Source organism: Polyodon spathula, chromosome 25, assembly GCF_017654505.1.
Source record: "Polyodon spathula isolate WHYD16114869_AA chromosome 25, ASM1765450v1, whole genome shotgun sequence".
In the NCBI taxonomy this organism is placed as follows: domain Eukaryota; kingdom Metazoa; phylum Chordata; class Actinopteri; order Acipenseriformes; family Polyodontidae; genus Polyodon; species Polyodon spathula.
In genome coordinates this window covers 14,451,349-14,739,706 of record NC_054558.1, presented here as the reverse complement: position 1 = coordinate 14,739,706, position 288,358 = coordinate 14,451,349, and the positions used below count along the sequence as shown (strand labels likewise).

At 40.4% G+C, this 288,358-nt stretch overlaps 7 protein-coding genes, 1 non-coding gene and 3 pseudogenes across 10 annotated transcripts; 10 read left to right on the top strand and 1 right to left on the bottom strand.

Annotated features, from left to right (window-relative positions):
• The first annotated feature begins 1,862 nt into the window (after window positions 1–1,862).
• Window positions 1,863–1,969, top strand: LOC121300395. Its single transcript, XR_005947521.1, has one exon. It is a non-coding gene; the product is annotated as a U6 spliceosomal RNA (small nuclear RNA).
• Window positions 1,970–14,122: 12,153 nt separating this feature from the next.
• Window positions 14,123–18,717, top strand: LOC121300064 (annotated as a pseudogene).
• Window positions 18,718–23,069: 4,352 nt separating this feature from the next.
• On the top strand, window positions 23,070–27,291 carry LOC121300235 (zona pellucida sperm-binding protein 3-like). The gene is made up of 10 exons (XM_041228733.1): window positions 23,070–23,094; window positions 23,458–23,642; window positions 24,049–24,155; window positions 24,461–24,552; window positions 24,750–24,930; window positions 25,306–25,414; window positions 25,603–25,694; window positions 26,226–26,311; window positions 26,610–26,735; window positions 27,104–27,291. The coding sequence occupies exons 1-10, from the start codon at window positions 23,070–23,072 to the stop codon at window positions 27,223–27,225; spliced, it is 1,125 nt and encodes a 374-aa protein (XP_041084667.1). The 3' UTR covers window positions 27,226–27,291.
• Window positions 27,292–29,918: 2,627 nt separating this feature from the next.
• LOC121300068 (zona pellucida sperm-binding protein 3-like) lies at window positions 29,919–34,116 on the top strand. 3 transcript variants are annotated; one of them, XR_005947497.1, is made up of 6 exons: window positions 29,919–30,120; window positions 30,469–30,654; window positions 31,052–31,186; window positions 31,514–31,603; window positions 31,831–32,011; window positions 33,492–34,112. XR_005947497.1 is itself a non-coding variant. In XM_041228444.1 (5 exons), coding segments are annotated over exons 1-5 (447 nt in total). In that variant the 5' UTR covers window positions 29,919–30,085; the 3' UTR covers window positions 31,832–32,110. The 3 variants fall into 3 exon arrangements, 2 of the variants coding, with proteins under 2 accessions (XP_041084378.1, XP_041084379.1); XM_041228444.1 differs by lacking the exon at window positions 33,492–34,112 and having other exon boundaries at window positions 31,831–32,110; XM_041228445.1 differs by lacking the exons at window positions 29,919–30,120; window positions 30,469–30,654 and having other exon boundaries at window positions 31,094–31,186; window positions 33,492–34,116.
• A 10,746-nt stretch (window positions 34,117–44,862) lies between these two features.
• Window positions 44,863–48,606, bottom strand: LOC121300067 (zona pellucida sperm-binding protein 3-like). Its single transcript, XM_041228443.1, has 10 exons — window positions 48,540–48,606; window positions 48,095–48,279; window positions 47,605–47,711; window positions 47,106–47,197; window positions 46,711–46,891; window positions 46,157–46,265; window positions 45,899–45,990; window positions 45,590–45,675; window positions 45,214–45,327; window positions 44,863–44,942 (listed from the first exon to the last, which is right to left on the bottom strand). The coding sequence occupies exons 1-10, from the start codon at window positions 48,604–48,606 to the stop codon at window positions 44,863–44,865; spliced, it is 1,113 nt and encodes a 370-aa protein (XP_041084377.1).
• A 2,015-nt stretch (window positions 48,607–50,621) lies between these two features.
• On the top strand, window positions 50,622–61,832 carry LOC121300234 (zona pellucida sperm-binding protein 3-like). The gene is made up of 12 exons (XM_041228732.1): window positions 50,622–50,930; window positions 51,685–51,772; window positions 57,581–57,619; window positions 58,148–58,332; window positions 58,751–58,857; window positions 59,266–59,357; window positions 59,534–59,714; window positions 60,115–60,223; window positions 60,422–60,513; window positions 60,756–60,841; window positions 61,161–61,274; window positions 61,630–61,832. The coding sequence occupies exons 1-12, from the start codon at window positions 50,622–50,624 to the stop codon at window positions 61,830–61,832; spliced, it is 1,605 nt and encodes a 534-aa protein (XP_041084666.1).
• Window positions 61,833–62,137: 305 nt separating this feature from the next.
• On the top strand, window positions 62,138–72,716 carry LOC121300233 (annotated as a pseudogene).
• A 6,070-nt stretch (window positions 72,717–78,786) lies between these two features.
• Window positions 78,787–82,486, top strand: LOC121300230 (zona pellucida sperm-binding protein 3-like; the record flags this gene model as incomplete). The annotated part of the gene is made up of 9 exons (XM_041228728.1): window positions 78,787–79,032; window positions 79,479–79,585; window positions 79,994–80,085; window positions 80,260–80,440; window positions 80,871–80,979; window positions 81,179–81,270; window positions 81,505–81,590; window positions 81,843–81,956; window positions 82,278–82,486. Coding segments are annotated over 9 exons (1,236 nt in total), but the record flags the coding sequence as incomplete, so codon positions are not given.
• Window positions 82,487–87,234: 4,748 nt separating this feature from the next.
• LOC121300066 lies at window positions 87,235–91,368 on the top strand (annotated as a pseudogene).
• A 6,583-nt stretch (window positions 91,369–97,951) lies between these two features.
• Window positions 97,952–131,896, top strand: LOC121300229 (zona pellucida sperm-binding protein 3-like). The gene is made up of 11 exons (XM_041228727.1): window positions 97,952–98,018; window positions 98,281–98,459; window positions 98,879–98,985; window positions 99,390–99,481; window positions 99,707–99,887; window positions 100,340–100,448; window positions 100,648–100,739; window positions 100,953–101,038; window positions 101,376–101,489; window positions 101,748–101,937; window positions 131,692–131,896. The coding sequence occupies exons 1-11, from the start codon at window positions 97,952–97,954 to the stop codon at window positions 131,894–131,896; spliced, it is 1,422 nt and encodes a 473-aa protein (XP_041084661.1).
• Window positions 131,897–133,048: 1,152 nt separating this feature from the next.
• LOC121299806 (mediator of RNA polymerase II transcription subunit 13-like) lies at window positions 133,049–256,642 on the top strand. The gene is given in 32 exon segments (XM_041227896.1): window positions 133,049–134,202; window positions 162,181–162,418; window positions 199,802–199,886; window positions 201,540–201,623; window positions 218,823–218,968; window positions 219,131–219,325; window positions 220,109–220,261; window positions 223,278–223,425; window positions 223,896–223,988; window positions 224,906–225,553; window positions 225,792–225,987; window positions 228,358–228,433; window positions 229,548–229,678; window positions 230,403–230,502; window positions 231,419–231,636; window positions 232,605–232,810; window positions 236,701–237,653; window positions 238,204–238,383; window positions 239,877–240,100; window positions 240,459–240,654; window positions 241,805–241,968; window positions 241,970–242,112; window positions 243,166–243,385; window positions 244,410–244,598; window positions 244,844–245,067; window positions 245,779–245,921; window positions 246,527–246,685; window positions 248,146–248,310; window positions 250,529–250,668; window positions 252,750–252,911; window positions 253,198–253,310; window positions 254,322–256,642. Coding segments are annotated over 32 exon segments (6,297 nt in total). The 5' UTR covers window positions 133,049–134,130; the 3' UTR covers window positions 254,455–256,642.
• Window positions 256,643–288,358: the final 31,716 nt, after the last annotated feature.

Sequence of the window (288,358 nt, the reverse complement as noted above, 5' to 3'; positions counted from 1 at the left end):
AATGATTATCTCAGGAGGACACATGCCTGAATCAGGGTGTTTCACAAGGACAGTTTGTACAAATGGCCAGCACACAGTAAACAGCTTTTAAACCACAGTAAACAGCTTTTAAACCATGGTAAACATATTTTAAACCATGGTAAACAATGGTAAATGCATAGTATAACCATGGGGGAAAAAATGGGAAATAAAACTGCTAAATGACTGCAATTTTACTATGGTCAAATTTTATAAAGGTAAACCATTACAAAGTCAGCTTTTGTAGTTGCACTTTCTTCACAATGCAGTGTGTTTTGTACTGACTCGAATGGGCAAATGGTAACTCTTGGGGAAGAATATCCATTTATAAAAAATGCTACAAAGTCAATTGAAAGCAGTGTTCCCAGTCTGTTTCAGGATGCACCTCTCTACCTGTCCTCTTTTAAAACAATGACCCCGTCCTCACTGCTGAACTCGAGGCTTCTCCATGGAACTTCTGAGATGAGAGGAAGCACACAAGCAGCCACTTCCTCAGCATGCTGTCAAGGTGAGAAGGAGATTCCTGCGCTAAGGTAACAAGGTTAACAGAAGGCAGTTTCTTCTTCCCCCTTCCCCTCTCTGTCTCTGTGCATTGCCTGCTTTTAGAAGCTGATTGATTTAAAGCAGAGCAGAAAGGCGGCAGGATCCTTCATCGCCTTTCATGTGGAAAGAAAGCTGCGGCTCTGGGTCAGAAGTCACCGAGGCGACGTTTTCTTCTCTATTGCCTGGAGAATTTTCAGGTTTCACTTTTATTAGTGCAAACCGGTATGGAGTAACTACATTGACTGCCCATTAATGGCCATGGAGGTAGCTAACAAACAAAAAAGTTACTTGCAGTAAACATCCCAGAGTCTGGCAGATCTAACAGGTGTGATTTACTACTGTAGAATCACAGTGTGGTTCCCAGATGGCTTTCAGAGTGTGGGGCTGAACGAATGGGGATTGAATCCATTATGCACACAATGAAGAGACATGTTGTTAAAATGTAACAATGGCCACTGGGAGACAGGCTGCCACTGTTAGGATGTTTTTCTGAAACGCCTGGAATAGGTTTCAGTTTTAAAGCACTGGCGAGGTTTACATGTCAGTTTCTCACACACTGATGATCTTTTACCTCCGGGCTGATCTGTGAAATAAAAATTAACACATTAATGTTCCAACAGCAGTTAAACATTTGGATAACAATACAAGTTAAGATCTAACAATCTTCTTGAAGGTAATGCAGATATTTAGTTTGCTGTCCTCATGTTAAAGCGTTTTACTAGAAGCGGTTTGCAGTTTTGCTGTTAGATCAGTTGTTAGTTTTTTTCATACTTCAGTTTTATTTTACTTTGGTTTAAGTTTCTGTAAACCAGTACAGCACTACTAGGGAAGGAGAAGGGCTTAGGGGAGGGACGAGGGTCTGCTTTCAACTGACGAGCCGCTGCTGCACCTAGGGGCTTTAAACGGCAAGCCGAGCCATCTGAAGCATGAGGAAATGTATCGAATTACAGCAGCCCCTCATTTGAAACCACGCCCCTCTGATGGGAACTAGACTCGGCCGCACTGCTGTTGCACGTCGTAACAAGGGGAAGTCCTAGTCTGCATAACTCCCAGCAACCTCTCGTGCACAGAACTACAAATGGCTCTGGAAAAGTGTTTTTTGGGGGTACAGAGGGTGGGGGGTGCAAAGTAATGTAAAGTAAAGCAATGTAATCAGACTGTGTTTTGTTGAGTGTGTATGTAGGAGTGCACATCAAAGCACACTATTATTGATCACAGGAATCATGATAACTGCTCCACCACAGCTGCAGGGCTTGGTAGTGTGTCACTGTATATATAGCGCCTGTTCTCAGGGTATATTCGTGCTCGCTTCGGCAGCACATATACTAAAATTGGAACGATACAGAGAAGATTAGCATGGCCCCTGCGCAAGGATGACACGCAAATTCGTGAAGCGTTCCATATTTTTATTTTTGTTATTTAGGAAAAATAAAAAATAAACATACTTTCAAGTCGTCCCTATGTGCCAGGCAGTGTTTTGTGATACACTGGTGGTTCCTCTGTTTCACCAGACCCGCGGCGTTCGGGGGGGCTCAAAAAGACGTACTGCAGGTGGGCGTACGTCGGCGCCTCCCGTAGCAGCGGGCGCGGGTGGGGTTGAGGCTCTGGGCCCACTGCGCTGGCGCTAGGGGGCTGCACCCCCTGGAGATGGACAGCCCACTCCTGCCCCTTCTGGAGTTTGTTGTGCCTGAAACCCAGCAAATGCACAAAATTGCAGTTTTCTGGTACAGCAAAAACACAGTCACTAGTTTGTGATAGTTGTGTAGATATTGTGCATTTTTTCTTTCAGCCTTTAACCTCAAATTTTATGGTGAGTGAGATGTGGTCATTCTTAATGCACATGTCGCCATTATGCTTTGTGGTGTAATGTCATGAGTATCCAGACAAGAGCCGAACCTTACCACTGAGACAGGGTGTGCTGGTTCAACTCGAACAGCTGGAGGGTGGTCTTCTCCATCAGCCTCGGGTTGCCCAGCACCAGCTCTCGGACTTGGACGTAGTCCGAGGACAGCCGCCCACCGGGAAGTCCTCGCACCTGCAGACCTGGTGGAGGACGGATGGAGGCGGCAGAGCTGGATGCAAACGGCCTCTACGACCCGGCTCGTCTGCGGCCACTGGGCAGGTCCCGAGCGCTGTCCGAGCAGGCACCCGCAAACAAGCAAAAAAATTAATAAATAAATAATAGTAATAAAAAAAGTTTTAGTAGCAATATGAACATGTTTACATTTTATGGGTTTGTTTGTTGGTTACTATTGTAATGAGATTAAAAAATATACAAAATTACCGTTTCAGGCTGTCCGTGCCCGGGGTGAAAGAGCTTGCGCTCTTCGTGGCCTTAAATCGCCCCTGAATCAGCCTGTCCTGGTGACGGGCAGGGTAGACGAGGCGCTGCTTATCTCCTTCGGGGAGGAGACACCACAGCTCCATGAGCTCATCTACTTTCTCCTCCGTCAGACAGGCCAACTCACGCAGGCTCACCAGACTGCCGGCCAGGAGCTGGACGTGCTGGTACCTGGGGGCACCATCGGGTCCACACGACTCCTGAAAACACAGAAAGAAAACCAAACTTAGAGCCGTGTTAGCGTAGATTGTGGCTTATGTGTAACAGTACACAGAAAGGGAGACGAACATCTACGCCTTCTGCATCACCTCAGGATCTCTCACAGCTGAACCTGTAGGAGCGAGAGCCTGAGGAGACTCCCTGCGCCGAGCGCTGGCGTTTCCGGGGTGACGCAGTCTACAAAACGTCAACTGGACCGGACTGGACTGCCGACGGGACCGGAGCGACCGAGACTCGGGGCGCGGACGGCACTGCCAGCGGGTCAATGAGGCCGGGGATGGTGGGGTCCTCGACTTGTTCGCCCGTGTCATCCTCAAACCCCTCGTCCTCGACGTCCGGGTCCTCGTCTGCAGCCTCGTCCGGAGCGTCCGGGTCCAAGTCAACGGCCTGCAGCAAGAAGCCTGTTTGAGAGTACAGGTACTCAACCCCGATGAGCTCTTCTGCAGATACAGAAAGAAAACAAAACCAAAAAAAGTGTAAGCAGCTGTAGTGTTTTCGTAGTTACAGTTGCAAGCAGTTGACAAGCAGTAAATGCTTAACAAGTAAATGCTGTTACATACCTGTATACTCTCCAGGCTTGGTGAAATCCTTAGATTGCAGCCGAGCAGCTTCTGGCTCAATCGGTGAGGGCATGCTGCAGGGAGCCACTGTAGCTGTGCAGGATCTGTCCCGGGCCCTCCACTGCAGCTGCGCCGCGGTCCTCATTCCACCTCAACAGCCCCTCCAGCAGGTACGCCTGAAAGTGCATTGCACTGGTACCTGAAAAACACAAGAAAAACGGACACTCCGGTAATGAAAACACACTCCGAATGGGCTCCCACGACACGACCGCCAAAAGGACACGATACACTTTGCATATTGTTGGTCCTGGGATACCTGGGATGAAGCGGTTGAGGTGAAGATGGAAAGACTCCAAGGAAGTGGACCCGTGCGCGCAGCGGTAGACCGGCAGTGTCACGTCTTCCTTCGTGAGCTGCCCGGTCTTGGTGTACAGCAAAATAAGCATTATACTTTCCTCGAGCTGAAGGTGCAGGAGACCCGACCTCTAGCGTGTCCGAACGGAGATGGCGGGCGTTCGGTGGTGGCGGCGACGAGAGCACAGGAGTCGGGGATGGCGCTGAGGTCCCAGGTCGTGCGAGAAGGGTCAGGGTCAGGGTCTGGGCCTGGGCCTGGGCCTGCGGCTGGGCCTGGGTCTGGGCCTCCTGGTCTCGCCGCAGAAAGTATTTCTGGAGCGCCTCCATCTGCGTTCCAGGTCGAGGTGTCTGCCGCCGGATCCATTTGACGTACCTACGAGACATAATACACAGAGTGTTATGTGTGTGTGTCTATTTGTAGTTTTTGGTGACATAATAAAAATAAAAAAATCATTATTCTATACAAACCCTCTCCTTGTCCGTAGCCTCGTACAGGTCCCTCCAGGTGACGTCCTTGAGCACTCCGAAGGCCACAAGGCGCAGGTCCTCCTGACCAGGCTGGGAGGAGCGCAGCCAGGCTACGTCCTGTGTTCTCCGGTCCCTGACAGCCGAGGTAAAGTCAGGCAAAGCACAGGTGTAGCTGGTAAGTGCGTCCTTGTTGGCCATGAGGGGTGACGTGGAGCTGTCTCCCTCCCGCTCCCTCTGGTGACTGGCCACCAGAGACACGGCGTAGCCCACGTCGTTGCCCAGGAGCCACCGGAAGGTTTGACCCCGGTACTTACCGAACTGCATGGTACTCTGGGCGAGTACCAGCATGGTGTTCCCGGGGTCGCCTCCCTCCGACATGACGTGGGCCACCGCATCCCTCCGGACCTCTTCTGCCGTCCTGACTGTGAAACGGACAGTGCCCGTCTTAATGGCGGCTGAGACACTGGCAGCTTCGGGGGAGGGCTTCAGCAGAAGCTCCTTGGACCCCGTCACCCTCTGAAGAACTCTGTCCATTGTCGATTACTGGAATACAGGTATGAATAATGCAAATTTTACATGTTATTACTTATTATGATGATGAAGACCACACGACAGAACTTGATGAAGCTCATCTCCTAGCTATTTTGTTACATGCTTCAAGTACTTTTAATTCACTTGTAATTGCAGTAGCTACAATTTATTTTCCACTCGCTGTAAAGGAGGCACTTTACCTTTGGATAAAGTTTTGACTCGGTTCTGTGAAGAAAAGATAACTCAAACAATGAGTTGTGTAGCATTTGGGTCCCAAAAAGTGTCTGTATTACAGTAAAATTATATATATATATATATATATATATATATATATATATATATATACACACACACACACACACACACACACACACACACACACACACACACACACATACATATATACATTACATTAAGTTATTTAACAAGTTTAATGCTTCTGATTAATTAATTGTATTATTTGTTAATTGGTAATTATCCCCTGCACCTGGAGGTAATTGTAAATTAGAACCAGGTGCTGGGTATTTAAAGAGCGCAGCCGGTTTGTTCAGGGGCGTGTGGCTGTAGGGTGAAGAGCTTGTTTGTGGCTGTGTGCAACTACAAAGGGAAACCTACGTTTGGTTTAAAAGGGTGTTTTGTTTCTAAACAGCTTAGCTGCCCTGTGCATTAGTCAGGGACCTGCATAGGTTTAGTAAGTGCTCCCAGGGAGCTGTGGTTTTGTTTGTTTTTGTTTGTTTTATTGGTATTTTGAATTAAAGTGCGCCTCAGCGCTAAAAAAACAAAGTTTTTATTTCTGGGTCACATTTTTAAAGGGGCACGAACCCAAAACTACAGCCAGACTGGTCACTATATATATATATATATATATATATATATATATATATATATATATATATATATATATAAGTACACAGTGATATATTAATCAGGTTAATAATTATACACACACAAAAGCTGATAAGCAGTAGTAATGAGGTACACATCTTGACACACACTCCTAGTGAAACACACACAGACCTAAAACAGATGTACAGTAGCAGCACAGACAGACACACACCCATAGGCACCTATCACAGTGACAGGCTCACGTGACTGTTCTGCAGTAAGGAAGCACTGATGAAGTAATAGAGGCTGGTGTTTAAATTAGCTGTGTGCTTTCCAAAGTGTTGGGGTGTTCATTTTATCATCAATTTTACAGACACAGAGGCACAATAACTTACTGTCAGTAGGTGGCACTGTGGCTCTACTCACTAACACTACAAAGACCAATGTTCTCGTTACTCCAGTAACTGCAGGACAACAGTCACCCCTGCAAGTGTCATCATGAGGAGACACAGTCCTGGACGGTTTTGCCTCCCAAATCAGTGTGATGCTCTCTGTGGAATCCCCATCGAAGACCAGCCACGACCTTTCAGTTGAAGCAGACACAAAAGATCCCTGATCCAGGGAACAGGACACTGGGTCAGTCTTCTTCTACCTATAGACCAGGATGGTCTACAAGGCTGCAAAGGACATGCTGTCTGAGGAATCCCAAGGTGGAGTGGGTAAAGGTACAGTATGTCTTTTTAATTTTATGCCAGTAAGCCCTTCCTTCTGTGCATTAAGGTACCTCATTGAAGCACCCTTCTCTGCACCGCCCATGCTGTGCCTGTGGATTACACATCGAAGTGGCTATCACACAGGAGGATTTCCATCTGTGCCAGGGCTCCAGAATGGCACACATTTTCTGTACTGTTGCTGGCCAAATGAAGGTGTTTTTTTTTACGATATTCATCAAAACATTTAAACCCATCTTCCTACCATTTAATTAAGTTCGGTGGCAGGATCACTTGCCATTGTTTAGTACATTCATTTACTCTGAAACATCTCTGAGCAAATCAGAATATCGTTTGCTCGTAAAGATGGCTAGTGCATTTTTACTTAATGTTTAATTCAATGGGCTGAGATGCTGATTCATTACAAATCCGTTGCTAATTAAGGATAATATTGTAGTTTCATATCGTATTCTGTTCAATATGTGCCTCGATATCTTTTGGGGCTGTAGACAGCAGAAGTACTTCGCCACTCTCCTCTTCAGTTAAATTGAAATGACTCTTTTTCTTCCAGTGATAAAAGGGAGATGTTGCATCAATTTGAAATGTTGGGTGAGTGTGCATGTTTATTTAAAATAATTAGCAAGATGCACTAATCCAGCAATCTTGGTAGGCTGACCTAATTTAAATTTAGTGCCTAATTATTCCTCCAATTTAGATGGTCCAGCTATGTTCCCTCACGGCAACAATTCCCCACTCGGCTCAGGAGAGCTGAAGTTCCTCTGATCCCACAGCCAAGCCAATTGCCTGTCAACCCTGAGCTCAGCAGGCACCGTGCCAGCAGGGTCCACTGTATCGTGGTGGGTGTTGACTGTCGATTGACTGCCTAACCAGCAGGAGTGCCAGAGTCAATGGAATGCGCCCTGTGGAATCTCCAACAAAGAACGACAACTTGGCACATCCAGGACATTACCCTCCCCTCCCGTGACTGCAAGACTCCACCAGCACACCACAAAAATGTGTTTTTAATCAAGTTAATTAACTTTTCCTAATGGATACCAAACACCACTTCACTTGACTTGAAAATAACTTTACATTAACCAATAATATTTATGAGGGCAGTAATATGGTTTTTATATTAAATTTGCTTGCCATTAATAGTCATATCGGCTAAACGTATTCTTCACTTAAAGCATTTAAACAAAATCTTTGAAAACTATGAAAAAATTCCAATAAGAAAAAAAAAAGCTTTCTTTGTATTGATAGTCCACCTGTAATAAACTGACTTGTTTTGTTCTGCCTCTTCAGTAATATGGGATTGTTGCAGCTGAAGTAGTTTTAACTGTTTTAATTGTTTAGATAAATTAGATCAATGTGTGACTAACATTTTCTTTACATTAAATATGTTGCTTAATTGTAGGCACTAGGGTTTTTTTTTTTTTTTTTTTTTTTAAACATCACTTAGTCTTAGTCCCTTGTCCCTCTGGATTGCAACCACTGTAGAATGTAGAAACATACTTTAGCGATCTCTGTTAACACAGGCAGGTGCATATGGCAATTTCAGAAAGCAAATACAGTAATTTTCTTTTTTTTTAATTAAACATTTTAATTTTGTGCAATTCAGATAACTCTGATTTTAAATTTAACATTATTTGTTAGCAGTATATTATGGTTAGAGGTTGTACCATTTGAAAAATAAACCATTTTTATACCTTCACAATATGAACCGACTGCCTCAGGCTTATTATTTCAAGCAGAGTTCCCTTTCAATGGAATGACAACCATCACCGAATGGGAAGAGCATCTCTGATCATCAATCACTGATCATATATAAAAAAGCTGCCCTATCAGGACCCACCTGTGAGGTGGAAGTCCCTCCCACCTGCTGCTGAAGAGGGATGTCCTCACAGTAACATATCGCCATTTTCTCTCTCACTTCACTGAGACAGGTCACAGATTGCTTCGTGCTTTCTTGTTCGAATTTGGCCGAATTGTTGGTTTATACGTTCAATTTTCTTGACATCCATGGTAAAATCACGCTTTTGAGCATTATTAAGAGTGCTCTTGCCTGATTCTCCCATCAGTTTACTGACTAGAGCTAGTTTCGACCCCTCTTGTGAGATTGGTGAGCGGCCATTATTCTTTTCTACTACACAAGATCTTGTGTAGTTTCAGATACCGTGTTGGTAGCTGTTCTGGTGCTGTAAGGAGACCCCGCGGGCTCGCGGTGTCGTCCTCTACACCGATTTAATCGGCCACAGCGACCGAAAAAAAAAAAAAACTCAGGCCTAGCGCCCCTCTCAAGCCTCGGGCTCACATGGTGTGGCTGCGCTTGCCCTCGATGATCACGGCGACTGAATTGGCTGCATAGCCCGACATCGACCGCGGTTCTCCCGCTGACCTCAGGCTTGGAACAGCGCCTACCCAGCCCCGATTGACTCGACACCGATGTAACCATCTTCGGCGTCACCTACAGCCTGGCGCCGACCACGGCCACCATCGGCACCAACCTCGGCACCAACAATGCTTTCCTCGGTGCCGATCCCGGCACCGATTGACTTGGCACCGGTGAACAGCTTCAGAGTGCTACCCATCGGCACCGACCTCATCACCGATTGACTCAGCACCAACTGACTCGGCACCGAACACTCAGCACCGACAGCGCTCTCCTCGGCGTTGATCCCAGCACCGGTGAACTTCTTCGGAGCCGTCTACAGCCCGGCACCGACCTCGGCATCGATTGACTCAGCGCTTTCCTCGACGCCAATCCCGGCACCGACTGATTCGGCACCAGTGAACAGCTTCAGAGCCGTCTACAGCCCGGCACGGACCGCGCTACCCATCGGCACTAAGCACAGCAGCCACGCCCACGAGGCCATGTCTGTGCAGTCAACTGAGTCCTCCGCTGGTTTCCACCAGTGCGACCAGCGCGCGGCGAAGCTGCCCAAACAGGATGACCACCAGTCCTGCTCCAGATGCTTAGAGCCAGACCATGCGGCCAAAGCACTGGTGGGTGAGTTGGACTGCTCTCCATGCAGAAAGTTCTCCAAGAGAACTAAGTGCAGGAGAGCAGCTCTCTCCCCAGCAGAATCTCTCTCCCTGAGCCATGGGAGAATGAGATCAGTGGTCCAAGGTCCTCCGCAGAGGTCCTCTAGGACCCCCCCCCCCCCCCAATCCCCGCTACAGTGACCAGAGAGCTCTCCCACACACCTGCGTCACCCCTTCTACACCACCGGTACAGAGGCTCAGGCACCTCTCAGGGGAGGCGGGATGGTCACCACCTAGGCAGTACCGCTCGAGGGGGCACTCACCAGGGGACAGGTGGTCACCACGCAGGTACAGCTCTCCTTCCCCGTGCAGGCACAGACGTTCACCATCACAGTTGTTCAGCTGAGCGGCACTTCCAGGAGTTGGCGGTGACTGTGAGGGCTCAGCAGACTGTGCTGGAGATCCTACTGAAGTCGCAGGGCAGACTGCCCCCTACCACCGGGCAGCCCCAACTTCCACAGTCTCGTTCCCCATCCCCACTACCTAGACCTCCTAGCCCAGACGAGTTGTCCTTCGAGGCATCAAGGTAAGACGTCTCGGACCCAGCCACTTCCATCGGGCAGGTCACAGAGAGGGGCTCCTTACCGCCCCTGCCGCATGTGTCGCAGAGGGAAGAGTTCCGGACACTAATGCAGCTGCAGCCACGAACGTTCCCTGGCTGGCAGAACAGGAGGGAAAGGGGAACCGCTTCCTCCAGCAAAAAGGGCACCCACAGCAAGCCCTCCCTTTATGCCAGGACTTCCTGGAATTGGTGTGCTCCTCCTGCAGCAACCCAGCTTCTGCACCCTCAGCCTCCAGAACAGCAGAGTCTCTGTTGCACATTGCAGTTGCCCAAGAAGCGGGCCTAGGCCCATTCCCCACTATCGGGGACACGGTCACGGTATTGGTGCAAGGTTCCACCTTCACCAAGGGGGATAAGGATAACGGATGCTATGCTGAAGAAGGCGTACGCATCGGCAGCGCTGTCAGTCAAAGCAGCGAACACCATGGCTATACTGGTGCTCTATCAAACCCAGTTAACAGAGAGGCTGCAGGAAAGATTCACAGAGGCAGACATAGGGGAGCTCCAGATGGTAGCAAGGATGATGGTGGCTGCTTGCCTGCATTTGTGGCTGACGCAAGCCAAGGGACGACGGTTTCAGACCAATTCTGGACCTCAGGGTCCTCAACTTGTTCCTCAAACAGAGGAAGTTCAATATGTTGACAGCACAGCATATCCACCAGTCCGTCCAGCCGGGCGACTGGTTCACATAGATCGACCAGCAAGACGCCTACTTCCATGTTCCGATCCGTCCCGCGCACAGAAAATATCTGCGCTTCGCCTTTCAAGGCAATGCGTACAAATTCTGCGTGCTGCCATTTGGCCTCTCACTGGTGGCCTGCACATTTTCAAAGTGCATGGATGCAGCACTGGCTCCATTCAGGCTGCGGGGTATTCGGATCCTGAACTATCTGGACGATTGGCTAGTTTGCGCACATTCCAAAGTGCGCGCAGAGGCACACACAAAACAGGTCATAGATCATGTGAAGAGCTTAAGGCTCTCTATACATCAACAGAAGAGCAACTTCTTACCTTCTCAGTCCACAGTGTTCCTGGGGATCAAAGTGAACTCTAAGCATGCTTGCCTCACTGTCAGAAGACAGGATTCGGTCGTTGGAGGCCACACTCTCCCTATTCAGAGAGGATGCACTCCTACAGGTCAAAATATGTCAAAGGTTGTTGGGGCTGATGGCAGCCACCTCGAGAATCCTTCCACTAGGGCTGCTGAGAATGTGCCCACTTCAAACCTAGGTAAATACGTTCAATGTGCACCCGGTCCAAGATTGGTACCGGCTGGTTCGAGTGTCTAGACAATGCCGGAAGACACTGGAGTGGTGGCTCCATCCTGGCAATCTGCGCCTCGGATCTCCCCTCGGATCCTCTCACAGAAGGGAAGTGGTCACTACAGACGCCTCCAGCCTGGGCTGGAATGGGAGAGGAATAAGAGGTCAGTGGAAGGGTCATTGGCAGCAAGCGCACATAAATGACCAAGAGCTGCAAGCAGTGAACCTGGCGTTATCTGATTTTCACCAGCAATTACCGCACAAACATGTGCTGGTCAGGATGGACAATACCACAGTGGTAGCCTACATAAACCACCAAGGCGGCCTGCGATCGCTGGGCCTTCACCACGCAGCGCACAGACTCCTGTCATGGATGCACAGAAACTTGTGTTCCTTCAGGGCAGTTCACCTCCCCGTTGTGGACAACATGGCGGCAGACCTCCTGTCCAGAAGAACTCCAGACAGCTTGGAATGGAGACTGCACACCCAAGTGGTTCAACAGATTTGGGAGAGGTTCCGTACTGCACGGGTCGACTTCTTTGCCACAGCCGAGTCCACTCGTTGCCCCCTATGGTTCTCCATGGAGAGAGACGGGGCCCCCAGGGAGTAGACGGGCTAGCTCACCCCTGGCCACAGGGGCTTTTGCATGTGTTCCCTGCGCTACCATTAATACTCCTGACACTAGAGAGGAATAGGGTGGAGAGAGCACAGGTTCTGCTGGTTGCACCCAGATGGCCGAGACACCCCTGGTTTGCTCTCCTCTCCGATATGTTGTCGGGTCAACCGTGGCAGCTCCCGCTGCGCAAGGACCTCCTGAGCCAAGCGGAGGGACTACTATGGCACCCGAACCCAGCCCAGCTCCAACTCTGGGTATAGCTGTTGAACGGAGCCGTCTATTCAGACGAGGTTTGCCAGATGCAGTTGTAGAAACATTAGAGTCTGCTAGGGCGCCGAGCACTAGAGCCCAGTACTCATACAAGTGGAAAGATTTTCAAGACTGTTGCGTTGCCGAATGTCACGATCTTGTGACTTGCCCTATTGAGACGATATTAACCTTCTTATAACATCTGTTTGACGCAGGAGAACTCAGCGTCCACTTTGAAGGTATACCTGTCAGTGTGCCACAACAAAATTGACTCGGTGTCCCCTGTGGCACATTTCCTGGCAGTGGAATTTCTTAAAGGGGCTCGGAGGCTTCGTCCTCCCATGAAAAGTATGGGGTCCCCCATTCGAGCCCATGGTGTCAGCAGAACTGCGCCCTGTTTCCTTGAAGGTGGTGTTTTTATTAGCCATTACCTCTGCCAGATGAGTAAGTGAGCTTCAGAGGCTGTCCATCGATGACATGTGTATGGTTTTCACTGGAAATGACTCGCGGGTAACACTAAGAACAGATCCAGCCTTTCTGCCAAAGGTGGTATCTTCATTCCATATTAACCAACCAGTGGTTTTGGAAACTTTCAGACCTCCCCCGCACGAGTCAGAGGAGGACCGTAGACAGCACATGCTCTGGCCAGTTCGGGCTCTGAGTTGTAACCTGCATAGGACGGCGTCCTGGAGACAATCAGCTGTTTGTCTGCTATGGGTCCCGTTCTAGAGGTCAGGCCCTATCAAAGCAACGTCTAGCGCACTGGGTGGCAGATGCGATACGCTTGGCGTATGAACAGACGGACTCCCCCTTGCCGGGGGACATTACAGCCCATTCTACCAGGGGCCAAGCAACTTCGTGGGCTTTCCTTCATGGCGTCTCCTTAGATGAGCTATGCAATGCTGCTACGTGGACAGGTAGTCAGGCATTTGCGTGTTTCAACCGCCTTGATGTGGCAAACTGAGCGAGACCCTCTCTGGGCTCTAGGGTGTTGCAGACGGCATGCCCTTAGGCGTCATGTGGGCACTGTTGCTATCGCCGTGAGGCTGTACTGTCGGTAATCTGGAGCCACGACAGCTTTGGTATAGCTTCCCATTCGGTAACGGTTGTCATTCCATTGAAAGGCAACATTAGGTTATTAACATAACCCTTGTTCCCTGAAGGAGAATGACAACCATTACCCTTCAAGGTTGTGTCCCCAGCTGAACTCTGATTTCGAAAGAAAATGGCAATATGTTACTGTGAGGACGTCCCTCTTCAGCAGGAGATGGGAGGGACTACCTCCTCACAGCAGGGTCCTGATAGGGCAGCTTTTTTATATATGCTCAGTGATTGACGGTCACAGAGGGCTCTTTCCCATTCGGTAATAGTTATCATTCTCTTTCAGGGAACCGTTATTTATAAATGAGTAAAGAACAGCCTGATAAATTTTACGCGTTACAAAAACAACATTAAATGCCAAAAGGGCCATACGGTTTTTTGACCTGTATCATAAGGAGCCAATGGGGAGCAAAGCATATTTTGTAGATGTACTCTGTCACTCTAATGAGCCAATCAAGTTATTTCTTATTTTGTAGGTAGGGAAGGTGACGAACGTTAGGTTATTACCATAACCCTGGTTTTCATTGGTCACTTTCACAACGCGTTGGCAAAATCAGTTACGCGTTGTGTCAATGCGTTTCTGGCACAGGTGGTTTGCCATAGGCGCATCACACAATAGTTGCGCTGTATAACTAAGTTAAATTTGAACTCACGCGTAGCCGGTGCAACGAAACCTGGAGTGTTAGCAAGGCAACAAGGTCTGTCCATTTTTTTAATTGATGTTAACTGTTGAGTATTTTTTCTCTGAAATGTGCGTGATATACGCAGGCTCGTCACACCTGTATCAGTGGGCCACTCAGTGTTAATTACCAAATGACTCTAATTAATGTCACTAGAAAAGCACCTGGACGGTAGTGTTTGGTAGGTAACTGTTGGTTTGGAAGATGGTGTCGTTGTGGAAATGTGTGGTTCTTGCGCTTTGCTGTGTACCGTTTGCTGCACCGCAGGAAGGTAATGTGGGCTACTCGGGGGGTTAGTGTGTTTTGTGCCTTATGTTTTGGTAGCACTGACTGTATCGGTGCATGATGTTGGTGTGTTAACAGACTCGTTTTACTGATATCCAGACAGTGATGTCCTCTTGTGCAACACTTAGTAGAGCGTACTTGGTAATTTTTTAAAGGTAATTCGTAGTTACAAAATTAATTCTTGAATTCCGTAATACCTAAAATAAAGGAGTTGCGTGTTCCGCTTTATTCTGAACCCGTTTCCCCTGTAGCTGTGAGTACAGCCTGCGGCGTGGACTCGGTGGCTGTGAGGGTGTTGTTGGATTATTTTCGGCCGGCGTTGCCTCTGGACCCGAGTGGCCTCCTGCTGGGAACCTGCCCTCCATCCAGCAGCAGCGCCGGTAATAACATGGTGGTGTTCCAGTACGGCCTGCTGGACTGCCGCTTTATGCGCATGGTAAGTGGCTTCTAACGGCTTGCGTGTTGGGGTCACGTAAGCGTTCGAGCTCAAATTGCACTGCACCGTATTGATTTGTGCATGCTTGTATAAATATACCCATTGTACTAGGATGACTTCCTGCAGCTTTTTCTGCAATATTGGTAATAGTTGTTTAAAAATGTTTGATGCGCTACATGACTAAGCAATACAAAGGTTGTATTGACAGCTGTAAAGGAAATTACTATTTGCACTTTTGGACAAACTAAATGCATTGCCTTGGCTTTATGCTGTTGACATGCAGTGTGTGCCGTGACCCCAGTCTTGTAAAGGCTAACTGATGGAGCTGTGCCTTACTCTTGAACTGCATATCAAGTGTTTTAAATCTGTTTTCAGCACTGACATTTATCCATGCCTTGCCCAGGTTACTGCCAACGTTACCAGTTACATGAATGTGCTGACCTACAAGCCCACCCAGGGTGGCTTCTACCAGACTCCCTTCAATCAGGCTATTGTGTGCACCTATACCAGGTGAGTGTTGGTCTTGGCTTAAACATGCTGTAAGGAGGTGTTCCAAGCCTCTGGGCTGTTCATTCAAGCATCATCATGCATCCTGTCTGACACTTGACTTAACAGTATCTAATTTGTGGAGTTTTTCATTTGAGAACTAAATTTTCCAAGTAATACTTTGTCAGTTTATGTACTTTACTGTGGAGTTTTTTTTAATGGTCACTATTTTAAACCCAGTTTATGGCACTGAATACAGTAGCCTTGGCAAAAGTAGTCATTTACTGTGTTAGGGTTGCTGAACCAATTAACTTCTTGCAAAGGCAGCAGGAGTAAGTTTCCATTAACTATTGCCAACAAATTTTCTCCAGTTCAGTGTCTCCTGCTGAATGCTAACTGTCCTGATGTGTTGCTGCTCTAACCAAAGCTTTCTACCTGTGTTGTCTTCAGACCTGCTGGCTGGACTCCTCCAATGTATAACCCTGCACTTGGGGATGCCTCTGGGTTTGGGAAGCTGGAGTTTACCATGGGGATTATGAATGGTGAGTTTGCTGTCCTGCAGTGTACACTTGATCTATTGGCTTAGGTGTCCAGTGCAACCCTAACCTGGCAGGGGGAGCAGCCTGTGGTGTTTGGGTCACTTCCTCCAGTCAAGTAGAGAATGTTTTGGCTAATTCCTCTGGTGCTGCTCTGTCCTGGCTAACGAGATGACTTGGGTGGGTTGCTGTTCTCATGCTCCCCTCCTTCATCTCCAGATGACTTCTCAGCCCCACGCACCTCCAGTCTATTCTTCCTGGGGTCCCCCATCTTCATTGCAGCTGCAGTGAAGCAGCAATTCCACATGCCGCTGATGGTCTACATGGAAGCGTGTGTTGCTGCAAGCACTCCAGAGCTGAGCCCTTCAAGCCAGACCTACCCGCTCATCACCAACCATGGGTAGATATTAGCTGCAAGCTGTAAAGACACTATTTTAAACCGGAATGTTTAGCACTTGGGAGCACAGTAGTCCTGCTTGGGTTTAAGGGGTGTTGAATGGTCAGCTTTGTGAACATGGCAAAAGCTCAGTTGAACTAATGCCTTTGCTGTGAAGGCATAGTGTAGGTAAGTGGACTGGTTTGTATGTAGCTTTGTAATTGGTTCACAAACTCTAATCTTCATTTTAGGGAGAATGAACACCATGATTAGTGTTAACCGGGGTCTATGAAACCAGTTGCTTGAAGTTCAAATGTTTCACTTGTGCAAACGACTGGGGTTGGACTAATCTGTACAGCAAGTTTCACTGGAACATGAAGCTCTTGCTCACTACCTTCCGGTGGCTGTCTGATTTCTCTAGTCCTGGTGAGCCACTCCTGCTCAGTGCATGGTTTCTCCCTGCAGATGCTTTGTAGATGGACAGACTGGTAACTCCAGGTTTCTGCCAAGAGTCCAGACCTCTGAGATCCGTCTGGTTGTCCAGGCCTTCAAGTTTACACAATGGAATACAGATGTGAGTATCTGGGTTAAGGTGGATTCTGTTGGAGGGTACAGGTCTGCTAGTTACCAAGATTTTATACTTGGTGTTTTTGTGGTGCATATCTGATGCTGTGCTCGTAGCGTGTGTAATGCTCTTGCAAGTACACTCCGGAGCTGCTAAGATGGTGGCAGTTCTAGGGCAATTTTGTCTCCTGACTTCATTCTTTAATGTTTCTTTTCTAGGTCTACATCCATTGCCGGTTACTGGCCTGGGACCCTGCCCAGCTCAGTGACCCCACTAAGAAAGCCTGTTCATTCAACCAGAGAACCAGGAGGTAAGGACTGGACCCTGCTGAGGCTGCTCTCTGTACAAGGGGAGTGCATGGCTGTGAGGTCCAGTGACCCAGGACTAGTTTCTTAATCTGCACAATCAGTTCTGTGCCTCCTTAGTTGTGTGGAGACTTATTGTAATGTTTTCATGGCTGTTGGCAACTGAGGGGGCAATGAGGTGTGTGCCTGCCCCTGTAGCAGGGTTTCCCAATCCTGGGGGACACCTGCATCTGGTTCAATTACTTAATTGAATTCATAATTGGGCTTTAATTCTGCTTCTAAACACCAGGAGAATTTCCAGATAAGTTTAGGGGTTACTTGATTCTCAACTAAAATGAGACCAATTAAATGTAATTAGTTCAATTAGAGTAATTAATGTGTCTGAATTGGCAGACAGGGGTCACTCAGGACCAGGGTTGTTGGTGGAAACCCTGCCTTGAGGAACCACTTGTGCACCCTAAACAAACCCGAGTATATTGTGGCACCTGTGCATACTGTTCACTCCTGCATTTTTACCTTCCTGTACTGGGTGTACAAATAAGGAAACTTGTAATGCTCTATCAAGTGGAATTGTTGCAGTGTCTTGCTCTTGTGTTCCAGCTGGGAGCTCCTGGATAACCCTGGTCGGAGCTCTGTGTGCAGCTGCTGTACCTCCAACTGCAGTCTGAGGAAGAGGAGGGACACAGGTATTTAATTGTGCTTTTAGATTAGATGGAGGTAGTTGAGGGGTAACTTGCTGTGAAATGGTTTGCCTAAAACAGGGGCAGCCAAAGTATGCATCAAATGGGATGAGTTGTGCTGCACCCCTCTCCCAACTGGAGCAAGTGCTTTGTCTTGCTGATACTTTGCTTGGTGACCTATAGGCCACAATTGTCTCTTGGGTTGTTCTTAACCGGCACTCCTTCAGCCTGTTCTCGTGACTGGTACTGCATGAGGCCTTGCTGTAAAGCATCAGGGCCTGTTTCTAACCAAGCTCCCTTTCTCCTGAGCAGCTGAGGAGGGGCTGAGACACACTGCAGTGCTGGGACCCCTGAGGATCCTTCCTGAGGAGCTGTCTGCTGGAAGCCAGGAATTCTACCAGAGGAGCCCTGCTCTGTCACTGGAGGGTGAGTTCAGCCTGCAGTCTCTAATCCAGTGTACACTTGACTTGCATGGTGTTAGCCTTTTCACTTTTTTTTAAAAAACTGTACAGGTTCCCTTGCAGTCATGTTTCCTTCACCTGAATTGTATAACTTCTGTCAATTTACCCTAGGAAACTGATCACTTTAATGTTTTCTAGTAGTGGAACAAACCACTGCAGGTCCTAAAGTAACAGACCTTCATTGAAACTGCTCCTGGGCACTGTGCAGTGGTTGCATTGGCAGTCCTTTCTGTTCCTAACTCCTTCCTCCTGCTCTCTCCTCCCCCAGAGCCCCAGCAGGTTCTGGCCTGGCTGCCTATCCTGGCTGCTCCCCTGCTGCTTATGGCTCTCCTGGGATCTCTGGCTATTATGTGCATGTGGCATCGTCGTGGACTCTGCTCCACGTCCAGCAGTGAGCTTCTCATTCCTGCCCCCACTGAAATGCACACAGCAGTTGGCGCTGTTTCCAGCAGCACTACAGCACAGCAATTCTGATTTCTTGTATGTTGTAAAATAAAAATGACTACATAAAGAACCTCCTGGTCTGTCTGAATTCTGCCACAGAGTAAGATTTCTAAGCTGAGTGTATTTGGGGTTTTCAGGGCATCAAATCTTTCTGCTAGAATTAACTTGCCTTGCATACCAGGAGTGGTACAGGGCTTCTATCACTTGGTTTAGGAAATTACACTTAGCATTAATTGTAGTGAGAATTACTTCTAAAGCTGGGCTAAGTTTGGAGTATTCTGCATAGCCACTAACTGACTACTCCAGTACCCCTGGTTAGGGTGTGGTGTGTTTTTTTTTTTTTTTTTTTTTTGGGGGGGGGGGGGGGGGGGGTTAAACATTATCTAATGACATCTGAGAGGAACTTGGACTTCAAATAAAATGGTGCTCTTCAGCAGTGATCCCTTGGCAGTCTGCAGAGGACTTCTTGAACACTACCTTCCAATTTGGTTCTGTCTAGGTAGAAATGTTGCTGTACCTGGTTCAAACTGCTGCATGGTGCAACTTCCAACTCCACTTTTTGCTAGTTAATGTTGCACAGACCTTTTATACATTCCTACTATGTTGACCCCTTGTATGCAATGTATCTTTCTGCTCCTCCTCTTTAATCTTGTAACTGAATGGATGCATGTAACTAAGCTATCAATAGGAGCTTCTGGGCTGTACAGGCAAATATTTGCAGGGGCTTTAATTAGGACTGTAAAATCAACACTAAGCAAAATTTAACTAGTCTATCCAATATAGTAAAACTGTCCAAGAGAAATTCCAAATGGATATTTTCTGTTTGTGGACAAAAACAAACTTCAGGGTGAAAGAAATAATTGCAGAAACAAATATTCTAGGAACAAGGGTTCTGTGTGACAACCCCAATCATTGCTTAAAGCTCAAACTCGTGTCACGGAACATCTGGCTGCAAGACTTCTGACTTTACCAAGCAAAGGGGTTCGTGCAATTCAATTGAACCTAGAGCTGTGCATTTATTCAGCTTGAATAAATGCTCCTTGGTGATCAAACTCCACATTCCCTGTTTATTGCACCAATTTACCCAGGTTTTGTTTCCGATTTCCACCTAGGTGGGAAGGCAATAAAATTTGAGAAATCCTGCATTTATATTTGAAAATGAACAGGGTTGATCTGAGTTTCAGTTTCTCATTCTTTGAGAATCCCAGAATTTGAGCAGATCCCTACATGGATCGATCACTATGGATTAAAATTAGGTCAGTGTCATAGTATTACATTGGTTTCCAAGCCTCTTAAAACTGCCAAGATGCTGTAAGTTTCAACCTCTTCAAGTTGACAGATTTTTGCTTCCAGTTATTTTCAATAGTGTTGGCTCAAATGAGTCCAGAGTGGACATGGATTCTTTGAACAAGTTCAGTATGTTCAGCTTCATCAAATGTAACCGGTATTAGAATTGAACAGAATAGAACAATGTTGTTTATATATTCAGTGGGAAAATTGCACAAGTGGGCCTACAGTACACAGGATGTGATACCAAAGAAAGAAAATAAGCATGTGGCAATAGATAACTTGATTTCAACAAATACACCCTATTGAAGTTCTACTAAAGGGAAACCGCTTCCATAGTCAAAAATCCCCACCTGCCACATCCTAGACATTTTACTTGAATTTCAGATTTTTTTTAAACAATAATTCAGTTTTGTACTTTAAATGTCAGACCTAATATTTTTATTTTAGAGGAGCAATAACAATATGTTTAACTGAACACATTTATAAATATGGATACAATAATTATACAATATAAAGATTTAGACAGTATATCCAGATTATGAATAAACAGCTGTTCTGAATATTAAAATGCGCATGCTATTCATATTAACCACATATTGTCTTTTATTATTATTATTTCTCATATAGGTCACGCCCACAAGATAGTGTAGGGTGTTCCTCATGCATTTTCTTTTTTATAATATGAACGTTATTAGACAAGACCGACAATTACACACAATAAATACCACTGGTGTATATGTTACACTCAGTCAGGATTCGCACAATCACCGAGAATAAAAAAATAACCATTTCGCGATTTGAGAATTTACAAATTATCCGAGAACGAAATGAACGGTTAATTCGGTCTTTAAGCAAATTATGTTGCTGAAATTGCGAAATGGAAAATACCAAAAAAACGAAGAACAAAACACAAAAGAAGAGACAGCTTATTCTCTCGGTGAGTAAAGCGATATAATCAAATTGTGACACGGGCTTTGAGCAAATGCGCAGTTCAGCTACAGATTTTGAAGACGCTGCTCAATCTGTGAATACAAACTTTTCAATAAAACTGTATTTTTATTTGTATTGAATGAACAGGGAATCCGTAAATTACATTTGTGAGAGACACGTCATTGATTTATTATTTATGTATTTATTATGTACGCAGGAAGTTAACCCAGGCAATTTAGGAGGATAGTGACCACAAACACTCAACTTCAAGCGAATTTGAAAAAACGTTCGTAATGTTCTCGCACTGTTATTTAGAAATTACAGGGTTTGAGGAAACAACTAACACTATTAAAATGGGATTGTTTTATTGATATTATATGACTATTGTATACACAGTATTTAAACTGCAAAATCAAATGTCAATACACGTTTGTCTAATCACAGTTTTTAAGAGAAAGAAATAAAAGTACGCTTATTAAACGTTTAATAGTCTCATAAATTAAACAAAGCGGTGAACTAACACTTTATAGAAAACAAGGAATGGAGACCCGATCAGCACAGAAAATGCCGCACCTGTGGAATAAGACAGAGACTGCTTGACAACAAGAAACCCTTCTTCAATGTTTTTTATTTTAGATGATGACAACTTTGGTAAATGAACATTTTCAAAAGAAACCTTATTGAGAGCACTGCGCTACTGAGCCTCGTTTTAAATGTTTTAATTGTTTAGATAATAACAGTCAGGTCAAATTAAAGTAGTTCAGTCAAATTAGATACCACGAGAAACCATAATGAGAACTCATTAAAAAATAATAATAAAATAAAAAAAAAACACAATTTAGATTCAGAAACATCAAATCACTGTATTTTTATTTGTTTTTGCAAGACTTGCTGCTGTATCGTTTAGAATTGAGCTGCACGCCCTAGCGCACAGAAGCACTTCGTTTGACAAAACTTATTGCACTTGCAAGAAATGAAGCCTTGAATCCTCAAGATCTGTTCTTGAACTGTGCACTTCCTCAAAGCATATTCACCAATGTCATTAGATCGCTTTATTCAAAGAGCGAAGAAGCTGTCACTTATTTTCTGTTTCTATCTTTGCTTGTTCCATTTCGCAATTTGGCCAAAATAAGTTACCCAAAGACCGAAATAGCCTTGCATTTCGTTCTTAGATAATAAATGCTCAAATCGCGAAATGTTATTTTTGTCGGCGACTGGCCGAATCGTGACTGTAACATATTCATACATAAGCAGCTATGAGAAAGTAACACATTCACGTTTTCTTTACATTAAATATGTTGCTTAATTGTAGGCACTGAATTATTTTTTTAACATCACTTAGTCTTAGTCCCTTGTCCCTCGGGATTGCAACCACTGTAGAATGTAGAAACATACTTTAGCGATCTCGGTTAACGCAGGCAGGTGCATATGGCAGTTTCAGAAAGCAAATACAGTAATTTTCTTTTTTTTTTTAATTAAACGTTTTAATTTTGTACAATTCAGATAACTCTGTGATTTTAAATTAAAAATTACTTGTTAGCAGTATATTATGGTTAGAGGTTGTACCATTTGAAAAATAAACCGTTTTTATACCTTCACAATATGAACCGGACTGCCTCAGGCTTATTTTCTCAAGCAGAGTTCATCACCTTCTCTACCTACAAAATAAGAAATAACTTGATTGGCTTAGAGTGACACAGTGCACCCACAAAATATGATTTCCTACCCATTGGCTCCTATGATACAGGTCAAATTTATTCCACCACGCATTGGATACAAACTGTATGGCCCTTTCGGCGTTTAATGTTGTTTTTGTAACGCGTAGGATTTGTCAGGCTGTTCTTTACGCGTTGATAAATAACGATTCTCGTTGGTCACTTTCACAACGCGTTTCCAAAATCAGTTACGCGTTGTGTCAATGCGTTTATGGCACCGATGCCTTGCCATAGGCGCATAACGCATGTAAATAGTTGCGCTGTATATTAAAATTTGAACTCACGAATAGCCAGTACAACGAAACCTGGAGTGTTAGCAAGTCAATAAGGTCTGTCCAATTTTTAATTGATGTTAACTGTTGGGTATTTTTTTCTCTGGAATGTGTGTGATATACGCAGGCGCCCGCGCAATGGCACAACTCGATACACCTGTGTCAGTGGTCCACTCAGTGTTAATTGCCAAAGAAGTCTAATTAATGTCGCTAGAAAAGCACCTGGACGGTAGTATTTGGTAGGTAACTGTTGGTTTGGAAGATGGTGTCGTTGTGGAAATGTGTTGTTCTTGCGCTTTGTTGTGTACCGTTTGCTGCATCGCAGGAAGGTAATGTGGGCTACTCGGGGGGTTAGTGTGTTTTGTGCCGTATGTTTTGGTAGTACTGACTGTACCGGTGCATGATGTTGGTGTGTTAACAGGCTCGTTTAACAGATATCCAGACAGTGATGTCCTCTTGTGCAACACTCAGTAGTGTGTACTTGGTTATTTTAAAGGCAATTCGTAGTTACAAAATTAATTCTTGAATTCCGTAACACCTAAAATAAAGGAGTTGCGTGTTCCGCTTTATACTGAACCCGTTTCCCCTGTAGCTGTGAGTACAGCCTGCGGCGTGGACTCGGTGGCTGTGAGGGTGTTGTTGGATTATTTTCGGCCGGCGTTGCCTCTGGACCCGAGTGGCCTCCTGCTGGGAACCTGCCCTCCATCCAGCAGCAGCGCCGGTAATAACATGGTGGTGTTCCAGTACGGCCTGCTGGACTGCCGCTTTACGCGCATGGTAAGTGGCTTCTAACAGCTTGTGTGTTGGGGTCACGTAAGCGTTCGAGCTCAAATTGCACTGCACCGTATTGACTTGTACATGCTTGTATAACTATACCCATTGTACTAAGATTAATTTTACTACCACTTTTTGTGCAGTATTGGTAGTTGTAATAGCTTTTTAAAAATGTTTGTGCTAAATGTCTAAGCAATACAAACGTTGTATTGACAGCTGTATGGGAAATCCATTTGCACTTTTTTAGACAAGCTAAATACATTGTTTTTGCTTTATGCTGTTGACATGCAGTGTGCTGTAATCAGTCTTGTAAAGGCTAACTGATGGAGCTGTGCCTTACCCTTGACTTGCATATCAAGTGTTTTTTAAATCTGTTTTCAGCACTGACATTTATCCATGCCTTGCCCAGGTTACTGCCAACGTTACCAGTTACATGAATGTGCTGACCTACAAGCCCACCCAGGGTGGCTTCTACCAGACTCCCTTCAATCAGTCTATTGTGTGCACCTATACAAGGTGAGTGTTGGACTTGGCTTAAACATGCTGTAACTCCTGTTAATGTGTTCAAGTATTGATTCATGCATCCTATGTATGACACTTGTATCTGACTAGATTCTTTGAAGCTATTTACAAAAATCTATGAACTTACTCCTTGGTCACTTATGATTGTGGAGTTACTGCCTTTTAATGGAACAGTTATTTAAAACCTAGTCTGTCATTGAATACAGTAATCTGTGCAATTGTTTCCCAAATTCAGTGTTCTGCTGAATGCAAACTGTTTTGCTGCTCTAAACAAAACTTTCTACTTGTGTCTTCTATAGACCTGCTGGCTGGACTCCTCCAGTGTATAACCCTGCACTTGGGGATGCCGCTGGGTTTGGGAAGCTGGAGTTTACCATGGGGATTATGAATGGTGAGTTTGCTGTCCTGCAGTGTACATTTGATCTATTGATTTTAGATATCCAGTGTAACACTAACCTGGCAGGGGGAGCAGCCTGTGGTGCTCCTTGGGGTTTATCTAATTCCTCTGGTGCTGGTCCATGCTGCTCTGTCCTGGCTAGTGTGAGGAGTTGGGTGGGTTGCTGTTCTCATGTGCCCCTCCTGTGTCAGATGACTTCTCAGCCCCACGCACCTCCAGTCTATTCTTCCTGGGGTCCCCCATCAACATTGCAGCTGCAGTGAAGCAGCAATTCCACATGCCACTGATGATCTACATGGAAGAGTGTGTCGCAGCAAGCACTCCAGAGCTGAGCCCTTCAAGCCAGACCTACCCGCTCATCACCAACCATGGGTAGCTATTCACTGCAAGCTGTAGTAGACATGATTTAAATCTGTTTAGCTCTTGGAAACACAATAGTTGTGCTTGGATTTAGAAAGTGGGTGTTGATTTGTCGGCTTTGAACATGGCAAAAGCTCAGTTGAACTAAAAACTGTGCTGGGAAGGCTTGGATTGATTTCTTTATTTTTTTAATGGACTGGTTATGTAGTTTATAATTGGTTCACGGACCTTAATATTTAGATAGGATAAATGCCATGATTAGTGTTAATCCAGGTCTGTGAAACCAGACAAGTTATCAGTTCAAACTTTCCACTTGTAAACATGACTGGGGTTGGAACACGGGAAGTCCTGGCAGTGCCTCCCCCTGCTTAGTGTTTCTCCTTGCAGATGCTTTATAGACGGCCAGGCTGGTAACTCTACGTTTCTGCCCCGAATCCAGACCTCCGAGATCCGTCTGGTTGTCCAGGCCTTCAAGTTTACACAATGGAATACAGATGTGAGTATCTGATGGGCTAATCCTCATTTGTATTGGAGGCTCGGGACAGCTAGTTACCAAGGGTCAATACTTTTTCTTGGTGCGTATCTGATGCTATGCTTGTATGTAATGCTCTTTGTAAATAGTTTCACTGATAAGGTGGTGGTAGTTCTAGGGCCACTTGTCTCTAATTTATGTTTCTTTCCTAGGTCTACATCCATTGCCGGTTACTGGCCTGGGACCCTGCCCAGCTCAATGACACCACCAAGAAAGCCTGTTCATTCAACCAGAGAACCAGGAGGTAAGGACTGGACCCTGCTGAGGCTGCTCTCTGTACAAGGGGAGTGCAGGGCTGTGAGGTCCAGTGACCCAGGACTAGTTTCTTAAATCTGCACAATCGGTTCTGTGCCTCCTTACAGTTGTGTGGAGAATTACTGAAATGTTCTTGTGCTTGGTAACTGTAGGGCAATGAGGTGTTCCTAGGGTAGGGTTTCCCAATCCTGGTTCTGAGGGACACCTATGTTCTGGAGAACTGATCTTAGAAGTATCTTAATTGGCAACTTTTAGCAGATGAGAGCAATTTAAGGTCTAAGCACATTGCTGCTTCAATCAAATTCTTAATTGAACCAGAACCCAGGGTCCCCAGGGTTATGGGTGGAAACCCTGCCCTGGGGAACCACTTGTGCTTCCTAAACCTGGGTATATTGTGGAACCTTCTGTGCGTACTGTTCACTCCTGTATCTCTACTGCACTGGGTGTAGAGATGGGGACATTGCACTGCTCTATGAAGGAGAAGTGTTTTGGGGTTCAGTGTTCTTCTCTTGTGTTCCAGGTGGGAGCTCCTGGATAACCCTGGTCAGAGCTTTCCGTGCAGCTGCTGTACCTCCAAATGCTATCTGAGGAAGAGGAGGGACACGGGTACTAATTCTATGTCATAATGTACATGCACAGGTAGCTGTGGGGTGTAACTTGATTTTTTTTTCTACAATAGTGAATGACTTAATTGTATGGCAGCCAACAAAGGATGCTCAAGTATCTGTGCAGTGCTCCCCCTCCCAACCAGAGCAAGGTGCATGATTTCTTGCTGGTACTCTGCTCAATGACCTGTAGGCCACCAAGTTGTCTTATTTGGATGGTTTTAACCGGCACTCCATCCTGCCCCCTGTTGTGACTGGTACTGCATCACTGTAAAGCAGCAGGGCCTGTTTCTAACCAGGCTCCCTTGCAGCTGAGGAGGGGCTGAGACACACTGCAGTGCTGGGACCCCTGAGGATCCTTCCTGAAGAGCTGTCTGCTGGAAGCCAGGAATTCTACCAGAGGAGCCCTGCTCCCTCACTGGAGGGTGAGTTCAGCTTGCACTCTACAATCCAGTGTACACTTGGCTTCCTTGCCAGGGTCTTGCATGGCCCTGACTTGATCTTTACAATACAGGCTCCCCTGCAGTCAGGCTAAAAAATAACTTTGCTTATGGTCTGTTTTATACCCAAACCTTCAAGTCTACATCACAGAATTGTACTTGGCACTAAGCTATGACTTTAGTGTTCTAGTATTGGGACTTTTGTCCAACTGTCTCCCCTGCCCTGTCTGCCTCTCTGCAGGTCCTCAAGTAACACACTCCTATTGATGCTGGGCACTGGAAACAATGGCTGTATTGGGAGCCCTTCCTGTTCCTAACCCTTTATTTCCTCTGTCCTGCTTTCTCTCCCCCAGAGCCCCAGCAGGCTCTGGCCTGGCTGCCTGTCCTGGCTGCTCCCCTGCTCCTTATGGCTCTCCTGGGATCCCTGTCTGTGGGTGTGGCATCATCCTGGACTTGGAGCAGAGTCCAGCAGTGAGCTCCTCGTTCCTACCCCCACTAATAAAATGCACAATGCAGTCTGCATGGTTTCCAGCTTGCTAGAACAGCCATTCTGATTTTGTGTTGCAAAATAAAATGCTTTCATAGAGCCTCTCTGGTCAGTCTGACTTTTTTTTTTTTTCCCTCTTTGGTGTCACTGAGTTAGCTATTTACCTCTAACTGGATGTGTAGATAGATATTTAAGGGAATCAACTTACTGCTGCCTTTGCTCTGAGAACTTGATATACAAAGCTTACAGAACTGCAGGTGAAACTTGTGTCAAACTAATTTAAATACAGTGCCATATGAGTGTTCTAAATGGGCTGTGGAACAACACAACTAAAATATGTTGTGTGTGTATATAGCATTCTGTAAATGTACCATGCATCTTCCAATTCACTGGAAACTGCAGTAGAAAGTGTGGATTAAGATGGATCCCCCGGGAGAGTTTTCTAGTCCAACACTAGACCAGTGGTGGCCAGTACACCAAGTATTGGGATCCATTTTGGTGGCTCTCCCTGGCCTCTGTGATCCACCAGCAATAGTGAACAAGAGTACAATAAAGTGATTCACTTTTGATCAAGAGGAATGATCTGGCTTTAAGCCAGTGGTGAAAAAGACATTAAGGAAAATAAAGTTCTGAATGCTGCTGTGTCTTTCATCCAACATAAATCATTCCATAAAAGTAGTAAAGAACATTGTAATTTATTAAAGAAACATCTTAGTCAAGTAGACAAATGTTTTGGTTTCTACACAAACTAAACACAATGGCATAAAGTTTAGTGTGAACTTTTGCACTGACCATTTTGCGGAGCGGGCTCAAAAGATGTTGCAGTTCAACAAAGCAGAGCCTTGACAATGTAATTGGAAAGCTTAACACGCTCTTTCAACTGCAGGTTGGTCAGTGCTGACAACATAATCTCCCACAAGCATGTGGAACCAAAACAAACATTCCAGCTCCCACCTTTTGTTAACGTAATGCTTTGGTGCCAGCTTCTCCTTGTTTGAAATAAGCATGTTTAATCCAGATCGGTACTACTGGAAGGCACAGAAGGCTCTCCCCCATCTTTTGTAACTCGCACCACAAAGCAATCCATTGAAACCACAGAACTCTATGAACCAACACATTTGAGGAAGCTTGTTGCTTGGCTTACTGAGCTATGGCAGCCAGAGTAGTTATTAGTGTCATCTACTATTGGAATTAACTTATTTTTCTTAGTATATTAGTTGTCATGAATTACAGTTTTTAAACACTGACTCAAACCTGTTAACTATGCTTATTTAGACTGGTCCACCAGAAATCTCGAGATCCACTAGTAGCCACCACTGCTGTAGAACAACCAAATTGGTAGCAACTGTGAGTTTCAGTTTCACAAGTTGACAGATTTTTGAACCAGGATTCTTTTGACAACTTCAGTATGTTCAGTTTCATCAAATGTAATGAATATAAGATGATATTGTAGTGTGCTTGGGACAGAGGTTATGGTATGGGCAGGCATAAGCTACAGACAACACAATTGCATTTTATCGATGGCAATTTGAATGCACAGAGATACCGTGACAAGATCCTGAGGCCCATTGTCGTGACATTCATCTGCCGCCATCACCTCATGTTTCAGCATGGTAATGCACGGCCCCATGTCACAAGGATCTGTACACAATTCCTGGAAGCTGAAAATGTCCCAGTTCTTCCATGGCCTGCATACTCACCAGACATGTCACCCATTGAGCATGTTTGGGATGCTCTGGATCGATGTGTACGACAGCATGTTCCAGTTCCCGCCAATATCCAGCAACTTCGCACAGCCATTGAAGAGGAGTGGGACAACATTCCACAGGCCACAATCAACAGCCTGATCAACTCTATGCGAAGGAGATGTGTCGCGCTGCATGAGGCAAATGGTGGTCACACCAGATACTGACTGGTTTTCTGATCCATGCCCCTAACTCTTTTTTTTTTTTTTAAGGTATCTGTGACCAACAGATGCATATCTGTATTTCCAGTCAAGTGAAATCCATAGATTAGGGCCTAATGAATTTATTTCAATTGACTGATTTCCTTATATGAACTGTAACTCAGTAAAATCTTTGAAATTGTTGCATGTTGCGTTTATATTTTTGTTCAGTGTAGAAATGGCATTGGCTATTTTAAACATGTTTTAATTTTATTATTTTTACTTTTGCTCGGACAGGCTACTTTTAAGGTCAGTGATACCATAAGTATAGACTTTAGAATCATAAAATAGTGCATAAATGGCAGTGTACTCCATGCATTATTTCCCTATCAAAAGACATACCTTCAGAAATACACAATGAATGTCACTGCCATGTTATTTCAAAATATTTGTTTTAACAGTTGTACAAATACTGAAATCGACCATGTACTAAAATACTGAATACCATTCTGAATATGAATATAGCACAATTAATGAATTATACATGCTATTTTAAAATAGCATATACATAGCTAGTATTAAAAATAAATAAATGTAATTGCACCCTCGCCACACAAAGCTGAGCGCAATGATATATACTGTGCTAATGATGCGCCAGCCAGTCTGCCCGGACTGCGCCTGAGCAATCTGGAAAACGAGAAGCCTCTAACAAGGCATTTGTTAAACTTAGTAAATAGTTGTGCTGTGTAACTAAGTTAAATTTGAACTTACGCATAGCCGGTGCAACGAAACCCAGAGTGTTAACAAATCAATAAGGTCTGTCCAATTTTTTAACTGATGTTAACTGTTGAGTATTTCTTCTCTGGAATGTGCGTGATATACGCAGGCGCCCGCGCAATGGCACAACTCGTCACACCTGTGTCAGTGGTCCACTCAGTGTTAATTGCCAAAGGACTCTAATTAATGTTGCTAGAAAAGCACCTGGACGGTAGTGTTTGGTAGGTAACTGTTGGTTTTGAAAAATGATATCGTTGTGGAAAATGTGTTGTGCTTGCGCTTTGCTGTGTACCGTTTGCTGCACCGCAGGAAGGTAATGTGGGTTAATCGTGTTTGGGGGTTAGCGTGTTTTGTGCCTTATGTTTTGGTAGAACGGACTGTGCCGGTGCATGATGTTGGTGTGTTAACAGACTCGTTTTGCTGATATCCAGACAGTGACGTACTTTTATGCAACACTTAGTAGTGCGTACTTGGCTATTTTAAAGGTTATTCATAGTTACGAAATTAAACCTTGCATTATAAAATGGAGTTGTATGTTCCGCTTTATTCTGAACTCGTTTCCTCTGTAGCTGTGAGTACAGCCTGCGGCGTGGACTCGGTGGCTGTGAGGGTGTTGTTGGTTTATTTTTCGACCGGCGTTACCTCTGGACCCGAGTGGCCTCCTGCTGGGAACCTGCCCTCCATCCAGCAGCAGCGCCGGTAATAACATGGTGGTGTTCCAGTACGGCCTGCTGGACTGCCGCTTTATGCGCATGGTGAGTGGTTTCTAACGTTTTGTGTTCGCTCACATAAGCGTTCCAACTGAAGTTGCATTGTACCTTATTAAACTGTGTACGCACTGTATTCGGAAGCGTTGTCCTGCAGCGTTTATGCAAGATTGGTTATGGTTGTAACAGATATTTAAAAATGTATGTTTAAGAATAATCTAAGATGTGCTACATGACCAAGCAATACAAATGTTGTGTTGACATGAGGGTAATGACTGACTTGAGTATTTGCAATCAATGTATATAATTAAACTAAATGCATTGCCTTGGCTTTATGCTGTTGACATGCAGTGTGTGCCGTGACCCCAGTCTTGTAAAGGCTAACTGATGGAGCTGTGCCTTACTCTTGAACTGCATATCAAGTGTTTTTTAAATCTGTTTTCAGCACTGACATTTATCCATGCCTTGCCCAGGTTACTGCCAACCTTACCAGTTACATGAATGTGCTGACCTACAAGCCCACCCAGGGTGGCTTCTACCAGACTTCCTTCAGTCAGGCTATTGTGTGCACCTATACCAGGTGAGTGCTTGGACTTGGCTTAAAAGTGCTGTAAGGGCACCGACTTAATGGTATCTAATTTGTGAATTCTGTTTTTAGACCTACATTTAAAAAATATGATTTTACTGTTTAGTTTGGGGGGGGGGGTAGTAATGGGGAGCAGTTACCATAAATGTGGTTTATGGCACTGAATACAGTGATCTGTACAAAATCAAATGCAATTTATTGCACTTGGTTTGTATTATCTATTGCCAACAAATTGTTTCCCAAATTCCTAGTGTCTTCTACTGAATGCAAATTGCCCTATGGTTGTTGCTCTAACCAAAGCTTTGTATTTGTTTTCTCCAGACCTGCTGGCTGGACTCCTCCAGTGTATAACCCTGCACTCGGATGCTGCAGGGTTTGGGAAGGTGGAGTTTACCATGGGGATTATGAATGGTGAGTTTGCTGTCCTGCAGTGTATCCTAAGCCTATTGTTTAGGAAAGTATCCAGTGTAACCCTAACCTGGCAGGGGAAGCAGCCAGTGGTGCTTGTTCGGTTACTTCCTCCAATCAAGTAGAGAATGTTTTGGCTAATTCCTCTGGTGCTAGTCAATGCTGCTCTGTCCATGGCTAGTGATATGATATGGGTGGGTTGCTGTTCTCATGCTCCTCTCCATTTCCAGATGACTTCTCAGCCCCACGCACCTCCAGTCTATTCTTCCTGGGGTCCCCCATCAACATTGCAGCTGCAGTGAAGCAGCAATTCCACATGCCGCTGATGGTCTACATGGAAGCGTGTGTTGCTGCCAGCACTCCAGAGCTGAGCCCTTCAAGCCAGACCTACCCGCTCATCACCAACCATGGGTAGATATTAGCTGCAAGCTGTAAAGACACTATTTTAAACCAGAATGTTTAGCACTTGGGAGCACAGTAGTCCTGCTTGGGTTTAAGGGGTGTTGAATGGTCAGCTTTGTGAACATGGCAAAAGCTCATGAACTAATGCCTTTGCTGTGAAGGCATAGTGTAGGTAAGTGGACTGGTTTGTATGTAGCTTTGTAATTTGTTCACAAACTCTAATCTTCATTTTAGGGAGAATGAACACCATGATTAGTGTTAAGCAGGGTCTATGAAACCAGTTGCTTGAAGTTCAAATGTTTCACTTGTCCAAACAACTGGGGTTGGACTAATCTGTACAGCAAGTCTCACTGGAACATGAAGCTCTTGCTCACTACCTTCCGGTGGCTGTCTGATTTCTTTAGTCCTGGTGTGTGTTCCAACATTGACTCAAAGTTGAGCTGAAGGATAATTTCACGAGGTGGAACAATGATTGTGGCTTGTATGGAGCTTGCATATCAAATGTGTTTTTTTTCCTATGTCATCAGCTTGTTTGCACTCAGGAAGTTTGAGATGGGCTTGAATTTGTTGTTAAGGTAACTGACTTGTTTGGATAGATGGGGATCAGTAGAACAGTTTTTTTTTTTTTTCATTGAAGTTTCATTTTCGAATAAGTGTGTTTACTGCAGGTAGCAGTTAAGGAGTCAGAAGTAGGAACAAGTAATAGATGAAAAGATTGAATATCTATAAAGCAAAAATGGTAAATCAGTGGGGATTTTTTGTCTCTACACAGGCATCCCTACACATTTAACTTTACAATAATCTTAAATTTCCTGTGTAATGGATTTTGTCAGGGGAAAGGAAGACATACCACGATTAGTGAATCTGTTCTGTCAGAAAGGATAATGTAGGAAAAGCCAGTGCTAGTTGAGGCTACATACAAAAGTGTGCCCCCAGCAAAGAGTGTTTTAAAAGCACCCTGAAGGGCTGTTGGGGTTGGGAAGCACAGCAGTACCAATGCTGAATCTTTTGAAGACAGTCCTGATTCAAGTGTGACCTCTTTTCTAAAAATTATTTCTTGGCCTAGCTCTCTGCATTCTCAGACTCAAGGCATTCAAAGCCCCTCTCTTAGGCCCAGCACCACCAACTCAACCATAAGCCAAAAGTCCAAGCAGTTAACTTTAAGGGAGAGTATGGAAGTCAACAATAATCACATCACCAGGGAGGTTACACGTTATAGTGAGGAGACAATTGTCTGTGGTTAGCAGCCCTTTTTATATGTGCAAAAAGTTGATTTCGTAGAATGAGAAATCAGTGCCAAATCAGATATATTTTGCCACGGGAGTTATCCCATAAATGTGAACTGCTGTTGTAACCAGCCTTGAGGGAGTCTGAATGCAAACAGATGTCACAGCTCACTGGGTCTCTTGTCAGGGTTCTCTTTCTTATACTGTTCATTCCAGGTAAGTATGTGTTTTTTATAGTTGTCTTTATAACTCTTTGCCTGCAGGTTGTGTTGGATTTTGTACAGACCAACCAGTCCTTCCCAAAGAATGTGTACAGGAGCCACACAAACAGGCAAGTAAAATAATGATTTCTTTCTTACAGGAAACTTAGATAATCAAATACAACTTATTTTTATCTGACTATTTGCAAACTCCCCCCTTTCAATCACGTTGCACATTATCTCCATACAAAACCTATTCTAAAAACACCTACAACTGTGCACTAGGTAAAACCACTAAAACCTTCCATAAAATATTTTAACAGGCTACTTGTGACTTCAGGGGGCTGTTAGCATTACAATTATTCCACTCCACACAATATATTATCACAACACAGTTCCAAACCAGTGCTGCCATGAACAGTAATGGTTCAGTCAGAGATTTCCACCTTGTTGCAATTCTTATTTTCTTAACTTTCTTTCTTGCAATTCTTCTTTTCTCAGTTTCTTCTTCTGGCTCTCGGGATCCCCATACTGCTTGCTATTTCTAGGATACTTTTATTAGGACCTTTCTTAATCACCCTGGTGGTTTACTGCCTCCATATATTCCCAATGCCAGGTATTGTATTCCCTGAAGGGGATGATAAGAAAATCTAATATTAAAAGCAGGATCTGAAAATCAATCATTTGACTGGCACAAACTCAGGGATGCAAGGGCAAGTTCTGAAAGCTTTGTTTGCTCAGCTTACTGGCTACAAACTGGTTTAGCGTAATGTATTCATGAGGAGTACAATAGCTGGGCTTTTCAAAGCAAGCTGACTGATAATATGGAAAGGCTAGGAACTCTATCGTAGTCAACCCGACTAGCTGCACGAGAATGTAGAGTGTTGTCTGCAGATTGTCGCTGCACATTCTCGGTCAGCTAGTAGGCACGGACCTGATGCTTCTCTTTTCAAACTAAAAAGGCAGATGAGTAGAAAATTAAACACAGATTTGTTCCTTGTGCTGCCGAAGGAGATTCAAAGCCAGATTAAATGGACTTCATAAGCAGAGAGGCTTGAATCTCCTCTGAGGTATACAGAAAGTGGGGGGGAAAAAAAAAAAAAAAATAGTGGTTTTATCTTTTTACAACCATGCAGGAGGAAAAGTATTTAAAGTATTTTTAAACATCGCCTTTTCCCCTAACACTTTGATCAGACCTGTGCTGTCTAGCTGTCTGACTCCTGTTTAGACCAGCAGTTCTGCACAGATGGTGATCCATGTTCAATGGGAAAATGCTTGCACTAAAAGAATGTAGTGTAAAATATGTATATTGTAGTAGTGTTGTCTAGTATGTTTTAATAAATAGTATATTACATGTTTTTCCTAACTGAAAAACAGTGTTTATAAATAACATCTGTATTTTTATATAGCACCTTTCATAGTGGACCACCATCACAAAGCTAGGCTGTGAACTGTGCATTAGATGCAGAGTCACTTATAATAGGACATTGATTTAACATCTTGTCTGCAGGATGGAGAACAAGGAGGGTAAGTGACTTGTTCAGGGTCACACAGTGAGTCAGCGGTGGGATTTGAACCTGTGACTTTTTAGTTACAAGCGCTGGACTTTAACCACTGGAGGCCACTGCCGCCTTAAGATAATGAATTATCTCTGCAATAGAAAGGCTTTCCCACGGTACCTGAATTGTAAAATTCCTACAGATTGTATGCTAATTTAATAGTGCTATCAGCCATACTATTGAAAAACTGAAACTATCCATTGATGAAGACACAGCAAACTGCCCAAAATACAATTCAGGTTCACCCCATTATCTCAATCCAGTGACAGAAAGGATTAGGTGGATCTGCACCTCAAGCCACTTTCTAAGTGAGCGATCCAGTTTTCAAGCATATCCAGGCGGTCGTGACTGAAGAGACTGGGGTGCAGAGAGACTGAATGAGTTGCATGATGTCACTGGTAATTTGGATTGGGAGTCGGAGAAAGAATCAGGAGAAGCTGACTGATCTGGTAAAATAGCAGGCAGGAGACCGGAACTAGAAGCAGCCTCAAAAGCACGCACACATGCCAGCTCCCCCTCACAAGGATAAATCCCTGTTGCTGAGCCCACGTCCATGAGTAGAAGAGATCTCTTTTGATGTACGTAAGATTAGTTTATTTCAGAAAATTAAATATATATAGTGATTAAAACAGTTTAATTCTGGCACAAAGGAAAAACTAATGAAAACAGTACACAATGTAATTATATACAAACTGCATGTACAAATCTTGAAACAAAAACTGTAAATCTGACCCTAAGGACTGTCCAGAGCCATCAGTGAGGCTTGGAAAAGAGTGCAGACATAAAGCTCCCCCCTTCCTTGGAGTCGCCCAGCCGAAGTCTTTGTAGATCAGATGTGATTACCCTGCATATTAAAGTATTCTGGTAAGATCTGGGGGGTGGGGATCTCATTTTCCATGAAATCTCATTTCCAGTTAGTTCTGTTTAGGATTGTGCACTTTTAAATGTTGCTTTAATGTAATGATATTTCAGTTTCTAAATCATAGGTCGTGACCACAACACAAACTGTTTCATACTTCTGAGTTTTACTGCACATCTCAGAAAACCTAAACATTAACTATGCAGATTGCATACAATTGCTGTGATGGATAAAGCATGGATTGCCTGGTTTAGCCAATCTGAGAGCTTTTGTTCAATATATAATGCATAATATTGTACTATATTATTTATTCAGAATTGAAAAAGGCAATCATTCTGATTTGCAGCAACCCAGATTGGCCCTTCTAGTCCGGGTCTTTGTTCCAAGCATGAGCTTAGTTATTAAATTAATTAAACCTCCGATCTATAGGCAAAAAAAGGAAGAATCTGCGTTTGGCTCCCTCTAGAGGTGAAAAAGGAGGTCATGCAATTTGAAGACAGTAGTTCATAAATGAAAAGACTGCTTAGTCGCAAAGGCACCGCAGATTAGAGCCTTGCGACCCGAGCCCGACACACAGTGCAATGGTGGGTCGGATGGCCAGTGGAGAATGTGTGTCAGTGTCGTTCGGGTATGGTCGGTTTTAGTTTGTATATTGTAGTTTGGACTCGGGTCAGGTCAGTGTTATCAGTGGGTGGATTATGGCGTTTTTAATTTTTTTTTTTTTTTTTTTTTTTCTTTCTCTGTGTGCAAGTGCTTCCTAAAACTCACTTCCTGATTACTTTTTTGACTGAGTGGTGAGGACTTATAGCGTGTATGTCAGTTAACCAAAAAGTTGTATGAAGGAGATATTTTTTACATTAAAAATGGAGGCTGATTGAATAAATAAAACAAAAAAATCAGCCAATAGGAGAATGTGTAGCAGCGGAACGCGCTGTTTTAGGAAAGGGTGCGTCTGAATCCACTGTTTGGACTCAGTACGACATTGTTTGTATTCAGCGATAATAAAAGTCCATGGGCAGGATTAAAAACAAAACAGTGTTTCGAACTTGCGGGATAGTAACAAGTGATTTGTAAACGAAACGTGTTAGTTAAATCAATTTGGTAATGCTTTGAAATTGAGTCGATGAAGTCGTTAATAAATGCATTTCTCGTTAAAATGCTTAATTGTCGCAGGTCACATACACAGGGCCACCGAGAAACTTCATGGGACGGATTGGTATGTGGGCCCTGCCTTCCCACCTTGTATATTGCGATCACTTGTTGATCAGTCACAGATGGAATCATATAGTTAAATCACTACAGATATTGCATATGGTCTCGCAGTGTGTTTATAATGCTGTGGCATACTAGCCTAGGGTGACCAGATGTCCCAGATTGGCCGGGACAGTCCTGGAATATAGACCCTTCCCCTCTAAAGTCTGTACAGCAATGCAAAAGTTAAATTCTTTCAGCCAAACTTTCAGTTTAGATGGCTTACCAAAAGCGTTTCCCTAGAGACATTCATGGTGGCACTGTCGTTATTTTGCTTCAAAAGGATCAATTGTATAACTCCTGCTCGTTTATTTTCTTCAAAAAAATCTTTAGTTTAAAACATGACTATAAAAACAAATACATTAATGTTTTGAAACACACAGTTTGAATACACTTTAATCTATATTTGTATCTTGTTTTTATGATCTCTGGTTTGTTTATTTAATATGAGTTTAAGATCCAGTGTTGCCCCTTCTAGTAGACATTTCTAGTTAGCCTGTCTTGGAATACAGATTAGTTTGTGTGCCTGTATTGAGCTTTTGTATAATAAAACCTTGATAGGTAAATTAACCTTGTGTGTCTTTGCTTTGCTTCACCTGCCCTTGTTTAAAGGCCTCTCATTGTACCAGACGTTCCCGGTTCACTAATGGTGGAGGCATTAAAACAGCTTCAATGCAGTGGGCTCCTAGCTTGGGTTATTGACATTCTAATCAAAGAATAATGGGATGTTACAGTATTTTGACAGCGGCTCCACTGCTATGGCCAAGCACATTGGTTCAGTGTACAGTAGCCTGCTATGCAGTGTAGCACAACCTTAATGTATTTATTTATCTAACGTGGGGATGGGTGCAAACGCAATTGGTCATGTGCAGGATAGGGAGTGCGCTTTTTTAAAACCTATTGTTATAATGTTGAAATGATTGGTATTGGTTGACCAGAATAATATATATAAAAAATCCCCGGCCTCCCTGACCTCTTGTGGAACTGCACGTACATCACTTCCTGTCTCAACGACTAAATAAGATGACTCGTTAACATGCATTAACGAGTTCAAGAAAAATTAATGGAAGCATCATTCACTGTTATGGAGGATATGCTCTCCCACCAGCATATCCTCCTTGTTGCAGTTTGTAACAGAGAAAAAGCTTCTTAATCCTGGTGATCTGTTTAAGCCTATATAGGCTTATTTAGTCACGAGATTGCTACTGGTATTTAAGTGCAAAGTATTTTTGTCTCGTCACAAAACAGCTATTTCTGTGCACTTCACCTAAAATCCAAAAAGAAACTTCAAGTTTGTAACAGTTATGGGGGGGGGGGGGGGAAATCTATTGAAAGCAAAAAGCCATGGAAAGCCATAGGAACCCTCTTCCCCCCCTTTTGGTTGTGGGCATAATAACATACTCCTCTGCAACCAGTAAGTAGGTACCCATAAATTTATTCTAAAATGTTTGCAGCCCAATGCAACTGTAAATATTTATCACCTGTAGCAGCTTGTTTTTTCAAAATAAATCTATTGTTCTGTAGAAAAATTAAATTAGAAAATGAAGTTAATGTTTAATAGCACACACAGAAATAAAAGTAAAAATGTGTGTAGAAATAGCGATGTCAGTCAAGCAATGTTTGTCTAATCAGTGTACTTGAATAGGGAAACTTTTGCTCTTGATGCTGCACTGAGGAGAAGCAGGAACAATACGAGGCTGATCAGAATGTATATTAGTTAAAAGTCGAATCTGTATCAATCAACGACACACTATATGTAAATCGGTCACCTTTGTAGATGCCTGATTTCCCTATGCGATGTTCTCACTTGTACCTTTGTTTTGCCTGAGATGATTGAATTCTTCCCTCAGTTCCTTGAGCAACACCCTGGGCTCAATGCAGCGACGGAAACTGTGTCCTTGCTGGTCACAATTAAAACATCCATATGTTACTCTCTGTTGTGCAAAACTTTTCTGTTTCTACCGCTATAGGATGATTAATTTCATTAGCTGCATAAAAATGGCACATTTTATTCATGAGATCATCATACGGTTTGGTTGCTGAACACATGGACAGGGCTTGTCGAAGCCTGGGACCCGAGCATCTGCATTAAGAGCTGTTTAAAAGCTAGGTGGTTATGATTGGTGGCTGGAGTACCACTATAGTTTTGAAAGGTTTCCCACAGCCCTCCTCTGAGCTTGGTTTGCATGCAAGAGACAGACCTAAACAAGCCTCCAGCAATACATAATCTTTTTAAATCTGAGTTCCTTTAATAAGAATTGACTAGGTTTTTTTTTTCTTCTTAGGACCTGTAAATACACTCTCATACAGGGATACAGTTAAGGTGGAGAATCTTGTCCAATTATGATAAAACTTGGTTAGGACATTCTGTAGCACAAGGTATTGAGAATATCCGATTCTGGCATCATGCTGTACACATCTGATGACTCATTTCAGGACTCAAGATGACATCTCGTCTGGTATGCTGTCTCCTGTTTGTCTCAAGCTCTATATTCCAAATTGTCTGCTGCCCAATTTTTAAAAAAAAGAAAAACGCACTCCATAAAGTTATCAAACTGTTTAATAATAATCAATTTAGGATCTTCTAAACACTCTGGTTGTTTCTAATTCATTTTAGAATTGTAACTGGTATTTTTTCTATGAATAAAATGAATAATTATCGATTATTATTAATTAGAATCCTCTGCTGAGCTATTTAAGCATGTTTCAAATAAGTATTATCAATGGCAAGAAAAAATAAACACTGCATGCAAGAGTAATGTAAAAATGTATAAGTCAGTCAAGCGTAAACATGTTTTGGTTAGTGCCTCCTCAGCACACCACTTCAGAATTCTGAATTCTAGCACCCCTGCGAATGCTCTCTTATTTGAAAGCACACAATGCCACTAACTGTACATAAGAACATATTTCATCTCGAGAAGCCTGCATTTTTGATTTGTTTATTATCAAATGATGCGTTCTCAATCATGTATTACAGTTTGCACACATACAAGCGTGTCAGTTACACACACCCCCTGCCACAGCTCTAAATTCACTATTAGAGCCATCAGTGTGAGGAAAAAGCTGAAGAAAATGACATATCAACTGTATGTACAGCAGTGGAGGCAAGGAGTCAGTGTCTCCTCAACATTTCAAAGTTTAAAAAAAAAAAAAAAAAAATCACGTATCAAAGTATAGAAACATTTGGCTGAATTTTTGAAGTTTAATAATTCCTAAAGTTCTGTAATGTGTCAAAGTTGTACTGAATTGTATCTAATGATTTTCAAAGTTTGGTATATGGTACGTTTATACAGTATGTCATTACCTTGACTGTAGGTGTTACAGTTTTACTGAATTGCATTAATTTAATGATTTGTAAAGCTTTGTAATTGTGTATGCTTAATGTGATAGAATAAGTTACTAACTATATATCATCAGTAGGAACTTGTGTGCTAAGTACTTCTGTTTGTTAACTTTTCTCTATACATTATTAAAGGTACAGTAACTGTTATTAATACCTGTTTGATTATCCATACGAATCGTTTATGCGAACTAGCATCATTCCCAATTAGTTTGGATAATTGACTCTCTGCTGCATATATATAGTTGTGTAGCATTATTATATTATAATGTTCAATAAAACAATGCAGTTGGTGACAGCATTTTTTAAAACAATTACATTGTAACCTAAACCCTAGAGTCAACATCCCTATATAATCAGCAATTCTGGCACCCAGAGAGCTTGTTTTGTTTTTTACCCCTCAGACGTGACATGATCTAAGCACACATTTTAATTGGAGGAGCCTAGAGAGGTTTCTTCCTCAGAGGAGGTAAGCCTCTATTATAAACTTGTATCTGCTTTTAAACACAGTGCTAGCAATGGCAGATGACCAGTCTGATACCTGGTTTTAATTGGAGGAGACACTCACACCCTCCTGCCCCCTGCTGAAGCACTGCTTTACTGAGTAAACCAAAAAAAAAAAAAAACCATACATCTGGGATGCTAAAAATAAACTGTGTCACTGCCAGGCCCGGCGTCAGGGGGCGTATAAGGGGTGCAACTGCACCCGGGCCCAGCCTTTTGGGGGACCCAGCACCGAGTCCATTATTTATTTTTTTTATGAGCCCAGTTTAATGACGAGACATAAAGAATATGGAAGTACCGTCTAATCTATTGAGATTAGAAACATAAACCGCAATGGACTGTCAATCAAAACTCAAATTGGCAAATCGCAGCTGAGAGATTGTTTATTTGGAGACGGGACACAGCAAGAGCAGTGTTAAAGTCACGTGATTGCGCTGCTAGGATACGTGATTCTAAAGGTGTAATTTCGTGAGACTGAACAGAATTGAACAACCCGATTCATTTCACACTCTTGCACCAGGGCCCAGTTAATCCTAGCTCCGGTGTCACACTGAATTTGATTCCCCATAAAAATTGGTCCCACTCCCCCCCCCGGACTAATTTTCATAGATTGTCCAATGAAAAATCCCCCCCTACATACATACAGTAAGACTTCCATAACAGTAGAGTGTTCTCTTGCATGAATGTACGAGTCTGTTTGCTGGTCAATTATGTTGCTATCCCTGAAAAGATCCCTGTCTCTTGTCAAGTATATTTACTGTCCAGGAATCGCACAGAAACTTCTGATTTATTACAGATTTTGGTATTCCTTGAATAGATAAACCTCTTCGTCTTCAAAAATAATATTTTAATATGCAAACTGTCCCACAAGTGCAGTGGCAAATATCATCAATATTCTATGAATGCAGAAAGGCTGGGTGGGGTTTCGTCTTCATTTTATCACCAAAACGCGTTTCCGTATCTGAATGCTTAGACTGGTAACAGACTGGAATTCATTAAATAGTTTAGAGTTTAGAACATTTTGAATGTATTCCAAATGTTAAATATTTAGAAATGTTGCTAAACATTTAACCGTTGTCAAAGTCAAGATACACATGTCAAATATAGGTCAGCTGTCCTGTTTGCAGAGTAAGGCTAGTTGTTCAAGTCTTTTCCATATACCCATGTAGTCTCATCCTGATTAATGTTGTCGATGGAATGCAAAAGTAACATCCCCTCTAATGAAGGGGCTTCTCATTGTAGCTTGTTTTATTGGTTACAAATGTTTAAACTTGTTTATTGCTTCTGGAAATGCGATGAAATGTCCCCACCAGTCTGTGCTTGTGAGGCTGTCTGACAGTGGTGCTCATTATACCTTCTGAGAGTACAAAACCTACACCTAACTCTTAAAAGAGAAAAAAAAGAACATAGCATTGGCCTGTAGTTGTGTTGTGAATGTACTCCACTGATTGTTCCTGTCCCTGGCTAACTCATTTTATTTGCGGCATAATATGCTGTTGCATCTCATTAGATCTCTTCGGTACAATAAAGTCTACATTGCCACCTAGTGGTAACATTTAAAATCTCTGATACGCTGCGCCTTGCACTTCAAACGAAATAAAGTAAAAACAAATCAAGTGTTTATACAGATGTTTCTCGGTTAAAGTTTTATGTATTCTAACCTATAATATAAATATTTATCTAGAATATTGAACTGTAACAATCCTTACATGTGATTAGGATAATAAGCATTCTGCAAAACAAGATTTTTTTTTTTTATAAAAGCAAAGCCTTACATAGATTTAACCAAGGAGAGGTGATAGGCAGTTTGTTGCAGTAGCCATGCACAGTTGTATAAAACCATAATCTATACAAAGCACTTTTTTTTTATTTAATATGTCTTAATCTATTGTAGGTATCACATCCTCATAGAGCTAGCCCCTTTAAGTTTCTAGTATAATGTTTTTGGACAGATAGAAATTAAAAGACACTATATATTTAAAAAAAAGTTTGAGAAAAATAACAGGTTTAAAGAAGTATATTTAAAAAAAAAAAAAAGTCAATTTTTTTGTTCTGCTTCAAAGTGTTTGATTAACGCTTCCAGTACTTCTCATGTGAACTGATGGGAGTTCCTTAGTAGAACACACTTCACACGAAAGCTAGTTCAACATCAATATGTTCACTGGTTTAAAAATCAAAAACAAGGAGAAATTGCCTTATGCTGAGAATGAGTCATGATTCACAGATCACAGTAATGAAATGATGCATACTCCTTCAATAATTACCATCTGTCTGAGTGTGCTAATTGCTGTATTAATTCCTTTCTTAACATTCTGAAGGCATAATCGTCAGCCACACAGCAATCGAAACCACTGCATTTACTACCATATTACACATTGAGATTTTGTACTTCTTTTATATTGAAGACCCAGCTTACCATTTTATCTGCCCACTATTTGTAGGCAGGGGATAGGAAGGAGTTTACCCATTTCTGCAGCTAAATGCAACCCTTACTAACTGATCTTCAAAGCAGTGGTTCTGGGTGGGCCAGTAGTAGCACATCAACATTTTAAATGTATAAAATCTTGTTTAACTCATACCTGTCGCCTTAGTTTCTTTCTCCGAGTTCACTCCCTGTGTTGCAGATAATAGATCTCCTAGCAGCAGATGAGTTAATAACATTGACATCAGCATAACCCATGTGCTGATCTCTCTACTGCAGAGCTTGCTCTTTAGTTGAATGGTCAGTTTATAAACCGTGTGGTTTGTGGTTCACGTCCAGACCGACTGAGATGCTATTACTGCAGCTCCCAATGTTTGAAGGAAAAAAAAGCCTTATTTTTAAAATTTAAACGAAAAGCAAATTGAACCAAGTCCTCTATATCCACAATAAACTACACTGCTAAAGAAACTAAAATGTTCAAATAGGAATGCCTTACTGTAACTCGTAAAACACACAGCACAGAAGCATGGGTTGCTCCTATACAGACCTGAAAACACTACACAGAGTCCGTGTTACTAGGGGCTCAAAGACACACAGACAGCCATACTCTTAAAAAATCAGAAAACTTCAACCAGATTCCAATGCAGGGCATGAGAATATTTGTCTGTGATTTATTATATTATCCCAGCAAATCATAGTGTGTTTGGGTCACTTTCTTGTGTGTGAAAATAGCTATTGACCAAAAACACAAATCTTGTGTGTGAAAATAGCTATTGACCAAAAACACAAATCCCAAATAAGCTCCAAAAAAATGAATTCACTCTGGGAAGGAACTAATCCATAGGAATGTTGCGACAGTACTGCTCTGATCAATGGAGATTCAAACATTTGCTTTACGCTTCCCACTCATGAGCATTTCTACATTGAAATATATCCTTCAAACAAACAAAAAAAAAAAAAGATATGCCAAGTTACAGCCAAACTTGGAAGCATTTACCATGGAAGTACCATGAGTATTTTTGCAGAGCACTAGAACAGGACCCTGCCTTTATTGCCAGGGTGTTGCGATCAACAGCCATGCAATATATAAAGGCTTGTATTAGAAGCAGAGGGAAGTGATGACTAGATTGTATACTGTACAGATCTAGTCCATACAGAAGCATGAAGCCCTGGAAAGAATCCAAGGAAAAGCAGCCAGGTTAAAGAATTAACTTAAATTGGATGTATTCAGCAGAGAACAAAAAGGTAAAGGAGAATTCAGATGGAAGGGGGCTAGGACAGAAAGGAGACTGGAATGGAAAGCAATGCATCAGAGCAAAGAAACAGACCAGAGGAGGTTCTTTCTGCAGGATGTTTATTTCTCAATATACAAAAGAAATCAAAATTGCCTTGCTGGCAAGCTGCTGGAAACCATGCAGACTGCTGTGTGCATTTCATCAATGGGGGCAGGAATGAGGAGCTCACTGCTGGACTTGGAGCAGTCTGGGACAACGCCACACTTAGTATCCCAGAGACAGGGCTCCCAGGAGAGCCATCAGGAGCAGGGGAGCAGCCAGCCAGGCCAGAGCAGGCTGGGGCTCTGGTGAGGAGACAGGGATTAGGAACAAGGGCTGCCTTTCTCCCACTTGGGAAACTGCAATGTCCTACCAAGCGTGTCCATTTGTTCCAATACTAGAAACATTGAAGTTCAGTCACTGTGGCAATTGTAGTTCTATGCTGTGGACTTGGCAGAAAACAGAAAGACAGGCGAAGTTTCAGCACAACTGTACTGTTAAGACAGTCACAGCCATGCAAGCCATTGACAAGAAAGCCAAGTGTACACTGGATTAGAGACTGCAGGCTGAACTCACCCTCGTTTGACAGAGCAGGGCTCCTCTGGTAGGATTCCTGGCTTCCAGCAAACAGCTCTTCAGGAAGGATCCTCAGGGGTCCCAGCACTGCAGTGTGTCTCAGCCCCTCCTCAGCTGCTCAGGGGAAAGGGAGCCTGGTTAGAAACAGGCCCTGCTGCTGCTTTACAGCAATGCCTCATGCAGTACCAATAACAGGGGCAGGCTGAAAACAACCCAAGATAACTGGTGAAGAAGCCATTGAGCAAGAGTACCAGCAAAACATCAAGATAGTCAAGAGACCAACCTCTGAGTGGGGGGGGTTGGGGGGGGGAGAAAGACTGTTCTTTAGTAACCTGGGAACATACAGTAGATTTAAAATAAAAAGCAGCATCAGTACCCGTGTCCCTCCTCTTCCTCCGATTGCAGTTGGAGGTACAGCAGCTGCACACAGAGCTCCGACCATGGTTATCCAGGAGCTCCCAGCTGGAACACAAGAGCAAGACACCGAACCCAAGGACATTGCAATAGACTTCTACTCGAAGGAGCAGTATAATGAAGTTGGTTGGTGCCCTCCCACCCCATTACTGACATTAAATTCTCCACACAACTAATTGTGCAGATTAAGAAACGAGTCCTGGGTCACTGGACCCAACAGCCCTGCACTCCCCTTGTACAGAGAACAGCCTCAGCAGGGTCCAGTCCTTACCTCCTGGTTCTCTGGTTGAATGAACAGGCTTTCTTGGTGGGGTCATTGAGCTGGGCAGGGTCCCAGGCCAGTAACTGGCAATGGATGTAGACCTAGGAAAATAAAGCAACTCCCACTGATCATTTGCTTCAGGTGACATTCCAATTATTGCTCTAGAATTACACACATTAAGAGCACAGTATCAGATACTCACCATGGAAAGAATTATTAACTAGCTGTCTGTGCCCAATACAAAAGCAAGTTAACCAGGATACTCACATCTGTATTCCATTGTGTAAACTTGAAGGCCTGGACAACCAGACGGATCTCGGAGGTCTGGACGCGGGGCAGAAACCTGGAGTTACCAGTCTGTCCGTCTACAAAGCATCTGCAAGGAGAAAGAGCACTGAGCAGGTGGAGGCACGTGCAAGGACTGCAGACAACCACTGGAAGGAAGTGAACAAGACTTGTGTTCCAGTGAGACTTACTGTACAAATTTACATTCCAAGCCTTGGTGTCGTGTGCAGTAGTGTTAACCTTAACTGGTTTCATAGACCCTGGGTACCAATCATGCACATATTATCAATATTAATATCTTGTAGTCAAACTGCCACCAATTAGGAGTCTGTAAACCAATTACATACTAGCTAAAGAACAAGCTCATCCAAGAAACAATCTATGCCTTCCCAGCATGGCCAGTTTTATTAGTCCAACTGAGCTTTTGCCATATTCAAAGCTGACCATTCAACACCCTTGCCTAAAACCAAGCACGACTATTGTGCTTTTAACAGCTAAACATATTTAAATCATGTCTTTACTACAGGAGTATCTACCCATGGTTGGTGATGAGTGGGTAGGTCTGGCTTGAAGGGCTCAGCTCTGGAGTGCTTGCAGCAACACACGCTTCCATGTAGACCTTCAGCGACATGTGGAATTGCTGCTTCACTGCAGCTGCGATGTTGATGGGGGACCCCAGGAAGAACAGACTGGAGGTGTGTGGGGCTGAGAAGTCATCTGAGACAGAAAGGAGAGGAGCATGAGAACAGCAACCCACCCAAATCATCTCATGAACCAGAACAGAGCAGCACCAGAGGAATTAGCCAAAACATTTTCTACTTGACTGGAGGAAGTGACCCAAGCACCACAGGCTGCTCCCCCTGCCAGGATAGGGTTGCACTGGACACTTAAACCAATAGACTGAGTGTACACTGCAGGACAGCAAACTCACCATTCACAATCCCCATGGTAATCTCCAGCTTCCCAAACCCAGCGGCTTCACCGAGTGCAGGGTTATACACTGGAGAAGTCCAGCCAGCAGGTCTGGAGAAGGCAGGTAGAAAGCTTTTGTTAGAGCAGTAACAAAGACAGCTTGCATTCAGCTTATGAATCTGGGAAACAACTTATTGGCACTAGTTAATGGAAATCTTTCTGCCTTCACAATAAGTTGGCTGGGCCAGAATTCCTGATGTAGTAAATCGTTTGATTTAGAGTTTAATATAACTGCCCATTAAAAGGCAATAGCTCCACAATTAAGTACATAAAATACACTGACATCAAGAATTCGTAGACTCTTGAAATGTAGTTCTCAATTTAAATATAAATAAAACAGTCCACAAATTAGATACTGTTAAGTCAAGTGTCAGACAGGATGCATGACGATACTTGAATGAACAGCACAGAGGCTTTGAACACATCCTTACAGCATGTTTAAGCCAAGTCCAACAAACACCTGGTATAGGTGCACAATAGACTGATTGAAGGGAGTCTGGTAGAAGCCACCCTGGTTGGGCTTGTAGGTCAGCACATTCATGTAACTGGTAAGGTTGGCAGTAACCTGGGCAAAGCATGGATAAATGTCACCATTTAAGACAGATTTAAAACACTATGTGCAGTTCAAGGGTAAGGCACAGCTCCATCAGTTAGCCTTTACAAGACTGGGGTCACGGCACACACTGCATGTCAACAGCAAAGACAATGTATTTAGAGATTATATATACACAGACTCAAGTCATTACCCCCATACAGGTGCCAATACATTGTTTGTATTGCTTGGTCATGTAGCACATCCTAACAAAAGACAGTTACACACATTTTTAAAAATCTATTACAACCATAACCAGTAATGCGTACACTGCAGGACAAAAAGCTTCGTTGTACAACGCGTGTATTTATACAAGCGTGTACAGTTTAATAGGATGCACTGCATTTTCCACTTACCATACGCATAAAGCGGCAGTCCAGCAGGCCGTACTGGAACACCACCATGTTATTACCGGCACTGCTGCTGGATGGAGGGCAGGTTCCCAGCAGGAGGCCACTCGGGTCCAGAGACAACGCCGGTCGAAAGTAATCCAACAACACCCTCACAGCCACCGAGTCCACCCCGCAGGCTGTACTCACAGCTACAGGGGAAACGGGTTCAGAATAAAGCGGAACATACAACCACTTTAATTTAGGTGTCACGTAATTTAAGGTTTAATTTTATAACTATGAATGACCTTGAAATAGTCAAGTACGCACTACTAAGTGTTGTACAAAAGGACATCACTTCCTGGATACCAGTAAAACGAGTCTTAACACACCAGCATTATGCACCGGCACAGTCAGTGCTACCCAAACATAAGGCACAAAACACACTAACCCCACGAGTAGCCCACATTACCTTCCTGCGGTGCAGCAAATGGTACACAACAAAGCGCAAGCACAACACATTTCCACAACGACACCATCTTCCAAACCAACAGTTACCTACCAAACACTACCGTCCAGGTGCTTTTCTAATGACGTTAATTAGAGTCCTTTGGTATTAGAGTCCTTTGTTAGAGGCTTCTTGTTTTCCAGATTGCTCAGGCGCAGTCCGGGCAGACTGACTGGAGCATCGTTAACACAGTATACATCATTGCGCTCAGCTTTGTGTGAAGGCTGATAAAAAACATAATTAAAGAAAAGTGGTGGAATCACATTTATTGATTTTTAATACTAAATATGTATATGATATTGTAGAATAGTATGTACAATTCATAATTGAGCTATATTTTCATGTTCATAATGGCATTCAATATTTAATACATTGTGGGTTTTAGTATTTATACAACTGTTAACACAAATATTCTGAAATAAATAAACAAAAAAACAAACAAACATGGCAGTGACGTTCATTGCCATTCTCATACATTCTTTGTATATTTCTACATTTCTGGAGGCATGTATTTTGATAGGGGTGTAACGTATTATACTGCCACTGTTTTATGATTCTGAAGTCCATACTTCTGGTATAACTGACCTAAAAGTAGCCTATCTGAGCAAAAGGAAAAATAATAATAAAATGAAAACATGTTTAAAACAGCCAGTGCTTTTCTTCATGAGGCAGGGGTGCTGAAACTAGGGGTGCGGTAGCAGCCCCTGGCTTTGCATGGCTTCTGTCATATACAGGGGTTACAGTTTTGTTCAATGGCTTTTAGCACCCCCACTTTAAAAACTGTTCTAGTTCCACTGCATTGAGTGGTTTTGACTTAATTTGTAAATCTTGTCATATAAAAAAAAAAGTATATTTGTCCTTATAGTGGACACATTAGATTGGATCATTCTGTACCCGTCGAGATTTTTATTTTGCTTTAACTGCAGAGTAACAAGGGATTGTATGAACTATTTATCCATGTTTGTCCTGCAATCCCATGGAATACAATTCCAGTTTTCACACCTGTGATCCTGTGTTTCATCAGTGTGAAACAGGGCTGCCAACACAGCCATCCAGCAGGAAACTGTTTGCTGCCATGGTTACCCAATGCATCAACACTGATTTTGCTGGCCAGTTTGATTGCTCTACAGTGCTGGACAGCAAAATGCAATTGGAATGCTTTTCAAGATGGGTAACTTCACATTCAAATTATTATTTTCCATTGAAGGCTGTTTACATAGTAATTGTTAAAATAGCGTGGTCTACAAATAAACAATAAATAAAGTAGTGCTTTATTGAACAGGTCAACCCACAACAAGCTGTAATTAAATAGGAATTGAATATTAGACTTAGTTATGCTAAATCAATCTTGATGTCAATCTTGATGATTCATACCAAGATTTAGGTTCAAACTTCAGCAGAAAGTAAACATTTAGTTGGGGGACCTTTGCATTCTGGCATTCTTGTAAGGGTTGCTACAGAACCCATGCACCAAGCCTGTTACTCAGTTCACCAGTGCGGCCATTTATCCAGCAGAGAGATGTTAGATTCCCTTGAAAAACAGTTCCAAAAGTTACTCGTGGCAGAAATCAGAGACAGACTGGAGGAGGTTCTTTATGCAGAGGTTTTATTTCTCAACATACAAAATAAGAATCAGAATGGCGCGCAGGCAATCTGTTGGAAACCGTGCCGACTGCTTTGTGCATTTCAGTGGGGACAGGAATGAGGCGCTCACTGCTGAACATGGAGCAGAGTCTGGGACGACGTCACACCCACATAATAGCCAGAGACAGGGGAGCAGCCAGGACAGACCAGATTCTATTGGGGCTTTCGGGGAGGAAAGCAGGAGGAAGGTTTAGGAACAGGAAGGGCTCTGTGTGCAGTTGCTATATCTCCAACTGCAATATGAGGAAGAGGGACATGTGTACTAATTCTGCTTATTCTATACACTGTATATGCAAAGGTGTTTGTATGGTTTCAATTGTTCTAAAATGGAGAGTGAATTTAAAATTGCATGGCAATGAACAAAGGATCGCCTGGGGTTGCCGCCGGCATGCCACCGCCTGCATGCCACCGCCTGCATGCCACCACCTGGGGATGTCGCCTGGGGATGTTGCTGGCCTGCCTTTGCCTTTGCCTGGGGTCATCAGCCTGCCTTCACCCGGGGTCGTCAGCTTGCTGTCGCCCAGGGTCGTCAGCCTGCCATCCTCTGGGGTCACCTGTCTGCCTTCACCTGGGGTCGCCTGCCTGCCGTCGCCCGGGGTTACCTGCTTGCCACTGCCTGAGATTGCTAGCTTGCCTGTGTCTGAGATTGCAAGCGTGCCACTGCCCGGGATTGCCTGTTTGCCACAGCCCAGGGCTGTTTGTTTGCCACAGGTCAGGGCCGTTTGTTTGCCATGACCCAGGGCTTCCAGATTGTCATTGCCTGGGGTTGCTGGACTATCTTTGCTTGGGGCCACCGGACTGCTTGTGGGCCCAAGACAGCCTTCGTCCCCACCTCAGGAGTTTGACAAAGACATTTGGGACTTTAGGGAGGGAGGTGACCGTAGGGCCATGTGTGCTGCACACATGGGGGTGTGTGTGTGTGTGTGTGTGTGTGTGTGTGTGTGTGACCGGGTGCCCCACCCTTTATATGATGTGCACTATATTATTTGTATTATTGTTGTTTTTATTATAATTATTGTTATTTGTCATCTGTATAGATATAGGTGTATTTGATTAATTATTATGATTGTACAATTGTTTGTTTTGGATCGGCAAGGAGGGGGTTAAATTCCTCCCTGCCAAATACATGTGAGAATGTGGCTGGAGCCTTAATTAGCTAATTGTTAATTATGGATTAATTGGGCACCAGCCACAGACTAAAATAGCCAGGAGGAATCCTTTATCTGGGAGCGGGAGCGTTACCAACCATTCCAGTCCACAGCAGGTAACCATAATTTCACTAGAGGAAACTGACTAAACAAATGTTTCTAGTAGTGGAACAAAGGGGCTTTGCCCACTCATGCCCCAAGTGTGCCTTCGTGCAGGTGCTAAAGTAACATACCCTCCTAATTGAAATTGCTCTTGGGCACTGAATGGCTGCACTGGGAACCTTTCCTGTTCCTAACCCCTATCTCCTCCTCCAGAGCCCCAGCAGCCTCTGGCGCCTCTCCTGGGAGCCCTGTCTCAGGGCTACTGCGAGCGGCATCATCCCAGACTCTGCTCCAAGTCCAGCAGTGAGCTCCTCATTCCTGCCCCCATGGAAGAAATGAACTCAGTAGTCTGCACGGTTTCCAGCATCTTGCAAGCACAGCAATTCTGATTTCTTGTATGTTGCAAAATGAATGGTTACATAAAGAACCTTTGGTCTGTCTTTGTGTAACTGGGTACAAAGCTTGTGTCATTTAGTGAAGAAACATTTAGCATTAACTGTAGTTAAGTGAGTATTCTTTTCTACAAAGGTAATAAAGCAGGTCTGAAGTTTTATTGGGGGGGGGGTTTGAATATTCCTCATATTGTTCACATCTGGCATTTTGTTGTAAAACAGTGATGCAAGCTTAATAGATTTGTCATGATCATTCTGAATTACTTTGGACTTTCCATTGGGTTGCTTGAGTTCATGTCAAGTGGAAGCAGACTCACTGTTGCAGAAATTATTGTTCGGAATTGGTACATCACTTCTGATGGAGCGTTAATCTGTACAGTGGAATGGCTGTTAACTTTTTTTTTTAATTAGGTCCTTGGCAGAGGACCTCTTGAACACTATCTTCCTATTGGCAAAAGTTTTGTAGTTCTGTGCAGGTAGAAATGTTGCTGGACCAGTTTCAAATTACTGCATAGTGCAACTTCCAACTCCACTTCTTGCTAGTTAAAAAAAAAAAAAAAAACATTGGTTTCTTGTATCCTTCTGCTCATCTCTACCTTCTACTCAATCTTGTAAACTGAATGGATGCATGCAACAAACACAGGTCATATATTTATTTTTTTCCCACATTTCTGGGCTCTAGGACCTAGGACTAAAATCAACACCAAGCAAATGTAAAACTAAACTGATATTTTCTCTTTTTGAAGTCAAAAACAAACTTCAGAGTGAAAGAAATAATTGCTGAAACAAATGTTCTAGGACCAAGGGTTCTCTGTGAAAATGCCAATCATTGCTTGAAGCTCAAACTCCTGTCACGTGAGTCGCTGAACATTGGGCTGAAAGACTTCTGATACATTATTTACCAAGCAAAGGTGGTTGAAAACATATTTGAGTGTCAGTGCATATCAATTGAATCTGGAGCTGTGCTATTCAGCCTGAATAAACATTCCACAGATAAAGCTCCACATTCCCTGTTTATTGCACTAACTTACCCAGGGTTTTGTTTCTGTTTTCAACCTAGGTGGGAAGTCAATAGAATTTGAGAAATCCTGCATTTATATTTAAAAATGAACAGGGTTGATTTTTGAGTTTCAATTTCTCTAATTCTTTGAGAATCCCAGAATTTGGAGAGATCCCTACGTGGTGCAGGATGGTCCTTTGTGGCTGGATCCCTATGTACTAAAATTGGGACTTGAGCTGAACTAGAAGGGCTGGAGGCAGAAAGGTATCTTCAGTAGACATGATGGATTTCACTGCTCCCCATTGAGATAGTTTTGTTGTACAACAAATCCATAGTGTTGCTGCATTGGGCAGCTACTCATTTCTGGTTGGACGCCCATGTTGGTAATGTGTTAGCAGCTCCCTTTTCACTATCAGCTGAAACCATGGATTGTGCACAGTGTCATAATATTACATTGGTTTCAAAGCCTGCCTCTTAAAGTTTCAACCTCTTCACAAGTTGATAGATTTTTGCTTCCAGTTATTTTCAATAGTGTTGGTTCAAATGAGACTGGAGTGGACATGGATTCTTTGAACAATTTCAGTATGTTTAGCTTCATCAAATATAATCAGTATTAGAATTGAACAGAAAAGAACAAGATTATATTGTTTATATATTCAGTGGGAAAATTGCACAAGTGGGCCTACAGTACACAGGATTTGATACAGAAGAAAGAAAATAAGCATGTGGCAATGGACAAGTTGATTTTGGCAAATACACCCTATTGCAGTTCTACTAAAGGGAAACAGCTTCCATAGTCACAGATCCCCACCTGCCACCTCATAGACATTTTACATGAATTTCAGATTTTTTAAAACATAATTATTTTCAGTTTTTTTACTTTAAATGTGTTAGACCCAATATTTTTATTTTATTTTAGAGAAGCAATAACAATATGTTTAACTGAACACATTTATAAATATTTATACAATAATTACAGTATAAAGAATTAGACAGTATATCCAGGTTATGAATAAAAACAGCTGTTCTGAATATTAAAATGCGCATGCCATTCGTATTAACCACATATTGTCTGTTTTTTTTTTATTATTATTATTATTTCTCATATAGGTCACGCCTACATTCAGATATAATTTGTATGTCTAGTTACAAGATTTAACATTTAGCTAAATATGTAACTAAATCTTAAATCTCTTAACTAGATTTAAGATTTAGCTAATGATTTCCATTACATGAGAGTAGATGTTAAAACTTCGTGCTGATTTGAACTCCGCTTTCGCCAAGATAAGCACCAACTAAGATGTACCTTTACAGTAAACTAATGTGATCCCTCTGCATCTCCATCCATTTGCGTTTCTTTCCATCTGATGATGTAGATATCCTTCTGCCTGGTGTTGATTGCTGAAGTGTAATGCTGGCTCCAGGGATCAGCTTATTTTGCCTCCCCAGAGCATCAGCACACACAACGGCTGCGATACTGGCTCTGGGGATCAACCACAGTGCGGCCTCCCCAGCACATCAGCATGACAACCTTCTGGATTGAGCTAAGTATGGTACATCTCTGGGGTCTTCAAGTGGGCACCTTCCCTCCTCTGTGTTTTGTTGACTAGCCCACGATACCTAAAGAGGGCTCGACAGTGATTCTGGCATCCCAGCATCACCCCCCTTCATCCTCCACTCAACTGAGCCCAGCTTACTTACTCATACATCAGCATTGCTTTCTTTCTATTGTGCTTGAGATCTTCAGCCAGAATCTTTCTGTCTTCTGTCTTCTGTCTTCTGTCTCAATCACAGCCAGTTGCTGCTCCTTTCTGCTGCTTCAGATAAGTTCTTCACTGTGCAACGCAACTCTTGGCCACTGGACCCAAAATCACTGAGAAACCGGGTTGTAGAGTGTGCCAGAAATTGTCGACAATCAACCTCCACTGGGTAAACCTGGACATTCCACCCTCGCTGTTCCGCTTCAGCAGCTAGTTGAGCATATCAAAGTTTCTTCCTCTCATACGCCTCATCCACAGCATCCTCCCATGGCACTGTTAACTCTACCAGATGAACAAGGTGTGCTGATCCAGACCACAAGACAATGTCTGGTCGAAGGTCAGTGGTGGCAATCTCACGTGGAAAAATAAGCCGTTGACCAACATCTGCCAGCATTTTCCAGTCTCTAGCAGCTTCCAGTTGTCCTGGGGGAGGCTTGGTTTTAACACCTTTTCTTGGTGGTTGCTCTCCTGGACAGAGGAATATTGTCTTTTGTGTGTAATGCTTTGATGGAACTGGTGGCAACTTATTGCACAAGTTACTCTTGTCTTCCAATGCTAAGGCCAAACACACACAGCCTTGGTCATGGCACCAAGTAAACCGTCCTTGGCTAACACCCACCTTACATCCTGTCAAAATGTGCCTTAATGTTGCTGGTGATGAACTCAGAGGTTTAGGTTCTGTGGTGATGGGAGAACATCATATGTTGATCTGATGAGGAAACTCATCCTGCTGTGTTCCATTGTCCATAGGTCGTGCCAACTGATCTTTCCCATCTCAACCATTGTCCCTGCTTGGCCTGGGAAATGACTTTTACACACCTCATCCTCATCCTCAGCTTCCAACATTGAGCTGGGGTTGCCTTGTACCATGTAGGAGGAGCTGAACTGAGACCAAGACCCCCTCCACCATGCTGAACTTGCCCTATAATATCACCAATTCGAAGGGCAGCCTTAGCATCTTCCACAGCTTTCTTTGCCGCCCACTTTCCTCCAGTTTTCAAAACTGGTGCTGCCTCCCTTACAGATTTGTCATATGAATCTACTAATGTCATTTCCAGTCAATTTTGGTGCACTGAAATTCTCCTCGGTTAGAGCAGAGACTGGTAGCTGCAGTATTCTTTTACCATAAAGTCCCACTCTGCTGAGGCAGCGTGGAACTCCCAAACATTTCCTGACCTATGAACTGATTAAAGCTTCCAGCTTCTCAACTGTTGTCAAGGAAACCTCGTACACAGTCATTGGCCACAGCAGTCTTGGCAGTAGACCAGACTGAAAGCACCAGAGTTTCAGTTTGGCCGGTAAAGCGCTGCTGTCTATGCTCTTCAACCCTTCCACTACTTGTTGTCTAACTTCTCCCACACAAACTGTGTCCTTTAGATCCCCATCATACCATTTCCCAAGACAGCTAAATCTGCAAATATGCAAATGAACTAAGCCCACTTTATGCTTTCAGGCTATTTGATTGGCTCTTGTAATGCTGAAATTTGCATATTCTCCTATTAGCATTACAAGAGCCAATCAAATTGCGTTAAAGCACAAAGCAGGCAGAGTTAATTTGCATACAAACTCCAGATTTAGCTGGCCAGTTAAATATTTAGCTAAATGTTAAATCTAGTTAAAAGATTTAATATTTAGTGACTACAACATGTTGCCTGCACTAATCGGTTATTGGGCAAAATAACCAATAAGATTGAATGGACACGAATGCAGTTCAAGCCCACTAAATCAAGTAGCATTTTTATAATTAAAGTTAAACTAGTAGATAACATTCTACATTAATGGTAAGGCAATATCAACAGTGTCCGAGAAACCAGTGAAAAGTCTTGGGAGATGGTATGACGGGGATCTAAAGGACACAGTTCATGTGGGAGAAGTTAGACAACAAGCAGTGGAAGGGTTGAAGAGCATAGACAAATGTCAACACGTTTGTCTAATCATTGTTTTTTAAGCGAAAGAAAAAAAATCATGCTTATTAACCGTTTAATATTCTCATAAATCATAGAAAGCTGTGAACTACCACTTTTTAGAAAACAGGGAATACAGACCCGATCAGCGCCAGATAGTGCTGCGCCTGTGGAATAAAGACTTATACTGCTTGAAGAAAACCTTAAATGTTTTTATTTTAGATGAGGACCATTTTGGTAACTTAACATTTTCAAAAGAAACCACATTGAGAGCACTGCGCTACTGAACCTAATTTTAAAACGCTGTTTTCATTGTTTAAATAATAATTGTTTAGAGCTCATTAAAAAAAAAAAAAAATTAAAAAAATCACAATTTAGATTTAGGACCAAACAAATCACGTTGTCATACAAAAAAACAAAAAAACAACAACATTTGCTGTGGCATTTATAATTACGCTGCACGCATTTGCGCGCGCACAGAAGCACTTCTTTGTTTGACAAAACTTAGTGCACTTGCTAGAAATGAAGCCTTGAATCCTCAAAATTTGTTCATGAACTTTGCATTTCCTCAAAGCATATTCACCAATTTCATTAGATCGCTTTACTCAAAGACCGAAGAAGCTGCCACTTCTTTTCTGTTTCTATCTTTGCTTGTTCCATTTCGCAATTTGACCAAAATAAGTTACCCAAAGACCGAAATAACCTTGCATTTCGTTCTTAGATAATAAATGCTCAAATTGCGAAATGTTATTTTTGTCGAGGACTGACCGAATCGTGACTGTAACATTTTCATACAGAAGCAGCTATGAGGATGTAACAAATGAACGTTTTCTTTACATTAAATATTGCTTAATCGTAGGCTCTAGGGTTTTTTCTTTTCTTTTTCTTTATTTTTATTATTTTTTTTTAACATCACTTAGTCCCTTGTCCCTGTGGATTGCAACTACTGTAGAATGTATAATCATATTGTAGCGATCTCGGTTAACGCAGGCAGGCGCATCACACAGGTAAATAATTGCGCTGTATAACCAAGTTAAATTTGAACTCACGCATAGCCGGTGCAACGAAACCTGGAGTGTTAGCAAGGCAACAAGGTTTGTCCAATTTTTAATTGATGTTAACTGTTGGGTATTTTTTTCTCTGGAATGTGTGTGATATACGCAGGCGCCCGCGCAATGGCACAACTCGATACACCTGTGTCTTTGGTCCACTCAGTGTTAATTATCCAAGGACTCAAATTAATGCCATAAGAAAAGCACCTGAACGGTACTATTTGGTAGGTAACTGTTGGTTTTGAAGATGGTGTCGTTGTGGAAATGTGTGGTTCTTGTGCTTTGTTGTGTACCGTTTGCTGCACCACAGGAAGGTAATGTGGGCTACTCGTGGGGTTAGTGTGTTTTGTGCCTTATGTTTTGGTAGCATTGACTGTATCGGTGCATGATGTTGGTGTGTTAACAGACTCGTTTTACTGATATCCAGACAGTGATGTTCTTTTGTGCAACACTTAATCGTGCGTACTTGACTTTTAAAGGTTGTTCATAGTTATAAAATTAAACCTTGAATTACGTGTCACCGAAAGTGGTTGCGTGTTCCGCTTTATTCTGGACCCGTTTCCCCTGTAGCTGTGAGTACAGCCTGCGGCGTGGACTCGGTGGCTGTGAGGGTGTTGTTGGATTATTTTCGGCCGGCGTTACCTCTGGACCCGAGTGGCCTCCTGCTGGGAACCTGCCCTCCATCCAGCAGCAGCGCCGGTAATAACATGGTGGTGTTCCAGTACGGCCTGCTGGACTGCCGCTTTATGCGCATGGTAAGTGGCTTCTAACTGCTGTGTTCGTGTCACAAGCGTATAAACTGAAATTTCACTGCACCCCATTAAACTGTACACGCTTTTATAAATGTGTGCGTTGTGCTCGGAAGCTTTTGTCCTGTAGTGTTTATACAATATTGGTTATGGTTGTAACAGATACATAAATGTATGTTTAACAATGTTTTTGATGCTGGAATGCGCTACATAACCAAACAATACAAACGTTGTGTTGGCATCTGTATGACTGGAGTAATTGCATTTAAATATAAAAGTAAACTTGATGTCTATGCTGTTAACATGCAGTGTGCTGTGACCCCAGTCTTGTAAAGGTTAACTGATGGAGCTGTGCCTTACCCTTGAACTGCAGGCAGTGTTTTAAATCTCTTTAAATGGTGACATTTACCAATGCCTTCCCCAGGTTACTGCCAACCTTACCAGTTACATGAATGTGCTGACCTACAAGCCCACCCAGAGTGGCTTCTACCAGACTCCCTTCAATCAGGCTATTGTGTGCACCTATACCAGGTGAGTGGTCTTAGCTTAAACATGCTGTAAGGATGTGTTCAAAGCCTCTGGGCTGTTCATTCAAGCATCCTGTCTGATACTTAATAGAATCTAATTTGTGGAGTTTTTTTCATTGAGAATTAAGATTACAAAGTCAATGAATTGTCAGTTTAGTTTATTGTGGAATTTTTTTTATGGGCGGTTACTTTAAACCCAGTTTATGGCACTGAATACAGTGGTCTCTGAAAATCAAGTCATTTACTGCATTAGGATTTCTGGACCAGTTAACTTATTGTGATGGCAGCAAGAGTAAATTTCCATTAACTAATACCAATAAATGGCTTCTCCAGTTCAGTGTCTACTTCTGAATGCAAACTGTCCCGACGTGTTGCTGTTCTAACCAAAGCTTTCTATCCATGTCTTCTCCAGACCTGCTGGCTGGACTCCTCCAGTGTATAACCCTGCACTTGGGGATGCCTCTGGGTTTGGGAAGCTGGAATTTAGCATGGGGATTATGAATGGTGAGTTTGCTGTCCTGCAGTGTACACTTGATCTATTGGTTTAGGTCTGTGGTGCTTGGGTCACTTCCTCCAGTCAAGTAGAAAATGTTTTGGCTAATTCCTCTGGTGCTGCTCTGTCCTAGCTCATGAGATTTGGATGGGTTGCTGTTCTCATGCTCCTCTCCTTTCTGTCTCAGATGACTTCTCAGCCCCACGCACCTCCAGTCTATTCTTCCTGGGGTCCCCCATCTTCATTGCAGCTGCAGTGAAGCAGCAATTCCACATGCCGCTGATGGTCTACATGGAAGCGTGTGTTGCTGCAAGCACTCCAGAGCTGAGCCCTTCAAGCCAGACCTACCCGCTCATCACCAACCATGGGTAGATGCTTGCTGCAAGCTGTAGTAAAGACATGACATGTGTTTAGCCCTTGGAAGCGCAATAGTTGTGCTTGGTTTTAGGAAGGGGTGATGACCGGTCAGCTTTGAATATGGCAAAAGCTCAGCTGGATTAATAAAACTGGCCATTCTGGGAAGGCTTAGCTGGGCTGGTTCTTTAGCTAGTTTGTAATTGGTGACTACAAAATCTTAATATTGGTAATATGTCCATGATTGGTAACCAGTTAACCTTAACTTTCCACTAGTGCACCTGACACCATGGATTAGAATGCAATTTGTAGAGTGTCTCACTGGAACGCGGGAGGTCTTGCTGACTTCCTTCCAGTGGTTGTCTGCAGTCCTGGCACGTGCCTCCACCTGCTCAGTGCTCTTTCTCCTTGCAGATGCTTTGTAGATGGACAGACTGGTAACTCCAGGTTTCTGCCCCGAGTCCAGACCTCCGAGATCCGTCTGGTTGTCCAGGCTTTCAAGTTTACACAACGGAATACAGATGTGAGTATCTGGGTTAACTTGCTTTTGTATTGGAGGGTTCAGGCAGCTAGTTAACAATTCTTTCCCTGGTGAATATCTGATGCTGTGCTCTAGGTGTGTAATTTTAAAATTAAATTTAGTTTCTAGAGCAATATTAATTGGCATGCCACCGGAAGCAAGTGATCGGTGGGAGTTGCTTTTTCAAATGCATTTTCCTAGGTCTACATCCATTGCCGGTTACTGGCCTGGGACCCTGCCCAGCTCAATGACCCCACCAAGAAAGCCTGTTCATTCAACCAGAGAACCAGGAGGTAAGGACTGGACCCTGCTGAGGCTGCTCTCTGTACAAGGGGAGTGCATGGCTGTGAGGTCCAGTGACCCAGTACTTGTTTCTTAATCTGCACAATCAGTTCTGTGCCTCCTTACAGTTGAGGAGATTTATTGAAATCCCGTTAACTGGGGGGGGGGGACCGGACCCGACCAATTCTACTACTCCTTTTGAATAGAAGTCTATTGCAGTGCCCTTGGGTTCAGTGTCTTGCTCTTGTTCCAGCTGGGAGCTCCTGGATAACCCTGGTCGGAGCTCTGTGTGCAGCTGCTGTACCTCCAACTGCAGTCTGAGGAAGAGGAGGGACACGGGTACTAATTTCTCTCTATTGAGCTTGTACATAATTTTTGTAAGGTATAATTTCACCTATTCTACAAGGGTGAGTGACTAAAATGGGATGGTAACCAAAGGGTGCAAGGCCTCTTACCAAAGAACCATCCCCCCCCCCCCCAGACAGGCCACTGGCTGTCTTGCTGGTACTCTACTCAATGGCCTGTTGGCATCAAAGTTGTTTGGCTTCTCTTGGGTAGTTTCAGCCAGCATCCTCTTGGCCTGCCTGTTGTGGCTGTTACTGCATTGCTGTAAAGCATCAGGGCCTGTTTCTAACCAGGCTCCCTTTCTCCTGAGCAGCTGAGGAGGGGCTGAGACACACTGCAGTGCTTGGACCCCTGAGGATCCTTCCTGAAGAGCTGTCTGCTGGAAGCCAGGAATTCTACCAGAGGAGCCCTGCTCTGTCACTGGAGGGTGAGTTCAGCCTGCAGGCTCCAATCCAGTGTACATTTGGCTTGCATGGTGTTGACCTTTTTTTACAGTACAGATTCCCTTGCAGTTGTGTTTCCTTCACCTGAATTGTATGTTTTCTGCTAAAACATTCAAGCTTATGGCATATAACCATAACTTCGCCCTAGGAAGCTGACTAAACTAATATTTTCTAGTATTGGAACAAAGGCACTTTCTGCTCTCCCATACCAAAGTGTGATTCTCTGCAGGTCCTAAAGTAACAGACCTTCATTGAAACTGCTCCTGGGCACTGTGCAGTGGTTGCATTGGCAGTCCTTTCTGTTCCTAACTCCTTCCTCCTGCTCTCTCCTCCCCCCAGAGCCCCAACAGGCTCTGGCCTGGCTGCCTGTCCTGGCTGCTCCCCTGCTGCTTATGGCTCTCCTGGGATCTCTGGCTATGTGCATGTGGCATCATCGTGGACTCTGCTCCACGTCCAGCAGTGAGCTTCTCATTCCTGTCCCCACTGAAATGCACACAGCAGTTGGCGCTGTTTCCAGCAGCACTACAGCACAGCAATTCTGATTTCTTTGTATGTTGTAAAATAAAAATGACTACATAAAGAACCTCCTCCTGGTCTGTCTGAATTCTGCCACAGAGTAAAATTTCTAAACCTGAGGGGATTTAGGTTTCCAAGGCATCAAATGTCTTTCTGACAACTTTACTTTCTTTCCTTAACAGGCTTGGTACAGGGCTTCTGTTATTTAGCATTAATTATAGTAAGTGAAAATTACTTCTAAAGCTGGGCTATCAATCCAGCATCCCTGGTCACTTTTTGGGGGTGGTAACATTATCTAATAGCATCTGACATTAACTTGTGCTCAAATAAAATGGTGCTCTTCAACAGTGATCCCTTGGCAAAGTCTGCACAGGACTTCTTCAACACTACCTTTGGTAGTTCTATGCAGGTAGAGATGTTGCTGGACCTGTGTTGAATTGCTGTCACTTCCAACTCTGCTTCTTGCTCTTTAATATTGCAAATACTGTTAAATTCCTTCTCTTGACCCCTTGTATGCAATGTATCCTACTCCTCTCTTTTAATCTTGTAACTGAATGGAGGTATGTAACTTATCTAGTGTCTTCTGGGCCATATAGACATACCTACAGGGGATTTAACGAGGACTGTAAAATCAACACCAAGCAATTTAAAACTAGTCTGTCTATCCAATATACTAAAAATGTTCAAGAGCAATTCCAAATAAATGGTCTTTTTAGGGACAAAAACAAACTCCAAGAGCAGTAATTGCTGAAACAAATGTTCTAAGACCAAGGGTTCTGTGTGAAAACCCCAATCATTGCTTGAAGCTCAAACTCCTGTCATGTATCGCAGAACATTGACCTGCAACACATCTGACTTTGCTTACCAAGCAAAGGTGGTTAAACTGTGAGTGTGTCTGTGCAATTCAATTGAACCTGGAACTATGTTATTCAGCCTCAAATAACACTCCTCTGTGATCAAGCTCTACATTCCTGTTTATTGCACTAATTTATCCAGGGTTTTGTTTCTGTTTTCCACCTAGGTGGGAAGTTAATAGAATTTGAAAAATCCTGCATTTATATTTGAAAATAAACAGGGTTGATTTCTGAGTTTCAATTTCTCTAATTCTTTGAGACTCCTAGAATTGGGAGAGATCCCTACATGGTACAGGATACTCCTTGGTGGATGGATCCCTATCTATTAAAATTGGGGCTTGAGCTTAACTAGAAGGGCTGGAGGCAGAAAGGTATCTTCAGTAGACATGATTGATTTCTCTGCTCCCCTTTGAGACAGTTTTGTTGTATAGCAAATCCATAGTGTTGCTGCATTGGGCAGCTACACATTTCTGGTTGGATGCCCATGTTGGTAATGTGTTAGCAGCTCCCTTTTCACTATTGGCTGAAACCATGGATTGCGCACAGTGCCATAGTATTACATTGGTTTCAAAGCCTGCCTCTTAAAGTTTCAACCTCTTCACAAACTGACAGATTTTTGCTTCCAGTTATTTTCAATAGTATTGGTTCAAATGAGACCGGAGTGGACATGGATTCTTTGAACAATTTCGGTATGTTCAGCTTCATCAAATGTAATCGGTATTAGAATTGAACAGAAAGAACAATATTACATTGCTTATATTTAGTGGGAAAATTGCACAAGTGGGCCTACAGTACACATGACTTGATACTGAAGATATAAATAAGCATGTGGCAATGGAAAAGTTGATTTCTCCAAATACACCCTATTGCAGTTCTACTAAAGGGAAACAGCTTCCGTAGTCGCAAATCCCCACCTGCCACCACATAGACATTTTACATTAATTTCAGATATTTTAAACCAATTTTCAGTTTTTTTACTTTAAATGTGTCAGACCCAATATTTTTATTTTATTTTAGAGGAGTGTGGCAGGGCAGAGACCTGTCTGTAAATTATAATATTGTTGTGTGGTGGGTGGCAGGAATGGGGTTAATGTCCTATCCCTGCCAAAATACACGTGAGAATATGGCTGGAGCTGGAAAGTTTTGTTACGCTGTGTTTTGGAGAATATTCAGTGAAGGCGCTGAACAGTTAGAATATAAGAACGTAAGAAGTTCTGTTTAAGACTTTTGTTTTGACCCTTGAGCTGGTTATTTTCGTTTCTGATTACTGTGTTTGTGACTTGTGTTTGTTATTTTGCTTTGTGAGCAGTGTTTGGTTCAGCTTTTTGATTTACTTTTGTTTATTAAACAGCGCAGCAGCGCTTTAACTGCAGTTTTACTGTCTCAGAGTCTCTGTCCACCCAGCTATCCTGTCACATATGGTGTCAGGGGTGGGCTAGCACCCCTAGAGACTCGGAGTGGGACTGTAGTTTAAATAAATAAATAAATAAATATTTTTGAATATGGAGCTGGCCCAGGAGGACGCAGATGACAGCTGGGAGTTTTTTTTTTAAAGAGACTTGCGGAAGAGTTGTGCCCCGGCTGTGGGGAATATGGGCACACGGTGGTCATCTGCCCCACGCAGTACGAGGAGGAGGAGCTGTCGTTGCCGTCCCAAGAGCCGGAAGGGGAGGAGCCGTCGCTGCTGTCCCAAGAGACGGAGGGAGAGGAGCTACAGTCCTGTGAGCTGGAGAGGGAGGAACGGGAGGCCCAACCCCCAGATTTTTTTTGGGGGGAACAAGGGTGTGAAGCTGGTGCTGCACAGCAGCCCCTTTATTTACTGTTGAAGGGAGCCCTGCTGTCGGAGGAGCCGACAGTGCCACTTGCCCTACCCCTGCTGTCGGAGGAGCCGGCAGCAACCTCAGCTCCAGCCCTACTGCTAGAGGAAAACAGGTTTTTATACCTGCCTCCACCGGCCGACAGTGAGGAGGAAGTCTGGTCTCTGCCACCCTGGCCAGAGGTTCCTGCACTGTTGGCCACGCTTGCACCGCCCAGGGATGCCACATTTGGATCACCTGGGGTTGCCTGCTGCTCTGCAGCGCCTGGGGCTGCTGGTGTCTCCTTTTTGTCTCCTAGGGTTGCTGAAGGTCCTGCTTTGCCTGGGGTTGCCTTCTGCTCCGCAGCGCCTGGGGAGCCATCGGTTACAGGGTACGAAGGAGAAGTGGAGCACACGCTGCAGTCTTCCTGGCCAGGGGCTCCCCTCCTGAGTTCGCCTCCCGAGGGTCCGCTGCCGCCGTTTGCTGGGGTCACTGCAGTCTTTGCTTTGCTTGGGGTCGCTGCCAGCCCTTCATGGCAGCAGGGAATACTGTGGCTGGAGCTGCACAAAGGGGAGCTACCAGCTACGAAGAAGGGGGGGGGAGGTGAGGAGACCACCTCCACCACAGCCCCGACCACCACCCCTGTGCCATAACCTGGCACCCGGGGATTGGTTCCCTCAACCTGGGCTCCCAGACACCCAGGCTGCATGTCTGGACCTCTGGTCGTTGGGCCTGACTCCCAGGTCGCGGCACAACCAGGACCAGGAGGTCGCCTGGTCTCCTGCTCCGCTCCCCCTTGTTCCCCAGACGTCGCTCCACAATCGCCTGGGCTCACACCTCTGCCTGGGGCTCCAGCCAACTGCTCTCCTGCCAGCGCTCCTGAGGCCCCATCCACTACGCCTGGGTCCCCTGTCGCCAGGTCTCGGTCCCGCCAGGAAGGTGCCGGACTATGGACTAACCCTCCCTCAAGGATGGGAGAGGAAAGACAATAGGGGACTTGAGGGAGGGTGGATGGCTTTCAAAAGGGGGGGGGTGGCCGTTGGGCCATGTGTGCTGCGCACAAGGGGGGGGGGGGTAAATGTGGCAGGGCAAGGCCCTGTCTGTAAATTATAATATTGTTGTGTGGTGATTTGGTGGTGGTTGGCAGGGATGGGGTTAATTTCCTATCCCTGCCAAAATACATGTGAGAATGTGACTGGAGCTAATTGAATAATTGATAATTAGGCTCCAGCCACATTCTATAAAAGAGGAGAAAATCCTTTGTTTGGAGGAGGGAATTTGGGAGTGAAAGTTTTGTTACTCTGTGTTTTGAAGAAGATTCAATGAAGGCGCTTAACAGTTAGAACATAAGAAGTTCTGTTTAAAACTTTTGTTTTGGCCCTTGAGATGGTTATTTTCATTTCTGATTACTGTGTTTGTTACTTGTTTTTGTTAAACCTTTTATTTTGCTTTGTGAGCAGTGTTTGGTTCAACTTTTTGATTTACTTGTGTTTATTAAACAGCACAGCAGTGCTTTAACTGCAGTTTTACTGTCTCCGAGTCTCTGTCCACCCAGCTATCCTGTTACAAGGAGCAATAACTATGTTTAACTGAACACATTTATAAATATGTATACAATAATTATACTATGTAAAGAATTAGACAGTATATCCAGATTATGAATAAAAACAGCTGTTCTGAATATTAACATACACATGCCATTCATATTAACCACATATTGTCTATTTTATTTCTCATAGATCACGCCCACAAGATAGTGTAGGGTGTTCCTCATGCATTTTCTTTTTTATAATATGCACGTTATTAGACAAGACCGACAATTACACACAATAAATACCACTGGTGTATATGTTACACTCAGTCAGGATTCGCACAATCACCGAGAATAAAAAATAACCGTTTTGCGATTTGAGAATTTACAAATTATCCGAGAAAGAAATGAATGGTTAATTCGATCTTTGAGCAAATTATGTTGCTCAAATTGCGAAATGGAAAATGCCAAAAAAGCAAAGAGCGAAACACAAAAAGGGAGACAGCTGCTTTGGTATGCGAGTAAAGCGATTTAATCAGATTACGACATGTGCTTTGAGAAAATGTACAGTTCAGAGACAGATTTTGAAGATGCTGCTCAATCTGTGAACAGCAATTCATTGCGGGGTGCTAAAAATGAACATCAAGTGAAATACAAACTTTTCAATAAAAATATATATATTTTATTGAATAAACGGGAAATCTGTAAATTATTTATGAGAGTCACGTCATTGATTTATTATTTAAGTATATATTGTAGCGATCTGGACTATCTGTGTTATGTGTTACATGGTTTTGTGTCGCTGTTCTGTGTTTTGTCAATGTCCTGAGTACCTGTGGTGTGCTTTGATGGAGTTGGTTGGGGAGCGTGATCGAGTCGTGGTCAAAATGTTCTTGTGAATGTTGTCCAGTAACGTTTCTTGTTATGTCTAAATGTTTTCTCGGGGTTTTGGGGTGTAAAGGGACAGCTTGCTGACAAAATCTTAGATCTCTTAACTAGATTTAAGATTTAGCTAATGATTTCCATGTTAAAACTTCATGCTGATTTGAACTCAGCTCTCGCCAAGATAAGCACCAACTAAGACGTAGCTTTACAGTAAACTAAAGTGATCCATCTGCATCTCCATCCATTTGCGTTTCTTTCCATCTGATGATGTAGATATCCTTCTGCCTGGTGTTGATGGCTCCAGGGATCAGCTTATTTTGCCTCCCCAGGGCATCAGCACACACAACGGCTGCGATGCTGGCTCCGGGGATCAACCACAGTGCGGTCTCCCCAGCATGACAACCGGGACGATGGTATGAGGGGGATCTAAAGGACACAGTTCGTGTGGGAGAAGTTAGACAACAAGCAGTGGAAGGGTTGAAGAGCATAGACAAATGTCAACACACGTTTGTCTAATCATTGTTTTTTAAGCGAAAGTAAAAAGAAAAGCATGTTTATTAAACGTTTAATATTCTCATAAATCATAGAACGCTGTGAACTACCACTTTTTAGAAAACAGGGAATACAGACCCGATCAGCGCCAGATAGTGCTGCGCCTGTGGAATAAAGACTTACACTGCTTGAAGAAAACCTTCTTAAATGTTTTTATTTTAGATGAGGACCATTTTGGTAACTTAACATTTCCAAAAGAAACCACATTGAGAGCACTGCGCTACTGAGCACCATTTTAAAACGCTGTTTTAATTGTTTAGATAATAATTGTTTCGTTAAAAAAAAAAAAAAAAATCACAATTTAGATTCAGGACCAAACAAATAAAAAAAAAACAAAAAAAAAAAAAAAAAAAAAAAAAAAACAAAACAAAAAAAAAAAAAAAAAAACAACATTTGCTGTGGCATTTATAATTGTGCTGCACGCCTTTGCGCGCGCACAGAAGCACTTGTAAGAAATGAAGCCTTGAATCCTCAAAATATGTTCATGAACTTTGCATTTTCTTAAAGCATATTCAGCAATTTAATTATATCGCTTTACTCAAAGACCGAAGAAGCTGTCGTCTCTTCTTTTCTGTTTCTATCTTTGCTTGTTTGATATTTTCCATTTCGCAATTTGACCAAAATAAGTTGCCCAAAGACCAAAATAACCTTGCATTTCGTTCTTTGATAATAAATGCTCAAATTGCGAAATGTTATTTTTGTCGGGGACTGACCGAATCGTGACTGTAACATATTCATACAGAAGCAGCTATGAGAAGGTAACAAATGAACGTTTTCTTTACATTAAATATTGCTTAATCGTAGGCTCTAGGGTTTTTTCTTTTCTTTTTCTTTATTTTTATTATTTTTTTTTTTAACATCACTTAGTCCCTTGTCCCTGTGGATTGCAACTACTGTAGAATGTATAATCATATTGTAGCGATCTCGGTTAACGCAGGCAGGCGCATCACACAGGTAAATAATTGCGCTGTATAAGTTAAATTTGAACTCACGCATAGCCGGTGCAACGAAACCTGGAGTGTTAGCAAGGCAATAAGGTCTGTCCAATTTTTAATTGATGTTAACTGTTGGGTATTTTTTTCTCTGGAATGTGTGTGATATACGCAGGCGCCCGCGCAATGGCACAACTCGATACACCTGTGTCAGTGGTCCACTCAGTGTTAATTGCCAAAGAAGTCTAATTAATGTCGCTAGAAAAGCACCTGGACGGTAGTATTTGGTAGGTAACTGTTGGTTTTGAAGATGGTGTCGTTGTGGAGATGTGTGGTGCTTGCGCTTTGTTGTGTACCATTTGCTGCATCGCAGGAAGGTAATGTGGGCTACTCGGGGGGTTAGTGTGTTTTGTGCCTTATGTTTTGGTAGCACTGACTGTACCGGTGCATGATGTTGGTGTGTTAACAGACTCGTTTTACTGATATCCAGACAGTGATGTCCTCTTGTGCAACACTTAGTAGAGCGTACTTGGTAATTTTTAAAGGTAATTCATAGTTACAAAATTAATTCTTGAATTCCGTAATACCTAAAATAAAGGAGTTGCGTGTTCCGCTTTATTCTGAACCCGTTTCCCCTGTAGCTGTGAGTACAGCCTGTGGGGTGGACTCGGTGGCTGTGAGGGTGTTGTTGGATTACTTTCGACCGGCGTTGCCTCTGGACCCGAGTGGCCTCCTGCTGGGAACCTGCCCTCCATCCAGCAGCAGCGCCGGTAATAACATGGTGGTGTTTCAGTACGGCCTGCTGGACTGCCGCTTTATGCGCATGGTAAGTGGCTTCTAACGGCTTGCGTGTTATGTTCACGTAAGCTTTCGAGCTCAAATTGCACCGCACCCCCCTTAAATGTACATGTTTTTGTAAATATATGCGTTGTACTCGGAAGCTTTTTGTCTTGTAGTGTTTATACGATATTGGTTATGGTTGAAACAAATACATAAAAATGTATATTTAACAATGTCTGATGCTGGGATGCGCTACACGACCAAGCAATGCAAACGTTGTATTGGCATCTGTATGACTGGAATATTTGCTTTTTTTAAATATATAAAAATAAACTAAATGCATTGCCTTGGCTTTATGCTGTTGACATGCAGTGTGCTGTGACCCCAGTCTTGTAAAGGTTAACTGATGGAGCTGTGCCTTACCCTTGAACTGCACGCAGTGTTTTAAATCTGTCTTTAAATGGTGACATTTACCAATGCCTTCCCCAGGTTACTGCCAACCTTACCAGTTACATGAATGTGCTGACCTACAAGCCCACCCAGGGTGGCTTCTACCAGACTCCCTTCAATCAGGCTATTGTGTGCACCTATACCAGGTGAGTGTTTGGACTTGGCTTAAACATGCTGTAAGGAGGTGTTCAAAGCCTCTGGGCTGTTCATCCAAGCATCGTCATGCATCCTGTCTGACACTTGACTTAACAGTATCTAATTTGTGGAATTTTTTCATTTTAACTAAATTTTCAAAGTCAATGAATACTTTGTCAGTTTATGTACTTTTTGTGGCGTTGATTTAGTGGGCAGTTACTTTAAACCCAGTTTATGGCACTGAATACAGTGGTCTCTGAAAATCAAGTCATTTACTGCATTAGGATATCTGGACCAGTTAACTTATTGTGATGGCAGCAAGAGTAAATTTCCATTAACTAATACCAATAAATGGCTTCTCCAGTTCAGTGTCTACTTCTGAATGCAAACTGTCCTGATGTGTTGCTGTTCTAACCAAAGCTTTCTATCCATGTCTTCTCCAGACCTGCTGGCTGGACTCCTCCAGTGTATAACCCTGCACTTGGGGATGCCTCTGGGTTTGGGAAGCTGGAGTTTAGCATGGGGATTATGAATGGTGCGTTTGCTGTCCTGCAGCATACACTTAACCTATTGGTTTAGGTGTCCAGTGCCCCCACCCCCTTAACCTGGCAGGGATGGTAGCCTGTGGTGCTTGGGTCACTTCCTCCAGTCAAGTAGAAAATGTTATGGCTAATTCCTCTGGTGCTGCTCTGTCCTAGCTCATGAGATTTGGATGGGTTGCTGTTCTCATGCTCCTCTCCTTTCTGTCTCAGATGACTTCTCAGCCCCACGCACCTCCAGTCTATTCTTCCTGGGGTCCCCCATCAACATTGCAGCTGCAGTGAAGCAGCAATTCCACATGCCGCTGATGGTCTACATGGAAGCGTGTGTTGCTGCAAGCACTCCAGAGCTGAGCCCTTCAAGCCAGACCTACCCGCTCATCACCAACCATGGGTAGATGCTTGCTGCAAGCTGTAGTAAAGACATGACATGTGTTTAGCCCTTGGAAGCGCAATAGTTGTGCTTGGTTTTAGGAAGGGGTGTTGACCGGTCAGCTTTGAATATGGCAAAAGCTCAGCTGGATTAATAAAACTGGCCATTCTGGGAAGGCTTAGCTGGGCTGGTTCTTTAGCTAGTTTGTAATTGGTGACTACAAAATCTTAATATTGGTAATATGTCCATGATTGGTAACCAGTTAACCTTAGCTTTCCACTAGTGCACCTGACACCATGGATTAGAATGCAATTTGTAGAGTGTCTCACTGGAACACGGGAGGTCTTGCTGACTTCCTTCCAGTGGTTGTCTGCAGTCCTTGCACGTGCCTCCACCTGCTCAGTGCTCTTTCTCCTTGCAGATGCTTTGTAGATGGACAGACTGGTAACTCCAGGTTTCTGCCCCGAGTCCAGACCTCCGAGATCCGTCTGGTTGTCCAGGCTTTCAAGTTTACACAACGGAATACAGATGTGAGTATCTGGGTTAACTTGCTTTTGTATTGGAGGGTTCAGGCAGCTAGTTAACAATTCTTTCCCTGGTGAATATCTGATGCTGTGCTCTAGGTGTGTAATTTTAAAATTAAATTTAGTTTCTAGAGCAATATTAATTGGCATGCCACCGGAAGCAAGTGATCGGTGGGAGTTGCTTTTTCAAATGCATTTTCCTAGGTCTACATCCATTGCCGGTTACTGGCCTGGGACCCTGCCCAGCTCAATGACCCCACCAAGAAAGCCTGTTCATTCAACCAGAGAACCAGGAGGTAAGGACTGGAGGCTGCTGAGGCTGTTCTCTGTACAAGGGGAGTGAGGTCCAGTGACCCAGTACTTGTTTCTTAATCTGCACAATCAGTTCTGTGCCTCCTTACAATTGAGGAGATTTATTGAAATCCCGTTAACTGGGGGGGGGACCGGACCCGACCAATTCTACTACTCCTTTTGAATAGAAGTCTATTGCAGTGCCCTTGGGTTCAGTGTCTTGCTCTTGTTCCAGCTGGGAGCTCCTGGATAACCCTGGTCGGAGCTCTGTGTGCAGCTGCTGTACCTCCAACTGCAGTCTGAGGAAGAGGAGGGACACGGGTACTAATTTCTCTCTATTGAGCTTGTACATAATTTTTGTAAGGTATAATTTCACCTATTCTACAAGGGTGAGTGACTAAAATGGGATGGTAACCAAAGGGTGCAAGGCCTCTTACCAAAGAACCATCCCCCCCCCCCCCAGACTGGCCACTGGCTGTCTTGTTGGTGCTCTGCTCAATGGCCTGTTGGCATCAAAGTTGTTTGGCTTCTCTTGGGTAGTTTCAGCCAGCATCCTCTTGGCCTGCCTGTTGTGGCTGTTACTGCATTGCTGTAAAGCATCAGGGCCTGTTTCTAACCAGGCTCCCTTTCTCCTGAGCAGCTGAGGAGGGGCTGAGACACACTGCAGTGCTTGGACCCCTGAGGATCCTTCCTGAAGAGCTGTCTGCTGGAAGCCAGGAATTCTACCAGAGGAGCCCTGCTCTGTCACTGGAGGGTGAGTTCAGCCTGCAGGCTCCAATCCAGTGTACATTTGGCTTGCATGGTGTTGACCTTTTACAGTACAGATTCCCTTGCAGTTGTGTTTCCTTCACCTGAATTGTATGTTTTCTACTAAAACATTCAAGCTTATGGCATATAACCATAACTTCGCCCTAGGAAGCTGACTAAACTAATATTTTCTAGTATTGGAACAAAGGCACTTTCTGCTCTCCCATGCCAAAGTGTGATTCTCTGCAGGTCCTAAAGTAACAGACCTTCATTGAAACTGCTCCTGGGCACTGTGCAGTGGTTGCATTGGCAGTCCTTTCTGTTCCTAACTCCTTCCTCCTGCTCTCTCCTCCCCCAGAGCCCCAACAGGCTCTGGCCTGGCTGCCTGTCCTGGCTGCTCCCCTGCTGCTTATGGCTCTCCTGGGATCTCTGGCTATGTGCATGTGGCATCGTCGCCGACTCTGCTCCACGTCCAGCAGTGAGCTTCTCATTCCTGCCCCCACTGAAATGCACACAGCAGTTGGTGCTGTTTCCAGCAGCACTACAGCACAGCAATTCTGATTTCTGAAATGTTGTAAAATAAAAATGACTACATAAAGAACCTCCTCCTGGTCTGTCTGAATTCTGCCACAGAGTAAAATTTAAAAACCTGAGGGGATTTAGGTTTCCAGGGCATCAAATGTCTTTCTGACAACTTTACTTTCTTTCCTTAACAGGCTTGGTACAGGGCTTCTGTTATTTAGCATTAATTATAGTAAGTGAAAATTACTTCTAAAGCTGGGCTATCAATCCAGCATCCCTGGTCACTTTTTGGGGGTGGTAACATTATCTAATAACATCTGACATTAACTTGTGCTCAAATAAAATGGTGCTCTTCAACAGTGATCCCTTGGCAAAGTCTGCACAGGACTTCTTCAACACTACCTTTGGTAGTTCTATGCAGGTAGAGATGTTGCTGGACCTGTGTTGAATTGCTGTCACTTCCAACTCTGCTTCTTGCTCTTTAATATTGCAAATACTGTTAAATTCCTTCTCTTGACCCCTTGTATGCAATGTATCCTACTCCTCTCTTTTAATCTTGTAACTGAATGGAGGTATGTAACTTATCTAGTGTTTTCTGGGCCATATAGACATACCTACAGGGGATTTAACGAGGACTGTAAAATCAACACCAAGCAATTTAAAACTAGTCTGTCTATCCAATATACTAAATGTTCAAGAGCAATTCCAAATAAATAGTCTTTTTTAGGGACAAAAACAAACTCCAAGAGTAGTAATTGCTGAAACAAATGTTCTAGGACCAAGGGTTCTGTATGGAAACCCCGATCATTGCTTGAAGCTCAAACTCCTGTCGTGGAACATCTGCCTGCAAGACTTCAGATATTTACCACGCAAAGGTGGTTAAACTTATTTGAGTGTTTGTGTAATTCAATTGAACCTGGAATTGTGCTATTCAGCCTGAATTAGCACTCCTCTGTGATCAAGCTCCCCAGTCCCTGTTTATTGCATTAATTTATCCAGGGTTTTGTTTATGCTTTCCACCTAGGCATCATAGTATTACCTTGGTTTCAAAGCCTGCCTCTTAAAGTTTCAACCTCTTCACAAATTGACAGATTTTTGCTTTGTTATTTTCAAGTGTTGGCTCAAATGAGACCGGAGTGGAGATGGATTCTTTAAACAATTTCAGTATGTTCAGCTTCATCAAATGTAATCGGTATTAGAATTGAACAGAATACAACAATGTTATATTGTTTATATAATCAGTGGGGAAAATTGCACAAGTGGACCTACACTACCCAGGATTTGATACCAAAGATATAAATAAGCATGTGCCAATGGAAAAGTTGATTTCTGCAAATACACCCTATTGCAGTTCTACTAAAGGGAAACAGCTTCGATAGTCACAAATCCCCACCTGCCACCATGTAGATGTTTCAGATTACTGTGTTTGTTACTTGTTTTTGTTAAACCTTTTATTTTGCTCTGTGAGCAGTGTTTGGTTCAACTTTTTGATTTACTTGTGTTTATTAAACAGCACAGCAGTGCTTTAACTGCAGTTTTTCTGTCTCCGAGTCTCTGTCCACCCAGGTCTCCTGTCACAAGGAGCAATAACTATGTTTAACTGAACACATTTATAAATATGTATACAATAATTATACTATGTAAAGAATTAGACAGTATATCCAGATTATGAATAAAAACAGCTGTTCTGAATATTAACATACACATGCTATTTATATTAACCACATAGTCTGTTTTTTTTTTAATTATTATTTCTCATCAGTCACACCCACAAGATAGTGTAGGGTTTTCCTCATGCATTTCCTTTTTATAATATGCACGTTATTAGACAAGACCGACAATTACACACAATAAATACCACTGGTGTATATGTTACACTCAGGATTCACAGTTACCGAGAATAAAAAAAATAACTTTTGCAATTTGAGAATTTACAAATTATCCGAGAAAGAAATGAATGGTTAACTCGATCTTTGAGCAAATTATGTTGCTCAAATTGCAAAATGGAAAATGCCAAAAAAAGCAAAGAGTGAAACACAGAGAGACAGCTTCTTTGGTATGCGAGTAAAGTGATTTAATCAGATTGCGACATGTGCTTTGAGAAAATGTACAGTTCAGAGACAGATTTTGAAGATGCTGCTCAATCTGTGAACAGCAATCATTGCGGGGTGCTAAAAATGAACATCATGCAAAATATACACTTCAATAATATTTTTTTATTGAATAAACGGGAAATCTGTAAATATTTGAGTCACGTCATCGATTTATTATTTAAGTATATATTGTAGTGATCTGGACTATCTGTGTTGTCTTCCATTTTTTGTCAATGTCGAGTGTGACACCCCCGAAATAAATAGCCAGACTACGCCACATTTGTTTAAAGAAAATAAGGAATTCTGTTCCATTATAATTACCTTCTACTTTAATTGGCACAGGTTCGAATCAACAAAGGGGAACAGCAACTAGCCCACACAAAGGAGCACAGACGAGAAGTAATATGCAATTCTTTATTAAAAACAGCTTCTATTCAAAACTTGGCATTAGTATTAGCACATCTCATTACTAACAATGAAAGTCAAAGTAGCACAGTAAAATAATGTGCATGGTCAGTCCTTATTCAATATTGCACTTGCCCTGGCTGGATTGTCAGTAGGGGACGTGGTTCCAGGCTCCTGCCACCCCAGATTTCAAAACTGCTCAATTATCCCTTTCCCCAACAGGGGGCACCACTCCACCACTGAGTCCAAGCCAACAGACTAATAACACTGAGCCTTCCCCAGAGTCAAGAGTGGAGAAAAAACATTTTAATTTGCAACAGAGCAGGGCCTCCACTCTCAATCTAAAATTGGATATTGCACACGACACAGGTTTCCTGATAAAAATAAAGCAAAGGCTCAGTGCACTTCAGGACATTTCAATTCATCTGCTAATTTATACAACAAATTAAAATGGTATAGTAAAACCAAAGAGATCACTTAATAGAATTGCCAATTAAAATTAATCACAAACACATATCTATAACCATATATCAATACACATATCTATAAACACACAGTATAATCTAGTAGCAGATATAACCTAGCAACAGATAGTCTAGCAGCATTATATAGCTTTAGCAGCAGATACAATTTAGCAGCATTGTCTAGTGTAGCAGCCAAGTGTAATCTAACAGCATTTGTAGCAATAAAATATAGTTCTGGCTGTAATGTAAGGCAGGGAACAGGGAAAAGATTCAGTTAATAAGTTATAATAAAAAGTAACAATAGCTCAATGAGAAGATGCGTGACTCTACTGCAGTTTAAGCATAATGCACCACAACAAGACACTTAGCTGGTGGATAACGACCCACAACTCCCAGTCCAGCGTATTGGGTAGCTCTCTCTCTCAAAATGCTCGTGCTTTTTACTTCTCTCCAGTCAACGCCGTTCAGCTGGTCGTCTTCAGCTCCTCACGTCCCGATTTCTCTTTAGTCTCCTTCCCAGTACACCAAGTGTCCCGTACTGCTGTCAACAACATCCCAAATTCCTCACATCCTGGTCCCGTGCATCTACCTGCAACACTCCGATCTCCTTGCTTTCTTTAGTCTTGTATCTGTTTTGTTCTTCCGCGTTCTGCTTTCTCCTTATCTTGTTTCTGCCTATCTTTCTTTTTTTTTTCGTTCCACCTTGTTCTAACTTCGTTTTCTCAGTTTGTTTTCTGACGTAGTTTTCTGAACTGCGTATCCCGATTCCCTTTTTTCCTGTATTTTCCGTTTTTCCTTACTTTATAGTGCACAGCTGATTACATTTTTGTCCACACCTGCGATCCAAACAGTGATTTCAAGCGGTAGACACCGGTGGCGTTGCCATAGGAACAGGTAAAAATCACAACAATATAATTCAATAAATCACATACACCTTTGTCACCCGTGACACCGGAGTACCTGTGCATGTGAACGACTGCACCTGTGGTGTGCTTTGGATGGAGTTGGTTGGGGAGCGTGATCGAGTCGTGGTCAAAGTGTGCTTGTGAATGTTGTCCAATAACGTTTCTTGTTATGTCCAAATGTTTTCGCGGGGTTCTGGGGTGTAAAGGGACAGCTTGCTAACAAAATCTTAAATCTCTTAACTAGATCTAAGATTTAGCTAATGATTTCCAATACATGAGAGTAAATGTTAAAACTTCATGCTGATTTGAACTCAGTTCTCGTCAAGATAAGCACCAACTAAGACGTAGCTTTACAGTAAACTAATGTGATCCATCTGCAGCTCCATCCATTTGCGTTTCTTTCCAGCTGTTGATGTAGATATCCTTCTGCCTGGTGTTGATGGCTCCAGGGATCAGCTTATTTTGCCTCCCCAGGGCATCAGCACACACAACGGCTGCGATGCTGGCTCCGGGGATCAACCACAGTGCGGTCTCCCCAGCATGACAACCGGGACGATGGTATGAGGGGGATCTAAAGGACACAGTTCATGTGGGAGATGTTAGACAACTAGCAGTGGAAGGGTTGAAGAGCATAGACAAATGTCAACACACGTTTGTGCAATCACTGTTTTTTAAGCGAAAGTAAAAAGAAAAGCATGCTTATTAAACGTTTAATATTCTCATAAATCATAGAACGCTGTGAACTACCACTTTTTAGAAAACAGGGAATACAGACCCGATCAGCGCCAGATAGTGCTGCGCCTGTGGAATAAAGACTTACACTGCTTGAAGAAAACCTTCTTAAATGTTTTTATTTTAGATGAGGACCATTTTGGTAACTTAACATTTTCAAAAGAAACCACATTGAGAGCACTGCGCTACTGAACCTAATTTTAAAACGCTGTTTTAATTGTTTAAATAATAATTGTTTAGAGCTCATTAAAAAAAAAAAAAAAAAAAAAAAAAAAAAAAATCACAATTTAGATTTAGGACCAAACAAATCACGTTGTCATACAAAAAAACAAAAAAACAACAACATTTGCTGTGGCATTTATAATTACGCTGCACGCATTTGCTCGCGCACAGAAGCACTTCTTTGTTTGACAAAACTTAGTGCACTTGCTAGAAATGAAGCCTTGAATCCTCAAAATTTGTTCATGAACTTTGCATTTCCTCAAAGCATATTCACCAATTTCATTAGATCGCTTTACTCAAAGACCGAAGAAGCTGCCACTTCTTTTCTGTTTCTATCTTTGCTTGTTCCATTTCGCAATTTGACCAAAATAAGTTACCCAAAGACCGAAATAACATTGCATTTCGTTCTTAGATAATAAATGCTCAAATTGCGAAATGTTATTTTTGTCGAGGACTGACCGAATCGTGACTGTAACATTTTCATACAGAAGCAGCTATGAGGATGTAACAAATGAACGTTTTCTTTACATTAAATATTGCTTAATCGTAGGCTCTAGGGTTTTTTCTTTTCTTTTTATTTATTTTTATTATTTTTTTTTAACATCACTTAGTCCCTTGTCCCTGTGGATTGCAACTACTGTTGAATGTATAATCATATTGTAGCGATCTCGGTTAACGCAGGCAGGCGCATCACACAGGTAAATAATTGCGCTGTATAACCAAGTTAAATTTGAACTCACGCATAGCCGGTGCAACGAAACCTGGAGTGTTAGCAAGGCAATAAGGTCTGTCCAATTTTTAATTGATGTTAACTGTTGGGTATTTTTTTTCTCTGGAATGTGTGTGATATACGCAGGCGCCCGCGCAATGGCACAACTCGATACACCTGTGTCAGTGGTCCACTCAGTGTTAATTGCCAAAGAAGTCTAATTAATGTCGCTAGAAAAGCACCTGGACGGTAGTATTTGGCAGGTAACTGTTGGTTTTGAAGATGGTGTCGTTGTGGAAATGTGTGGTTCTTGTGCTTTGTTGTGTACCATTTGCTGCACCACAGGAAGGTAATGTGGGCTACTCGTGGGGTTAGTGTGTTTTGTGCCTTATGTTTTGGTAGCATTGACTGTATCGGTGCATGATGTTGGTGTGTTAACAGACTCGTTTTACTGATATCCAGACAGTGATGTTCTTTTGTGCAACACTTAATCGTGCGTACTTTTAAAGGTTGTTCATAGTTATAAAATTAAACCTTGAATTACGTGTCACCGAAAGTGGTTGCGTGTTCCGCTTTATTCTGGACCCGTTTCCCCTGTAGCTGTGAGTACAGCCTGCGGCGTGGACTCGGTGGCTGTGAGGGTGTTGTTGGATTACTTTCGACCGGCATTGCCTCTGGACCCGAGTGGCCTCCTGCTGGGAACCTGCCCTCCATCCAGCAGCAGCGCCGGTAATAACATGGTGGTGTTTCAGTACGGCCTGCTGGACTGCCGCTTTATGCGCATGGTAAGTAGCTTCTAACGGCTGTGTTCGTGTCACACAAGAAGCCTATAAACTGAAACTTCACTGCACACTATTAAACTGTACACGCTTGTATAAATATATGCATTGTGCTTGGAAGCTTTTTGTTCTGTAGTGTCTATATAATTTTGGGTGTTGTATGTAACAGATACATACAAATGTATGTTTAACAATGTTTTCTATGCTGCGATGCGCTAAACTACCAAGCAACACAAACGTTGTATTGTCATCTGTATGACTCGAGTATCTGTATTTTTTAAATATATAAAAGCGAACATAATGCATTGTCTTGGCTTTATGCTGTTGACATGCAGTGTGCTGTGACCCCAGTCTTGTAAAGGTTAACTGATGGAGCTGTGCCTTACCCTTGAACTGCACGCAGTGTTTTAAATCTGTCTTTAAATGGTGACATTTACCAATGCCTTCCCCAGGTTACTGCCAACCTTACCAGTTACATGAATGTGCTGACCTACAAGCCCACCCAGGGTGGCTTCTACCAGACTCCCTTCAATCAGGCTATTGTGTGCACCTATACCAGGTGAGTGGTCTTAGCTTAAACATGCTGTAAGGATGTGTTCAAAGCCTCTGGGCTGTTCATTCAAGCATCCTGTCTGATACTTAATAGAATCTAATTTGTGGAGTTTTTTTCATTGAGAATTAAGATTACAAAGTCAATGAATTGTCAGTTTAGTTTATTGTGGAATTTTTTTTATGGGCGGTTACTTTAAACCCAGTTTATGGCACTGAATACAGTGGTCTCTGAAAATCAAGTCATTTACTGCATTAGGATTTCTGGACCAGTTAACTTATTGTGATGGCAGCAAGAGTAAATTTCCATTAACTAATACCAATAAATGGCTTCTCCAGTTCAGTGTCTACTTCTGAATGCAAACTGTCCTGATGTGTTGCTGTTCTAACCAAAGCTTTCTATCCATGTCTTCTCCAGACCTGCTGGCTGGACTCCTCCAGTGTATAACCCTGCACTCGGGGATGCCTCTGGGTTTGGGAAGCTGGAGTTTAGCATGGGGATTATGAATGGTGAGTTTGCTGTCCTGCAGTGTACACTTGATCTATTGGTTTAGGTCTGTGGTGCTTGGGTCACTTCCTCCAGTCAAGTAGAAAATGTTTTGGCTAATTCCTCTGGTGCTGCTCTGTCCTAGCTCATGAGATTTGGATGGGTTGCTGTTCTCATGCTCCTCTCCTTTGTCTCAGATGACTTCTCAGCCCCACGCACCTCCAGTCTATTCTTCCTGGGGTCCCCCATCTTCATTGCAGCTGCAGTGAAGCAGCAATTCCACATGCCGCTGATGGTCTACATGGAAGCGTGTGTTGCTGCAAGCACTCCAGAGCTGAGCCCTTCAAGCCAGACCTACCCGCTCATCACCAACCATGGGTAGATGCTTGCTGCAAGCTGTAGTGAATACATTATGTATTTATCCCTTAGAGGCACAAGTCATGCTTGGATTTAGGAAGGGGTGTTGAATGGTCAGCTTTGTGAATATGGCAGCAGCTCAGCTGGATTAAACTGGCCATGCTGGGAAGGCAAATTGTAGCTTAGATGGGCTAGTTCTTTTAGGTTGCAATTGGTTTGCAGACTCCTAATTGGCGGCAGTTTGACTACAAAATATTAATATTGGTAATATGTCCATGATAGTTAACTAGTTAAGGTTAACTTTCCACTAGTGCACCTGACACAAAGGGTTGGGATGTAATTTGTACAGCAAGTCTCGCTGGAACACGGGAGGTTTTGCTGACTTCCTTCCAGTGGTTGTCTGCAGTCCTTGCACGTGCCTCCACCTGCTCAGTGCTCTTTCTCCTTGCAGATGCTTTGTAGATGGACAGACTGGTAACTCCAGGTTTCTGCCCCGAGTCCAGACCTCCGAGATCCGTCTGGTTGTCCAGGCTTTCAAGTTTACACAACGGAATACAGATGTGAGTATCTGGGTTAACTTGCTTTTGTATTGGAGGGTTCAGGCAGCTAGTTAACAATTCTTTCCCTGGTGAATATCTGATGCTGTGCTCTAGGTGTGTAATTTCAAATACAATTCGGAGGTTGTAGAGCAATATTAATTGGAATGCCACCTGAAGCAAATGATCAGTGGGAGTTGCTTCATCTCAAATGTTTTCCTAGGTCTACATCCATTGCTGGCTACTGGCCTGGGACCCTGCCCAGCTCGGTGACCCCACCAAGAAAGCCTGTTCATTCAACCAGAGAACCAGGAGGTAAGGACTGGAGGCTGCTCTCTGTACAAGGGGAGTGCAGGGCTGTGAGGTCTAGTGACCCAGGACTCGTTTCTTAATCCGCACAGTCGGCTCTGTGCCTCCTTACAGTTGTAGGGAGAATAATTGAAATGCCAGTAATTGGGTGGCAGGGCACGGACCAACTTCATTCTACTGCTGCTTAGAGTAGTAGTCTATTGCAGTGCCCTTGGGTTCAGTGTCTTGCTCTTGTTCCAGCTGGGAGCTCCTGGATAACCCTGGTCGGAGCTCTGTGTGCAGCTGCTGTACCTCCAACTGCAGTCTGAGGAAGAGGAGGGACACAGGTACTAAGTTTTCTCTATATAGAAATTGTACAGGTCTTTGTATGGTTTTAAATCTTTCCCCCCCACCCAAAACAGACTGGCCACTGGCTGTCTTGTTGGTGCTCTGCTCAATGGCCTGTTGGCATCAAAGTTGTTTGGCTTCTCTTGGGTAGTTTCAGCCAGCATCCTCTTGGCCTGCCTGTTGTGGCTGTTACTGCATTGCTGTAAAGCATCAGGGCCTGTTTCTAACCAGGCTCCCTTTCTCCTGAGCAGCTGAGGAGGGGCTGAGACACACTGCAGTGCTTGGACCCCTGAGGATCCTTCCTGAAGAGCTGTCTGCTGGAAGCGAGGAATTTTACCTGAGGAGCCCTGCTCTGTCACTGGAGGGTGAGTTCAGCCTGCAGGCTCCAATCCAGTGTAGACTTTCATTTTTACAGTACAGATTCCCTTGCAGTTGTGTTTCCTTCACCTGAATTGTATAATTTCTGCTAAAACATTCAAGCTTATGGCATAACCATAACTTCGCCCTAGGAAGCTGAATAAACTAATATTTTCTAGTATTGGAACAAAGGCACTTTCTGCTCTCCCATGCCAAAGTGTGGTTCTCTGCAGGTCCTAAAGTAAGGCCCTCATTGAAACTGCTCCTGGGCACTGGAGTGGTTGCATTGGCAGCCCTTCCTGTTTCTAACCCCTTTTTCTTCTCCCCAGAGCCCCAGCAGGCTCTGGCCTGGCTGCCTGTCCTGGCTGCTCCCCTGCTGCTTATGGCTCTTCTGGGATCCCTGTCTCTGGCTATTATGTGCGTGTGGCATCGTCCCACACTCTGCTCCAAGTCCAACAGTGAGCTCCTCATTCCTGACCCCACTGAAATGCACACGGCAGTCGGCGTGGTTTCCAGCAGCTCACCGGCACAATTCTAATTTCTTGTATGTTGCAAAATAAAAATGGCTACATAAAGAACCTCTGGTCTGTCTGAATTCTGCCACGGAGTAAAATTTCTAAGCTGAGTATTTGGGTTTCCAGGGCATCAAATGTCTTTCTGACAATTTTACTTGCTTTAACAGGATTGGTACAGGGTTTCTATTTTTTTTTTTTTTAGCTTGGAAATTAAGTTTAGCATCAACTATAAGTGAAAATTACTTCTAAAGCTGGGGTAAGTTTGGCATATTAATCTGTATTGTACAGATGGCCACTAACTGACCAATCCAGTACACCTGGTTGCTATATTTTTTTGGGGGGTAACATTATGTAATGGCATCTGACATTAACTTGTGTTCAAATAAAATGGTGCTCTTCAACAGTGATCCCTTGGCAAAGTCTGTAGAGGACTTCTTGAACGCTACCTTTAGTAGTTCTGTGCAGCTAGAAATGTTGCTGGACCTGTTTTGAATTGCTGCAATGTCCAACTCTGCTTCTTACTAAATGTTGCAAAGACCATTATGAATTCCTTGTATAACCCCTTCTACTTGCATGTAACTTTTTATTTAGTCTTTTCTGGGCTAATATATGTAGGCAGACGTCTATCCGACTTAGTAAAATTGTTCAAGAGAAAGTCCAAACAAGTAGTTTTTTTTTTTTTGGGGGGACAAAATCCAAGAAGAAATAATTGCTGAAACAAATGTGCTGAGACCAAGGGTTCTGTGTGGGGAAAACCCCAATCATTGCTTGAAGCTCAAACTCCTGTTGTGTGTTGCGGAACATTGGGCTGCAAGACTTCTGACATCTATTACCAAGCAAAGGTGGATGAAAACTTAGTGTTTGTGCAATTCAGGCTGAATTAACACTCTTCTGTGATCAAGCTCCACATTCCCTGTTTATTGCACTAACTTACCCAGGGTTTTGTTTCTGTTTTCCACTTAGGTGGGAAGTTAATAGAATTTGATAAATCCTGCATTTATATTTGAAAATGAACATGGTTGATTTTTGAGTTTCAATTTCTCTAATTCTTTGAGAATCCCAGAATTTGGAGAGATCCCTAGGTGGTGCAGGATGGTCCTTTGTGGCTGGATCCCTATGTACTAAAATTGGGGCTTGAGCTGGATTAAAAGGGGCTGGAGGCAGGAAGGTATTTTCAGTAGACATGATGGATTTCACTGCTCCCCTTTGCGACAGTTTGGTTCTGCAGCAAATCCATAGTGTTGCTGCATTGGGCAGCTACTCGTTTCTTGTTGGACGCCAATGTTGGTAATGTGTTAGCAGCTCCCTTTTCACTATCCGCTGAAACCATGGATTGTGCACAGTGTCATAATATTACATTGGTTTCAAAGCCTGCCTCTTAAAGTTTCAACCTCTTCACAAACTGACAGATTTTTGCTTCCAATTATTTTCAATAGTGTTGGTTCAAATGAGACCGGAGTGGACATGGATTCTTTGAACAATTTCGGTATGTTCAGCTTCATCAAATGTAATCGGTATTAGAATTGAACAGAATAGAACAATATTATATTGTTTATATACTCAATGGGGAAAATTGCACAAGTGGGCCTACAATACACAGGATTTGATACAGAAGAAATAAATAAGCATGCGGCAATGAAAAAGTTGATTTCTGCAAATACACCCTATTGCAGTTCTACTAAAGGGAAACAGCTTCCATAGTCACAGATCCCCACCTGCCACATCATATACATTTTACATGAATTTCAGATTTTTTAAAACATAATTATTTTCAGTTTTTTTACTTTAAATGTGTTAGACCCAATATTTTTATTTTATTTTAGAGGAGCAATAGCAATATGTTTAAGTGAACACATTTATAAATATGTATACAATAATTTTACAATATAAAGAATTAGACAGTATATCCAGATTACAAATAAAAATGTTAGGTTATTACTATAACCCTGGTTCCCTGAAAGAGAATGACAACCATTACCGAATGGGAAGAGCCTCTCTGACCGTCAAGCTGAGCAAATATACAAAAGGTGCTTGTGGCAGAGCACAGCTCTGCCCTTTAGAAATTGGCAGGGATGGGGTTAAATTCCCCTACTTGCCTAGGTTCATTGTGTTCAGGTGGCTGGGGTTGATTAGTTGATTAGCTTAATTAACGATCAATCAGCGCCCAGCCACCTGACATAAAAGGAGGCCTCTGCTTCCCATTGAGAGGAGGGAGCTGAGGAAGCAGGTTGGTGTTTGTGGTTTTTTGAAATTTTTTAAATCTAGTGAAGGCACTGCCCAGCCTGGAAACCTTTATTTTTGTGAGTTTTGCTTTATTTGTGTTTAAATATATTTTATTTTGCCCTTGTGCACTTTTATTTTGTGTTAATTTATAATAAAAACATTATTTTTTTGAACTGCAGTCTGTCTCTGGGCCTCTATCCACTCGCCAGCCTGTCACACTGCGCTCTCTGGGCCCTGCTGTGAGGGGGAAGTCCCGCCCACCTCCTGCTGAAGAGGGACGTCTCACAGTAGCACATTGCCATTTTCTTTCGAAATCAGAGGTCAGCTGGGGACACGACCTCGAAGGGTAATAACCTAATGTTCCCTTTCAATTCAAATGACAACCATTACAGAATAGGAAAGCTGTACCGGAGCTGTCGTGGCTCCAGGTTACCGACAGTACAGCCCCCCTGCGATAGCAACAGAGCCAACATGACACCTAAGGGCATGCTGCCTGCAGAACTCTAGAGCTCAGAGAGGGTTTCATTTGGTTTGTCACATCAAGGCGGTAAAAACACACAAATGTCTGACTACCTGTCCATGTAGCAGCATTGCATAATTCATCTAAGGAGGTGCCATGAAGGAAAGCCCAACGATTTGCCTGGCCGCTGGTAGAATGGGCCGTAATGCCCCCCAGTAACAGGGAGTCCGTCTGTTCATACACCAAGCGTATCACATCTGTCACCCAGTGCACTAGACATTGCTTCGATAGGGCCTAACCTCTAGAGCGGGACCCGTAGCAGACAAACACCTGGTTGGACTGTCTCCAGGATGCTGTCCTATCCAAATAACAGCGCAGAGCCTGAACTGGGCATAGCGTGTGTTGTCTACGATCCTCCTCTGACTCTTGTGGGGGAGGTCTGAAAGTTTCCAAAACCACTGATTGGTTAATATGGAATGAGGATACCACCTTTGGCAAAAAGGATGGATTTGTTCTTAATGTTACCCGCGAGTCACTTCCAGTGAAAGTCATACATGTGTCATCGATGGACAATGCATGAAGCTCACTTACTCGTCTGGCAGACGTAATGGCTATTAAAAATGCCACTTTCAATGAAACGGCGCAGTTCTGCTGACGCCATGGGCTCAAATGGGGGACCCATAAGGGCCCGCAGTACCAGTTCTAGATCCCACTTGGGGATTATGCTTTTCATGGGAGGACTAAGCCTCCTAGCCTCTCTAGTGTATTAATGGTAGCGGAGGGAACGCATACAAGAGCTCCTGCTGCCAGGGGTGCGCTAGCGCATCTACTCCCAGGGGACCCCCGTCTCTCTCCATGGAGAATCATAGGGGGCAATGAGTGGACTTGGCTGTGGAAAAGAGGTCAACTCGTGCCGGCCGAAACCTCTCCCAAATCTGTTCCACCACTTGAGGATGCTTACTCCACTGAGCTGTCTAGAGCTCCTCTGGACAGAAGGTCTGCTGCCTTGTTGTTCACACCGGGGAGGTGAACTGCCCTGATGGAACGCAAGTTTCTGTACGTTCAGGACAGGAGTCTGTGTGCTGCGTGGTGAAGGCCCGGTGAGCACAGGCCGCCTTGGTGATTTATGTAGGCTACCTCTGTGGTGTTGTCTGTCCGGACCAGTACATGTTTGTGCACTAATTGCTGGCGAAAATGTAATAACGCTAGGCTCGCTGCTTGCGGCTCTTGAGCATTTATGTGCGCTTGCTGCCAATGTCCCTTCCACTGACCTCTTATTCCTCTTCTGTTCCAGACTGCTCCCCAGCCCAGACTGGAGAAGTCTGTAGTGATCACTTCCCTTCTGTGAGGAGATCTGAGGTGCAGATTGCCGGGACGGAGCCATCACTCCAGTGTCTTCTGGCATTGTCTGGACACTCGCACCGATCTCGGACCGGTGTGCACCTTGAGTGTATTCACCCAGGCTTGAAGCAGGCACATTCTCAGCAGCCCTAGTGGAAGGATTATCGAGGCGGCTGCCATCAGCCCCAACAACCTTCGATATAGTTTACCTGTAGGAGAGTGTGGTCTCCAATGACCGAATCCTGTCTTCCGACAGTGAGGCAAGCATGCTCACAGAGTTCAATTTGATCCCCAGCAACACTGTGGACTGAGACGGTATGAAGTTGCTCTTCTGTTGATGTATTGAGAGCCCCAACTTTGCCACATGAGCTATGATCTGTTTTGTGTGCGCCTCTGCGCGTGCTTTTGACTGCGCGCAAATCAACCAATCGTCCAGATAGTTTAGGATCCGAATAACCCTGCAGCCTGAGTGGAGCTGTATAACTAAGTTAAATTTGAACTCACGCATAGCCGGTGCAACGAAACCTGCAGTGTTAGCAAGGCAATAAGGTCTGTCCAATTTTTAATTGATGTTAACTGTCGGGTATTCTGGAATGTGTGTGATATACGCAAGCGCCCGCGCAATGGCACAACTCGATACACCTGTGTCAGTGGTCCACTCAGTGTTAATTATCAAAGGACTCTAATTAATGTCGCTAGAAAAGCACCTGGACGGTAGTATTTGGTAGGTAACTGTTGGTTTTGAAGATGGTGTCGTTGTGGAAATGTGTAATTAATGCCACTAAAAAAGAACCTGGACGGTAGTGTTTGTGCTGTGTACCGTTTGCTGCACCACAGGAAGGTAATGTGGGCTACTCGGGGGGTTAGTGTGTTTTGTGCCTTATGTTTTGGTAGCACTGACTGTACCGCTGCATGATGTTAGTGTGTTAACAGACTTGTTTTACTGATATCCAGACAATGATGTCCTCTTGTGCAACACTCAGTAGTGCGTACTTGGTAATTTTTAAAGGTAATTCATAGTTACAAAATTAAATCTTGAATTCCGTAACACCTGAAATAAAGGAGTTGCGTGTTCCGCTTTATTCTGAACCCGTTTCCCCTGTAGCTGTGAGTACAGCCTGCGGCGTGGACTCGGTGGCTGTGAGGGTGTTGTTGGATTACTTTCGACCGGCGTTGCCTCTGGACCCGAGTGGCCTCCTGCTGGGAACCTGCCCTCCATCCAGCAGCAGCGCCGGTAATAACATGGTGGTGTTCCAGTACGGCCTGCTGGACTGCCGCTTTATGAGCATAGTAAGTGGCTTCTAACGGCTTGTGTATTGGGTTCACGTAAGCGTTCGAGCTCATATTGCACTGCACCGTATTGATTTGTGCATGCTTGTATAAATATACCCATTGTACTAGGATGACTTCCTGTGGTTTTTATGCAATATTGGTTATGGTTGTATTAGCTTTTTTAAACGTTTAACTGTTGTCTGGCGCTAGGATGCGCTACATGAGTAAGCAATACAAACGTATAAGGGGAATTGCTTATTTACACTTTTTTTTTAAAACTAAATGTATTGTCTCTGCTTTATGCAGTGTGTGCTGTAACCCCAGTCTTGTAAAGGCTAAGTGATGGAGATGTGTTGCCTTTGAACTGCAGTGTTTAACTGACATTTAACCATGCCTTGCCCAGGTTACTGCCAACTTTACCAGTTACATGAATGTGCTGACCTACAAGCCCACCCAGGGTGGCTTCTACCAGACTCCCTTCAATCGGGCTATTGTGTGCACCTACACCAGGTGAGTGTTGGTCTTGGCTTAAACATGCTGTAAAGATGTGTTGAAAAGCCTCTGGGTTGTTAATGCATTCAGGTATTGAGTCATGCATCGTATGCATGACACTTGACTTAAGGGTATCTAATGTGTGGATTCTTTGGAGGTACATTTACAAAAAATCTATGAATTTACTCAATGTCAACTTTTTTTATAATTGTGGAGTTGCTGTCTTTATTTAGCTTTTATTTAAAAGCTAGTTTGTCACTAAATACAGTAATCTGTGCATAGTCAAATTATATTTACTGTGTTAATTCGGACCAGCTTCCTTGCTGTGAAGGCAACAAGAGTAAGTTTGTGTTAACTATTGTCAATAAATTGTTTCCTGAATTCCTAGTGTCTTCTGCTGAATGCAAACTGTCCTATGGCTGCTGCTCTAAACAAAGATTTCTACCTGTGCCTTCTGCAGACCTGATGTCTGGGCTCCTCCAGTGTATAACCCTGCACTCGGGGATGCCTCTGGGTTTGGGAAGCTGGAGTTTACCATGGGGATTATGAATGGTGAGTTTGCTGTCCTGCAGTGTACACTCAGTATATTGGTTTAGGTGTCCAGTGCAACCCTAACCTGGCAGGGGGAGCAGCCTGTGGTGCTCCTTGGGTCACTTCCTCCAGTCAAGTAGAGAACGTTTTGGCTAGTTCCTCTGGTGTTGGTCAATGCTGCTCTGTCCTGGCTCGTGAAATGAGTTGGGCGTGTTGCTGTTATGCTCATCTTTGTGTTTCAGATGTCTCAGAGCCAGACCTACCAGCTCATCACCAACCATGGGTAGATAATCGCTGCAAGCTGTGTAGTAAAGACATGATTTAAACCTGTTTAGCTCTTGGAAACACAGTAATCCTGGTTGGATTTAGGAAGGGGGTGTTGACTGGTCAGCTTTGTGAACATAGCAAAAGCTCAGTTGAACTAATAACTGTGCTGGGAAGGCTCAGATTGTAATTTTAAATGAACTGGTTCTTTATCTGGTTAGTAATTGGTTCACAGACCCTAGTCTTAATTTAGGTAGGATAAATGCCATGATTAGAGTTAACCAGGGTTTGTGAAACCAGACCCAAGTTATAAGTTCAAACTTTCCACTTGTACACATGACTTGGGTTGGAATGTAATTTGTACAGCAAGTCTCGCTGGCACACAGAGTCCTGGCAGTGCCTCCCCCTGCTTAGTGTTTCTCCCTGCAGATGCTTTATAGACGGCCAGGCTGGTAACTCCATGTTTCTGTCCCGTGTTCAGACCTCCGAGATCCGTCTGGTTGTTCAGGCCTTCAAGTTTACACAACTGTATACAGATGTGAGAATCTGATGGGCTAATCTGCATTGTATTGGAGGCTCAGGGCAGCTAGTTACCAAGATTCTATACCTGGTGTGTCTTGGTGCGTATGTGCTGTTGTGCTCGTAGTGTGCAAGTCTTTGTGTATATAGTTCCACCGGTAATAAGGTGGTGGCAGTTCTAGGGCAATTTATTCTCATAATTTCTTTTAAATAAATTATTTCTTTCCTAGGTCTATATCCATTGCAGGTTGCTGGCCTGGGACCCTGCCCAGCTCAGTGACCCCACTAAGAAAGTGTGCTCATTCAACCAGAGAACCAGGAGGTAAGGACTGGACCCTGCTGAGGCTGCTTTCTGTACAAAGGGAGTGCATGGCTGTGAGGTCCAGTGACCCAGTACTTGTTTCTTAATCTGCACAATCAGTTCTGTGCCTCCTTTTACAGTTGTGTGGAGAATTATTGAAATGCGTTCTCCTGGTTGTCGGTAACTGGAGGGCAATGAGGTGTGTCCCTAGGGTAGGGTTTCCCAAATCTGGTTCTGAGGGACCCCTGTGTCTGGTTCTAAATCATTTAATTGAACAATTCATAATTTGGCATTTTAATTAGCTTTTAAGCAGTTGGAGTTTAATATAACTGATTTAGCAGTATCTTAATTGGCAACTTTTTTAGCAGATGAGAGCAATTTAAGGTCTAAGCACATTGGTTCAATTAAGAGTTTGAGAAGCAGCAGACACAGGGGTCCCCAGGATTGTGGGTGCAAACCCTGCCCTGGGGAACCACTTGTGCTTCCTAAACCTGGGTATATTGTGGAACCTTCTGTGCGTACAGTTCACTCCTGCATTTACGTTCGTGTATTGGGTGTAGAAATAGGGACAATGTACTGCTCTGTCAAGTAATGTTTTTGGGTTCATTGTCCTGCTCTTGTGTTCCAGCTGGGAGCTCCTGGATAACCCTGGTCAGTTCTCTGTATGCAGCTGCTGTACCTCCAAATGCAATCTGAGGAAGAGGAGGGACACGGGTACTAATTCTACTATGTCCTGTATAATGTAAATGCACAGGTAGCTGTGGGGTGTAACTTGATTTTGAGGTGAGTGAATTTAAAATTGTATGGCAGCCAACAAAGGATGCTCAAGTAGTGGTGCAGTGCTCCCCCATCCCACCCAGAGCAGGTGCGTGATGTCTTGCTGGTACTCTGCTCAATGACCTGTAGGCCGCCAAGTTGTCTTTTTTGGGTGGTTTTAACCAGCACTCCTTCATCCTTCCCCCTGTTGTGACTGGTACTGCATTGCTGCAAAGCAGCAGGGCCTGTTTCTAACCAGGCTCCCTTTCTCCTGAGCAGCTGAGGAGGGGTTGAGACACACTGCAGTGCTGGGACCCCTGAGGATCCTTCCTGAAGAGCTGTCTGCTGGAAGCCAGGAATTGTACCAGGGGAGCCCTGCTCTGTCACTGGAGGGTGAGTTCAGCCTGCAGTCTCCAATCCAGTGTACACTTTAGTGTTTCCTAGTATTGGGACTTTGCCCACCCCTACCAGCTGTCTCCAAAGCATGAGTCTCTGCAGTTCCTAAAGTAACACACTCCTTTTGATGCTGCCCCTGGGCACTGGAGAGACAATGGCTGCACTGAGTCCTTCCTGTTACTAACCCCTTGCTCTCTCCTCCCCCAGCAGGCCCTGGCCTGGCTGTGTGACCTGGCTGCTCCCGTTCTCCTGATGGCTCTCCTGGGAGCCCTGTCTCTGGGGTGCGTGTGGCGTTGTCCCGGACTCTGCTCCATGTCCTGCAGTGAGGTCCTCATTCCTGCCCCCACTGATAAAATGCACAATGCAGTTGGCATGGTTTCTAGCAGCTTGCTAGCACATTAATTCTGATTTGTGTTGCAAAATAAAATGCCTTCATAGAGCATCTCTAGTCCTCTTTTTTTTTTTTTTGTGCCACTGAGTTACTTATAGAACTGGGCGTGTAGATGTTTTAAGGGAATCAAACTTCTTACTGCTGAAATGCTCACCAATTAATTGACAGGATTGGTATATGGCTTCTGTAGCAACCCTTACAAAAACCAGTGGCAATTTGTTTTGATTAAAATTGATAAAACTAGAGTTCCTTATAGTTTAAGCTACAGATCTTATTGGTGGTTTAAGTTGTTTGCCAAAGTCTTAAGATCACCAACTAAATTTATTTTCTGCCAAAAAGATTTTGGTCTGAGAACTTGAAACAATATTTTGTCAAACTAATTTAAATACAATGCTACTCCACGGGTCTCGAACACGCAATGAGTGTTCTAAACGGGCTGGGGGGTGCTGTGGGACACAACACTTGTGACAAAAATACAATGCATATAGAGTGAACCAAAAATGTAACTTTCTGTAAAGTAGCCATGCATAAAGCACCATGTAATCAATACTATTTTTTTTTTTTTTTAAAAGCAACGTTCCCACTCATGGTTCATTTTAATTAGCTATTTTTTAAAACTATAAATAGCCTGGCTAAATGACGGTCAGGAGTTTAGTTCAAAGTAACAGACAAGCAAACCAAGTGTGAGAAGGAGAGCAGGTTGATAAGAGGGAATGGGCTTGCCTCAGGTTTGGCTGAAGCATCTTGTGTCTCAGAAAGCTACAGGTCCTCTTGCAGCAAAAATTAAATACATTAAGAAAGAACCATGTAATAGGTCTAATTAGTTATAAAACAAATGCTGAATAAGATGTCTGTTTTTCTCAGTTCAGATACTGTATCAAAAGGGAGACACAGCTGTTTACAGTTTGAACAGCACCAGTACTGTGTTTAGTGTAGAAATATTGCATGAATCACTAGTATAGAATTGGGGGACCTGCTGAAGAAACATAACTGAGAGACTTATAGCGAGGGAGCACTGTAATGTAATTTTAGCTTGGGAACTGACATTTAGCATTGCCTATAGTTAAGTGAAAAAAATCTTTAATTTGTATTTAATTGCAGCTTATACCAAAGGTGATTTTCAATAAAACATTGCTTGCATTTTGGACTCTGTGGAAATCCTGAAGTTTGGTTTGACAATATTTGTAGATGACACGATCTTAGCATAGCTCAATAACTTTGCAAACAATTCCATGTCTTATCTAGTTTTATTTCTGATCATCCCAGAGTTTGGTGATCCCTACATGGTGCGGGATGCTCCTTCGTGGAAGAATCCCTAGATATTAAAAGTGCAGCTGGAGTAGAATTAGAAGAGTTGGAGGCAGGAAGGTATCTTCCAATTCATCGGAAACCTCAGTAGAAAGTGTGGATTAAGATGAATCCCCAGGGAGACAGTTTTGTTATCCAACACTAGAACAGTGGTGGCTAATACACCAAGTATTGGGATCCATTTTGGTGGCTCTGTGATCCACCAGCAATAGTGAACAAGAGTACAATACAGTGAAACACTTTTGATCAAGAGGAATTATCTGGCTTTAAGCCAGTGGTGACCAAGACATTAAGGAAAATAAAGTTCTGAATGCTGCCGTGTCTTTTGTGACATTTTTGTCCAACATAAATCATCCCATAAAAGTAACACTGAACATTGTAATTTATTAAAATTAAAGCAACATCTTCGTCAAGTAGACAAATATTTTTGTTTTCTACAAGAACTAAACACAACGGCATAAACAAAAGCACAGTTGCCTAAAGTTTAGTGTGAACCTTTGCATTGACCATTTTCCAGATCGGGCTCAAAAGATGTTGCAGCACAACAAAGCTGAGCCTGGAGAACGTAATCAGAAAGCTTAACGCGCTTTTTCGAGTGCAGGTCGGTCAGTGCTGAAAACGTAGTCTCCCACAAGCATGTGGAACCAAAAATAACAAATTCCAGCTTCAACTTTTCATTAATGTAACGCTTTGGCGCCAGCTTCTCCTTGTTTGAAACAGATATATTTAATCTAAATCAGTACTAATGGAATAGGGGTGCAGTAGCACCCCCTGGCTTTGCATGGCTTCCATCATATACAAGGGTTACAGTTTTGTCAATGGCTTTCAGCACCCTATTTTAAAAAATGTTCCAGTGCCAGTGTACAGGAAGCCACAGAAGGCTTTCCCCCATCTTTTGTAACTCGCACCACAAAGCGATGCATTGAAACCACAGAACTCTATGAACCAACGCATTGAGGAAGCTTGTTGCTTGGGTTACTGAGCTATGGAAGCCAGAGTACAGTTAGTAGCGCCATCTACTGTTTGGAATTAATGTCATTTTTCTTTGTACGTATTAATTGTCAGGAATTACATTTTTTAAACATGGAATCAAAGCTGTTAAAAATATGATATGCTTATATGTTGATGCTTATTCAGAATTGCCCCAAGAATCACCAGAAATCTCTCGAGATCCACTAGTGGCCGCCACTGCTGTAGAACAACCAAATTGGCAGCAAATACGTAGTATTGACGTATTGGGCAACAATGCCAGCAGTTTCCTGTTGGACGAGCATGTTGGTAGTGTGCTGGCAGCCCCCTTTCACTGTCTGCTGAAACAATGGGTTGCAGATGTGAGAACTGGAATTGTATTCTGTTGGTTATTGCATCACCATCACTTCACAATATATTACATTGGTTTCATAGCCTGCCTGTCAAAACTGCAAAGATACTCTTCACAAGTCGACAGATTTCTGCTTCCAGTTATTTTCAGCAGTGTTGGTTCAAATCAGACTGGGGTGGACATAGATTCTTTGAACATCTTAAGTATGTTCAGCTTTGTCAAATGTAATGAATCTATAAGAAGATTAAATTGTAGCGTTTTTGGGTTCTTGGGATAGAGATGAGATGTGATGGAGTTGAAGGCTCAAGCCATTTATTTTTGACAGAATTAATCAATAAAATAAAATCATAAAGTGAAGGAAGGGAACTGGGAGTTGAAATGGTATTTGTCTTTCCTTACCCTACCCCTTTCTCTCTCTTCCTCTCTATCTCCCCTAAACACAACCTTCTCTCACCCTCTTGTTTCCCCCAATCTCTTGGTCTTTTCCACTCAACCCCTTATATCACCTCGCTTCATCCGCCCCTTACCTAGACCCCCACCGTCACGTCAATGCCCTTCACCCACATACATGCACACACACATCATGCAACCCACTGCACGCACACACACCATGCAACCCCTGTATGTACACATCCACCATGCAACCCCCTTCACACACACACACACACAGACAGACCATGCAACTCTTGCACGCACGCACACACTGTTCGATATTTTATTTTAAAACACTTAAACTCAGAATCAATTATTGTAAGGTGACATTGGTGTTATGATGGGAAATATTTTTAAGAAAAATAAAAAAACTAAAATATCTTGCTTGCATAAGTATTCAACCCCCACACATTAATATTTGGTAGAGCCACCTTTCGCTGCAATAACAGTTTTAAGTCTTTCTGGGTAAGTATGTACCAGCTTTGCACACAGTGTCAGAGTGATTTTGGTCCATTGTTCTTGGCAGATTTGCTCCAAGTTGTTCAGGTTGGTTGGACGACGCTTGTGGACCGCAATTTTCAAATAGTGCCACAGATTCTCAGTGGGATTGAGATCAGGACTTTGACTGGGCCACTGTAGGACATTCACCTTTTTGGTCTTGAGCCACTCCAATGTTGCTTTGGCCTTGTGCTTGGGATCATTGTCCTGCTGAAAGGTAAATTTCCTCCCAAGCTTCAGTTTTTTAGCGGACTGAAGCAGAATCTCTTGCAGTATTTTCCTGTATTTTGCTCCATCCATTCTTCCTTCAATTGTAACAAGATGCCCAGTCTTAGAAGATTAGAAGCATCACCACAGCATGATGCTGCCACCACCATACTTCACTGTAGGGATCGTGTGTCTTGAGGCATGGGCAGTGTTAGGTTTGCGCCACACATAGCGCTTTTAGTTTTGGCCAAAAAGCTCTATCTTGGTCTCATCTGACTACAAAATCTTTTCCCACATCGCAGCTGGGTCATTCTCATGCTTTCTGACAAACTCCAGATGTGCTTTCAGATGGTACTTTTTGAGTAATGACTTATTTCTTGCCACCCTCCCATACAGGCCAGTGTTATGCAGAGCTCTTGATATGGTTGACTGGTGCACCATTACTCCACTCCCAGCCATTGAACTCTGTAGCTCCTTCAAAATGATTGTTGGCCTCTCTGTGGCTTCTCTCACAAGTCTCCTTCTTGTTTGAACGCTGAGTTTTGAGGGATGGCCTTTTCTTGGAAGTGTTTCAGTGTTTAAAAATAAAATATCAAACAGAACAAAATTTCAATGTACCATTTGTAATTCCGTAATATGACAGAATTGGTCAGGGGTCTGAATACTTTTGCAAGCCACTGTGTGTGTATTATATGTGTATATATATATATAATATATATATATATAGAGAGAGAGAGAGAGAGAGAGAGAGAGAGAGAGAGAGAGAGAGAGAGAGAGAGAGAGAGAGAGAGGAGAGGAGAGGCAATTACATAAAGTACCATTGGTGTATACATACCGAAGCAGCTATGAGAACATAAAAAATTAACAGGGGTGTATTCACTTTTTGAAGGAGCTAAGAGTTCAGTGGCTGGGAGTGGAGTAATGGTGCACCAGTCAACCATATCAAGAGCTCTGCATAACACTGGAAATTCAACTTTCAGCATGACAATGATCCCAAGCACAAGGCCAAAGCAACATTGGAGTGGCTCAAGACCAAAAAGGTGAATGTCCTACAGTGGCCCAGTCAAAGTCTTGATCTCAATCCCACTGAGAATCTGTGGCATTATTTGAAAATTGCGGTCCACAAGCGTCGTCCAACCAACCTGAACAACTTGGAGCAAATCTGCCAAGAACAATGGGCCAAAATCACTCTGACACTGTGTGCAAAGCTGGTACATACTTACCCAGAAAGACTTAAAACTGTTATTGCAGCGAAAGGTGGCTCTACCAAATATTAATGTGTGGGGGTTGAATACTTATGCAAGCAAGATATTTTAGTTTTTTATTTTTCTTAAAAATATTTCCCATCATAAAACCAATGTCACCTTACAATAATTGATTCTGAGTTTCAGTGTTTTAAAATAAAATCTCAAACAGAACAAAATTTCAATGTACCATTTGTAATTCGGTAATATGAGAGAATTGGTCAGGGGTCTGAATACTTTTGCAAGCCACTGTGTATATATATATATATATATATATATATATATATATATATATATATATATATATATATATAAATGTGTGTGTGTGTATATATATATATATATATATATATATATATATATATATAGAGAGAGAGAGAGAGAGAGAGAGAGAGAGAGAGAGAGAGAGAGAGAGAGAGAGAGAGGACAGGCAATTACATAAAGTACCATTGGTGTATACATACCGAAGCAGCTATGAGAACGTAAAAAATTAACGGGGGTGTATTCACTTTTTTTTTTTTTTTTTTTTTTAAGAAAATTACAAGAATGACAGATGAAATCAAAATAACTCAATGTAGAAAAGACATTGGATATTAATATTTGAAACGTGTTTTAATTTTATTATTTTTACTTTTGCTCGGGCAGGATACTTTTAAGGTCAGTGATACCATAAGTATAGACTTTGCAATCATAACATAACATAGCGCATAAATGGCAGTGTACTCCATGCATTATTTCCCTATCAAAAGACATACCTTCAGAAATACACAATCAATGCCCGAGAATGGGCAATAAACGTCACTGCCATGTTATTTCAAAATATTTATGTTAACAGTTGTACTGAAACCGACAATGTTAAAATACTGAATACCATTCTAAATATGAATATAGCTGAATGATGAATTGTACATAATACTGTAGCGGTCTCGGTTAACGCAGGCAGGCGCACCACACAGGGCGAAGTTATGTCCTTATGTGTGATTAGGTCACCTACCAGCCCTGCTGCTGCCTTCCCCCGGGCACGCTACAGTATTTTAGAATACCACAAATACATAGCTAGTATTCAAAATCAATAAATATGACTGCACCCCCTTTCTTTAATAGTCGTTCATTATGTTTTGTATCAGCCGCCACACAAAGCTAAGCACAATAATGTATACTGTGCTATTGATGCTCAAGTCGACTGCGCCTGAGCAATCTGGAAAACCGGAAGCCTCTAATAAAGCCATTTGTTAAAGTTAGTAAATAGTTGCGCTGTATAACTAAGTTAAATTTGAACACACGCATAGCCGGTGCAACGAAACCCGGAGTGTTAACAAGGCAATAAGGTCTGTCCAATTGTTAATTGACATTAACTGCTGGGTATTTTTTCTCTGGAATGTGCGTGATATACGCAGGCGATCGAGCAATGGCACAACTCGTCACACCTGTGTCAGTGGTCCACTCAGTGTTAATGGCCAAAGGACTCTAATTAATGTCACTAGAAAAGCACATGGACGATAGTGTTTGGTAGGTAATTGTTGGTTTGAAAGATGGTGTCGTTGTGGAAATGTGTGGTTCTTGCGCTTTGCTGTGTACCGTTTGCTGCACCGCAGGAAGGTAATGTGGGCTACTCGTGCGTGGGGTTAGTGTGTTTTGTGCCTTATGTTTTGGTAGTACTGACTGTGCTGGTGCACGATGTTGGTGTGTTAACAGACTCGTTTTACTGATATCCAGACAGTGATGTCTTTTTGTGTAACACTTAGTAGTGCGTACTTGGTTATTTAAAGGTTATTCATAGTTATAAAATTAAATATTGTATGAAACCTAAAACAAAGGACTTTCATGTTCTGCTTTATTCTGAACATGTTTCCCCCTGTAGGTGTGGGTATAGCCTGCTTCGTGGACTCGGTGACTGTGAGGGTGTTGTTGGATTACTTTCGACCGGCGTTGCCTCTGGACCCGAGTGGCCTTCTGCTCGGAACCTGCCCTCCATCCAGCCGCGTCGATAATAACATGGTGTTCCAGTACGGTCTGCTGGACTGCCTCTTTATGCGCATGGTAAGTGGCTTCTAACTGCTTGTATGTTCGCTTCACATAAGAAGCGTTCCAACTGAAATTGCACTGCACTCTATTAAACTGTACACAATTGTTTAAATATAAGCTTTGTACTCGGAAGCTTTTTGTTCTTCAGTGTTTATACGTTATTGGTTATGGTTGTAATAGTTTAAAAATGTGTGTAACAGTCTGTTAGAATGTGCTATGACGACCAAGCAATATAAATGTTGTATTGGCACCTGTATGGGGTAATGACTTGAGTATTTGTGCATTTATCGATAAACTAAATGCCATGTCTTGGCTGACATGCAGTGTGTGCTGTAACCTCAGTCTTGTAAAGTAACTGGTGTGTTTAACCCTTGAGCTGCAGATCAAATGTTTTTAATCTGTTCAACAATGACAATTATCCATGCCTTGCCCAGGTTACTGCCAACCTTACCAGTTACATGAATGTGCTGACCTACAAGCCCACCCAGGGTGGCTTCTACCAGACTCCCTTCAATCGGGCTATTGTGTGCACCTATACCAGGTGAGTGGACTTGGCTTAAACATGCTGTAACTCCTGTGAAGATGTTAAAAACCTCTGGGATGTGCATTCAAGCATTGAGTCATGCATCATGTCTGATGCTTAACTATTTAATATGTGAACTAATTTTTAATTTGAACTTCATTTAAAGTCAGAATTCTTGATGTCAATTTATTATGTATCTAATTGTGGAGCTGTTGCATTTTAATGGGTATTACTTTAAACCCAGTTTATGGCACTGAATACAGTAGTCTGTGCAAAATAAATGAATTCTGGACCAGTTAACTCCTTGTGAAGGCAGCAAGAGTAAGTTTACCTATTGCCAATAAATTGCTTCCTGAATTCATAAGATGAATGCAAGCTGTTTTTGTTACTGCTTTAACTAAAGCTTTCTACCTTTTCTCCAGACCTGCTGGCTGGGCTCCTCCAGTATATAACCCTGCACTTGGGGATGCCTCTGGGTTTGGGAAGCTGGAGTTTACCATGGGGATTATGAATGGTGAGTTTGCTGTCCTGCAGTGTACACTTGATCTGTTGGTTTGGGTTTCTTGTGCAACACTAACCTTGCAGGGGGAGCAGCCAGTGGTGCTCATTGGTCACTTCCTCCAGTCAAGTAGAAAATGTTTAAACAAATTCCTCTGGTGCTGGTCTATGCTGCTCTGTCCTGGCTAGTGTGAGGAGTTGGGTGGGTTGCTGTTCTCATGCTCCCCTCCTTCATCTCCAGATGACTTCTCAGCCCCACGCACCTCCAGTCTATTCTTCCTGGGATCCCCCATCAACATCGCAGCTGCAGTGAAGCAGCAATTCCACATGCCGCTGATGGTCTACATGGAAGCGTGTGTTGCTGCCAGCACTCCAGAGCTGAGCCCTTCAAGCCAGACCTACCCGCTCATCACCAACCATGGGTAGCTATTTACTGCAAGCTGTGTTGTAAAGACATGATTTAAATGTTTAGTCTTAAAAGCACAGTAGTCCTGTTTTAGATTTAGGAAGGGGTGTTGAATGGTCAGCTTTGTGACTGGCAAATGTTCAGCTGAACTAATAAAACTGGCTATGCTAGGATGGCATGGTTGTCTCTTGGATGAGCTTGTTCTTTAGCTAGTATGTAATTGGTTTGCAGACTCCTAATTGGTGGCAGTTTGACTACAAGATATTGATAATGTCCATGATTGGTACCCAGGGTCTGTGAAACCAGTTAAGGTAACTTGTGCACATGTTAATACTAGTACACGCGGCAAGGGTTGGAATGTAATTTGTACAGGAAGTCTTGCTGCTCACTTCTTTCTGGTGGTTGTCTGCAGTCCCCCGGTCCTGGCAAGTGCTACCCCCACCTGCTCAGTGCTCTTTCTCCTTGCAGATGCTTTGTAGATGGACAGACTGGTAACTCCAGGTTTCTGCCCCGAGTCCAGACCTCCGAGATCCGTCTGGTTGTCCAGGCTTTCAAGTTTACACAACGGAATACAGATGTGAGTATCCGGGTTAACTTGCTTTTGTATTGGAGGGTTCGGGCAGCTAGTTAACAATTCTTTCCCTGATGAATATCTGATGCTGTGCTCTAGGTGTGTAATTTCAAATACAATTCGGAGGTTGTAGAGCAATATTAATTGGAATGCCACCTGAAGCAAATGATCAGTGGGAGTTGCTTCATTTCAAATGTTTTCCTAGGTCTACATCCATTGCCGGTTACTGGCCTGGGACCCTGCCCAGCTCGGTGACCCCACCAAGAAAGCCTGTTCATTCAACCAGAGAACCAGGAGGTAAGGACTGGACCCTGCTGAGGCTGCTCTCTGTACAAGGGGAGTGCATGGCTGTGAGGTCCAGTGACCCAGGACTAGCTTAATTGGCACAACTGTGTGGAGAATTTAATGCCAGTAATGGGGTGGGAGGGCACCGACCAACTTCATTCTACTGCTCAGAACAGAAGTCTATTGCTATGTCCTTGGGTTCGGTGTCTTGCTCTTGTGTTCCAGCTGGGAGCTCCTGGATAACCCTGGTCGGAGCTCTGTGTGCAGCTGCTGTACCTCCAACTGCAGTCTGAGGAAGAGGAGGGACACAGGTACCACTTCTGCTTTATTTGAAATGTACTGTATGTACACAGGTAGTTCTGGGGTTTCACTTTCATTTGGATGGCAGCCCACAAAGGTTGCTCAAATAGGGTGCAGTGCCTCTATTGGTTACTAAACGGTTCTTCTCCTTCCCCACCTTGACCAGAGCAGCTGTTTGTCTTGTTGGTACTCCTGCTCAATGGCCTGTTGGCATCAAAGTTGTTTGGCTTCTCTTGGGTAGTTTCAGCCAGCATCCTCTTGGCCTGCCTGTTGTGGCTGGTACTACATGCTGCATCACTGTAAAGCATCAGGGCCTGTTTCTAACCAGGCTCCCTTTCCCCTGAGCAGCTGAGGAGGGGCTGAGACACACTGCAGTGCTGGGACCCCTGAGGATCCTTCCTGAAGAGCTGTCTGCTGGAAGCCAGGAATCCTACCAGAGGAGCCCTGCTCTGTCATTGGAGGGTGAGTTCAGCCTACAGTCTTTAATCCCGTGTCAGTGTCAATGGCTTGTATGGCTGTGACTGTCTTAACAGTACAGTTGTGCTGAAACTTAGCCTGTCTTTGTTTTCTGCCAAGTCCACAGCATAGAACTACAATTGCCACAGTGACTGAACTTCAATGTTTCTAGTATTGGAACAAATGGATATGCTTGGTAGGACATTGCAGTTTCCCAAGTGGGAGAAAGGCAGCCATTGTTCCTAACCCCTGTCTCTCCACCAGAGCCCCAGCCTGCTCTGGCCTGGCTTGCTGCTCCCCTGCTCCTGATGGCTCTCCTGGGAGCCCTGTCTCTGGGCTACTACGTGTGGCGTTGTCCCAGGCTCTGCTCAAAGTCCAGCAGCGAGTTCCTCATTCCTGTCCCCATTGATGAAATGCACACAGTCGGCACGGTTTCCAGCAGCTTGCCAGCAAGGCAATTCTGATTTCTTTGAGAAATAAATATTGTGCAGAAAGAACCTCCTCCTGTCTTTGTTCCAAGTTGGGATGCATTTGCTTTCCATTGCAGTCTACTTTCTGTTCTAGCCCATCTGCATTCTCTGGTCTCAAATATAGTTTGAGTAAACTTCTCCTACCCCCAAAGATTAAGAACTTGATTCTCTCGTTCTCCTTTTGAATACATCCAATTAGTTAATTCTTTAACCTGGCTGCTTTTCCATAGATTCTTTCCAGAGCTTCAAGCTTTTGTATGGACCAGATCTGTGGTGTATACAAACTAGTCATCACCTCCCTTAGCTTGTACAAATACAAGCCTTTATACTGCATGGCTGCTGATTTGCAACACCCTGGCAATAAAGGCAGGGTCTAGTTCTAGTGCTCTGCAAAAATACTCATGGTACTTCCATTAAAGGTGAAACCTACCATGGTAAATGCTTCCATGTTTGGCTGTAACGTGGGTTTTTTTTTTTTGGTAGGATATATTTCAAAGTGGAAATGCTCATGAGTGAGATGCATGAAACTGGGTTTGAATCACCATTGATCAGAGCAGTACTGTCACAATATCCTGTGCATTGGTTTCTTCCCACACATTGCACTGAATCAGTGTGAATTCATATTTTTGGAACTTGTTTTTGATGCAATATGTATCTTCACTCACAAGAAATTGTTCCAAACACACTGATTTGCTGGGAATTCCACTGTGGAAGTTACTACCCACTCTGCAGTGCAGTCTTCAGATTTTAAAAACACCTAATGGTTCAGCTTCAACATCTTTGGAAATTACAGTATCTATCCAGTTTCTTTCCTGCATATTTCAAGACCATATTTTGGTCTTCGTTTATATTCAAATGTGATATGCTTGTAACAGTTTACAGTGCTTTGTCAAAAGCTAGTACAATAAATTGGACAAATACTCCTCATGCCCTGCATTGGAATCTGGTTGAAGTTTTCTGATTTTTATCCCTTCCCCTTGGGGGATAACCATCCCCCTCACAAACCAGTGACAATGGCTGGAGGGGAGTCAATTCCTTTTGCCCCAACTGGTTCAATTCATGGGTTAGAGCAGGGGTCTCCAACCCTGGTCTTGGAGAGCCCCTATCCAGTGGGTTTTATAGGTGTCTTTACATCAGTGGCTAAAGATCTGGAACACCTGCTGATCTTGACTAATTGGTTCAATTAAGCAACAGATTAGTTGTAATGAACCAGCAGCCACAGTAGCTCTCCAGGACCAGGGTTGGAGACTGGTGGGTTGGAGGAAAGGACCCTACCTATGTGGAAGCCCCATTGCAATGACCCTCTTGGTCTCAGTAATTGTACCCTTACCGTGTAAGAACAGTCCTTTCTGTGCATGGTGGTGCCTGTTTCTTAAGCCTTGCTTTTAAGAGTAGGGCTGTCTGTGTGTCTTTGAGCGCCTAGTAACACAGACTCTGTAGTGTTCTCAGATCTGTATAGGAGAAACCCATGCTTGTGTGTTTTGTGAGTTACATTAAGGCATCCCCATTTGTACATTTTAATTTTAGTCCAGTGTAGTTTATTGTGGATATAGAGGACTTGGTTCAATTTGCTTTTCATTTTAAATCTTAAATAAGGCTTTTTTCCTTCAAACATTGGGAGCTGCAGTAATAGCATCTCAGTCGGTCTGGACGTGAACCACAAACCACACGGTTTATAAACTGACCATTCAACTAAAGAGCAAGCTCTGCAGTAGAGAGATCAGCACATGGGTTATGCTGATGTCAATGTTATTAACTCATCTGCTGCTAGGAGATCTATTATCTGCAACACAGGGAGTGAACTCGGAGAAAGAAACTAAGGCGACAGGTATGAGTTAAACAAGATTTTCAACATTTTAAAATGTTGATGTGCTACTACTGACCCACCCAGAACCACTGCTTTGAAGATCGGTTAGTAAGGGTTGCATCTAGCTGCAGAAATGGGTAAACTCCTTCCTATCCCCTGCCTACAAATAGTGGGCAGATAAAATGGTAAGCTGGGTCTTCAATATAAAAGTAGAAAATCTCAATGTGTAACATAGTAGTAAATACAGTGGTTTAGATTGCTGTGTGCCTGATGAATATGCCTTCAGAATGCTAAGAAAGGAATTAATACAGCAATTGGCATACTGATAGACCAGGGTATTTACTGAGGGAATATGCATCATTTCCTGAACAGGGCTGGGCCTGTAAAAAATTGAATATATAAACAAGACACAGTTGGAGCAAACTTGGCCTTGTGGTTTTATTCTAATAGGAACTATCTGCTGCATGAATACAATAGTGGTGGCCATGTTTCCACAAAGTGTGGTTTCTTTAACTATGAGATTATGAGAGTTCAATAAAGTGCTACACTGCTTATTAGAGAGATTAAATAATAATGTGAATGGTGCTGAAACAACTGGGCTCGCTGTGACCAATCTGTTCACCTGTCTGTTTATGTGCTGAAAGATGACCACAGACTATGATCCCTTTGAAATTAGAAAGTACTAAAAGGAGCTGGCCACTAGGGTTCTGCAGGCTCACATATTGCCAGGTTTATTCTGATAGAGAAATGAAAATTCATTCAATATTGGAGTATTGCAATGTTCTGACACTCCAGCATTTAGCTTGTAATGGCGGGAGCTGTTTCCAAGGTGTCTTGCAAGGGTAGGTCTGGCTGCACAGGGATCCCTAAAATAGCATGTATTTATTTATATAATAGATTATGGTTTTATACGACTCTGTGGATGGCTATTGCAACAAACTGCCTATCGCCTCTCCTTGGTTAAATCTATGTAAGGCTTTTTATTTATTTAAAGCAATCTTGTTTTGCAGAATTTATTTTCACTTTGTCTACTATGAAGTCAAAATATCCAGCCACAATGCTTATTATCTTAATCACAGGTAAGGATTGTTACAGTTCTATATTATACATAAATATTTCTATTTATTATAGGTGAGAATACATAAAACTTTAACGGAGAAACATCTGTATAAACACTTGATTTGTTTTTACTTTATTTCGTTTGAAGTGCACGGCACAGTATATCAGATTTTAAATGTTACCACTAGGTGGCAATGTAGACTTTATTGTACCGAAGAGATCTAATGAGATGCAACAGCATATTATGCCGCAAATAAAATGAGTTAGCCAGGGACAGGAACAATCAGTGGAGTACATTCACAACACAACTACAGGCCAATGTTATGTTCTTTTTTTTTTTCTCTTAAGAGTTAGGTGTAGGTTTTGTACTCTCAGAAGGTATAGTGTCGCTGTCTGCAATTAGGCATCTCAATCCTGGGCTGAGCACCACTGTCAGACAGCCTAACAAGCAAGACTGTGCCAGGGACATTTCATCGCATTTCCTGAAGGATTAAACGAGTTTAAACATTTGTAACCAATAAAACAAGCCACAATGAGAAGCCCCTTCATTAGAGGGGATGTTACTTTTGCATTCCATTGACAACATTAGAGGAGGAGACTACATGGGTATATGGAAAAGACTTGAACAACTAGCCTTACTCTATAAACAGGACAGCTGCCACGTGTATCTTGACTTTGACAAAGGTTAAATGTTTAACATTTGGAATACCTTCAAACTTTGCAACTCTAAAATTCCAGTCTGTTACCATTCTAGGCATTCACAGATATGGAAACGCGTTTTGGTGATAAAATGAAGATGAAACCCTATCCAGCCTTTCTGCATTCATTGAATATGGATGATATTTACCACTGCACTTGTGGGACAGTTTGCATATTAAAATATTTTTTTTGAAGTTGGGGAGGCTTATCTTTTCAGGAATACCAAAATATGTAATAAATCAGGAGTTTCTGTGCAATTCCTGGACAGTAAACATACTTGACAATAGAGACAGGGATCTTTTCAGGGATAGCAACATAATTGGCCAGCAAGCAGTCTCATACATTCATGCAAGAGAACACTCTCCTGTTATGGAAGTCTTACTATATGTAGACCACATACAGAAATGTGGCAAATGAAAGTTGCTGAATGTAAAGTGTTACATGCTGGTCACAACAATGTGGGTTTTAAATACCAAATGGAGGGCGTAGAACTAGAACAGGCCTACCAGAAGGGAGACTTGGCTTTGCAGAGTTATTGCTGACCGCAGCCTGGTCCTGTTGGAGGCAAAACTGCCTAGTCCAAAGAGGTTGTATAATGCACTTCTTGGACAAGAGGCAAGAAAATGTTTTTGGCTCGAGCAGTCACACCAAACACAACAATAACTAACTCTTTGTTTATGGCCATTTCCATACAAAGACACGCACTCCTTGGGAGAGTGAGCAAAAAAATAAATAAATGAAATCATTCAACTTCCAAATTCACTCACTTTGCTCTGCAGCCACTCTTCCCATTGATAGAAATATATTAGACAACACCCAGACTGCTGTCTCATTGTTTTCAATAGCAGTCCTGCTATTACTAATAATTGAACAGCAAATAAAGCATGGCTGAAAGAGACACTAGTTAATGTCACCTGTTCTGAAACCACTGCTTACTGATGAAACATTGCACACAGGCACTCTGCTCTCAGAAACTAAGGGCTTCATAAAGATACATTGAGGGAACTGAATCTATTTAGCCCAGAACAAAGAAGGGTTAGGGGAGACTTGACTGAAGCCTGTAAAATCCTAATCTTGCCACTATTTCAAGGACAGCGTAGAGACCAGGACTTTAGAGACCAGCTTGACAACAGAGGACTTTAACTGATAAACTCAGGACAGGAGGTAGAAGGCACTTGTGCGATTGTATGGAATGGGTCAGACAAAAGGTGCTGCAATAGAGAAAGTCTTCAACAATACATTTTGGATGTAGACTTGACATTTTCTAGTCTGTTATAGACCGATTCGGTATCACTTAACACTTCCATTCTGGTGTCTGACTGAGTTTTTGCATCCTCTAAACGTTCCTTTAGCTTTTTGACAAAGAACGTCCAAACATGTAGGCTTCAAAACAAAACTCAAACCACCTGGCAATCCTAGTAATCAGCTCTGCCTATCTATAGGGTGCTGTTCTTCTGTGTTTTTGCAGACAGAATTTTGAGCAGCTCCAGTGTTAGCCACCTCGATGTGTAATCCACAGGCACAGCATGGGCAGTGCAGAGAAGGGTGCTTCAATGAGGTACCTTAATGCACAGAAGGAAGGGCTTACTGGAATAGAACTAAAAAGACATACTGTACCTTTACCCACTCATTCCTCAGACAGCATGTCCTTTGCAGCCTTGTTGACCATCCTGGTCTATAGGTAGAAGCAGACTGACCCAGTGTCCTGTTCCCTGGATCAGGGATCTTTTGTGTCTGCTTCAACTGAAAGGTCGTGGCTGGTCTTCGATGGGGATTCCACAGAGAGCATCACACTGATTTGGGAGGCAAAACCGTCCAGGACTGTGTCTCCTCATGATGCTAGGTGCCAGTGGGCTCAAGCAGACACTTGCAGGGGTGACCGTTGTCCTGCAGTTACTGGAGTAACGAGAACATTAGTCTTTGTAGTGTTAGTGAGTAGAGCCACAGTGCCACCTACTGATAGTAATTTATTTTGCCTCTGTGTCTGTAAAAGTGATGATAAAATGAACACCCCAGCACTTTGAAAAGCACACAGCTAATTTAAACACTAAGCAAGACAGCCCACAACACCAGCCTCTATTACTTCATCAGTGCTTCCTTACTGCAGAACAGTCACATGAGCCTGTCACTGTGATAGGTGCCTATGGGTGTGTGTGTCTGTTTCAGGTCTTGTGTGTGTAAATGTTTAAGTGTTTGAGTGTCTGTGTGTGTGTTTCACTATGAGTGTATCCATGTGTATGTCACTGTATTTGCATGTATCATTCAGTGCGTGTATGAAAGCATGTGTGTACAGTATCAGTTTGTTTCAGTGTGAGTTTGTGTGTGTGTCAAAATGTGTGTGCCTCATTACCACTGCCTATCAGTATCTGTGTGTGTATGATTATTAACCTGATTAATATATCACTGTGTACTCTCTCTCTCTCTCTCTCATATATATATATATATATATATATATATATATATATATATATATATATATATATATATCAGTGTGTGTGTACCAGTGTGTATTTCAACAGAGGCCTGTGCTGATTGGAGTGAAAGATGAACAGGGTCCCTGCTTTTCTAACCCCTCTAACACCCTATCCATCACAGGGCGGTGAATGAATTTGAGTGATCAGATCTGCGCCTCCCCGGCTCCCTGCTGCAGCCGCGTCCCTCTCGGGGAGCTGTCTAATAGAATATTTGTGGATTTGATTACGGTCCGTCTGCCTGCTTGCCTGCCTCCTCGCAACACAATTAAAAGATTACTCAACAGCCAGCATGCTGCTCCAGCTCTCCTTCGCTGGCTACTTTCAGAGAATTCCAATTATCCTAATGAGAAAAGCAGAGCTCTGAGCATAAATGTGCTTTCTGAGGAATCCCAAGGTGGAGTGGGTAAAGGTACAGTATGTCTTAAATCTTTAATTTTATCCCAGTAAGCCCTTCCTTCTGTGCATTAAGGTACCTCATTGAAGCACCCTTCTCTGCACTGCCCATGCTGTGCCTGTGGATTACACATCGAGGTGGCTATCACACAGGGGGATTACCATATGTGCCAGGGCTCCAGAATGGCACACATTTTCTGTACTGATGCTGGCCAAATGAAGGTGTTTTTTAAGATGATATTCATCAGAACATTCAAACCCATCTTCCTACCATTTAATTAAGTTCGGTGGTAGGATCACTGCCCCACTTATCATTGTTTAGTACATTGTTTGATTTACTCTGAAACATCTCTGATGAGCAAATCAGAATATCATTTGCTCGTAAAGATGGCTAGTGCATTTTTACTTCATGTTTAATTCAATGGGCCGAGATGCTGATTCATTACAAATCCATTGCTAATTAAGGATAATATTGTAGTTTCATATCGTATTCTGTTCAATATGTGCCTCAATATATTTGGGGCTGTATACAGCAGCTGTACTTTGCCACTCTCCTGTTCAGATAAATTGAAATGACTCTTTTTCTTCCAGTGATAAAAGGGAGATATTGTATCAATTTGAAATGTTGGGTGAGTGTGCATGTTTATTTAAAATAATTAGCAAGATGCCACTAATCCAGCAATCTTGGTAGGCTGACCTAATTTAAATTTAGTGTCTAATTATTTCTCCAATTTAGATGGTCTAGCTACGTTCCCTCACGGCAACAATTCCCCACTCGGCTCAGGAGAGCTGAAGTTCCTCTGATCCCACAACCAAGCCAATTGCCTGTCAACCCTGAGCTCAGCAGGCATCGTGCCAGCAGGGCCCGCTGTATCGTGGTGGGTGTTGACTGCCTAACCAGCAGGAGTGCCAGAGTCAATGCAATGCGCCCTGTGGTATCTCCAACAAAGAACGACATCTTGGCACATCCAGGACGTGACCCTTCCCTCCCATGACTGCAAGACTCCACTAGCACAAAACAAAAATGTGTTTTTAATCAAGTTAATTAACCGTTCCTAATGGATACCAAACACCACTTCACTTGACTTGAAAATAAGTTTACATTAACCAGTAATATTTACAAGGGCAGTAATATGGTTTTTATATTGAATTTACTTGCCATTAATAGTCATATTGGCTAAACGTATTCTTTACTTAAAGCATTTAAACAAAATCTTTGAAAACATTCCAAACAAGAAAAAAAAAAGCTGTCTTTTTATTTGAAAACAATGAAGTCCACCTATAATAAATTGACCTGTTTTTTTCATCCTCTTCAGTAATATGGGATTGTGGCAGATGAAGTAGGAGGCTTTAACTGCGTCACACTCATGCCAGAACCACAATACTTGGGAGCCTGCGACAGGTTCAGGGGGTGACTGAGGCGAGGGTCTCTACCGCAGGACTCACATGCAGGCTTCAATGGTGTCAGCTAAGGACAGGTAAATAGTGAAAAACTTGCTCATAAATGATTTTTTAATTTTCTTTATTACACAGTTCTATTCTTGTTAAAGCATATTTAAAAAAAAAAAAAAAAAAGCTAGGGAAAATGAATAGTACAGCTAGGGCAAAAGCAGGGGAAAACTGCAAAAATAAAATGCACATTTACTGGGGTAAACTTTTAGAAATTGGTATGATCCCAGTAATGTGTACTGTTTGAACCTTAAAAGAAGTGATCTGAAGAATGTGCATAATATAGAAAAAAAATTCAATCAAGTGCAATCAAATGACAGCACACATGTAGGGTACACTGTACCTCTACTGCAACTGAATAGAGGTTTAAGAGAACCAAAAATAAGTAGTCCCTGGGGTTATACAGGTCATAACCTAAAATCAGGAATCCCAGCTTTGTAGGCTGATTATAACATCACTATGGAAACACTGCTGTAATACACTGAACTCAAGCTCAGGTGGTCAGCGTATCAGAGACTAGTGTGGCTGCGCGGAACAAAAGTTTTAAAAAACAAGGGCAAAGGTTTTGTTCTTATTCATTTTGAATCTAGTCTGGTCTCTGTACAGTTGCCTACATGAATATATGAGTCATTATGTTAAAGGTACTTACTGAGTTGACATGGCCCTATGTTTGTTAAGATACAACATTTGAATGTGATTCCATCCTGCTTCCCACCCTTGCTGTGTGTAAATGCGCAGCATGTTCCAAATCTGCATCCAGTCGCAAACACACTGCTGTTGTGAACATAGCTGGCACTGAAACACCTGTGTAGGTGTGACTGGCATTGGCACTGCTATTTACTATCACTAAGAATCATTAAACTCTCACTAGTGCTAAATTTAGAAATAGTAGAACAAATGTAATAAATTCAATGACAAATGTGTCGACTAGGAGTCTCTGTTTTAAATTTAGTTCAACAATACGGCAGGCTTTCAAAAAGGGAATTCCCATGGTTAGACCAGCTGGTGTGACACACTGTTTGAAAATGAATGGGGAGGCAAGGGCTGGACGCAAACCAACATCTTACCACCAATGAACTAAAGAGCAAACTCCCTCGTCAAGAGGCATGTGTGTGTCTCATGCTGACGTCAGTATTATTAACTCATTAACCACTAGGAGGAGATCCATTACGTTTGCAAGAATCAAGTCATCCACATGGATCAGGAGTGCTGACCAAGCTTCTACAATCCAACGTCTTCCCTCATAATACAAGCAGAATCATCACTGGTTCTCAAATATTAAATTATGGAATATTAATGATGTTTTAAAAAAATCCTGGAACTTCCTGGAACTAAATCACTTCCTGTGCTGTATTACAGTTACACTCCAATGACCAAGCTGCAATCAGGTCACATGACTGCAGGAAGTGATTAGATACCAGGACGAAACAGTTTAAAACTTGGATAGCACTTAGTAAGCCAGTTCTATATAAGTTAAAACAATACACCTTGCTCCTGGGAGACGTGTATAAGAGGCTTGGGGAGGCTAAGCCTCCCCAAAATAAATTGCCCAAACCCTCACAAGAAATTGTTCTGACCAACACAAAAAACATTTGTGAGAAGTTGTTTTTTTTTTGTGTGTTTTTTTTTTTCCTGCAAAAGGATTTAGTTGCATTTTCAATGTCATTGGAGGAGACAATGCTTGGCTGGTTTAACGTCAATTCTTCTTGCCGATCTGAGCCCCCCATACCACTGCAGGAGGCAGCCGACGAAAACTCTGACTCCTTTTCGCTCATTCCCTTGCCTGGAACATCCCATCCCATGGAACATTCACAATTTTAACATTTATTCTAATTGCTGTTATATATACAAACAGCTTGATCTGAATCTGATTTTACAGAACTTGTGGCAAAATATGTTCGTAGCATACTGTCTGTTTTAACGCACCACCGTTTTGTGAGAACTTGTAACTGCATGTGACACTACAATCAGAACATACTTCCTTCGACCATTTGAACAAATGCCACCTTTCAGAGCACTGTTTGTGGTGCCAGATTACAAATGTTTCTGAAGTTTTTTCTTTAGATTTTTCCAGTCATTCACTCCATTTTCAGAAAGCGGCATCTTTTGACTTCTGAAAAAGTGTCTGCAAGGAAGGCAGAAAACCGCATCAGCCTTCTAAATATGAAAACGTATTTTAATATTCTGATGAAAATGAAAATAGATACACATGTATACAAGGCTATGATGGTCCTGTTGCAGCATCACCACGGTTCAAAATACAGGATTTAGTTGCATGTCATTCGATGAAACATGCTTGGCTGGTTTAGCAGCTTTCCACCCCAATCAGCTTGAATAACACATACCTACACCTTATGTGAAGGCAGTGAAAAGTATCAAAAGAAGAATGCCAATTAGCAATACTATGCTGAAATTAGTATACACATTCTTCAACTAAATAGCCAAAGCACAGCGAGCTCGGGAGACATCGTCCAGCTTTCAATACATTTCCCACAGATTGTTCTTGGAAATATGTTGGCTAGCCTAGAAATGTCGTACCAAGTGACTGGCTTGATAGATTTTAGATGGGATCTGGCAGCTGATGAATTCTGGCACACCATTGCACCCTTGTCTACACCTAGCGGAAAGCCACGTTTTCCTACACTTGCCAAGTTTGTCATTACTATGTTGGCTTTGTCTCACAGTACTGCAGAATTAGAACACATTTTTTCTCACACAAAGAAATCAACTGTCTACAGACATTCTGAATGTAATTCTGACTATCAAGACTACTGTTAAAAACAACATCAGCTTCAGATCAACAAAGCAAATGATCCAGTCTGCAAATGTGTCCATGTATATATGGCAAACCAAGTGATCATTTAGAGATATCTCAAATTGCAATTTAAGATATCCTCATATTTAGAGATATCTTTAAATCATTTCCAGATATCTTTAAATTAATGTCTGGGTTCCATCATACTATATACTGTCCATTCCAGGTAAGTGTATGTTTTTTATAGTTGTCTTATAACCCTTTGCCCAAAGGTTATTTTGGATTTCGTAGAGACCAACCAGACCTTTGCAAAGAAGAAATAGAGCTACAAAACCGGCCAATTTCTTTAGAGAACTAGCAGAAATCTAGTTTTCTATATATTTGATTACATGTTTTAGTTATGGGAGAATACATCTGAAAAACGTTTTGTTAACAATGAGGTTGCAGGTTGTTTACAAACCTTGACGTTTCACTGCGCAGGGGAAATGTTGTAAGGCAAATACATTGATTGGGCATCTTTTTTCTCCTGTATTGAAAAGCTTGTCGCCTTTTGAACTGTCTCTGTCATATCACTTTTACTGCCCATTTATGTCACACATTGATACCATTTTGAAATAAAACCTTAAGTACAAGTGACATAGACATCATAAAAAATCTCCAAACTTCATTGGTATTCGCCATTATCTACACATGCCGAAAAATACAATGCAGCATAAAAATCAATTGGGCATTCGATGCCCCCGTGTGAATGGAGGGTAAACCACAATGCAATATCTGAGCTCGGTTGCAGTCGTGATTTGAGATCTCATTTCACTGACACAGGGCAGGATCTGTGATGGCAGTGTGTCACACTACACTGCCCGTTACACTGTAGTACAATAAGCAGTCATGAAGTGGACAAACAACTGGAACATTTATAGGGTATATTTAAACGTTTAAGCAAGGGGTAGAAGTTGAAATAATTAGAAACTTTAAATAGCATTGATTGTTAACAACTGAAGGTTAAACTAAATATAATGTTTAAAGTAAACCATTAAGAGTTGCTAAATGTGTTTTTTAAATAGAAACTAATAGGAACTTTTGAGTGTACCGAAATGGAATCAACACAAGTTTTTGAGCTAGCATTTCCTAGAGGGAAAGTTTAGTAGCAACACAGTTCCCCCTTCAGCACGAAAGCGAGTAGCTTGCTGTTGGTGCTCACACAGCAACCCCCAGCCCGTAAGTTCACGTTGAATGCTTGTACTGTATTGTTGGTCCCTAATTAAAGTCATCTGATTGAAGACAATATCTGGAATGGATTTCGATTGTTGAAACCCACTAAGTCTCCGGAAAAGTCTTACACAACTTTAAGTCACGTTTATAATTCAGAAATTGGAGCTGTCCCTTTTTAATTTTTCATTGGCGTGGCTACAAGGGGGGCTAAGGTAAACTTAGGGGTGGCTTTAGCCCCCCCACCACCACCCCTGACCATGATCCTGCTACGGAAAAACAAACAACACTTGATCTCCACACTCCCTCTGTGTTCCTGGTCATTCACCATGTGCACCCAGATCTCGGCCCTCCCTACTCTGGTTCGGTCTTCCGACCCAGCCACTGGTACTTAGGTAGGGTAGGACCTCGCATCTCGGGTGTGTACAGGGAGCTGGCTGTCCGTCCATTCCTCTTCTGGAGCATCTGTCATGGAGGGTGTGAGGCGAGAATGTATTAAATGGAATGTCCAGACAGTAATTTATGTGTACAGAAATAAAATAATTTATTGTTATTATCTATACACAACAAAATAATTAAATAACAAAAGAAAACAAAATGGTGTGAGGGAAGGAGTGCAGGGGTGAAATCCAAAACAGACCGTGAGAATTCGTCTTTAATTGTCTTCGTGGCGAACCATACATAAACAAAAAAAAGACAAAAGAAATGTTAGTGTTTTTAAAAAAATCCCGCTGCACCAAACTAGTCTCTCCCTCCACCTGTTACTCCGCCTATTTTACTTTCGGACCAACCCCGAACACAGTAGTATGTTCCCTTTACTATGTAATGTCCCGCCTCTGTAGTCAGTGGAACACCAATCCCCAACTGACAAGTGTCCTTATCCTTCACTTGACTCCAGTGGCTGGAATTTAGATACTCGTACTTCCGCCCCTCACCAAGGTGCCGCCCCTCAAAAAGATGACTTGCCATGGTCACGAGATCTTGGTAAGGGAAGTCCCGAGTTGGTTTGATGCCATCTACTGTCGGGAGGCTGAATCACAGACCGAAATCCCTTTGACTCATCACAGAGCGGATACCTTAAAAGGAAGTCATAAACCACCATTTAATAGTGGTAATTTCAATATTTCTGTCAAGTGTCTTTACTTTTGAAGCATTTGTGAAACGGCACATGATCCTGTGCGTAATAATATTAACAGGCCTCTTTTAATCCAAAAAGCGGCAGTAGAATTCAAGAATGAATACTTAGCTTTGTTAGCAGTTTCTGACCAGTCCTTCCTTCCATTGGGCTGTCGTGTCTTTATCCTTCTGTATTCCCTTTAAAGTTCCAAACTATGTTGTTTACCATCCCGGTTTGGCCAACTTCCTGTGTACTCCATTCGGTTCCCCCTGGAACCACATGCTCTCTTCCTGTACTTTTGGTTCCCAATGATGGGCTTCCCATCCACGCTGCAAAAACAATACAAAAACAATAACAAAAACACATGGCGCTTTGCCGTCATTTATATATAAATAATAAATAATCAAACACAAAACACAGTACAGGGGTGGAGGGGGAAAGAGAGTTCTAAAATAAATACTGTTACAGACATGTTAAGTATTATTAAAATGTAAAGCATTTCATGTAACTATTTAACTGACACACATTTCCGTCTGCCACATTCTACACGGTGAACAAGATAACTGTAATGATTTTGCATGTCAATTAAATACATATGCCATGCAGAGAAAATTGTTACCAAGCCAAACTAAAATAAAGATTTAGGTATATAGATCTCAGTGGTAAAAAACCTTTCACCCAGATGGTTCAAAGATTTTCAAATACCTTTTAGTAAAGTAAAATGCAAGTTTCACATTTTAATGGCAAACCACAGGCATTTTAAAGGTATTTGTTGGGGCGTGTGTGTGTGTGTGTATTTGTCTCTGTGTGGAGAGGTACATTTAATTAGATTCAGACCAACTCTGTGATTCATGAAAAGCTGGCAGAGGAAACTTTGACAACGTGTTCTGGCAGCTCTATAGAAAATAAAGAACTGGCAGCAAAATTATGTCATTGGGCAGAGTTTGCAAAGTTTAGATTCTAGAGTTATTCAGCATCCACAGTCATGTTGCTGTAGTTGCCAAAGCAAAATACTTTGCTTATATCTCTGAGACTTTTAGTTGCACACTTGGTGACTATATTGAGTGTCCTTTCCCTTGCACTTCTATTCCAAATGGATGTCTAGCTAACATCTTGTTTTCTGCTTGTGGTAACAGAATGTCTGGATTTACCCTTCATGTAACGGTCTGTCCTGAGGTGGATACCAGCAGAACTTTTGCGTACTGGTCAAGTGGGATGCCTTTTAGGTTTTCAGCTGGTCATGCTGGTTCAGGAGTTGCTTAAGCTGGTTCAAAAAATAAATTTTTCCAATAAAAACCCTTTACTATAAAGTTCAAAAGTCTGACACTTCATTTGAAAGCATGCTAATTACGTGGATAAATACATGAGTGTCATGTATTATCTTGTGGATAATTATTGGAGATGCCTGTCTGTCTTCATGTCACACACTTTACCTCTATCTTGATAAACACCCATCTTATTGCCCAAAAACTTGGGAATATTATATAGCAGAAATTATTAAGGGAATCAAAATCTATACCTAACATCAACTGGCTGAACAATTAAGATTAACATCTTTGGGGGTCCATGAGTGGCTCACCTGATAAAAGCATGGCTGTGTGGTGTGTAGGTGACCCATACAGTCAGGTGAGCACAGGTTCACCTTCCGGCTGTACGAAGTCGCTGGTCTTCGCTGGGGATTCTGGGGTGTGCGTTGCATTGGCTCTGGCACTCCCATAAGTTAGGGAGGCAAAATCTGAAAGTTTCTCCTCTTCGCGCTACAGCGGACCCTACTGGCCAGGCACTTAGTGAGCTCAGGCAGACAGCTGCAAGGCTGGCCTTTACCTCCAGAGCCTGGTAGCTCGCTGACATCCACTCTCAAGTTCCTGGGTGTAGAAGAGGAATCTGGCTTGGTCGTGGGATCGGAGGATGCTTTCGGTTCTCCTGAACTGTGTGGGAAATTGCTGCATTGAGGGGAATTTGTTATTCTAAATTGGAAATTTAGAGTAAAATAATTGGGCTCTCTAATTGAAAATAAAAATATTGCTTTTTAAATGATTTATTCAAGAGGATTTAGGGACTTGACTTTTTAACTCCTTGTTTATTGAAACTGAGCCACGTCTATTGAAACTGATCAAGTTTTGGCGTCTGTATTTTTGCTTATTACTATCGAGGATGACCTCTCCTTAGGTCATCCTTGAAAGCAACTGAAATGATTGTGGACATGGCTATGTGACAGGAATGAACCCAAACTAATTCTAAGAATTCTATAGGGCTACCCTGTTTCTTGAAGGACTGTATATGCAGGCTACTTTTCTAATATCCTCGTTTCTCAACAAGATTATAGATAATCAGGGTTTCTCGAGCCTTTAACAGTCTTTTTTATTGTTCCTTACCAAGTGTAAATAATAGGTGACAAATTTGGTGGGTCAATCAATAGTTATTCGTATTTAATAGCCTATATTGAATTCCCCTCTGCTTGTCTGAGCAATGTAATGAAGAAGAAACAGTTTGTATGTGCTATGCAGTAACCAAAGTAATCAGAATGAGTCAGGGGCACTGGAATCAATTCCTTAAATGTTCCAACCTCATGAAGTTTAAAACTGAGCAGTGGAAAATAGGGAGGTGGTGTTGTCTGTTTTTTTTTTTAACTCAAGCTTGAATCCCCATAGGCTATTGTTGAGTTTGAAAGGAGCCTGTTTGCAAATGAAGTTAAGGATGGAACCTGTCTGTGGGTCGAACCCTAACAAACCCCGGCAGCTCTGATGGTAGTGTTAATGGGGTATGGGCAGCCATCATTGAAGAAATTAACAACAAATGCCCCAGCCCCAGTAATTCTGCTAGTATTTATCTGTGCCAAGATTGGTTGGCAGCCAATTATTTTTCCATATGTGTTAATGTGTTCATAAAGCATTACAGATAAACAAAATTCATTAGCAGCACCAGGAAGATTATACCTAATTCCCTTTTCTTGTGTTGAATCACCAGTATTTTAATTTTTTGCTGTTGCTTCCTCAAACCTAATCACAAGATTGTTCATGCTAATAAGTAAGTAACTGCAGATGAAGAAACATGTTAGCAAGGTTAGTATCTGATCAGTGGAGCTCAGTGGGTGCTTAAACTGTCAAGTTGGGTCTTAAAGGATCCCAATGATTCAGAAAATGACTAGGTAACCTGTTCCTTACCCTTACCACTCTGTCTGTAAAGCCTCCTTCCCTTTTTTCTAAGTCTGTCCCCACTTAATATAAGAACACAAGTACATTCTGAACAAGAGGGGGTCATTCTGACCATCAATGCTATCTGGGTTCCTCGTGACTGATCTCAAACTTCGTCACAAGAACCCTTCAATAATTAAATCAGCAGCAGATTCCCTATAGTAGCCCTGGAACACACTTGCACAGGAGCAAGTGTGTTCGAGAGCTACACTCACAATTGGAATTACAAATCTAACGCAGTATTGGAGTCCCTCATTTGCGAGATGAACTGGTGTAATTTTCTTGGGGAGATGATGGATGAGATGGTGTCGGCAGCTCTTTATTATAATTCAGACAATCAATTACCCTGTCTTGCTTTCTGCCTGCCGCCTCCCTCAGGAAAACCCCAGCCCTACGAAGGAGTCGTAGATGAGCACTGAGATCATTTACTGAACATCACTGTTGTGTGTGTGAAAGCGTGTGTGTGTTCAATTCAGTGTACTCTTATTTCTAACAATTCTAGTGTCTTGCTTTGTCTTTGTATTGCCAAAGTTAATCAACAAATAATGCTAATAATATACAGAGCCATTGCATTGAGGGGTCTATCCTCCTGCTCTGCATTCCAGTGGCAGGTTGCAATACGTTGTGCATACAAAGTTTTTCTAACTTCTAGAAACATTCAACCAAGAGAATATTTTGCTGTACTCTGTACAGTGGAGAATGAAATGGATCTCTATTTCTGAGTTGGGAATTCAATTTGTGTCTGCCAGTGTTTTACCTGTAGTTCGTGGTCAGTCCTGTGTGACCATAAAAACGCTTCCTCCCTTGTACAAGGTGCGAACACCTTTTTTTGAGTGAGTGAAAGGCAAAGATGCATGGCTCTTTGATAGAACCAGCTTAGTTTCTTTGAGATTTTCCCACTGATGATGGGAATGAGAATGTAACGATGGGAGCCCAGCTAACAAGGTTTAAGTTTTTTGCAGGTATCAGGCTTTTAAAGACTGTCACCTACACTTGTGATGTGCAGAAATTGATTAAGGATTCTGTAATGCCTTTAACACTCACTGAGAGTAGATGCAACAATGTTAATATATATGTTAATATCTTTTAAAGACTATAAAGCCAGCAGAAAAATTATTGCAGAAAAGGGATTGACCTAATGTTACAAAAAAAGCACGTTTGTGTGCCAATGCTTATTGGTTCTTGGAAACTGACCAGTAACGCCTGTGAAATTAACTAAGTTTGCCCTTATATAAGAGCTGCTGGAGTGGAAGCCTGTGTCAACATTGAGGAGAAAAGCAGAAGCGAGCCTTTCAATTAATTAAATTAGAAAAGTGTTCACTTTAAAAGTGAAACAATTTAATACAAAGCTGTATCCTAGTTTATTAACTTGGGCACATGCATAAAGCTTCAAGCTTTTCATCAACAGATTTACTGCAGGGTACCCCTCGACTGCTTGCCTAAAAGCAGTACCGGGACATTCAAAGCTGGTTTGCTGGTCAGTTGCGTCTCCCATTCAGGACTCTTTGCTATGTATAAACTGTTATATTTTACTAACAAAAAGTATTGCATAAGCAAGGCAATAGTGGACATTAGCAGATAAGATAAGAACGAGGATTTGCTGGTCAAGCGGTCTCGGATCCAGGGTCTCTACAATGTATAATTTTTATATTAACTAATGAGAAGTACCTTACGGTACTAGGAAATAGAGAAAATGATCTTACTCTCATTACCTCATATTATAAAATTAATTGGAACTCTTATCAGTGGACATGATAGTGTAACGCAGTTTCTTGGGTCCAGCCAAAGCATGGCTTAATGTGCAGGATTTGGAAAAGCGCTTACGGTAGAGTTTCATATTAATTCAAAGTAAACTCCATTTAGAAAGTGGGCCTCTTTGAGTCTTTATCTATAAATTGTCCAAGGTCTGTTGAAGCAAGGGATTTTTTAGCTAGAGAGAAGCCACGTTTGTTGAACACACTCACTTGTAAATGAAAAGAAACACGTTTATTAGATACACACTGAAAAGCATGTCTTTGCTGTTAACAGGGAAATATTTTAGACCCAGGCTGGAGTCATTAAACAGAGCTGGTGTTATGTATTAAAAACATAGACCAAATGTTTAGATTTAATTAAGTCTTCTGACTCAGGAAGTGGAGGAAAAGTTCTATAAAAGTCAAGGCAAGACTACAGTCAAGTATCAATTCAGCTTGCTAGCTCAAGCTGTTTGGTCCATTCTCTGAAGATCACTGAAAAAGCTGGTTGCTGTTTGGTCATATTCACAAGCCTCTGCCCTCAAAGACAGCTCTCACCTTTATTTTATATTCCACACAACACTTCGATATATTGGGAGGCATAGTCTTGAATTATATCTCACTTATATTGAAGCATTGCTATGGTGTTAGGGGTTATATTTTAGCTTTACAGTGACATATTGGATGCTTTAGGATTTAGCAGGGGGCGCTTTAGCGTTTTGCATGTCTGACCTAAGGGCGAAACATGTGATAACCATAATTGTATTGAAGTGTTAACGCTGTTGAATCTGTAAAGCACTGGATCACACAGATTGCCTATCAGCCAGGATCTGACGTGGTCTGTACACTGTGTGTACAAAACATTATTGATGTAACCTGTTAAATCCAGGGGCAACGGGCAAGGACATCCAGCCAACTGCAGGCCAGTGGTCAAAAACAGCTCATTGATGAAAGAAGCCAAAGGAGGCTGACACGAATTGTGCAGCGCAACAGAAGGGCTACAGTTAGTCAACTGACAGTCCAGTACAACATTGGTGCCGAAAGACCCGTAAAAGAATGCAGATCTCGTCGTACCTTGACACGAATGGGGTATGGCAGCCGACGATCTAACAGAGTTCCACTACTTTCAGCAAAACACAAGAAACTGCGGTTGCAGTGGGCAAAGGAACAAAAACACTGGACGCTGGAGGATTGGAAAAACATTGCCTGCTCTGATGAATCCCGGTTCCTGCTGTTTCACGCTGATGGGAGGACTAGGGTATGGAGAAAACCACATGAGTACATGCATCCACCATGCTGTGTGTCAACATTGCAGGCTGGTGGTGGTGGTGGTGTGATGGTGTGGGGTGTGTTTTCATGGCACACATTGGGTCCCTTGATAAAAGTGGAGCAACGTTTGAATGCCACAGGATATCTGAACATCATTGCCAATTAGGTGCATCCCTTCATGACAGCAGTGTATCCATCTGCTAATGGATTTTTTCATCAGGCTAATGCCCCATGCCACAAGGCCAGGATTGTCCAGGAATGGTTCCACAAACATGACAGTGAATTCAGCTTACTGCAATGGCCTGCCCAGTCACCAGATCTCAATCCAATTGAGCATCTGTGGAATGAGATGGAACGAGCTATTCGGAGTAGAGATCCACTACCAGCCAACTTGACACAACTGCGGGAAGCATTGGAGTCAACATGGGACAGCATAAATGTGGAACGCCTTCGACACCTTGCAGAATCCATGCCCCAACGAATTGAGGCTGTTCTGAGGGCAAAAGGGGGTGCAACTCAATATTAGGAAGGTGTTCCTAATATTTTGTACTCTCAGTGTGTATATATATATATATATGATATATATATATATATATATATATAATATATATATATATATATATATGATGGACATGGACTGACACTGTGTTTTGGATAAGTGGATATTGTGTATCTAATCTGTCTAAAGACATTTCACATGTAAAAAAGGCCAAGTTAGAAGAAAGGGACCATCTTTATAAAGATGTGCAATCTACAAAAGTGGCCAAAATATATACAAAAAAGGATCAGTCCTGGAAGATGTAATGTAAAAGTTAAACAAAACACAACTGTATTTGTATTGCAGTAGGAACTAGCAGAAACAAGAAGAGCATTTTCTAGTTCATCTCATTCCTTACAAGTCTGCTGTGTTTCATGAAGATCTGCCTTCATTTACTGTTTTTCCTCTTCAATATATCCAGTGGTATTACAGTAAATATGGTTTTGTATGTGATGATAGAGTGGGTGTCTCGAGCTGTCCAGAAAAATATCATTTTGAAGGAATCTGAAACAACCGCTGTCATGGCATTATAATACAGAGCTTACAGTATATCACTATCAGCCAGATAAGTATATGTCAAGGTGCTTTCACAAAACTGCAGTTATATTAATAACTTGATGAGTAGGCTATACAGACTTGTAAATACAAACAAGATCTTAAGCGTAATGATACAGTTCACAGCTTCCCAAATCTGAACCAATTCATTAGCGCAATGCAGCTTACAGTGTAATGTTACGAGCGACTACCCAACGCTAGTCAGTACAGTTCACCCATTGTACCCAAGGCAGACAAAGCATTGAAAAAAGGAAATAAAAAAATGGCATGCTACTACTGAAAATGATTTAAGCAGCTAAAACACTGCAAGAGTGGAGTAGTAAAAAGGTTAAGAAAATAATGAAAAAGGCACAAGGGCCAAAATAAAAGGTCAAACAATACAATACAATACAATACAATACAATAAATGTCTTAGGCCGACTCTCGACTCCTGACATCAAACAAAAGATTTATCCTTCCTTATATGCATGTGGCCACTCCCCAATTAGCATCAGTTACCTAACTGGGGAATGGCCACACCTGAGATTGCTGGTAGGGATAGATTTAACCCCATCCCTGCCAACCTTACATTCCACCACACACATTACTTACAGGGGGGCTGTTACCCTGCCACACTCAACTTTACAAAAAGGACAGTGCGCCTTTGAAGGAGAGTTCAGAGAACAGTAACTGCATTAACCCCAGGGCTAATAAGGAGAACTGTACCTACTTAGAAAGTAGAAGTGTTAGGGGAAACTTGATTGAAATGTATATGGAATAATCAAGCACAGTCGGCACCTTCTAATCGGGATACTGATAATTAGGATTTCTGCTTAAATGGGATACTACTCTGGGAGACAATTCTTCTCAATGGTATTTAGGTTGTTTATTTTGGACGTCAATTTGTTTAATTGGGATAGAGAATTTTCAAATGATGAACGGAGATTGCTTTTCAGAGCGGCCCGTGTAGCCCAGGGCAGTGAGTATGTGATTACACTATGACTGAACTCTTGAAGGAGCTGCTGGAATTTCCTGTGTGTTTTTGTGGCGTGCCAACATCATAGGTGCCTCGTCTTCATTTTTTTTTAGGAGAAATAGAAAAACAATTGACTGGTATTTTAAATGATGTATTTAACATTTAATCATAATGTGATGTGATTTCATTCTTTTTCTTTTCATTTACGGAAAAAAAAGCGTGACTAAGATTGTCTCAAATGCCCATCATTTATTGGGACAGCTGCTTATTCAGGATATTTGTACTTCTTTAGAGGTGTCCTGATGACGCGGTGCCGACTGTAGCAGCGCATGGTTACTGAGGAGATATTTACATGCGGTTAGCAGGAGTGTACAGTTGTGGCCAAAAGTTTTGCATCATCTAGAATTTTAGGATTGAGATTTTTATCATTTAAAATAAAAACTATAGGAACATAATTTAGATCTTATATTTAACATTCTTTAATCAAAGAAACTACAAAATTATATTGAAAAGTATACAGGAAGTCATAATAGTAGTACAGTATTTCATACACCAAGCGGTATGTAATTCAACATGTTAATGTAAAATTATTCAGCAGGTTCTATTTGACTTTATGAAGCGAAATGTATTCATTATATAGCATGATGCAAAACTTTGGATTTGTCTTTTATGTGACACTTTATCAAAGGCCTTATAAAGTCCATATATGTATGTGTATAAAGTCCAGTGTGTGTGTATACAGTCATACACTCTTTTTGTACCCACACTTCTACAAGCCAAGGAGCTTTGTCAGACAGGATCAGCATTGTCTCAATCCATGACTATCTATATCATACTGTTATTATGGTGTGCAATTAAGAAGAAATGAGTTGGAGTTCATCTTTGTGGGCCAATAATTTATGATGAGAAAAGCATCAGAGAGGTTTCCAATGGGCCTGTCCCTGAGAGAAGTCACATAATTCACATTACAGCTCACCGCATGCCTGGTTAACTGGAGAGCAGCCAGCAGGATCGCCTGGAGTGAGCTTCCACACTGTACTGGAAAAGCCTGGTTCTGCAGGGAGGACGTTAGTCTCTCTTCCTCACAGGGACATGCCTGGGTAAAGGGAACTAGCAACTCTTCCTTCATGCATCTGCCTCAATCCAACAGCAGATCACTTATGCAACCTGTACACAACTGCTCCCTGTTGTTTCTAATCACAGCCCCACTGTCTCCTCCTTTCATATAACTCAGCTAACACTGCCTCTAATACACTGTGCATCCCCTGCTGCTTCTGATCACAGCCCCACTGTCCTCACCTCTCATCTAGCTCAGCTAACACTGTCTCTAATACACTCTGCACCCCCTGATGTTTCTGATCACAGCCCCCACTGTCTCCTTCTCTCATATAACTCAGTTAACATTGCCTCTAATACACTGTGCACCCCCTGCTGTTTCTGATCACAGCCTCCACTGTCTCCTCCTCTCAGCTAATACTACCTCTAATTCACTTTGCACCCCCTGCTGTTTCTGATCACAGCCCCCACTGTCTCCTCCTCTCAGCTAACACTTCCTCTAATTCACTCTGCACCCCCTGCTGTTTCTGATCACAGCCCCACTGTCTCCTCCTCTCATATAACTCAGCTAACACTGCCTCTAATACACTGTGCATCCCCTGCTGCTTCTGATCACAGCCCCACTGTCCTCACCTCTCATCTAGCTCAGCTAACACTGTCTCTAATACACTCTGCACCCCCTGATGTTTCTGATCACAGCCCCCACTGTCTCCTTCTCTCATATAACTCAGTTAACATTGCCTCTAATACACTGTGCACCCCCTGCTGTTTCTGATCACAGCCTCCACTGTCTCCTCCTCTCAGCTAATACTACCTCTAATTCACTTTGCACCCCCTGCTGTTTCTGATCACAGCCCCCACTGTCTCCTCCTCTCAGCTAACACTTCCTCTAATTCACTCTGCACCCCCTGCTGTTTCTGATCACAGCCCCACTGTCTCCTCCTCTCATATAACTCAGCTAACACTTCCTCTAATACACTCTGCTAAAGCATCGTTCCCCCAGCTCAAACCCAACTGCACCTTGGGTACTGAATGTTAAAGGTACATTCTATTTTGTTTGCCATTGTTGTTTTGTTTCCAATTTTCATTACATCCTTGAAACATTTTTTAAAAGAGTGAGCTCAGCATGGTTTATAGCAACATGATCTTTACTAAAGACCAAGACCTGTTTGCATAATCATTATGAGACTAAAAGGGTGAGATTAATGTTAATATTATTATTTGTCTCACCTTCTGTACCTGTGAAAGCTTCCCTATAATGAGAAAAAAAAAACAGACTCACAACTTAACTTTACTCTCTTAACTTTAGTCTCAGTGATAATGCAGAAAGCTCTGACTGGCAGGTGGGCGTGTCCCTGAGGAGCATCTCACTATAAAAGGGAACTGCTGACCCCCCCCTCCCCCCTCGTGGCACTCTTTTGTGACTGAAGCAGGAATGTCTTTGCCTGACAAAAAACTAGATTGTTTATTGTTATTGAGTTCTACTGAGTTAGTATGCGACTACAACAAAATACAAAACTATATTTGAGATAAATGATACAGACTTGCCAGCCTTCCCACTGAAGCCTTTGTGGAGTCGTTCTTCAAATCCAAACCAATCGGATTCTGTCACCTCAGTCACTGCCGTATCTGAACTCAAAATTACAATGTGGAGTGGTCATTAAATATTCTGGCTGGGCTTTTCAAAACACTTCAATGCACTGTCACAATGCAACCCGATATTCGAGCAACAACATTCTGAATTAGACATTCCAAATATCATAAAAAGTAAACAAAAACAGTTAAAATACCATTTCGAGCTACTAGCTCTTTACACTAAGACCACAAAACTCCTTTCACTTGAGCTGGGCAGCTGGATTCAAACTAGGCCTCTAGGTACAATTCTAGAAGCCTGCACTTGCCTTGACTGGCTGCTCTGTTCCTGGGAGTCTCTGTTGGTAGAGCTAGCCAGTGCTCTCCCACCCATGACATTGCCAGCTCGCCTCCCCTAGCTCCTTCTGCCACCGTTCAACTTCACAGATCCCCAATCTAGAAGGATGACCCCCTAGCAAGTGCAGGAACAAGCAGACAATGGGCTATCTGTGAGAGGGACCTGTTTGCCATAGACAATCCCAGCACTTTGAGCAATTGCAAAAGGGCAGTCAAAATGTCAGCGCGAGCATTGGGACGATATGAATCTAAATGAGAAACCCGTCATTCTTTGGAGTTTGGCTATTCATTTAAAAGTTAACTCCTAACGATACCTAGAAGATAGGAATGAAGACTATGCAGAGGTCCTTGTCTACACACCAGACTGAGAACACAGGACAGGTTGAAGTCTTCTCTTTTTTTTTTAAGATTCTAGTTGGACCCACCTGGAAAACCCAGATATTTGTAACATTTGGAAATGCATGACTTATTCATTAGGATGTCTATAAATCCTCTCTGCTGGGTTACTTTAGGATTAAAGAGCTACTGCTCTTTGGGTGGTCAACATAGACCCCCATGTGTTTCATATATTCTGTATGACCCAAAAAAGTGAAGCTACAAAAAATGAAATGCCAATAGTCAGATGTTGTTGATTGGGTCCTCTTCAAACTTCAATGAACACACCTTTATAAAATTGAATCCATCCAGCCGTTTTGAGAGACTGCTTTTTAATGACCTGATGGATTCTGTTGCTCCAATATTGAGCTTAAACACTTCTTTAATCTCACATTTACCTGGTTTTGAGCTTGTCTGGGGAACAATATGACCTTGTGACAATATGACCTTTACACTCTACCACCCCACCTACTCTACCACTCTATATATCTGCAGAGAGAGAGAGAGTCAGTGGGCGGATCTGGCAGAATTGAAAGGTCACATTATGTCATGATTTGAATGAATTGAGAAAGTATGTTCAATGCAGGCAATCAGACAAGCTCAAAGTCAGATAAAGTGAAAAATGATAATAACTCACAATTGGCACCTCAGAATCCAGAACCCAAACTGATTGCAAACATCATGAAATAAAAAAGTATGAACCAAAAGTCAAAATGACAATTGCAACTGTTTACTCTTTAAGAAATGTCAATTATTTAAATTTGAATCACGTAAATAATATATTAATTGAATGTTTTTTTGTGTTGGTTTCCAAATTACCGTTTAAGTGAGAGTTATAATTTCTTAAGTTGAAATTGTGAGAGTGAAAATTATAATTCACTGAATTCCTCTAAAAGAACACATTTCAGAAAAGCTAATTCTAATGGTAATGGTTCATTTAAATATTTAGATTAATTAGAACTGAATTTCATTATTATTTATATTAAACATTATCCCTAACATGAATTTATCATGAGCATCAACAGTTATGAACACACACTGGATGGCTTGGCATCTCAGCTCATTGAATTGAACAAAGACGTTAGGGCTGGATGTGAACCAGTACTTTCACAGTTCAGACAAACATCATGCTATTGAACTAAAGCACCAGCCCTGTAATCAAAAGGCAAGTGTCCTTTCCTGATGTCAGTTTTATGAACTCATCAGCCACTAGGAGGAGACATGCTGAGGGCTCGATATTTATCAGGCTTGATAGTAATCCTGTTTTTTCCCTCTCTAAGGTGTATTCATTAACTCTATTAACATTACTAAATGCATTCAAAATGACACTGAGAAAGACTTCTAAGCATTTATCAAATAGCTTTCTATAGTATTCTTATTGGGAAATTACAGTAATGACCAGCATTGGTGTGAGCTGGGCGGAGATGGTGGTTTGGTGGTTTTCAACTGGTCACACTGGTTCAGGAGCCTTGGTGCTGGTTGAAGAGCTAGGCAAAAAACAAAACAAAACAGGTATATTCGAAATATTGTTACTGTAATGTTCTACTGTAATGTTCTACAGGAAACTGTTTGTCCAATTTGTCCTAAACGCATCAATTTGCTGTAAACTGTGTCTGATATTTTATACCTGCTGAGTGTGCATTTACTCATTGTTAGTTAGCAATCTTATTTTCTGAAAGGATAAAAAACAAATATGAAATACAATTAAAAAAGAAACTAGAAATAGCTTACAAGACCACAAATGAAATGTCTGAATTATTTATTTCTGGTACCAACAGTCTAATACATATTTGTTAAATTTGATCACCAGCTCACTGGGAGTTGCTTTGGTTTTTAGAGGGTTACTTATGTCCTGTGTTCAGAGCTACTCGGTGAACTTGGTTTATGGTGTTCAGGAATTACTTCAACACTATGCAACAAGCCTGAACGAACATTCATTTAAAATGAAATGCAAACACAAAGAGTTATTTCAGGAGGACTAAAGAGAAACAGATGATTTCTGCACTTCCTGTCAAGCCAATCGACCAGTTTTACCCGCTGAACCTGAGAAAAGATGTTATCAAGTTGCCATGGCAGCCTGGGAAGCCTGCCTGAATTCGTGTGGCCCTGACTAGTAGGGGGCGCTAAAGTGCAGTGAGGTGAAGTAGGTTGACCTTCTTCCATAACACGCCTGCTGGCTACTTTACATATACATATGAATACAGTAGGTGTTGATTGTGTCATTTAGCAATTTCTACTACAAATTTAATATGAATGACTGAATCTAGAATCAAATCATGTAATTGCTCATATGCAGTTTTCTTTTTTTCCCACAGCAATATTTGGGTGAGAATTTTAAAACAGGAGATCTATTCACTTTATGTGTTGTTTAAGGAACATTTGGTTAAGGACTGGTTTTAAATTCCCTTTTAATGAATTAAATAGTCTTTAGTCTGCAGATTTACAAGAGAGTTTAGCAAGTATTATTGTACAAAGCACGGTTTGATCTATGACAACCCTTATAAACAAAACAGTCCTTATCGTTTTGAGAATAGGGCCCAAAATGGGTTCAATTTTGTTTAACTTTATTTATTATCCATAACTATTAAACAATCAATAGTGTTAGATTTCAAAATACAAGCATATAGCTAAAACATTTGTCATTAACTGTTATTAAGTTTCTTTTAGTACTTCATAACTTTATTAAGTTCCATATTCTGCTACGAGCCCCTTATGATTAAATAATTTCTTTAATAATGTATGATTTATTGTGAGTAGGATCCATTATCACAAATGCCTTCAAACAGAATTTTTATTCTACAATTGGCAGCGGAAATGCAAACTGCAAACACAGTCACAGTTTACAGTGCACGCAGCATATATTCATTGCACAAGCATTGTATTGAACTTGAGGGACCTGTAAAAAAATAAAAAAGAGTAAACTCTGTAAACTACAGCCAAATAAATTATGTAATTAATGTAATTAAAATGAATTTACATTAACTATTTCTTTGTTGTTTATTGTATCAAAAGCTCAAATTGCAATCCCTGATGGAATTCTATTTATAACTGGTCACAGTGATTACACCAGCATTACTAAGCAGTTTCCACTCAGCTATTTTTATTCCAGTGATGGTGATTCACATCAGCGTTGCTCCTGTCTCTCACTGGCTGCAGGAATACAGTCCTGCTTCAGCACACCACAGTAAAGGCAGGCTGTACAGGCTGTGCAAAGGTGCACAGAAAGTGTATTAAAGCATAGTGCCAGTGTGGTAAAGCACAGGTAAGCATTGTAAAAACTTTCCCATAGTAAAAGCACAGGAAAATGTAATAAAGCATAGTGACAACATGGTAAAGCACAGATAAGCATTGCAAAGCCCAGAGAGGTATTAAATCCTATTCAAAATAAACTATGGTATATGCATAGTAACCATGGGAAAAGCATGGTCAAACCAACATTCTCACCATCATCACCGACTTTATGTGGTGAACTTTTATAAGGGTAAGAAAACAAATTGAATGAAGTCTCTTTTAAGTCATCCACAGTAATCTACACTGGACAACAGGAACTAAAAGGTATAAATGTGAAAGTAATCCCTTAATGTAACTTGCAAAAGATACACAACACAAAAGTGTGGGCTTCTCCAATACAGATCTATACAGAACAGAAAGTACTGCTCTTAAAGCATGAACAAAAAGCTCTATTCCTTTTGGTAATTGCTGGTAACTAATTGTGTTGGTAACTACAATACCTAAAACACAAAGTAAAGGTATATGAAACAGTATCAGTGGTGGATTTGCACTGAAGTTGAAGTACTTATAATACAATAGCAAAGCATTAAATAAAACATATAGAGCTGCTTTATGACCTGTGTTATTCAACATAAAGAAAGGGGCCAGTGATAATGTTGCTAGTGCTAATAAGAGGTAAGAAACTGATTTTATCACTTCTATAAAAACATATGTACTGCACCAAGTTACTTTGAAAAAGTAATCTGTTAAAAATCGTTGAGGGGAGCCCCCATAGCTCTATGGAACAAGGAGCCAAGGGGAGCTGAAACAATATTATAGGATAATTTAAAGTTGTGGAAGAACTACAATGATGAGACTACAATTATACATGAACACTGTACAATTAAATTGTCATTGCGTGGGATAATCCTAACAACTGTTCACAAACAATGTCCTTCTCCCTACTTTATATAAGAAATATAAAAGGATGGATTCCTAGATTACAGAGCAAATATACAACTTTCAGAAAGATGACAAAAATTCCTGGTTATTCCAGGTGAAGAACTTAGGAGCGTCTACATGAGGGGAGACACAATATGAAATAAAATCAAATATAGGCTCTTGGGCTATGTATTGATTTGAAGCTATTCATACAATTCATTGAATTGATATTTGAACCAGTTCTTAAGCAGATCAAAGAGATAACTTCTCTTTTCATGAAAGAAAATTCATACTGGCTCCCTTCTCTGATCTACATGTCTGTTTTCTAGGAATTAAAAATGAACTACAATTCCATGTGCCATACAAACAACTTCAAATGTAATTTTACGGCTTGGTTCTCTTTCCTCTTGTCTTGTTAGGGTGTTTGCAATAATTCTGAGCGGTCCTGGGCTGTGCTGCTCCAGTATTGAGTTCTCATTTTTCCTTGAATCTCTTTTTACCAGTCAGAAAATGCTTTGAGCTCAGCTGGAGAGTTCTAACTGGCCGGATTGAACCATTCCATTCAACCAGCGCTACACAGCAGGTGGAACTAGCCCACATCATTTGTCATGGGATTTGAATAGAATGACCAAGCCTGTTCGAGGCAGTTAGAAGCTCACAGACAGGTAAAGACAGAATACAAAGATAAAAACTCAATACTAAATCAACTAAGCCAAGAACCACTCAATATAATTGCAAATAACTATTCAAAATGCAAATAAAGGTGAAACAATTTGTAAGAAGACATTTGTACCTACTTACTCTTTATGTTTTGATTTAGTAACTATAATTTATCTCGCTGGTTTTGCTCTTGTAGTTTATAAATAATACCAGAAACCCTTGTTAAAAGTACATCCTTATTATACACAGCTGCGTATACCTATACATATTTTTTTTATATATAAGTCTGTGGCCAGAAAAATTACAAGCTGACCCCTGTCTGTCGCAAACGGAGCTGCTGGCACACTGCCGGGCTCGCAGGCTGGTGGTGATGGCGTACAGCACGCTGGGGTCCCCCGACCGCGCCTGGAAACACCCCGACAAGCCGGTGCTGCAGGAGGAGCCCATAGGCAGGTGTCAGGTGCATCGAGGGGTGGCAATGAGTCCTGCATCCTTCAGAATATCCAGGTGTTTGACTTCACGCTGGAAGATGAAGAGATGTAAGCGATGGGACTACAAGAACTAACGCTATTGTACCCATGATCACAACTGATGGGAACTCTGTTCCCCAGGATGCAGGTCACCCCCATTACCACTTCAGTGAGCCCTATTGAGATTCACGCTGCCCTCTCGACGTGCCTCACTGCTACTGCCTTACCTGCTTTGTCACTGACCAGCAGAAATAAACACTCGTCTTTTACGCATGGAAAAAAAAAAAAAAACTACTACTACTACTAATAATAATAATAATAATAATAATAATAATAATAATAATAATAATAATAATAATAATAATAATAGCATGGAGAATCAGAAATAGAGGAGTTTTAAACAAAATGTTGAGGTACATTTTATTAAGATTTTAGTCCAGAACAAATTTTCATTTTTAACAAAGGCTTTGTAAATGTACTGTTGTAAGTCAAGCCAGTCTCCACACACTCAGCAAGCACTCTTCTTGAATACAGTATGTGATATAATAACGACGGTGTGCATATAGTTTGCACACAGCGCCTCCAGCGGCAAGATTTGGGCCGTGTGAAACATTCTAGTAATCTATCCCTTTCTTTGGTCACATGAGGTCTCCGAGCCCAATGAGATGGCGAATCTCTCTCCCATCCGCCGCCATTACATCGGTGTGCGTGCTGGGCAGCCTATGTGTGTGTGTGTGTGTGTGTGTGTGTGTGATAGCAGCAGCAGCAGCAGCGAGACGTCTCACACATTGGGAGCCACTCTCTCTCTCTCTCACACACACACACACGAAAATAACAGTGAAGACACGGAGAAATAAAAACACTACCTGGGAACAAAGCGACACACACCGACAGGAGCCCGCTGGCTGTACAACTAGCGCTGTTTTTGGAGTAATATAATATCCCCGCTGTATTTATTTATTTTGTACGTTTTTTTTTCAGGGGATTTTCTTATTTTTGTTGTTGGTTGGAGACTCGTATCTCGCGAGTCCGTCGTTTTTGTGTGTGTTTTTATTTTTTACATTAAACAAGTACATATGAAAATATGTGCCAGACTGGGGTTATTATCACTAGTATTGAGTAATTGTTATTACCCCCCATCCTCGTCGTGCTTTAGGGGTTATTGTTAAGGCTCTGGAGGACGTTTCGTCATGATGAATTGAAAGGAAGGAAGGATTTTTTTTTTTTTTTTTTTTTTTTTTTTTTTTTTTTTAACCTCGTCTGTTTTTTTTTTTTTCTTTTCTCCCGATGTTAAACTAACAAGACTTTTTGGGGAGGAAAAAATAAAGAAGCAGTAACTGGAATACATTTTTGGAGGGAGCTGGGATTATTTTTCTGAAACTGAACGGGAGAAACAAAAGCTTCCAGATTTGTGTTTCTCACTGTTTATTTATTGGAAAGTGAAACACTGATTAAAAAAAAAAAAAACATTTCTCTTAGCATCTGCTACGGCATGGTGGCGGTGAACAAAAAACTATAAATAACCAGTAATATCCGCAAAAACTAATCGGAACTGAGATAACTGGGTATCGGTATCTAGATATTTTTATTTTTTATAGTTTTTATTTATTTACAACATCAAAACTGATTTTTCTTGCCACAAGCGAGAACAAGACCTGTCTGTTTTTATCGAGCGTAGGTTCATGTGTGAATTGTTATGTCAGCACACATCTCGGGATTCCGGGAGTATTATTGCACACCTTTTGCAATTTACTGCTTCAGTCCAGTCTTGTTTTATCATTGAAAAATACCCCCAATATTTAGGACGAGCTGGGAGATCAGAATAGTTTATGAATGGAGTTATGAACACAAACTATTTGATTTTATTACCAATCAATTCCGGATTTGTTCTTTTGGTCTATTTTAATCCAACTCGTCTAGCTACATCGTGGGGATTTACTGTTATTTAATAAAACCGGCACAACATGGACCTGTTTTGGACAGAAATACACGTTGCCTGCCCGTAGGAATACGGTACTGAAACACGACACTTTTTGTTTTGAATCGGTTCGGATCTGGACCTCATCACCCAGATATTGGTACCCTCAGGAAACTAATTTTGGATTTACAAATGTAGTTCATTTTTCCTGTTCTTTTGACGCCTGTATTGATTTATAATATCAGTCTGTTTTGGATTATCTTCACCACGGTTTGGGTTCTTGTGGATAGTATTTATTTTAGATTTTGATTTTCGTGGTGGTGTGAGTGACCCTATTCGGCTCGGCTCGGTCTCAGTACCGGTCCCGGATTCCGTCATGCCCAGCTCTGGCGAGCCGCTTCGCGGAGGATCATGACTGCTGCAGCGAACTGGGTGGCTAACGGGGCGAGCCTTGAGGACTGCCATTCCAACCTCTTTTCTCTGGTAAATAACCCTTTTAAAAATGCAGTGCAATTAAGCAAACAGAAACCTCTTCAGTCACAATCTGATGGGACCACTTATATAGATCTAATCATTAGCACAGAGGTGAACACATTACTGCTGCTGTAATATATGCAACAACGCAGGCAGAACGCATTGAGGGATATACCAGTGTGCCGTTGCCTTTAAACGTCGCAGTCTAGTTTTATTATAGGTGGCGCATAGTATTATAAGTTAAAGGTGCTGCTAAGTTTATGAGCACCCCCCCACCCCATTGCGTAAAGTGTAAGCTTGTGGCCAGGGGTAATTTATGCCCGGGCGCCTTTAGGTTTGGAAACGTCGTCAATACCAATTTAGAGGTAAGTTTCAAATAACTTGAATTGTAGTTGATGATGATTTAGTGGTTGATTTGATCAGCCCAAACCTTTTACACAACCAGAGAATACACCTGGATTGCTTCCACCTTTTTTTGTAGTTGATGGAATCCTGGGTGTTTATTCTTTATAGGTTTGACAAGCAACCTCTCCAATCACTGAATATTTTACTAATTCCCATTCTCAATCTTCTCGCATGTTTTAACTTCTGGCATCTTAAATATGTAATAACAAAAGACTAATGTTAATTGTAAAATTGTGATGCTTTTCTATTCTTTATTTGAAGATTCAGTAATATATTTGAATGAAGCAGGTTTTACAGTCTTTTTGGTGTAATATTTACTGGTAAATTTGTTCAGTGTTAGGGATATTAGTCTGTGTACACATGCCCAGCAATATGACTTATTGGCCAATTAAAACCTGGTGCGATCCACAGACATACCATAGCTTAGATTGTTAGGAAATTGTACACTTTAACCAGTGTATCAAGAATAATTGAGAGTTTGGTTAATTCAGAAATTTTTTTTTTTTTTTTGGTTGCACTTTAAATTAATGACCTCAGATTCATATGGATTGCAATGTCTTAGCTGCTTTTCCTGTGGTGGTCCAGTTGTATTTATTATAAGTTTGTGGTGATCTTCAAAATATTAGTTATTTAGACATCACTCCTATGCAATCCTGTGAAACCATGTTGAAATGCAAATGCATTTGCAGACATAATTTTAAAGTGTCACACAAAAGATAAATGCTGTTTTTAAGTGGAAGTTTCTATTCTTATTCTTGTCCCTGACAGACAACTTGAGAGCGGTAGTAAAGAGTGAGCATTTGGCCTACAGTATACAATACTGTACAACTTACCAGGGTTTAAAACACAAAAGGTCTTTACCATATCTACCTTAATGGTAATATAAAGTACAAGGCTGTTGTGCATTTCATATTGGTTGCTGCAGTGGGAACCCTTTAATATGACCAAAACAAATGAGAACTTTCCCTTACAGAAAGCAGGTTCAAATGACTATAAAAGTGATCTTATAGCTGTGGGGTCTTTGTAGTATTGGAAATGCAGCTGGTCACAAGGACTGAGTTTTTACTCTGCCTGCATCCTCAGATTATGCTCATAAAAAGGTTAATCCCTTGTAAATAATTTATAGACGTGGTATTGCTTCCCATGTAGGTGGCTGCTGTTAGTTATCTTATCTCTGGTGATGACACCCAGGGAATTTGGTCCAGTGTTAGTATCCTATCCACCAAGCAAGCAAGCTCTCGGGCACACAGCGTGCAGGCAGAGGATGCCAGTTACTGCCCATTTAAGGACCCCCATCTTGCTCTTGTGTGTACAATATCAGGGTGGTGCGGTATCTGTGACGGAATGGAGTGGCGGGGAGTGCGGTGGTTATGAAATGTACCTGATAATTAATCAAGTATCGCAGATATTAACTATAGCACTAGTTGCCGTTTATTTAGTGCTTGCGAAAGGAGAGAGACAAGGGAACTATCAGACCACACCATCTATCGAGTAGAAGTTGATGAAGCAGGGGAGGGGACTGACTGTTATAGAATGCTAAACATCTGTGAAATGGAAACCGCACTTCCCATTAAGGTACTTTAAAGGTTTATGCTGTGTTAACAGTATTCTTTGGTGGCCAGCAAACTTGAAAAAGATGTAGAAGCAGCATTTTAATTAAGAGATTCTCCCTAAGTGTAGGGGCAGGATGTTTCTCAGTGTAATCCTTTTAATTGCAGTACCTGCAAATGGAAGAGCATGGTGAGCCATGATCCCTTCATTAGAACACTGGATCCAAAAGGAGCACTCTGTGCAGCGGGAATAGAGAACAGTGAGGCAAAGACTGATTGACGTGTGCAGCAGAATCTGGGTTAGCTCATTTCTGGAGCAAGGAGATCTTTCTCTACCTATTCATTTAGTCATTCATTCATTCAGTTAGTGGAGCTGGTTGATCATGTACGCATTTCGACAGAGGCAGTAATCCCTACAATAGAACAAATACAGCTTCCTGGTGTTTTTATTTATTTTTCCCAGCGCGTGTTTGTAAATGTATCTTTGTCATTGCGTCTTAACAGCTCATAGCTCATTAAATTTGCAGTGTAACAGACTTCATATTTTCGTGTTTAAACTGTACCCTTCACTGTGACCTGCCACCTCAGGTGGACATACAGCATTACGGTCATGTGAATGTTTGGTTTCAAGATGGTAAAGACCATTAGGCCTTTTCTGATGTTGACTTCACATTTGGTGTCACAACTTTATTCTGTGATTCTCTAGGTCAATATTGTAGAATACACCCTTTTTGCTGCTGCAGACCATTCATTCTTTTCCTAAGCCTTATAAACACGGCAAGGTAAATGTGACCCCATTGACCTCTGATGCAGTATTGCTGCCATTAAGGTCATGTGCATTTAAAAAAAAAAAAAAAAACTTCACATATGTTCTCCGTCATTGTCTTACAGGTAGGGACCTCTAAAAGCTAACAGGACTTCAGTATCTTGAAACTCACTTTAAACAGCTACATAGCTAGCAGGTAATGACAAGCATCGGACATTAATGTTTAAGTAACTCACGGGTTAAAGCTGAAAAAGGGACCTTTTTTCCTTTATATTTGATTAACATATTCTACCATCTAAGTAAACCGTTTCACTGCCACATTGTGTATCTTCAGGCCATATTAATAATTCTGCTACCGTAATACATGTAAATTTGCAGTATGATAGAATCATTTTCACAAATTATATGTTTGATTTCTGAAGATATTATTTGGAGTCTTAAGATTCCTGGTAGTCAGGGTCTGTGAAAGCAGCTGTTAATGTTAAGTATCAGCATTATGAAACCATCCTCGTATTTGTCTGGTTAATGAAACAAAAAATCATGTGATCTGGCTTTCTCTACCTTTTGAAAACCGCTATGTTCATGTCACGTGTTATTCTGATGCAGCCAAGTTCAGTTTCTAGGTGTAAGTTCAAATTATGCACATTTTGAAAAAAAAGTGACCTTAAAAAATGTTATGGTAGCCTATCCCTGATTACTCACACATTACAGTATGTTGACGCTCCGTGAAACCTGGCACTTCCGGAATTCTGAATTTCCTGAATCACATATCACAAAATAAATAAGAAATAGAAAAAAGGGATGCTTTTTCCGTGATTTTACTTTCATTTATATTTCAAAAGGCAAAATATGGTTACATGACTCAAAAAAACTGCAACAGTTGCACACACCGGAACACGCACACAGCATGGTTTTCCTGAATAGACACAAAACATTGCTGTTGACTTGCCTTCTGCACATGATCAACAATAGAGATTACCCAATCTGGTATTCTGCCAATTCAGAATTTGTGGTGCTTTATAGGTTATATCTGAAAGCTGTTTGGGACCTGTATAAAGTATTTAACAAGTCTTTTCTTCTTGCTGTTTTATGGTGCAGTGTATTAGGGAAGAATTTGACCAAGCTGTGCTATTGCTCTTTTGTGTGGTCAACAAATATTTTACTTTTGTTTCAAGAGCATCAACTGTATCCATGTTATAGTTAGACCGAATTGAAAAAGATCCCACACATGTAAATAGAAACATGCAGGATTATTAAGTCTTTGCTCCAACGTGCAAATTTTGTTTCCTAAATATAACAACACTGCTTAAGCTTCAAAAGTAGAAATAGACAAATCTGCTCAAATCTGCTTATTTATTACAGAAGTGGCCCGCATGGTTTTTAAAGTTTTTTGTCAGCAATTGACACGATTCAAATGCCAAATACTACTTTATCACTCGGCATTCTAATTTTCTGTGCCGGGAAAAAAAAACAAAAAAACTGTTAATAAAATGTATGCAAAAAAAACGCATTTAATTAGAAAGCCCAATATATAGTTTAGGTTGTAGTATTTTTTACTCTGTTTACTACTCACTGTTTTGCTGTATTACCCTATTTTTAGGATGCTTTGTCAACATTTACAGTGTGTGTGTTTGCTTGTGGTGCTGCCTACAGAACTGGACTGTAAAACTAGCCATGCAATTGACAGCAACAGTAATTTTCGACCAACAAAAAATACTTGTTTTTTTCTGGAAAATTGATTCCTAGCATCCTTGATCGTAATCTTTTCAAAGAAAGGCTTTTTTTTTGGTATCGAGTGTGTCAAGTTACACAATTGTTGTGAGAAAAACAAACTAATCCTAAGCGACTTTTGTCTGTCTGTAACATTCATCCACAAACCTTTATATAAGTTTCCCACACAAAGAGCATAGTAAAGTATAATAAAGCATAGATAAGAATTGTAAAATCCAGTGAAACATGTTTTACCATACTAAGACATGGCAAGCTATGGTAAACGCATAGGGGAAAAGCATGTTAAAACTGCAAACATACTGTAGTAAACTTTTATAAAGGAACGCTCATTCTCAAATTGATATCATTGGCCAATTCCCCTGTCAATTAAATATTGCAGCAGCTGCTACATGATTGTTTATGTGCCGTCATAAAATATCGCAAACAATCCAATCAAGTATTTTACACAACCAAACTGCAACCACAATCAAAGCAAAGAATCAGTGTGTGTTATTTTGAGATCAGTGAAAATAATAGTTCCCACCCATCAAAGACAGTTCTACTCACCCAAATGTTTCCTGTGTGCTCCGTCTATCATTCAATCAATTAAAAAAAAAAAAAAAAAAAAAAAAAAAACTACCAAATGTCATAATAGTTGTGGAGTGTTTTCAAATTGTGGTTGCCTCAGTCTGTAACTTATTTGCAGCTCACCACTGTTTTATAACAAAAAAGTAGTTTCTCCATAAAGTAAAATGTCTCGATAAAAAGGGACCTTGGTTATGTTTGTGTTTTGCAGTTTGATGGTTAGTTTTCAACAGTTGCTGAAGATTAATTTGCTGTGCTGTTTTGCATCTGACAAAGCACAAGGCAGTTTCTTGTGAGCACATGCTCACCTCCTAAGATCTGCTGTGTAGATGTCATTAGATGAGGAGGTGGGTTGTTAGTATCATGGTAAAGGAATAATTTGGAATAATTTCTTGTGTTCCCTTTATAATTTATTGTGAACAGAGAAGCAACTCCATATATCCCTAGGATTGAATTTGCAATAATGTATGGTAAATAATGTTAATAGTTTCATCACAATTTAAGGCAGTTTTACAGATATGTGCACAAGTGTAAAATACAGGTGGTCAGATTTACAGACAGACAACGAATGTTTTGAAGTATACAAAAAGCCAAATAGCAGAAATGGGCCAGATGAGGCAGAGGGTGCACATCGCTGCAAATACTGCTGTACATGTTCTCACTGACAATAAAAGAACGTACTGAAAGTAAGCGACACTGTTAAACTAAAACAAGACAAGCAATCCATTTCTGTGACTCTTACACTTGTTTTAATACAAGAGAGAGCACAGTATGACTGTGTTAATGAGTTTGTCAGAGTGCTGTGCTTTGCTGGACAGCCACTGTTTATTGCAGAGAGGTGTGTATTGGTGACTTTATGCGACAGTACTGTTCATTGGCTAAAACACTGCGTAACGGTGACAATCTTAATCATAAATATTTGACAGAAAAGGTGATGCTTCGCCTGATAGCTTGGACTGTCCAGTTTTGTCAGTTTTATTTTCTTTTTATAATCTCAAGGCGAATAAATCTGGCTTGTTTTGTCATGATGTCATATTCATACCTTCTGCAGATACTATTTCTGTCAGCACAGCGATTGCCCAAACGTTCGCAAAGTACCAGCTAACTTGGGAAAATGTGGCCTCGACTTGCACAGATTCTGCTTTGTCATACATGCCAGGGACCTAATCAGAAACCAGAACTGCTACGCATCATATTCCACGTGTAAAATGTGTATAAAATGTGTGATTTTTTTCCCCCAAGATTTTTACCAATGTTTAAATAATTTTTTAATACAGATTTTTATCCCTATTTTAATATTTATAAAATAAACACTGAAAAACTTTCGGGATTTTTTTTTTTAACGATAACACGGAACATTGTGTATCTATGTACAATCACCTCAACTTTCTCCCTTTGCTGTGGGGATCATAGTCAAGCACTTGACAGTGTGTTAAGTGTTGGTCTCTCCCCTCTGATAGGGGACTGACTTGGGCTGTGTCTTTATTCTGACTACTTACTAGGGATGGGCACCAATATTGATATTGTTCGATATTGATTATAATTGAATTATTAATTTATTCGTCACCATGGTTTAAATGTAAAGGTTCGGTATTATAAGCAAGGTGTACTTTTTAGGTATCAAAACAGTATAAAAATATCAAAATGCATCTCAAAATAATGCAAAATTTGTCATGACACTGTATATAATACTTTTAGAGGTATTGCATTTATACGCAGAGCAGTTTAAGATTGAATTCCTTCCTAGAAAATAAACACCCTTGAAGTAAAGTATGGTAATATTTAGGTTTTGAGGTGGATGATGATGGAATTGAAAAAAAAAAAAACGTATACAAAAAGAGGTACCTCCAAAGTATTACTGAAAAGTATACATTTATACATATCTGTTAACGTCTTATGTTAATGTGTTTATATATATATGTGTGTGTGTGTGTGTGTGTGTGTGTGTGTGTATGTATGTATATATATACACACACACACACACACACACACACACACACACACACACACACCTTTAATTTTCATTGCAGGGGGGTATAGGGGTCCTCCCCCCATCGCGGGTACAGGTGGCAACGCCCCCCACTGAAAATGTTTTGCAGGGGTCTAAACTGCATTTCTTGGGCCTAAATATGTGCCTTAGTAGGGACACAAAATGCAAAATAAGTGTATAATTTGTAATTTTCTTTTATGATTTTAGGAGTCCTGATTTAAAGAGCAAGTAAAAGTTATTTATGTGTTTGTAAAGTAATTACAAATTAATTTATTTTAAAACCAGAAACTTGTGTTAGCACACAGTAATTTTGTAAGTAAAATACACAGTTGTCACAACTGTCTGGTTTTGCAATAATTTCACGCAGAAAAAAAGCGGGGAAAGACAGAACTAGCCATCAATGAAACCGAGAAATTATATTTCAGGCACAAAAACAAAAGTGATAATGTCACATTATATAGATGCCATAATACCAAGTCAGACAGAAGAGAAAAATGTGAAGCAATTTCTAAATTAAAGACGATAAGAAGTAGTATTAATTAATAGTAAATTAGAATACAGAAAAGGTAAACCATAAGACAAATTTTAAGTTTCTAAAAATATTTGAGTCCGAGACTGCGCTAGTGCACACATAAATAAATAATACATTTTTAAAAATGCGCTTGCGATTTGGAACACTGTTGATTTTACAGTTTTCAGAAGTTTGTTTCTGTTACATTTTCTGTAAACATTTAATCAATTTCTACAGTAAGTTGTATTATTTTTTCCTTCATTTTTAATATTTTTTTCAGTTCTATTAACTGTGGCTTGATTAAAATAAATACAAATAATAAATAATGCATTAGCATTTACTTGAACAACATAGCTGTTCAAGTAAAGCTCCAGTACATACATATCAAGTAATAGGTATATGAAATGGAAATTACTTATCAAATGGAAAAGAGTAATGTTGAAATGGAAAATCGCTTTGGTCTACAAATTACATCTATTAATACAGATTAGCACAAACCGACATATCACTTCCTTAGAAGATTAGCCTGAGCTACTGTAGGAAATCTGGAGAAGCTTCCCTTTTTGGCTGATGCTTGCAGTCTGCTACAAAACACTGCAATACATGGCTTTCTTGCTTTAATTTTTATTAAAGTATGACACTTATTGTAAAACCCACATTAATGTTTATGTAGCACCCTGGAAAAGAGTAAAAGTTATTAATGTAGATTGTATAAACTCTATTTAAGACTTTCAATGTAATAGTGTTGTAGCTCAATTTTGCCAGAACGTGTTGCCACGAGAGACACACTGATCGATGAGCCAACTATACAGCTGGTGAGTGAGTAGGAGTAAAAATATCAAAGTGAAATCAAAAGCAGAGTTAAGCCAGTCATTAATGCCTACATTTTTTTATACTGTGTATCTAGTTTGCACCGTGCCTTTTAGCACTCTAAAGGCCTGGACCCACCAGCGATTTGCGTTGCTTCACTTTTTTTGTTTTGACATGCAGTAGACAGAGGAAGAAGAGATTCGTACTGTATATTAGATGGAACATACATTTCCGTTTGACTTGAACTTCTTTAAAAAGGGAATTTAGATAGTCTTCTATAATAAGCATAACCTTTGTCTTTAATAATCGTTAGTACCGTGCCTATTTAAACATAGATAGATAATCTTTTCACAGTGTGTGAAAGACTGAATCAGCAAAACAAAGCACATAAAAATAAAATAATAAAAAGTGATTAATTAATTAATTTTGTGCAATGCAAATATAGTTTCCTGAATTAATTGTATATGCTAGGTTTTAGATCGATCTTAAGTCAATGCATAAGACATTTTACAATGCTATAACATATACTCACTGTATTTCGTATACTTCCAGTAAAATACGGTCTTACATAGAAAATGTAGGTTGTTTCTTTTAAAAAATAAATAAAATAAAAAGTTATACAATTTCATAAGTTTTCTGTATGGTTACTGACTCGGGTATGTGATGTACAATAAACATGTACAATTCGGCCTTCATCACAAACATCTCTTGTAAGCGTGAAACGGATTGGTCCATTCACGGTGTCCATGGAAACAAGCCCAGAAAGAAATGCCCTCAGAGAAGGAATGTTTTACTCGACTTAAATACGTAATGAATTGTGGAAATTGCAGCTATTTTACTGGAACAAAATAAACATTTTGAAAACTATTCACTTGAACAGTTATAAAAACTATTTCTTTTTTAAATAACTAGGCAGCTCATCTGGCAAAGTGAACGGCAATTTAGCAGGCCGCCGGCTGGCAATGAGAAGGCTGTAGTTGTACTCTTGGTAGGTTACTTAAATTTACTAGACAAATGTGTTCCAAACTGGACTGAAAGGAACATTTCCTTAAAGTATGTTATAAATTTGTTGAGGTAAGGTGGGGTCACAGGGAACCTTTTGTGTATCTTGAAGAATTTAGAGAACCAGTCAAGCTACAAGGCTAGATTCGCCCCTGTTGATCACAAATTGATTGATTGTGTTCTCTTTTAGATAAAACCAAAGTCCTACAAATCAACTATTTTGTATGTATTTTTTGTATGTAAGTTTTTTTTTTTTTTTTTCAGAAGTTGCACATGCCTGTATATATAATATTGCAATTGTGTGTTTACGTTTCTTTGGTTTGGAAGACTTCGATAGTATCGATATTTAAGTACATGCACGATATTGATATAACATTTTCGTGTCTTTGCCCACCACTACTACATGCTATACTCATTACAACCTTCTTCACCTCACCACAAAACAGAGAAATAAATAACGTGCTGAATATTCACTTTGTGACTGATATTTAGCCCTTCGTTGATACAAAAGTATGAAAAGCAATTGCACTGAGACACCTCTACATCCCTGTGCAAAGCTGAGGATCTAAAGTATGCTTTATGTTTAGATAAACTGGCATAGCTGCCACCCTAATTTTGGATCCCACTACTTGGATTCATTACTTACAGAGAGTGCAAATGAAGACAATCCGAGAGCAATTTACTACATTGTGTGTTAGTTTGAGCCATTTAGCGTTTCATGAGAGCTTCATTAGACACATCTCAGATTAATTTGAGCCATTATGCTAAGCTGTTTGTTTTGGTGATGCTGATATTTCCCCCTGAAAGTACATGGTGCTAACAAAATCATTTTCAGCAAATCTTACCTAATGTATTGCCATGCTTTCTTTGATCTTGTATGAAAAATGCAAACATGGTGAAGGTGAGTTTGATTTTTTAATGGTCATTTATTTGAATCTGTTGGTGAAGAATATGTATTGAACACTCAGATACTTCGATGCATGCCTGGTCAACTTCGAGAGGGTGTCTGAAGCAACCAGGTCGGCATTGAATGCACGTCGGTCATAGCAAAAGCAGTGATTGGTATTCAAAGACAATGCCTGCAGCTTTTGGGAGTTCTTTTAAAGAAAATAAATGGCAAGCATTTATAACATTTTTAGAGAAATAAGAATTTTTTAAAAAATATGCTTCGGTAGAGTTATAGTCTAAAAAAAACTTTATGTTCTGATGTTTTTCCTTCTAGAATTTCAGCTCCCGGAAGCAACTCACTTGTCGGCCCTATTCCCTCAACCGGAAGTGCAGCAAAATCAAATACACATTTAACCTTGCGTGTGCATCTTTCAGATACAAATGGCCTAAGAGGTGATGGTAATACATGTTTGTAAAAATGTACTGGAATTATTGTTAGCTCCATGTACTTTAAGGAAGCGAGTGCACATATACTTAATCAAGGCAAAGTGTGAGCTGTAAAGATATCAGATGCCTGTGCAACCAGGCAGTCCCATTGTCTTTTAAATGACATTCTACCAGGCAGGGATTGCACCCAGGGAGTGCTACATCAGCATTCTGAGCGAGTACACTAGCATGCACAAAAGCAAGGTAACAACATTACATGCTGGAGGAAAAAAATGAGCTGTCTTTACAATGGAATTGTCGTTCTAACCGTTAGTCAGATTTAATCCTGCAGATTTTTCCAGTGCTGCTACAGTGCTATATTGTGTAGGTCTTGGTGTTTTTCTACACAGATCCAGCTCACTGTGTCTCAGTATAGTTAGTTCGGTTCTTTTAAGTGTGAAAGCCAGCTGTGTGCTATAATTAGAGCCTTGCATTTTCTTACTTCAAAACAAAAATATGTTTTGTCTATTAAATTAGGTGAAACGATAATTGATTTCAGGCAGAACTTTTTTTTCTTCCCCCCACTAAATCACAAATACAGTACATAAAACTACAGTGTATTCGTGCCGGTCAAGGGACCAACTAAATGTGGCTTTAATAGGGAGGGGGCCTTGCTTCTGTAGGGACAGTTGAAATGTATGTCAAAGCTTTTTACAAAGATTAATTTTATTTCATGCAAATATTTAAATTTACTGTTTTACTTTGTAATACTTATATTGAAATAAGTTACATTTTTTGCATCAGTGTTTTCAGACTGGTAGTTTGTTTTGGACTCCTGGTGGGGGTTTTACTATTGAAGGTAACTTTATATTGCTTTCAGTGGGAGAAAATCCAAACTCTTAAGCAAGTTGCCTTAATTGTGAGGTGACTTTTACTGTACTAACAAACTAAAGAACTATCATGGCACGTGTTTTTTTTTTTTTCTTTACCCTCATAATTTAATAATGATTAATTTCCTGATTGAAAGCATTCTGTTGATTCCTTACCTACAGTCTCAGTTAAATTATTGAACATTTTTTTAAAGAAAGATTATGTGTCAAGATAATGATCCCACTTTGGCTACTGGTAAGATAATACTATTGAAAAAAAAGCATTGTGACCAGTGAGTTTCACTAACTGTTTTTATAAAGACAACAATGGTGTTCTTGGTAGAGATAGTAAACACTTAAACATCCGAAATGGGAAAAATAGCATACCAGCTGTTTGATCTGACATTATGCAGCAGATATTGGCTGCAGGCAGCATGGAGTTTTAGGGGCCCATCAATTGGAAAACAACATTAATTTAAGCAATATAGCACAACAGCGTTTTGGGATATCACCACTTGCTGAGTTGGTTGACACTCGGCTTTGCCTTGTATCTCACAACTGGGTCCTGATTAAGTGCACGCAGTAGAGTTAACTGGTAGAATAATAAATGCAGCCTCCTTTCTATCTATAGGGGTTGTAGTTTTCCCATTTGCTAGTGCAGCGACCACATGTGTAGTAACAGCCTATAAATGACCCACGTGACTTCTGAAGAAGTGGCCATGATTTAGTGAATTTTGTGTGAACTTATGTTCTTAAAGTCTTATAAGTAAGGCTGTATTTTTTTCACGGTTATCACGGTTTTCCCTATTTTCATAAAATCTTCCCATGGCATGTATTATATAATTAATTTTGGAAGAGTGTGTATTTGAACTGTAATTGATCAATTATATGGTAATTACAAATACAATTACGCAGGTTTATCAAAGTTCAACTACTCTATATTAGGGCTGCAACAAAGGGTACGTTTTGACCTTTGACAGTTCAGTACACGTTACTGAAGGAAGGTTTGAACCTTCGATGGTATGAATTTGCTTAATGTACCAGTGACATCACCATAGCTACTTGTTTATGTTTGATTGAAAATCATTTACAGGTAATCCATATAAATGAAATAAAACATTCACATGTAGGTTAAAAATATGAGGTATAGAACAGTAATGATGTTTATATAATTTCAGTAAAAATAAAAATACATGTTTTATTTACATGTAATTGATGCTGCTTGTGATATATACAGTAAGCTTGCATTGCAGCAGCACAAACTGCAGCAGACTTAGGAAAACAAAGCTTTATTTAACAGTCACTGTTTCAAGCAGGTTATCAGTCAGAGTCATATTTTACTACTATTAAAAATATTAATAATACTAATAATAATATGAACTTATGCTTGCAAAGTAACCCTGGAGATTGGTTGTGCCTGCTTGAACAGTTGTGAGCACAGTTTGTATTCAACTTGGTTTTTTTGGTTGTCTGGGCATTTAACGAAAAAATCTCAAATGGCAGAGGGTTTCAAGACATTTCTTTCAGAACAGTTTATGCTATACAACGCTTTGCTGTCGAGATGGCAAATGAAGAAATTAAAGGTTTGCCTCTGGATAACATGAGCTGGAGGTGGGAGGGGTGGACGGTGCTCAGTTTTCGAAATTAAAATGATTAGTGTTAGCATATATTTTGTATGTTTCAAACATATTCTAGCATAGCACTTCTCTTACACCGCCTTGTACACTAGGTATTCAGTACATATTTTACTGAAGCACTACAACCGCTAGTTTTTTAAATGACCGAACACAGCCCCAAATCTTATTGCAGTTACAATTGTAGTTAACACCAGGTGTGCCAGTTACACTGCATTTAGGAACCTGGCAGCAGGTTTTCTTAACTTCTGGTAAGTGATTGAACACACGGCATAGTGCTGCGTGGGACATTTCACATTTCTGCTGTTATTTTTACTTTTATTTATGTTTTTATTTTATTCGATAATTATCACCGTTCACTTTGTACACTCACAGAAAGTGCTGATCATCTTGGGCAGCTCCTAATGTGGGTCATTTCACCAAAGACTGTTGTACTAATGGTCCCCGCATTCTCCTCCCCCGAGTCAGGGAAAAAGGGCCATACTTGTTGCGAGTACTCATTTGTGCCTGTTCTCAGGCACACCCTTAGTGCTTCCCATTGAAGGAATGCATTCGACACACATACATTTTTTTTCAGTGGGTTTGAATCCTTGTAGGAAAAAAAAACCGACAGAACTTTATTTTTTAAACAATTACCTATTTTCTGTAAAATAATACAAACTCCCAGAAGCCAAACACATTGGCTTACATCGGTTCCAATCACTGCTTTTCCTCTGACTGACATTCTTTCAGTGCTGACAATCTGTAGCATTGAAGTATCTGGAAGGTTCAGTACTTTTCAGCTTCAAATAAATTCCCATTAAAAACCTCTAAATTACCTTTACCATAATGGGTGTGTTGTTCATAGAGGAAAATCTGACCTTCAAAATTATGACAATATATGTTAGGCAAGATAACTGGCATGTGTTTTTTAAACCGGAAAAGGTGTCTGCAGCCTATAACTAAGATCAAGCAGGGACATTTGCTGTAAACACATAATTATTGTCTGATCCATGTGTTGAATGTTGTCACATTACTGGGAGATGCATGCTTTTATTTTGGTCTATCTGTCATCTTGCTAATAAATAACATTGTTATTTCCTCCGGGTTGATTTGTTTACATACCTGGCTATTGTAAATGATAAAAAATAAAACTAAATCATTCAAGAAGATGATTCGTTTGTAGTAGCAAAAACACACTTTATTCTAGGTTTTATGTAACTAGTTAACGATACCTGTACGATAGGTTGCAAGTTAATACACTTCAACCTCTAAAACCACTTATTTAACTCTGATTTAAGTGTGTTTGTTGTATAATGTTAATCTTTACTTTGATTCATACTGTATGTAGTCTTTCAGTAGCAAAATATCCCCTTGCCTAGTAAATGCACAGCGTTGTGTGACAAAAACTAGGGGTAGTCTATTACAAAAATGTCAAATATAAGTATGTTCACTTAATCAATTGTTTGGTTCAAATAAATCAAGATTAAAACCCCAAATGGTTTTGAAAATGGAACTTTTACAGTATCAGTTCAGTGATTCTAAGATATTTAGTGAGCAAGGCGTTTGACCGGGTTTGAATTATCACCCATGCACCCAGTCTGCACTTCATACAAACATTTTGTACAGACTATAACAGACATTCAGTAAGCAATGATTCACAGTGTGGTAAAAAGGGCAGTGTGGCGGATTGGTTTTGCAGTTAAATCCTCTGTTGTCGTGTTTGGTTGTGTTGAAATAGTCACCAGGAGTCAAAGACAGAGCGAGCTTGATTGGCACGTGCTGCAATGATGTAGACCTTATTGTCCAAAAACAGCAACTGATTTTTATACAATATCCAGGCTTGTAATTCCAGCATGGTCCTGACCTGAAGTGCTGCAGCTGAGTCAGCACTGAGATCAACACCATGCAAACAGAGAAGCAGCTGACTCCCGGGGGGGGGACTGGGGGCTATTTTAAATGAAAGTTAGGTATTGTGGCCGATCTTCGTTTTCAACCCGTTGATGCCCCCTGCAGGGGTATGTATTTATTTATTTGTTTATTTGTTTATTACATTTAGAGTTCTCAATTGTTTTTCCCTTGATCTTCTCCCTAATTTAGAAAGTCCAGTTCTGTTCACTCACTGCAGCAATTCCTCACACTGCTCAGGAGAATTGAAGGTCAGTGGGCAACCTCTGATCCCACGACCAAGTCAATTGTTTCTTTACACACAGGAACTTGAGAGATGATGTCTGCAAAATATCGGCCTCTGGACGACAAAGGCCAGCCCTGTAGGTGTCTGCTTGTGTCTGAATGTATGACTCACCTTGCACACCACATGGCTGTGCTTTTACCAGGTGAGGGGACCCCATGGTGTGATTTATTGAACAGCTTACTAACTTAATATAACATACAATAAATAAACAGTATGAGTTCTGCATTTTATGGTGGAGATCCGCAATGTTTTATATCGTAAAATAGACAGCAGCAAAAAAAAAAAAAATAGTAGAATAGTACAGTAGAATATAGCTTTATAACCCAACAGTAAACTAGGTGTAGAAAAATGGATGAAATAAAGTCTTTACCATGTAATGAAGAGAAAGCAAGTATCCATTAGAAATCAAATTATAAGGCTCTAACGTGCTCTTTTATCAGTGCTAATGTCACAACTTGTCATATAGTAAAGCATATTTATAAACACAATCTGCCTCCAAGCCTTGCGTTTACACTTATCTTCAACCAAACTCGGAGACAGGCACATGGGCTTATATATGCATCTGAAGCAGTAACTGCATTTTCTCAGAAAAAAAAGGTGTACCCAAGTTTAAGCCCATGCACGGTAATGTTGATGTGTTGTACTAACCGACGTGTTCAATACTTACTGATTTTGCACTGGTATTATCTACATAAGTCTCACATGTGCAGTTTTTAAAGAAACGCAAGTTGTTGAACACATGCATTTTAATTTCCTCTGATACTAGAATAGGTAAAAGAACATTCCCAATTAGCTTTCTTTGCATGCCACTACTTTACCTCCTTGGTTAATTTCACCCCAGCAGTATCTTTTGGGCAAAGAATGTTACTGGCTGAAAGCATGTCAGTCAATAGGTGGACCTCGGTCGAATACGGACCGCCAAAACACTTTGACTGGACCGTCAAGTCATATGCCAATCTGTGTTTTTACTTGCATTCACATTGATAATGCTGTGCATGTGTGAGAGCGTGGTGTGCAAGGGTACAGTAGGTGTTGCTGTGGTAGTAAGTAGCAGATACAGTGAACGGCATGAATGAAACAAAATGTATAACCGTGTTAGAAGCTAAAATGAAGTGAAACTGCCTGTGTTGGCTGCTGTCACTTGTTTTGCAAGCGTCAATCTTTTCCATCTCTGTGACCAATAATCGTCATTAGTCGTTTTAACTAGAGAGTTAAGAAACTGATTTATAAAGCATTAGCCTCCAATGCAGCTTCATTTATGTGTTTCAGAATTCATGTTGATTAGGAGAACTAATTAGTATCAATCTTGTAGAAGCTTGATGTCGTCAACAGCAGCTCCAGTTCTCTGCTAAACACCACAAAAAAACTGTAGATTTTTTCCAACGAGCATTTATCCAACTCAAACAACTCGTATATCCACTGTTTCCATGACAGCAAATCAAATAGTCCCTTTGTAAGATGTAGTCACTGATAAAGTATTAAGCAGAAATAGATCACTCACAAGAGGGCTATACTATAGCCTGTGTGGTGCTTTACATGTGCACAGAACCGTTTTTCATGTGCACACCTAAGCGTACTTGTTGCCATGTTGTGGAAAACAAAGTATGGAGAAAGTTTGCTTACCTAAAAACTGCAGGATGGAATAACATGTAGCCTATTCTATATGGTCTTTTAAAACACTATCATTTAAAATAAAAAAAAAACAATTATAAATGTCTGCTGACTACATAGGAATGTTCATGAGGATACATTGTGACACCAAAAATGATGCATTCATTTTCACATGCAAAAAAAAGCCTTACCATGCTTTTAGAAGTAAAAATAAATTAAAATGTCTTTTGTTTGAACATAAAAATACTTTTTTGTATACATTTGGCTTTGCTTTCCTTGTTAAAAAGCCATAAGCAATTACTGCTGTTTTGTTTCTTGGGTGCTGTGGAAACCGGTGCCGAGTTCATTTTTGTGTTCCTGTGCTAAAACTGTGTTAGAAGTTACATTTATGCCCTGCTGCAGCAGCAGGAAGTAGCAGAAGGATGGCTGATTAGTCGTATTTAAGTGATGGAAAGCATGTGTGCATACTATGGATTACCGTATGTTTTTTTTTTTTTTTTTTTTAATATCCCATACCTCTCTGGGCTTCACAATGCCCACGTATGCTTTTTCATGCTTTTACTATGGGAAACTTTCATAAAGGTAAAATTAACAGGGAAGCCTAACATGTTTCAAAAGCTCTCAGGCAAGGAGCCATGCTCGATAAATTTAGCTGGCGAGGTCTTCATATTTTACCCACAGGCCAGATCACCCTACACTCTTCTGCCAGCAATCACCACTGATTTGTTCCATCTGAACAAGCCCCAGCCGTGGCGGGCCATTTGACATCCACGCTGTCTTACGATCATTGTGAAAAGACAATTTCATTAGTGACCTCTTGTGTTGTATGTCTGGCAAGGGGATACAGTTGAGCAGGGCGAAGAGGAAATGTATTCCCTCAGTCTCGGCTGCAGCAGAATCCGAACGCTCCACTTGTCAGGATTGCTGAGCTCTTTCAAAGGCTATTAAAATCTCAGCTAAGAGCTGTTCGTTTTTAATCCTAGCCTCGGGTCAGAGGTTCGGGAAACACTGATACTACTCTGTTTATACTCTGTGCTTGTAACACATGGAGAGCGTGTATTGTACAGATTTGTATATGTATTAACCCTGAACTCCAAGTACTGACTGTAGCCTAGGTTTAATAACTTTAATATATGGAAATGTATGTTATGATTATGTATTTTGAGTATGTTGATGTCCATCTAATTTAATCATTTGAACTATGGATATTTTAAATTCATATTGCAAAAAGGGAACTGATTTATTTTTAGTTTAAAAAATATGGATCGTAAATGTAGAATGTAGGCATATCATACTTACAGTAAGTAGCTTCAAATGTAATTTCATTTTATTTTTTAAATTAGATTTTCTATTTTAAAATTCACCTGGGGCTGACCAATCCTAATGTCGACTCCATTTATTTTGACCCTTGTAAAAGCTTACCACAAATCACATGCTATTTGCTGATTCCTCCAGTGTTGTGCAAAAGAACTCACATGTCTGCACATATGAACACATCCTTGGTCTACAGTCATAGTATGAGCAGGTGGGGAGCAGGAGTCAGGTAGGATTATGCAGTAAAATGTGATTTAAATCTACTCCAGGTAAAATACAGGTATACGGTAACACAGGTATTTTTTGGAAATCTAAGCAAGCACAGAAAACAATAGTCCACTTTTATACTAGAATCTGGTTGCGGGGTGTCTGTTTACTACGTTCTTCTATACCCATCTCTTCATTTTTTGTTGCAGCGATTGACCCTCCTTTATAGGTTTCTTTTATGATTTCAGGAATGTGTCAATTTACTCAGACAGCCTTGAGAAGATACGGTACACTTCTGGTAACAGCAGCTCCTGGGGTTTGTTTGCTTCTGTGTTTTCTATATTTCAAATGCAGTGACAGGGTCTGAATCTAGCCTGGCTTAATGCGATTAAACCTTAACAGAATCTGTGATATACTGTAGGCAGTAAGATCCAGTGCTCAATGTTTAGTACATCGTAAGCCCATTAAGCCACATAAAGCACACCAAAAAAAGCCAAAGTTTTAATGCTGGAGTGAATACCGTACAAAAAACGAGACTCACGTTTTAGAATAGCAGCTAAACCCACAAGCCTATCTATGGCTTACTTTCCCTTTGTGAAAGGAGTTTTCACACTGGTGTTTGTTTCTTTATCGTTGGGCAGGTGAAGTAAGGACGGGGGTTGGGCATTTGTTGTCTGTTCTTTACTCCACTCCTCCATTTCTTGAAATCCTGGAATAGATAATTGCTCCATGTTCAAATGCATACAAAAGCATGGCACTGCAAATAGTATCCATTCACTACCAATGCAAAATGATTGAAGTGGGGCTGTGAATTTAATTTCAGTCTTGGCAGTGTGTTGATTGTAATGTTTTTGTAATTTGGGCTGTTACAGTACACAGGGCTAATAAAATAATTCTCGTAAATCATCTAATATGTATTGCCATTACTTTTCTCACATTTTCACCTATGAGAGAGGCACACATTAACACCTTCACCCTCCCAGATGTATTTCTATCATGGGTCTATTCATATTAGCAAGGAGATATTCCCAGTCCTCCTGACTAATACGCAGATCCTGCTCTCACGCTATTTTGAATCCAGTCAGGTTGGGGGTTGCATTATCTATTAAAAAAGGAATATGTACCAGAAGCATAGTGGGATTTGTGCATCCACTGATTTAAAACTTTAACTACTGATGAAGCCTGTGGCATTTTCAGACCGCTCCGTAACAAACCTCTTAGACAGTGACGTGGTTGCAGGTTCCTTCAGAAGTCAGTGCTAGGAATGTTGCACTTATTTTGAATTAATTGAAGTGCCCTTTTGTGTGTAAATCTTTGATATAATGTATATCCCTTTTTTACCAACTTACCCATTTCACGCTTTTACCTCCTATCTTCATTTTATGATTTTTCCATGTAGGAGAGTCTTGATGCATTCCAGTGGACTCTTTCAACAGTACATTTGTCTGTGCCCAGACTGAAACAGTATGAGCTATAACAGGATTAGAACGCATTTGCTCAGGCTGTTCCTGTTCCAAGTAATCGACTGGGGAAAAGGGTATTGGCACCTTCGCTTCAATATTTACCCAATCTGGTCTTTCTTTCCCTGTTCTTCTCAAATGAGCCATTTGAGTTAAAGAGAAGGCAGAATGATAATATTTCAAGTTTGTCCATTTAAGACTCCCTTTGTTAACTGTACCTTGTAATTTAGTTAGGGCAAGCTGTGCACCCAGCCCCCCATTTAGTTTGCATGGAAAAAAGAGGTTTAGTTGCTAAAGGGATCAGAGACACCAAGTAGTTAATTTTTATTACATTGATTTTCCCCCAGATCGATTTAGCCTACTCCAGTTTTGCTAAATGGGTGGTCATTTTATCTATTGAAATCTCTAAATTGGAGACCATCATTTGTCCCATCCTAGAATTTATCAGAATTCCCAAATATTTAAATATTTCAAGTATCTGAATTTACATTTACCAAATAAGGAAGAGGGGCAACGTTTTGAAAATGGTAGGACTTTTGACCAATTTATCTTGTATCCAGATATCGCACAAAACGATTCCATATAACGTATATAACGCATGTTTAAACTACATGGGAATGTTTTATTCCATTTATACGGATTACCGGTGAAATAGGATTTTCAATCAAATATAAACAAGTAACTGTGGTGACGTCACCAGTAAATTGTGCAAATGAGTACCATCGAAGATTCTAACCTTCTTTCGGCAATGTGTTCTGAACCTTCGAAGGTCAAAATATACACTTCGCTGCAGCCCTAAAATGTGCTAACTTTCACAGATTGTCTGAGGCATTTCTCCCTGTGACAAAACCTACAGTAATTGGTCTGATTTAACCATCAAATGCAATAATTTTATTTAGTCTAATAGCAATAACCTTGGTTCAGTTTTAAAATCTGCATTCAGTAGAGACATTGGCCTGTAGCTTCCGCATTCTAAAATGTCTCTTCCGGATTTTGGTATAATTGTTATTATTGCACTATTCATGCTAGTGGGTAATATCCCTCTGTCCCATGCTTCATTGTAAAATCTCACAGAGGACTGTGGTAAGAATGTCTCTGAACCACTTGTAAAATTCACTAGGCATACTCTCTTCCCTTGGCGCCTTCCTTGTTAACATTGATTTTATTGCCTCTGTAATCTCCCCTTCAGTTATTTTTTGTTAAAAAAAAAAAAAACTCTTTGTTCTACATTGAGTTTTGGTAATTCAATCTGGGAAAATAACTTCTTATAATCTGGAGTTCCTGCTTTTGATTCCGATTGATATAATTTATGGCAGTATGATTTAAAGGTGCTATTAGTATATCTGTGTATGTATCTGTCCAGTCTCATCTCTAATTGCTGGAATACTGGAGTTGATTTCTATGTTTTTAAATTGGCGTCCTAGTATTGTGCTTGCTTGCTCGGATTGGTAATGGGCTTGTTTTAATCTGTATAGTGTATATTCTTTTTTTTTTTTAATTATAAATTGAATTAATCTCAAATGTAGCTTTTGCCATTTATGAAGTTTTTCTGCAGAAGGATTACTTCCATTTGTTGTCTCTTAATTCCTTAATTTCTCTTTCAAGTTTGCGTACCTATTCTATTTTTTTATTTATTTTATTTGTGGATGTCATTTGACGCAGTCCACCCCTTAGATATGATTTAAAAGCTTCCCATACCACTGAGCGGTATTGTGTTGAACCTTTGTTATTGTTAAAAAAAAAAAAAATCAGTTTCCTTCTGAAGTGTGGCAGTGTGAGCCAAGTACTGCAATATTAGTATTTAATCGCTATTTCTGTGATTTATTTATTTATTTATGTTTTCTGGCTTCCTTCCCACATCCATTATAAGATCCACATTCGTATGGTCTGATATTACAATAACTCCTATATCACATTTATGCTAGAGTTTTTAACTAGAGTTTTGGAGATTAAAAAATAGTCAATTCTAGATGACGCTTTTTGCCAGAGCAGTAGAATGTATAACCCCTTTCATTGGGATGTATTAATCGCTGTATATCTATCAGGCCGAGCTCTCTGTTTAGTTCTGCCAGAGCTCTGCAGTTACTGGGATTCTTAGTATTCCCTGGTGTTGATTTATCCAGAAACATGTCCTGGGTCTGGTTAAAATCTCCCCCTATAACTACAGGCAGGTCTCCCAAAGCCAGCGCAAAAAACCCTGGGTCCACCATGGTGCATATAAGTTTTGCCAGAATTAAATTATGATTGTTTACTCTTCCTTCATTGTCTCGTATTTCCTTCTGTATTGCCACATTTAATGAAAATTATTGATACTCCACGTTTCTTAAAATTAATTTCTTGTAAAAAAAATATAATTTCTGCTTTTTTAGGTTAGTTTGTTTTTCCTGATATGTATTAAAACCGTTGACATTCTATGCTACTATTTTAATATTATTAGCCATCATTTGTTAAGCAGGTATTCCATCTTAAATGTAATTGTTTGTACCCCCCCTTGTGGGAAGCCCCCCACACTGGTATCTCACAGATTCCTCGTTCTTGACCTTGTTTGTGTTTCCAATTCAAAGTGATTTACTGTAGTTGTTTCCCCACATATATATGTATACATAGATACCATTATTCTCCAGCCAGTAAAATCAGATAACCATTCCAAACATTGCTCTTTACCTAAAACCCCCATATCCCAGCTGAGGGTTTGTGGCTGGGTGCTGTCCCTGTGTGAACTTTATGTTTATGTGTATGTGTGTAGTGGTGCATGAAGTGTTGATTATGTAACATGTATGTTTGTATTTAGGCACGGGGATTGCACAATCACATCACATGCAGATTAAAAAGCTATGTTGGTACGTGAGCTTGGGGATGTGTGTGTGGAATAATGGGTGACGGAGGAAGTTAGAATCCTCCCTGCAAAAACACATGGAAATGTGGCTGGAGCCGTGAATTTGAATACGTTATGAAATTATTAATTAAGGCTTCAGCAACAGATGTATAAATAGGGTGATCACGGGTGATAGAGGCAGAACTAGAGTTGGGAAGTAGAGAAATTCTAACTAATTACAGTTGCTTTTCGTGCTAGTTTTACACCAGCGTGTCTGGTGTGTTGGTCTGTTTTGGCTAATGTGTCGTTTTGTTTGAGTTTAGTGTTTTTGTTTCCTGTTCGTTTAAACCTTTTATTTGGTTCATTTATTATTTACAGCCCTTCATTTACTTGCAGTACTGTGTGTTTTTTCCGGGTCGGACGTCACCACCCAAGTCATCATGTCACAGGGTTATTTAAAAGTACACTCAAATATAACAAGCCAAAAGAACAAAAACAAAGCCTGCACTGATTCTGTCAGAGAGTATTCAAGCTCCCGACCACTTCCCATTCCTCATTTTTAAGTAAGCAATCAATCATAAAAATAAAAAAAATCCTATCCCAGCATTAAACTTTAAACTCAAACTCCAACAACAATACCTGCCCTACTATTAAATTGCCTAACATTAATTAGTTTATTAATGTTTTCTCCAGGTATTGGCTTATAGCAGAAATAGCCTTTCAACATTTCAACAACGTTTCACATTTTAACTTGAACTTAATGAGACTTAAAAGGTAAATGTTGGGTTTATTTTCCTTTCTTTTTCCAAATGGAGCTCTTTTGTGTTTTTGAGACATGCAGTTACAGTGTCATCTCCAACCTGTCCCAGAGTTGCCCTGTTCTTTAGCAAAACCGCCATGCTTCATCAAACATTCTCATTTTTTCTGCAAGCTCCGACGATAGATCCTGAAAGATTGTGATTTAATGTTCTTTCCACTGTAGGTTCCTCTTCTCTCTCTAGACATCTGTGTATGTTTTTCTTTATCGGCTAATCTCAGACATCTAAAAAATTTTGATGAAACTTGGTGTCCACATTCTTTAGCATGTAGTTATTGACAGTAACTTAAGTGGCCTCAACAGCTGTTTGGTATTATACTTTTTTGATATGTGATACAAACATTTCCTTGGTTTACCAAGCCATTTCTTCTTTTATATTAATCTTACTGTTGACACACGTCCTGTTGCATTGTACAGACAGCTCAAATCAGCTTCAGATTTACAGCTGTGGCAATGGGGCTGTATGGCACTGATATGCTTGTTCTGCTTCTTCGTGGTGTGTCGATTTTTTTGTTTTTAATTTTGAAATGTTCTGCACATTTCGGTCAAGACTGTAGACACAACAATATTTTATAATACAATCATAATCATCTAAAGTACCATAATAAGCCAAGCTATTCCTTATTTATTTCTAAAGTAAAACTGTATAATGATGAAGGCACCCCATATAACATGTTTGTAAATTTGCACAGTAATTTGGCAGTTTTCTCAATGTTCCCATTTAGCACAGTTTGTCATGGTGCTTTTTTAAAATGTGCTTTACCTTACCTCTCCAGCTTTCATAATGCTTACCTATGCTTGATCACTGCGTTTCGTTACACTCTGCTATGCGTTTATTATAGTAAACGTTGCCCTGATTTACTCTGATCTGAAGAAGGGGCTCTCCAGTTGCGCAGGCACTGTCACAGAAAATAAAAGCACAGCTTTCAGTTCCTGCTTTTAGGCTTATAGGTGGATTTCGGGGCAGGCTGCATGCAGTCTCACGTGAAGTGGGCTGGGATGTTTACAGTGTACAGAGGAGGAATGAACAGATCAAACCACAAACAAGCATGCAGAAGAAAGCTTGTCCACGTACAGCAGTATTGAAATCACTGTGAGCAGAAGTCCTCTTTTGTTGTTTTTCGTGTCTAGGCTTTGACTCAGAGATTTCTCTGCCACCTCAGAGGCTAAAAACAGTTTAATGGTTATCATAGGTTATTTAATCTATTTTGAAAAGCAGTTTAAAACTGGATCAAAAGAGGGGTTGAGGGGGGGGAGGGGGGGGGCGGGGGCTGGGTCATTTTTGCCCGTAACAAAGGAAGTGAAAAGGTCACACAAGCAGTCACATGATTTTACGACCTTGATTCTACCCCTACTGTAACATGGTCTGTCTGTTTGGCTACCTTAGACCTGGGGGAACAGTCTCCTAAAATTTCACCCAGTACCTTCAGTCCTGACTTTGGGTAACAGTCACAGTTTGTATTTATTTGCTAAAAAGACTTTTCCAGGATTTAGCAATTAAATCTTGCCGTAAGGGAATCCAAATTAAAATCAGAAAATCGCTAATACTAAAGAGATTGCAACGTCCCCAGTGCTGTGCTATCTTTAGCACAGATTATCGATGCACCAATGTTTCTCTCTCGGATTAGCTGGGGTGCAAAGGCCCTGGCCGCGTTTAATTAACCCTGCTCTGACCTTAGACACAGCAGCATGGCAAGCTCCCCTCCTGAACGCTGCAAAAACTATACATTTCATTGATGAGTTGATGCCAATAATATTTTACAATACAGTAATAAGCATCTAGAATACCATAACAAGACAAGCTAAGTTTACCTAGGCACACTGGCACTGTACTGTACATGCTTTTCCCAGTGTTTGTACATATGCATTATGCATGGTTTGCAGTGTTTTTAAATCTACTTTATCATACCTCACACAACTGAAATCTTTCTTTTACAGTGGTTATAGCTAATGCAATAAAATCTTCATTCACTTCCATATGCACATCAAAAGATGGTATCATACAAGGTTAAGATGCTTACCGTATCTGTGCCTTTTAGGTTGTTTTGGTGAAAGTTTCCTGTGGAAGGCGATATAATGGAGGCAGTCCTATGTACACATGTCCAGTTTTAAAATAATGTCATGTTTTAGCAAACTTATATTTTCATTATAAATCATGATATCTGGTGCTACTCTAGGTTAAGGAAATCTCTGTGCAAGCCTTGCTTTTAGACTTTCTTGCACTTTCTGGGTCATTCCACCTGGAGAGTAAAATTGCCCTCACCCGTTCACTGGCTTCTTTCCTATCAATAACCAATCGGCTGCTTTCCCTATTGACTGACATGGTATCAGCCAGTAACATGCTTTGACCCTGAAGACACTGCTGTGGTCAGATAACCTAGGAAGTGCAAGTGCATACAGAGAACTCTGGGAATCTGAGCTTTCTTTAACCTAAAGTAGTACCAGATCTTTTTATTTAAAATGAAAATGCAAAAAATGTGCAATAACATGTGCTTCTTTCAGAACTGCACTGTTGAGACCTTTGCATAGCAGAAGTGCAAAATGGATTTATGAAATTATATTGTAATTTAAGAGAAAAATACAATATTGTGGCAGATCTCAGGTTTAAAAATAAATGCAATGTTGCTGTTGAGAATAATAAATAAAGGGCAAGTAAAAAGGACACCAGTCCACAAACTTTATTCACAGTAAGGATATAGAAAAGGTGAACACTGCTGCATCTACTTTTGCATTCAAACCAAATACTTTTTTACATTTCCCTAAAAAAAACACAGATTGTGATAAAACTTGCAAAGATATTTTTTAATCAAGATATTTTTTTTGAAAGAATCCAAATCTTTCCAATTCTATTAAAAAAAAAAAAAAAAAAAAAAAAAAAAAAAAAAAAAAAAAAAAACAAAAAAAAATATATATATATATATATATATATATATATATATATATATATATATATATATATATATATATATATATTGTAAGGTACCAGGGAGGGGGTTAAAATCCTTCCCTGCTAAAAACCTTGTGAGAATGCACATTTGGGTGTTATGGGGTTTAATTGTAATTGTTTTAATGATTTAGTTAATCCTCGGCACCTGATCGTAATTATAAATTAGAGACAGGTGCAGGGTATTTAAAAGAGGCAGCCAGACTGATCGGGGCTGCTGAGTGAAGAGCCCGACTGCGTGTGTGTCCAGTCGTATTGAAGAGAGTGCTGAGAGAAGCCCGTTTTGGTGTTTGTCAGGTAAACGGCTTAGCCGTCCTGTGGTTTAGTGAGGAACCAGTCTATGTTTAGTCAGAGCTCCAAGAGGGAGCTAGGCATTTGTTTTGTTTTCATTTCTGTGTTTATTAAAAAGTGCGCGTCAGCGCCGTAAAAGATCAATTTTTGTGTCCTGGGTCTATCTTAAAGGGGCAACGAACTCCGTGAGTGCGAGGATCGTTTACAATATATATATATATATATAACCCTTGTGCTAAAGAATGCCCTTAGCAGGTTTCATAATTGGAAAACTATAAATTACATACAGGTTTGACAGACAGATAAACGGCCTCCATATACTGTTACCTGAGATTGATACATTGCATACCTTCTGCTAAAGAAAGTCCTAAGCAAAGACTGACAGACACACAGATAGACTAACTGATACAGAGGGAGAGAAAGCAGATACTGACACACTAAAACAGACAGATAGATGGAACAACATATTTATCAGAGCTGTTGGGCAGTTGTACACTCAGAAACTGGGTTTTTAAGAACTGAACCACTCTGAGCTACTCGGTTAAAAACCTGGGCTATACAACTCACTGGCAAGTGAAATGAATGTTTATTATTTAACAAGGGTGCTGGGGTCAACATGCTTTGCCAGTGTGCACGACCTTGGGCTTGCATTCATTTCACTTCAGTAATTCAAACAACCCTAAGGAGGCTAACCGTGGCCACAAGCTACTGGATTTCAGAGCTTATTATTGCTAGTCCGGGGAGAAAACACCTGAAGACTCACCTGAACTCTCCTTTAAAAAAGGGTGTTAACAGCCTTCAGCCAGTGCGTTGACCCCGATTTCACTGCTGAGGTAAAATGACCCAGTAAATGTAAGAGATTTACAGAGAGCAAGGCATAGAGACTGATAACTTTCTTTAATTGAATGTAGTCTGATGTCAAAACTGTATGTTTGATCTATGCAGTTAAAGGAAGTTTAGAACAGATAAGCGTGTGGAGTTAGGCATAGAACTGAATTCATGGGTTAGACTTCTGTGAGCATTATTATGGGACCTGATGTTCCTCAGTGATTCTTACCAAAGACTTACCCAAAATACTGACCTTTTAAATCCTTGAATGAATTCATATTGAAAAGGTCTTCCTAAACTGTCGCCACAAAAACGTTGTCCAGTTAGTGTCTCTAGGGCAGTTTACACTTTTCAAAGTGCTGCTTCTCTATCCTCTTGCAGGCAGAGCTGACCGGTATCAAATGGCGTCGGTACAGTTTCCATGGGAACGGGGAGTGCGGCCCGGTGATCTCGGCGCCGGCCCAGGACGACCCCATCCTGCGCAGCTTCACGCGCTGTGTCCACGCCAACCTGCTCTGCGTGTGGCGCCGGGACGTCAAACCCGACGCCAAGGAGCTGTGGATCTTCTGGTGGGGTGAGGACCCCAACCTCGCTGACATCATCCACCATGAGCTGGAGGGTGAGTACTGCTTCCATAGAGGCCCTGCTCACAGAATCCCCTACTATGTTTACAAGAAACACGGTACTTTACCTTTGCTGTATCCTGCATTGTCTGTAGCACAGCATTTTTTTTTTCAACTTTTGTTCAAGAATGTTTGCCAGTAGAATTTTTTTTTTCTTTGAAACATTGCAGTCTAAACAGTTTATGCTCCCCCCTGCAACAAAGCCACTGAAATGAGTGGTGTATTGTGGGAACTGGAAAATAAGAATTGTTGCAGGAGGGGGCTTGATCTGGATACACTGTGATCCTTAGGAAACATTTTTGTTTTCTCTCTCTTTTTCTTCTCCACCAAGAGAAAGAGGATGGTGTTGTAAATGACTTCTCGCTGTCAGCAACCACACAGTGTGGGGAAGCAATTAAAAAGGCAAATAGAATGCTTGGGTGTATAGCTGAAAGTGTAGAGTACAAATCCAAGGTGTTTATGATAAGGTTTTGTAATGCCAGCAGAGACCGCACTTGTACTGTGTCCACCACAGCACTAAAGAGACATTGTGGCTCTGAGAGAGTCCAATGAAGTGCAACCAGATAGTAGTGAGGGTTTGGAATGGTAACCCTGTCGTTATTGCTGAATCTTTGGCAACCTTTAAGACCAGACAAAGTTTTGAAATCAATCAGTTACTTACTGTATAAAAAAACTCACTAGTGTGGGTGTCTTCCCTCGTAAAGGCATGGTTGTGTGGTGTGCAGGGTGAGTCATACAGTCAGGGGGCGCAGAGATCCCTGAGGATCTCTCCTGGTAAAGGCGTGGCCGTGTGGTGAGCAGGGTCAGTCGTGTAGTCAAGGGGGTGCAGGTTCCTGGCTGTGCAAAGGGGATCCCAGAGGGAGAATTGCATTGGCTCTGGAGCTTCTGCAGTTTAGGGAGGCGAAATCTGTGGCCAGTGTTTCTACTCATCATGCTACAGCGAGTCCTATTGGCCAGGTGCCTGGTAAGCTCAAGCGGACACCTGCACGGCTTGTTCTGATGATCAGTAATATGATGCCTATAATAGATCTTGGGTTCCCTTTCTAGCTGAGTCTCTGACCCTCCAGCCTGTTTACACTGTGCAGTTGCAAACCAGCGTTGCCAGTGTGAATGGAGCTGTAATTACAGAACCCAGCATGGTCCCATACTTCAGTGCTAGTCCTATGCCATTGTGATTGTAGTCTATTGCTATGAAAGCTAATGTGAGTATGCCTAGGATTGAAATAAAGCAGCAGCTAAACACGCAGTTTGAGCTCACAGTAACCTGAAATTACTGTGCTTGAATGGCCCTGTTCTGTTATTTCTTTGTGACCGCAAATGCCGCCACACTGCATGTTGCAATGCAACTGCTTCAGCTTCAGTAAGTGTGTATTTATTATGCTTTAAGATGTGACAGATCTAGAGACGATCACTGTTTCTGTTTTAGAAAGACACTCAGTTTTCAATATTATTGAAAATTATTTGTCTCTGTATTTAAGCAGCAGTATCTCTCAGTACTATTCAGTGTTGTTTACTACACTTTATTTATTGTACTTCTGTGCACTCTTTCAGAATATAGACTGTATTGATAGCCCTGTTTCTTTGCATCAACAACACAATTCTATTTCTGAAGTGATTTTCATATCACGGGAAAATTCAAAGGGTATACAATATTTATATTTCACTCTGTAAAAGTATTGTATTTTATTTTATTTACAGCTTGAGCAGAATGTGAGAATCTGGTTCAGATTCAGTTTATGAGAAGTCGGACTCAGCGCTCAACTAGTAGATCTTGAGACTGCAGGGCACAGGAAGTTACATATGGAATAGGTACTACTGGAGTAATACAATGTGAGATGTGTAGTGCAATGTGGTGAATCAATCCCAGCCAATTGCACAGGAGCATCAGGGACAGTGCAACACTCCTTATTGGATCCCCAGCTTATATCTGGCCACTCCGGAATCTCGTTTAATAGCATTTTGAGTGGAACTTACAAAATACTAAGCCATGTGGAGAAATGTTTTGTCTAGTGTGTTGATCAGTGGACACGCTTCTGACACCCTTGAAACCTTATTCCACTATGTCAAACCTTTAAAGTAAACTTAGACATAAAAAGTTTTGAATGTTGCCTAAATGGTTAATCATTCTCAAAAATATGCAGGCCAAATATAGGTGTTTACAACGTAGGCCAATTTATTTCATGTGCAACATTGCATCACAAGCTTTCCATGTACAGTTAAATATGCACATGGAGTCTTATACACAAAGACATGTCATGTTTTAAAAAGTGTTAACATGATGGTTTTTGTGATTGGTTACAAACATTCCCAATTTGTTTAAGCATATAGACTTTAATTTACACAGCTTAACAGTCTCCAGAGAGATTTGATTACAGTGTATCAGTGTAGGGGTGTGAGCCTAGAGGACAGTTAAGAGTTAACACACTCCCCTTGTCCAATGCAAATGAGGCCAGACCCTGTGCTGGGGGAGAGTGGGTGGATTAAGAGGTGTTCTTTTGGGGAAAGTGGCAGGCTCTTCACATCAGTACAGACTGACAGGGCTTAAATGTGTCTGGTGTGTCATTCTCCTTCTCAGATTCCCAAGCACTGGGGCCCACAGTCTTGCAGCCTTCCCAGCATGTTTTAAATACACAGGGACATCCATGCAAGCACAAGCTGGGAGAGTGAAGGGCGGAGGAGGGAGGTTCTTTAGAAACAGAACAAAGGCAGGGCTCTATTGCAGGAATTGCTGGACCAGCACTAGCATCCAAACCAGAGAGGAGATGGTCAGCTTGGTTCACATTGCTGAGGGAGGGGTCTTGCTTGGTTTCATTCTGAGATTAAAGCACAGAGAACTGGGGGTAGAATGACTACTTCATAATGTCTGGTGCTGTATTTGTGAACATACTATTTTGTAACACTTTGCTGTTTGTGCAATGCATTTTAAAACTGCTTATAAATGTTCTAAAATGTCATTTATACTGTATGTTAATGGATTGCAACCACAACTGCATATCCATCCACCTGAAAAAAATAAACAAATAAAAAAATTTATTCGAAGCGCCTGTCGGAAACAGAGAGTGAGCTCTATCCTGGCTGAGAGCCACGGTGGTGGTGAAAGCTCTCTGGAGAGAGGCGCCCAGATGGGAGTTCACATCGCTGTGCCGCCGTTCCAGCAGAGGCGGGACTCCCCTCGCGGCCCACCCCACAGTCAACTTCTATCAAGGAAGAACCAGCTGCTCCTGAGCCTCACCCCCGCTGCCCACGAAGGATCCAGTTAGAGTTCCCTCAAGAAGCGCCTGCGATGGAGAGCGAGCAGCACCTATCACCCGAGAGAGATGGCATTGCCTACTGGAGAGAGCGCACAGCCCCTGCCTGCCATGAGAGCCTGACCTTACCCAGCAGCTTACTTCATCGGAAGGCCCCATGGCCAAGCTGCCATGATTCAATGGCACATCCTCACTGGAAGCCTTCCTCGCCTAGTTCGAGCTGTCCACCGCTGACTTCGCTTGGACAAAGCAAAAGAAAGCAACCTGCTTGGCCCAATCCTTAGTTGGGGCCGTGTCTGAAGCCTTTCCGAGAGGAGAGAGCCAACTACACAGCTCTGGTGTCGATACCGCGTCGGAAGAGAGCACCTAGGGTGAAGGTAGGAGCCGTAGCCGCTGATATCACATGTTTGGCTAGACAGGACTGCATAGAAGGGGAGATTGAGGCCCAGAGACTTGACCCCAACTCCACCACATTCCAACCCACTGATGCTGCAGTTGTTGGACGCGCAGGAGAAGGTACCTGCCTCTAGGCCGCCATCCATGTTGAGGGGGTGCCCTGTACTGCATTGACACCGGGTCCTCCATCACCACGGTCCGGCAGGACATCTTGCAGAGGGCCACTTCTGCCTGGAGGAGTCGGGTTTAAAGGACGCCGGTCCAATTGAAGATGGTCAGGGGGGAGCTGGCACCTGTAGAGGCAAGGTGATGGATACAAGTAGAATATGGAGGAGTGTAACAGGGTGGGACCTGTGCTGGCTCTTTTGTGCGTACATGGTCTTGCAGGGGGAGCTCGGGAGCCGTGAAGGGTCCGTCTGTCAATCGTGGCAGTGACACGGGGAGGCTGGGAGAGGGCTCGCTCTTTCACTCTGAGTGGTCGAGAGGTGGGTCTTGAGTGGTGCTCGACCTATAAGAATAATGCTCTGCTATTCCTCAGCTCTGCCCTTCTAGGAGAACGAGAGCGGGAGCTCTTTTCAGAAGTTACGGGAGAGACCAAAACAGAACGCCAGCGCCTGGATCTAAAAGACCAGACCAGCAAACCAGGCGGAGGAAGATAGCCTGGAATCGGGCAGGACAGTCCTTTCTGTTATGGTCCCAAGGGGGAACGTGTGTAGTCAGCGGGGAAACCTTAGGCATCCCCACACAGTGTTAGGTAGAGGAATAACGAGCAGGCACAGGCTGAAGACCCGAGCCGTACGGTTAGCGACGATGGGGGAATGCTGCTGAAGCAGCAAACTTTTGTTTGTAGTTTTGTTATTGTGTTTTATTTTCCCTTTTTGCTTTCGCCTTTTGTTTTAGATTATTATTTTGACGCACCTGTGCATGTGTGTGCACTCTTCATTGGCTCCCTGTTTACCATTGTTGGTACTCGGGTGAGCCAGCAGCGCAGTGCCATCTTGTGGGGTGTTCATAACGTGAACTTTGTGTTTGTGTCCAGTGAATTCCACCTCCCACAAGGAGTCATTAAGCACAACGAGATCTGCCTGGGTGCAGTGCAAGACCTCTGCATACTTATTTTGGATTTCCTATAACGAGTGGGCAGGCTGCTCAGTCTGCACCATGGCAACATCAGTCACTCAGAACCACTGCTTCGCCAGGCCGCCCTGTTCTGGCCCTCCTGTGGTATCGCTACCACCAGACTGCCCGCAATACCAGCCTCCAACCTGTCACAGCCCAGCAGCTACAGCTTCACCTGGGGGCCCTGGCAGCAGTAGAAGCGGTCTGGTGCAATAGCTGTGAGAGGTGCCAGGCTGTGGACACTGCTGACCGAATTCCAGGTCACCTTCGCCGGCCATGGAGAAACCAGCCACATGTACCTAGTTCAGCACTCCATTGGTACATGTGACACCCGCTCCATCAGACAGCACCCCTGCAGACTACCCCTGGCCAGGCAGGGATCGGCAGACCGCATCCTCCATGAAATGTAAGATGCAGACATGATTGAGCCCTCCGACAGTCTATGGGCCTCACTTTTGTGCTGGTACCGAAGAAGAGCGAGTGGTGGTTTTGCGTGGACCATAGGCGCCTTAATGATGTGATGGAGAAGGATTCCTACCCCTTTCCGCCCATTGACGAGTCCCTGGATCAGGTGGTAGGCTCTGCCTGGTTCAGCTCATTGGATCTTTGCAGTGGCTATTGGTAGGCTGATCTGTAAGAATGCACGAAAGCAGAAAATAAAATACTACCTACGTATTCTACCCATGGGTAGTTTACACTCTCATACATTGATGTTACTTTTGGTTCAGTTTGGTCTATGGGCTTCGTTGAACAGCTTTTCAGACATTAAATTAGCCTTGGGCTTGCACTGTGATCTTCTTGTCTAGATGGTGAAGATCATAGACCTCCGTGCATGTGTACTGTGCTCTCTGCTTTATTAAACAGCACCTTCAGTCTAGCCCTTTGTTTAGAGGAACGTGCTGTCTCTGGGGTTCTTCAGAGGTCTCGAAAACCTGTTATTCATGAAAGAAAAATACTAATTACACAAGTGAACGAGCAGCTTCCAGTCAGGCATGTTAGCTCTCAAATCCAGCCTGTGAGCTCCTGTGGAGACTACAGTTAGCAGACACACAGAAAGTGAATACAGTAGAGATGGAGACTAGACTACAAGATTGGTAGATACCAAAAAAAAAAAAAAAAAAAAGATAATAGTAACAATTGAAAATGATACTACTGATGCAAAACTTCCTATTCGTGCCTCTTTTTCCACAAAAAAGTCTTCGTGTTTCTGCGTCGGTATGCTTACCTTTTTAAAATACATTTTACATTGATCTTTCACATGAAATGTTTGATTGTAATTTAATTTAAGATTTAATTTCAGTGGACCTTTTTATGACAGATAATCTTAAAGCTTTTCAAAATAACACTTTGTATACTTTATATATAGATAAAAAGTCAATTGATAAAGTTAAATAATAAAATATTGTGATGATATCAGTGACCCCCCCCACAAAAAACAAAAAAAAGATGATGAGGGGAAAGGACCTTATCTAATTGTAGAGCAGCTTCCAAGTCTAAATTGAATGAAAGATTACCCCAATTAAAATGTAAAATAAACAATATCATTGCACATTTTTTTTCCTTTTTTCTTTAGTTTGTAAATACCTGGAGTTAGCCATACTTTTTCATGGCTTTATGCATCGATTGGCGGGTGTGCTGCAGGTTGTGAAATATTTCCCAAGGCCAGTACGTAAAGTTTGTACATGATTTATAATGCCTCGTCACTTGTCAAACTGCCATATCATGTTTTATTAATTGTGTCGTTACAGAAATACATACATACATACATACATACATACATACATACATACATACACTGTGTTTATTACAGACCTTCGATGGAGCACATTAGTTTCACTATGATATCCACACTCAATCACATCAATGTGATCACTGCAGATAAACAAACTGGCTTTCATATCAAAAGCTGGATTAGTGTGTAGACTATATTATTGTGCATATGTTGTTTCTGGGAGTGCAAATGAGTAACCAAATGAAAAGGATTTTTTTGGTCAGAACATCCTCAAAGACCTCATTCTGAAAGGAAATACATTGTTTCCGAAACTTGTTCTGCAAACATTGCGAATAATGAAATCTACTAAATTGCCAAAAGCATCAATGGTAGTGTTGATGTGGTCCATGAGTCAGTGGAGAGGCATTATAAACCACGCACAAAATGTTGTGTAACTGTAATACACACCGTGACCACTAACACAGCACATAGACCATGTTTGGCACACAGAGAAGAGAGAGAAGTTTCTACACGGAGGTCATACAGCTTACACAATGCTTCATTGGGCAAGCGCCAGTACTCTAACAGTACATGCGGAAGTCAACTTTTTTGGCTCAGAAGAGGTGCTGGGGAAGAGTGATTTTTGACATTAGCAGTATGGCATATGCAGCTGTGTGGGTGCATACAGATTATTATTATGACCAAATACACAGCAAGGTGGGATAGTTTGTTTTATTTTCACATAGTGCTGATGTACCCTTTAATAACCAGTGTGTGATAAATCAATCAATCAATTGACCAACTGATAGACCAAGAAGCCAGACAGACTGTCCTCAGTCACCGAGAGATCAGTTAGTTGACAGCTTGGTCGACTGGCCGAACAATGACTAGAAAGCCAAACCTGTTGCTGGACAGACAGACAGATCAAGAACCTGTGCAGCTAGGCAGATGGGAATGAAGAGTAGATATACTATGAAACCATCACCCAGAACTGTAAAGCAGTCAGTCAATGATAGTATAGATACTGCACTAATGTAAAACATAATAATAATTAATAATAATTCAATCGCACTTGAAGCTACCTACTTATTTGTTGTTGATTTAAATTGCATAAAGTACTTGTAGCTAACATAACAGTTCCATACATCTCACCTGTTTTGAACTTCAACTAGCTGCATATATCTTACTGTGCAGTTTTGAAAGAAACATATTTAAGCACGTATTTTTGTTATAAAACATACTGGAACTAATGTAGGTTAAAGAAAGTAGTCAATTAGCTGCAATCGCTAGAACTAGCTGCAGAGGTACCTTTGTTATAAGGGAGAGCGAAATGCATTGAAAGGGCTGCTGTTATCTCATTATCTATGTGGACTGACAGCAGTCTTTTTCCTGTTTTTCATGAGCATGGGATGAATCATTCAAGCAACAATACTGCACACATGATTCATTAGAGAACACTACAGCTTCAAGGAAGATTTAAGACTAAAGGCAACAGCTCTGCCTGTTTACCCACCACTGCAGGGTGCTTATGCCTGGAGAGGGGAGATTGGCTCTGGCTCTGTACGCATGCCACATCTTAATTTGTCTGTCAAGAGAACTTATGAAACTCGATTCTTGTAGTCTGAATCTGGGAGTTTAGGGACAATCACAAATTTCATGTTTGAGTATTCTTTCCAAATGTAAATTATTATTTATGGTAAACAAAAGTATAATTCATATTAGTGTAAAAAAACAAAACAAACCCTGGAATAAAGAGAAGAAATGCACTACAGTTGAATGTGCGTTCTTTATTTCAGATGTAATTTACTCATTGGTTTTCATTGCATAATATCTTTTTCATAAAGCCATTTATTAATTATTTTATATGAATGAATAAGTCATGTTTTGGCACCAAATACATTTCAAAGGGGTGTTTGTTGAAATATTGAAATATTTGCCCCAGCACAATAATGTGGTGACTATGCATATCATATTTACAAGGACATTGTGAAGCACAGCTATAATCAGAGCAAGTGCTATGGAGTGCATTGAAGCCACATTTTCATTGTCATATTCCTCAGTGCACAGTTTCTTTCCAGACTATTTTCTTCTTATAATCATCAGGCTGAAACACAGCTTAATCTGTTGGACCAGAAAGGAGGCATCAGCTCTTATCATCAATCTCATATCATCAGTCAGGCAGAATTCCTCACTGTTGTACAGGGAGTGTGTGGGACAGAGTTGGGGTCAATTCCATTTTTTCAATTCCAATTCCATTTCCTGTCCTAGTTCGCTTTTATACAATTCCAATTCCTGTTTCGTTTTACGGCATAGTCTTTACTGAGGTTTATGCCATGGGCTTTATCAGGTTACCTGACAAGTTCATTAAGTTGTATGAAGTATTTGTTTGCTGTAAAATGATTGGAATAGGAATTTTTGATTCTGGTGTGGGATCTCCCTGGCTTCAGGAGAGTGAACACAGAGAGAGCTCCTAACAAGTATGGTCTTCTCTCCTCTGTTCCCTATCCCTGTTTATCCCTTCCTCCATCTCCTGCTAGCCTCCTTCCTGTTTTCTGTACACTCCCTATTCCCTCTCTCCAACTCTTTGCTGTTACATCCCCTCTTTGCTCCCTCACTCCCTCTCCCGTATGCCTGCTTCTCCCTGTTCTCTTCTCTTTCTCTCCCCTTCATACCTACCACTGATCCTCCCCTTTCCTTCCTGCTCCTCTTTCCCCCTTCTCCTCTTCCCAACCTATTACTCCTTCTTCTTATTCTCTTGCTTTACAATCACTGTGCTCTTTTCTTCCCTTCCCTCCCCCATCACATTCCTCCCTGCTGAGACAGTGTGGCGGTGCTGGAGTGCAGTCAGGGACCAGGCCATTGTTGGGATGATCTCACTGCAGCACATCATGGGCTAAAATTAAACACTGAGCTAATCAATGGCTCGAGCAGAAAGCTCTTTTCTCATTTCATCATTGCTGTTCTAAGTTATGGATGAATTCCCAAGCTGCCTCCTTATTTTCCATTCTGCTTTTTAGTATTTTTAATATTCATTTTTAACACATGACACTATATCATTATAATATTATTAGGTGGTGTTGCTGCACTGGGTTTTAGAGTGTAGTCATGTGAGCATTGGGAGGGCTCATACCTGGTTCTTTAATTTGAATGTTTTAAGGGGAAAGGGCAACATTTTTTTTCTTCTTTTGGTGCTGAGGATGGGTTAAAAAGTATATATTGCTTTTAAAAGCCAAAAAGGGGGGTGGGGGGGTGGGTCTGATTGATTAGGTCAAGATGTACCAGTATTTGTTTATTTGAATCACTCTTGTTTGCATTTAAAGTAAAAACAAACAAACAAAACAAAAACCTGTCCGGCTTACGCTACGGGAGTTAAATCACTAAGCCAACCAGTTTCTCAGACAAACAAATTTTTCAGATTACATTTTCTGATACCATTTGAAAGAAATAAGTTGAAAAAAAAAGAAAAGAAAAATCAGCTTACGTTCCTCTAAGATGATACAATAAAGTACTGCCTTGAGAGGAAAGTACCGATGAGCAACTGTTGCAAGCTGCAGTCTTTTTTTTCTTCATTCTGAGATATTGTGAAATATTTGTTTTGCCGTTATGTAAGTACAGTCAGCACTCGGATATCCCTTACCCAGACACATGGTTTACTGCCCTTGTATTAACACAATCAATCCGCAGACATTTAGATTTTATTTTGCTGTTGGGTTGTTAAAGGGAAATTTTATATACTGCTACAATACTTCGGATTTAAAAGCATGTACTGTATTACAGTAAACGTGCTGTCTTTAGTTTTGGCAAGTGATATTTTCTGAATCATATCGTTATGAATTAAAATACTACTTCTGTTGAAAATATAGTACTGTACCAACAAAACCAATACAGTACATCTAAATGGAATCCTAATTATTTTAAAAAACAGTCCTATCAGATGTGTATTTTTGATATTGTATCTTTTTTGTGTTCCCTGAAAAGTGGACAAGGGTTGGAACGGACCAAAATGAAATAATCAGATATGCGTTACTGAAGTAAAAATTTTATATATTATAATTTTATATTTTATAAATGTACCCTCCTCCATTTTTCAAGATTTCTTTTTTTTGTGCACCGTTTTTTGATATCACACTCAGGTATTTTTAGGCTTTTTCGTTAAAAAACATGGATGCCGCGAACAAAACAATTTCACCATGCACGTTGGATTTGCGCAAAATATTCAAAGATCTTCTTGTCTGAAACCGCAATGTTGAGCGGCACAAAAATTGTCACGTTTGCTCAGGACAAGATCTTTTCTAAATTTTGTAAAATCCCTGCTTTTTCATTAAACATGGATGCAGCAAGCAAAATATTAATTTCACGAGTGCTATATTTACATATATTAAAGTATAAATTCATAATACAATACACTAGAAACATGAAACTCAGCAAGATAGTAGAGGGGAATGTGAAGTACTGTCGATTTCAAAATGGCATGTTTTGGTCACATGGTTTGGCGGTCATATTGATAATTGAATAACGACCTTTATGATCCATAACAAGAACAGTTTTGCACGTATGCTCTTCAATGTTGGTAGAGTTGTACGGCCCATAATACAGTAATATTCGTTAAAATCGAAAGCAGATTGGTCACATGGTTTGGCAGGCATATTGGAATTAACGTTTACATTTTATCTCCTAGGACATGGCGATGGGGTCATAGTTATAATGGAACACGTATAGGAAGACATATGTGCACTGTGAAAAATGTCATCACCTCTGTCCTTTGACCTCTCTAAAAGGTCAAGCTAAAAACTGGCTCCTCGCGCCTCAGGGATCACAGATAGAGTCATGGTTCATATGGAACACATATAGGAAGTCATACGTGCTCTGTAAAAAAAATGTCATTACCCATGACCTTTGACCTCTTAAGGTTCAAAACCTAAAAATTGGCCTATAACTCCTCAGCTGTATCTAAGACAGATCAGTGCACTTAAACTAAAGCGTAAGATTATGCTCAGTACACAATACAACTTATGTTGCCCATGAACTAATTATAGGAAACGTAGCAAGCTGTATTAGCGATTATTTGTGATGATTAAACCATGTTTTCTTGGAAGCCTTTATAGTTGCTAGCAACTCTAGTTATTGTTGTTGTTGTTGTTGTTGTTGTTGTTATTATTGTTATTATTATTATTATTATTATTATTATTAAAAAAAAAAACATTGGTACTGTTTTTTAACACGTTTGAACCCATCTTAATGTCGCTTCAATAGGACTCCAAGTTGACTTCATCAGGAGTTCCCCAATAAACTGGTAAAGTAATCATTAAAACAGAAAAGGTGTTGAGAATACAGATATGCTTAATTTTATTGTGGAACTGAAAATAGAGTACTCGGTATTGAATTGATTACAATAGTATTCACTATTAAAATGTTTTTCAACAGTCAGTCTATTACACTGTACAACACACTGTAATACTTAAAACAACAGAACGACTAGATTATGCAATACTATATTATTCAGTATAATTTATTACTTAATAACAACTTACTTAAATGTAAACCTTCCAATCTTTTACGTAATGCTTATAATCCTGTACATCATAATAAGGGTGTAAATCAGTTGATATAAACTAGAGTGTGATAATAAGGTGATCTTTTCAGGAGCTTGTACCCCATTGACTCCCATTATTTTCTGGGCAGGCATTTCAATGTGGGGATATTCAGAGGGTGACTTGATATTAGCAGGTTTGATTGTGTTATGTGTCTATATATAAACTGCATCATATTAGATGCTGTTATGAAATTTTTAGTTTTAAAATCACAGCACATGAAACATAGCGCTCCCTGAATAGCTAGTCATGACGGTAAGTGCTCAAGAATTGCATTATATCATCTGACTTTTTTTTAAAATCAATGTTCTTATATATCAATGGAGAAAATGTAGTTGCTGCAAATCACATTTACTGTTGGATAACTCTTGTTTGTCGAGTCAGCACTTTCATAGATATTATTCATGATCCCCTGCTGTTGCATGCAATGTGCGAGTCAAGCAGGTTTTATTTAGTAGCATTTAGAAGTATTAATGTAAAAGATTAGATGTCATTCAGATGTCATTTCATTTGCTTTTTCTCAGGTTTCTCTTACTATTTTATGGTGTTTGCAATCATTCTGGGTTCTGGTTTCTGTTACACCAAAACTGAGTTATACTCATTTTAATCTACATCTGTCTTTACCTGGCTTTGAGCTGCTTGTAGCTTGTCAGGAGAATTCTAACTGCAGGGATTGAACATGACTTATTCCATTCATGTGACAATTTGACCTTTCAACTCTGCCAGCCCCACCTACTCTCTCTGCCTAGTTGAGAAGGCATATTGTCACATGATTGGACTGGAATGAAGATGGCAGTTTAGTCCTGCCAGATAGGATTCTCTCTAAGCTCACAGCCAAATAAACAGTAAAGGAAATGTAAACAAAAACAAAAAAGCACAAATATAATGACATTTGAAGTTATTTACTCTTTTAGCTTTTTAATTATTATATTTTTTAAATTATATATTAAATTGTTTCATTGCTACAGTTCCCTATGATGGCTTTGCATTACTATCATAGTTATTGAGGTTCAAAATGAATTAAATTGACTCATTTTGTGTGGTTACCTGTTTTATGTAGTGTACAGTTTGCTGTTCAGGAAATTACAATGACAAATTACAATGAATTGGGAGTGAAGCTGGTTGTGAGCCAGTGTGTTTTGTGCAGTCTGTTTCGAGCATCGCTGAAGGGAGTGTGTGGGTTTGCAAACTTCCGTTCTGCTCTCTTACAGTTTCTTAAAACCACAAGTGGAAAGAATAACAACGTGTGTGTGTGTGTGTGTGTCTCAGTTTAAGAGTGTGTTATTGCACCTCACCCTGCTATAAAAGTGTATACACCAGCATAGTGAGGACAAAAATGATAGCCCTTAGATAAGAAAAATCGTGGATGTGAATAGGCCACCTTTACTCGTCCGGTTCCTAGTAGCTGACTCATATCAAAACTCTTAAAGGATCCCAGTGATTCAGCATCAACACCATGACTAGGGTGCTTTAAGACACAACTTGTTTGTGTTTGAATCTTTCCTAAAAAAAAAAATAGATTTTAGGAGTTAGAACTTCTAGGCCCTTTTCGTTTTTTTTTTTTTAATCCTAAAATTTCCCAGGAATTTTTTGGCTTACTATTCTTGGGAATGCTAACATTGTGTAAAGATAATTAAAAAAAAAAATAAAATAAATAAAATAAAATACATGGCAACTAAATAGTATAACCATGGGAAAAGAATGGGAAAATGAACTACAAAATTACAATGCACATTTATTGTGGTCAACTTTTATAAGGGAAAGGCCTTAGTCACTAAGATAGTAAAGTGGACAGTTGTGTTTTCGTATAGTATTTATGATCCTAGTACAAAAAAATGTTTTCCCACTGGCAGATAATACTGCTTGATTAGAGTTTTGTTGCTGAATAGTTGCACACAGCTTTCACACGTCACCACATTAGTTTGCATTACATTTCAGACTAGAAGATTTTATAATTGTATGTACATTTTCAATTTTTTTTAAACACACTGAATTTTCTAAAAACCAATTCAAGCAGTATTACTTGCCATTGTTGCATGATCCTTTTTCTTCTTACTATATCTTATATTTTAAACATCATTGTTTTACTCACCAAAATAATCATGTTCCCGTGTACAAATTTTGTTGCAATTTCATTTTTATTCTCTACACAGCATTCAGGATTTCTCCAGGTTGAGATAGAATTGAGAGTTATACAGTGCATTATGTGGAACAATTTGATTGCATTAAATGCTGCAGTAGTCTTGGCAGGACGCCATTGCAAAAAAATGGTCCTCATTCAAACAATAGTGACCCTTATGCGCATATTCTGTCTGTCTGTTTGTCTGTCACACTATACTGGGTGAACACAATAACTACCTTAGTTTTTAACCACTCTTCACCAAATTCTTTCGTACCCTGCTAGCTTCCTGTAGATGTTTCATTTTGCATTTGGCAATGATTTGATAAAGTCTTGATTTCATTCAGATACTTTTACCATAAAACTTCAATTAAACTTCTCTGCCGTTTGTTTACAATATTTGCCAGCAGACCCGGTGCGTATTGCAGACCGGCGATTATTTGAGACCAGCGTTTATATTAGATCACATGCTTCATGTGGTCATTGAGAAGCCACTAACACACAACCTTGTAGCAACGTCGTAACTAAATTTAAACACATAAGCAACTTTGTTAAAAGGTTGTGTGTCAGTAGGAACTAAGTAACAGTTTTGTTTTATAACAAAATTGCATTGTATTGTACACCTTCAAGTATAAAGCTAAAGTATTATTACAGTCTTTTTATATGCATTGGCTAACAAGGATACGGTATGCAAAACATTGGAAAATGAACAAGCAGAAGTACGAATTTGTATTTAAAAATAAATTAATCTACCATTGTTTAATACTACTACTACTACTACTAATAATAATAATAATAGATAAATCAACTAAAAGACAGCCCTGTAGATATCAGAACACAGGCGTGTAGGCTACGCTTACAGCATAATAATAATAATAATAATAATAATAATAATAATAATAATAATACAAATTTCTAAAATGTTTATTTTTTTAAAATGAACAATAAAAGCAATAAGTGTCATTATAAAAAATAATGTATTGTTTTATCTCAAACTTGTACATTGTTAATACAACAAAACATGTTAAAATGCGCCAAGAGGTTTGTATCTGGCCTACTTTCAGCATGCTTAAAATTATGAAAACTTTTCATAACATAATAACTGCATTAAACAAATATACATTACATGTATGCCTACCTTAAATTACATTTTTTTATTATTTATTAATCCTGAGAGTCACTTTCATTGCTCTCACTTCATTACGCTCAAGCTCCTCCTCATCTTCCTCAGCTTCAATGGCAATGACAGAGACCCGGCGTTTATTTACAGTATTTGCCAGCAGACCGGGCGTGTATTAGAGACAGGCGACTATTTGAGACCTGGCAATTATTTGAAGTTTTACGGTACCCTTATTACTATTATATGAGGACCCTCTGTAGGGTGCTCCGCTTTTGGTGTAAAATGAGTGAATAACACACCCTCGGTTGACTTATTGTACTGCAGATATATCAGTTGGAGGGTGTTTCACCTGACAATCACTGTTGCGTTGTTTTGAAAGCAGTGAGTTTGTCTATGCTGGTAGTTTGAGTCTAGCCCAGTGGTTTTAAACTGTGGACTTTGGCCTGTGACCAAGCTATCAAATAGCAAGGATGAGTTGCCTGACAGCTGGCAGGGCATAAAACTCTCGCTGTTTATCTGCTGGGCAATTATCCACACTACAAATAGGAGTTAGGAATGTCCTACTTTATTTATAAACTTTGATATTGTCAGTGCTGTTGAATCTTCAATTACTGCGTTGTCTGGTACCCCCAGTGACTGTGTTCTCAACCCTCCTGCTTGTTAAACCTGTCACCACGTTCAAGAGTTACATGCAGGATCCTTTCCGGAGTCATTTCCCCTGGTGCCATGTTCTTCTGCCACAGCCTGTCATCAAATTACAGGTTTTGTTCAATTGATTTAAATGGTGGCAGATCTGAGTACAGAACGGTCACCGTTAGTCATTAAAATATATATACTGTTGCACTTCAGCAGAAAAGGTGTTTTTTAAACAGGCATTTATATAAAGGGAGTTTAAAAATCAGAACTGCAGATAGCACTGCAGGAAAGAACTCTGCTTAAATTAAAGAAAGAAATTTTTCAGTAACTTGTAACTGCAAAGATTCCTTTTTCAGACAGGTACCTAAATGTGGTAATGCACTACATTATATGTAAAAAAATAAAAATAATGCATAACATAATGCATAGATCAGGAAGTGATGCAACACTGGGAGTCAAACCCTACATGTCACAAGAATGCACTTTTTATGTCATCTTGCTAGAAAATGGTATCTGAGGAGGGAATGAGTGGGTTCAGTACCTGGATCTTCAAAGAGTATTTCAAGCTGTAGCCTGAGAACTAGTTACAATTTTGTTCAAGTAACTTGTAACTGTAACAGATTACTTTTTAAAAGTAATTTTCCCTACACTGTATGTATAGCTATGTCCATATTTTTGTTTAGGGTCCTGTGGTAGAGTGAAAGCCCTGCCGGTGCACTGGTGTGTGGGGTTGTGTGGGGGGAATATTGGGCTGGCAGGGATGGGGTTAAATTCCTCCCTGCAGAAACACGTGGGAATGTGGCTGAGGCCGTAAATTGAATAATGATGATTAATTGAACTCCAGTCGTAGGCTATGTAAAGGGTGTTTAGTGAATGTGAAAGGAGGGTTATGTAGGTGGTGTTGGTATTGTGAGAGGAGTGCTAGTGAATAAATGATTACACGGTGGATCAGTAGAGTATTGTGTGGTGTTTAGGTGGGTGGAGCCATGGGAGATGCACAATGTTGAGAAATTTATTACAGAACAAATGTGGAGTAGTTGTGTTGTATGGTTCACCCGTTTATTTAGTTTTTATTTTAAATCTGTACTTTGTCTCTGAGTTTCTAGGGGTGCTGCCCCACTTCTGACACGCTCTTATTGAGACTCGGACACCGAAGTGCGTGCACATTCAAAAACAAATAACTAACAAACACAAAGAACAAGCCAAAAAGCACATACAACAAAACTACTGTAATCGCTATAACAAACCTGCTGGGGACCAGGCCTTTTGTTCATTATATCGCAGGGTTTGTTATAGCGAAAGGACAATCAAAATGAATGATAAATTGTTGGAGTAAGTTAATGAGATGCGATTGTGCATAAAAGTAGAATTACATGTACCCTTTCGTCACCTGTATTCTGCCTTTGCTTTATCCAATTCGTTAAAGAATCCCAAACTGAGTTTTTCTTCCAAATCAACCTGACATGAAAAGTTTTTTGTTGTTGTTTTTTTCTTGTCAATTTTGCTTTGCCGCATGGTTACTGAACAAGCCAGAAAAAGAGTGCTTTTTGACAACATACAGTATATTCATGACAGAGATGTGCCTGCTTTACTCCTTTTTTCAAACGATCAGTATAGTTTCCAGCTTTGTTGCAACATAAAATGATTTTCGTTTCGGATGCAGTTACACAGTGTGCGCTTTTTATGAAGACGAAAGAGTTGACTTCACTGCAGGGGTGGCATACAGACCGGGATGTTGACAGTGTGTGTATATTTTTTTTTTTGGGGGATGGGTTTCGTTATAATGAAGAGTGTTATAGTGTTATAGTCCACATTCGTTCTGTGATACATTTCCCAACACCGTATATCTCCCATGGCTCCACTCACCTAAACACCAAACAATACATGGTGAACATGATAACTATCTTGACTTTGCACTAAACTTACCATACTCCGATAACCCCCCGATTTTATACAGTTCTGTTGGTGGGTGCTTCCACACCCAAGAATATACTGTTCTTTAAAAAAAATAAATGTATGGATCATTCAGCAGAACCTCTAACCACCCTCAAGGATATTGAAGAATGGTGTCTCACCAAAGCGATATGAACACAAACCAGTGCCTTCCTGGCTGCCCGTGTTCACCCCACATCCACATGACAGAGTCATGGCAGGGTTTTCATTGTATTTTATTTAGTGCTGCTGCACATATGAGGCAGCATATATTTGTATTAACATTGTGCTGCAGATTGAAGGGGAAATCTGAGTCTTGGGAGATTGCTGTCTCAGCTCTGTGTTTGTAATTGTGAACAGGTGTATTATTCTGATGTGTTAAAACAATTAGCAGGCTATTACCCTGCTATCACCTCCAGGTGTCCCACAGTGCCCCCTTTTGTTAGAAGAGTACATATTCCCCTTTGTTCTCCAAGTCATTGACTGCAGGCAACTTTTGTTCCACTCTTATTGAAGATTCAGTGCTTTTAACTAGAGCGATGTACCCAAACAGTAGCAACAAAATAGTCCATATATGGCCAGGTATTGTACAGTGTAATCTCTAGGCATTCAAATTAATAAAGGTCAACAAGGGTGCATGAAAATATTTGAACCTGCATATCAGAACTACAATTACTATCAAGTTTTGCAAAGCTATTTGTAAATTGTTTTACATTTTATGTAGAAACAAATTATGATCTTCAATACTGCCTGTAACTGAATACGTTTTGGCAGAAAAATTGAAAATGGCAGTTGGTCAGGCAATGGGAGATTATTACCTGTTTTTAATCATATATATTAAAAGAAGATCCTTTTGTTTTGCATCCCTGTGCAGTAGCACAGTGCTTGTGGGTGACATTTCTAACTTCCTGTTGCTTTAGGTAACACCAGGGTCCTTCCTGTTCAGTTCAGTGTGACCAGAATGTTTAAAGTACTGACACCCTCTTTACACAATGTAAACAAAGTAGAAAGCAAATTAAGCCTGCATTCCTAATGAATGAATGAATGAATTTAACTAGGTAGTTATTATTGCAGTTACTGTATTGAACTACTATGCTGTGTCAAAGTGCTTCACCTGAGTTCAGTTGTCTTCAGTTGTTGATATGTTACCCAGGCTAGATCACTGTGTCTATAGAAGCAAGACTCAGTGCCACTTACTGATTTGACACTTCAGATCAAGTTGCCTTTGTTTTTTTTTGCTGTGCACTTGAGGGTGCCTCAAAGACACTTTGGCTGGTCTAGCCTCCATTGCACATGTCTATGGCTGGTAACTTAAGCAGAAGAGCAACTCTTGAACACCTCTTCAAAGCAGCACAGACTTGTCCATTTTTTTTTTTTTTTTTTTTAAACACAGTATTCCAAAAACATACAATGGCAAGAGGACTGTAAAAAACAAGTCTGAAAATGTAATTTAAATCTATAAAAAACAAAAACCAAAAAAACGTTTTCATAACCTTGGATAGTGAGTTTCCAGAAATGTCTTTATTTATAGAATACAAACCATAACCCCAAGATTGGACTTACTTATTTATTGTCTTATCAGATTAAATAAGGCAGTAATTATGTCAAGACAGCAATGCTATTTAATTAGCCAGTCTCTTCCAATTAATTAGCAGGAATTAGATTTTTGTAAACTGCTACTCTGATTTTGGGGGAGGGGGCATAGGAAACAAAGAAAACTGCTGTTTAATAAAACAAACCCTTTAAACGCAGTTCAGTAGATAAATATCAACGATGTGATCTGCTAACAGCTTTCAAATGGTTAGTCATACAACAACGTGTCAATAGGGTACATGCTCATTAATGCTTCAGCAACTTTGCTGATAAAGACCAATGACCAATGAATTCCAGCATGGCAATTCAGTGAAAGGGCAGATTAATCCCAGGTAAAAGTGAGAGAAGCGTTCCGGGGGATTCATTGTTCGATGGCTGGGCAGTTCCCTGGCTTGTGGGGTAGTCAGAAAGGCTTCATGTTTCCATTCTGTCTGCAGGGAGTGTGGAGGAGGCTTGGCAGAGCTCCAGTACAGAGTGCCAGCTCCCTCACTCCTTTCCCTCCCTCTCTTTCTTATTCCCACAGCTACACTTCCAGACACACCCTGCATGGTGGATCATTAACCCCTCACTGTCGACACCAGAACTCAATTCAGTATACCTGATGAGTGTGATGCCGTACATATTGAAGTCCAGCAGATACAGCAATAACCGTGACTATATTGTACTGAAATCCTAGTTTTTGGATTGGTTTACTCTGGCATAAGACTATACAGTTGTTCTTGTGCTCATGTTTTCAGAATGTGTTAAAGCAGTTGTAGTTAACAAAATAATGGCATACCTGTGTGCACTTTCATTAGCTCATTCGGTCCCCAATGTGCAGTTTTGAAAGGAGTACATGCTGTATTAAATTAAAACCATATATCTGGTACTACACCAGATTAAATCTTTTTGCAAACCATGCTTTCAGATAGTGTTGTACTTTCTTGCTCGTTTTTACCCGAAGAGTCCCCAGCCCTTCAACACCTTCTTACCAGGCAGTAATCAGTCCGCTGCTTTCCTATTGAAGTGCTTGCATCCAGTTACATACTTTGACATAGAAGACAGTGCTGAGGTGAAATGGCTTGGGAAGTGAAGCAGTTTCAGGCTTCCTGAGAGTAAGGCATGAACTTTCTTTAACCAAATCAGATTAAGAAAAAAACTAAAACAAACAAACAAACGTGCTACTTTCAAAAGTGCATGAAAGTCCATGATACTATGGGGCATTATTTTGTTAGCTCCAGCCGCTGTTAAAGATCATACATTGTACCAGAAAACCTAGGTACCCTCTTTACTGCTTTTTTAAAATTTTTCACCCAGCTGTATAGCTTATGGTATTGGAATTGTCAGCCATTTGTACATTCTTCAGGCTTTTAAAACCAATTTCCATTCAGGTCTATTATTTAACAAATTTGGTAGCAGATATAAGCACACAAGCAGTTAAGGGCAGGAACAACAACTTTGTGCAGAGTCCTGTCTAATACTACTTGAGTTGGGAAAAATATGCTTATTTATTTTGGCACATATCCTGAAAACATGAGCATATGAATATGTGTATGCAGTTGGACATGCTGATTAAACCACTAGATATTTCAAACATCCTGCCACTGCAAGAGACTGTTCTGTTATCAGTGTTGAGCATTGCTGATGTTTATATCAGTAACGAAAAGAAAGTTTTGCTTCTGTCTCTCGTCTCTCTTCGATCCCCCCCCCCCCCTGGGTTTTTATGTCAGGTTTCAGTTGCTTCATATAGTTTGAACAACCAACACAGTTGTGATTGTTTCAGCAAGCCAGCATTACTTTTCCACGATATGTCGAAATGTTAAGAATGCAGCAAATAAATATAAAATTAATGACCTCTCTACTCAGAAATGAATAGACTGAGATAAACCATCAGGTTTAGGATTTTTAATTAAAATACGTAATAAAAAAAAATACACAGAAGGATTCAATGCTACCAGCTCAACTACTGGAAGCAAAGCACCTTATAGATTGAGCTACACAGAGATCAGCTAGCCGTTGAGATTTCAGTTTTTTATCGGAGTATGGAAACGTGTATTTGCTGTGTAAGGCAGCACATTTTGCATTTCCAAAAAATACAGTATGATGTTGACAGCAATATTCTAGAATAAGAACATTTCATTCTGGGTCCCAGAAGTCATTGCAAACATAGCCACTGTTGCTTGTACTAATTAGAGAACCTTGGGAAGCACTGCTTTCAGTGGGTAGGTGTCTGTGTAACAAGCTGTATCTCATGAAAGCTCTTTGTTTAACATGAATTGACAAAGAACAACTGCTCGCTGAGCTTGTTGAAAAGGTTCTGCAGATATCATGCACAGACAAGCCCCTGTCATCTCGAGACCAGCTCTGCGGAGATTTGACCCCAATTAATTGTGCAGTGCTGTAAATCGCAAACAAAGAGGCTGGGCCATTGTAGAACTTACCTGGAGCTCCTAGGTCTCATTTTGAGAGATGTCCTGGTTAAATAATTGTTGAATTATTCCTGCTTAGCGTGCAGGGGTACAGGGATTGAAAATGTGCTTTTATGAGGATTATAATTAACACAATAGAAGCAAGAAACATACCAAGGTAGCATTATTAGATATAAATCATGGCTGTAGCTAGGAAGAAAATGTATTGAAAATGTAAATGCGCTTTCTGATAAGACCAAATGTGTCATGAAGGGTTGCAATCCACATTAGCATGGCTGCAACCTTTATGATAATTTGAAAGTGCACTGGAATCTCTACTGCAGAGATGTCTAGCCTGTGGCTATGCAGGTCAAGTGTATTGATTCAGTATATGCAGTGCCTATAGAAAGTGTACACCCCCTTGAACTTCACATTTTATTGTGTCAGTGCCTCAGAGTTTCATGTATTTAAATGAGGATTTTTTTCCACGTATCTGCACACCATACTCCACATTGTTAAGGGGAAAAAAGAGAAAAAAATTATATTAAAAATACAAAACTGAAAGATCATAATTGGATAAGTCTACACCCCCCTGAGTTAATACTTGGTGGAAGCACCTTTGGCAGCAATTACAGCTGTGACTCTGTTGGGATAGGTCTCTACCAACTTTGCACACCTAGATTTGGCAGTGTTTGACCATTCTTCTTTATAAAACTGTCCAAGCTCTGTTAAGTTCCTTGGGGAGCGTTGATAGACAGCAATCTTCAAGTCATGCCACAAATTTTCGATTGGATTTAGGTTGGGGCTCTGACTGGGCCACTCAAGGACATTTACCTTTTTGTTCCTTAGCCACTCCAGTGTAGCTTTGGGTCATTGTCATGCTGAAAGGTGAACTTCCGTCCCAGTTTCAGCTTTCTTGCAGAGGGCAACAGGTTTTCCTCAAGGACTTTCCCATACATTGCTCCATTCATTTTCCCTTCTATCCTGACAAGTGCCCCAGTCCCTGCCGATGAGAAATATCCCCATAACATGATATTGCCACCACCATGCTTCACAGTAGGGATGGTGTTCTTTGGGTGATGTACTGTGTTGGGTTTGCGCCAAACATAACGCTTTGCATTTAGGCCAACAAGTTCCATTTTAGTTTTGTCAGACCACAAAACTTTTTGCCACATGGCTACAGAATCTCCTGAGGATACTATAAACAGGGTTCAAGGTGGGTTTTCTTGAGTAATGGCTTCCTTCTTGCCACTCTACTATACAGGCCAGATTTGTGGAGTGCTTGGGATATTGTTGTCACATGCACGCTTTGACCAGTTTTGGCCATAAAAACCTGTAGCTGTTGCAAAGTTGCCATTGGCGCCTCTGATCAGTGTCCTTCTTGCTCGGTCATCCAGGCCTGATCTAGGCAGGGTCTTGGTTGTGCCATACATCTTCCACTTCTTAATAATCGTCTTGACTGTGCTCCAAGGGATATTCAAGGCCTTTGATATTTTTTATACCGATCCCCTGATCTGTGCCTTTCAACCAGTGCTAGTGCCAGTTCTTTTGAAAGCGCCTTGGCTCTCATGGTTAAGTCTTTGCTTTGAAATGCACTACCCAGCAGAGGGAACCTACAGGAATTGCTGAATTTATCCTGAAATCATGCGAATCACTACAGTTTAACACAAGTGGAGGCCACTTAACTTTGTGTGTGATTTTGAAGGCGACTGGTTACACCTGATCAAATTTAGGATTGCTATTTTAAGGGGGGTGGACACTTATCCAACCAAGCTATTTCTGTTTTTATTTTTAATTAATTTTCTACAAGTTTTCATTTGGAAGTTGTGGGATAGGATGTGTACTATTTTAATTCCAGGCTGTAAGGCAACAAAAGGTGACAATTTTGAAAGGGGGTGTAGACTTTCTATAGGCACTGTATGTGAAAGGCATATTGGTCAGGAAATTTACGCCAATCTCTGTTGGATCTTAATAGGGAGGACTGTACTGAAAGATGCAGAGAGCCCACCAACACCACCTTTGTCTCAGCCTGATTTATTTTTTGTCAATTTAAAGCTATCCATAAATAGGCTAGATGTCTTGCTGCTATATTACATTTTTTTATAAACATTTTGTTTTTTTACACTTTATTGTGAACACCCTCTTTAAAGGCTTTCTGCCCTAGATGTCCACATTGAGCAGCGTATTCTGAAGCCGTATACTGTGTACAGGCAAGCACACTACCAAAGTGGCCCTGCTTCAAGAGAGTGAATCAGGATCCTTCCTTTGGGGGAATGTGTCAGGGCACAGAGTCAGTGACCTTACCCTCATGCCAAAGTGTCTTTCACTGAAGGACACAAGTTCATTCCAGGGGGGATATATCAGACAAAATCAATACACTTTAATGTCAGTGCAGAACACATTGATATTGCAGCTTTCATTATGATTTATTCCAGACTAAAAGAAAGCACTTGATTTAAACAGCTCTGAATAGCGGGTCCATGTTATCACCAAGAGGAAAGTGACATTGAAATGATCTGATACATAGCAGGGCAGCCTTGGCTATTCCAGTCCATGCCCTTGCAAAATCTTTATTATCCCCCACTGGGGATGCATTCTCCTGCAAATGGAATATAGTGGAGGCGGTATATATGTCTCACTTCACACGCAAAGTTCTGGAGAGCCGCTTATTCAATTACCGTGAAACATGGTATAAACAATGTTTAGCATCATTGATTGAGAATATCAGATTCTGGGGATTTACAGGGATACCTGTCTCCATTTTTGCATGTTTTTGGAGATGTGCTTCTCCAATTTCTATGAAACTTGGTTAACATGATTTAGTTTCATTTGTTGTGAATCTCAGATTCTGGTGCTACAGGGGGTGTCTGTCTGTCCATACATCTGTCCATCTGTACGTCACTGTCACAAAGACAGCTGCAGTGGGTGACGTCAGACCAGAAACAGGAAATAAACGACAGAGAGAGGTGGAGTTTGGTGGAGCTGAAAGAATGGTTTCGCTCAACATTTAATAAATAAACAACAAGAAATAAAAAGGTTGTAACAAACAAAAAACACAGGACACGGCACTGGTAGCCAAAATAAACAGACAAACAAAATGGACTGTACAGACAAAACATGGTGAGCTTCTTTTTAACGATTATTATTATTCTCTTTACCTCCATCTCCAATCCCGTTCTCCACTCACCGAACACACAACCCCGAGTGGGTGAAAACATGCTGCTTTTATGCAGCTGTACCGAGACTCGATTGATAATCAATCATTCAGTTGGAGTCGCGGTACAACTGCACATGAATTAATAAAGTGCAATTCCCCGTGCTCACATACTATTACGTTTTACTTGCACGTGAAGTGCTGTGCAATCCTCGTGCCTAAATACAAATACACATTTTAAACACTCATGTTACACAGACCTGTTTATATCCTGTGTACCAATGAGTATACACCAACATTAACACACAACATATAACACAGAACACACACAGGGGCGAGCACTTTGCCACAGTCACTCTTCCAATTTTGTGTATGTCTGGAGAGTCATTTTTGTGATTGATAGTTCATTGCCACTTCTTATTCTATACTGTTCTGTGCTGCTGATGTATGTCATGGTCATTCACTTCTGTATCATACTGATAGCTCTCATTCCGTATGCAGTATTTGCATGATGGTACTCTATTGTTACGCTGGGTTTTTATTTTAAGGTTTACCCAATAAGCCAGATTTCTAGCGCCAGGGTTATTGATTGTAATATCTTTTTCAAGCCCTATGCACCATAAGAAAGGAATCTAGTACATGCTTGCGGATTTCATTTATTAAACCGCAAATCAATATGGGCATAGAATTGAGTTTGACACCCCTGCTGCTGATGAACCAATACAGTTAAAGAAACCAACAACAAAATATTTATTCAATTGGAAAAATAATGTAAGAGTTGTTAGTTATTAAAGGAATTATATTGAACTTCTAAGAAAGACATCTTGGGAAATGATTTGAAATGTCAACAGATGTGCCTTTTTACAGACAGATAACCTATACAGTCTTGTATTTACAAGAAACGCATTATGGTACCTTTGCTATATCCTGTATTGTCCATATTGCAGCAATTTTATTTTTCAACATATTCCAGATGGTTTTGATATTTTTTTATTCACATACCGGGGATAAATAAACTAGGGAATTACTTTTTTTTTTTCAGCTGTTACAACAGGAACAAGTGATTTCCTGTTCTAAACATCACCGTGTATCCAGATCAAGCTCCCTTCTGCAACAGTGCTGGTGCTCTGATTGAAATGTGGGAACAGAAAACATACAATAGCATTGTTGCAGGAGAGAGCGTGATCTGGATACACTGCAATCCTTAGAAGAGATGTTTTTCTTTTGCTGAACGCTCCTGATGAAATGTTGACTAATGTATTGCCCAGCTGATTATACCAATGTGAGATTACAAATTTCAGAAGAGTCAGCAACATGTTTACAAGTATAACACTGAGCACGGACAACACAGGACACAGCAAAGGTAATGCATTTCTTCTACATTTTGCCAGGTGAGATATAAACAATGTGGGGAAGCTATTAAAAAAGGCCAACAAGATGCTTGCATATATAGTGAAAAGTGTTGAATTTAAATCAAGGGAAGTAATGTTAAAACTTTACAAAACATTAGTAAGACCTCATCTAGAATAGTGTGTTCAGTGCTGGTCACCTCGCTACAAAAAGGATATTGCTGCTCTAGAGAGTGCAAAGAGGCATGTCACATGCAAACAGGCTAAAAGAATTGAATGTATTCAGTCTTAAACAAAGAAGACTACTTGGCGATCTGATTCAAACATTCAAAATTGTAAATGGTCAGTCCAAAGGACTTTTTTGATGTGAAAAAAGAAACAAGGACCAGGGGTCACAAATGGAAATTAGATAAAGGGGCATTCAGAACAGAAAATAGGAGGCACTTCCTTTTTACACAGAGAATCGTGGGAATCTGGAACCAACTCCCTAGTAATGTTGTTGAAGCTGACACCATGGGATCCTTCAAGAAGCTGCTTGATGAGATTCTGGGATCAATAAGCTACTAACAACCAAACGAGCAAGATGGGCTGAATGGCCTCCACTCGTTTGTAAACTTTAGGTTCTCATGTTCTAAGGTGTTTTGTAACACTTTAAACTACATGCACAGGAGTTAGTATTAATAACTTGAATGATCCTGTCCTCTGTTTTAATGGTGATATTTTCTGTATGCCAAGCTCTGCCCTGCTAGTAACTCTTACTTGTAACAGCTGTAACCACCATAGGAAGCACTTTATACCCTATTTAAACTGGATCACTGCCACTGCCTGACCTTTTGGGAAAGTTTCACAATCTTTTAATCCCTGTGAAAGTTAACCCTAGCTAATAATTTAAGCACAGCACAGAAACCAGGATCAAAGGACACATTTTGAAATTATGTGGGTGTAGGACAGAGGGTAGGAGACACTTTTGCCTGTTTTCCGCTGTCCAACCGACCCGCACTGAGGCCATGCCAAGCCCTCACGGTGCAGTTAAGGTGAGCCTGGGTTGTTGTTCCACTGCAGAGCAGAGCCGTGCTACTGATGTCACACACAATGAAAGAAAGTTGTCATTAGTTATTGTTATTAATTAACTCAGTTTGCCAAAAGAATCACAAACAAGTGGTGTTCAAAAATGATTAGACAAACGGTACAGCTGTAACTTGTATCGCTATATTTTGTAAATATATTTAGGAATTTCTTTATAATCCACAAGTTTTACTGATTATATTGACTTAAAACTAATTGAACTTTGTTTTCTGTTGAAGAGAAAAAAAGAAGGTTTTAAAAATATGATTTGCCATTTGCTGTTTTTTTAGAGTTGTTTTTTGTTTGGGTGCTTAAAAAAAAGAATCTGTGCGAAGTGCAACGAGAGCCGTAGTTGTATGTATGGTACAGCTGTATTTTGTTTTACTAAATATTTTTGTAAATAAGTTTAGAATTGTTTTTATTTTCTGCATTTTTTTCTTTATATTAATATAATAAAGGTCAAGGATGATAAATGTGGTAGAATGCTGTGTTTTTGAGTGTGTGTTAAGTGTGCAGTACCCACGGTTTATGTCTATTTGCTTCAAATAGTCAGAAATTCAAGCATAAATGTTCTCATTTCTGACTTGCGACTCCAGATATTATTGAACAATTGTACCTGCCCACAGAGAAACTAGAGCCTGCACTTCCTCAGCGTCCCCGTCCCAAGACTGTACTTTTCTCTCATCACACTCGCTGGCCACTGTGTTGCTTGCTGTTTGTCTTTGTGGAGTATATTGACTGATGCAATGTAATGATGAAAATCCTTAACCCCGACCCTGGCTCGGATCAACTCAACTTGTAGCCAGATTCAAGTGTCTTGTGAAGTCAGAGTTTCATGGTTTGGTCCTTGCTTGGCTCGACAAATAGCCAGAGGAGAACCACCCTTACCCGTACCATACCGAGCCCTCACGGGCCGGATGTGCCAGTGGAGAAGGGGTATTCTTTACAAAGGGAAGGGTATGGAATGGGTAACTGTAATCGATCCACTACTAGGAACCAGCTGAGCATAGATAGGCTGAGTGGCCTCTCATTCGTAAACTTGGTAAACTCATTTGTTTGCTAATGAAAATGATCGGTACACACTTAATTGTATTTCCCTAATTAATCAGGGAGTCCTGTTGGACATAGAGAATCACAGAGCTCTTTTCCTAAACCCTCAGGATGGCAGATAAGTAAGGCTGTCAGGTTGTATAACAGTGCACGGCATGTTCGGCAGCAAGCCTTTTCCTGCCCCGCATTTCAACTCCTTTAGCAGGGACTTGGCAGGGTTCCAGAGGGCAGCCTGAGTTGTGCATCTCTCCCCCTCACCGCTGGGCTGTCTCAGTACAGACAGGCAGGGGTACAGACCACACAGTAATACTTCATACAAACCCAGACAAACTCAGCCAGAGTGTGGAGTCTGACGCGGCTGTCACAGGGGCAAAACTTCTGACCAGGGCTTGTTGAATTGTACATTACTCAACTCTTGCTCTTGTCCTGTATTGCTGAAAAATATTTAAGCATTTCCTAAATCAGCATTATGCCACTCATGTTGTGTGATATTTTATTAGCTAAGAATCGCATCTAATAAAAGAGAAATAGCTCTGGATGTAAACTTTGATTTGTATGACTGTCATGCTTTATCACTCCAAGCACATCTCCTTCTTGGAAGCTTTCTTTCTTCCAACTCCAGCCCATTAATGAGAAACCTTCAGCTGCTTAGTTAAAGCTAATCATACCTGCTTTCTACAGAATGATATTATCTATCTATCTATCTATCTATCTATCTATCTATCTATCTATCTATCTATATATATATATAAATCAGATTTGATATTGATTAATTAATTCTATCATCGCTGGTTTGGTCATATGCTGTGCGTCGCATGTCATAGGGTGTTTGTGCTGGTGGCACTTATTAGATACATCTTGTACCTAATAGTAGCATTGAAATGACACTGCTCCCTGGTGCCTGGTGAGGATGGAGAAGAAAGGTTAAACGACTACCTGACTGTAGAAAATCTTGTTAAGTTTAGGTTTATGCTCAACATATGTGTTGTCGGAAACTGTAAAATCTGCTGGACTATGTGTAGTTGGTAAGCAGTGAAATAAATGTGACGTGAATGGTGATGCCCTGCAATCCTGTGAGTGATGCCTGAGTGTTTGTACCGGGGATCACAGTACAGTCGAGCCTACCACCCACTGAAAAGTGGTACTAGAAGGATTCTGATTTTTTTTTTTTTTTTTTTAAAACAGTGAGATTTGATGTCAGAAATAATTCTGGAGTTGTTGTGTGTGTGTGTGTAAATACACTGCTTGATACACACACAGACTACGAAAAGGCGGCTCAGTAAACAGCAACAAAACAATGTTCAGAACCATGTTTCAGTTCAGGTGTGTTTGGATAACTGAATAAAGAGAGGATTGTAATTTACATACCTTTTTGAGGTGAAGAGGTATGAGAAGATAAGAATTTCTAGTGAAAAAGCAGATTGAATCAAACATAGGTAAGATGACTCTTGCTCTGTGTTGCCTAGTTACCAAACATTTTAATATCCTGAGTTTTAATACTATAGAATACAACGTTCTCCAAGCTGTAGCCTTCCTTGCATTACAGCCTTATGTCGTCTTGCGGCAGCAGTTGTATTTTTATTAGTCATTACTAATGCATACACAAAACTACTGTACATTTGACAGGATTATTCAATTGACAGTTCTTAATTCTTTCACGCTATTGTGTTGTGCTTTCTAAACTCTCTGAATAATGTGTAATTTTTTAAAGCTGTGTATTGAGCTCAATATTGGAGGAGTAAGTGGGACTGAAACAGATTACAGGTAACATTGCCACCTGATTTTGAAAGCCATGAGGAAGACTGTTCAGTCTAGCCTTTCTTGACACGCTCTTAGCAACTCTAAGCCATTGAAGGGCAGTATGAAAGGGGTGTGGGTAATCTGCCGGCAAATGGAGAGACACAGGAACTATTTTGGTAGCACACAGAAAGAGCTATGGGCTGCTACCAACATTGGTATCAGCCGGGCGACAATACACGCTGGTGTAAAATAGGGAGGGACAACAAGATGCCAAAGAAAATACTGTCAAAACACAATTGAAAATAAAAGCTGCCATGAATACAGCGTGTCCCGCTCACACACTTCTTTTGGGGATCTACAAATCCCCAAACTTGTCCCTGTCCCTACAGGAAAATCATCAAACACTGACCCTGGTTCCACACTCCTTGGGCAAATGTTGGGTTTGTTTTTATTCTTAATTTTTTACTTACCGCAAAAGGATGGTCTGTTCTGCTCCACGAACAAACAGGCTCTCCCCTCCCCTTCCCTCCCAGCCGGTCAAGAAAAACAGTAGTAACTCAATATTGATGTAGCAGAACCACGCAGAAGGATTGCAGACACTGAAAAAAGGATTGAAAAAATTTCCCCAAAAAGACTATTTAAACTGCTTTCATTTTTAGTATAATTTGTATTATTTATTTATGAATTATTTGATATATCATCTTTTAATAATGAACAGATATTCTAGGAATTAAGGTTGCGGGAGGTGGATGTTACCAAGATGAATATTAGATCAACATTTGTAATTTGTAACAACTTTTCTTTTTTTTTGGCTTTGTAAGTTGACCTCTCTGGAACCCTGAATTAAACAAATAAATACATTCAGAGAGCAAGAGAAAGCGAAACATTAAAGGGTTCCACCCAGCAAGTTGTTCTCCTTGAATCAGCTGCCCTCTATCTGTTCTTTTAAGGACAAATGGAAACCTCTGTTGCTAACAGGGCCCTAACCCTCTCCAGCTCTCCCCTTAGTGGACACAGAGGCATGGCAGCAGTAGTGGCAGAGAGGCTGTGCTATGGGTAAGGCTGCACTCAAGAGCTGCAACCCAGTTTAGTCAGAGCTGATTTGCGTTTGAGTCGTAGTGTTGTGGTGAGTGGCAGCTGAACAGTGCATTAGTACTGGAGGAGGGCTCTATTAAATAAACATGTGTTTACGAGCACACAAGGATGGGCTCTTTAAAAATAAGACGCTGACAGTGACATACACACAGGCTGTGATACACACACACACTGAAACTTGTTTTTTGAAGACGTTGAAAAATACATTTGTCAGTGATTTGATTCAAGTTTCATTTAGTTAATGGAGTTTTATAGTTATGGGTGAAACACTCAGACTCATTGACAATCCAGCATACATTGACAGTTACTCACACATCAAAATTTCTGTTTCTGTAGACAAAAAATGCTTTAATATTGTTTTTGTACCTGAAAACCTGGTATTAGAAAATTCTGGAAAACTCTCCTGTTTTATCGGGTGTGAATTTTTTAGGTTGAGAGTTCAGAACTCCCCAATAAACCCAATCCACAGAAGTAGATATTTTTCCAGTGAGAAAAGGGTAGTCTGTTGCAAATAAGTGTTTATTTTGAAAAGACTTAACACTACAAGCATCAGAAAGAAATAGTAGAGGGAGATCGATACACACAAAAACAGTACTGATCAATAACAGTTTAGCTAATAGAAATGATTTCAGGCTTGTGTTAGGGTATTACTGCCTCAACAGCATGACGTGAAGATACAGGCCAGAATATATTTGGAAAAATAGATTTATACCAAGGATGGTAAATGTTTTAAAATGTTTCCTAAACGTTTAATCATTTCAAAGATATGCATGTCAAATCAGGTGTTTATACAGTGTGCGGTGCAAGGTTATTTATTCACTGTCTTTTCTATGTACACAGATTGAGTACAGATTGAAATTCCCATTAAAATGTGTTTAACTATAAAGGTAAAATGTTTAGGAAATTAAATTGAATCTTACATGCCCAATTTATACGATTAGGGTCTAGATTTGTTATTGGCGTGATTCTTTAAAAAAAAGTACTTTTAATTTTCTTAAAAGAAACAATTTACAAGCCCATATTAAATGTACATGTTTTTTATTTTTTTATTTATGGTTTGGTAATTTTATGGGGTGGATTTTTTCTTTTAGCTTTATAGAGCGTGATTCATCATTACTACCCCTTAGGTTTAAAATGACTAAGAACATTTATAAGACTACCACAGTACATGAATTAAACTGTAATGTTCAAACTGAGATATTTAATGATTGTGTCAAATTCACAGTGTGAAGAAGAATGGTATAGAATAGAAACTCACACAGCAAATAAAATGAACATTCTGAGATTGTGTGATTAAACTAAAACCAGGCTACAGGAACAGTTATGGTCTTCTGGTTCTTAGTAGCTGATTGATGTTGAAATAACAGCAAATTCGTGAAAGACTGAATGAATTGGGCTCTCAAGTGGCGCATCCAGTAAAGGCGCTCTTTGTGGAGTGCAGGATGTGCCCTATAGCCTGGAGATCACAAGTTTGAATCCAGGCTATGTCACAGCTGACCATGACCGGGACCGGGACCTCCGAGGGGTGTACTGGCCGAGCGCTGCCCGGTTAGGGAGGACTTAGGTCGGCAGGGGAATCCACGGCTTGCCGAGCAACAGTGACCACTGTGGCGGGAGGGCCCTGCTGTTCTGCAGTGGCGGATCTTAATACCATCACTCAAGAATTCAGAGCTGTCAACTCTCCCATATTCACCGGGAGTCTCCCATATTTTGGACCCTTCTCCCGGACATCTCCCGGGACAGATTTTCTCCTGTATTCTACTGTTAAACCCCCTTATGTCAGCAAACCTTTTAAATGTCTACAGAATTCATGGCTGGTGTGTGATTACCTCAATCCCCATATGTACATAGGCGGGTTTAGGACCCAGGGGAGTCCTGTGGTGTTGACAGATATGAACATTTAAAAAACAGATTTGTCACAGACCACATTTTATTTATATTTCATATTAATAAGTAGGTTAGAAAATCACCCCAGAAAAAAAAAAAAACTAAAAAAAAAAACTAAAAAACATCCAGATTGATAGAGAATTAAACAGCAGTATGTAAAAACGCCACTGCTAGACTACATGTAGGACAGAGAGAAAGGGACACTTCTTCACACAGAGTGGTGAGGGGATGGAATGGGCTACCTAGTCGTGTTGTTGAAGCTGAATCACTTGGATCCTTTAAGACCCAATCTGACAAAGTTATGAGATCAATCAGCTACTAGGAACTGGAATAGCATCAGATTTTTTTTTTTTATGTGGACAAAAATTCAGCCCTACTTATTGTGTAAACAGCCATTGATTATTGCATTTATTGATGATCAGAGCAACAATCAATCAATTGTTCAATTTGATAATCGGGTAATACAATAGCATCCCATCACAGAATGAACAAACAACAGTGTCCACCATGTTGTTGATGGCCCCAGTGTATAGTAGAGATGTATTGCAAAGATTATCTTTCTGGAGTCTTAATGGCAGAGAATGGTACAATAGACAGATACAGTAAATAAAGAGATTGGAAAAGTGTCAGTGATGATGGATAGGCAGATGCACAGGTAGATGTCAATACTGGGTGATCCAGGGAATGATATTTCTTGTTCAATTGGATAATTGGCTGTAGCAAGATAGCCTCAGTGGCAGTAATACCGAGCAGACAGACAGGACACAGAGACTTAAATATACACAATCTTTGCTGCTATCCAGATCCTCTGCTTTTTTGCCAGGGTTGACAAATATCTTGAAGGAGGATTTTGTAACTTCAGTGAAAACTTGCTATTAAGGCCAGGCAAGGAAGCAACAGTGCATGTCCTTAATAAGGACTTACTACTGAGTGTGTTCATTGTAATAGAGTTAACACTTTATTGGACATTTTTCTTGATAAAATATTTTTTATTCATACTAATTTACTTGTTTTTTTGTGCTAAATATAATAAGTTCAATCCTGTTGCAGCCACGATTTCAGACAATTTCTTATTAGAGAGGTAATTTATCAGTTTTGATGTATTTGCTGGAGAAACTGTCAGTGTACGTAATGAGTTTTATTAAAATGCTGTAAAATGTTGTATTTTTATGGATACAAAAATAATACCATTGCATTAATACTTTCAGAATAATATACGTGTGATTTAGAAGAACATACAGAGAAAAATGTATATGAATGTATACAAAAATTAATACAATACTTCAGTATTGCTTTGGCTAATGGACCCCATATTTTTAATATACATACATTTCCTCAGAGAACGTGTTCTATTTCTTAAGTCATATTTTAAATGAATGCCAGACCTTGAGAGGTTATTCCCAAAAGACATTTTGCAATAATTACTGTGTAAAATGTTTTCTGTGTTTGGAAAATAAAATATGAATGATGCCTTTCTGCACAACGTGTTTGGGTTTTGTTATGGGTCTTTGAGTGCTGTCCAGGAACTAATTTTCAGAGCTTAGATTTTTATAAATACATTCTCTATTGGTGACCTTATATTGAAAGTCTACAGTTTCAAAGTCTTCTGCAGTGAGGTTCAGAATGCACAGAAAGGTTACAGAAAATGTCTGTTGTGCGTCATTCTTTTTACCCAATTTGTTTTCACAGCTGAAAATTAAGTGGAGATAGGCTTTGAACAGAGGGTTGGATACATTACTTTTAACTGGATTGGTGAGGGAGTGGGATACCTAGTCATGTTGTTGAAGCAAAATCACTGGGATCCTTTAGGTCCCAACTTGACAGAGTTGATCAATCCGAAGCTACGATGGGTCAAATGGCTTCCTGTCGTTTGTAAATGTTCTTCTGTCCTTGTAATTCTGCCATTTTTTCCCCATTCTTTTCACATGGTTATACTAAGCATTTACCATAGTTTACAGGGTTTAACATGTTTTTAATATGCTTTACCATACTTCTGTGGGCTTTACAATGCGTATCAGTGCGTTACTGTGCTTTATTAGACTTTGCTTTTACTATGGGAAACTTGTATACAGTAACCCATCTAGTTGGTATGATCGCCCTAGATCATTATTTTTATCGTAACACAATAGCCCATTATTAAATGATCATTTGAGCTTATTAGCATTATACAAGTAGCCTATTAAGACCATCACATGTATCGTGAAAATGTGACCTGCATATTACATCAGTGTGTCGTTTCACCCCAAGTGAAGGATTGATTAATTAAATGAAAGGCATTTTTAAAACATTGCTGCCAAAAGCAGTACGTTCCTTAGATACTATGTAACACAGAAGAAGTGACGTTAAGGTTAGTGAGTCACGATGCTGGAGTGGCAGTCCTGTGGAGGTGTGAGGGGTGTTTAAAGCTGGCCATGGTGTTTCTGGAGTGGCAGTCCTGTGGAGGTGTCAGGGGTGTTTAAAGCTGGCCATGGTGTTTCTGGAGTGGCAGTCCTGTGGAGGTGTGAGGGGTGTTTAAAGCTGGCCGTGGTGTTTCTGGAGTGGCAGTCCTGTGGAGGTGTGAGGGGTGTTTAAAGCTGGCTGTGGTGTTTCTGGAGTGGCAGTCCTGTGGAGGTGTGAGGGGTGTTTAAAGCTGGCCATGGTGTTTCTGGAGTGGGAGTCCTGTGGAGGTGTGAGGGGGTGTTTAAAGCTGGCCGTGGTGTTTCTGGAGTGGCAGTCCTTTGGGGGTGTGAGGGGTATTTAAAGCTGGCCGTGGTGTTTCTGGAGTGGCACAGCACACCCCTGCTAGACCTTGCTAATGAGATACAGTGCGCTTTCTCCTGGCTGCTGACACTGTGCTCACAAGGAGTCCTTCCCAGTGTAGAATCACAGTTTCCCTGACTCGGCTTAAAAGTGGGGGGATGGAATGAGTGTTGCCATGGTTACCAGGGGATCCTGGAGGTAAATATTGGGCTCTGTGCTGGAAAACGACACAGTGTACTCAATTCACTAGAAATATTCAGTCTATTCTGGCCAAATTAAAACCTTGTATTGTAGTACGTTCACCCCAACCCCCCAGAGTACACGTGTAAATGTATGTAGGCTCACATATTTGAAATATTCCATCCCCCTCGCTGGCTACATTTTAACTTTTGTGAATCTGGTTTTCAAAAAATGTTTTATGCCAATTTAACAAAGCAAGTAGCTGCCTACATTTGATAACATAAGAAAATTAATGAACGAGAGGAGGCCTTTGGCCCATAAGTGCTTTTCCGGTGCAAGTAGATGATTAATGTCAACACTTTGTAACGTTGGATCTTAAACGATCCCAGTAATTCAACATCAACAACATAACTAGGTGACCCGTTCCATACCCTCTCCACTCAGTGTGGAAAAGTGTCTCTTACCCTAGTCCAACCAAGTCCACCCTAATTCTTCTTTGTTGTAGATTTAGTGGTACATTTATAACCATAGATTTGAGTGAAAAAAGTCAACCAATTCTTCACAAAATAATTTATTATTCTTATTTTTTATTTTAGCTTTTCTCTTCACATTTTTTAGAAGACAAAAAAAGCACAAACAAAATCTCAACGTGTTTCGACAGTCTTAATCATGAGTATTTTGTTTGTGCTTTTTTTGTTAAATATAGGGCTTTATGTACATCTGTGTTTGTGAAAATCTGTGTTAACAGTAAATACAATGAATTATAGGTTGCAATCACATCAGCTATGATACAATATGAAGAAGGTGGTGAAAACTGAAAGGTTAAACAATTCTTTTGAAAAAGGTTGTTTTTCACAGCCTTTGGGCATTTCAATATACTGTAATAAAAAAAAATGAAAAAAGAAAAAAACTAATTTGGCTGTGCATCCTTGATGAATTTGTGTTGCAGACAGGATTTAAAACTATCTGTTTTAAATAATAAAATAAAATGTTGACTTTAAATAAAGAAGTGATGGAGTAGTGGCCAGAACTGAGCACAGTATGCTATGCCCTTAGAATACTGTGTTCTCCTCCTAACCTATAAATGTAGAAAGAAAGGCTCTGAGGTAATAAATCTATTAAAAATTGCAGTGCATCTTGGGAGGCAGGGCTGAGTGGTGTGCGTTTTTAATGTCATGTTGCTACTGCATGTATTTTAATAATATTCTTGGTTGAGGTGCATGATATGTCTGTGAGTAAAGTGTTCTCTCTCTCTCTCTCTCTCTCAGTGGCGGAGGAGGGGCTGTGGGAGAGTGGGCTGTCTTACGAGTGCAGGACGCTCCTCTTCAAGGCCATCCATAACCTTCTGGAGAGGTAAGCACAGCTGACTGAAATCGACCCTCCCTAGAGATTCTGTCAGTTTTTTTAAGCATCATAATTTCACTGTTGTTTTTGTATTTCATCATGTATTGTGTTGAGAATCGATGAATACACTTAATGGACACTATATTCAAAACAGCGATGTGTCTTAAGGCTGCCACACGCTGGACGCAAAATGATGTTCCACACCAGAGACGACACTGATGGAATCTCGAGCGTCCAGGCTGTTTTATGATCCTTTGTGTTTTATGTGTAGCCATTTCCTGTCTATAAAATCACTATATAACCCATGTGGGTTGTAACGATTCATTTTTGTGGAGCGTGATTTATGTCTACATATTTAATATATGTGCACTAAGGTAAAGAAACAAACATGTCTAGAAAAAAAGAAGCAAAATGGACTGGATTTTCTTATACATTTAAGTGGGCGATTTTCTCTATGGATAACCAGTTTATATTTTTTACACTTCATTGTAAATCGCTGCACAGATTCACTAGTTGCACGGCATACAGTGTGTGACAGCCATGAACCTGTTACCTGTCTAAGTGACTGAATTAGAATAAGTGCACAGCTTTCCAATTGTTATATTCAACCAAGCACTATGACCCACATAATGGGGCTTTAAGTTTCTTCTTTTTGTTCCGAAAATGTGTTTTTTTTCCCCTTTATTTTTCTCCAGGACAGTCAGTCCCATAGTCAGCTATATTCAAAACAAAAAAAATAGATGCTCAGCCATACAGACATGTTCTAATATTACCAAAAACTTTGAGATTAATAATTACCTGTTTAGTTTGCAGTTAGACGCACAATATAGATTATTAATATGGGGCATTTAGAGCAATAGAGACGCACTGGGGTCTGTACGACTGTATTCATTTAATATATGGTGGAAAAAATTAAATGTTGAGAAAATGGTCCAGATCCTGAGGTCTTGCATTCTCGCCATGATATTTGTCTTTTTTTTTTCTCTGAACTTCACCATATTAAACAAACATATTCAACTGTAATGTGATTATGTTCCCTGTCTGTAAGAGATATAGATATATTGAGCAGCTTTTTAATAGGTTTTAAAAATTCTGAAAAACCTCAACTCATCAGGAAATGATGACTTCCTATTCCCTGCTGGGGAGGAAGTCTACTGCGAATGGGATATAGTGGAGGCGTTGACACACACACACACACACACACACACACACACACACGTGTGTCACACTTCACTGATTCCACCATATATCTAGAGAACCACTTATGCAGTAGGCATGCCACTTGGTAATACCATTATTTAGTTGAGGCTATTCGGACTATTATACTCTGGTGATATAGTGGGTGTATGTCTGCCTATTCATTCATTCATCTGTAAGTCACACATTTTTGCGTATATCTGGATAAGCCCTTGTAAAATTGTCAAAACAAATATGTATTCTATAATATCTGCACATACTGTTGATAGTAATCAATGTTTTCAGCAGATTAATATCTCACATTTGAGATGTATAGCTGTGACATTGGATGTAGGTTACTCAATTCTATCATTTTTACCATATGTACTGAGACTCCATTGCAATGCATGTAGTTTAATGAACAAGGAAGTAACCTTATTCGTTCCTCTTGCCTCTTTCTCAGTGCTTGCTGTGTTTGGTTTACAGGTGCCTCATGGACAAAAGCTTTGTGCGGATTGGGAAGTGGTTTGTCAAGCCATACGAGAAGGACGAGAAAACTGTGAATAACAGGTAGGAAATCTGATGCATTTTACTAATGGGTTTTGTAGTCATGACCTCCAAGCTGTTGACAACCAACAATGTATTCAAAGACTGTTATTTGCATTGAGGTTCCGATAATGAATCACAAGAGCGAACATGAGTGGTTTATGATGAATCCTTCTGAACTCAGAGATGCAAATGACACCGAAACTAATTCGCCCCATGGCACAGCTTTTGTTAAAATGAATAGGGGGAAACGTCACTGCAGTAAGGAATTCTGAAGTGTTACTGTTTGTTTAACTGTTTAATCATGACATTTTGTATCTGTAGGAATTCATATATTGTACAATGGTTCAGGCTAGACAGGCATTCTGTAATGGAGCTGTTATGTAAACTTAAGGACGAGACTGCACAGAGGTTACTGGGTTTTCTGCAGACAGCCAGGTTTTAAATTTACATCCTTTCAGCATAAATAGGCCTTCTGTTTTTCAGTGTTTATTCTTTTTACGGTGCTTGTTTTATTGCTTTTTTCGGGACTTTTGTTTTTTGATATGCTGTATGAAATTAGTATTTTTGGCTACTTTCCAAAATGCTTCAGCATTTTTTTTTCTGTCAAAGTATTTATAGTAGTAACTCCATAGTACTTGCACACTTAAGTTGTACCTTCTTTCCTTTGCTGTCTTCCACAATTAAATCTTTATGGTTACGGGCTCATTCTACCAGGGTTTTTGTGTGTAGGCATTTTTTTTTACATTTCGCTACAATTTTCAAATCTTCTATCTTAACTGTAATACAGCTTTAAATCCTGCCAACAACCCTCCATTGTAATCTCATTTTAAATCTCGCAAGTGGAGTCTCCAATAGAAATGTAGGAATGTGCTATAATTTTGTAGTTGGGGCAGGTTTAAAGTATTCAGAACGAATGGTAGATACAAGGCAGGAAAGCGGGACATTGCCCAGCTGTCCTATGAAATGCAGAGGCAGACAAATCGGTAGTACGGGCGCCCAGGACTACCAAAAATTAGGTCTGGACTACCGAACTGTAATGTTCCACAGCCCGTGGGACTACCAGCGGCTTCTAAAGATTTTTTTTTCTTAAGCAGTTACTTCAAAGATCTTATAGAAGATATTTGGTTACTTTGTACAGCCAGACTGATAAACCAGCTCAGTTCACTTCTTATTTAGTACACACCTACTCAGTTGAAGCGGTAGCTATAGTAACCAGTAAATCCAATCGTGATTGGTTCATGGCCTCAAGATTCATGACATTGACAGGGACACTGCAGCTGCAGCACAGTAGAAAGTTAATATAGATTTTATTTTTTTTTTTTTAAATTTCCAACTGAACAATTATCTAACTGTACTGTGAGGGAGTCCCTCAACTTGAATTGATTAACCATTTCCACTATTTTTCTGGTGGTTTCCAGTGTTTATTGGCTATCAGCGATTACATTTTTTTTTGTATTGGGTGTGTGTGACAGAGTAGCCAAGGATAATGTTCCCAGACCAGACAGCTGACAGAAACACAGGCAGGTACTCTGGTGAAAACTGCTCTACAGGGCCGTTTTTATTAAACCAAAATAAATACAGTATTTTAACAAAAAAACACTGAGCAAAAGTAAAACTTTAAACAAAACAGATTCCGACCACAAAACAAGTACTGTGCTGGTTAACACTCAATTAATCAATCTGAGATGGTCACGTTCCACACGAGTTTTGTAGGATGGGGCTTCCCCATCCATGCTGTCAAACAATAACGAAAGATCATATTTTAAATCTGTACAAAATACAATCAAATCATATCAAAACATACTCATGTTTAAATAAACACAACACCGTACATTTTAAATCATAATATATCGTGTTTCTAAATACATAAAATACAAACCACCCAGTGATATATTTAGAAGCAGGGCTTTGCCCTGCCCCCTCTATGTGCAGGGCTCTTCTACTGCCCCGCCACAGGGTGTGTTATAGGTTATCGGTTAAAACCAAAAATCAGAAGCCCTTTAGGGTGCCATGTTAAAAAAAAAAAAAAAAAAAAAAAAAAGCACATTATTTTAAGGTTTTTTTTCCAGATTTAACTTAAATCTTGTATTTTTTACACAGGTGAAAATATATATTTTTTTAAATGTGTACATTGATATAATTTATAAATCTATTTACAAGATTTAGCGTTTAGCTAAATATTTAATTAAATCTTAGAGCTGTTAACAGGATTTAACATTTAGCTAAATATTTAACTGGCCAGCTAAATCTGGAGTTTGTATGCAAATGAGCTCTGCCCGCTTTGCGCTTTCATGTGATTTGATTGGCTCTTGTAATGCTATTCAGGGAATGTGGACATTTCAGCATTACATGAGCCAATCAAATTGCGTGAAAGCACAAAACAGATTTAAGATTTTGTTAAATATTTAGCTAAATGTTAAATCTAGTTGAGATTTAAGATTTATAAATATTTAGCCAAATGTTAAATATGGTAACTAGATTTCTAAATTATATCTGAATGTACACATTTTAAAAAATATTTATTTTCAGAACATTTATAAATCTGGGTTAAAAATACAAAATTTAAGCTAAATCTGGAAAAAAAATTTAAAATACTAATGCTTTTTTTTTTTTTTTACACACATGGCACCTCACAAACCTAAGCATAAATTAAAAATATGTTTGGCATTACTCAACCAACATCACATAAAGGCACTAATACTTACTAGTAAAGTGGTTGCATGGCAGCTAAAATACTTTCTTAAATCTGTCCTGTTGTCTACTTCCATTCACTTTATACTGTGGGTCTCAAATGTGCAGTTTTGAAAGAAACATAAAATATCGCAATCCTGTAATTTAATTTGCAAAAATAGATTTTCTTTCCCAAGTGTAGAACCAGATGTCACTTCTTTCAACTCTGCCCATTTGACACCTATGTAGTGAATGGCTATGCATAGTGTGGAAAATTCAGACTTCAAAGTGCAATATTTCCTGCACTCTAGTCACATCCTGCCCAGCTGTTCACCACATTTTACAAATGGTGTATTTAGCAAGTGAATTTAATTTATTGTTTAATTAACAAGTCCATGTTGTTTTTTTATACCAGGTTTACAAAGCTATGACATCTACAGCACCGTCCAGTGCAGGGTTTGCAATGTCCTGTTTAGCGTGAGAGGTCAGCTTTGTGTATTGTGAGGTGGAGATTGAGCTAGTCAGGTACAGTCATACCTGTCATGTGAGAGATGTTAACGTGTGGACGTTTTCATTATTCAAGATTAGCAATGACTGTTAGTCAGAGAGCGATGGGAGTGGATTGATGCCTTGTATTTAGTCATTTGAAATAAGCTACAGTTTCTTAATAAGCATGCTTTGCCTATGTAATATATTTGATACAGTATGTTGACTCTCTATCATTCTCTATTGATGTTTATGTAGTACCAGTGTACTAACTGTCTCAGCAAAAAGGTAATTTTTCTGCCACTTTCTTAAATGCTGCATTTGTGATAAAGACGATCCATAGGGCTGTGAAACTTACATCTGCCCCCTCGCTAGTGGAAGGAACTGCGAGTTAGTAACTGGAGAAAAATCTTGTAAAAGGAAATTGAAACTTTGTATACTGTTTAATACAAATAATAATAAATCAGGTATTTCACAATCCAAACAGTACATACCTCTATTGCCTTCTCATAAACCCTTTCAGAGGCTCTCATATTTTCAGTGTTACGGAATCAGTTCACCTTGAGTTATTAAATGTTTGACACAGCTGTATTGTATGGTTCTCAGTCAAGTTCCATTACCAGTGGTGTTAAATGAAAACTAATCGTTTCCCTGCCACAGTCCAGTAAAAAATAGCCGTTTTCATGCAATTGTTTTAATCCTGCCCATATTGGTGATACAGATCCTTCATATATGTTTTTACTTGATTTTTTCACTGTACCAATGATAACGTTTGCCATGACCCCTTACATAATGGCTCCACAACTCCTCTTATTTCTAATATGATATTATATTATATTTAGGGCTGTCAAGCGATTAAAAAAAAAAAAAAAAAATTGCGATTAATTTTGTGATTTAAAAAAAAAAGAATCTTAGTTAATCTTGGTTTTAATGGCGTATGTTATTGATACAATGATGTCATTTGTTTGTGTTGTTGTTATTATTAAAGTTCTTCTTATTACGTATAAGGCATTACATGGTTTCGGGCGGCCTGATCTTCAAGATCTGCTGACCCCATATGTCCCTGGTCGTTCCCTGAGATCGGAAAATGCTAATCTTCTGACAGTCCCTAAAATTAGGAGCCAGGGCATTTAGTTATAATGCCCCCCGTCTTCGGAACTTATTGCGAAGCGGGAGTTTATTTTATTTTGTGCCCCTCAGGATCAGGAAGCAATCAGCGCAGAGCACAAGCAAAGTAGCTGCTGATAAAAGCATGGTGTATTAATACAAAAATAAGTTTAAAAATAAGTAAACTGAATGGCAAATAAAGCATGGCTGAGACACTTATTGATGTCTGCTCTAAATCCACTGCTTACTGATGAAACGCATCACAGGGATACCAAGCTCTTTCAGTGGACTGCAGTGGTTATTTCAAACAGACAAATACATATCTTTAAGAAGTTGTAGTGTAATAGTGAATGCATTGCTTTGCGTGCTCCTCTGTAATAATGGAACGCCCTTGTTCAAATATATTTCCATTTAAAGTAATTGTAGCTACAGCCCATTCATTATGTAGGTTTCAGATGTGCAGTTTTGAAAGAGATACATATCGTAGCCAAGCAAGGCCTTTAGACTGTCTTGCATTTAAGTAAGGCTATGTACTGACATGCCACTGAAATGATATATCTAACTTGTTTATTTTTGGTTTGGTAACTGGGCTGTAAATAAAGCTTCTGGTAATGCTTTGGAGTAAGCTTCCCTCTAGTGCTTGAGAGTGCAAGTGGGGTAATTGCAGACTCGCTGAACAGTGGCAGTGGAGTTCACCTCACTGATAATAGATGGAATCTTGCTCCCACAGATCTGATTGCAGGCTGTGGTTTAGCTTCCCACTTGCTAAATCTGGCGCGATGTTATTACATTATTGTTACCTCGAAATTACCCAGATAGGGGCTGATAAACCCACTTGATACTGTGGAACTGACAGCGTTGCCTGTGTGCTCTGTTAGCAGAGCCCTCCAGCTGTGTGACAGCGAGACAGTGAATTATTAAGGCAGCTCAGAGGGAGAGGAGGGGGGGTACAAGTCTGCTTGTATTGTATCATCCATAACTATTAAACATTCATTTGTGCTAAATGCAGAACTACTCAAAGAAACCTAAGAAATGTATGTCTTCTGAGAAACGTTTGCCATTTTTATATATTTAGTGACTTAATTTATTTGCAGCTAACAAAACAATTCCATACAACTTTTCCCATTTTCTACTTCCAGTAAACACAATTGATTGCAAAAATGTATCTGATTTTTAAAACACGATATATGGTAGTACTTCAGGTTAAATAACTGTGAGAGTCTGTTATGGCTTTACTTCCTTGATTAACCTCAGACAAACTATTATTTTGCATTAGCACAATCTGGAAGCTAAATTTAGCAAATGGCAGTTTTTCTACTGCAAATAATTAGACTGAAGTGCATTTCATTTTTAATTCCCTACTTTTTTTTCAGCAGTACCATTCATTACAGTATTTCTATGCGTTCTACTTTCACAGTTCTTAAAATGGTGAGAAAACTTAGTTCTCTGCAACAGCTGACCCTGCTCTAGTAAACTGTATAATTGTAAATCTCGAAAAACTACTCACTTCTAAATCTTTTGTAGTCATCTTTGTATTACTTTAGTATAAATACATGTTAATTTGGATTCATATATTGTTTTTTTCTGACTTTATGTGAACGAAAAGACGCACATTTGCCCATTTTCCCATTGGAAATAGTGATATTTTGAAATGGTCACAAAAGCAAAGTTTGTGGGGAGCCATTTTCTATACTTTTGAGGCATAAGCAATTAGGAAATAACACTTACTACCCAGGAACAAAAATTGTGTTACATAGTGTTATCAATGTCAGAGTTGCACTGAAAAACTAGCCTTGCGGCTCATTGCAAAAACTTTGTCACAACTTTGTGGCTGTTTCAGGGCATTTCAGGGTGTTCCCTGCTTTTTTTAACCCACTCCCCAGTTTACCTGCAATTTTCAATCAGTAGAATGATAACATTACGCCTTCTGCAGTTTAGAATGCTTGAGGAAAGAAGGAAATCGGAGATCCCTTGCAAATAGAATATTTAAGACCAGTCAGATGAAAATGTCTTAGAGATACCGGCTTGATAAACAGGCTGTAGCAGATCTGTGTTCAGAGTTAAACGATGATCTACAGAGTGCTACTGCCAGAAGCTGTATCATACCAGTGTACGTTAAGGTTAATGCTGCCCTAACCTTTTACACAACCGGACTTCTGGACTTGCAGGCATTTGAATTTGATTGTTACTGTCCTTCTCGTAGTTCAGTTTAGTACATGTGATATGTAGGCTTTTTTTTTTTTCTTTACAGACCAACAGCTCATTCTTAAATATTGACAGATGTTTCTAAAGGGAGAGGCAGGTACCAGTGGAGCATAATAGGCCTCTTTGAAATTACTGTGCTTGCTTTCAAAGGGACACCTTGCACAGACAGCATTACAGACTGCTACAGTGGCTTTCAAAGGGACTCCTCACACAGGCAGCTTTACAGACTGCTGCAGTGGCTTGGCATTATAAGCACAACGGTTTTCCATTTAAATGCGATGACATAAGAGAGAAAATCAGCTGTGGGATTAAACAAAAGTTTTTTGCTGTCCGCTTTATGGCGCATACTTCTGCTTGAAGACATTTTCCTCATCTGAATTTAGAAAAAGTGGGCAGTGTTTTAGCTTGAACTTCGCAATACAGCCAATGCTGAACAATAGGCGCGCATGTCATCCAATAGGAAACGCACTGTAGCTTCCCACTGAAATCAAGACAGGCAGTGCATGATAGTGTGATTTTTGCACTCTTAAACAATAGCCCATCATTAAATTATTATTTGATATTATTATGCATATCGTGATACATATTGTATTGCCACTTGCATGTCATGACATGAGTGTATTGTTACACCCCTAATCTACATGCACACAGCAAAATGTATTCTGCATGTTATTAAAAATGGGAAAATAGCTTTAAGCTGGGATGGTCTTAACGCTCAGTCTGGGGGTCTGCTAAACAGAGTCTGGTTATAACAAGCACTGCCCCTTTAGATGTATTTGCAGGTTGCTTTGTAAAACCCTTTGAAGTCTTAGTTATCCATCAATCTGTATGGATTACTGTACTACCTCCAGTCTGTATCTGACCAAAGGTTTTGTTTAGGCATTGAGAAGATACATGTTTGACTTGAACAGTGAAAGCAAAGCAAGCAGCTATGTTTAAAACACCAAAGAGCAACAGTCGTGTGTGTGTTTGTTCCCTCCAGTTCTGGCCGGGAGTTAGTACAGCGAATGACATTGAGACATTAGTCGTCGCTGTAGCAACGGACTCCGGTTGTCAGGCGACATTTTGAGGTCACCGTATCTCTACCTCAGCTAAATAAAATAAACACAGTAACAAAATAAATAGAAAAAATGAAATATGTACTGAATTACAAAGACAAAAAGCGTCTTTGTGTTTTTTTGGATGTTCTAAGTATTAATGCTCTGGTGCTACAGAGCTTGTAATGAGTTGGCATGTCAGCCCATTGAATTGAATGGAAAGGCAGTGGCTGGTGCAGCCACAAACCATATGGTTCAGAGACTAACGTCTTACCATTCAACTAAAGAGAAAGCTCTATTGTCGAGAGACAAGTACAGGTCTTGTGTTTATGTTAGTATTATTAACTCAGCAGCCGCTAGCAGGAGATTCATTACAAGCTCCCTTTGTGAAGGTACAGACTGGCTGTGCCTGGCCCTGCTTAGCTCAGGGGGTACAACTAGATTCCCAGGAGTCTCCACAAGAAGGAATACACACAGGTGCAGTCTCTTTCTTTCACACACATGCACCAACAGGAAACAATGGTGAAACTGACTCTGATAGAAGCACAGCTTGCCCTAAACAAGCTCTGCCGATCAGTCCTGGTTAAGACTGCCACGTTTGCCTTTGCAGTAAACTGAATGGTAACATTAAAACTAATCTTAATGAAAAGTAATTTTACCTTCAGAAAACCTCATGGCTAATTTATATGGAGTGTGATGTTACAGGCACACTCAAATCTGTTCATGTTTCACTTTCATCAAACTTTCATCTACTGCTAACCTCCACAAGCTTATATGCAAGTGCAACACAATACATAAAGAACCCTTCTATAATTTTTAATTCAATAACAGACATTTCGACTAAAGGATTTTTTCTTTGTTTTTAAGGCATTGAAAAATACTTTGTCTAAACATTTGTCATTCAGTTTAGTGAATTTCTTTTAGTGTTTCTAAATTCAGCACTAGTGCTTGTTTAATTAGTAATGGATGATCTTCAACAGGATGGTTATTTCGAGCAGTAAAATAAAAATACACCTAGCATGTAGTGGCTGAGCTGGGATTTGAACCGGGGACCTCCTAGTTACAAGCCCGGTTCTTTAGACGCTGGACCAGACAGCCTCTTAAGTACATTGTAGCAGTGCATAATAACAATGCAATTATATGTGAGTAGTACACATGTAAATATGTAAATACACATACATTAGAGACACTTAATGTAAAGTGCATACATGATTCTTTACCAGTCATGAATAAGTACTACTAAGAGAAGCATATGGCTGTTTTGCATACAATTCCACGCACTCGAAGTGCCACTATGATGGATTTAATACTTCCACAGTGCAGAACGATGTCATTCTAGAATAACTGTGAACAGCAAACTAACAAGAAAAAAAAAAAACTTTGGAGTCCTATTTATTGACGGTCATGAAAACAAATCTCTACATTTCAACCAGCATGCAAAGCTCCAATGGTTGAGTAGTGCAGGGGTGTGCCTGAAGCACTGAGTATCAGAGGACATTGTGGGGGATGTAGTTCCTACCAGAGACACAAAATACTCAATGTTTGTTTGTAGTTTATGGAAAATCAGAAAACTAATTTGCAAGGTTTGATCTAGGGTAGGTTCAAAGTGGAATCGGATTTGGAAATCTGGATCAAAGTTATTAAAACACAACTTCTAAATATAATCCTGTATGAAAAACTGGGCCTAGGACACAGAGTTGGGGTCAATTCCATTTCTAATCCCAATTCCCTTTTAATCAATTCAAATTCCTATTCCAATCATTTTACAGCAAAGGCTTTACTTAGCAAGTAAATACTTTATACAGCTTAATGAACTTGTCAGGTAGCCTGGTAAAGCCTGTGGCATAAACTTCAGTAAAGACTATGCTGTAAAACAGAATAGGAATTGCAATTGTATAAAAGGAAACTGAGATAGAAAATGGAATTAGAATTGAAAAAATGTAATTGACTCTGACACTGCTAGGACATTTAATTATGACACAATGTATAAAATAGTGTGTCTCTCTCTCTCTCTCTCTCTCTCTCTCTCTCTCTCTCTCTCTCTCTCTCTCTATATATATATATATAAATATATAAATTACAGTAAAAAAAAGTAAAATATATATATTCAGATTATAATATAACATGTCTTAACAGATAAAAAAACAAAACAAACTTAATTAAATTAATTAAAACATAATACAAATTTAGACCAGCGTTGTAAATAGTGCAATGTATTATTTAAAGATGAATATGTGATTAACCTAAGATCTACAATACATCACATGGTTCACCTGGACACAACCATCACGTGACTTGCCCTAATGAAATTTGCTCTGGGATCATATTCATCACGTGACTTAATTTGCCACTGGGTGTAATTTGCCATGACAGCTGCAGTCTTACCCTTTTTTCTGCGTATGAAGCCAGTGCTTCTGTTATTCAAATGGATTGCTGTTTCTTTAACTGCAGTGATTCCCCGGAGGAGCACAAATGGAATCACCGCATAAGAAGCAGATTCTTCTTCCCAGCCTGTGATTGATTTCTGCAGAAAAGCATTAATTGGTCTCTGCACCAGCCCATTACACTGTGCTGTGATCTTGGGGAAAATCGCAAATGTGCAACTCTGAATGATTCAGTGCGCTGGGCTCCTGCTTTAACCCCTGCAGCCCAGGCTACACTGGAGTACCAGTACTAGAGATCATCTGTGTGTCTGCTTCCCTGTGTGCATGTTGTGATTTCTTCGTTTATTATTAAATGATCTACTGATTCAAAAAGAACTGTTGTGCTATAGCAACTGCAGAGATGTGGGGATCAAAATAATGTGCACTATAGGATTAATAAGAAAACAATATCTACAGTAGCATACAGAAAAATAAGCACATATTTACAGTAACAAATGTTTGTGTATATAAAATATAAACAGTGTAGAAGTTTGCCCCTAGTGGTGTACTGAGGGCAGTACCTCCCTCAGTGCTATGATCGAGGCAGATGAAGGATTATTTTGAGAAATTGCTGGTTTTGTTGCACACACTCACTTTTAACAAAAGTATTGGAAAACCCCCAGCTCAAAATAATAGAACAAACCTTGCCGCAAATGGCATTAACTAAACAAAAGACTCCCAAACTAACAGGACAGCTGCTCCCTTTACCTCTCTATAAAATAGCAGAATAAATGGATTACTCACTCAGTAAAAATAATAAATACAAGTTCTTGACACTCTATGGAATGCTCCCTCCTCCTCAAGAGCATGCTGTTTGTATAGCAGGTAAGGTAAGGTAACCTAGCAACAGCACCTATTCCCCTCCCCCCCCCCCCCAAAACAAACAAAACAAACAATAGAGAGCGATGACTCTGCACCTCCTGGCTCTATATACTCCTGCCACAGCTGGCCCCTAATGGCTAACTTAAATGGAAGTACTCCCAGCTGTGGCTAATCACCTTGTTACCTACTCCATAAACATACAGGTTTACAAAACTACTGGCCACTAGTGGCCATTGTGGGTTTTACAACAAAAATCTAAATAAAACATATGCTTTTTTCATAAACTGGACAGGGAACTCCTTACTCTCTCACTGCATGTTATGCTAATGTTTTAATAAATCCAAGAGGAACTTTTGCTCACCAACATGTTTTACTGCATCTATACAGGCTTATTTAGCTGACTTAAGTACTATTCGCATGGGTAAAAATGACCAGATTTTCAGTTGACTTCAGAATATGTACTGCCGTAAGTGAAATTTAGACCCGTGCGAACCGTCCATTTCGTTTTACCCCGGATAATTTTTCAAGCGCTCCTTCTCTTGTTTTACAAGGCATTGGGACCTGTAACATTTCAAACTCAGTCGTCATGTGTTTTTGAGGTCCAGTGCAGATTGACCATGTCTGTGTTATGTTAGAATTAATATCAGTATTTCCGGTTTATATTCAATGCTTTTTGTAGAAGAGGAGAGTGATGGATGCTTTCAGCGATACATTTCAAAATATGTTTGGATGTAAACAAACGTTTATTTGATGGCGACAAGATACTATTGGACAAATTAAAAGACGATCGTTTTGGTCACAGCTTGTGCTGCTAATGTGAAGTGCTTCGATCTTCACTGCACTAAGGACCTTTTTTGAAATTTCTTTGTATTTTTAATGTCATTTTTTTGTGTAAATCTGATTTGTTAGGGAAAAGGAAAGACAATTTAGATTTCAAACTTTAGTTTTTACTGGGCATCCTCTGCTTTTGACCAACTCTGAGGACCCCATGTTTTTTAGCCCCCGTGCGAACAGTACTTTAGAGTGCTAATATTTTTTGGCACAGAGCAGGGCACGGTGAACACAATGCAATAAAAACAATGAGCTGCTGTAAAGCTGTGTGCTCGAGTTCTCATTTGTTCTGCATTGTATCATTCTGTGATGTTACCACTCATAATCAATTAACCATGTGATATGGGCTTCAACACCCCAAGAGACTCCACATCAAGTATATTTTTATGTGCATTTCAATTTGTTTGGCACATTCAAACTCACTTTGAGTCACTGCGATTAGTACCCCTCCCCTCCCCTCCCACTTGTGTCATCACATGATGTCCTTGCCAGAATATAATGAGCGTATGGGGACAAGATCCTGATGATATCTTTTTGATTATACCACACTCTGGTCACATTTCAGTTCTGTGTTTTCTATTACTAACAACGGCAACAGAATGGACAGTGCAGACAGACAGACAGTCGCTCATTCTATCTCAAACACTGTACCAATAGCAGCCCCATCACACAGCAACTGCCAGTGTGCGTTGCCGTTGATCACGTTGATAGGAATGCCAGCTTTTGAAAGCCATTGATTTGACCGCTCCGCATGTCTGGTAACATATGTCTGTGTGAGGACAAGGGTTTCGTTTATTGGCAAGTCCCGCCTTTTTTTTTCGATGCATTGACTAATATTTCACCAAAATTAACAGCAGTAATATCTGTAAGTAGGAGTTTGGATAACAGTAGTAATTAACACCTGAAAGTCGCTGTGGTAAAGGCAACTGCCAAATAAATAATAATAAATAACTGATCGAGTACATTGCTATATTCATATATATTTGAAGACACACCGCTTGAAATATATGCAGTGGCAAAAATGACCAGGTTTTTATTCGTTCATACAACAGAATTTATAAATGATTGTATGAAGAAGTATATTGTGCAAAGGAAACCAGTACATAAATGACGTCTTAAATAAATCCCCCATTCTTCTGTACATATATGGTACAAATTACACCTTTGCTTTCCAGTTAATTCTAAATTTAAAACAATATTCAAATGTTCATTGACATTGTGAAAGAATATCTGAACCTGAAATACGTGGTGCTTTTAAGGTATTTGAGGCATTGACTGTGGACCTACTGCTGGTTTTAAGACTAACAAACTGTCTGTCTGCTGTAGGGCTAGTACCGATTTAGTTGTCTGGTTGACTAGTCAACTAGAAAAGTGACAGTTGAACCCAAAAACCGGTGGCCAGCTACTTGCCTGTCACGTGACTGTGCAGTAATTGTGAAGCGTGCGTTTTCAGATGGACGGATATGCAGCTGCGGTGAAATCCATTAAAATATAAATGACATTTTAGAACATTAATAAACCGTATTACAAAATAAATAAATTGCACAGTGTTACAAAACAAATCAAGCTCCAGACATTATCAAATAGATGATTTATTCATATTTTTCTTAAAGTGGTGATTATCTTGACCTCTGCTATTCAGCTTGTCTTACCCCTAGTCTGCAGTGACAATCATGACATCACTCCCTGCAGTCAGCTGCCAGTCAGGGATGGTAGGAGGTGTAAGAGAACAGCCTGGAGGAGCCCCAGCCTGGGTGGCACTGCGCACCACCGCCTGCTGCCAGTCAGGGATGATAGGAGGTGTAAGAGAACAGCCTAGAGGAGCCCCAGCCTGGGTGGCAGTGCGCACCACCGCCTGCCAGACAAGCTCCCTGAAGGCACTACTGTTGAGCTACCTTCCAGTGGGCGGAGGAGACAGACTGGGGGAGAATCATAGAAACTGGCATGGTTTATTAGCTGAGATGAATTGTGCAGCCTGTATGTACTTGAGAAACTGAGGCTATGTGGCCTATTGGTTAGAGCTGCATTAGCCAATTGCCTACTGTCAGTCTTCTACCAGAATCTGTTCACTCTAACCTGCCCGGGGTCTGTAAAGCAGATAAGGGACTTATCATGCATAATCACAAACCTGTTCCCACCCCTCTGAACCTGTGCCGGAATGAGTAGGCAGGACACCTCAAAATAGTCTGGAATCTGAAATGTTTCCGATTGAACAGGCTCATTTTAGCATCTCATGTTATGAATTCAGAAGACATATTGATGGGAAGATCCGAAGCCTAACCAATTTGAATAATTGGTCTTTATGACCAGAGATAGAGTACCAGTCAAAAGTCTGAGTACACTTGCTGGAAACTATTTTTTTTTTCATAATTGACAATGTTTTAGGTCGTATACGTTTCTGTAAATACTTGAAAATGAAAACACATGTTACAATATAAAAAACAAATCATAAGGAGTCTCAAAGCAATGTTCAAGAAAATTGAAAATTGTCTCTAAATCTTGGATTCCTCAAAATATCCACCCTTTGCCTTAATAACAGCCTCACAAACATGAGGCATTCGGTTAACAAGTTTCAGCAGGAAGTCACCCGACATGTCTTCCCAGCTCTTCTGCAGCAATTCCCAGAGATGTAGGGCACGTGTGGGTAGCTTTGCTTTGACTCTTCTGTCCAATTCTTCCCATACAAGTTCTATTCTCTCTAATCTAATCTCAGGTCATTAGATTGAGTTGTCCTTCACTTTCCTTCTTTGCCAGATAGTTCTGGCACAACTTTGAGGTGTGTTTCGGGTCATTATCTTGCTGAAGAATGAAGGTCTGCCCAACTAGCCGTAATCCTGATGGAATGGCATATCTCTGAAGTATGCTATGATAGCAATGCTGGTTGAGCTTGCCATGGACTTGGTAAAGATCACCAACTCTGTCACCAGCAAAGCAACCCCAGACCATGACACTACCTCCTCCATGCTTGACAGTGAGAACCACACATGCAGAACTCATGCGCTCACACTCTCTGCGTCTTACAAGTACTTGGCGGTTAGACCCAGATATTTAAAATTTTGACTCATCAGTCCATAAGACCGACTTCCACTCCTCAAACGTCCGGTTTATGTGTTTTTTGGCCCAGGCAAGTCTTTTCCTCTTATTCTGCACTCTTAACAATGGTTTCTTTGCAGCAATTCTTCCAGTTAGACCAGCTTCACGCAATCTCCTCTGAACAGTTGATGTTGAAACATCTGTACTTCTAGTAGCATTTAGCTGAGCTTATATTTCAGGGACAGTTAATCGCCAGTTTCGCAGACTTGTGACTCGATTGAACTTGTTCTCTGATTCTGAGGTCACCCTTGGCCTGCCTTGTTTGGTCCTCATGAGTGCCAGTTTCTTTAAATCGTTTAATGATCTTGGCCACAGCAGTTACAGACACTTGCAAAGTTCTTGCGATTTGTCTTAAAGATTGACCTTCATTTCTTAAAGTAATTACAGACTGTCTTTTTTCTTTGCTTAATTGAGCGTATTTTGCCATTTTCTGCTCCCTTACATTCAGGAATGACAAACTTGTGCCTGTGCTACCTATATTTGTAGTAATTATGGACCCTCACCTGTTAACAATAATTGGTGACAAAAGGTTAATTAGGTAACATGCTAGTTAACTCAGAGAACATCTAACAAAGACACTCTTATACTTAGGCCAGTGTTCTAACACCGTGTTATACACATTTCAGACTTTTAACTGACTTGGGCTTCAGACTGAAATCCCCTTGCTTTGGGTGTCCATTTCATTGAAATTGACAACATTTACATTTTCATTTAAAAATTTAATTTTTGAATGCAATTCACTTATGATTATCAGCTTAGATAAGTACACGTATCATATAATGAAATATTAAGTGTTTATAGACACATTTATACAGTTAGAAGCATAGATAATCATGAAAAACCTGGTTTCAAGCAGGTGTACTCAAACTTTTGACTGGTACTGTATGTTACTAAAAATTTCAAAACAAACACAATAAGGTTGAAAAAGATATTGCAGGAATACGCACACAAAGCAGAAAGCTAGGGAAAGCAGTGTGTTGTGTTGGAAACCATACAGCCTGTTCAGTAACACTTTATAAAGATTTATAATATGTGTTTTCACGATGCATATAAAAACATACGGATGGACAGAGATACCTGCATATAGACCCCACAGTCTGATACTTTCAATAACTTAGGCTAAAGTCAATCACAATTGAATAAGCTGTTTTCAAAAAGTGTGACGTATATGTGAATAAATGTATGGACAGACACCCCCTTAAATCCCCAGACTATAATACTGCTCAATAACTTATGCTAAATAATGCTACTACCGTGTTTCATCAAATTTGAATAAGTGGTATTCCAGATATAATAGTAAAAGCACAGCAAGTACTGACATCATAGTGAGAGCATCATAAGCGCTGTAAAGCCCAGTAAAGCATAAAAACCATGGCAAACCATGGTAAACTATCAGACTGTAAAAGCATGGGAAAAGTGCAAAATGACCGTGGTGAACTCTTCTAAGGGTATGAACCTGGTATACAGTAGCACATGACTGATGTTTAGAAAGTGCAGTTGGACCATTGCTGTGGATCAGGAAATGTTATTAATGTAACACAAAATTTAGCACGGACACTCGGTGCCCTCTGTGGGGCATTCAGAGAATTACACCATGACAGTGTCAAGCTACCACATAATAGAGTCCACAAGCTGATCATAGAATCATCTTCCTATCATAACTATTATAATTTGTGCTTATATGAATAATTAACCAATAATGAAGATGCTCCCGTATGTGGGATTGTGTAGACTGCATATAAAAATTTCATTCAGAGCCACTAAAGTGTGTTCTTATGGTTGAGCTAAGGTACTGAAGCTATGTGACCCAGCGGTTAGAGCCGAGATACTGTGAGGTTGAGTGATTTAGCGGTTAGAGCTGAGTGACTGGTGGAAGTAGTTTAGCCTAGCAGTTAGAGCTGAGGGACTTGGAGGTTGTGTGGTCTAGCCCAGTCATTAGTGAATTATTTCATTCATTTTTTAGTGTATTTAAATTTAGCTCACTGGAAATAAACCCCTTCAGAGGCTAATCACACTATACAATTTTCAACAGACATTGTAAAATCAGTATATACCATTTAAACAAAATAATTAGATCCCGATCTGTAATCTTCTTTTTAAAAGCAGACCGACTTGATACAGTTTACAAAATCATTTCATAAACCTTCACAATTTCACCCTCCAGGGAAGTGCAAGACAGTCTAAAAGCATGGCTTACAAACAAATATTTATTTAACCTGCTGTACTGCTCAGGTACCATGATTTAAAATAAATATCTAAAAAGTGTTTCTTTCAAAAGTGCACATTTTGAGACCTGTGCATTGAATGGATGTGCATGGTAGAGAAAAAACAAACCTATGGAACTAATTGGTTAGCTTCAATCGCCTAAGTACTGGGCATCACAATCTTTAGGAGCTCTGTCCAAAAGCCAGGAGAACCTGTAAATGATAGACTGTGTATCTCGTAAAGAAGTTGGTGTGCTTCATCTAGCCATGTCCAGTGAGTTAAGCTGGTTTTACACAATGATGTGTTAGTAAGTCAAAACCAATCTGTTTTGTTTCCCTCAGTGAGCACCTGTCCTGCGCATTCACGTTCTTCCTGCACGGTGAAAGCAATGTCTGCACAAGTGTGGAGATCGCTCAGCACCAGCCGGTGTACCTGATCAATGAAGAGCACATCACCATTGCCCAGAGCAGAGCCGCCCCCTGCCAAGGTGAGTCCTGGGGCCTGAGCCCCACACAGATCACAGGGCTCATTACTACTGGGAGAGTGGAACTTGTTACTAATACAAGCACAAACACACAGCCAAATACCATCCGTGCTTCCAAATAATGGTAGCTTATGTTATGTGGTGCTGCTGCCTCTCTCTCCGCAGTGATTCTGAGCCCCTATGGGCTGAGCGGGACCCTCACTGGCCAGGCCTACAAGATGTCTGACCCGGCGGCCCGCAAGCTGATGGAGGAGTGGTGCTACTTCTACCCCATGGTGCTGCGCAGGAGGGAGAGCGAGCGGGCCGACGGGGAGCCAGGCTACGACAACAGCAGCCACGTGGCGGTCGAGGTCATTGTGGGTATGTAAACCACTCAGCTGGACAATTTCTGTTTTTCCTTTGCATCGTCTACAATGTAGGCTCTGAATGTAAATTACGAAGACTATACCATTTATAAAAGGGATCATCAAATGTAAAGGGTAATAAACTGCTTTGTGTTATTCACAGTTCATTTTTTGAACTTGTTTTTATTGTAAGTTTAGTGGAGGCTAGGGATGAACCAATGACCCCCACACTCCGCAAGCAAACATATTTACCACTTTACAGAAAAGTTATGCTTGTTGTGAGGAGATATCTTTTAACCTTCTCTCACCTCACAGGAGTCAGAATCCGTAAAGGTAGTGTATCACACTGCCCGTCACATGTATCATTTTGATGTGCCTGCTGTCAGTCTGGACTATCTTGAAAGGGAGATTTTGCACTGAGTCTAATGGGCACTAATGGGCAGGATGTTTAAGATTGGAAAATTATTCCTAACTCTGCACCCCCACTCTATTTCCACTGTTCCCATTTTCAAAAAGATATAGGCATAAGTGATTTAAAAGCCTGTTTTGCTAAATAAAGAACTACTGAAACAGTTCGACTGTTTTTAAAGAAGCAAACTATTTTATAACTAATTATATGGAAATAATAATAATAATAAAAAAAACCTTCAAAATGATCATGGGCTAGTTTGCTCTTCTGCAATCTGCATTGTTGAAATTGTAAATAAGTCATGAATCACAGTGTTTCACAGGGACAAGGCGATGATGTTGTTATGTTTTGTTTGCAAGTTATTTTATTTGGGGTTGTTTTGTAATGCAGGTGGTGTGCGGATGGTGTACCCCTCTGCCTTTGTGCTCATTGCTCAGAGCGATCTCCCTGTGGCTCAGCCCTCCCCCAGCGCAGGAATGCGGGACCCCACAGGCTGCAGCATCCCCCTGACTCCCCCCAGCTCCCCAGAGCAGACCTGCACAGGTGAGCCCCCACACCTCTCCCTCACTCCCTCACTTAGCAGCATGGGTATTGGAATGGTTGAGAGGAGTAACATTTCTAATTGTCAACTTTGTATCTGTGATTGTTCTCCCTCCTGAAGAACCTTGTTTATAATTTTAAAGTAATTGTAGCTAATACAATAATTCCATAAATCTTACACATTTTGCACTTTTATATGGTACTTAGGTTTCAAATGTGCAGTTTTGAAAGAAACACCTGTTATTGGAAACATGTATGTTAATTATAAAACAGACATCTGGTACTACATCCAAGTTCCCGTTTTGTTTGCCTGGCCAGGAAGTCAGTTACTGCTTTACTTCCTGGGTCATTTCACCCCAGCAGTGTCTTTGGGGTTACTGTCGTTCTGTCAATAGGGGAAGTAGTCGTGACCCAGAAAATGCAAGAATAGCTTACAGACACCGATTTCTTTAACCCAGTATAGTAGCAGATACCATGTTTTAAAATTGCTAAAACATGTGTTTATTTCAAAACCTATATAAAAAGTGGATGTGCATGGTGGTGAAAATGTATGGAAATATTTTATTAGCTACAGTTCAATAAAAACTACGTCTGCTCCATGATAGATGCCAGTAAATACAGTTTCTTAGTTGCAAAAGAATTAAACTGAAAGATTACATTAATATCACAACTCTTGATAGTCTTAAAAAAATACTGCGAACATAACTGCCCAGTTTGTAATCCCCAATTTGAAAATATAATAAATATTTTACATGATAAGTTTTGTGTCAGTTAGTTACAGTTTATCAGAGAAGTTAGTGCCAGGATTTTGAGACCAAGTGATTGTTTTGAAGGGGTCTGTTATACCTGAAACTGGAGAAGAAAGCACCAGACCAAATGGTGGAAGGTACGATCGAAGAGGAGATGTCATTTAGAGAGTGAGGTCTGAGTGTCAATAATCTATACGTTCCACTGCCTTGTTGTGCTACAGGGGAAAAGATTTTTGAAGCCTTTCAAGAGGCAATTGGTGAAGCTCAGTTATTTTGGCAGTGTTGTTCATACAGACCCTGCCCAGGCCATGACTGGAAAGAACAGTGGGGGTGTAAGAAGCAGCTAGGCACCTGCACCCCAAGTCATTTGGACACAATCCACTGGAACACTTTAGCAAAAGGGAAGCTTTTTACAAAGGGATGACCATCTCAGCTGAAGGAAGTGCTGGATGAGGCTGTCCGTGTTGTTAACCTTATTAAAGGCAGACCCACCAATCATTGTAGTTTACCAAGTGGTTCTTGAATGAAAAGTAAGTTTTATAGTTGGTATGAATACATGCTTGTATCATTAAATGATTATTATATCTTACTATACATCAAACAAGATGAATTATAACATGCATTGTGATGTGTATTGTGAGGGAAGGATAGCTATTCTTGTTTTGATGTCAGCACATTAATGAATAGGTATGTTTGGATATTTTTAGTAACTGACAACAAGTACTTCAAGGTAATTACTCTGAAATTACGAGTATCGGCACACCCCTAACAATACACGAATGTCACAATATGCATTGCTGTATGCAAAGCACTGCCTTTGATTATATGTTGTAAGATTGTTACCTTGATTACCATGTAAAGAAAACCCCATAAACAGGCCAGATTAGAAACTCTTATGACAATAAACTTTTGTGTTTAAACGTAAAAACATATTACATTTAACAAACGTAGTCAATATATTATGAAAAGGAACAGACTCGGCTGCTGGGATTGATTCCTATAATTTAACGTGTCACCAGGACCTTGATGAAAATCTTGTAATACACTAGACAAAATCTGTTACTCTAATCTAACAGGACTGTAAGTCGGCGCATAATTACAACATTTAGGTGTCTTGCATGAGCCCATCTTTAGTCAAGAGAAAATCCACAATTGAACAGAGGTCCGAATTAAATAACCAACAGTCAATGTCAGTGTAAATACCTTACACAACCACCAAACCTGTAAAGGGGAAAGAAAAATTAACCCTCCTTTGAGTGCTCATTTAACCCCGATAAAGACCTAATTGAGCCTATCGAGGTGCTCGTTTAATCCCGATAATAAAAAAACAGTTGTCCGCAACAATGCCTGTTTCTAATCCCACGTTCCCATGAAGAAAGCAAGCACAGCAGATAAACAAAGCCAGCACAAGTGTGAGTATGAAACTGCTTTGATCCCACCCAGAGTTCAGAAACCTGTCAACAGCCCACAGCTCTGAGGAACTGGTAACTCCAGACAAACAAATCCCCAGCACGCAAATGAAGAGAACGGACTTGTTTGTTCTTTAATCCCATGGGTTCAAAGCCAGGCAGCCCTGATAGGGGTCCACAGTGGCATTTAACTGAAGATTTCTGTAAAGTCGAAACTAACTCATCTTAACACAGGTCTCTGTCTCAAATCTTGAATATATTAATATGGACTGCAAATATTCTGAACTCAAGAAAACAATAAGCTGAACCGAAGATAATTTCACTTAAACTGGTTTTATTTTCAGTCAGGTTGTGCATTAGTAGTCCAGAAAGAAGTGTCATCCGAACAAACCCGGAGTCAGCCAGAACCAAAAAACAAATGAAAAAAAAGCGTATTTAAAGGCTTGATCCCTCGCCCTTAACGAGACATGGCTTAACACCCAGTTAGATAATAGCTAAAACAATTACTGTTTCATCAGACCACTCCTGTTCCTTATTTACATAAATTACAGTTAATATGTTTTACTAGCAACCTGAGAGGAATAATGCAGAGATACCAATAAAGTGCATATAGGAAAATAAACGGCGCTTTTTGAAGTGTTTGGCAGTGGAATAATTTACCATGGCAATGCAATTTAAAATACTTGACTTAATTTTCATAGAACACCTTGTCTATTTATCAGACTACTGAGAACAGTACGATTGTCTGGCCAGGTATCTGCCACGAAATTAAGTGCCGAAGGGAGCACGTTTCTTGTGCTGCAGTGTGTAGTAAAGTATTTCTTGTAAACACTGCAGCAGCTGACTCCTCTATGTTTGCAGGTGACAGTGGGATCCAGACAGCGATCAGCAGCCTGCCGGGACAGGAGCCGGGCATCGTGACCAGCCCCAAGCATTCGGGGAGAAAACTGGCCAACCAGACTGTTCAGCAGGTGTGGAAGGAGTGCTACCGGAACAGAACACAGCACAAGTAAGTCCTGAATCTCCAACAGGCGAGCAGAAGACTTCTTAAAGGAAACGGGTTGGTTTAAAGGAGCACCCGCTACATTTTCATTTCTTATCTGTTTAATATCTTCTGGGTTTAAGTCTGCTGTTTTTGCTTGGCTCATTATTTATCAGGCTTATTAACTAGTGTCCTTCAGGCATGAAGTGATTATAGCTAACAAAATAAGTCCATGCATTGACCCCACCATGCACATCCGTGCAAAAATAAAGGTTTGTTTACTTCTCAAAAATAACTTCCAGTTGCCACGGTTTCGGAGGGGTGGTGTAAAATGTCACTTTAGCTCCTCTTGTAACATGTTATACCAGTGTGGCCCCCAGACTCAAGCTAGTACCTGCTGTATTATCTCAAGTCTGAGTCGTCGCTGTAGTAATGGATACTTGTGTAGTGGACCCTGGTGACGGGGGCTTCATGAATCATCTTGGTTCTCTTTGTAGGAGGACCTTGTCTGGCAGCACAACCCCCGAGGAGGAAGTGCCAGCGTGGGGCTTCACCGACCTGGTGGAGCGAGTGCCCTGCTGCTGTTCCAGGTACCCCCGCTCATAACTGGCAGAGCTGTGCAGCCACAGGCTGACCAGGGTGTACAATGACTTGGGTGAACACCCCAAGCCTACTGCTGTTAGGCAACAGTGTACAGGGTTGACCAGGTATACAATGACTGGGGTGAACACTCCAAGCTGTGCTGACCAGGGGATACAATGGCTGAAGTCTTTAAAATCTTTAAAGGAGTTGGCATCTTTAACCCTAACCAATGCTATTAGTGTAGCACAGAAACCTGAACCAGAGGACACAGTTGGGGATAAAGTGGAGCTAGACTAAGGACAGAGGGTAGGAGACACTTCTTCACACAACTCTCACACATCAAGAGACTACACAAGATTGCATACATTTCAAACTGTGGGATCTGCCATACTGTTGCTAGTACTAATAATAGGAAAGAAAAAAATCAAAACCTTGATTTAGCATTTCTTTAAAGACTTTGACACTACAGTATGTTGCTCTGGTAAATTTGTCTCTTTCAGAGGATTCAGATTACTTTTACACACCCCCAAGTGCACCTCTAGTGTTCATTTTTATGCTCAGTCTTGCTGAGACACAGTCCCAAAGGTAAACTATAATGGTAACATTATGCAGAATTTGCATTGTATATGTTTAAACAACAAAAATATGTTATAAAGTTGTATATTTGTGTATTTATATTTTTGCCTTCTCTGGCTTGAGAGAGAAAGGAAAGGAAGGCAAGGAGCCAGTAGAGATTTATAAGAAAATAAGAACATTTACGAGAGATGGGCTACCTAGTCATGTTGTTAATGCTGAATCACTGCGATTGGGAAGGGGCGGTGTTGGATCAGGAAGGATGGTGTTGGTGTAGGGGATAGAATTTAAGTAAAACACAACCCTACTCCTACTCCGAAGTAGCTGGCTGACTAAATCTTTACATTTTCAGACACAAGCTACAGAAGCAGCGCCAAATCACTGCAGTAGGCCGCACCCCCTCGAATCCTCAGCCTGGCTGCAACCCCACCCCTCCTGCTGCCCCCTCCCTCCCCCCTCCCACACCCCTCAAGCACAAGGCAGCCGACAAACCCGAGAAGATAGACAAACAACCCAAGAAACAGGCACTGATCCCCTTCCACCATCGCCCCCTCTTCTGTGAAGAGCTCTGCCTGGATCAGGACCCCAGAGCTGGACCCAAGCTGGGATCCATAGACCCCCCCACTGAGGTTCCCCCTGACCGCAAGTACTCCAAGCAGCTCCCCCCTCCCGGTAAAGCCCTTGATTCCCCCCCGCACTCCCCGGCCTCCCCTCTGCCCCCCACCCTCAGCCCGCACCCTCGGGGGCAGGACTCGGATGGGCGGGAGCCTGGTGTGGGTCTGCCCATGTACCAGGAGCTCCTACCAGGCCGCAGGCTGCCCGATCTGAGTGAGACGGCTCTGTATGTGCCCCCGCTGTGCTCCGGCAAGGAGGGGGGAGGCTGGTGGAGAGGCTACAAGACCCCTAACGCAGAGGACTCTGAGTTCAGAACCCCTGAACTGCTTCCCGACTGCGGAGAGTTAAAAATGGAGGCTGTGACTGAGGGGGCTGCCCTGAAAAGGTGAGCATTCAATACCTTCTCTAAATAGGATTGGGATTATATTTAGATTTAAAAAAAAAACAAAAAAACTGATTTACTGTTATTCCTGTCTTTCTTTACAAATATAAGAGGTACATTTTTATATTTATCAAGGGGCCGGAACAGTTGCCCAGGGGGTGCCCAGGAAATTCTTGTAAAATAACACACACATTTAAGGAAGAATGTGATTGTGACAAGACTGTGATCCCCTCTCCCCCAGGCTCTTCGCTCAGCCCCACAAGCGTTTCAAGATGTGTGAGGAGCGTGTCCGTGAGCAGGTGCAGACGGGGACCGAGGGGCTGGGGGACCCCTGTGACCCCTACACCTTTGTGGATGGAGAGATAGAGTACAGCTTCACCGCCAGCAAGAGAGGAAGAGGGCAGAGCCAGGAGAGAGACCCCTGCAGGAAGACAAAGGTATCACAGCACCTCAGATAGAGAGAGCATCAAACTACAGCATGGTAGTTTGAAAAACAAACTGCATACGTTGTAATACCTAGCCTTCTAGCTGCAATGCATTACATTGTACACCCCAAAACTAAAAATAGCATTAAATACTACTGAATTGACACTAAATGCGGGCACAATTTGTAATATATAGTAGATCCTGATATTGATACAGCTATTTGAAATTACTTTGTATTGATTTGTATCAGATAGAAATGATAAAATTTGCAATACTATTTAATTAATTATTCTTATATATATATATATATATATATATATATATATATATATATATATATATATATATATATATATATATATATATATATATACACACACACACATACAGTACTGTGCAAAAGTTTTAGGCAGGTGTGAAAAAATGCTGTAAAGTAAGAATGCTTTCAAAAATAGACATGTTAATAGTTTATATTTATCAATTAACAAAATGCTAAATGAGTGAACAGAAGAAAAATCTACATCAAATCCATATTTGGTGTGACCACCCTTTGCCTTCAAAACAGCATCAATTCTTCTATGTACACTTGCACAATTTCAGGGATTTTGTATATAGTCAGGTGTATGATTAAACAATTATACCAAACATGTGCGAATGATCATCAATTCAATATGTAGGTTGAAACACAATCATTAACTGAAACAGAAACAGCGGTATAGGAGGAATAAAACTGGGTGAGGAACAGCCAAACTCAGCTAACAAGGTGAGGCTGCTGAAGACAGTTTACTGTCAAAAGTCATACACCATGGCAAGACTGAGCACAGCAACAAGACACAAGGTAGTTATACTACATCAGCAAGGTCTCTCCCAGGCAGAAATTTCAAGGCAGACAGGGGTTTCCAGATGTGCTGTCCAAAAGAAACAGGCAACGTTGAGGACCGTAGGCGCAGTGGTCGGCCAAGGAGACTTACTGCAGCAGATGAAAGACACATCATGCTTACTTCCGTTCGCAATCACAAGATGTCCAGCAGTGCCATCAGCTGACAATTGGCAGAAAACAGTGGGACCCTGGTACACCCATCTACTGTCCGGAGAGGTCTGGTCAGAAGTGGCCTTCATGGAAGACTTGCGGCCAAAAAGCCATACCTCCGACGTGGAAACAAGGCCAAGCAACTCAACTATGCACGAAAACACAGGAACTGGGGTGCAGAAAAATGGCAGCAGGTGCTCTGGACTGATGAGTCAAAATTTGAAATATTTGGCTGTAGCAGAAGGCAGTTTGTTCGCCGAAGGGCTGGAGAGTGGTACACGAATGAGTGTCTGCAGGCAACAGTGAAGCATGGTGGAGGTTCTTGCAAGTTTGGGGCTGCATTTCTGCAAATGGAGTTGGGGATTTGGTCAGAATTAATGGTCTCCTCAATGCTGAGAAGTACAGGCAGATACTTATCCATCATGCAATACCATCAGGGAGGCATCTGATTGGTCCCAAATTTATTCTGCAGCATGACAACGACCCCAAACATACAGCGAAAGTCATTAAGAACTATCTTCAGCGTAAAGAAGAACAAGGAGTCCTGGAAGTGATGGTATGGCCACCACAGAGCCCTGATCTCAACATCATCGAGTTTGTCTGGGATTACATGAAGAGAGAGAAACAACTGAGGCTGCCTAAATCCACAGAAGAACTGTGGTTAGTTCTCCAAGATGTTTGGGCCAACCTACCTGCCAAGTTCCTTCAAAAACTGTGTGCAAGTGTACCTAGAAGAATTGATGCTGTTTTGAAGGCAAAGGGTGGCCACACCAAATATTGACTTGATGTAGATTTTTCTTCTGTTCACTCACTTTGCATTTTGTTAATTGATAAATATATACTATTAACATGTCTATTTTTGAAAGCTTTCTTACTTTACAGCATGTTTTCACACCTGCCTAAAACTTTTGCACAGTACTGTGTGTGTGTGTGTGTGTGTGTGTGTGTATGTATGTATGTATATATATATATATATATATATATATATATATATATATATATATATATATATATATATATATATATATATATATATATGTATGTATAACCTATGGTGCTGTGTAAGGTACAAAATGATTTGTAAGCCAACTGGGTAGTTTCTCTGACCTCTTATAGAGTATCAGCTTATATTGGACAGCACCCTATTCAGTAGTATCTGTATTGCACTGTAATCCATAAACCTTGATCAGAACAAAACTCAATATTCTCACAAAGCTTTAAACAGACCATCTTCAGTCTAAGTGTTTCCAGTTTGTTAGACTAAGGTGTTTCTTTGTTTTATCGTGTTCATGACATGTACAGATATCTAGGTATTTCTCCTATAGATATTTCATTCCTGTTATTCTTGCAGGCGGAAGATGGCAACTCTACCCCAGTGCCTGATGGGAAAGACGCTATGTCAATTTTTAGCTCTGCTCCCAAGTCAGGTAAAACATACAGTTACTTGCACTTACATTCATGACTAATTTTATTTAATCAAAATCTATTTAAATTGGTCTAAAATACCCTTATAAAACTTTACCGCCATATTTTTGCACTGTAGTTTTGCATTCTCCCCATGATTTCCCCTAGTTTACAATGTTTGCTATGTTTTGTAATGTGATTCACCATACTTCTCTGGGCTTTACAATGTTTACCTATGCTTTATCAGACTTTCACTGTGCTTTATTATACTTTGCTTTTCTAAGGGTATAGAAGACACAACTACTATGTTTTTAAATACTGTAAAAAAAAAAAAAAAAAAATCACTGACCATTTGGATTAAAGTGTTTGTTTGGTGCTGGTTTCTTCATTGAAACATTGTGAAATGTTTCAACTGTGAGATTCGACCACTTCATGTGATACAACCTGTTAAACAAGAGGAAATCCAGTGATCTGTATGGGGAATGTATCTGTCGTCTTTCAAATGAAACCCTTGTATACATGGGTGTTACACATGATCGACACCCAGCTGGTCTGATTACTCTCTTAGAAGTCAGGATGTGTTTCAGCTGGTCTGAACCAACTAATTCATTGAATCACCTGCAGAATGAATTTCTTCTCCAAACACTGATACTAACAAGTGTTAGAACACCCCATTGCTTCTGTAGTTTTGATTTGTTGTGCACATGAAATCAAACCACTGGAACTGAAAATCTTGGAAAATTGTAAAAATAAGCACATTTTTGATTGTCTAATTTAATTGATAACTTTCATAGGCCACACATGCAATTTATTTAAGATAGTAAGAGAAAAGCAACACGTAGCCACAAATGGTAAAATGTATGACTTGTTTAATTTAATTAAAGCACAAAGTGGTCTAACATTTTCACACAAATGCATATTGTTTCTATATCTCTGATTAGTGACCGAAAATTACAATTCTCACACCCAGAGGTTTTCATGCAGGTAGGTGTATAAAGGATACAAATGACCAATCTTGAGATGTTCTCATACATGTGCACACTGGTGCACTTTCCTTGCTCTGCAGTGTTGCTACCCGCTGTACAGTGCTTGTTGTGGGTGATTTGTATGTTTCTGACAAACCTCTTGGTCCTGCAGAAGAGCCACAGGAGGACAGTGCTGCGGCCAAAGCCATCCTCAACCCCAGCCTGACCAGGGAGACCGACCTTGTGGTCCTCATCTCTGACCTGGAGAACATATTCGACAACTCAGACTCGGACGAGCTGGGGGTGAGTGACAGGCTCTGGGTGTGTCCTACCACACAGATTATTTATGATGTCCAGCGCACCCAGACAAGACTGTACCTCTCCCACTGCACTAGGAAGCATTGACATGCAGTGCCACTGTTTTCAAATCTAAAATTATTTATTTCAACTGGAAATGTTTGTCTATTAAAATGTTTCCGCTACCTCTCTCCCAGAGAAAATTGCAAAACAAAATTGCTTTCGGGCGAACATAGTTTTTTTGTATTAGAGTATTCTTCAAAAATGTTAACAAATATTCTTTAGTTTGGCATTCTCAGACGTATGATTCATACCATGTTACAGTAAAAAAAAAAAAAAAAAAAAAAAGCTAGACTAAACCCTATCAAAATACTCATTTGAGGCAGGAGAGAAACTCTCAGTAGAATGTGTGTTATTTATTTCAAACCTCATGCATCGTTTTCCTTTACATGATCCAGGCATCTATACATTCTGTCATTTGAGCGAACACAAACATGGTCATTTTTATTGAATACATTTCAAGCAGTGTTTGTTCACATATTTGAATGCATGTCCCAGAACTACAAAACATATGCACATACAAATACAAAGAAAACATATGTGTACACTAAAGAAGGCATTAGTTCAAATGTCTACTTTCCATAGTTTCCCCTAAAATTTAAAAAAGTTTGAAATTATAGTTTTAGCCTTTTGAACTCCCGTCTATATTTTGGCCTTTCCTTGTTTTCAGACCTCTTCCCCAACACGCCGGTCCTTGAAGGCCACCGCCTTGGGATTTGAAGATCGCCCCCTAGGGAAAGACGGTAGAACTACTGTGCCATATCATCCAAGTAAGGACTACTAAGCTTTGCACTATCCAGTGTTGGGCAGTAATGGATTGCTGTATTGCATTTTTGTAACTGCAGTGATTCTTTTTTCAGACAGGTAACAAAGTGTGGCAATTGATTACATTTTATGTGAAAATAAATAATATAGTTACTTGTAGAAAGGACTATGGCTAATGCATAACACAGGACATCAGAAAGGGCTTCAACCTTAAATGTCGCATGAATGTGCTTTTCAAAGCACCTTGCTAATGAAGGTGTCAGGGTAGGAATGATTGGGATCAGCAGCTGCATCATCTAATAGTATTTTGAGCTGCAGCCTGACAAAATCGATTGCACTTTGTGTTAAGGAGCTGCATGAAAAGTGTTTGAAGTTAACAAAATAGTTCCATACATCTTACCTGTTATTTAGGTCTCAAATGTGCAGTTTTGAATGAAACACATGGTATAGCAAACGTGCATTTTTATTTTAAAACATCTCAGAAATGTCTGTTTGTAAGCCATGCTTTTAGTTAGCGTTGCACTTGCTTGATCATTTTACCTGGAGAGTAAAGTTGTCCCCACCCCTTCAGTGGGTTCTTTCCTGTCATTAACCAATCAGCTGCTTTCCCTACTGACTGACATGTTTTTAGTCAGTAACATGACTTGAAAGACACTGCTGGGGGTGAAATGATATAGGAAGTGAGATATCCTGAAAATAAGCTATAGAAATCGAGGACGTTCTTTAGCAAAATTACCACCATATATCACATTTTAAATATAAAATACAATGAGTTCTCTTTTGAAACTGCACATTTAGCTAGTGGAAGAACAAAACAGGTTTCTGGAATCAATTTGTTCACTACAGTCCCTTTTAAACAAAATAAATGTTTTGCTGAGTGTGTGTTGGAAAGCTCTGATGGCTGTCCACCCCCCACCCCAGCAGTGGCAGATCTTCAGCGCATGTTCCCCACGCCCCCCTCTCTGGAGCAGCACCCTGCCTTCTCTCCTGTCATGACGTACCGGGATGCTCTGGGCTCAGAGCCTGCCAACCTTGCCAGCATGGAGACCCCCTTGAGCATGCTCGCCAGCGCCCCCCTCTGTGCCTTCAGGATGGAGGTGGAGGAAGGCATGGCCAGCCCCAAGCCAGAGGAGATCAAGGTGAGTGAAACAGGCATCTTTGTTTTAAAAGTTCTGGAAATCTAAAAAGGGTGTTATTTGTACCCTTATTTTGTACTCAGTTTCTTCAACAGTGTCATGTGTATGCCACATTGATTTTTAAGACCTAAGAGTAATGCTTTCTTGTGTTGTAGATCAAGGGGGGGCTTGAACCCAGGTTCACTGGTCTATATGATGGGTATTATCTTTAATGTAGGCCCCTGTGAGAAATCCATATATATATATATATATATATATATATATATATATATATATATATATATATATATATATATATATATATATTTATTTATTTTTTTCCATGTTTGTCATTTAAGAAATGTCACTGATAGGACAAGGTAGAAAGGATGTGAATTTTGTCTAGTGCCATTTTTACTATGGAAGTTGTTTCACTTTTAATGGAACAACCGTAGGGTGTATTGGCAAAACTTGTCTGTTGCCACATTCTTATTTTCCATGCGTATTGAATTCTATGCAGTCCCACTTGTACAATGCTGCTCTTTTTCCCTGGTTTGTGTCATTTTTAATGAGTGTACCATAATTAAACAATATCATCTTGTAATATTTATAACATATCATGCTAAACAATATACTGCAGACTGAAGTTGTTTAAAGGTGTTGCTCACATTAACAATTTGATGTAGTAAAAATGTACTGAAAATGAGCAAAACCTGGCCTACATAAGATACAGTGATTAATTTCTGCAAATACACCCTATGGTAGTTGCATTAAAGTTGAAACAGCTTTCATAGTAAATATTTCATTTTTGGCCATCACTTATAGCCAAAATTTCCTAGACCTTTGTTCTTTCTCATAGATTCCAAGAGTTTTCTCTGAATGATGATTTTGTTATGCAAAAATATATGTATTTATTTATATTGCAGTGGATCTTTTGTCACTGATACTCACACTAGTTTATTTTGAAGATTAAGATCTCTCCTTGCCCGTAGGACTTTTCCTTTGTGTTCCGGCCGCCCCAAGTGCAGCCCCTGATTGGGTCGTCCATGTTTGCCCCCCTGCGGACCCTCCCCAGCCAGTGCCTCCCACCCATCAAGATCCCAGAGTCCTGCTGCTACCGGCCGCCCTGGTCCGTGCCCCCCAAGATCGAACAGCTGCCCCTGATTCCACACGGCCCTTTCAGTCGAGATGGATATGTGTGAGTATGAACTCTGTTCTTCTATCTGCATGCCTGCTGCCAAACTGCATTACTCTGTGTTGTGTAGAGCACAAATCAAAGGAGGTCATGATGGTACTGTACAATGCACTGGTGGGACTGCACTTGGAATACTGTGTTCAATTCTGATCACTGGAGAGAGTCTAACAGAGAACCACCAGACTAATCCCAGGGCTTAAGGGAAAGGACTATGAAAGCTGTTTAGCCTGGAACAGAGAAGAATTAAAAAGGAGTTAACTGTACTTTAAGCGCACTTCTTTACACAGAGAGGGTATGGAATGGGTTACCTAGTCATGTTAAATAATTGTGATTCTTTAAAGTACTTGGTGCTAACAAACTGCAGTAAATCTAACCTTATATATCATTTGGTAGGTCTCAGATCTTCCTATATGAAAACCGAACATATTATGGTATACATTTTTTTTTGTTTATAGTAATTTATTTGAAGCTTTTAGAGAAGAATATTATCCGGTCAACTTCCTTAAAGTCACTTGAAGAAATGCACAATGACAACAAGTCAGTCATAGGGAAAGCAGTGATTGGTACTCAAATGCAAGCCAATGCATCTAGCTTCTGTCTGAGTTCATTTTAAAGTAAATAAATGACATTTTAGAATGTCTTTTGATTTTTTCATGTAAGGAAATATGAAATCACAAAGTGATTAGATATGTTTATTATCCAACTTTACATATTTTTTATATCAATCAGCTGCTAGGAACCAGGTCAGCATAATGGAGCCAGTGTTCTCACTTAAGAAACTCGACTAATTGGCAGTCTTGTTAAACTAGGAGCAAAATCTACAGTCTTGCTAAACTTGTTGATCAACGTCTAACAACTTCTATTTTTTGAAGCAGTAGAAACATAGACGTGACCAAAACAACAAAAAAAAATAACATAAGAAATGAGATCTCAACCCATTTCTTCAATCGGGTTAACTATGTCAACTCCTTTTAAGATTTTAAAGACTTAGACACACAAATTAAAATAGACATCAGTGTTAACTATATACTTACATTATTAGTGTTCTAGAACTCCCTGCAGTATTTACAGGAAACTCTTTGCATTGTGTTCGTTGTCTCCCGTGCTGTCTCTATGCAGCGTTATAGTTTTAAACATATTGACGACTCTTGACATTTTTCATTATTGTTTGCCACAGAAAAAAATAAATCCAGTTTACACTCCCTCTATAACACTGCAGGGTTTCTGGAACACTCTCATTTCAATAATAAGTACTGACTGGACTGGCCAACCCTCAGAATATTACTGATTTGTACAATCTTTTTGATGCAGTTTGATGTAGTTGCCAGCAGAGGGCATGCTAAGCTCTGTTTTCGATGGCAGGTACAGGGCGGATTATTGCAACGAGCCTACATAAACTACAGTTGCCTGATAAAACCGTGTATCTGTTTTGATGGGAAGGAATTTGTTTTTTTAGAAGACTCTTTAATCCATGTCAACAGCAAGCTGGGAATGTGACTGTGCTTTCCTCACCGCCGCGGCGCTAATCCCCACACTGCTTCACAGGATAATCTCATAAGGGATTTGTACACAAAGGCGTTCATCATGAAAGGACAGTCGGGTTCAAATTGCAAGGGCCTGCTTAGGAGGCCGGTGTGTTTGTATGATTATTGCAGGTTATATAGTTCTGATACAAATAGCAGAATTAAACCAATTATTTTTTTCCTATAAAAACTAATGTATTAAAACATGACAGTAAAAGCTAGCTGGAGGTGATCCCTTTTCATTGTAGTGGAAATACTGCAGTGTTTAATTCAGGATATACAGATTTCCCGTGTTGTCTCATTAAGCATTGGAGTGGCCAACAGCTCTTCAAATTATGACATAGCAACCGTTGTTTTTGAGGTGCCTTTTTTATGGTACATTTATTTTTCATAGTTCAGTAGCCAGATTGTAGCAGTGTAGCTTCGACAAGCTTTGAATTCAGAGCCCCCCACATCAAGGTTAAATCTGTAAAATTAAAATAAACCACTTCATTAAATCTATCATCATAAGTAAATGGTAAATTACAAGTTGAATAAAAAGAAAGTGTGATGGCTGTTTGAGGGGAACTCAAAAATAATAGAGAGTAAATACTGTCTGCTCAACTCTGTAGCGTAGTTATTATAAACCATCATGTAGCATTATTTGAACAAGGGAGTTCCATTATTACAGAGGAACACGCCACTGCAATGCCAGTATCACTATTATACAACAGCATTTGTATAATAGCTGTTTGTCTGAAATAGGCATTGCAGTGTGCTGAAAAACCATTTTGAGAGCAGGACTCAGGGGTTTGTGTGAAGTGCTTCATCATTGAGTAATAACAGAAGGGCTGGCTGCCATAGAAAATAATGGGATAGCGGTGCCCAGTTTAATTAACGTTAACTCCCTTATGAATGCATTTCTTTCAGATATAGACAGGCATATTATTCTTGTTGAAAATGTACATGCATTGTAGTCAGAAGGTGGACTACTTATTTTGCAGGTTGAATTTGTATGGAATGCAGTATCTCTGATGTCTCACTTGGACATCACTGTACTCTATACCCTGGTAACTGCTCATATTCCAAGGGTTTTGTTGGTGTCCCTCTCCTATAAATGCTGTCATGGTTTATCCTCAGATTATTGTAATAGTTTTGTCTCTCACATTTCGTTATCCTATGCACTGTTTTTGTCTTGACCCCTCGAAGTGGAATCAACTTGTATCAGTTAGATACATGATTGACCCCTAACCACTAGAATGTTAGAATGCGTGTGCGCTACATTTCATTGTGAAAACTTCTACGATGAGGGTTTGTGTAAGTGCTCTTGTATAGTTGGCTTACAAAAGTTTAGCCCATAAAGAAAATAGAAAATCATTTTTCTGTTTATACTGTAAACATAAGAACATAAGAAGATAAGAAAGTCTACAAACGAGAGGAGGCCGTTCGGCCCATCTTGCTTATTTGGTTGTTAGTAGCTTATTGATCCCAGAATCTCATCAAGCAGCTTTTTGTATCCGAGCATCTTGCTGGCCTTTATTATAGCTTCCCTACATTGTCTAGATGAAGACATTTCTGAGTCAACAAAAACTCCTAGGTCTTTTTCATAGATTCCTTCTCCAATTTCAGTATCTCTCTTATCAGCATCAGCATCTTCATATACTGTAGATTCAAAGGGGAGCCAGCTCAAAAAGTCTGACCATCAACGGGTTTGACTAATTGTGATATTTGTGTATTTTGATGCCTGACAAACAGCACTGCATAGTTATCTTTTTAAGTTACACACATCATACAATGTAACCCATCTCAATATCCCACGTAGCGTGATTAGGGCTGAATTTGTTTCACAGTAACAATGGCTTAATTCACACATTTCACAGTAGGTATTTCAGGATATTTTATAATTTAAACACAGTAGTTATTAAAGGAGAAAAAATTTGCATTGTCACTGTAAAGATTGATCATTTTCTCTAGTTATTATACAACTAAGCAGCCAATGTCTTTTTCAAAGACATTTTATTAGTACAGCTCTATGCAGCATGCTCAATTAAGTAAACTAAACCGGCTGGCAGATTCCTAAATGCAGTACAAAAGATAGTGTGTCTATAAGGCAAATGTTTGCTGAATTCATTTTTACACTATTTCAGAAATGAGAGTTTTTATGAGGAACTACATATGGGAACATTTCATGTAAATCGCAAAATCTGATAACCGTGAAATCGAAATACATTTCCTATTGTATCCTACAAATGATTATATAATACAAGTACAAAAAAAAAATAAACAACAACAAAAAAAAAAAACAATAATATAAAATCTAATTACTACGGAGAAGGGTCAGCCTTCTGCTGAATTGATTGAGGTGTGATCCCTCTGTTTCTCTCCCTGCAGCAATGTGCCTAGCGTGGGAAGCCTGATGGAGCAGGACTACATTCAGATGAACACGCCCCAGACCAGCACACCAGCAGCAGTTAACAGTGCAGCCTCTGCCAGCAACACTGCCATCCAGCCCTCCCCCTCCCCAGCCACTCCTCGCTTCTCTGTGCCCACCCCTCGCACCCCCCGCACGCCCCGCACGCCCAGGGGAGGTGGGGCTGCCAGCGGGCAGGGGTCAGTTAAGTACGATGGAACGGATTTCTGCTCCCCAGCCTCCACTCCCTCCACTAGCCGACCGCTTAGCTCTGTGGAGCCCTCGGCTCTGGCCCCTCTGCCTGAGGCACACAGCCTGTACGTGGTGCTCATCCTGTCTGACTCTGTGCTCAACATCTTCAAGGACCGCAACTTCGACAGCTGCTGCATCTGCGCCTGTAACATGAACGTGAAGGGGGCCGACGTGGGGCTGTACATCCCTGACTCCACACGGGAAGACCAGTACCGCTGCATGTGCGGCTTCAGCGCCATCGTCAACCGTCGCCTTGCTCATGCCGCGGGCCTCTTCCTGGAAGACGAGCTGGATATCTTCGGCCGGGGCTCGGAGATGGGCCAAGCGGCTGAGAGGAGACTGTCACTGTGCCGCAGGACCTCCCCGCTTGGAGACCCTGCCAGCAAGCGTCCTCAAGACCCCTCCGCGGCTCTGTTGGTGCTGCTGCAGGAGCAGTGCTCCCAGCCCCTCTCCTCCCTCAGCTCCCTGGACCTCCTCGCCACCTGCTCCTGCCCCGGACGCCAGGGGGCTCTCTCGCAGAGCTGGGCTGCTGAGAAGCTGTGGGCGGACGGGAGTGACTCTTGTGTGGAGTGTTTTAATGCGCTGGAGCAGGGGCAGCAGTATGTGGATAACCCGGCTGGGGGCAAAGTGGACCAGGCCCTTGTGAGGAGCAGTGCTCTGCATGACTGGCCTCATAATAGCGGTAAGAACTGTGAATGCACAGAGACAGCACGTGGGCTTTAGCTGATCTAAACCCTTAACTTTGTAAATATTTATTTGAAAAGTGTTTATAAAACAGGGACAGTAACTAAGCAGTTTGGTTGTTTTTTGCAGTACCAGACAGGTATATAAATAAATAAACTGTTTAACATTTGTTGTATTATGTAGAAAATGTTTTTTTCAGAAGCAATATGCTTCAGGTCTAAAGTATCACAGTTCTGTTAACTAACATATTCTTGAGATTACCCTTATCAAAGTTTCCCAGTGTAAAAGCATAGGAAGGTGTAATTAAGCATAGTTAAAACATAGGTAAAAATAATAGACATGGCAAACCATGGTAAATGCTTGGGAAACACATGAGAAAACTGCACAATTACTGTGCAAATTTGGTAAACCATTGCAATACATGTCATCTAATAACTGAGTGTATGAATTGATGATCTGCATGTCTCAGTGTACCTAGCCTGTGAGAGGATTCCCGAGCTGGCACAGTAATGACCTGTTTGTCTGTTTTGTCTGTCTGTCCCCTGCAGTGCTGGATGTCAGCGCGCTGTCCTCACAGGACGTGGTGCGCATGCTGTTGTCCCTGCAGCCCTTCCTGCAGGACGCCATCCAGAAGAAAAGGACCGGCCGAACCTGGGAGAACATCCAGCACGTGCAGGGCCCGCTCACCTGGCAGCAATTCCACAAGATGGCCGGCCGTGGCTCCTACGGTGAGGGGAAGCTGTGCAATGGCTACTGGCCAGAGCTCGTAAAGTCTCTCTCTGGCCTGACTGACAGCCTACAGCTGCTGTTTAAATCCCACCACATCTCTTCACTAGGAGGAGTACTGCATGTGCTTTTAGGAATACTGTGTTTATATAGGAACCATGTACAACACACACTACACTAGAGAGAAAAAGACAATTACAATGGTGATCAGGGATTCAGAACCCAAGACAGTTGTTTTTTTTTTTTTTTTTTTTTAGAAGCTCGGCATGGTGATTTTTTTATAACACAATGTGTTATTTCTTTAGGGAATAATTTCTTTATTTATTTTGTGTGTGTGTGTATATAGTTAAAGCTGTTTGATTAATTTCATATTTACAATAACATGATTTATGGAAACCAACCACCCGTACTAGTTAAACAGTGGCTGTCAAAATATGGACATCAATAGCAGTTGACACAGTTTAATAATATCAAGGTCTTTACTAATACTAGACATGATGCCTCTATCTTTTGTTCCCTTTATTTTATTTGGTGGTACTTAAGAAAGTAGTTTAAAATGTTTTTTTTAAGCACGATCGCTCAGCTAACTCTCCAGTTGAATGTAATGTATACCTCTCTCATCCACACTTCTGCAGTGAATGACCCAATAAGGAAGACTTGAAGTCTTTTAAATCTTAAAAGGAGTTGACAAAGTTAACCGTACCCAATTCTTTAAACTCTGCACAATAAGCAGGACCAGAAGACACAGTTTGAAATTAAGTGGAGATAGACTTAGGACAGAGTGCTAGAGACAGTTCTTCACACAGAGGTCCAACTTAAAAGATCCCAGTGGTTTAGTAGCTGGCTGTTTTGAGATCAGTCAGCTACTAGGAAGTGGGTGATCATAGATGACCTGAATGGCCTCTTCTGTTCTAAAGCCCCTTTCACACTGGCGTGATCTACCCGGGTCAGAACCTACCCGGGCAGGACCTGGTGTAATGCGGGTCGGGTGCGGGATTTCACACTGCTTTTGATAAAGCAGGGTTGACCTGGGTGACAGATGCATGTAAACAATGCACGTATCAATTCCCCAGAAGCAGCTTGTTACTGATGTTTTCAACCAAGCATCTCTGGATTGAACCGTCGGCCCAAATGTTGATTAGAGCAAATGTTTCTTCAGCCCTGCTGCAATCTGGCTCATGATGTGTCTCAAGCAACAAAAATATGGCTAAACAGAATAAACAGAAACGTTCCCTGCAGAACTGAAACTTTCACAGGAGTCGTGGCTGTTTTTTATTGCGTTGGCTCACGAACAGCCGTCAAGCATTTTGTCTCGCTCAATCGAGGTCAAAGCGTGTCAACCCACCTCCTGAGGTGCATCACAAGACCTTGATCTGGTCTGCCTCCTCTTATCAACAGTTCTAAATGTTTAAACTGTACCTTGTGCTTGTACAGATGGCAATGATGTCTCAGTGGACATTACTATGCTCTCATGCTGTAAGTGTGCCCCCTGCAGGTTCGGAGGAGTCCCCAGAGCCGCTCCCCATCCCCACTCTGCTGGTGGGCTATGACCGGGACTTCCTGGCTCTGTCCCCCTTGGCCCTGCCCTTCTGGGAGAAGCTGCTGCTGGAGCCATATGGGGGCCAGAGAGACACCGCCTTCCTAGTGGTGTGTCCCGACAGTGAGGCCCTGATCAGCGGGGCCAAGAGCTTCTTCAGGGACCTGAGCTCTGTCTACGAGGTGAGTGCAGCTTTAACACACTGGATTAACGAATTAAACGCTGCTCACACACACTCTTAATGAAAGGACTTTTATTAAAGAATGTTTTTGTTGAGCATTTGTAACCCTCTCTGAAACAGTTTAATGAACAGCAGACTTGATTTAATTAATCAGACTGGTCTACTACCTATGAATGTTGTTAATAGGATTATTGTATTCACTGAGATTTCTCACAAATCAATTTTATTTCATGTTTACAGACACTCAATGGGAGATACCATTCCCCTTTCAATCGGGCTCCTATTTCCAGTTGACACACTTTTGAAATGTGTCTCAGACTCTGACTCTCCCTGCTCTCTCTGTCTCTTTCGTGGAGCAGGCCTGCCGGCTGGGGCAGCATCGGCCCCTTGCCAAAGTTTCCCGGGACGGTCTGGTGCGTGTGGGCTCCCTGTCACCACAGCGCTTGGATGAAGTGCCAGTGGATGAGTGGTTCAGTCAGCCCTGGGGGAGCAATGGGGATGAGGACAACCTGACCAAACTTCGGCTCTACGCACACACCTGCAGACACCAACTGGGTAGGGAACACTCTCTCACAATGCTCAATTACAAGGAACACCCTTTAAATAACCTCCCATTCACCCAATTCCTTCTAAAAGGGTTAGAAACCAAAACTTAGAACAAATATGTCAGTCGTTGTATTTGCTTCAGTTTTTCATTACAAAAAAAAAAGAAGCAATTTAGGCAAGACTTAGCAATGCCTATAAATAAAATTGCCACGTGTACTGTAGTTTGAGACCCAGCAGTTCAGTTTGAAACCATGATGAATGTATTTCACCTTTTCAGCACAGCTCAATAATACTGCACTTTAAAATAATACTTGAATCTGTAACGTCACCGGGATACTGAGTAAAGTATTGTTTTAAACCAACACAGGGAACTATGCATAGTACTACAGCTTCTGGAAATTAACATACCCAGGAAAACACTTTAAGTTCAGTTGCAAAATGATAACACTATGTAACACAATTTTTGTTCCTGGGTAGTAAGTGTTATTTCCTAATTGCTTATGCCTCAAAAGTATAGAAAATGGCTATTATTCCCCACAAACTTTGCTTTTGTGACCAGGACAGTGATATTTCAAAATATCACTATTTCCAATTCATATAAAGTCAGAAAAAAACAACATATGAATCCAAATTAACATGTATTTATACTAAAGTAATACAAAAATGACTACAAAAGATTTAGAAGTGAGTAGTTTTTCAAGATTTATGATTATACTGTATAAATATCACTGTCCTGGTCACAAAAGCAAAGTTTGTGGGGAATAATAGCTATTTTCTGTACTTTTGAGGCATAAGCAATTAGGAAATAACACTTACTACCCAGGAACAAAAAAAAAAAAAAAATTGTTACACGGTGTAATCAATGCTCAGGCTGCAGAGAATCCGGGGGCTTTACTCAAGGACTTGCCTGCTCCTGCAGCTGGTTACAGTACCTAAGTCAGGGCTGCCGTGGGTGTTTGTTCTGGCTAATTCATTTTGATGTTTAGAAGAAAAGTAAAGGTTATTGTCGGTAAGTGTTGTATTTGCCTGTTTCCATTTTGTGACCTGCAACTTGACACTTGCAAATCTGTGTAAAGAGCATAAAAAGTATGACTTATTTTCACCCATTTAAAACAATGTGTTCCTATCTAAATACCTGTTTTCTGTTTATTCATTTCAGCACCTCAGCTTGCAGCGCTGACACTAGACAGCACCCTGCTCCTGCCTCCCAAACCTCAGCCCCCAACGGCACCCCCTACAGGCCAGTCCGCGCCAAGCTCCCTGCCATCTGCTCCACTGCCCACAGGACATACTTCCACCCATACCCCCCCAGCCCCACCCGCGGCCGGGGCCCCCCCCACCCCAGTCCAGGACCACTGCAGGGCAGACAGGGACCGAGCGCCCCCAGGAGAACTCCCTGAACACAGAGGCTGAGAATGGGCAGAGCCTGGCTCCACCAGCAACAGGGCAACAGGAGAGCCAGGAGAGGTGAGACAGGACTGAGGACAGCCAGGAAGGTCTTCAACCTAGTCAAGCATACAAACCAAACTGGTGTCTGTGTTGGGGTAGTACCTTTCAAACTAGGGTACAGAGATTTCTGAAAAATACTAGTAATTATTATTTTTTTTTAATGTTAAAGTAATTGTAAAATAATACAATTTGGGGCTTCCAGAAGCAGTGTAGCCTTCAATGAAGAATCCACCAATTTTAGACCTCCAGCCTGCCCTTCCTAGGGATGGCTGTTTAGAAGGTTTTGGGCTCTGTTAGAAAAATTCCACTTTGGTAGAATGAATTTTAAAGCACATTTCTCCTAGTAAAAGCATAGTAAAGTGTAATAAAGCATATTGAAAATCACTGTAAACTATGGTAAATAGTATACCATGTATAACCATGGGAAACTTCAAAATACATAGTCACCTTCAGTAGGAAATATCTTAAGCAGTCCCAAATATATCAAACCCTTTACATTACCACTCTAATAATACTACTGAGCCCTCTGATAATGTACTGTAACACATTTCATTTACATAAAAAATACTATTCTGAAAGCAGTGAACTAGAACATCTTAGAAGAAAACTAAAATAAATAACATCTTTGACAGTAAAATGATTTGACAAATGTTTAGATGATGTAACTGCAGTTCATTTTTCCTGGGACTACAACACTACTGAAGGAAATGAAAGAACTGACTCTGTTTAGCCAAGAACAAAGAAGACTTAATAATGATTGAAGTCTTCAACATCTTAAAAGGAGTTGACATAGTTGTTGCAAACCAATACTTTAAGCGCAGCACAGAAAACAAAACCAGAGGACACTGTTGGAAATTAAGTGGAAATAGACTTAGGACAGAGGGTAGGAGACACTTCTTCAGACAGTGGTGAGCGTGTGGAATGGGTTACCTAGTCATGTTGAGGCTGAATCACCTGACAAGGTTTTGAGATCAATTCACTACTAGGAACCTGATGAGCTTGGATGGGCTGAATGGCCTCCTCCTGTTGATATAGTTTCTTGTGTTCTTATATCCTGTCCTGTCTTCTCAGCTCTGCAGAGAGGGAGCGAATCGGAATCCCCACAGAGCCTGAGTCGGCAGACAGCCACGCCCACCCGCCGTCGATCGTGGTTTACGTGGTGGACCCCTTCCAGAATGAGGCTGCCGAGGAGGCGGAGCCTGGCAGTGTGTGGCTGCTGGGACTGCTGCGCTGCTACACTGACATCCTGCAGAGCCTGCCTGACACCCTGAAACCAGCCCTAGTACTGCAGGTACCAGCACATTGGCGCTGGAGTGTATTACACAGCTCTGTGTTTACCATCAGAGTTACACAATCTATAACTATTAAACATGCAATAGTGCTGAAATCAGACTATAAATTCAATGGCACATTATTGGCATTACGTTTATTAGGTTCCTTTTTGTATTTATATATCTGAGTTACTCATCAAAAACCTGAAATACTGAAAACAGTGAATTAGTGAGGGCCTCTTATACAGTAAACTACGGTACTTCTACAATTTACTCTTAAAGGAAGCTCTCAGTTTCTATGCCTTATTCTTCAGTTAACTGATTGCATTTCTGGGGTACATATAAAAAGTCAAGTGTTCACAGGTGCATCCTTCATATAAAGCAAAAATCCACCACATTTTCCCTGTGCTGTTGCCTGAACAGCTGGAATCTCTAACAATACTGTATTGCCTTCTTTGCAATAAGATGCGTGACAGTGTGCCTGAACCTTCTGCAATGTGGCACCTAACAGGTTCCTATATTGTATAATATAATTGAAAATTTAAAGCTTTGACCAAAGACAGTGTCAATCTTAGATTTTTTTGTATTTTGTTGAAGGGGTTTCCGTTGCCATCGGAACAATCTGTTGACCTACAGGTTTGAAAGGTGGTCTCTAATGATCCCTTGTGCTGTGTGAAAGGGTTATGACGGTATTAGACCCGTATAGATGGGGCAGTTTTTTGTGCTGTGTGAAAGGGTTATAATGGTATTAGACCTGCATAGATGGGGTAGTTGTGTGCTGTGTGAATGGGTCTTTTGAAGTATTTTTGAGATATCTCTGAGAGGCTCAGTACTGGCACTTGTGTGTGAAAGTGACTGCAGAGTAGCACCAGATGTCAAGTTTTGAAATTAAATTTCAATCCTATAATGAGTGGTTATGAATGGTGGAGAAAATTAAACTACTTCATCAGCTACAATAATTTTGATCTGATGAGACCCCTATGGTTTCACCTGCACAATCCGGGTTTGGTTTACCTCACCCTGTCACACTCTGCCCCTCCACAGCTGGTGCCCTGCCAGTACCTGCTTCAGCCTGTGAAGGATGAGCGCTCCCACTACATCCAGCACCTGCGATCGCTGGCCTTCTCTACCTACTCACAGTGCCGGCGCCTGCTCCCCACGCAGATACACATCAAGAGCCTCACCGGCTTCGGACCTGCAGCCACCATCGACACTGTGCTCAAGAACACAGAGGTGAGGGAGCGAGGGGCACAATGACAATCACAAGCTTACATGGTTTTCGTGTTGTCATGTGTTTTCACAACGCTTTGGTAGGCAATTGCAGATTTTTTTTTTTAAGGCAAATGACATGCATTGTAATGCACTTGGACATTCGATAAAAGTGTGGATCATGTTTAGCCTAAGAGAAGAACTGACAAGCTCTGACCCTGCTGCTTATCACCTAAGATGTCCCCTCTCACCCTCTCTCCCACTCCCAGCGGCCCAGTCCTCTGCAGCTGTACTCTCCCCCCTTCGTGCTGGGACCCATGCGGAACCGGCAGCTGGAGATGGGGGAGGCAGCGGGGGAGGCTGCTCAGCGCTACAGTGTTCTCTTGGTGGGGTACTGCCTGTCCCATGACCAGCGCTGGCTGCTGGTTTCCTGCACAGACCTGCACGGGGATCTGCTGGAGACCTGCGTTATCAACATCGACGTGCCAAACCGGTACAGCCACCTCAGTCTGTCTGTCTGTCCGTCTCTCTCTGCACACTCTGCTGTTTCTTGAGTGTGATACTCAGTAAGCTTGTAAATCTTGTTGATGACCCACAGCTGTAAGGCAAAAGCCCAGGGAGTCCATAAGGGATTTAACGGCAAACAGAACTGGGCTGAACTATAACAAATGAAATGTAATGAATGAATGTATAGAGTTACACACAGGATTCAAATACCAAATGGTTGGGACTAAATAGCATGGTGCCAAGAGAAAGACATTGACATTGTACAAGAGTTATAGCTGTCAGCAACCAGACAGTGTGGGGAAACAATGAGAAAGTCAAACAGAATGCTTGATTTATATAGTCAGAAGCCTAGAGTTCAAATCAAAGGAGGTTAAGACTAGGTTGGATAATAGAGTTTAGAGTGCTACCTATACATTCTCAGTGTTGGTCCCGGCTTTACAAAAAGTTCAGTGCAGCTTTGAAGAGAGTCCAACAAAGTGCAGCCTGATTAATCCCGGGGCTTAAAGGAATGAGTTGTGAAGCTGAATCTTTTAGCCTAGCACATTTTAAGTCATTATTTCAAATCAGGACTAGAGGAAATAGCTAGGAACTGAGTGGAAATGTAGGACGGGGTAGGAGACACCTTAGAGTGAATGTACAAATACATTATAACTATATAAATGGAAAAGCTAGCCTCACTATCGCTTATTTACCCCAGGGCTCGCAGGACGAAGGTTTCTGCCAGGAAGATGGGCTTGCAGAAGGTGTGGGAGTGGTGTGTGGGCATCATCCAGATGACATCACAGCCATGGAGGATAGTGATTGGCCGGTTGGGGCGTCTGGGTCATGGAGAACTTAAGGGTATGTACACAGAGAGACCGGGCTCAAGCCAGGTGAGGATTATGGCATAACACTACCTATAATATAATATAATGTAAAGATGGTTATACAATAATTTAATAATTATTACAAACTATTACTGTGACTTTTTTTTTTTAAAACTGCAACACACCTTCCAAATAGCAACGTGCAGTTCAATTTTAGAAGTGAATAATTCTTGCAAGAGAAACATTTAGTTAATTTCATAGTTTAGCTCGTGTATAAAGAATACTGTCTCTCAGAGTTTGCTTGTAGAGATGCTGTTACCACACAAATCACTGGTTAGGAGTGTGGGAATGGAAAGAGTATTAGATTATTAGTTACACTTTGAATCATCTGTCAGTACATTTTTAATGCAAGTTTTAATAATGGACAATAAACATACTGTATAATGGAACTAGTAGGCTAGAAGTAGTTACACTTGCTAGAGGAAACTGTTTTTACAGTGTTGAATCTACCTATAAGATAGAACACTATGGATAGGAACTCTTTGTCATTGTTGGTACCACTGTGCTGTGCTATCGTGAGAAGCCCTGTTTCTAGAGCTGCTGCCCCGTGTTCCAGCCCCCATCTCTCTCTCCCCCCAGACTGGAGTATCCTCCTGGGAGAGTGCTCTCTTCAGTCCATTAGTCGGCAGCTCAAAGAGACATGTCGGATGTGTGGTATCTCAGCCTGCGACTCCCCCTCTATCCTGAGTGCCTGCCTGGTCGCCATGGAGCCCCAGGGATCCTTCGTCGTGATGCCAGGTACAGCACTTATCAGAGCAGCCACCTCAAAACTAGATCACTCCAGTGAACCCTGTCTAATATGTGTTACCATCACTTCGTAGGTCTCACATCATCTTATATGAACACATTGTTATATTTGATTTTAAATAGTATGTAGTATTCCTCCATTCATGTGCTATTTCAACATATTATTGGAATAATAACTGCATTTGTTACAATATATAAGCCCCTCTTGATATATTTTGTGCTTGCAGTGTTTTAAATCAGAATGGTGCCAAAATATTCCTAATGGGTAGTTGTGTGTGTCGTATTGTTTCTGTCATTTTGTAACCCATTATTCATGCTGAATCCATGGGGGGGTGCCTGATTGTGTTCTGTTGATTAGTTGTTGTGAGTCTTCAAGGTGTATCACTGTACTGTCCATTGATCACCAGGCGTGAGGAACCGTTTGTTGGAATTCTGGTGGATGATCTTACTATGTTAGTATGATCAGTAGACTGAGTCTCTCTCAGTGTGAAGGCTCTTCCTATCATACCCTCTTCTAAACAGGACACTGTACTAGTTAAAGGCATCTAGGGGGTCTAGAAACATATTTTGCATTTATATATGAGTCTGTAAAACCAGTTTGTTTTTCATAGCATTTGTAAACAACAAAATTGTCAAGCATATCACGAACACATCCATCACACGTGAGTTGCTTCTGGGAGTTTTGAGTCCTTGTAGGCAAAGCAATTCTGAACATATAATTATTTTTAAATATACAGGGTGATTCATAATTTGCACAAAGTTTTTATTTTGTCTTATATTTCACTCAAACTTTGACACTGAACAACCTTCCAGTGGCCAGACAGTGTTCCCGAGCATCTCTGCCACAGATATGCTTCCTCCACACATCGTCCTCCACGCTCCCTCCAGCCCCTGCACTATGAATCACCATGTAAACTTAAAAAACACAAAACATTATGAATGTTTACCATTTATTTTCTAGGCGTATTGGCTCACATTGAATACCAATCACTGCATTTCTAATGACTGATGTGATTTCCATGGCAACCTAATTCTTTCATGTGACTTTAGGAAGTTGACCAGAGGTACATAACTGATGTATGTGCAGGGAGTGTTCGATATAAATGGACATTTTCAAAATCTAAAAAATAAACATGAACATTCCACTCTGGGTCCCAAAAGTCTTTGTAAATGTAGTCTTAAAATGGATGTCTTAAATGAATGTAACTAATGGTTGTAGAGGATCATTTCACTGGTTATTAATACGACTGCTCTGAAATGTATAAACCTGATTGTTTGTGGATCTCATTTCAGTTATTTTTGTACCCCAGTCTGCTATCTGCAACACTGTATTAGTGATTTGCTTTATCTTGTGGTCATTGTAATCCACGTCACAAGTAATCAGGCTATATTCCGCTAGTGGCTTCTCCTGAGATCTCTGAGCGGTCTGTGCCTCCTGTCTCTCTCCGCAGACGCAGTGACCATGGGCTCTGTGTTCGGCCGCAGCACTGCCCTCAACCTGCAGACCTCTCAGCTCAACACCCCGCAGGATGCCTCTTGCACGCACATCCTGGTCTTCCCCACCTCTGCCACCACCCAGGTGGCACCTGGGACCTACCCCATAGAAGACAACCAAGGTGAGAGGGAAGAGGGCAGTGCCACTGTGTGACTGTGAGGGAAATCGTCTGCCATTCTGTGTGCCTACCCCAGCAAGAAACATCTGTCTATCTGTGTGTGTGTAAACCTGACTGTGTGTAAGTGAATGTCTGCCTTTCTGAGTGTCTTTTGAAGACATCTTGAACACATTAAAAAAGACATTTGACATTAAACTTATTAGGTGTCTTTTAAGTTTGTAGGGATATTATAGATTGATGTGAGGAAATCTAATCCAAGTTATCACACTACAGATTGCATTGCTCTTTGAGTTTGTTTTGAGGAAGGTGAAATGTGAACTGGCTTGGTAAGATCTTGTTTGTGCCTGGGGCTGAGCTGCACGAGCCACACCTGCCACTCTGGTGCCAAATTCAATTGTGGTTAATATTGTAACACCCAGCCAGCCGTGCTGCCTGAAACCAGTGACTCAGAGAGACAGGGAGTGTTAGAACTGCTACTGTCACACTTCCCTGCCCAGGCTGAGCTATTAAAATGCCAGTTTATAGCAGTTCCTAACCCATTGTTAAAGATTAACTCAGGTGCTATCACATTCATGTACTGTATGCGATTTATGTTTTCTATCTAAATATCTTTTTTTTAAAGATACAAGGAACATTCTAGCAAACTAGAGATTTTAAAGTTAGTTTACTAGATTGGCATATAGGTACACATATTATGGATTCACTATAGTTATGTAATACTGAAATTAGACACCCTGTTAAATCCAGGACGTTTTCCTTAAACTCAAATCAGGATAATCTTGGCCCTCAAAAGCTCTCGTGTTTCTTTATAAAGGTTACCACATTCAGTTTTCACTGTCATTTTAGCAGTTTCCCCTCCATGTGTTTCCCATGGTTATGCTATGCAATTCCATAGTTTGTCAGGTTTTTAAGTAGGCTTTACCTTACCTCTCTGGGCTTTACAATACTTTGCCTTAACATGTTTTCACTGTGCTTTATTACACTTTACTATGCTTTTACTCTATGACATATTAATCATCATATTAATTTACTACAGATCTTCGAACAATACTGGTTTTCTGTTCTTATAATGCACCATTCATTTCAATCAGAGCACCAGCACTAGTGACAAAAGGGAACATGGTCTTGGTATCCTGCAATGTTTTTAACATTCTCTTTCTCCCGGGCAACGCTCCAGAGTAAAAGTTCAGAAATATGTGAGTCATGATGATGTGTGAATTAACATATATCAAACCAGTCATGATTATCTTAAAAAAAACAAAAAAACAAAAAACAGAACATAGCCACTGCAGATAGCAGATACAACAAAGCTAAAGCAACACTCTTCTTGTAAACACTGCCTGGTGTTCTGGGACATTTTAAAGAACATTGTAAACGTGTCTAATGAAATTAACCAGACAAACACTGGATTTTTTTGCTTTGTGTAAATTGAATAAATATTTATTTTTCCAGCAGTTGTTTCTAAACTTTCTTTGAGTCTAAAACACTTACTTCTGGAGTACATATTGAGCCTTATTCTTTAAATTATTATTTACACCATTTATTTTCTCAAAAGAAAAAAAAACCCCCCACAAATGCAGGTCGAAAATGAATACCTATCATTTGGCCTCCTATTTATTTCTTGATATCAAACTGTGAATAAGCACTTTCTTTCACATGAGCAATAATTTCTTTGTCCAGTAGGTGGCACAATTGCATTATCAAATTCTGCAATGCTGTTGCACATTCAAGTTGCCTTCATCTACTGGGTCATTGTATACAGTGCTCCCTTGTTATTTCATTATTCAGTAATTCACAAATTATAGTAATTTGCTGTTACGCCATGTTAACAATACATTTTATATGTTCTATACTTTATAAGGGCCTTTAACTATTCCACTGTATTAGATATTTCACCATGTATTGATGTGGAAGTCAAATAGCGGAATAGAGAGGCTGTACTTCGTTTTACCCTTATCAGAGTTTACCATGCTATAAAATAACTGATTTCTCAGTTATCCCATGGTATACTGTTCATTTATCATAGTTTACCATGCGTTGCCATGGTAATATGCTTTACCTTTCAGGGCACTACATTGCTTACCTATGCGTTATTACAGCTTTACAATGTGGGTTTGAAGTAATAATTTGTCTGCAGTGCAGATTGATTCAATGTTGAAATTCTGGGATGCCTACAGAAATATAAAGGCGGGCCGCTAATATATTGCTCTCTTATTCCCAGATGACATGTTTGACATCCCGTTCCCGGACGAGCTAGAGAGCGACATTGGGAATGACATGATGCTGATCACCTCCTCCCCTGTACCGTCCCCAGGGTCCCCCTCGGGGATCGGGGGAGGCTCCCACTTCCAGCACAGCCGGGTGAGTACTGCTTCAGCACCCTATCAGATTTGTTACTGCCCCCCTCCGGCAGTGGGGATATAGTGGATGCATGCATACATACACACCTTGGTATTAACTGATTTCCCATAAGTTATTAGGAGCATTAGAGTGTGGAGAGATGTAGAAGTGTCTCTCTGTACATCTATACTGTGTATTGGTTTTTGCATTAATCTTGTGTTATTCCACATACTGTAAATTAGTCATTGTAAAATACTATGTAACCATATTATATTAAATATACATTTAATGAACTGTGATACCAAAATACCTCATGACATCTAGGTCTTAAATACCTGTTATTCATAGCCATTGCTTATTGTTATTCTATACTATTCTGTAACTTTTTCATCATACTTACGACTCTAATACCTGACTGAATGGTTTGCAAACATGAAGTAAAATAGATACTTGAAAGAGATCTGTATCAATGATCTGGTCAGTTTCTCTACCCAAGAAACGTATTAGTTACTGTGATAGCCATGTTAGGTCAGAGGTCAGTGTCACCAACACATTTAGTCTTTTATATGAATCTCGAAATACTAAAAGAAATGTAATAAATTCAAAGACAAAAACCTTGACTAGAAATCTTTTTCAACGTCTTGAAGTGAAACGTTTGTCTGTTAACTGATTTTGTTTCTTTTAGTATTTCTAGATTCATATAAAGGCATTCTACCCCCTTACATTGAGCCCAAATGGAAGGGAGGCTATTGATAATGCTATAGCTATTGCTGCTAGTAAGAAGTAAGATTTTGTTAATCTCTGGTTATTATGCCTCTAAACAGTCCCTTTTGAAATTCCTGCTGCTGCTGTTTTTTTTTTTAATTTTTTATTAAGACTTTGTTTTTAAAGGTTTGTATGCTGTGCACACAGTGTAAAATCTGACAATTAGAACATCAAAGGGTTGTAAGTGGCAGTAACATTCCCAGTGCCTACAGGCTGGCTGTTCTGCTACAGCAAGCAGGACTCTGCAACACAGAGAATGCACAGTTGTATATTAACCAGGCCCTGGTAATTGAGGTTGTAATTCTCAGCTTAGAAAAGCCACCATCGATGATCATTAGAGCTCAGGTCCACAGAGGTTGGCCTCTTTTCTGCATAAGCAGCAATTGATTAGTGGTTTAGTGGCCTCTGTGTGCATTGCCTGAGTGCCAGTGCCAGCTGCATTGTCAAGGATTCCCAGCCCGGTACTCCAACCACTAACCCTTCCTATCTGCTGCCTAACCACTAGTTCCCCCTGCCCTATTCCACTTCTATACCAATTCCTCAGCTAACCGCTAGGCCACCCCAGGGATGTTAAAGTAATTGTAACTATTCCATTTACCTCTCAAGCACTTCCATTTACTATATAGGTCTCAACTGTCTTGAAAGAAAGACTTGTTCTAGCAAACCGATTCCAGATGCAAAATATTAAAAATATAAACATGCTGAGTTCATTGTAGTCATCAGCTGTTAACCATTCAGAGAATGAGGCAACAAACAAGTGAGTACAGACACAACAAACCTAACCTGGTTGTAATGGGGTAGGTCTCGGTTTTACAATGGCAGTTTAAGATTGCACATAGTTACTGGTACATCTAGTGGTTCCTGCCCTAAACACTGGTACTTGAAATGAAAAGATTGAAAACCACTGCCTTAAAGGGATGGCCACAATTTGCTGGCATTGAGTAAGGAGATTGTACGGGACATCCCAAGGCCACACTGCTTCTTGTCCTGCCTGCCCCCAGAACCCAGCTCTCTCCCTTAGTTTAACCCTGTGCTGTGTTTGTCCTCAGAGCCCAGCTCACTCCCTCAGTCTGACCCTGTTCTGTGTCTGTCCTCAGAGCCCAGCTCTCTCCCTCAGTCTAACCCTGTGCTGTGTCTGTCCTCAGAGCCCAGCTCTCTCCCTCAGTCTAACCCTGTGCTGTGTCTGTCCTCAGAGCCCAGCTCTCTCCCCCAGTCTAACCCTGTGCTGTGTCTGTCCTCAGAACTCAGCTCTCTCCCTCAGTCTAAACCTGTGCTGTGTCTGTCCTCAGAGCCCAGCTCTCTTCCTCAGTCTAACCCTGTGCTGTGTCTGTCCTCAGAGTCAAGGAGAGAGGCTGCTGTCCCGGGAGGCCCCAGAGGAGCTCAAGCAGCAGCCGCTGGCTCTCGGCTACTATGTCTCCACTGCCAAGGCTGACAACCTACCGCAGTGGTTCTGGGCATCCTGCCCGCAGGCACAGTACCAGTGCCCGCTCTTTCTCAAGGTAAGGCTGCCAGCACTCATGTGTGCCTTGTGTTTCTAAAAACTCAAATCCATTAAGCTACTCAAACCCACTGAAGCCCAGCACTCTAACCACTAGGCTACTCAAACCCACTGCCTTCCACACTGCAGTTTAGCTCTCTAACCACTAGGCTACTCAAACCCACTGCCTTCCACACTGCAGCCCAGCACTCTCACCACTGAGCTACTCAAACCCACTGCCTTCCACACTGCAGCCCAGCACTCTCACCACTGAGCTACTCAAACCCACCTTCTCTCTATTCCTACAGGCTTCCCTTCACCACCACATCTCGGTAGCTCACACAGACGAGCTCATCTTGAACAAGAACTCCCAAAGGACCCCCCACCCACTCGACTCTAAGACCACCTCTGATGTGTTGAGGTAAGAAGCTGCCATTCCCTCTGCACCCATTGAAACATGCCCTGAATTCCATTTAAGTAAAGTAGTATTCTATAGCAGTGATTAAAACAGTACATGGAATATTACACAGATCCAATTCCAAGTCTGTTGTCACTGTACCAAAGCATGTTTCTCTCTTAGTTTATATCAAGGTTTTATTTTATTACATTGTAGAATGCTTAAAAAACGGTTTAAGTTGAACAAGGGACATTCCAGGATACGTAGCATTTATTTAATTTGTTTTTGTAGAACTGGCATAATATCATAAACCACTTCCGAATGTCTGAGTATTGGAAACTCAGACAGGATCTAACAGGACCCTTCACTTTGACCTGTCATCAAATGTGGCTGCCATTTTGTGATCATGAGTCTGGTTTCCAGATGATAAAGACCTTTGATTATACAGACATCTTACATGTTACAAAACTGTATTCTATCATTTTAAACATGGGTATCCTGCAAGAAAAATGAGATGCATATTTGTAGGGGTGTATAAACACGCCATGCTAAATGTGTTGTTTACCTCTGATGGCGACCATATTGAGACAATATGACTTTATAGGTTTATCCATAATAGAGACAACACAAATGTTTTCATTGTTAAATTAAAAAAAGTCAAAATTTTGTGGACATATTGTTATGAAGTCCTGCCATGCTTCAGAAACCCTTCATGAAAGACTGTGCAGTTTGTGTTTAATCATATAACGAGATTACACGTGCTAGTGGAATGGCATTATGGGACAAAATAATCTGTTCTGCATTGTAAAGGGCTGCTGTATATCGAAGGTGCAGTGGACATACTTCACAACCAATGCTCATTTTTTCACTTATCCATTTTACTTCAGGTTTATAAATCTTTGTATCCAAGATGTCATTATCTTACGTTCTGCCCCATGCTTTGTTTGCGATCTAGTTTTCCGTTGGTAGAGAATAGATGTGCTGTGGTAAAGATGCTTCACACCAGTAATGCCTGTCGCTTTTCTCTTCACCCAGGTTTGTCCTGGAGCAGTACAACTCCCTTTCCTGGCTCACCTGCAGCCCTGCCACCCAGGACCGCCGTTCCTGCCTGCCCGTCCACTTTGTGGTCCTCACACAGATGTACAATGCCATCCTGAACATGCTTTAGCAGAGGGAGAGGGCACACTGCCCAATCCTCCATATGTATATTTAAAAAAAAAATGAAGAAGATGCCATTTCTGAGCTGGTAAAGAAGCTCAATGCACTGACAGGGAAAGCCACACTGGCTGACCATCTGCACTTAAGTGCTTTGAGAGTAAACCTAGCAAGGGCTGCAACCTGTCAAGACAGGGTCCCATTTGAGGAGCACCAGTCCATTCCTACTGGACTAAAGAATGGATTCAGTCCAATACAGCACTCACGGTACTGCCCAGTTCTGTTGCACTATCCAATCACATTTCCAGACATAGAAAGATACAACTCTAAAACCAAACTCGCTTTTGACCTGAGCCTCCTAATTAATGAGGAAAGGCATGAGAGGCAGGTGAATGAGTCGATGTACCCCCTAGACCTTTATGGATGTCAAGTCAGTCTTTCCTGAGAGAGGCCCAGACTCAATGGCAGGCAGGGGGTGTTCAGGTCAGGTACAAGGTGTGTCATAGTGCCTGCCTCACTGTAACTAGCGCCACTGCCTTTCAACTTTCATGAGCACTACACTCAGAAGCACCAATGTGAAGGCAATATATATAAAAAAAAACATTTAACAAACACTTTAAAAATGCATTTTAGATACCCTGGAAAGATTGAATATCGCAGCAGAGCAGTAGGAGCGGTGGTGTTCATAATTCATTCTAACTCTGCTCTGCTGGTTTCTGCCAAGTCAATCCAGCCAACCACTGTTGCATCGTTTTAAGAGATTTCATGCCTTATTAACACATTTCCTAGCTGATATCGTCCTTGCCCTAGAATACAGTGTTTCATTTGAGAAGCTGATTTGCATGTGGCTTCAAACTTCAAAATCTACAGTTAAAACTTTTTTTTTTCTATTAAGTGTGTGTGATTGTCTGCCTAAAAAAAACATACACAGAACGGTCAAACATTTTGGCTAATGCCTTCATCAGTGTTGTCTTAGAATGAAGTTCTTGGCATGGATTATTTCAGCAGATGGAAGAAAATGTAGCCAACAAATTATCAGCAGGACTGCAGCTAAGTAATCTATCAGCAATCCACCTGCTACTGAGACAAGCTTAAACACAGACTTCTGTGTAACTTCATGCTTGCAGATGGATTCATAAAACTTAGCGTGAGTTTTAAGCAGCTAAAGTCAAACAGACAAACATTTAACCTTTTCTTTCCACTCAAGACGTCTAGGTTTTGAAAGCTATTTTATATACACTCTTTACTGATCACAATACCAGTGAAAACCCTTTATGAAAAATGGTTTCTTACTAGTACTTTGGTATTGTAACAATAATGAATTGTATAAGGTATATTGTATAATTGTACATTCAGACTATGGTTTAATTGTGCCAAAAAAAAAAAGAAAACAGTCTCTGACCAGTATTAAAGAAGATAAATAAAATTATTAAATACAGTTTACAAATGGCGTAGAGAAATCAGTTTTACATGTGTTAAGTGCATATTGCACTAATTAAACAGATAGGTGTCTATAATATAATCTGTCAAGCTATTTACAGTATAAGGCAGATTTCAGTTCAGGCTTGTATTAGTTAATAGCTAAGAATAATATAGTACACAGCAACAAGACGACTAGCGCACTCCAGTTAACACTCGCTTTGGATTGCCTTAACTAAGGTAACAGTAGGTCATCCAGGATTAGTGCTAATCAGGGTCTGTGCTAATCCAGCCATTGAGGTCTAGAGGAGAGGGACAAGTTGTAGCCGCTGCTTTTATGAATATAGTGTTGGATAGTTGAAAGTCGTGCTGAGCTGTGTGAATCCAGGTGTTTGCATGACTGTCTTTGGAAACATGCTTGGGGCAGGTTACTGTGTATACTGCTCTCTTCCTCTGCTGTGTCTTGTATCGTGTGCTTTGACTTCCAGACAAGCTCAAATCCCAGTAAAGGAAAGTGGCCATTCTCTGTGAAATCCCAGCCATGCTAGTTCTGGACTGCTGGCTCACATGACTGGAAAGCTGTCCGATAGTTGGCAATGCTGGCTCAGTAGTCAATTTAAAAAGTCTTTGATGTCTGCATTCTTTGGAATGCCTCAAATGGGACATTTGTTTTTGTCAGTGTTGTAATTAATAATGCCAGCCCAAGAACGGTGTTCATTAAACTCTCATGGTGAAGTTCTTCCAGTTTTGAAACCCAGTTGCAGCTTAGATGTCTTGCACTGCTTACCTTAGGAAGTATTTTTGATTCAAAGTGTCACAACTGTCTTGTGATGCTTGATTTTTGTGTTCAGCCAGGACCTAAAGAAACATAAAAATCAGGGGGAGATGAACTACATCTAATTTGTAAAGTGATACATTTGAGGCACTGTGTTTTTTAAGGTGACTCTTATTATATCTATCTGTAGATATAAACCGAAATTTAAGAAGAAAAAATTGTTGTGAATAGTGTAAAATTGACATTTAAAAGAATTCTGAGCTATTTTTTATTAATCAAAACATAAAAAACAAAGATAAAAAACAAGGCCTTTATTAAATACAATTTAAAAAATAAAGTTAATAAATATTTGTAAAGTAGTCACATTTGTATTTTGTAAGTTTTCACTTTTTGTCTTCTTCCCTCCCTGAATCAAACTTTTGGGTGAATAGGTTATATTTTTAATTTGTTGTTGTTGTTGTTATTATTATTATTATTATTATTATTATTATTATTATTATTATTATTGTTATTATTATTATTATCATGATGAAATAGTAACAAGGTTATTATATACTTTTTTTATTGAAAATACATCTCCATGCTTCTTGTTATTTAAGATTTAAGTTAAAGAAACAAAATGTGTATATTTATGTTTTTTTGCTGCAAAAAACCTTGATGTTGGCAATAGATTTAAGAAAATATATATTTCAGCATTAAAATTGTATTGTATATTTAATAAATATGCATTATTTTAGTGGTGGTTTTAAATCAAATGAAGCATTCAAGCCCTGTTTATTATTTTCATTATTACAAACATTTCCAAATATACTAGCATGCCTGTGTGTATATTTCAGAATATTTTTTTTCAATTTTAGTAGCTGTATATTTCATGCCAGTTTCATTTTTCTTTTGTGATTCCTCTTTTTTTGCTGTGGACTTTTTTAATTTTTAATTTTATAAAAATATACCATTAAATAAGAAACAAAAATTGAATTTCATGAGGTTCTTGTATTGCTGAAACAAGTACACCAAAAGGCAAGTTTGATACACCCGTCATCATTTTAAATATCGTTCAGATCTATCTTGGGAAAGAGATATCTGTATCTTTTACACTCTTTTTAAAAAAGAAGTAAATTATTAAATTCGAAAAAATGAAATGCCTGGTTTCTTATTTATTTGCAATTGTGTCAAAGATAGATCACACCCTGTAGGCTCCTGATTGGACTGTTTTTATCTCCCCTAGACCTTTATATATATATATATATATATATATATATATATATATATATATATATATAAAAGGACATTGTGTCCCTGGAGAGAATCTAATGAAGAGCAACCAGACTAATCCCAGAGTTGAAAGGAACAAATTGTTCGGAAGGACTTGATTGAAGTCTTTAAAATCTTAAAAGGAGCTGACGATGTTTACCCTAACCAATACTTTAAGCACAGCTCAGGAACCATAAGAAGGTTAAGTGAAAAGTGTGGTTATGAAAGGGGTTTCCTAGCCATGTTGTTGATGCTGAATCATTAGGATCATTTAAGACTTGTTATGAGATCAACCAGCTACTAGGAACCCAGTGAGCACTGATGGTAAATGTTTATTTTGTCAACCCACTTGGAATGGGATTGACGATGAGCAATCTCATTTAATGAGATTGAAGACGTTCCGATGGATTGGTATGTATGATGATCAGTCCAATTTATATTCTGTAATGCATTGTTGTTGACACTGACCTCTGCTACAGTGTACACTTCAGCGCTAAGATTAGGACTGGCAGGGTAGAGAAAGTGACTCCAGAGATAATAATCCCTGAAACCTAGTCAAGTTCTGTTTCAGCTAGCTATAAAATATCTACCCAGCAGTATTCTGTGATTCTCAGAGTAAAATTCCACTATGGATGTTATCCATAAAACCTCAACCTCTCTGCCATTGTTTTATCCATTTTACTTCATATTATCGAATCATTTGATCTGATGTGACATTCCCCTTAGATTATGGCATGAGTTATGTGAGATTTGGTCTATGAAATTCATCATCCAAATCATGCAATATAATATTAATTATAATATTCTATTTTTAATATTAGTTGACATAAAAAATTATTCTGATTATTTTATGTCACAAACATTTAAAGTTATTATCAAATTGCACAATTGCTGACTCAAATAAAACGTTGCCTTTCAGATTGAAAACATACAAGAATTCTTGATTTTTATTAAGTACATTTCACAACTTAAAAAAATCCCCCAAACACTTTAATTTAAATGGCATTTAATACGAGCAGAAAACTAGCTAAAAAATAAAAAAATAAAAAATACAATTAGCAACCAAAAAATCACCATGTATCAGTAGCAAATCCAAATTGTGACAAAAAATGTTAGCATTAACTTAATTGGTTAATTTACAACAGTTTTGTAAAGGATTCCAACTAACTACTCTTGAAAATTCAAATGGCAGCTAAATTTAGATGAGACCTTAGGAATTACTAATGTTAAGAAACACATCAGATCTTGATGAAGAAACAGTACAGTTTCATTGTTCTATAACAAAGTATAACCAGTGTTTAAGATGTCTAGTATTCAAAAAAGGCCAATTGAACAATACAGAACCGGGTGTGTCGGTTACATGCTGCAGTCATAGTGCTACAGAGATTAACTTGCCTTCACACCCTCGGGGCAAGCTTTGAACACAAAACTACTCATTCATTTTAGATTAATGGTGTGGTGGAAGTGAAAAGAACAAACAATCAAAGTTTATAATACCTGGAGCATCGAGAGAGCCTGGCAATGGAAAGTTGTACTGCTGTGCTGTGAGTAGGTTTGCTATCTTTTTTCACAGACCAAACCTAGACATATTTCTCTGTCAACATACTGTAGGTCTATTAAAACTGTATACTGTAATGCAGTTTAACACAATACAGCCACCAGATCTCGGTACAAATCAATAGGCATGCAGTATACACCGTATTGTGCTGTAGCTGTTTCAAGCAATCGAACTTGCAAGCCGCAGTAATACATGCCTGCGCAATTCACCCTTTTTAATTAGACTTTTAAGATTTTTTTTTTGCTTCAAATCAAGATGATCTTATATGATGGACTTGCTGTCAATCATTGGTATTTTATGCTGAAAAGAAAATTTGTCAGGACAACTCTGTTACACTAGTGAAAGTAACACAAGCACAACGATAAACTAGACAACAGGGAGAATGAAATGCAATTCCACTCAGTGAGGAGCAATTAACATAATTTGTCACATCTGAAATAAAAATTTAAGCAGTACAGAATCCGGATCAGTCAAGCTATGAAGGTAAAAACAAGTGACATTGTTTTGTAATTAACAGCTTTTTCTGAGTTTAATTAAGAAACAAAATAGGCTCAAAGTAAATTTAAAAGAACGTTACGTGACCAAGGGTACAAGGTCACTGGAGGACAAGCACATATACACATGGTCAGTCAGCATGCTATTTTCATATACATTTGAGGAATTTGTTCACAATTTGATTGGGTATATTTAATACTGCTCATTGGTATTATGCATTTTATTTGAATGAGACTAAATTATGAGTTTAAAAAATCATACAGATCATACAATGATGTGTTTTTTAAAGGTTTTATGGAATTTGATCTGAGAGGCTGCGGCCTATATCTTGGAAAAGCCTTCTTTTCCACTAACTCATCATTGGTGTTACTGTCACTGGTGATACCCTGCTCTTAGTGGAATGTGTGGATTTGAATGACTGTTTTCAGTACATGATTATGCAAGCTCTTACAATGACAATCTGATTAAAATCATGTATGTTGTACTTTTATATCTATTACTCTGTGTTAGGTATGGTCAAATGAAGTGCTGCTGAAGAGCAGAAGCTTTATCGACAACGGAGAGATGCAGACCCAATTCACAGAGCAGCCTAGAAAACAAGCAGCAGACATATCTCAGTGATATTGAAAGTAAAAAAAAGAAAAAGTATAAATGACCCATCAGAGAGAGGAAAGAGGGTTCAACAAAAGAGGTGGATGAAAAATCAGGCACAGCACAGGGACAGGGTGAAGGCAGAACAGACGGTCTTAACACCCCCCTCAACTCCAGACAATGTACCCAGCGCTACAAGGTCAGTTTTGACACCCCCATCAAACATCAATTGTTGTTTTCTTGCCGATTACTTGACAGAGTATTTAGGATAATTCCTTAAATTGAAACCCATTTAGTTATCAGCATGTTTTCTGTTATCATTGTACACTTAATATGATCTACATTAATCAATTAACCAAGGAATTTTACAACGTGGGGAAAAAAGTGTGTTTAATGTGTATTTTTTTTTATGTTTAATAAACAGTATGCTAAGAAGATGCGTTAAATATGCGTTTGAGTCATTGGTGTTGCAGCAAGGGTCACAGGTGTTCTGTGTTCTGTGTTTTAAATGTTTCTTTGTTTTGTGTGTGTGTATATATGTACGTATGTATATATATATATATATATATATATATATATATATATATATATATATATATATATATACACACACACACATACATACACAGGGTAAACAATGCATCATAGCAAAATAAACATTATTACATTTGTCGTTTGGTCTCTGTGTGTAATAACGCCATATTCTGAAAGAATGTACTCTTATGTTTTGAGGTAAAACTAGAACCAAACAACTAAGTTCAATAATCCAAGTTCTCTTCAGCGGCCTCATGTTGTAACATTTACATCATATTTTCTCCTTTCAAAAAATAGGACTTCATTAAAGACTGAAAATAAGACTTTAAAAGCATGGCCAGTAGTGGCTTTTTAAATATATATTTTTTATATATAAATCAACCCTAGAATTAAAAAAAATACCTCTTAATGTCTCTGAGAAGCTCACCTGGTAAAGGCATGACCACATGGAGGGCCAGGTGAGTCATACGATCAGGGGTGCAGGTTCCTGACTGCTGATATCCATGGGGGATTCCACAGGGAGCGTTGGCTCTGGTGCTTCTGCAGTTTCGGAGTATTAAAACAAATACCTGCCTGCATCCAATTTGAAACATTTGCAAGAAAGCCAGCATACACAGAATGACGACAGTAGATCTAGAAATGAATACATGCATGAACCTCTCTGTTGCAGACAGGCAGACGCTGTTGTCTTGAGCAGCAGCAGCAGCTCATTGTTATTGTGCAGACACACATCAATAAGATGGATGTGGTGTCATGAGCTCTGTTTAAGCAGCTGTCTTCAGAGTGCTAGTATAGTGTGAGAGAGAGAGCCAGGAACAGGGCCCGAATCACTGCACACATGTGATAAACTAAGTGGTAGCATTAAATACCGTGATTAAATATTCACAACGTTATACATTACATGAACATAGTAAAAATAAATTAGGATTAAATATACTTTGCTTACCTTTCTCAAAGTTATTCTAATCCTCTTCATCAAAAACCCATCTGCTGGTAATTGAACATTCTTACCCGGATAGATGACGTCACATTCCATAGCAATGTGGCCCACCTCCTGGCATGTCCAACACTAGTGGCCCTGGTTCTCGCCAGGAAGCTCCCAATGGAGGGCTAAATACTGGATCCATCAATAGGGCTCAACTGTAGGGTGGCCGCGCAAGAACCTGGTCCGACACTGCCGCAGTTCTCAGGCTCGTGCTTCATGCAAATAGGTTCCCTCCCTCCCCCTCTCTCCCAGTCCCTTCATCCTCCCTTGGGCAACTCGCACGGGTGCAGCTGGAATCACAGGTTTTCCAGACGGGCTCTGGTTCTGCTGCTCGGTACCGTTCTGCCAACTGGAATGCCCACTCCAGAGTTTTGGGTTCCTGGCGCCGAATCCACAGACGACGTCCCGGATCCAGGGATTTCAGAACCGTTCCACTACAATGACCTCTACCATCTGGTCCTTGGTCGTGGCATCTGGATTCAGCCAGCCCACCGCCTGATCTCTGAGCCGATGCTCATCAAATTGGAACACTTCCTCAAGGAATTTCTTCCTTTACCCCCTCTGACGTGGCCCCCACTCGATTTAGGATGAGCGCCTTGAGAGTGGAGTAGTCCATCATGGCGGCGGGGGACAGGGATCTTTAACTGCGGCAGGAGGTAGCTGTCCCACTGTGCCTGGGGCCATTGGCCTGCTATTGCCAAAGCTTCAAACACGTCCAGGTAGGCCTCTGGACGGTCCTCCGCTGTCATCTTTGTTGGCCGCTGCATTCTTATCAATGCCAGTCACCCCCCCCCCCCCCTTCCCTGCACCGCCACCATCAGCATTTGGCACAGGAGGTCCATCACTGTGGCAAACTGGGAAGTGTCCATTCTGCCCCCTCTTGCTTCGCGATGCCGTGTTTTGGCAGGACCAGTGAATCCCACTAATCACATCACATGTGAAAGAGTGTGAGGGTGGTTTACTGAGGACACAGGAGACAGAGAGTGTCTTTGAGACGCCACCCAATTCAAGATTTATTATTCACAAACAAGTTATGGGTACTGTGGACTAGCAATAATAATTATCGATACCCTGAGGGTTGCTACCAACAATGGTATCCCCCTGAGGTACTGTGCATGTTGAAATTATTGAAAGATTAATCCATAATCAAAAGGGAAAATCAAAACAGAAAACTACAAAAAAAGTGCTTCTTTACACAGGGTCTCGCCACCGCCGCTAACCTGTGAGGTATGAGTGATACTGACCTTCTCCTATTCCTTATCGCTTTATTGGGGTGCCTATCAAATGAGCTAAAACGAAACTACGTCCCCGGGACTGTACGTCACCTGTATGGGACACATAGGACCCAACAGCCTGGCTGTGGACTTCAGCCCTCTCCGCTACCGGCTCTCTTTCTCCACGGCCGTCTGCTGCTGTCTCCGCAACAGGCAGCTTCTCTCTCATTTCTTTTGTTTTGTTTCTCACTTGGTATATGGTGTGTCACCGGGGTATTCCACTGCTCCAGCCACAGCTTCCACAGGGTTATATCTTGCAAGGGCTAACCAAAGAAATAGGAGACCATCATTTTTATCAGTTGACCGTCTCCCCCAAGACCTGCCCCCCAACCAACCAAAGAGGTCCCCTCGACACACCCTCGCTCAACCTCTGTGTCACTGCCATGATTGACAGACGGGTCAATCAGGGCTTCCCAACCTCCACCCCCCAAAAGGTTAATGTATTCGCTCAATAACCAGCTCAGACAGCTAGATTTAGCTGTGAGCTCATTTTCATTGGCAGTCCCTGGGCAGGTGTATAGAAAGGAATAAAATAAATAAACAACGGAAAAAGAAAATAATACAAATAAAGTAACATTTACAGAAGGGAGCAATTTGTAATTGCTAGTTTAAATGACATTAAGTTATCTCCTCAAACATAATACAATTATTCCCTCCAAACAAATATATAGTTATAATAACGAAAAGAAACCAGCTACAATTGATAGTACCAAAATAATTACCCTCCCACCCGATTTTAATAATCGCAGTGCAACAATTTGCCAAACTCTACTAATATACCACAATAAATAACACACTAAAGTGCAGCACCAATAAAATAGTATATTGACAATTAGTGATCACAAAGTGCGCTTGCTCATTTGTTTCTCCTTAGAGAAGTACTCCCTGCTGTTTCATACAAGTGGAAATGGACCCTGTTTCTGAATCTTTCTATTGCAAGTATAAACGCAGCACAACACGAGAGGTGGATACTGTACACTACCTCAAAAACAACCGTTAGCTTATTGTAGTACCTTGATATATCTGCAGGGTGCACTGTTTGAGAATTTACAAAATGAGGGGGGTTATGAGTGGCTGTGGTGCCAATCCTAATGTGCTGAGCACAGTGTTGCCAGACCAGAGGTTTCACGTTTCTGCTCAGGGCAATCTGGAGGTAAGAAATGGGCAGATATTTTTTTAAAGTTTATTTTTTTAGGTACATTTTTAATTTTAGAGGATTTTTTAAAGGGTTTTTTTTTCTGTCTGAAAACATTTTGTTCCCTAAGATGTATTCATAATGCGCAAGTCCTTGCACTGTGATATCATGCCAGTTGATGCCACTGATTTCTATAGAATTTCTCCAGATGTTCGATTTGCTATGACTGCCCTGTATAAGATCACTTCATGTGCAGCAGGTATTAGGGTCCCCAGGACCACATAGAGTCTGTGCTGCATTGAATTTGAGTGAGAGGCACAGGTGAGGGCCTAATACTTGCTGCACAGGAAATACATTTAGTTGTAAGAGCAGTGTTTAAGTCTTGTGCCAGTCAGTGAATATATATTCTGGAAAATGATTAAAAACTACATTTACAGGTTGTTATTTTTACAATGTAGCCATGATGTGCCAAAATAATATTACTGGAGGTTTAAGGTTTAAGAATGATACAAGTACAGTGCATTCCAATGAATTGCAAACATGATGAATTGCATTCGTGGCAATGCACGTGCAGTTGACTCTTGTGAAATGCATGAATCATTATTTAAAAAAAGCTTAATATTTATATGGCCTATAGCTTTTAACTACCAGCTGTAATGGTGGTGAATTTCACTTTAAACAGCTGTTAATCCAGATGTGTTTTAATCCAAATACATGGAATGAAATTAGGTCATTGTACTCTTTTTAGCGTATGACTTTGGAATGTCAGCAGCCAATCAGAATGCTGGAATTTTCAAAGCAATTTTATAAGCTTGCTAATAATATAAAATAAATAAATAAATAAATGAAGTAGGCCTATTTTTTTTGTAAATCTAAAGCAGTCTTAATGACAAAATAAAAGTAGTTGTATTCCTAGTTTGCTTGTGCCAGTTAACTCTAGATGTACAGAATGTTTGATAAAAATATACCCAGGAGCTGGTGTGTTATTAAGATCGTGCTTGATGTTAATAAACCAGGAGGGTTTTCCCAGTGCTCTGTATTCACCCACAGAAGCATATGTGCACATAATATAAAAGCATACTAAGAACTAGTATAGCAACTGTGAAATCATGTGTTATGCCAATTGAAAGGTATTGTATTTTAGTTTTTATTTATTTTTTTGGTCTTCAAACAGTTAACTTTTTTATGTTTTAGGTACAGCATTAGATATTACAGTGGCTCTGTAATCCAAAACACAGTTATCTGGTCCCAAACAATACAGGATTAGACAGGTTTTACTGTACTATAAACATCCAAAAAAGCACAGTGAAGGTAAACCCTGAAAGCTCTAATCAGAAAGATGAACAAACATGAACTCCATCTGACCTAGAGCTGCCACTTGCTAAGAGAGAGCGAGCGATCAGCTACTGGGAATGCTTTTAACAGAGGCCAGGTCAAGCTTTTATACAACTCAAGTGTCCCACGACTAAATACATTTCTCAATGATACTTACCTACCCGAACAGAAAAAAAATAAGAGATACCACCAACTACATTTGAAATCAGGGTCAAATGAAACAAAACAAAACAAAACAAAAAACCACAGAGAAATTAAATGGCTTTTAAAATCCCGCTGAGTGGCTTTACTGTCAGGATCCCAGGTCAATTCGTTTTTAAGTTCCTAAGCGCTGATTTAAAGCATGTGCGTCTGTCTGCTAATGCCTTTTTTTCTAAAGGTTGTTGTTGTAGAGAGGGTCTCCGGTTTAATTGACTTCCCTCACAGACACAGACAAGCTATCAAGCAGTGCCATTCGCCTCCTGGGCGCTGCAGTCAGACTGCACTACACGGCCATCATAAGGTTATTGCATGTCTTACAATTAGATCAGTACACACTATTAGACACACAATAGCCTTTTGTAATAGAGGACTTTGGAGATGCTTTAACCTTTGGATTGATAACGACCAAACTGCTCAGCAACCCTTTAAAATGAGCTGGTTTGGTTTATATATTCAGAACCGTACTGGGTTGTTTTTTTTGACTGCTATAAAATATTTGGGGAAGGGTTCAAATGATAGGTTGGGCTACAACAACAATTATTATTATTATTATTATTATTATTATTATTTATTATTATTTGTTGCTGTGTTTCATGCTGTACCAGTGACAAGTATTAAGCCAGCTGGGTTATACAGTTTAAAGAACTGAAGTCTAAAAATATATTTATGACCTGATATATTGCAGATTATGAAACAGGCTATGCAAACCAAGCTCTCTAATTCATTATCGCGATCACATGAGCTCCTTTTTTAAACCACACACATTAATCTGCCATGAACTGTTAGAATAAACCAATTTAAAATAACTCGTATTTCCAAAGCACCGTATACAATAACTAAGCAGCTGTAAAATGAGCAGCTTTGGTCTTTTCAGGGGACTTTCAGAGGAAGATGTTTGGATGAACTGGATGACTGCCACCCCCCCCCCCCCCCCCCCCCCCAAAAAAAAAAAAAAAAAAAAAACACACTTAATGGGATATGAAATGAATGGCCAGATGTTGACATAATAATATGCCATGAACCTGAAATCGGTAACGACTGTAGAGTTAAATACGATTTAAGAGGGGTGTGGCAGTCAGAAACGTGGAAGGAAAATGCGAGTTTCCAGCTTCCTCAAACTGAGAGCAGGGATAAACACACATCTGAATAGTATAGAACGGAGGAAACATAAATGTGATTTCAGATAATGATATGTTTGTCTCACAAATTACTTAGACCGGTAAAGACATTTTACAGAGTAATTTAAAAAAAAAGCTACACATTCTAACACTCTCTCTCCTGATACAACTGCTACTGTATTTCATTTGGCAAGTCGCGGTAGACATATAAGGACTAAGATCTTTAATAATAAATTCGTTAAATGACTTATTTTCATATGCTAGATTGATGGTATTCAATAAGAAACCTTTAACGTGTGTTGTGCATACATTTCAACATCTGTACAATTACATGAAAACTGAATTACCAGCAGCAGTGCTGTCCGCAGCAGATTGTTGTTGCCATGGCTACCGGGAGAGCTGTTGTGTTGCTGTGATTAGTTTGAGGAGATGGATCCCTCAGCAGCAAAATCACCTACAGCAGGATAAGACCCTTAATCCAAATTTGAGTGGGAGGAGTATCAGGATGACTAAAGCAGCCGCCGTATAACACTGAGGCCAGCTCAGATCTGCTTTCATATCTAATCATGAGAGCACATTGTCTGTCTTTCTGCGTTTCCAAAACAGAGCCGAGCTAAGTACGATAGGTCGTGCCTTTGCAGCTGTACATATTGCGTTGCCATTTTCAGCTTGTAAAATGAACCCGGGTGATCTCCAACGGCTGTTACGCGTTAGCTAAATTTAGTTGGTCTACGTTGACTGCTGTGGAATACTTTTTTTTTTTTTTTTAGTTGATAGCCGCTTTATTCTTGTTTCACTACTACTACGATTACTACTAATAGTAAAGCAATTAAGGCAGCAATTCCTTCAATGGTTTTTGATTGGTCGCATGTAAAAGTGTGATGTACTTTATTTGCTATAATTAGTTATAAACAATTTGATGAATTCTTTGTGAACTCCCAAAATCTCCCAATTTTAAAAGAGTAGTATATTGTAGCAGTGCTGCATTTAAATGATTGTGGCATCAAAGAATTCTGTATTAACACTGGTATTGCACTCCCATTAGCTGCGTACTGTATGTATGTCTCAAATGTGCAGGGAGGTATTATAGTAGACTTGTATGTTTATTTTTTCACCTTACTCCCAGTGATCTGCTTGCACTGCCTAGGTGGTCTCAGCAGTGTCTTCTGGGTCAAAGCATGTTGCTGGCTGAAAGCATGCCAGTAGGCTGCTTGATGACAGGAAATAAGCTGCTGAAGTGGTGGGGACATCACCCTCCAGGTGAAATGATCAGGGAAGGGTACCTGAAAGCATGACTTGCAAACAGATTTGTGTAACCGAGTGTAGTACCTGACATCAGGTTAACACAAATACATGTTTAATATAACATGTGTTTCTTTCAAAACTACACATTTGAGACCTACAGCTATGGTTTTGCATCACCCTGTAGAATGAACACATGTTGCTTCATAAAGTCAAATGAAACCTGCTGAATAATGTTACGTTAACATATTGAATTGCATACTGCTTTGTAGTTTTCCATATGCTTAACGAAAAACTGACGCAAATTGAAAAATGTGACATTTTGAAATCTAACATGAAATACTGTACTACTGTTATGGCTTCTGGTAGACTTTTGTGATATCGTTTTGTAGTTTATTTGATTACATGATGCTAAATAAAAGATTTAAATTATTTTCATATTGTTGTATTTCTTTAATTATGTCTCAATCCTAAAATTCTAGGTGATGCTAAACTTTTGGCCATAGCTGTATATAATAATAATCCTTATATAGCACCTTTCATAGCGGACCACTATCACAAAGCACTTTACAAGATACAAGACTAGGGTGTGTGAACTATGCATCAGCTGCAGAGTCACTTACAACAACGTCTCACCCCAAAGACGGAGCACAAGGAGATTAAGTGACTTGCTCAGGGTCACACAGTGAGTCAGTGGTTGAGCTGGGTACCTGCTGGTTACAAGCCTGTTTCTTTAACCACTAGACCACACAGCCTCAAATGGAGTGGAAGTGCACAACAATAACTTTGATCCATCTTAATATGTAAAGAAATGTGATTTCAATTCCCCAATTCCTCACAACAGCTCAGGAGAACTGAAGGTTAGAGTTAATCCTCCGATCCCACGAATAAGCCAATCACCTCGTTACACTCAGAAGCTTGAGCACGGATATCAGTAAGTTACCCCCCTCTGGAAGACAAAGGCCAGCACTGCAGGTGTCTGCCTGAGCTCATGAGGCGTCTGGCCAGCAGGGTTTGCTGTAGCGCGACGAGGAGAAACAGTCCCTGCCTCGCCCACGGACCCGCCAGGGCCAATGCGAAATTATGAAATTCTGTTCTATGAAACAGGTAGGAAGACAGCCAAGATGTTTTTGCTAACCAGCACTGTGTTGTAGAAATGCTGAGACTGGCTCCAGGCCTCTTTAAGTGTTACAGAACACCCTGCAAAGTTTACAGGAAATGCATTATGTTACCTTTGCTGTGTCCTGCATTGTCTGTATTGCAGTGGTATGTTTGTAAACATACTGCTTCTTAGATTTTTAATTATGGGTCATAAAAATCAAATGGGCTATACATTTGCCAACATTTATTCAGGAGTGCCAGGAGAAAAAAAAATCTCTTCTAAGGATTGCAGCTTCTCCAGATCACACAAATTTCTGCAATATATGGACAGCACAGAATACAGCAAAGGTAAAGTCACGTGTTTCCTTTGAACACTGCAGGGGTTCTGGGACACTTTAAGTTAAGGCTTTCTTATTTAAAAAAAACAAAAAAACAAAAACAAGGTTTGTTTAATCTTGTGCTGAACTAAGAATTAGCCTGTAACACCTGGACTGCCTGGCCTGACTGCCTGCCTTGCGGCAGAGCCCCGGGCTCCTGTGTTTGATTGGCTGGCAGCGTGTCTGTGGGAGGGGTAATGGCTGCTGTTTGATGCCGAGTCGCTGTGGTGGGTCAAAGTCAGTGCAGGGTCATTGTGAGAGAGACGTGCAGGAGGGGCGCCTCAAAGTCCGAAATGAACCCCTCACAGATAATAATTTGTTTTTATGAGATCGGATATAGAACCATTGCAACCAGACATTGGGTGCACAGGAAGGTTAGGGAATATGTTCTCTTATAATGGCTGTATTTATCAAACCTAAGCTTGATTTAAAGAGGATCTTTTTTTTTTTGTCACACATCCAGGCTAATCCCCTATTAAATGTGATTACAAATAGGGGTGTAACGGACAACACGAGATACAGAAAGTGTAAAGCAATGTGTTTCTTGTAAACACTGCAGGGGCTCTGGAACACTTTAAGTGGTGAGCAAGCACGCTTTGAATTCTATTAGTGGACTGAATTGGAATTGTTCAGTCTGATGATGACTTTAAGGTTTGGATTAAATGAAAGAGGAGGCAGCTTGAAATGTCATTTCTAATTAGTTAAAGTAGTTCTGGGTTATCTTTTTTTTTTTTTCTTTTATCAAACTCGATCAGGCTTTGAACTTGCATTGAGCTTGTCTGGAGAATCCTAAGTGCCAGGACTGAATGGCCTTGCTTATGCTATTCAACGTGACCTTTCAACTCTTATTTCAGTCCCTTTCGATTCTCCAGACAAGCTCAAGGCAAGCCCAAGGCAAGCTCAGGGCCGGGTAAAGGCAGAATCAATACTGGAACAGAGCCACAAAGAATGACTGCAAACACCATCAAATAGTAAACACAAGGTTAAAATAATAATAATAAAAAAAAAACAACACAAAATTACACGTTAAGCTTCCTTTTAAAAGGTGTGGGTTAAAAGTGTGATCATGCTACAGCAATGCTACAGCATTTGCCATTGCTTTGTGCAGGACTACTGCTTTGTAGTGCCACTGCCTAATACAGTTTACATGGTCATTTTGCAGTTTTCCCATGCTTACAGTAGTTTACAATGTTTTTTTTTTAAATATGTGCTTTACCATAGCAATCTGTGATTTACAATTCTTCACAGTGCTTTATTATGCATTCACAATGCTTTATTACACGTTGCTATGCTTTTCCTATGGGAGACTTTTCTCAGGGCCTCTTTGCATGCTCTTGTAGCCAGTGTACCCTTGTGTTCTTCCATTCCCATACCTCTGCATGCTCTTGTAGCTGGTGTACCCTTGTGTTCTCCCATTCCTATGCAGTAGAAGCTGAAACAGGAGCCTGTCTCCAGCACTGTCCCCAGAGGCTGCGTTGCGGTGGGATCTGTCTACCTTCTTCATTATTAATTGTGATGTAGTGCTGCTGATTCTTTTAATCTGCGCCCAGCTCACATTTACAACACACACCCACAGTTTTAAATTACACTCATCAAAGCGGGCAAAGGAGTAGGCAATGGAAGTGGTGGGGGATGGAGGGGGATAATAGCTATGAACATTGCGCACATGGATTCTGAAACGTGCAGGGCTTTAGAAACATTTTTCTACCCTCTGAAGTACATTTAGCTAACGCAATAATTCCAGTAGATCATGCCTTGCATGTATTACCGTCCCCTTGTATGTTTCACCTTTTCCTGAAAGATGCTCACAATGCGTTTAATGTTATTTGATTTTTAATGGTACTTTTCACAGCATTTCTCTTGCATTGTTTCCAGGCTGCACTTCCTGTTGCAGGACTGTGTTTGCGTTCTTGTGGGAAAAACAATTAAGAACATTTAGGTGTTTTTTTTAGATGATTACTTTTCATAAGCATATTTCGTTTTTTATTGTTTAAAAAAAAAGGGACAAAATGAAACCATTTATTTATTTTAAATTAAATTTCCTAAAAGCTTCACACATTGGCTTGTCCTTGAGTATCAATGGGTGCTTAGCTCCTCTCAAAGTTGAAGGAAGAGTAGCGTTGAAGTATCTGCAAGGAGCATTCAATAAATATTCTTCAAATAAATTACCATTAATAAATTTGAATTCACCTTTGCCATAATGTGTGCGTGCATACTGTATAGGCCATAATGTAAATGCATACAACACATTAATGTTATTTCAGTGCAGTGATTTATACATTTAAAATAAATTGAACACTAGAAATGTATATGTGTGGGTGTGCAATTTCTGTGATCCAGTTTAGCGAGGGACTGCTGTACACACATTTTAGTGGAAAATTATATTATCCATTCCCACCAACCACCTCACCATGTGCCTCCCATACATTTGCTAGCCTTAGCTTCAAGGCCATAGGACTAAGAAAAGCCAAGTTACCTGCACAATGGAATCGTTATTGCAATTGGATAAGTGTTTTAAGAGGTAAGGACATGCATTTGAAGAGCCTTGCTTATCAATGTTTCAGCAGCTCCTGACTTGCATCCTGCCCGTGGAATGTAAGCCCTGTCCTGCTGAACCTCTTACTGTGCAAATCTGCAGCTTCTGCTTTATGTCAGCTCAGGTTTTTTTAATTGAATTCAGAGCAGTAAAAGAAGACATTTACAGCCACTGCAGTCTCTGTGCCACACACAGAGACACCCAACCCCACAGTCTGATCATGATTACTGTGTCCTGGGGGCCAATTCAAGCTGAAGCTCAGGAGGATGTATGTGTTCTGAGAAGCTAAGGAAATGAGGCGGCTTTCCACCAGCATCAAATCAAACAATTCCTGAAATTTAAGGCGCTGCAAAATGGGTGGAGAGATTTTAGGAGGGGATGTTTTACCTTTTGAGAGGGAACTGAAGTTCCCATTTGCATGAATCTGACTAACATTTACTGAAATAAATGAAGGGGCTGGAGCTAAAGCATCTCGTCCAGATATTTAGGTACTTAGAAGTTTTAAAATCATTGGGATCTTTTAAGACCCATTTTGGGATCAGTTGGCTGCACGGACCTGAACGAGCACTGAAGGGCTGTGCAGCCTCTTCTCCTTTGTTACTTTTCAATGTTCTTATTCTACACAATCCAGCTCTTTTTGCATGGTTCAGATGTTCAGTGTGATATACATTTGCTATATCTTTGACTTGTAGTCAGTTTTTTTTTTCTTTAAAGCTGTACTGGCACTGCTCTTCCTGGCACAATAAAGACGTACAAGGCTTAATAGATGTTCCAAGGTCAGCATTATATTGGCTGTACTGGACAAGACTTGCCTGCACTAACAATTTACCTTTTATACAGCACAGATGCTAGTTAAAGCAACTAATGAGCCCAGAGTGGTGACAATGTGAAGTACATCATGCTGCAACTCTAGCATCCACATTTCAGTGCTCTGTGACTTAATAGCCACCCTGTACACTATGACTCACCCAGCATGTATAGGGGGGTCATTCCACTTATGGTTTTACAGGAAAAATGAGATCATTAACTACTTTAGGGTCTGGGTGGAGGATTAATTGGTTCAATCAAACCATTTAGAACAGGGTTGGAACAAAGACCAGGACTGTAAAACCACCCCTGGATTAGGAAGTAAATTGTGAATTCAACACAGAGAGCTGCAGGAGATGCTAGATTCCAGACCATAATAAAGGGATGGTGTCAATTACTGCCTGGGTCATTTCACCTCATCAGTGTCTTCTGGGTAAAAGCATGTCAGTCAAAAGCAGCTGGTTGGTTAATGAGAAGAAAGAAGTGTAGTCTTATTTATCATGGTTTGTTTACTATAATGTGTTTCTTTCAAAACTGCACATTTTGCAACATACGGTAAACTAACAAATGGAAGTTCACCACAGCTACAATTATATTGAACCTTTTCAGTTCTGAATTATTTTTGAATGCGAAATTAAGTTATATAATTCCAAAAGGAACTCCTTTATCCTTTTTGAGTATACACAAGAACAGGACAAAAAATACATATATAATATTTTGTACATTTATTTTGGTAATCTATTTTGGACATTAAAGTCCTGTCAGTACTCTAAACCGTGCTGAGATAAGGACTGAAAGGGTTAAAGAGGGCTAACCAATAACTGCTGCCTAGCGCCAGTTTGTTGTGTGCTGTACTGTAGCTCAGTTTCATGCCATTAGTAAAGCTGCACTCGGACCGTGTGACCTAACACACACAAAGTGAGTAAATACAGGAAGAAAGAGAAAAAAGACAAGCAAAGAAGCAAAAGGTCTTCAACACATGGAAAGGGGCAGAGAGAATGAAGCTGCTGATGTTAAGAGACACCACAACATGGATTTGAGTAAATTGCTCTGCTGTCATGACCGATGAAGTCTGCTATGCTAGTCCTGTCCTCTACCACTAGATGGTGCTGTATGTGTGGCTGCAGTTAGAGACTTGTTTTCTTTTTCCATTAAGCTGTGGTTTTGGAAAGCAGAGAAATGGCTGCACCACAAGAAAAAAAAAAAAATCTTTATGTGGTTGATACAATTTTATTCGTTTATTTGGCAGACTTATTGTATTAAAATATTTTTTGTATTGAATTTTCATTAATATATAACAATAACAGTCAATAACATGAAAAACAAGCTTTTCTCAAGAGAAACCAAAAAACAAATGTCCCGCTTTATAGGATTGGAGTCAGCCAGAGTTGGTCAACATACAGCTACTATTTCTTGATTTGAGCTTAAATAATATTTTCCGATACTGCTACCATACCGAAGCGTTGTCCAGCTTCTTATTAGCAGCTTGGACCTGTGTCCTGGAACCATTTGTACTACATTTCAACTAAAAACTAAGCAGAGATCTCTTTTTTTTTTCACCAGATAAATTCACAGCTTCACATTTTAGTCACACATCACATACATACTGCTAGGAATGAATACACAAACAACTGCTGTAAGATACTATCATGTATTTGAGTGCTTGCAAATGTAGCTGTGATGACAGGTAAGGGACACAGACAGTGTAATTTTTGGGTAGATGCTGTACTTCTTCTTGCAAGATGGCCCTGTGTAAAGGCTTGATTATTTAAAGCAGTTGACCGTGTTCCTACTTTTGAAGATTAAGGAGTATTTATACTGAGATGTCAGAAAGCTCAAAAACAAGAACACAAATCACAACAAATCACTCACCTTTTCGAGAACGTATTTGACCAGGGTTCTGCATTGGAACAAACCTGTTCATTATACAACAGGCTTCGCCACTTCCAGTTTATTGGTCGTTTGTGACCAGTTGAGTTAACGATATCCAGTGATTAAGTGGGGCAGGAATTAAAATTACCTTTTTAAGGTAAAACTATCTTTTTTTGGTGAGAATTATACAGTTTGCAAACAGTAATAATAATAAAATAAAATAAAAAAAAAAACAAAAGAAAAAAAAAAAAAAAAAAAAAAAAAAACTGTTTTGGTTTTGTGACATACACTAATTTCCACAGCGGGCTAGCTTGAAACCAACAGACTTATTTGACTGAATTGAGCCAGGCCTTCAGAGGTGAAAGCCTGGTAAATTAGTACTGCTGTTATCCCTGCATAGTGGCTACTGTTATGTTGTGAAGTATCGACTGCGTTCACCTACTTGTTAATGAGATATTGCCCATCAAAGGGTTTTGTATTGATGGAATATAAATACAAATATATATAATTGCATATGAAACACTAAGAATTGTGGAGAAAATCCCCCAGGTCTTCTTGCTGCTCTTATAAATCCCATATAACTAACTGACCACTATTAGGGATTTTCAGAATTCTAGTACAGTACATCTTATCATTCCATGGATAGAACATATAGCATCATTCAAAAGGAAAGCGATCAAAACAAAACAACACTTTATGAGTTCACAAGATATTACTTTGTGTGTGTGCAGTGTGTCTCTTTTTATTACAGAAATCATTTTGTACAGTTTAAGCAGCCAGGCCAGAACTCAGCCAAACTGCAAAAGATTATAACAATAAGAGACACCCTCTATACAATGTATTTATTAATGTTATCAGACAGAGTCCTTGAATTGAATTCCTGGCTTTATTTAAAGTTGTGTAACTCTGGGTGTTTTCCAATTTTCAGTGTTGAGAAGGTTACTTGAGCAAATAGTAATTAACTAGTTACAGCTACAGCTGGAAATATTCTTTGAACATTCAACTATCGAACCCACTCACAACTATCGAACCCAACCTCACTCACTTTCAGATTTCTATATCATGCATTAGCCATGTCCTTTTTAAAAAACAAAATACATTTAATCACCTGTCTGAAAAAGGAACCATTACAGTTACAAATTACTGACACATGTAAATTCTCAAGACAAATGACAGTAGACGGCTTTGTCCCATCCCTCCTTCATCTGTTATCTATTCTGACAACAATCTGAATATCAGAAATTTATTTAAAATCTCTTATTTAGTTTTTTTTAATACTGGACAGTAATAAAGTGTCGAAGATATGGAAGCTGAATGAAGCTTAAAGCTCTTGTTCACGGTGCCTTTCTCATAAGCTCGTATTGGAAAAAACTAAAACCTCACTGGCTGGTCAAGTCCAAGTAGACGTGACGACTGCATTAAGAAGCACTTTAATTAATTTTTTATTGCTGCTTCATCTCTTCCAGAGTTATACTTGGTTTGTAAGTTACAAACTTTCTGAAACACTGGCTTCATCACAGACTGAAAATAAAAGAATTAAAAGGGAAACACTAAACTCTTCATTAAACTACATTGAAGTACTTCATTCAATGTGTAAAGACATACAGTACATTCTTGAATAGTCTTTTACATTTCATAATCTTCGAATACAATTTCATTTTGAATTACCTGAAGAAATGAACAATTAGTTCAATAAACCAAGCACACCTTCTGAACAAAGGAGAAAACACTGTTCTGTATAGTTCAATGTAGTTTATTCCAGGCCTCAGAAATGCATTGGTTTCCTTTGCAAGATTATTTTTTTGATACAGTATTTTAAAAACTCTTTCTGGTGTGCAAATATATTTCAAGCAGCGTTTGTTCGAGTAACAATGTTATTTATTAGTGAAGTTCTTTCAAAAACTTTAATTTACCTTATAGAAAACTCTGACTTGCGCCAAATGACATGATTGCAAACTAATTGTTTTGACATTGAGGGACCTGTAATAGAGATACTTCAGATTCTCACTGTTCACTTCACTTCTGCTGCACTATGAAATCTTTATCGCTGCTGAAAACTGTCTCATAATAAACAGTGCAATATTATCTTGTAATGATGCAAGATTTTTTTTCTGACCCCAATGAGCGTCCGTAAACACCACAAGAGCAATCATCTGATAATGTTACAATATCAGAACCAAAACAATAAGGCCCACTCCTGAGTCCTCAAGTTCGGTGTGTTTTGTTGTTTTGTCACATATTCATTTTTATTTTACTTACAAAAAAAAAAAAAATCTGGTTTAAATGAAATTTTGGTGTAGGCACCTTGCTAACTGATTTTAGCCACTAACTGTTATAGGGTTATCTATGTATGGTACCAGTTAAATATAGACATGCATCTTGTATGTTTTACTTTAAATACTGTAAATCTGGGCAGACCCTTTACACAACAGACTTATCCTCTTTCAATGAAGTGACATTGATTTTAAATGTCCAGTTATCAAGGCCAAAATAATACTACCATATAGCAATCTTAATGGTAAAACTCACTTGTATTTTATATTAGTGAATCCAGCTGTTTGGTAAAACACCTGTAGTAATATTAGAGGCGATTTCCATTAATGTCTGTTTGTAGATTTCTTAAGGAATTTCTTAGTGCAGGTTATCAGTCACACACTAAATTACATGATAGTAAGATTAATAATAAAATAGGGCAATCTTGCAAAGGACTTTTTTTTTTTTTTTTTAAATCTTGGGAATGGTGCTATTGAGAAAAAGAATGTCTGCCACAAATAAGACTGGGTAGTGTATGAACCTTTAGTTCCTAAAATCTTCTATCTATCTATCTATATCTACCAAGATTTTATTTTCTATTGTGGTTATTAAAGTAATTACAATTATAAATCTGTATTATTTATACAACTATTTTTATAGGTTTGCCATACAGTATATGCAATGGCAAAAAAACCCCCAAAAAAACACATTTTTAATGTTTGGTGCCACTTGTATGATATATTCTCAAATAATAATTTGACAATATATTCGTATTTTAATAATAATTTATAAAACTAATAAAAGGAGATATTAAAAAAAAAAAGTTACATGGGTATGTTGTAGACAGACAAACATTCTGATACATTTCTTCTGTATTTTTTTCTAAATAGCACATCTAATATAATGGGATTTCCTAGCCAATTGTAATGCATTATTCTGTAAGCTGTAATATTTTAAAATGACATCGAAAATACTACTTCTACATTCTATGTATGTTTTAAAGTATATCTATATATATCTATATATGATGTAGAAGCCTTTTATGTGTTAAGAAAACACAAATACAATACTAAGGGAATAGAAAACATATGATAAATTGCCTAACCTTTCTTTTAAAATGCGTCTCACGCGGAATGTTAAACCTCCTTTAAATCTACCGATACGTCCCACCAATGTAATTGGCAAAGACAGGTTTTCAAACAAACCCCCGAAGTACAGCCTCTGAACTTATTGAAGATGTTTTAGAATCAAACTTGCCTTACACACAAATGGTACCATTTACCTATTCCTCCTCTTCTCGCAGCAAACTGGCTGAGCCGCGGCTATGGTGATTGAAAGTGGCCGGGGTCAGGCAAGGGGAGAGAGGGGGAGAGAGGGGGGTGCTCAGTTTTCTTAGCAATCTGCGGGCGAGAGGAAGTTATTGTAGCAAGCACCCGTTGCAGACTGCAAATGTCTTCAAGATTTTAACTTCGGTTTATTTAAGATGAAAATATTTATTAGGAAGGGTCATTTTTTAAAACATATTTGCTATAGAAATTGCCTTATAAAGAACACGTACAAAAATACAGATTGTATATCAGTAACAGAGCTCGCTGTATCGTGTATCTTACAGTATGTTTAAAATGCATTCTGATTCTTGGAGACACCTGTGCAAGTAGTTTATCTGAGTCATTACACTATGTTGCCATACATTTGTGTGTACGTTTTGATTTTGTTATCTAATAACGATAGTATTTTTATTAACACTAGTAATTAAGACACAAGACATTTTGGAACTGTGTCGTTTTCATTTTTTTTTTTGTTTGCAATAGTTTGGGATGAGTCAACTTAACATTAACATTGTATTTTATATTTAGAAAAGGCGAAAACCTTTTAAAAATATAATTATGTGTTTTACTCTTACATATAATTGTATGCGACAGATTTTAGTATTGAGCCATTAATTAGACTCTTTTTTGAAAGAATATTTAGAATTAGAATATTTTTGAAATAATAAAAACAGCTGCTTTTATTATTATTATTATTATTATTATTATTATTATTATTATTATTAATTATAATATAATAATAATTATTAAGTTTTATTGTTGTTTGGTGCCCTTTTTGACTAACAACAAACCACGGAACTGAAAGCATCTTAAACACTTTTTTTTTTTCCCCCTTATTTTTTTGTCACATTCAACTTGGAAAATTAATTTATATTATTATTTAAAAAAAAAAAAATGCGAAAAAAAACACATTTATAATTTTAAATTTTTATAACTTGTTGTACCACTAACATTAGACATGAGCATAAATAGCCTTTACACAATCGTGGTCTACGATGCAATTTTAAAATATTTATGAACTTACACTTAAACTTTTGAGTATTTATTTATTTTTCAATAAATTAAAAGTTATAATTTTAATTTATTAAATAATATTACGTATTCGTCATAATATATATATATATATATATATATATATATATATATATATATATATATATATATATATATATATATTTGTATATATATATATATATATATATATATATATATATATATATATATATATATATATATATATATAAGATATAATAATATATATATTAATTAACATTTTCGCAACCCCTCTTTGCTACCGTCTTAATTAAAGGACTTGCAGCAAAGTGGAATAGTGTTCATTTCTTGAACATTAGGGGGCGATGCAGCATCGCTGAACCGTCACTGCAACGTGTATTTTATTTATTTAATTTATTTTATTACCCAAACCACCACATATCTGCGAGATAATTAAATAGGCAGCTGGACATATTTCCCCTGTTTCTATATGTGTTTATTTTCTCTACAGAAAAAAAGACCACTAAAAAGAAATACACGGGCACGGTCTAAATATACATTTATTTATAACAGAGATAAGTAATGGATACAACTTGCTTGGCAAGTTTTACTACAATTTCGTATTTTTTTTTCTTTCAGTGACAGATGACATATCTAGATACAGTACGTGAAAACAGTAGGCTACTCATAACCCAAATGCTGGTATACAAGAAATAGCCTACCATTATTAACAGGCTATAGTTTTAAACTTACGACCTAGGTGAAGTCTGTAATGTCGTTTCAAACACGTTCTAGTGAAGTTTGTAACGCTTTTCTACTTTAACCAAAATTACAGGCTAGTTAAAACACAAGCACAAACATTTGCAAATAACAAGGAAAATTAAACACAAATAAATACACCAATTAATTAAATGCTACTCTACACAAGCCTAAACCAAGCATAGACAAAGTTATAGAAACTCGGCGAGCCGTTGTAATTACAGCAGACGCAGAGTTGTTAAAACCAGGTTTAAAAAAAAAAAAAAAAAAAGATGGAGATAAAATGTACCCAAACGCCTAGCTTTAATCCCAAATAAATGAATAATAATAATAATAATAATAATAATAATAATAATAATAATAATAATAATAATAATAATAATAATTTTACCAGTAAACTATATTTTAAAAATTAAATTCTTTAGACTACTTTAAAGGGATGCACATTTCAGTTACTCTATCTCACTATTTATCCAAGTTATAGGTCTGTCTGCATTAGTAATGACCAAGAATACTGGAAAGGATCAGTAACACTTAATGCAAATGTATTTTATGAAATAAACTATAAAGTGTAAAACTATTGCTATTGAAAGTTACCTTCTGAACGCTGCTATTTTATAGGGGCCTCTGTACCAAAGCCCTAGCATTCTACCACTGTTATTAAAACAAAGGGCAATGCATGGTCTGTTTTGCTGAAGGGTTTTGTTAAACTTGACTGTTCAATACTGTAAAAAAAAAAAAATATATATATATATATATATATATATATATATATATATATATATATATATATATATATATATATACAATATTTTATTGTATTAAAATAATATAATCCTTTGCAGAAATTTCTATTGTACGGTACTACAATTCAAAAAGATCATAATGAATAGATGTCTAGGATACTTGTAAGTTGCATATACACAGTTTATTTAGGGTGCAAGAGTTTAATTGATTTAGTCAAATTGTGAATTAATCCATTGACTGATCAGAAAAGCAACTTCTGCCTATTGAATTGTTCTCATTACTTAAACTTTCAGTTAGTAAAAAAGGAATTGCAGTTTTTGAAGTGCATATTGTAATGTGTTGTCTTAGCAATTCAAATCAATATAGTAAAACAATATGCTTGAACTAAGAATCTAATAATATACTTGTGGAAAAAAAAGCCAATGACAACTGTATTTTTCATCATAAGCTTTTAACACTTAAATATCAGAAGAATAGAACATGGTCTCAGAATGATACACTTTTTATAGACTATTTGCAAATAGATGTCTTGGAATATTAAATATGAATAGATCTGTTTTTCTTGTCTGTGTGGCAGCCTTCAATTCTTCTCTTAGATTTCTATCAAGTAACTATGCTGAACACGAAGATGAAAGATACTCACAGTATACAGTAATGCGAAAAGAAATGTCTGAACTAGTTTAGTATTCAGAATATAGTTGAATGTTAGATTGTCAAGGATGCACTGTTAAATATGTATATATTATGATAGTACAGGACAATGTTACATCGAAGTCTTTTATAGCACTATCTATTGGATTACTGTTAGATTTACAGAGATGCTGAATCAGCAAGTCAAGATAATGGAGGTTTAGTGGTAGAGTTAAAATGGGGGGGAGGATGGGACAGATGAAATTCTGGTGTTTGGTGTTTGATCCATTCTACCACAACATTACTACAAACTGATTCAGCCGATCTGAATATGTTTCCACTAGGACTCGCAAAGGGCTACGTTTATCACAGTTCTATGTGGTTTGTTTTTGTAAAGTCTGAATATCTGAGTTGTGTGCTGTTCCACATATAGATTTCAGGTATAGCTTTTTTTTCTTCTTGATGAAGCCTTGTTAATAAGATCAGTTAAAAATGTCTTCTTTAGTGGAGAAGTGGAAATTGGAAAGGCAAGAAATTCCTCTCATATATTTCAAAATATATAGCTATGGCCAAACGTTTAGCATCACCTAAAATTTTAGGATTGAGACATAATTAAAAAACAAACAAACAAAAAATAAAACTGTATGTACATAATTTAGATATTTTATTTAACAGCATGTTATCAAATATACTACAAAATGAGATTGCAAAAGTTTACCAGAAGCCATAATAGTAGTAGAGTATTTCATGTTATATTTCGAAATGTCACATTTTTCAATTTTTGTCAGTTTTAAATTAAGTATATGGAAAACTATATAGCAGTGTGTAATTCAATATGTTAACATAACATTATTCAGCAGGTTTCATTCTCATGAAGCAAAATGAATTAATCCTATAGGGTGATGCACAACGTTTGTACAAAGCAGTAAATCAGGCATGTTTTTGAGTTAATTGCTGGCAACTGATTTTCCACTTCTCACCTAAAGAAACATACTGTCCCAAAAGCTAATGTATATATTGTTATACATATTTTAGCTGATTCTCTCAAAAAGGTATCAGCAAAAAATAAAACTTGTTCATGTTTTATTTTCTGTAAAAGTAAGACAAAGCTGTCACAATGAAAGGGTGCTATGTCCTCTATCATGGCAATTCAAAATAGTTTCACAAGTAATAAGCAACTGATTTTGTCTCTCATTTTCACCCTTAGATTGGGGTTCAGGTGTGCACATAGATTACCAGATGCAAATATAATTCAGCGTACAGAATATATTGACATGACTCTTGACATGACATATCTACATATCTTATTACTGCGCACATCTCATCAGTGTACTGTTTGTATCTGTAAATACGAATGCAGACAGTACAAACAGTAATGCTCACTTTTAGCAATAAAGTTAAATTACAGATCTAGAATATTTTATAAACTGATTTGCACCAGTAAAGCTTTAGCACAGAACAAAATGACAAAAACTAACTGAAATGTAAGGGATCCCAGCTGCAGTAGTGTCAGGACTGAATGCTGATGCCCTCCACATTTAATTAAATATTAACTAATATGTTGATAAAAAAATTAAACTTTGTTGACTCAATTTCACAAGTCCTAAGCAGAACAGCTGTCTGTATCTGTTATTACTACAGTACTATGAAATATAAACATAAACCAAATGTCTACTAAATACAGAATGTATTTCTGTGTCTATTACAGATAAACAGGATGAGTTTTTTTGTCAGCAGTCCAAATTAGACTTTCACAATGACCTGATTTCCTAATTTTGTCACCTAATCCATTTTGTAACTCCTTACCAAATCACTAGACCAAGGTCCTGGAAATCATCAGAAATGCTGACAGGTTAAAAAATGTGTCTGCAGTCCCTGAACAACTGTGATCACCAGAGGCTGGGAATAACATTCCCACTGACCTTGAGGAAAACTTTAAGGTTCTACTTTTAGTATACAAAACCTAAAATGCAAACAATAAAGCAGAATACATAATCATAATTTCATCGCAATAAAACACATTCAGTTAACTCCTCTGTCTTGCTCAATCCATTTTCTCAGTTTAAATGCAAAACTCACACAATATCTGGTCTTCAATCCAGTCGCTTTAGTATGACGGGTAGAAATACATATTATTTAGCAGCTGTAGTTGGGTATAATGATACACCAGGGTAGTATTAAATGGCCTATTTGCTTCACTTACACTGTAGTCTGACCTTCGCTAGCCTGCCATGCACTAATGTGACTCTTTAGACCAAAGAGCAGCTTTAGGAAGGCTTTCTGTCTGGCTTCATAAAGGGTTACAGAGTGGAGTACTCTGGAAACTATTGCTGCTGCCTCACATTCATTTAGAAGCAGTGGCATTGTCTATATTCCAGTGTGTGCTTTAGGGATTTGTGCTGATGTACTGGACATGGTTTCCTATCCAGAGCTTATCCATCTTGATATATCAATAGATACTTTTTTGTTTTTATTGTGCATGTAAAATGTTATTACAATATTATAGGAACATTATATGAAGCTGTATATAGTATACATTTAAGAAATGTAATACTGCACTCACTATATTGTAGCATTGTAGCATTTTCATGATTCACATGTAAGCAATAATAGTGTAAAATAGAGATTTGTTTTTCAAGTGTAGTGTTTGTAAGTACAAGGAGGTAAACATTCTGAATTCTAATAGTCGTTTGTTTTAAAATTGCTGTTATACACCATTACTTTATAGAAAAATATCTGTTGTTCTCTTATTCTCTTTCTTTGGCTGTTTGTTCCTGGATAGCCATTTTTGCTTTTTACTTTGAATTGTGACAGCTAGTAGCTGATTGATCTCAAATCTTTGTCTAGTTGGGTCTTAAGGGATCCCAATGCTTCTGCCTAATCAACATGACTACCCATTCCATACCCTTCACCACTCTCTGTGTGAAGAAGTTTCTTAATTTAACTTAACTTAATTTCCAACATGGTCTTCTGGTTTTGGTTTAACTATGTCAGCTCCTTTGATTCACTATGGAAATAAAAAGCTGTAAGGTATCGTGACTTCATTCTTGACATAACTTGTGTCAAAAAATTGTCATTTATTTATCAACTTATTATTTGATATTTTGTGATTAAAAGTGGGGGGCATTCACACTGGCTGTAGTCCAACACTGTTGGTATAAGGTTTCTTTGGGTATATCACTTGTTTAGTAGACATAGAGTGCTGAATTTGGTCACAGAGTTTTTCGTTTACAATGTTATTCATTGAAAAGAATGCATGCAAAAGGCTTGTTTACAAGGGCATCCCAATGGGAAGGCAGGATCAGACATGCATGCAGCAAACGCACAGCTTCACAATCCATGTATTATTGTATTTACTTCACATTGATTAAGTGCAATCACAAGGCTGGTTCAAAGGATCAGATCAGGATCTGTAAGTAATTATTCCAGTTTGAGGGGCCAGCATATGAGTGTTAATTTCACTGAGTAACATGAGGCTGAATGGATGAGCTGAGTCCTCAAATACATTGCTTTATAGCTGCTCATAGTGTACTGTGTTAGATGCACGTGTGAGCTTCAACTGCCGCCTGTGGCCATTTATTTATTGCATCTTTGTATTCCCCATTGAATGTATCAAAATCTCTGCAAACTATTGTCTTTCCAGAAATGCAACCCTAGAATTAGATTATCATACAATACTTGAATTTTTCATCTCGCCCCACCTTTCTTTCATATACTTGAAACACCCTGAAACACACTTAGCCTGGTGAAGTGCACTGCTGTGCATTAAAACTCCCAACAATGTTGTGATTTAAGAGGTGAAATTAATAGTGTGTAAAATCATCTTTACAATGGGTTTATTAATGATAAACATCGCTGGTGTTGCTCAGGTTACAGCATTCTGGAGCCCAGTGTCTGAGAGGGAATATAAGCTTGCTCACTCTCCCTCTCTCAGGCAGCGTGCTCTGGAGGCTAAATCAATCGCATAGCATCTCTCTTTACACTGTACTCCCCATTCCAATTGGGACCGTACCTTAAACACACACACACACACACACACACTATACATTACCCATCAGCAAGTATAGTACTGAACGATGAGAGTCGGGGCTGCCCATATTGCTCCACTCAGACCTCTTACTGATCAACACTATTCTGAAATTCTCTGTAAAAACATGCAAGACTCCCACACATACATCAAAAGTGATTCATTTGCTCCCAGAATGACTAGGGCATTTGTTCTCCATTTTAGCCCTCAAAATGGGTTTCTCTGACCGTGACTGCCAAGACTGCAAGCATATTGAATGTCTTTGTGATGTTTTCTCTACTAAAAACCACAACAGCGTTCTGTTCTGTTGTTTAGAATGCACACGGTAGAGCAGTTTCATTTTTCAGTAGCCGATCTTACAGTAATAATGGCAATGTAGTACAGGGTTTATTTTGTTTAGGTGCCATTTTGTACCCAGAGCTTACTTTTGCATTTGCAGTATTATTAGAACGCCATTGGTTCATACTTTAGTCATGACCTGGATTGATTATTGCAATGCTCTATTCATTGGCCTTATGAGTAGGCTTCTACTTGTTCAGAACTCTGCAGCTGTTATTTTAACAAACACTAGGGCTGGACAGCTTCCAGTATGATACAGATTTGGTTTTAAAGTTTTATTACTGACCTACAAGGCCCTACATGATCTTGCTCCTACTTATATTGCAGAGATTCTTTCTAGTTGTAATATGTCCCGGGTTGTGCCCTGCGGTCACATGATCTTGTTTTATTGGAGGAGAACAGAGTTCCACCACAGTAGCGTGTGCCTTCCTTCTCAAACTATAGCACCTAAACTCTGGACCTCAATTCCAAAAGGTATTTATTAGGGCTATGATTCGGTTCAATCCTATAAACTAACTTGAAGACTTATTTATATAGTTTGGCCTTTGCTACTGCTTAAGCTTGTATCTTTTAATATTATTCGTGCAGTTTTGTATTCACTAGCTACAGCTCTCTAAGGTGTGTCTCACATGAAAAGCATTTCATAAGTCTAAGTTGGTTGTTGTTGTTGTTGCTAAAGACCTGCACCCAACTCTATCCACTAATGCCTATTTCTACCTAGCAACTGGAACATGGATACTGGACCAGTGGTTAAATGTGTACTCATTACCTCTGGGTAAAGTGTTGGATAAATGTCCCGCCCACTCATTCTTATTGGTGGTAAATTAATAATATTATTGGTACTGGGACAATGTGCCCATTTAAATCTCTTGCCAGTATTTATGTAGGGAGTTGGTTATATGTTCAGGAAGCAAAAAAGTATGACTGAGTTAAAACTTAGCCCTCCCTCTCCATGGGTGGCGCTTGGCCAATTGTTGTGCCACCCCCTGGGAGCCCCCATCCTTGGTTGGCAAAGGAACAGCCTGGACTTGAACCGGCGAAGTCCAGACTAGAGAATGCATCCTGCACTCCACGTGGAGCAAATTTACTGGAGTGCAGGATGCACCACTTGGGAGCCTGAGCTCTGTATAGTTTAACATTCATTGCATAGCAGTTTGAGCAGCTCGTGTGTATTTAGATGCAAAAGAACACACTTCTAATACAACAGCATTTGCTGTCGAAAAGATACCAAAAATAATCCAGTTTGAGACTTCTGCATGTTTATTGTTTTGAGTCCAAATTAATCTAATTCAATGTATATTGTGGCTTCCATATCAAAGTCATACCAAAGCACTTTCCAAATGAATACAAATCAAAATCTAAGATAAATCATAACATCGCAGTGAATAAAAAAAATTAAGACTGCAAATAGAATGAATTAAAAAGCGGGATTCTGTTTTGGTGCAGGTTGGGGAATTGAAATAAAATGCCAACCAGTTCTATTAGTTTCCTTTCTCATCAAGATGAAAGATCTAGCTGCAGGTTTATTGGCGTTACTGCTGTGATTTATAACTTTTCTGCAGCCCGCAGCTGGCAACAAGATTACAAATAGCTGTTGTTTCATTAAATGATAGTGTGTATTGTGCACAAATACATCATAGTTTTTCAATTTAATATTTTTATTCCCAAATCAATCTTATTTAAATGTGTTTCTTGATTTATAAGAAAGTCTGGTTAAATACCTCTTGGCATGGATCAGTTGTTCATGTGCCCTGTATCTTGAGAGAAGGAAGCAGATGAATGAAATATCTGTTGAAGCAGAAATAACACATCAACCCTGTGTAGGGCTAGAATCTTCGAAATGCAAATGCACAGTATACTATACAATAAGGCAGTGTTGTCCAAAAATAGTGTGTTTAAAAAAAAGGGCAGATGTAAAGCACTGAATCTGACAAAAGTGGTCGCGGAACGGAAAAGAAATGAACTCCTGCAGCTGAGTGACTGCGAAGGCAAGGCCACCTGCTGCACTCTAATGAAAGGGGTTCTAGAGCAGGGTTTGTCACGGGTCCAGCTGAAGATGTTTCCAGCTCAGCTGCCTTTACTACACTGCTACCTGGATATCCCTGCCACTGAACACGTGATTTTCAATCAAGCCTGATTCATGTTACCCTAAAAGATACATGATTTCAAAAATTATTCTGTGTGCTCCTCAAAAAGGTGAAAATAAACAGCCCTAAGCACACATTATACCTCCTT

What these genes read in the sequence shown, in the direction of transcription:
- LOC121300235 (XM_041228733.1), top strand. Translation starts at nt 23,070, where the DNA reads ATGTCGCTAGAAAAGCACCTGGACG. An exon ending in CCGCTCATCACCAACCATGG is followed by an intron (nt 24,931 to 25,305) that starts GTAGCTATTCAC and finishes TTCTCCTTGCAG; the next exon opens with ATGCTTTATAGACGGCCAGG. An exon ending in TTACACAATGGAATACAGAT is followed by an intron (nt 25,415 to 25,602) that starts GTGAGTATCTGA and finishes TTTCTTTCCTAG; the next exon opens with GTCTACATCCATTGCCGGTT.
- LOC121300068 (XM_041228444.1), top strand. Translation starts at nt 30,086, where the DNA reads ATGTTGCTAGAAAAGCACCTGGACGGTAGTGTTTG. An exon ending in CACCTGGACGGTAGTGTTTG is followed by an intron (nt 30,121 to 30,468) that starts GTAGGTAACTGT and finishes TTTCCTCTGTAG; the next exon opens with CTGTGAGTACAGCCTGCGGC. An exon ending in ATTGTGTGCACCTATACCAG is followed by an intron (nt 31,187 to 31,513) that starts GTGAGTGCTTGG and finishes TGTTTTCTCCAG; the next exon opens with ACCTGCTGGCTGGACTCCTC.
- LOC121300067 (XM_041228443.1), bottom strand. Translation starts at nt 48,606, where the DNA reads ATGGTGTCGTTGTGGAAATGTGTTGTGCTTGCGCTTTGTTGTGTACCA. An exon ending in ACTGCCGCTTTATGCGTATG is followed by an intron (nt 47,712 to 48,094) that starts GTAAGTGGAAAA and finishes TGCTTTGCCCAG; the next exon opens with GTTACTGCCAACCTTACCAG. An exon ending in TTCAACCAGAGAACCAGGAG is followed by an intron (nt 45,676 to 45,898) that starts GTAAGGACTGGA and finishes CTTGTGTTCCAG; the next exon opens with CTGGGAGCTCCTGGATAACC.
- LOC121300234 (XM_041228732.1), top strand. Translation starts at nt 50,622, where the DNA reads ATGCCACCGCCTGCATGCCACCACCTGGGGATGTCGCCTGGGGATGTT. An exon ending in AGTGTTAGCAAGGCAACAAG is followed by an intron (nt 57,620 to 58,147) that starts GTTTGTCCAATT and finishes TTTCCCCTGTAG; the next exon opens with CTGTGAGTACAGCCTGCGGC. An exon ending in GAGGAAGAGGAGGGACACGG is followed by an intron (nt 60,842 to 61,160) that starts GTACTAATTTCT and finishes TCTCCTGAGCAG; the next exon opens with CTGAGGAGGGGCTGAGACAC.
- LOC121300229 (XM_041228727.1), top strand. Translation starts at nt 97,952, where the DNA reads ATGGTGTCGTTGTGGAAATGTGTGGTTCTTGCGCTTTGCTGTGTACCG. An exon ending in ACTGCCTCTTTATGCGCATG is followed by an intron (nt 98,460 to 98,878) that starts GTAAGTGGCTTC and finishes TGCCTTGCCCAG; the next exon opens with GTTACTGCCAACCTTACCAG. An exon ending in TACCATGGGGATTATGAATG is followed by an intron (nt 99,482 to 99,706) that starts GTGAGTTTGCTG and finishes CTTCATCTCCAG; the next exon opens with ATGACTTCTCAGCCCCACGC.